The sequence below is a fragment of the Strigops habroptila genome, chromosome 9, assembly GCF_004027225.2.
Source record: "Strigops habroptila isolate Jane chromosome 9, bStrHab1.2.pri, whole genome shotgun sequence".
In the NCBI taxonomy this organism is placed as follows: Eukaryota; Metazoa; Chordata; class Aves; order Psittaciformes; family Psittacidae; genus Strigops; species Strigops habroptila.
Window position 1 is genome coordinate 40,729,118 of NC_044285.2, and position 255,473 is coordinate 40,984,590.

A 255,473-nucleotide genomic window follows, 5' to 3' on the forward strand; every position below is an offset into this window, starting at 1 on the left:
TAAGATTACACTCAGGGAAACACTACAGTGAGTTTCAGTGTCGTCCTCTTCCACTGCAGTGCAAAGCACCTCTCCTGGCGTCCAGCACCCATGATGATGGTGCAAGAGGTGATGACGATGGAACTGCACCAAGTGACAGCTCCAAACACCCACAAACCAGCTGAGAACCAGCAGCCCCATTGTTATCTTCAACCACTTCGCCCAGATACTTGCCCTTACTATCCCAGGTACATACATGCCAGATGAGATTGTGCACAGTTCTGGTGTCCTCAACATAAAAAGGACACGGAGCTGTTGGAGCAAGTCCAGAGGAGACCACTAGGATGAGCAGGGGCTGGAGCACCTCTTGTATGAAGACAGGCTGAGAACATTGGGGCTGTTCAGCCTGGAGAAGAGAAGCTGCGTGGAGACCTCAGAGCAGCTTCCAGTGTCTGAAGGGGTCCTGTAAGGATGCTGGGGAGGGACGCTTTGTTAAGTGCTGTAGTGGTAGGACAAGGGGTAATGGGTTCAAACTGAAACAGGGGAAGTTTAGATTAGATATAAGGAAGAAGTTCTTCCCTGTGAGGGTGCTGAGGCACTGGAATGGGTTGCCCAAGGAAGTTGTGAATGCTCCACCCCTGGAAGTGTTCAAGGCCAGGCTGGATGGAGCCTTGGGCAACATGGTTTAGTGTGAGGTGTCCCTGTCCATGGCAGGGGGTTGGAACTGGATGACCTTAAGGTCCTTTCCAAACCAAATCATTCTATGATTCTATGAGATGGGTATCTGTTCAAGAACAGGATCCACGATGCATTAAAGTGCTGACAGAGAGAACGTAGCATTACTGTTTAAATCCCACTTTAAGAAAAAAATGTCTTTTTTAATAAAATTTCCTTAGAAGACTCTCTCCTGTGTACACAAAGCCGTGGGGAGATTTCCCAAAGGGTACAGCAGAGATTACAAGATACAGCTTAGGCTGGAGCATCAGGGGGTGGATGCTTTGAACTCAGGGGGGTTCTAAAAGCACAAGGGAAATTCTTCCAGAGTCAGAGAATTTCACAGTGTTTTAATAGGGGACAAATTACTCATTCTTGTTTTCTACTCTTTGCCCAAAGAATCACAAACATTTCTCCTCCCTCAAATCATTCCCTAGTGAGAGAGGCAACAATACATCCCTGATAGTCTTAACTCCACCTCTAGATCTCAGAGCACTCGATAAAGTTTCACAGGTTTCATGAGAGCGATTTGTCAGGGGCAGGGAGAGGTGAAGTGACTTCACTAAAGAGCTAACCTAAGTAGCTGAATCAAAAAAGACCTTATTATAGTAACACAAAATCTTCGTTTGAGATGCCGCGATTTGACATCATCCCAAAAAATATAATGCTTCGGGGCATGACTCCTCAGCCATTAACGTTTGTATAAAGCTTTCCATTGACATCGGTGGAAGCTGGGTCTGCCTTTTAAAAGCTATCCCTTCATCCACTCAGACAAGCCTGTTTTTTTCATCCTCCCCATTTGCAGCTGATGTTCTCCAGCCTGTTTGCTGGAAAGCGACAACTTTTCCATTTTCACATAGAACAACTTTCTTTCCGCGGTACGCCAGTCTGCTTGGGATGTCATGGCATGGCTCACAGCAAACATTAACGTGACATGACAGGCAGATGCAACTCGCTGAGCTCTGCCTCAGCAGGACAAGCCAGGGAAGAAGTTTAAAGCAGCTTTTTTTCCAAGGAAACATGATGGAGATGGAGGAAAAGAGGACGGATGAATCCCCCATTTCTGCCTCCAGTCAGAGACACCCAAAGTCTTACAACCAGGTTTCTCTGTGGGCATGTCCCTACATCCCCAGAGCCAGCGGGGATGGTGAGGGCACCATCAGCCGAGCCGGAGACCACCACAGCATCCCGAGCCAGTGTGACATGTCTCTCTGCATGACTTACCAGCTCGCAGGCACACAGCCAAGTTGTGTGCAAGCTCGGGATTGCCTCTCCAAACACCCAGGAGACATCCTTTAACAGAGGGACGAAAAGCATAAATCATGTTGTCTACCCAGGCTGTAACACCGTGGAGTGATACCAAGACACTAAAGCAGGCGAGGGACAGAAAGAAGGAAACAGCCACGTCTGTGATGGCTCCAGGATGTCTGAGAGAGACAACTCAGCACCCATCTGGGCTAAATGGGGAAGAGCACTGGCACCGGGTCCCCAGGGACCCCCTGGAGGGTGGATCAAGCAGGAGCTAGGTGTCCCCTCGCATCCCTAAGCCACCCTCAGTGTGCACTCACTGCTGTGCTCTATGGAGGGGAGCTGGCTCAGCAAAGCACCCTGGCTTTGGTCTCATGGCATCTAAACAGACTTCTCCAGTAATATTCCTTCTCAGCTCCATTGTCTTCCTGAGTGTGCTCCTCTGCTTTCCTGAGTCTGGGCTGAAAACCTCCCGAGAAGCATTGCGTCAGGGAAGGAACAGCTCAGCACAGCTTTGGACTAAAGCCTGTCTTCACAAGGTGTAGTATTCCAGCCACACACCAGACAACATCACTCCTTGGACGGGATGAGTATTTATGATGACCCCAGAGCCTGCATTAATTCATTTCCTGTAATCCAGAGGCTGGAAGACAACCCTCAGCTTCAATAGGACATTGGCTCAAGCCCACATACATCAAACTGTATGTGCAACATCCAAGCTGTCCCCATCTGTTACCCTGACTGTGAAGTTTACAGATGAGAAGCAGGAAAAGTTATAAAATACAGTGTTCAAGCCCTGCTCTTGTGCACACGGATGAGGCACGTTTGACTTCTCCCACAGAGCATCACCTCAGCTGTCCCCATGGACAACCAATAGTGCAGAGACATCAGCACACGTGGGAGGCTGCCAGCACACCCTGCTCAGTGCAAGCAGAATTAAGGTCAGCTCACATCCTGCAGAGCTCCATACATGTTCTTTGCAGGAGCTTCAAGCAGGCTGAGGTAATTAACATAAATTTTTATCCATATTCGTTAATATCCATTCTATACGGCATAGAATGACGTCTCAGGAACCTGAGGAGCGCTCTCAGCTCTCTTTCAGAAGGCAGGATTGTTTCTTCCAGCATGTGTTGCAGGGTTATTTCTCTCCATCCCTGTTTCATCAGGAGAGCCACAGCCTGGGCTGTGCGATCTGCTCACCCTCCCACCTTCACCTGAAGCAAATCCATCTCCAAATCCCCCTGGGCAGGGACCATCTCTATAAGGTTTATGTCTCCCTTGTGCTGCATAAAGCCTCTGAGGAGCCTGTGGGTGCTCACTCCAGCGGTGCAGGAGCCTTTCTGTCATCCCCCTACACCAGCACTCGAGCTGCTGCTGCCACTTCCCTGGCGCAGGCACTTGGCAGAGGGAGAAGCTTCCTGGGAAGGGTCGGTGTCAGGATGAACAACGGCTGCACGGCAGCGCCGGGAAGCGGCACAACAGACTCTCAACACAGAAATTACTCCAGGCACAAAGAAAACACCAACAAAGATCGTGCTCAACAAAGGGAGGCAGGAATTTCACAGCACAAGAGGAGAGCAGAGACTTTAAAAGCTGCTTTCATTTCGCTTCTGCAGCTCTGTACACAGGCAGTCAAGCTCCAGAAACGTCAGGGCTCGGGACACGCTGTGGGTCACCAGGATTTCCTCATTTATTGCTTATTTCTTATATAAGCTCACTGCAAACACAGGAGTCCTCGTCCTCTTTGTATTGTTTGGAAACAGTGAGAATGAATAGGATCCTTTCTTATTCTCTCCTCTTCCTCTGAAGGGCTTCAGTAATGAGCGGAGGATATAGTTCACTTCTCTGAGAGAGGAGGCTATTAGAGCTGGTGCTAAACACCCACATCAGAGCCCTGCAAAGCAGTGGCTCCCTCCTCTCCTCCTCTGGGAAGTCACAATCCAGCAGCTCCACTCAAGGGAACACAAAGATGAAGGTACTACTAAAGCACACTGCCGAAAGGATTGGCTCTTCCTGGTCCCATGCATGAGCAGATCCCCTTCACACCAAGGTTTCACTGCAGGCAGCAGGGCTGAGGATGGGGGTCAGCCCCAGGAGCCAGGGTGGGGAGCTGCAGGGTGCAGGGCTGACAGGAAGAGGATGCTGTGGTTGGTATCCGGCCGGATGCTTCCTTATGCTGAGAAATTTAGGTTCCCTGCAAGCCCCTGTCACGAGGCCAGGTTGAGATGTGCTGTGACCCTGAAGTGATTATCGCCTTAAAGTAGGTTAGTGTGTTAATAAATTCATTACGCGCTGAGGTAGCCAGTTGTCTGAGGAGAGAAGGATTAAAATTACCTCCTAGATAAATTAGGAGCAGGACGCCCTGTGGGGAAGGCAAAGAAGAGCTGAACCCAAAGGAGTCCTGCAGGAAGCCCAAAGAAGAGACTGGAGATGAAACCTGCCCTGCGTGCCTCAGTGATGGAGAGCCTGCCTGGGGTCAGTATCCCCCGTATTCACTAACTGCCAGTACCACCATCACCCAGCAAAGAAACAGCATGCAAAGGCACCAAGGGGAATGCCAACCTGCAGCTAAAGCTGCCAAAAACCTAAGGCCTGTCACCAGCCTACCATCGGGATGAGATAAACGCTCCAGGAGTGCCTCTGCCCTCCTCCCTGGAGCAGGCAGTGATTCCTAAGGACATTTCCATGAGCGGTGTATGATCTTTATTTTTTCCATGCACAATGACCTTTAAAAGTACTGGCTAAGCTATTTGCATTGCCTAGCCCAGAGTTTCAAAAGACAGTGGGAAGACGAGCATTAACCTTAATGGCTAAATCACTTCATGCCACTCTGAAGATGAAACACTCCCATGAGCCGGCAAAAGACCATTTTCATTTGGGTATGATATGTTTAAACAGCAACAAGCGTCCTTCAAGCTCAAAGTTACATGCCTGCCAATGCTCCCCTGTTTTTTTGGAGCCTGGGAAGCAGCCTGCTTGGGGCTTCAGCAGCACTTTGGGATGCTTTGCAGAGGAAGCAGGACACCTTTGAAGGCACCTTGCTGCGATGAGGTGGGGTGGGACAGGCCATGCCCCGGCACAGCCATGCTGCCTGCAATAGCCCCTCTTCTCCCATCACGCAGGAGCAGAGAGCCACAAACCCCAGGTCTGACCCCAAAACCACCCTCTGGCACGTTCTGAAGGTTTGTGACTCCTCTGAGCTGGATCTCACACGTTTTCTCAGAGAAAAACAGTTTGTAATGTGCAAGTTATATTTATATCCATAGTAAAGAAGCAGCACAAAGAGCACCTACATCAAATCACAGCCCCCTCAGCACACTGCTTAGGTGGAAATACCTGCTTTGGAGGGGGTTTGTTTGTGTGTTCATAAACACAGAGCCCAACAGGAGTAAGTAACGCTGAAATAAATTCCTAGAAATTGCAACACTCATGGCAAAATGTTGTGTGTTATTCAGCCAGCTCTGATAATTAAAACCTCACATCCAGCCAAGGTCAAATATGGCCCTTATCCAGTGCGTATTTACTTGCATGGAAAGGTTTGCAGTGACCCTAAGAGATTCCCTGAAAAGATCAGTTCTCTATCCCTCCCACAGGCACACAGTCACCTCTGGTAATACAGCTGTTTCCTAGCAGCTCCCAGCATTGCTCTGCAGTGATTTGGGAAGGAAGATGAGAGCGAGCACTACAGTAACCACAGTGCAAGGTGTATGTATGTGTGCTCCGACACAACCAGGGTACCCACTCAGGCCTCCTCCCCATTATGACATTAACTTTAATCACTGCTTAAATCCAGACCTGGCAAAGAGCACAGCACCCGTTAAGCCACAGCCAGGGCTTTAGTTCTGATCCGGAGTGCTGTTATTAAGCCACTACTGACACCTCTCACAGCGGGTGGCTTGCAGCCCACCCAAGCACTGAGCGTGTTCCCGACCGAGCAGCACCTATATCTCCATATATCTACATGTGCAAAGACATGCTGCCTACCCATGTGCAGAGCAGCATTTCCCACCCAGCTCTGCCTGCTGCTTGCTTACTTCCGCTTGCCTTCCTAAACCTGGGCTATCCCTGACAAAGTCATCCCAAAGAGCTCCAGGCTACGGAAACATCCCGATCCACACACAGACAGCAGGGATGAGGTGGGGTGGTACCTGCCCCAGCCAAAATGCAAACACAGGATGAGTGTTGGTGATGAATCTGGACCTGAAGCACAGGCACGGAGAGGGGAACATGCCCAGGGGACAAGCAGGCGCCTGCAGAAGCCAGCTCCCTGCCCCAGGGGTCGGTGGCTGCTGGCAGAGGGCACAGGAGACACCGGTAACATCTCCAACGACCAGGGGATGATTTGACACAGGACATCTGTCAAAGCCCTCGTACTACAAACTACTCGAGAGGGAGCATGTGATCATATTATTGGAGCTTGTATTGTGCTGCTGAGCAGCGCTATTCTTCATGTCCTTTTGTCATTTAAGAGAGACTTCTGTGACAGCATTTACCTATCACTTGTAATTCCATGCAGGCTTGTGAAGTGCCCTACTTTAAAAAAAAACCACACCATACATTAGATTTTCCCATTCTCATTTTTCTTGATGTACAATACTGTCTAAATCAGTTTCAGATCAGGCCTGTACATCATCTCTGGAAATGAATACAAATACCTCTTATTCCAAGTCAAATTAAATAATCAAGAGATACCATGGCCACTTGCATATTTAACACAAAGAAATGCAAAGCCCTCAATTTGCTGCTGCTGTGAAAGCACCAACACCGCAGCCTCTCTGTCCCCATTGCAGCCACACCAGGGAGAGCTGATACCAGCACTATCCAGCCAGGAGAAGCACCATGAGGATGAAACCAGCCCTGTGCCAACGGACACATCCAGCAAACCCCGCAGAGTCCAAGCAGGTCTGTGAGAGGTCACCAGGAAGCCCCTCACCATGTTTCTTCTCCTCTCCAAAAGGATGCAGACGCTGCGGGATGTGGTGCAAAAGGGATGCAGACATCACGGGATGCGGTGCCAGAGGGGTGCAGACACTAAGCACTGCATTATCAGGACTGCCCCCAGTCACACGTAAGTTGTCCTGCACATTTAATCCAAGCATTCCTTGGACCTCAGCATTCATTGTCGGTGTCCCTGCCTGGCCCAGCACGGGCTGCGCAGGCTCCCCAGGAGCAACCTCGAGCACTTGGGCTTGCAGAAGGTGCTAATGAAAAGCAACGGCCTCACAGCAGCTCCAGGAGCCTTGGTGGAAAGACAGCTGGGGACAGCGCGCAGTGCCCCTCTAGAAACCCATTACCTCCTTTTAATTAGCTGCAATTACTCTAATTGGGAGCAAAGAGGAGGCTGGCAGCAGGAGGCTGGGGAGCTTCCGGGGCTGCAGGTACTGACCTCCCCTATCCCTGCCTAGGACCACGTTTTGGCTGCTGAGTGGTGTGAGACACGGTGCCAGAGCCATTCCAGGGGCAGGGAGCAAGCAGGGAGCCCCTCACCCTTCCCCGGCCACCACATCTGTCCCCATGGGCAGGGAGCAGCACAGACAGAACAAACCCCATCACTGCCTGCACCCTGTGTCCCTCCGTGGCTTTTACCCATCTCCTGCAGCCAGATCAGCCCCCCAGCTACCCTTTGTGTGCCCGGCCATGCCTCCAGCCATTGGTGTCAGCCTCCCCTCGAGTGCTACAGTGTGGTTTTGTTTGGGTGATGGAAGCTGAATGCAGCAGTCAGGGCTGACACGTAACGCTGATGGATATATTGGCGCAGAAGAGTTTCTCTGTTGCTGGCAACTGACTATCAGGCGGTGCGAGTGGCTGCGTGCCCCCCTTCAGCTCACCAGCACAAAGCAGAAGAGAATGAAGCAGGGAATGCAGTAGGAATGCTAAAGGAGAATCTGCCTTGATGGCAGGCTGCGGAGAGCAGTGCCTACCCCAGCCCGCATGCTGCCTGTGCAGCACAAGGGATGGAAACTATCTGCCTGAGACAGCACCAAGGTTGCAAAGGGAAAGCAGGACCCATGTAAAGGAGGTGCTTAAACTTGCGCTTGGGATGAACAGGGGCTCAGGGCCACCAGCATCCTGCCTTCTCCCTGCCTGAAGCTGTGCCTGGAGATGACCAAGCATATCCATGTCCCCTTGTCCTCCTTGCAAAGGACCTGGGACATCCCCATCAGAAGTGTGCTTGATCTAACTCCATGTTGGCATCACCACAGAGCCCTGGGCTCAGCAGGGAAGCAGCAGTTGCTCTCTCCTGCGCTGCCCAGCATCCCAATAGCACCAGCCAGGATCACTGCTGCCCGAGTCAGAGTCCCAGGCAGCGAGTGAGGGAAGTGGACTCGAGCATGGGACTTGAGTAGCAGCTTTTATGAGCTTTACACGAAAAAATTATGCCTTTATAAAAGCTTAACAGCAGGTAGGCAGAAGGCCATGAGAAACAGGGAGGTGGTAATGGTCTTTTGAAAGTAATTCCTTTCAACCATAAAACCAAGACTTGATGAAAATGATAAGCCATGGGATGTGGCTGCCTGACAGTGTATTAACATAAACGCTTCAAGTGGCAGCCGCGGCGGCCTCGGAGCCAGCAGGAAAGGGGGAATTAGCAGCTTCATCAGCTGACGTGGGAGCTGCTGCACAAAGAGCCCCGCCAGGGAACCGGCAGTGCTAATTAATTGTTGGGCTGGAAATAGGCCCAACAGGGAGCTGCATCGCTGCCCCACGGCCTGCGGTAGGGCAGGATGGGAGTGGGGAGTGAGAACAAGGCGTCATCACACCCCATCCCGCTTCATCCCATCCCTCTTCACCCCATCTCATCCCACCCCATCTCATCCTACCTCACCCCATCTCATCCCTCCTCACCCCATCTTGTCCCTTTGCACCCCATCTCATCCCACCCCACCCCATCTCATCCTTCCTCACCCCATCTCACCCCACCTCACCCTCTCTTATCTCATGTCATCCCACCCCAGTCCATCCATTCCAAGCAAAATACTCCATCACTCCCAGCACTTGCTGCAGAGAGCAGGAGATGCTGTTTCTACCTCATTTACCTCTTTGTGTTTCCTCCCTCCTGCTCCCTGGGAGACAAGCAGACATTCCTGCAGAGATTCTCCTGCATCTCAGGTGATGACCTGCTCCCAAATTCAAGTCACTGTCCCCAGGGAGATGCTCACCTGCACCAGGCCATGGTGTTGGTAGGTTGGGGGTCCCTGTGCTCCCCCTACCCCTATACTGGGCCCATGGTTCAAAACACAACTTCTGACAAAGGAACTACTAGAATTCAGATGTCCCCTCACGAAACTAATATTCCAGTTCACTGGTGTCCCTGCCAGGAGAGTGCGATTTGGTTGCACAGTCTATTATGTTCTAGAACGTGAAAGGTCAGGCTTAAATGGGATTTTTCATTGTAAAAGTCACCTACACGAATGACACACAGTACCACCACAAGGCATTTGTAAAGCACAAGCCAGGATTATGGATGCACCATTTACTCCTGTTTATCCCCCAAACAGAAAACTGGAAAATATTTGCCTCTCCTGAGCCTTCAGCTTAAGAAATTTCTTGGAGATCTGTCGGCTTTGGGGCAGGTTGTCAAACTGAAGAGGATCACTGGCTGGGGATTGAAATCCTGCCCTGAAGATTCACTCTGCCTTCGGACCCATCTCAGTGGGCATGAAGATGCCCCTTGGTTGGGTCCAGGCGCTGGCAAAGGGATGCTGGTTGCTGCAGCACAAAGGGATGCTGGTGGGTGCTGTCAGTGCTCGCTACAGCCAGGAGTCACACAATGCAGGCATATGGGGCTGGTGACAGGGGATGGACCAACAGGACACATTAAGTCTGACTACACAGCAGTTCATGAGCAGATGTAAGTGCCAAGGTCAGTGTGTACCCCAATGGGTTCCCCTCGCCACTCAGCAGCATCCCATCCCATCCATGCTCTCCCTGGGCATAAGCGTCATCTCTCTGCATCATCCTTCAGATTACTCTTCACGCTTCCAATTTTTACTAGTGGGATGAAAGGGTTTTGAAAGCAGCCTCCTCTGAGGACTGAGGAAAAAAGGATCAAGATGTGAGAGCCGGGCTGTGAGGGGAAAGGTTTTGGGGACAAAAGAACAAAGGAGCTTTGCCCTTTCGGGAGCACACATCCTGCTCTGGCTTGCCACGGAAGATGCAGAAGAAAGGGAGAGCCCTTTCAGAGAGGAAAAGCAGAGACAGGTTCAGCACAGAGCAGCAGGAGTGAGAGCAGCCCCATTATCTGACAGAAGTAGAAATAAGACTGGGGGAAAGAATGACTTAAAAATAAAAGGAACATTAAAACTGATGTTTCCCGGAGCATACATGTGTGTTTCTCTCCATGAGGAGGGCATTTAGAGGGATAAGCAGGGTTAAAGAGCCTCATTCATCTTCCCCTTACAACTGTGCTGACTCAGAACCTGGTCAAACAAGTTTAATCTTTTTAGCAACAACAAAGAGAAGTGGAAGGAGGGTGGAAAGGAGCCAGCCTGGATAGGCAAAGAGGGAGAAAAAAAAAGCAGAGAAAGAAAACTTCCCTTTTACAGCTTTCAGCTATTTGTTCCACCATGGAAATCTGGCCTGAGGGGCTCAGGGAATAACACTATGTCACTAGAGCTGTGGCTCTGCAAGTGTCCTCTCCTCTGGTCTTGCCCCAGCAGGATGGCAGGGACACATTGGGGACCCATTGGGTGTGGGATGTGCAACCAGGCAAGAAGAGGCAGGACCAGAAAGGGGTCTAAGAGGTCATGGTGGGAATGGAGCCAAAGCCTCCTTATTGCCAGGCTCACACGGTGCCAGCCCAGGTACCAGCATCCCAAGGCACTGGCATGCTGGCAGCCCTGGTACCCAGCTATCCCTTCAAACACAACCCTCAGCCTCCATCTCAGCTCTGAAAATCTTTGAGCTCCCTGGGCCAGAAGAATATCAGGATGGGAAAAAGAGAAGAGCATCATGAGGACACCACTTGAAATGGAGGAGTTCATCAGCAGCACTGCTCTGTAAAGAAAATGGCCATCATCTATGAGGGAGAGGAAAAATCAAACACACTGTGCAAAATAATCCTGCACTGGCTGGAAGATGAGGTCTTTTTCATCCTTAATTTCTGTAATTCCCAGTCATGCTGAGCCTGATGCATCCTCATTTATAATGTAAGAGTTAAGGCTGGGGCAACAATTATTTTCAGGATCCTATAATCTCAACTGTAAAATTTCACCCCAGGCTGGAAATGAAAGAGCAAATCCTTCACTTTGGCATGAGCTGCATAAGACACAAAGCAGCTCCACTGCTAGCGAGTTACGCAAATATAAATGCACATTAGATTCCCCACTTAACTTTGTTTTTCTGATCTTGAGCCAAAAATAAGATCTGAACCGAAATATGAATTTTTCATTGCGTGGTTCTGGTTCAAGATGTAAAACCAGACTTCCGAGGCTGCATCTACCTGTTCCCCCCACCTCCAGAGCCCTGGGGATGGGTTTGCTGAGCACACACCCTGCAGACAGCTACATCCTCTGCTGTGCTGCTGAAAGCCTCTCCGAAATGGCTCACTCTGGTCCTGCTCTACATCTATACCTGGCTGTATGCACTAAGGGAAAGAAATCCTGGCTCCACACAGCAATATTAGCAAATCATAGAATCACAGAATGGTTTGGGTTGGAAAGGACCTTAAGATCATCCAGTTCCAACCCCCTGCCATGGGCAAAAGAGCAACATTGGGAGGTCTGCACGGCAACACACATGGGTATGAACACAGGATCCCAGCCCTGTGTTCAGGGATCCCATATGCAGCCTGGTCCCAGTGTCTGCTCTGGTTCATGCAGCAGTGAGCTCTCCTGATGGAGCCACAGCACTTTGGGAATACCCAGCTTAGGGGAGGACATATCTTGATGGGAAAGTTCAAGCCTTCCCAGGTCTGCTTCCCTCCAGACCTCAACAGGGAGGTTTTGGTTGGAAAGGGGATGGTCTGCCATGAGCGTGTTTGGGAAATGAGGATGCATGAGCCCTGAAAAGCACAGAAAGCACTGAAACTGTGAGAGCTGTCAGGATGGGGCAAGCAGACACCTACATGGATTGATGGATGTGGGTTGGAACTGGATGATCTTAAGGTCCTTTCCAACCCAAACCACTCTGTGATTCTATGATGCCAACAGCACCCACTACCAGAAACACCCATGTGTGTGTGGAAGCCCAGCCATGGCACAGCATGGACTCCGCTCCTTTGGTTCAGCTTATTTTGCTCTTCTTTTTGCTCTGTAAGGAAAAGCAGCATTCCCTGCCACTGGCTCACAGCCCAGCAGGTTGGGCAGGGCAGGCAGTGGGCACAGAGCCACTGCCCTCCTGCCCAAGTGCAGGAACACAGGAGAGGAGCTGGGCAAGGCTAAAGGAATGCAGCACTTCTGGTCATAAAACCTGACGGTGCTATGACAGGCTGGGGAAACATTAATTACTGCTATTGTTACTCCAGCCATTAAAAGGAGGAATGGTCCCTGCTCTGGAGATGCGTGCCCTGGTCTGGTCTGGGAAAGCATCCCAGGACAGCCCTTATGTACCTGCTTAACATTCAGCTCATGTCACAGCGCTACCCTCATTGGGGCTGGAGTAAGCAAGTGCTTTCTCCAAGCTGAGCCAGACCAAGGCCACACAGATGCAGGGAAGGGAGGAAGAACAACAGGGGAGGCTTTTCGCTGTCAAAATGTCTGAAAGACATGGCAAGGCTGAGCCTGCAGGAGAGCCCACGCCATGGGGAGGAGATGACGGGTGGCAGATGAGTTTTGAGGCCACAAAGGAGAGGGAAGCAGTGAATCTGTGTGCAGCTGCAGAGCTTCAGCCCCCGTGTGTCTGCACCCACCAAACGTGCCCAAAACAAGCTTCAGGCAAAACCCTTCATCTTCAGCTTAAGAGTGTAAATGGCTGATCTAAACCTGATTTACCCGGAGCAGACAGTGGCAGGGGATGCTCTGTCTGCAGATGGTGAGCGGCAGCCCCAGACAACACCAGAGCAGGATGTGCCCCTGGTACCTGCCTGAAGAGTGGACACCCCATCACCGGGCAGCCTGCAGCAGCTCTGCAGGGACCTCCCTGGTGATGCTCGTGGTATGGGAGGAAGGTCAGAGCCCCAGTCTCAAACCCAGCTACAGTATTTACACACTCATGCACCAGGCTGAGAGATGACAGAATTATACAATTTGCTTGGTACAGATTTGCTGCTCAATTTTGCAAACTGCAGTGCGTGTGCTGCGGATTGCTGTGAGTGTTTGTTTTTAAATACCAGATTAAATGGGCACATAAAATTACCGTAGCCTTGAGCTGATCCATTGCCCTATGACATTTAACGTTGGGTTGCATCAGTCATGCCATGTTGCTCTGCATCAAGTAATGTAATGTGACATGACTGATGAATCCAGACCTCCTGCTCCATCACCAGGGAAGCCTCACCAGCCTGAGAGCCATTGCTCAGACCGATGGCGCAGCTGGTGCTGCCGTGCTGCTGCTCCTCCATGGGCTCTCCATCCAGGAACCCCCGGGATGCACAGGCATGAGGGAGGGACAAGCAGGGGCACTGGAGCCTAAACATGCTGCGATAGGCTATTTCTTTTTGTTAACTCCTTCTCTTGGCTCTGGAGCTGCTCCACAATGTGCTCGCCTGGTGCTCAGCACCCTCACTTGTGCCTCAGCCCCTCAGGGTTGAAATGCCTTCAGGCTGGCAGAGGGCTACACACCCTAAGTGGGCTGAGGAGATGGGGATGGAAATCCATGCTAAGCTGCAGGGAAGTAAAGTGGATTGGAGAGAGCATTAACTAAATCCCCCCATGAAAGGAGCAAGGGGGCTTGCTGTGCCGCTGATGCTGCCTTTGAAGCATGGGAGATAATGCTCCTCCTTGGGATGAGCGGGAGGAGGAAGCATAAAGACCTTGCGCTGGCTGACTGGAGGTGAAAAGGAGAGAGGACAAGCACTAAAGAGGCAGATAGAGCTGCCAAAGGGTGCCCTGCACCTCCTGTCTGTCCTAAACCTGCTCTGAGAGGGAGGGGAAGAAAATCACAGGGTTTTTGCCCAAATCCGTCAAAAGATGAGCGGCTGTGTCGTGGTTTAAGCTTTGCAAGCACCAAGTCCACCTCCGCAGGCACAGCTGTGCTGCAATGATGCAGCTCATCACTCTCAATGATGAGAGGATGCCTACACCCTGCGAGGTCCCTCCTTCACCCCCCAGCATGGGCTGCAGCCTCAGCCTGCGATGCTGAGCCCCACAGCTTCCCCCTGCAGCCCACCTCCCCTACAGCTCCTTCTGGGCACAGCACGTAAATCAGATCAAGGAAATGATCTGGGCTAAAAATAACACAGATATAATCCTTTAAACTGCTGGGGAGGCAATCAAAATTACGATATTTAGGGATTTGCATGCAGTAGCTAAATGAAGATTATGGTATTTAAATTAGCAAGGGGAAGGAGGTTCATGGGGCAGGACTGAGGCAGTGGTCCGCAGGTACCCCGCTCCTTGTCCCTTCATAGCAGAACCAGGATCCAGTCTGTGTCCACACTCACCACCCCAGTCACACCCAGCAGAGATACAGTTAATTGTAGGAAGATGGAAGGAACGAAGGGAGCCAAATTGGCATTTAGTACTTGGAACAAGTGTTATCCCCGGCAGAGTGTGCACAACTGCCTTCCAGCGAGCGGCACAGGGTGAATTCCCTCACACAGCACTAAATAAGCACGAGTTCTTCATCCACAGCCACTCACAGAAGTTTTTACCGATGATTATTCCCCATATGCGCCACTCTGCCTGGATGCTCAGCAGCAAAGGCATGGCCAGAGCAGGGTCAGCCTGCTTTCTGCCCAGCACACCCGCAGCAGAGTGCAGTGATATATCCAAACACATGCAGTGGGAAGGGAATGGGCATCTCACCGTATTCTCTGGGTGCTTGCTGGTGTATAAAGCCTGCTAGGATGCACAGGGTTTAGGGACCAAAATGCATGGGATTTAGGAGCCTCACCCCTGCTGAGCTCAGAGATGAGGGCTGGGACATAAAAGCATATATGAACACCCAAACCACTGTAGAAACAGTCCATGGAACCAGAACACTGAAGCACAAAACTTCCCTAAGCCCAATACGGGGTTAAGCTTTCAAACATCTTGCCACAGCATTTTGCAGATGATAAAACTCCACTTGAGTTCAAGAAAAGAAAGGAAATGAGTAGGAGAAAATTCCCTTGTGGGCTGATGCATCCCATCCCATCCCTTCCAGCCCTCCGCAGTGCGAGAGCCCTCGGGGAGGTGATGGGTTGGGTTTGCCTCTTCCTACGCTCTTCCCAGGGCTTTGGCCAAAGCCCTTCCAAGGACCTGCTCAGCTCAGGCGGGCAGGCCCCTTGCTATGACCTGCTGTGACTGCTCTTAAATCCTTAAACCAGCTTAGTTTAAATGTCAGTGAAAGATCACAGAGTAGGAGCGCATCCACGCTCGGCCATCACGGTTCAGCTGACAGGAGGCAATTTGTCATGTTGCTCTAACATCTGATCTGATCTCAGATGGTAACTTCGGTGTTGAACATGGGGTATGAGCAGTCCGGACACCAAAGGGGTTTGGAAAACTTTGCCCAGGATAGAGGCACCACCATCAAATCCCCATAGATATAAATCCCTCTTATCCCTTCATCCCACTCAAAGGTGTGGGCAAACATCCCTCCGTGATCCTATATCCTGGTGTGTTATTTAACGCCATTCCATGAAGACTCACAGTTGTAGGTGCTGCAGGGGGGCAGAAGCACAGCCCCAGCACAACTCACCTCTTCTCTATGATTCTCTGGACACTGTAAATAAAACCCCATTTCTAAGGTCTCAAACCAATGAATTTTCCCCATGGATCTTTACGGAGTTATTTAGTTCAAGCGCCTTTGTAATTGTGATGGATTGAGACAATCGGTCCCAGCCGTAGAGCGGGCAGCAGGAGGGAGCAGGCATGAACACGGACACTGGCTTGAGGCCCTGTAACAGATTCTATTTACACCGGGGACATTCATCAGGGCACGGCAGCCTGAGAGGCACATTCCATCTTCAGCTCAAGGGGGAATGGTGATGGGAAGCACAGCCCTAGGAATTGTGTCAAGGGCTGTACAGAGCCAGGCTAAGGATGGCAGCCTGCCCCTTCGGACAACCCATGGGGCTTATACAGCAAAGTCACCAGTCACCAGAGCTGACTGGTGAGATTTAAAATCCTCCCAAATCCAATCCTTTAAGGAACAAGATAGAAAACTATGGCACTACTGGGAAAAATAAGTCGCTAATATACCCCGGCTCCTGAGAGTCAGGCAGTGGAAGCTGCTACAGCACAATCAGCTGTAAGGTTTGATGCTAAAAGAGAAAGAATTAAATGTATAATTTTACACAGCACTTGAAAAAAAATAAAATCTATTTTCATTTTCAGAGATTGGATTTCCTCCTTGTCCTTCTCCCAGTTCATTTTCTCTCTACTCGGCCTTATCCTGGTGATTTCTCATCATGCTTCCAGCAAGTGTGAACGGTGAGTTGCTTTGCAAACTCTGCTCCCTCCAGATTTAGATTATTATTCGTTATTGATTCATTGCATCCATCCACAAAGATGTGTATTGCAAAATATCCAGGAGCAGTACAAGGAAAGCAATACAAAATACCATTAAAAATGTAAAGAACCAGTCATGCAGACAAAACACAAGATATGAGCAATGGCAGGTTCGTCAGGCTGTGGCATCAGCTCCCAGCTTCCCTTCAACATACCCTAAGGAATTCAGGCAGAAGCAGAGAAAGAAAAGGCTTGTGTCTAATCCTGGTTTTGCCACATAAGCACTTCCACAGAAGCAAAAGCAGCAGCCCTGGTAGAAAGCAGCAGCAGCAGGTCCAGCTCCTCCCGAGCCCGGCCAATACATGATGGTGTGCAACAGAGAGAGATCCCAAATCTCCTAAAGGCCAGCCTCAGGTATCCCACTCTGGTTTCTAGTGATCTAGAGCACCCTGTGTAACGTACCCTAAGAACATACCACTAAAAACATACCTTACAGCTGCCCAAAGCCATGGATAATGTTAAGCTCCTCATGGGCCAGGACATTGATGGACCTGGTTGTGAGAGAACCCTCAGCATCAGACTTGCTGAACATGCTGTCCAAGGCAGCTCCTCTGGGAAGAGCAGCAAAGGAGCTTCCCCACTGCCCTTGCTCTCCCTGTTGTGATCCAGATGTGCAGTTTAAAGCTCATCTTTGCAGACTCCTCTATGAGCAGCATCTCACGGTGATGCTCCAAGGGCACTTTGAATTTCCTCGTCTCCCTTCCTATGGCCATTCTCTCCAGAGCTCACATTGCTCCTCATCTTGTGCATATAGAAAATGAAAGAGAAAGGAAGGGGAAAAAAATATATGGTTCGCTGTATACTCCAAGCAGAAAAACCTATGAGCACAGAGCGCACAAATCATCTAATGCAGGGATTTGCTGGTGGGAGTTTAATATTCATAATGCACCTATTTTTATTTTAGTGCCGCCTATGAATATAACTGAACAATTGCAGTTGATTAAAGACAAAAAAGAAAGGAAATGCTAACACTGAGGCAAACAAACACTGACTGGGTGGTAAATAGAAACACTCAAGGATTTAATTCCCTCAATAAGAGAAGGGAGGGGGTAGTGAGAGCAGGGAGCTCCTGCCATTGAATTCCTCAGGACTGATTGTTCCTGGTTGTATTTTCCTACAAATAGTTTATAGTGCTAATGTAGTTTTTGCTTTACAAATGGTTGTAGCCCCAGTGTAACACTGGAAGTCTTCCTTCTCCTATCAAATACAAGGCTGAATTATGCTTTCCCTCCTGTGCAGGGCATCACTGCCTCTGCCGCAGCTTCCCCTTGTAGCTCATATCTCCAGCTACATACATATGTCCTGCTACTGGCATGCTGGGACCACTTCAGCAGTGCCCAGGGGATGGGAGAGTGGCACTGGGAATAAAATCCCTCTCCCTCCACTTCCCAATGCACTTAGCCCTGGTCCTTGCACCTCAGCACAGGGAGATGCCACCAGCATCAGGAGATGCGCTGCTCCCTGCTGCATCCCTGGCCTTTTGCTGGGAGCATCCTCAGGTCCTGCTTCTCTGTGGCACCAAACTAAAGGGCCCTGTGCCAGGCAACAACCTGGGAGAAAAAAACAATTGGTTTTCTGACTTCTGCTCAGATTTTCCACCAAATTTAACACCCTCCATGTCCTGCTCAAAACACAGGCTCTAAGAGCATAAGGCGCTTATTGTTAAGGTTTATTTTATTATACAATATTACAGCCATTTGAGATAGATTGTATCCCCTGGCAGTTTCCTGAAGGTTTTTTTTTCCTTGTATTCATTAGAAGGAAAATAAAGGGCTTGCAAAAAGTGGGAAATCCCCAATTTCACTTCAATTGAGAGCATTTCAGGGACTTCACCTTCAAGAAGGCAGCGAGATAATTTACATTCTGACCTAGATTTCTAACCCAAATGTATTTGCCTGAATGTGAAATGACATTTCATTTGCTCGAGGGTTCTCTTTATTTATTTAATTATCAAAGGAAAGGGCGGGGGGGTTGGAGAATCTCAGATCCTACCAGAAGAGTTGGGAAAAGACAAGACTAAATCTCTGGTCACACAGAAGTGAGGGAAGAGTGGTCCCTGGAGGTCATTGTGCCCACACGTTGCTCCATGTGCTATAGAAGCCCAAAATCTGTGCTGAAGATCAAGTCTAGCTTCAACAACTGCTTTTGCCCAGTGGGACCTCAGCCCCTGGTCACCCTGTGCTCTGGTCCATGTGGCACCGGGAGCTAAGATGACAATGAGAAAGCACAAAGATGTTTGGGATCAAGACATTTCCTAAATGTTTCCAGAAAGCTGGAGCCCCAAACAAAGCGAAATCAATGTTTTTGCACGTAGGAAAAATACTATCTCCATCTATGGGAGAGTCCATGAAATAGCTCTGAAAGACCTTCTTCAACCACTGAACATTTTACCTTCAGTTTTGGACTTTCCGGGTTTCTTCCCCAGCTAACTCAGTGCTGAGAATGGCCAACGCTTTCTGTTATGAAGGATGGAGGAGAGCAGCAGCCAGCAACAGAAAAGGCAGAGTGGGGAGTCCTGGTGACCCCATGCCTCCTATGGGCACTTCCACATCTCCTCCTGAACCCTTGCTTCCATGCTCCTCTAACTCACACCATTCCTGCTGCCCTTACAATGTGTGATCTCAGCAAGAACAGTCTGTGGCACCTAGTTTCATGTGATAATCATTTCCCTGTGCCTCTTCCCTCTCTGCACATCTCTAACAGAGTCACACTGAGTTAGATGGTTTCCTGCTCCAGAAGGAACAAGGGCAGCAGCAGATCTGAGCCAGACAGTGGCAGGACCCTCCAGTAGGCCCTTCGAAGGCCCCCACCTCACACACTCTGTAAAAGGTACGTAAGGAAGGAAGGAAGAGCCTTAATATTGCACCATGGAGCTAATCATCGAGAGAAGCCTTTGTGCATTGTGAAGAGCAGGTCGAAGCAGCTCAGCTCAAGTGCAGTCAACAACCCCTTGTTCTGACACAAACAGATGTTCAGAGAGACAGATGAATAGGAAAAACGGGAGAAAATGACATAATCACAAAGTAGCACCTTTGAATATGAGTGTGCTAAGATAAAACCTGCCCCTGACCTCCACCCGCTTACCAGCGAGTACCTGGAATAGTTATTCCTGGTACATGACGAGAATCAAGTCATTAGCTCTGTATTTTCTGGCAGCCAATGCCTGACCTGCTGAATTCATCTGGCTAAGAGGTTTATTTTCCTCTATTCCTGACAGAGTCATCCTTCAAAAGGCACATGTGTCTGTCCTAGAAGCAGCTTAGCATGGTCCCTCTGAGGACAGGAGATGCTCAGAGAGATTCCAAGTGAAATGCCTGAAATGCATTTGGATTCCTCTCACTGGGAACCTCTTCCTCAGGCTGCACACATCCACCAACACTGTTTAAAAGTCATCAGGAGCTGAAACTCCCTTATAGCAACCATGGGGTGTCCCTGAGGAGCTCCCTTTTGCTGCTGAGCTGCTGGCCATCAGAGACAGCCCCATCCTGCAGCTTTCTCCACCCTGTCCCTTGGCACCAGCCGATAACCACCCCGAGGTGCTGTGCTCTGCTCTTCACCTCCATCCATCCCTCCCCTGTTCTGACTCAGAGATGCAGAGTCCAGCCCCTGCATGAGACTCATCTGGGTGTTTAATGAGAGGGGCGAGTGTTTGCGCTCCACGGAGTTCCCATTGTTCCCGGCTCTTTGTCTTCCTGGCTGATGTTCACTGGCCACCTGCCTTCCTGCCCAGCCTTTGGAAAAGGGATTCTTTGTGTTCCTTTGTTGTTCTCCCTGCCCCAAGCTGCCCACGCCGCGGCGAGGCGCGCTCCAGCCTCTGACAGGAGCCAATAAAGAGGCAGGGATGCAGCTTGTCCAGACAGGGAGCACCGCGACACGGGGCCAGGGATGAGCAAGACTAAATAGTGGGCATAGACAGGATTTCCCATGATAAAAGCAAATAAAATTAAACACACACAGCAGAGGGAAAGTGTGAAAGTAAGCCTGATGCTCATTATGGGGAATATTCATGTGGAGGAGTCTCCTCTTGAATTATACAGGAGCTTCTTGATGAGACACCAGTAAGCCTGGCCCCACCAGCCCTGCACACCGTGCTCAATGCCCCTGCTCACTGCACACCATGCAGCACCAAAGGCTGCAGCATGTGCTGGTCAGGGGCATTTGGTTTCTACATGGCTCATGCATCATCCAGAGCCATAAGCATCTACAAAACTTCTTCTGCCATAACAGTGATCCACCAGGCTGGAGCACTCCAGCCCCACATCCAGCAGGGATAATCCTTTGGCTGTAAGAGAGTGGCTCGTGCCCAGCAGGACCCTGCCTGGCCATGGCCAGATGCCCATCATACACCCTGCTCCCTGCTGGAACTGGGTCTGCATCGCCTTCCCATGGCTCCCCTGCCAAAGCAGGGAGCAGGCACTCGGGCACCACTGAAGAGGGACTTGTCTGGCATCAGCCTCAAAGAGCAGAGCAACAGCAAGAAGAGGTTTTGCAGCGCAGGTCTGGTGCTCCGGAGCCACCTCCAGCCTGTCCTGGGAGATGGGGTGACTGTTCAGCACATACTCCTGCACTGATCTATGTTCAGGACAGAAGACAAGTCTCTCCAGGGGCATAAAACCAGCACACTAAAATAAACAACTACCTATTCAAGCCTGCAGACTGTGAATGTAGTTAAGATTGCACCCAGCTTCCCTGTACCCTCCTGGCCACAGCCGAGTTCATCCCGCCTCACCTGATGCATCCCCAAAACCCCCTCAGGTGAAAATCCCAGAGCTGAATTAACTATGGAAATCACCTCCATGCATTTATCCTACCAAACCCAGGCAGCACAGCCCCTGTCACCTGCAGAGCCAGCTCCATGCTGAGATTGCTGTGTCACAGCCTCCTCCTGCCCAGGCAGCATCTGCCTTTGGATCCATCCCCTTCCCACTCGGAAAGCCTGCGTAGATGCTATACTGCTGCAGGAGATAACTGCTGCTGGGAAGCTGCTTTACGCTACAAGAAGCACTTGCATACAAAAAGCTTACAAAAAGCTGGTATAAGGAAGCTACTTATTGCTGTAACTCCAACCTTGTGGAAGCAGAACGTGTGCCATAGCATACAGCTGGTAAGACCTAGCAGTCGTAAGGTTTATTTTTCACCTAGGTTATTTTTTACCTCCCTCTAGTCCCTGATTTACCCTGCATGGGAGGATTAGTACACTCCGAAGAGCCTGCAAAACGCTCTGCAGAAGAGTGCAAAAGAAGGGCAAGAACATTTAGCAGAGATGAAACACACGTGCGCTCACTGTGTCAGTGTTTGCTGCTCCCACAGGCTACAGAGAGGGCTGGAGGCAGCAGGGAAGGGCTGCAGGGAGCACCAGAGCAGGAAGGGGCTGCTGGGGTGGCCACACAAGCAGCTCCAAGCCCATTTGCCCCCCACACTCTCTTCGCAATGGGAAGAGCATCACCTTGGCTTGCTCATCCTGCAGCTGCGTCCTGAGCAGTGTGGGGACATCACTGTTTGCCCCCCGCAGCCCAGGGACCTGGCGGGGAGATGCAGCTCACCCCTTGGCCATGATGGGAACTAGTGTCCTTGGCCAGCGCAGAGGGATGGGAAGGACAGCAGGGCCAACCGCCCTCGAGGAGTTTGGCTTCCCACCATCACTAACAGGGACACAGCTGTGGTGGTGGGAATTTGACGGCAGAAATCCCCTGGTGTCAGCACACTGCATGAAGGAGAGGGTGGAGGAGCCTCCCGCCTGGTTCCCATTCCCACCCTGTTAGCACATCATCCCCTGCACCGCATCCCAGGGTGCACGAGCGCTCTCACCCTATTCAAACCAGGGAGCTGCAGCACAAAGAAAGAGGAGCAAAACCCAGACACCCTCCCACTGCTCAGCCCAGACGCTGGGTGATCAAAGCCTTGCTCTCCATGAGAGCTCATCCGGGAGGGTCCGGAGGGATGGAAAGCATGCATGGGGCAGCGGGGAGGCGTTTAGCCCAATTTCCTCAGGAAATGAGGCCGGTTGAGTCACAACTGTCAGTCACGGTGCCTAATGAACCCTGAGCCCTTTGGCCAGCTTACAGCTAACGACTGAATGGGGAATCCTCGAGGTATCACGTTGCTGGGAGCTTTGGGGGAGGCAGCAGAGCTGGCTCCAAAGGGGGATGCGGGAACCAACATCACCCATCCCACTGCCCACAAGCCTGATGCAATTGGGAACCCCAAAGGGGAGGCTCATCCAAGTGAAACCCCCACAGCCTAAATGTGGGGACCACAAACACCAGGATGGGCTGTATCTCACTGGAGGGGCTGCCAGCAGGAGCAGAGGAGTTTGCTCAGCTCTAGCCCCACTTGCTGATTTATGTTTAAAACACAGACAATTAAATTACATGGGAGCTGATGCTGCTTAATGCATAAAGGCACTGAAATGCCAGGCCTCATCGGGTTGCCGTGTAAATCACCATGGTTAAGCGGGTAACAGAGAGCACAGATAGCAGGGGCTGAGTGCACATCACCCAAAACTCCCTGCCAGCAGCAGAGCCCAGGGGCTTCCCATGAGGATGAGTTGGGATGAAGGGAAGCAGCCCCACTGGGGCACAGCCAGTGGTGGGTGGGCTGGCACGGGGGGCTGACACCCCAAGGGGGAATTAGTTGTGGGGATTACACCCAAATCAGAGCCATTCAGAAGGGAGGGCCAGGCTCCAGCGATTTACACACCAAACAGGTCAGGTTGCAGTGAAGTGAAACCAAGACTAATAAAGGAATAATCAGCAGAGACGCTGCAGGGATGGATGGGAAGGAAATAGCTAAGCATCCTGCTGGGAAACAGCACAAACCCTGCCGAGCACCAGGCGGGTCCCTGTGGGGCAGGTTTAGGGTGTTGTACTGGTCCCCCCACCCCAGCACATCACCCTGCCCTGGCCCAAAACCAGTGCTGAGGGATCCAGCACTGGGTTAAACCAGCGTTAAACTGAAGCCATAAGGTACAGCCCCATGTGGGTAATGGAGCACAAGAGGAGAGATCCCGTGCTCACACTGAGCACTGCCCCTGGGTCAGCCCAAGGTTGAGAGGTGATGGGGCAGAGCATTGCCCGGCTGCTAGCCACATCAGGAGCCTTTGCAAACCACAACTTGAGCCATGCCAGGGGTTTCCTCCTGCAGGGAAGAATTTGCTCCTCTCCAGGAAGCATCAGCAGACATGCCATTCCCCTGAATGCTGTCTCAGAAACAGGCCAGAAGCCACCAAAAGTGGTGATGCTTTGCTTTGCTTTGCTTGCCCTTTCGTAACGACTGAGCACCAGGCTTCTGCTGCTCAGTAACTCAGTCGCTGAGACAAAGCAGCTTTCCTGTCCTGTGTCGTTGAAGAGGAGCTGAGAGCAGGGACAGGGAAGGAATGGGAGACCAGGAGAGCAGCTCCTCTCCACAGGTTTTCCCAGCAGCAGCAAGGGAATGCATGGAGCTTTGGGGATTTCACGGGAAACATTAGCACTGCCAAAGGTCACCCATTTCTATGAGCGCTCCACAATTCAAACAAGCAGCCCTTGGCAAGCCAATTAGCAGCGAATGTGACAGATCTGGATGTTATTTAGGTAGCATCCAGCAAACAGCACCAGATTTCAGCCCAGTCTAACAGGGACACAGGGGCTGGCAGGGCCATGTGCCAGGTCACCTCAGCCCACTCGGTGCATTCAATGAGTCCCCGTGGGCATTGGGTCTTCTACAGCACCACAGGTTGTGGCAAAAAGAACACCCTGCAAATTACCGCTAGTGCCACAGTGTCATTCCCAACCCATCCTTGGGCAGCTGAAATTGTTAGGTAGCAAATTTAAGCTGGAAAAGAAGAAAAAGGGAAACCCTGTTCCGCACAGAACACAATTACATGGAGCAGTTTATTACCACCAGATGTTGCAGCAGCCAAGAGCACAAGCTGCTTCAAAAGAGACCAGACATATAAACAGGGGAGGACATCAGCTGGCTATGAAGCCCAGCAGCCTGGCTGCCATCCCTGGCTCTGGGCATCCCCTTGCTGCTGGAAGCTGCCATAGGGAAGCTCAGCCCTTGCTTCTGACACCTTCTCCCCAGTGCCTGCTGCTGGCCAGTGCTGGAGGATGAGGATGGAGACGAGCCCCAGGCTGGGCTGGCACAGCCACCCTTATGCTGTTCGCTGGTGGGAAAGAGCTAAAGAGCAAACCCTGAGACAACAGCACCCAGCAGGCGCCTGCAAGTGATCCCGCTGTGTGCCGTGAGGCAGGAACGTGAGGGATGGTTTAGATCCAGGCATCAGCTGAGCCCTCCTGGTTGGGGGTGGCTGCCTGCAGAGGATGTGGAGCAGGCTTGTGAAATCAGTAGAATGTGCAGCAGGTCAGACCATCCCCACAGGCTCGTATGGGGCTGTGGCAGACCATGGGGAGGAAGAATTCCACATGCTTGGCATGGACTGGGCACCGGGAGCTGCAACACCCAAGCAAAATAGAGCAGGAGCCCATCCTGACAGCCCAGGGGTTCACATCAGTGCCGCTCCCCCCAACTCCTCCACACCTGAGGACACGGAAATCTACTCCATCCCCTTTGTGACCGATTTAAATCCAATGTGCTGTTGCTTTGCCCACACTGTGAGGCGTTCAGCAGCAAAACCACATGGTGCTGTTGGATTAATCACTGCCACTCACTGGCACGGTTCACACACACATCAGCCCAGCAGGAGTAGTACTGAGCTTTGTCATCGCAGAAGTACTTTTCAGATATACATATAACAAACCTAACATCAAAGATCCTGAAAGAGAAACTTCTTTCAGATGATATCCGCGGCTCAGCCTCTACGGAGCACAAACAGAAGGGATGAATGATGCTGGAAACAACAAAGAGAAATAAATTGTCTCCTCTGGATGAACTCAAGCTTAAAATCTAAAAGAGGAACTTGTCTTGCTTTTGTCTCTGCTGAAAATCCACCTCCTGCTCGGACAATACACGGCTGTTCAGGAGGCAAGAGGCAGCCGGAAAGCCGGGCTGGAGCTGGTCAAGCTCTGTGTGCAGCTCACCAGGGAAACACTAGAACCTGAGCGTTTGCTTTCATCAGCCTATTCAGATCTCTATCACAGTAATGTAATATGTTAATTAATAGCAATAGGTCACACTCCTGAAGTGCCTTTTATTCAACGATCAAGACGACTCTACCAATGCACACCTGCACCTCCAGCTACGTGAGTGTCTCGTCTATCCCTCTGTTAGATCATTAAACAGAGGAAGAGGGAATCTGGGCTGCAAAAGTGCTCAGGATGCTGGGATGAAATGGGCTTTGCAGGGTGGCCCTCGGACATCTGTGAATGGTTCATACAGCATCCTGCTGGAGCCGGCCAGAATAGCTCAGGATTCAAACCCTCAATGCAAACCACTTGTGCACAGTCCCTAGGGTGGCAAATATGGCATGGCATCATCATATCCTTAAGGAAGCAGGAAAACAGGAACAGCCCTGTCCAAAACTCAGTGGTGAGCCAAGGCTGGGAAACACGGAGCAAGCCTGGACCATGGCGTGTCATGTAAGGAGACGCATCCCCAGCCATCCTATAAATTGCTGGTTCTCCATTTAACAAGTTAGCATTAATATTTATTGCAGCATGTTCACAATTGTAAAGATCTTCATTTAAAATGTTTTGTGCCTCACACCCTGTCAGCAGGGAAAGCACTATAAGGCAGAAAGCAGGCTTGCAGGCTCTAATGCAAAGTGATGGCTCCAGCTTCAGAAGAGAAGCCTATTTCCAGCAGGAACATCTGCTCTCGGTGTGGAAAGCGGGTACCTAGTCGAGAAGGCTGGGAGCAGATGGAATGGGAACGTTTCTCCTCCTCCTGTCTCAGAGCCACAGCGAGTGAGGTTCACCACCTTGCCAGCTTGCCTGCTGGGTGATCCCACCATCCCAACCTGCATCCCTATGCTTGCTTCTCTTCTCGATCCAAAGCAGGCAGGGAGCTGAGAGAAAAAGTGCTTTAATTGTTCAGTGCAACAGGAGCAAACCTGATTTAGATGTGATGCCAGAAGCCACGCTGCTCAAGGTGATGCAGTTCTCCACCTCTCGCATGTGGAGTCACGGTTGGCCTGGAGAGGAGAGGTCTGCATGGCTGCACGACCAGCATCAGGGAAGATGAGACCTGCCTGCGCATCAGGAGGAGAGGTTGAACCAGGCAAGGGGAAGCTGAGAGGAATGAGAAGCTACATAAAGATTAAGGTGGAAAAGTGAGAAGAACTTAATGCTAAGATCTGTTAAACCTCCCTCTTGCAAAGCCTTATGCAGGTGCTTAACTTTGCAGGCTGCGAGTAATCCAATCAAAGTTGTTAAATCCCACCGAGACTTACATTCAGGGGAATTAATGATGGCGCAAAGTTAAGCGCCCGCTTACCGGGTAAAAGAGTGTGAAAACGACCCCTGAGAAGAGAAAGCTTCATGACTTGGGGCTTTTAGAAGTGGAAAAAACCACCATCAAATAGATCAGGAAACAATCTTGCGCTGGGTTGGAGGAAGCATTTGATGTGACCTGAAAGTCTCTTCCATCTCCGACTTCTATTAGTCTGTGACAAGACTTAAAAGGTCACCTAGTCCACCCCTTTGCTAATGCAGGATTATTCCCCACTGCACACTGCCTGTTACTTTGTCCACTCCAGTTTCAAATGAAAAGCCTTGCAAAACTTCCTCTTCCCAAGGACCATTATCCTCATCCTCCCTATTCTAATGTGTTTCTTTTTGTCAATACTTCTGTCAGTATAATGAAATCCTCACTGTGCTAAATTGCTAAAAAAGATCTAAAAGTCGAATCTTCTTCTAATATGACATGAAAGCGCTAGTATAAAAATAGGATTGTATTAGCGATTCTCCACTGTATTGTATTAACATCCTATTTCAGTGGAGGGGCAGGACTGAATTATCTGCGGATTCTTCCAGCCACTACTCTTACAAAGCTGTGTATTTGGGGTTCAGAGCTGCATGACTTCCCATTACAGCAATACAATAAAAGTCCTATGCGGCATGCAAAGTGCTGAGGCAGGAGTTTAGGGCATGTGCCAAGCACAGACCCTGATCCTGTTCTTCCTTGCACCCAAGCAAAGCCCACAGGCTCTGTGAAGATGTGAAGGATGTGGAAAGAGGTGTAGGAAGGCAGGAGGACAAGGCTTGAGGCCTCAGTGGTAGGAAAAAGGACAAACAAGAGTCTAAGGCAATGCAGGAGTTAAAACTCCATCCATCATGGAACTGCAGTGTGCAGGTGGGATGGGGATGGGAGATCTGTGTCTCCTGTTCACAGTCAGCACTCTGGTCCAGCTCAGGTAAGAAGAGGAAGGACCTGGTGGCAGAGACTCAATACAATCAAAATGGGCACTTGTAGCAGTTTTGAGGGCATGCCAAGAAATTCAGCTGCCAGGAGGAGGAGGACTGATTCTCACTTGAAGGAACGAAGCTCCTGGCATCCTTCAGGAGGGATGAGGAGAAGCAGCGCAGGCGTTTGGGACCAGCATCCTTGGCTGGGAGTGGGGACAGGCATGGCACGGGCAGGCAGAAAGCAGAGGGGGTGCTCTGAGCTGTCTCCACCCCATCAGCACATCCCTGGCCCAACCTGTCCACACTTTGTGCAAGCCATTTGCCTGCTGCTCAGCAGCAGATACAGCGCTTTCCAACTGAACTTGCTTTTAAACTAGAAACTCTGCACATCTCATCCCTATACCAGGATTCAGCAGAGTTTAGTATATTGAACATATTATATTATATCCCCATTTTTTTCCTAAACCCCAAGTCTGGATGCTTTGGAGGCCCCTGAGCTTCAGCGATGCTTTTGGTAGCATCCTATTTACCAGAAATATAGGAAAAAGAGTTTCATCTTGGTTCAGCCCAGTTCTAGTTGCTATTCCTAGCAGTCATACCCTCCCCTGGGATTTACAGGGGCTTATTTTCCCAACACATACCCCCTTCCTTGCTATTCTTTTCCTTCCCTATTTTTCTCCCCCCTTTACTGCATAGCAGAAAGCTATTGAGTAGCAAGCCAGTGGGAAGCCACAGCTATTGTATATCTGGTTTAGTTCCTTATCTGCTGAGGGGTCCTTTTGTGCTTGTGTTGAGGAAGGACATGCAGACAGCGCCTTTTATCACCAGCACGGCATCACTGGAATGAAAGAGAGGCAGCGGGGATGCAGATGTGACGTTAAAGTCTAAAAACCCACCATATGGTAAAGATTGCTTCAGCTACAGGCTGGTCAAGATGTTGACACTTTGGTTATGAAAAGCAATATGTATCTCTCTCTTGGTGGTTTCTGTTCAAATTAAATGTTTTGTATCAGGCAGAGAACTAATAAAGAGCCAGGTTTTCCCTCGACAGAGGAGTAGTAACAAATACAGAGTAATGTGAAAGCTGACTTGAAAATTACTATTCCCAAAGATGCAATAAATGTAGAGATAAGATTTGCTTAGAGGACTCGAATGAGATAAATGCTAAAGGTGCTGCTGGTGGGTAGAGAATCCAAAGGGAACGGGCAAGAGTGAAAAAGTAGCATTTGAAAATCACAGTCTGACCTGTCAACATTTCTGTTAACACAAAATACCTCCCGGACACCAGGTACTGCAAACCCCCTCCTTCCTGCAGCGAGGCATAGGTACCGGGATAAAAAGGGGATCTGGGTGTGTTGAAGCCAAAACAATGAGGCACACCTTTGAGCTGCCCCAACACCTATGTGCAGGTATGTGTGGACACAGGGCGTGCTGCAGGCAGGGCCCCCACAGCCATGGATGTGCTGGGAACAACATGGAAATACAACTGAAGCAGCAGCACCAAGAGAAATGAGGGTGCAAACCCAACCCCAAACCAGCTGAGGTTGCTCCTCCTTTGGAAGTGCAGCAATTCCCGCCTGGCTCAGGCTAAAATAAACTCGGCACATCAAATATTTAACCCCCCGAAGCCTCTTTCCCGAGGCTGCTCCCTGTGGCTGCACATCCCGAGCTCAGGATCCCATCCTGTGTGCTGCGCACCCAAATCTTCCGCAGCTTAATGCGAGTTAACAGCAGCGGCAATAACTTATTTAAGAGCAGATCAAGAAATATCCCGGCTTTCTTTGGAGACTTCAAAAGCAGCTGAATGCTACCGGTATCTTCCGATAAAGACACAGCTTTGCTGTACCATCTGCCTCAGGGGATCCTCGTGGTGGTGGTGCCACCATAGGGATGTTTTCACACAGAGGGGACTGGCCACCCTCCAGCCCCAGCACGGTGGGTGCTGGACCTGCTGCAGGTAGTGGGGAGCCAGGTTAATGCTTGTCCTGTCAGGGGCTGCATCCTGCCCATGGTCCCGGTGGGTGCTCAGGCTGCCCAGGCAGTCCCCATCACCTGCAAGGAGGTGGGATGCAGTTGCTATGGCAACAGCAGCTGTGGGTGTCAGTGCTGGGCACCATCCCTGTGCCATGGGGATGCAGAGACACGGTGGGGTTTGAGGCTGGGATGAATGATGGAGGAGGAATGGAGCAGACAGCCAGAGCTCATTCCTGACTGAGCACATCTCCTGCCTCACCAGCCAGGCTGGCCATCACCATGGTACACCTTCACACCAGTGGGTGCCATCCCAAACAGGGGCAGGGAGTGAGGAAGAGGAAGGTTGAAGGATTCCCATTGACATTTAGAGCAGGAGACTTCAGCCCTTGTCTCGATCTGAAGCACAGGCAGGTGGGGCTGGAGCAGGAGGACATCAGAAGTGATGTGCTTTAACAGAGACCTTGGGAGCAGCTTGCTGGACAAGGACAAAACCATCCTCCATCAGCAAACGACATTTCCCCCCTGGGAACCAAAGCCCCATGGCCAAAAACTCCACCCCAGGCTGAGGCTGATAGGAGATTTGATATTGATTCACTGGGGCCAGGATTTCATCCTGTGATTTAAACCTAACTCCTCCAAAGAGAATAAGATCAATTTTACAGAGAATCAAATAAATAAAGAACAGCCTTTGAGCCGGTGTGCAGCAGAGGCAGGGAGGGGAGGGGAAAAAAGGCTCTTTCCTTATCAGGAAAGTTAAAAAAAGGAGAGAGAATAGAAAGGAACCTAGAGAATGCTGTTTGCTCATTTTTCCTTTCCCAGTCAAAACAACCCCGCCTCTGCCTGTTCTCTGCATGAGTACCAAGGGAGCAGCAGCAGGTTTCTCATAGCAGGGCTGGGCTGGAGCATCCCTATGGTTCCCAGCCCGGCCCTTCCCAGGCAGTCCCTGCACCATGAAGCTGCCTCAGCACTGCAGAACGGGTCCAAGGTGCTGGGGTCTCATGCCAGCACAGCCTGCCACAACTGATGGGAGATGCTTAAACACGCTGGTGATACAGCATCCGCCTGCACAGGCCCCCAAAAGGGGCTGGGGAATGAGGGTAAGATGGGGAAGCAGAGATTTGGGGCTGGAAAGGGGAAAGCAGCTCTGGCACAGCAGGGGAGCAGGGCCACAGTGCAGCGCCCCCAAGCAACCAGCACCCCTCTGGTCCAGGAAGCTGGAAAATGTTTCACTGAGCTTCTCTCTTAGAGGTTCTATTATCGTAATTCCTTTTTATTTCTGCCTTGGAACACCATCCATCACCCTCAGGCAGCACAGACTGGCCCTTGCCACGGCTGCTGCTCTCCTCTTGCACCCTCTTCCCCTAAAGCATGGGGACAATGTTGAGTTTCTTCCACCCTAAAGCTTTCTGAGGGATCAGGTTTGTCTTTGCCCCTCTGCTGCCATCCCAGCACCCACAGCAGAGGCTCCTGCAGGCAGCAATCCCCCTGCCCATTATTTAACTGCAATCCAGAGACAATTTTTCTTGGGAAAAGCTTTTAAGCTTGATCAGTGATGGGGTTAATATTGTTTGCCCTGTGTCTCAATTCTTTATCCATACTAATGGATAGTGCCACGGCAGGGTTTTCTACAGCAGGTTTTGCTTTGTCAGGGTTGCAATGACGGATCACGCCGCAGCCACCAACCACGTCCCCACAGAAGCTGCCCAGACACCCCCAACCACAGCATGATGCTGACCCTAAAGCTCAAGGTTTGTCCCCAAAGAGGCATCCATCCTGCCGCAGCCTGTTCTGTGCCCAAAGGAGCAGAGCACAGAGGCGGAGGTGAGCTCCATACACCTGCCTGTGTTTGTTCTCTGATGGCTCTTTGGGGACGCTCGGTTACATCACGCTCAGAAGAAAAGGACAACAACACAAAACAAAACCCAGATGCAAGTTAAACAAGTGGAAGCTCCGCTGGGGCTGCCGGTGCCATTGAGTTTCTGCCCAAGGCAGCAGAGTCACAGGCAGCCAGACCCACACCTTTCCCCATGGGAGCACAGCCTGGATCTGGGAGCAACAGAAAAGCAGGATGGGGACCTCCGCTCCCCCCTGCAATAATCTGTGTTTGCAGAGCCCTGCTTCAAACTGCAATACATATTTTTTTGCTTGGTGCTTTCAGGCCTTTGATCCTTCCAATTTATTTGTTCTTGTCTTTGTGGGCTTAACAGTCGAAGTGTATGATAATTCATTGCTGTTAATCCAATTTGGCTCCATTTCGATATCCCAGTTTAACATAAAATATAATATAAAGTAGTGTCCAGAAGAAACAGAAATGAGATGCATGTCTATGAACCAGCTGTGAACCTCTCTGACTCTATGAACCAGCGAGGGCTGGCTGCTTTCTTTGCTAATGTATTCTCTCTGGCTTCACTGATCTGCTGGTCTTGCCTGAGCCCCTCATCACAGCCATGGGCACAGCAGGGTGGTGGGGGTCTGCAATGGGGTGCAGCACAGCACCCTACAAGCTCTCTCTGCTATGGGTGAGCAGGGACAACAACCACCACCAGCACAGCGTCACCTGAGGATGCTTGGGGAGCTCAGGGGACCCCAGGCTGTAGTTGGGGAGCAGCAGCATCCAGCTCTCCTGTTTATCACCAAAGTGCCAGGGACCTCGCTGGGGTTTGCTGCTGTTCAGGAGCCCCGGGAGCAGGAGCCAGCAGCATTCCCAGACAGGCGCGCCGGGAAGCAGCATCCCTCTCCATCCGCAGCAGCCTCTCCATCACGCTCCTCCCGCCCCGGCCCTTCCTGGCGCTGTTATTGATGCAAACTTCAATGCTGCTGCTGCTGCCTCAGCAGAGGAGACGCTGCAGCTCTTTGGGGGGTGCCAGCGGGGACAGGGATGGCAGCGGTGGCACAGGAGCACAGCGGGGACATGTCACCAACCTGACATCGCTGAGCATCCAGTGGCTTTGGAGGGGGGTTATTAGAGCGAGAGCCAGCCCGGTGTCTGTGAGATGCCAGCAGGTTCTAGGGAGAGCTGCACTGGGATGCTCTGGGGCAAGTTTCAGCCCCATTCCAGGTCTCATGCTGCACCGTGCATCGCCCCAATGAGCCCCACTGCAGCCAGGCAGCCCCACAGCCACTGCCTACCATCCTTCACCTCCCACCTCACCAGGACCATTCCTCCCCAGACAGCATCAGTTCCTACCTGGGAGATGAGCTCACGGTGCTGGCACAGCTCTGGCCTTCGGTCCCCGGCTTGGGAATGCTGCAGCACAGCCCACCATCTCCTCAGGCATGGACATCCATCTGCAAACCAGCCCAGACAAGCAGCAGCCTCCCCGCACAGCCCGGCTTTATCTCCTCTGACCCACCTGCCAAATGATTCACTAACGAGGGTCAAACCGTTGCTGGGTGCTGTGCCAACACACACAGCTCCACCTGTGCTGCAGCTGAGCCAGGACACTGGCCAGACCCCCTTTACCATGGGGTTACAGTGGTGGGGGGCCCATCCAGGCGTGGTTAACCTGCTGCCCTCTGCTCCCCGTGTGCCCCAGCCATATGGGGTGATGCTCAGCATCAGCTCAAGCATCTTCCCACCGCAGGGAAGGGGCTTCCCATATCACTGCTCTTGTTCCAGTTCCACCTTGGTGCCACCCTGGCTGAGCCACTGAATGAGCAGAGGCCACTAGGGAGGACATTTATCCCTGATAGCTCGGGTGCTCCATGCATTAGAGTGGTCCATGGACAGACCATCAATCCAGAGGCAGTGGTTGCTCCATTTCCCCAAAGTGTCCTGAAACGCCAGGGAAGATAAGTCTTCTGTACCATGCTTCAAGTGTGTGTTGGAGATGGGGGGGACATGGTGATGGTGATGGCCCCTCCTTGGGGCCAGGAAAGCTCTGCCTGAGGTTTGCAGCCTCCTGGGTGCCAAACGGGAGAAGCGGATTGGGAAGAGGTTGGGGTGGCACCCAAGGGACCACGCAGGCATGAACCATATTCTGGCATCTGCAGGACCTGAAGCTCATCAAAGCAAACCCACTCAAGCGTGTTTAACCAAACACTTACTTTCCATTTTATTCAATAATTGCTTTAATACTAAAATGCATTAGATGCTCAAAGCAGAGAAAAGAAAATCACATTGAGGTGGAAAACAAACTTCTCAGATGGGAAAAAAAAAGACCAACCCAACCCAGTGTGGCAGGTACACCATTGAAACAGAATCGTAATAATTTAATAAAGCTGCTTTATCATCTTCATAAAACAGACAGAATGGTGATTCTTTTTTTTTTATCCTTTTTTCCATGTTGCTGTTTACAATGATTCAATCACTGTGAAAATGTACATAACATACAGATCAGCATATACAACAATTGATTCTTCATATACTCGGCAACGGAGACACCATGACGAGACGCGCCGCGCTCAGTCCCGCGGCAGCCCTGCCTGCTGGAATCCCGGCTCCCACCGGCCCTTCCCGGACCTGCTGCGGGAAACCAGTTTGCAATGGGTGTGTTTGAAGGTTCTACCCCAGCTTAGCTCAGCTGAACATCAGCTGATGCTCGTGAAGGATCCGTCTGGGCAGTGCTTGCAGCTGGGCTCACAGGTTGGGCCAGACATCACCCAGAGCTGGAGCAACCGGATCATCAGTTTTCCCCAACGACAGACAAATGTGTTTCCATTCATCATTAGGTATTATTTTCCCCCCCCGCCCCACCCCAAGAATAATTCCAACATATTCATCAGACAGTGTGTTCTTTACAAAAGCAACTTGTTCCCTATTTGAAAAAGGAGAAATAGAAATTAATAGAAAGGAATTCACTTCTGCACAACGTGTGATCATCCACAGGCCACCTCCAGCTTCACAACACACAGGCAACGGCAACAACCTCAGCAGGACAGCGCTCATCCTCCCCATCCCTCCATCATCCCACCCTTTAGGGAAAGGCTCCCCATGGAGCAGGGAAGTGTCCCTGAGCCTGCACAGGGAGGGGTTCACCCCCTGGTCCCCATCCCCAGGGATGCTCCAGATGGTCCTCGTCATGTTCGGGGGACAATCGTAGGTGGGTGCTGCTTTCCTGGGTAAAGGGGAGCACAGCGAGTTTGCCTGCAGGAAACCCAACAGATCCCAGCGATTCTTCCTAAACCAAATCTGAGGACAAGTTTAAGTTATTCAAAAGCACAGTAATTACACCTGGAAACCCCTTTCCCAAGCCCTCCCTGCCCACCCCACAGCTCGGAATGGTTTTGCATGGCCAGTTGCAATGCAACTAGGCAAATAACCCCAAGACAGATTTGCCCACGAGCCCTGAACTCATCTCCAGTGACGCAGAGGGACAGTGACAGGGGTAGCAAAAGAGCCAGGAGCGTCTCCCCTTGGCCCTGCACAGCGAGGATGTGCCAGGAAGGGCCTCTCGCTCAGCATCCCTGGCTGCAGCCTGGAAAACTGGTGTTTAAATGGTTTTCTTGGAGGCATAAGGGTTTAGTGACCTCTTTAATGCCCCCTTTTAGTGCAGAATTATTTCACATCCCTCCTCGGCTGCGCTTTTATTCAGAGTGGCAAGGAGCGTTTCCTCTGGGTAAATTAGAGACATGTTTCTGGTGGGTTTGTTCTTTCTTCCTTTTCAGTTAGCATCTATTTTTCATCCAAAGCATCAGGCTGGTGCTCCAGCAGGCAGAGGGCAACACGCAGCAGGAACCAACAGCCAGGGCTTCTGGGGCAGCTGGGGGTGATGATGGTGGTGATGGGGAACCAGGGATGGGGGGCAGCCGGGTCCCATCCTGCTGGAGGTGGGGATGGACAATGGGGTGATGTGGGGCTGTTGCCTTGCAAAGCCAAGAGCCCATCCCTGGCAGTGTTCAAGGCCGGGTTGGACACAGGGCCTTGGATCAACCTGCTCTAGTGGAAGGTGTCCCTGCCCGTGGCATCTGGATGAGCTTTAAGGTCCCTTCCAAACCAAACCAAACCAATCTGGGATTCTATGATCCGACATCACAGGCTCTGTTGCTCTGCAAACATACACAAGAAGCTTTCACCCCAATAAACTGCCCCCAGAGCTGACAAAACCAGGTAACATCAGCATAAACCCAGCCTCAGAGTTCCAGAGCAACCAGATACTCCAACAGCCCCGAGCCAGCCCCTTTCTTCTTTGCTTGTGTTAGAGTAATACAAACATTTGGGGAAAAAAACCACAGAACTAAATGACAGCAGTAACAGCACACAGGCAGGAACAGAAAGAACATATCCCTGAAAAATGGGCTCAAACTCCAGAAGAGAGGGGAAAATCCCCATTTCACTTTCCAGAGGGATGCAGGACAACACATTAGCGCATGGGATGGGAGCTGAATGAGGTAGTCATCAACACCAGCGAGGGAAGCATCACAAATCTCATCTTTTGTCGGTTCTTTCCCAATTCCTGGCCCTAGGAAGTGGCAAGGGGGACAGAGTGACTGCCTGGGACCAGCCATGCTTTCAGGCAGGATCCATTTGCCCTGAAGAACTAAAAGCTGGAGCTTAATTTTGTTTGGAGGATAGTAATGACTGGAGCTTGTTTTCTTGTTGATGTTTTTCGTTTAAAGAAATCAAAGTAACACGTTTCTTATCATGAGATGTAGACCTAGAAAGACTCTTCCTCTAGAAACCACTAATCTCAACTTGCTGGTACAGCAAACATTGGCAAGAGCTATGTATTTCCCCTTCCATAATCAATTTTCAATTCTAGGAAACATTATTTGGGGGAGGAAAATCTGTCCAGTGAAGGGTTAATCATAATAGTAATACACTAACTGAAATCCTCCTGCCTTACTCATACCTCACTGAGGAATCATCACTGCCAGAGAGCAGGGAGCTGTGAAGCCCCTTTCCCTCTCTCCCTTCTACAAAATGGCCATGAAAGTAGCTCAATTTTGGAATCATTTTTATATGAGTAAATTTGTACCCACACAAAAAAGAAAAAAGTCCTTAATTATGAGCAAAAATAATGAATTGCTTTAATTCTCTCTCCATTAAGAAGGCACATTAATTGAATTAGTAGTATTGTTACATATCACCTGTCTGCCCCTAAATTAACGCCGCTATTGCTCATTCCATACTTATTTATGATGCAGGGATGGAAAGAAATCAGAACAGCCTGAAATCCATGCCATGATGACACATACAGACACATACTTGGCATAATCACGCTTGGGAAATGCTGACTTGGAAGTGTGTGCCTAATTGAGAAGGTAATTGAGATCTCTTCAATAATTCCATCCCTTTGGCTTGGATACGATTGGAGACGGGGGATATCTAAACCTGGGAACTGGAAAAAAACCAAACCAACCAACTTCTGGGAAAAAAGCTTTCCATGCATTGCCTTGAAATGATGGAAAAGAAATGGGGAAGGGGGAAAAGTTCAGCACAGTGCATCCGACAATTGCGATCCAGGCAGAAATTCCCCCAAAACCTCTTCCCTTAATGCCCTGGCACTGCCCTGCAGGAGCTGGGGGAGGCTTCAGGTGATGGAGGGCTGGAAGAAGCGCTGGCTCCAGCGGGTCTGCAGGCTGCAAGGTCCCCAAAGTTTAGGTCAGATGATGGTGAATTATGATTTCTTCATTTTTTGTTAAGCTTGGAAGCCTTTTGCCATCACCAGACATACGGGAATTTGCAATATCAAATACAAGAATAGTACAGATAAGCATGTGACAGCAAAAGGATTCGTAAACGCAGGGGTGTCCATAGCAAAATAGCAACATCTTGAAATACAAACAGCCTCGTGTTGGGCGAATGAACACTCACCCAAGTGTCATATTGAGCAGTGGCACACAGGGAAGTGGCCGCTGCTTTGTCTGGACTACAAAACCACCAGGGTGATGACTAAAGAGGTCTGGATAAGGAATTTGCCATTCAATTCTTTCCAGGAATGGGAATTGATCTTCGTTTTGAGATACAAAAATATATAAACTCCGAGGAGGGGACACCGAGCGCTGCTGAGGACCAGGGAGGGGGATGTCTCACCTCTGCCCCCCACCACCCAAAAGCAAACCACCAGCTACTTTGCTCGGGCTGCACACCCCTGCTGCCTGTTGAGCCAAGTGGGATTGTCACATTAACGATAGCTTCATTTATAAACAATACATTTAGGGAAAGCTTTTAAATACAGCAATCTGTGAACCATTGGTAAGCGGTAAAAACAATCTGCGCTGGGAGTCGTGCGGTCCCTCCTCATCCTCCTCTTCCTCCTCCTCCTTTCACCGGGTGCTGCTCAGAGGACGATGTCTTTTAGTCTCCGGGCGCCGGGCGAGTCCTTATCCCGGCGTTCCTGCAGGAGCGGGTTGCCCTCCTGCCCACCGCTCTCGCTGTCCGCCCCGCGGGGCTCTGCCTCCGTCGGCCGGGAAGGACCACTGTTCCCAAAGGGCTCCCGTTCCCGGTTGCCGGCGCAGTGCCCGGCACCGTACGGAGCCGATGGCTTGCCGGCCAAAGGGCTCTTCAGGTGGAGGGGCGAGGTGACAGGGCTGACGGCCTCGCAGCCGTTGCCCGCCTCGCGGATGGCGCCGCTCACCTTGGGGCTGCAGGCGGCCGGGTCCACCGTTCTTTTGCCTTTGGGGTTGGCGAGGCGCTCCTCGGCGAGGGGCTCAGCGCCCTCCTTGCCGAAGGTGGCGAAGGTCCTTTTTGTGCTGCAGTCTGCGTAAGGCTCCGCGTCCACCGCCGTCGCCTCGATGGACAGGGCGATGACGTTCCTCCCGTGCTCGGGGGACTTGGCGCGGCTGGGGACGGCGCCGCGGGGCATCCAGCACCGGTCCGAGTGGCCCAGGATGCGGCACTCCTCCCTGCAATGGAATCCTTCGCTCTGCTCTGCGTGGAGAGAACACAAGGGGTGGTGAAGGGGGGAGCGCTGCTTGGACCCCAACCTGCCCCACCGAGCCAGGCGCTGCGCATCGCTCCCACCCAAGCAGCAGCTACCCTACCCCATGCAGTTCTTAAGGCAAGGCTTGGAAGAGGGATCTTTGCTGCTCTAAAGACCGGGGTTCCATTTCCAACAGGCTGAGTGTCATCCGCCACAGCCAGACCTGCAGCCTAGGGAATGGTGCTGGATGTGAATCCATCACCACGGGGCTGTCCTGCATGTTGAGCCGCTCTGAGTCAGCAGGTTCTGGGTTAGTAACCAGCACTAAAAGCAACCCTATTTTAAGCTTGGTTTGACGTGGCATTTAAGCTTGACTTTTTGCAGAGGGGAGAAGGAACAGAGGGAGGAGGGGGGGTTCTTTTCTTTCTGGTGTATATGTGTGTTTTAAGTTTTTGCTCAATCCCCGCTGACCTCCCACACAACAGAGGCTCCATAAATCTCCACGACTGCCCACTCCACTGAAGATTAAATGTGTCATTCCCAGCGCTTGGGTTTTATTCATACAAGAGCAATAAAGATCCAGTCCCTGGACTTGGGGCTGTCCCGACACCACTTCCCAGGGCTGAAATATGGAGCGGTGGTTTAACCCTTCCCAAGGACTTTCCATGCCCAGGTCTGAGGGTTCCCAACTGGGTGCAAATCCTCGTGCCTGGTGCTTATGTGCATCCCCATGCTGCCAGCTGATCCCAAGGGACTGCACGGCCTCACATCCCCATCATGGATGAACAAACTGGGACTCAGGGAAGCAGCCAGGCTCAGCCAAGTGCAAAGCTCTTGAGAGTTATAGAATCCCAGACTGATTTGGGTTGGAAAGGACCATCCAGTTCCAACCTCCTGCCACGGGCAGGGACACCTTCCACTAGAGCAGGTTGCTCCAAGCCCCTGTGTCCAACCTGGCCTTGAACACTGCCAGGGATGGGGCAGCCACAGCTTCTCTGGGAAAAGTCTGTGCCAGCGCCTCAGCACCCTCACAGGGAAGAGCTTCTGCCTTAGATCCAACCTGAACTTCCCCTGTTTCAGTTTGAACCCATCACCCCTTGTCCTATCGCTACAGTCCCTGCTGAAGAGTCCCTCTCCGGCATCCTTACAGGCCTCCTTCAGACACTGGAAGCTGCTCTTAGGTCTCCACGCAGCTTCTCTTCTCCAGGCTGAACAGCCCCAACTTTCTCACTGTCTTCATACAGGAGGTGCTGATCATCCCCTGATCATCCTCGTGGCCTCCTCTGGACTTGCTCCAACAGCTCCATGTCCTTATGCTGGGGACACCAGAACTGTACGCAATGGTCCAAGTGGGGTCTCGTGAGAGCAAACCCAGGAGGCTCAACATCCCCAGCCTTTGCTGAGCATCCGACCAGGCTCCCACCAAACACAACAGGCTGCATTTCAGTCTCAACTTACAACTTCTCCTTCATTTGATAAGAACTTGTAGTCCCAGCTCTCCCTCATAAAGCACAACCTTTCCCTTCACGAAGATGGAGCTGCTTCCCACCATAACCTATATATACGCAGAGCAGCATTAAGGTACTAATGCCATTACCCACACGAGACCGAGCTCGGCCAGTGCTGGTTTGATGGATGGAAGGCTGTGAAGGTGCAGACTCAGCCTGGGTTTCCTTCCTGTCTGCCTGCAAACGGCTCATTTTGATGCTTTGTACATCTGTGTGCATAACCTCCACTCCTCAGACACATTGGTATTTCCACCACATTCGAGCACTAGGGCGGCTGATAAAAATTCTCAGCACATAACACAATGCACCAAAATATGAGCAGCTTAACACTTCCCGAGAATAAACGAGTCAAAGGCAGACCTCAAAAAAACAGAAAGAAAGGAAGAAAAAGGATTTCTTTTTAAAGAAGCAGCCAATTAATTGAAAAATCTATGGGTAAAACATCAGCTTTTTCTCTGCATCAGAGCAGGCAGCCGGTGGTGCGGAGCGCCGCTGGGTTTTGGCAGCCACCTTTACAGCAGTTTGAGGGAAGGATGCTCTGAGCCTTCCATGCAGATCTGCACCGAGATCTGAAAGCCCACGCTCTCGTACTTTGATCCTCTTAATTTCAGGTGCTTGAGCAGAATGAAGAAGAAAAAACACCCAGGAAGTGTTGCTGTCTGCCTGTTTATCCACAGCGTAACTGCAAAAGGGGGCACAGGCACACAGAGGTGTGTAGTTCTGGCTGTGAGAGCACAGGACTTGGTGATGGCTGGAGGGGCGACAGAAACATCTTGGGTTCTCATCCCCGATGAGACACTGATTCACTGTGCTGTGTGACCTTGGGCATGTGGCTGGAGCACGCATCACTTCAGTCTCTCCACAAACAGGGAATGCTGGATCTGGGCACACACTGGGCTGGTTGGTCCAGTGTGCGAGGGCATGGGGGGACCTGCTGTTCCTCACCTTCCTCACCCAGCACCATGGCTCAGCCCCAAATCTATGGACTAATGCAGCTGAGGCAAACCCCACTCCAGACAAGGCACAGTTTTGACCCATTTATTCCAAGCTGGCTCATTTTGCAGTTAAAAACAATGATTACTGCACTGCAAGTAGATATCCCTCGAACCCTAGAAAGGGACCTGTGCTTTAAGAAAGGTTTTATTAAAGACCACTGGTGTGGTGCCTATCTGCTAAGGAGATGGTAAGCTTTGGACACCAAAATGCTTCTCTACAAGTCACTCCAGTGGCAGTTGGAATGCAGGCAGGAGAAGAGCTGAGAACCATCAAGTTATACTATTTCAATTGCTTATTTTACAAAGGGAATGTTACAAGCACAAAAGACACCGGGCTGACAGGCAGAGGGGCAGGAGTCATCATCCATCCACACTCCTGAAGACAACAGGTCGCTCCATGGCAAATTCTGCCTCCCTGCTCCTGTCCCCACCACACAGCTTTGGTCTGTAGGGACCACATCCCGCATCCTGCTGGACAACATGTGTCCAGGCTGCCCGGAGCAGCAGGGACCAGCAAAGAGCCCTGAGCAGCAGCTGTATCTCCATGTCAGAATGAGGATCTTCAGCTACCCACCTTAACCCTGTAGTTGACATCAAACACCATTTTTACACCACAAGCATGCCCCATTGATACGCAGGAACACCACAGCACTCCTCTGCTCTCCCAGGTCCAAAGAAGGGAAGCTCAGAGGGATTTGGGCTCCTCCAGCGGGCTGAACCCAGGGCTGTCACCTCGCGTCCTCCTCCTGTGCAAGAGGAGCTGCTGCCCCAAAGCATAGGCAGGCATGGAGCTGCTGCTGCCTTTGCAGTTAGGTCTGACTCACCCAGCCTCAATGGTACCCAGGACGGCCATTCACATTCACAGGCTCTTTATTGTACTGTTCTGCCTTGTTTTTTACCACTTTAACAATTGGAAATAGGACAACAGGAAATTCTTTTAGAGCCCTGGACCTGCCCTACTCAATACGACTGTTACTGTCGTACTGTCTGCACTAAAAAATGTTCTCAGTGAAAGGAGCAAAGCCCAGGTAATAACTACTGCAGGTTCCCACTGACAGCAGGGCTTGAGCGAGATGGAGTGAAACTACTGCCTGATGGGCCAGGCGAGAGGCAAAGGGAGGAGGAAACCACAGAGGGACAGCGCTGGGTGAGCATCACCGCAGCGTTGGTGCTGCTCTGCAGCCACCTTACCCTGGAAAGGGGTCCCCAAGGAGCCTGATGCACCAGGCTGGCAAGGACTCAAGGGGAATACCACGGCCCAGGGCTGTGCAAGCCACACTGAGCTGGGCTCAGCTTTCTAAGGAGCTGTGGTGAGAGTCCTATTGCAAACCTGGCTGTAGGGATACCCGTGTTGCACATAGGTGGTCCAGAGAGATGCCATACACAGGTGATGGCTGTGCCTGGGAGGTCGCGCAGCAGCAATGTCCATATTTCAGCCCGTCTGCCTTGTTTTAGAGCACCTTACGGCAGGGTCCTAAGGTACAAAGCATCCTGGCAGAAGCCTCACCATCGAGAAGTGAGCAGTTACCCTGGAGTCAGGCTTGGCAGACAAAAACATGTCATTGCTAAAGGTAAGCTCTCAGACAGCAAATGTGAAACGATCTAAACCCAACAGCCACCTCTGGAATAAATATGCTCCTCAGCAAGTACAGCAAAACCCATGCTGAGCTCCAGATCTCAAACCTGCTCTACTCGCACCTTAGGGGACCAGCACAAAGACAACTAATAACGAGCCCCAGCCAGCCCTTGCGCTGCCTGCAGGGTCTGAGTCAGGCTGAAGGCTGCCAAGAACTGCAGGAAGACCTGGTGGGAGATAAACCACCACGAGCAGACACACAGCCCATGTTACTGGTGGGGAATGGGAGCCGGGGACAACGGCACAGTGGCACAAGAGGCAGGGAGGTGACATGAAACACTGGGGCTGCCCCAATTCCTGGGGCTGAGCGCTCAGCCGAGACCCCCAGCACTTCCCAATCCCACCATGAAAGCTCTTGGGCAGAGGAGCAGGGAGATGGGATGGATGCTAAGACCTGGAAGGCTGCAGGAGGAGCATGGGGTGGGCACTGGAGCAGCAGAGCCTCCAGCACTCCCCTCGTTAAAAGGCAGGACTAATGAACATCCAGGGTGTACAAGTGCTTTCAGTCTCCTATTCAAAGCCTGAGTCCCTGCAGCACAGCAACACGAAGCCAGTGTGTAAGGCACCCATTCAGCTCTCAGAGCAATTGAATTATCTCCAGTGGAATCTCAGCGCTGGCCAAAGAGACAAAGTTAAATCGTAGCAAGGTGCAAGTGCCTGGGAATGTAATATTCCTGATAAATGGCCAGATGACATGTGCTGTTATACAATCTAAGGTGCAATTTGGGCGATGACAATAGTCCCTGGAGTTTCCATTTTCAAACAGCCGCTCGGTTCAATCCAATCCTTGTCAGAGCAGCTTTGCCGAGGTGAGTAAGTAGAACTCATTTGTGCTATTACATGGGAAGCAAGGAAAAGGAGCGGAGGAGTCACTTGGAAATGAAAAAGAAAGAAAAAAGAGAAATCACAGCCCTGCTGGGATGTGCTGGGGGTGCAATGGGTGAGCATCATACTGGAGCAGGGCATATCTGTCCATCCCTGGACCAGTACCACAGTAGCCACGTGCTGGAGCCTGGCTTTATCTCCACATTGAGGTGTTTCTTCAGCAACCCTGTGATTATCCTGTAATCAGGATGACACTGCTCCTGGGTACAGCAAACAGCACGATCATTAAAAAATTCATTTCAAAATCTCCCTGGAAGCTAATAAATTTTACAGCAGTTTCAATCCTTTCTCATTGCAACAAAGAAAAGCTTAGTTCCAGACAAATTAAAAGTAAATTGATTGCCTTAGGGGAATCTATTCAAATATCACTTTTCCATGTTTGAAATCTCTTCCTGAAACAAGAAGAGGAGAGCCAGGGAGAGCCAGCACGGGAACGGTGTGGAAAAGCACATCATTAAATCGCACTTCACGAAACTAAAGGGAGAGGGGGGGGAAATCAAACTTAAAATAAAATGCAAATGTCTCGCTGGGGTGTGGGACTAACGTTTGTGATGGAATTGATGAATAATAAATAGGAATAAATAGTAAACACGCAGGGATCAAACACCGCTGCTGATGTTTACTCATGGTTAGCCATCTTTCATGGACAATGCGCAACTGCATTATTTAACACGCCTCTTCCAGCTACTTTGGGAGTTCTTTTCAACTCCCAGCACCTTCGTTTGCTCAGGGATGGATGCCACAGAGCACAAGGCACGCCCCCATTGGAGCCCACCTCCCCTCCATCCCACCAGGAGCTCGGGAGCAGAGATCCACTGCATCACACTCCAGATAAAATAATCAGCTCGAGCAAAATACAGTCTCCAGCCATAGTTCATCATCTTGTAAATTAAGACTCTGCACCTCTCCCTTATCTCCTCTAATAGCATAACATCAGGAAACAAGAGGTGGGGAATAGTGTATTACATTTTTGACCTATGGGCTTTTACAGAGCCTTCTTTGCCTTTCCTAATAAGAAATCCCTAGTCAGTGTAGAAATGTAATCCTGGCGTGGCTTCCCTTGCACAATGCTCCAAGGATACTAATAACCAGGGACAGTGACAAATGCTCTTCACCGCAACGAGGAGCCTTTCTTTCCCTCTCTTTTGCTATTGTTTGGAATTTATGCAAGCTAAAAAATGCTGTCTTTTAAAGCCTGGATTGTCTGTCCCGACGCAGGGGGTCAGCAGTGCTTGGGCAAAGCAAATGCCTGCAAGGAATTCTTTTAACGGAACAAGGGATGCGAATTAGATTAGTTTATCAGGCAACTGCTGATAAGGACCCATGGCTGAATGCAGCTCATGGGCAGCCCTTCTGTAATGGTCAAGAGAGATGTGGCAGGGCTCGCTGTGAGCTGCTGCACCTCTTCCCCCTTCCCCTGCTCTACATGACCATTAATAACGCCCTTTCTTCTGCAGAACAGTCCCTGTATCACCAATGAAGACTGATACATCTGGGGTGCCTGATTACTGCACTTGAGAGGGCTAAGGATGGGTTTGATGCAGGTGGAAAACCGCCTTCCTGGGCACACCGAAGCCTCCGGGATGAGAAGGCAGCTCTGGGAAGGAGGGCAATCACCCAAGGCAAGAGGAGCTGGTGTCTGGGCACGCCGTGTGCTGCAGCAGAGTCAGACCCAGAGGGTGTTATGGGCTGAAATGCAATTTAATGCTGGCTGCCCCCCTTTATCCGGGACCATGGGCCAATCCCCACCTCATTCACAAGGCAAAATTAATTCCTTTTCAGAGGGCCAGTGGAACACACCATTTAAACTCCAATTAATCCTTCCCGTAAGTGGTCCATAGAGCTCGTGCTGGCCCCTGTGTGGTGGGGATTTCACCTCTGAAACTCCACTACTCCTGCCTCAGTACAGGGCTCATTAGCATCCTAACTGATAGGATGCAGGATCTGGTCCTCAGAGAGGAGAACACTCCCGGATCTGATAGACCTTTTCCATTTCAAACCATTACAGCTCCGTAATTCATCGGCACAGCTCCCATTAACGCTAATGGCAGTTACTGCACGAGTGCAGAATACAACCCTTTGACTTCATTACTGGAATTCAATTTCATTAACACTGGATACAGAGGGATTGTCCTAAATACACTCTTTCTTATATTTTTTTCATGTTAATGTAACCATTTGAGTATATTATACCCTGCAGAGATGGAAACATTTCTAGTCTGTTTAAACACATTTCCCACAATTGGGAGCAAAACTTTGTCTCCGTTTATGCCTTTGACACCAGCTGCCTTCCATTTAATGGGACTTTAGTCACTAAAGCAAATTAATCCAAAGGTTACTTTTCTCTGCTATTGTCAGGAAACAGACAAATGCACACATTCTGTCGGGGTAACGTGGGACCAGCCAGGCAGCCACGTTCCAACAGCAGCAATAAATTGAATTATTACCCTCTCCCATTCAAAATTAGGCATTGCTCAGAAAATAGCTACTTGATAAAAATCCAACAAACCAGGAATTACAGTCGGGGGAGATCAGCAATTCCCAACTGCTTGTACCAGGCCAGGTCCTGGCCCAGCGCCTGTCGGAGCAGCATCCCTGCCCTCGCTGCAGCCATCCCCATGTACACCATGGTGAATGCCTGACCGCAACCAGCACCTGAAGCACAACAACCAACCCATCCTCAATCTCTTCCCACAGGGATGCAGAGGATGCCAGCAGGAGCAAGGATGTTAATGAGACCCCTGCCTGCTCAGTGCCCAACACAGCTCTCCCTTCCCTGAGAGGTGGCTGGTGTTTCCACACAACAAGTAAGAAATAAAAGAGCTGAGGTTATAAAGGCTGATACATAATTTACTCCTATTATCAAGATTAAACACATCTTTGCATGCTTAGCATAAACCAGCTGCCTTTCGCCAGCTTTCTCAAGGACATGCATAAACTTCATTATTATCTAAATAATCAAAAGAGGATTTCAATAGAATATTTAACTGTCTGCCTACTGGAAACTCACAGCCTTAATCTAACACTGATCCTCTGTTGTCCTTCATGTAAATATTGTTGGGACGTCAGCCAAAGCCTAGGGAAGTGAGCTTCATCTCGGTGGATGGGAATCTCTCGTGTCAGATACAGTCAGCCTGAATAATGAGGCCTACAGCTTGCCAAAACCTACAGCCTCGCTGTCTGTTCCAGCCATTGAACACGCTCAGAAACCCAGTGGCACCAGCCCAGCAGTCTACAGATCCCAATCAACTATCAATAGCTTAAGTGTAAGTGATTGTGTATGAAGTACGAGCCAAATGTGTTTCCTTTTTCAGTTTCAGGACCTCCAGTATTGTTATTGCACCAGTGATGCTTGCACGGAATTAATCATAGACGCACCCACAAGGCAAAACATTCTGAGGAGCTCTTTGTACTTTGCAGAAGTGTGCAGCTCTGAAGAGCAGAGGGAGCTGGAAGGCTTCCCAGCGCGATGGGGCGTTCCCCACCGTTGGGAGATCACTGGGGAATTAGGGAATTTTCCCCTTTTTGTTTTTCTCTTAACCAAAAGCGTTGGTTGCTGGCCGCCTCCCATCATGACATTGACCTCTCGCTCCTCCGCCCGGCATTATCCCCTCCTCCTTGGTGCTCTACTTCAAGTCTTATTCAGATGAATACAGAGCTTTTCCACACTGGTGGATCCTCACCTCTGAAGCAGGGATGCCCTATGATGAGATGTCCTATGATGAGATGTCCTATGATGAGATGCTGGCCCAGCGTGGTAGGTGCATCAGAGAACTGGGACGGCCACAGAGCAGCAAAAGCTGCTCTACGTTGTCCAACACCCAACAGTGCCCATGGCCTGACCCTGCACCATCACTCACTGCGACACAAGGACACTCCAGATCTACACGGAGGGCTCAAATGAGGCTCCAGCTCCAACAAGGATACAGCGATGCCAGAGGAATGCCAGACCTGGGTTAGACTGGCCCCATGGCCACCAGGACAGATCATGCATTGCCAAAGCCTGGGCATCCAGTCCACTTAATTCAGCCAAAACTTTGTTCTGGCAATTAAGTTTACCTTCATTAATTAAGAGTGTGATCATAGGGTATAAATATGCATGTAAACTTATTATAAGGTCAAGACCCAAATCTAAAACCTCATTATCAGCTTTGGGAAACTACATTACCTGCAAGTCATGGACAAGCTCCATTTCCAGCAATGCAGGTGGGGTCCCACCTCATCCCATCCCATTCCCATCTGATCCCATCCCATTGGCCCTGCAGCTGGCAGGGCAAGATGGAGAACAAGCCCTCCAGTTTGCCTGGGGCTGTGAACTGAAGAGCTGCAGCTGAACATCAGGGATGGAAAATAACCGGATTTCCATGGCCTGTGTAAGTACTGCAGGGAACGCTGTTGGCTCCATAGCTCCAGCCCTCCTGGCCAAGCTGATGCCAACCCTTGGGCACTGATGCTGAGTCCAATGCATGCTGCACAGGGGTTCTGGCTGGACCTCCCTTGCTGTGGCTCCAATGCAGGGGGCAGAGGCTGCTGCTCCAGTACTTCTGGACCACGGTGGACATCTGCCCAAACCTCTGCCTGCACAGCCCTGGATGATTTCCGACTGCTCTGAGGCACATTCCTGCAGCAATGCCCCGAGGTCAGGCTGGATTGTGTTGGCTCCTGGCCCTGTTTCACAGGGCTGTCAGCTAAATTGCACCACGGCACCGTTACTCCCGGTGATGGTGTGACAGACAGACAGAGCCCAGCTGGATTTTCAAACCCTAAGCACTTTGCAACACTGACAGGAAAGAAAAAACCCAACCCACAACCCTCTTAGTCTGAGCAGGCTTTATGTGGAAATAGCCAAAGCTGGTAGGTGTAAAACCCCACAAAGTCATTCCTCCTGCACCACTTTTCTGACCAAACCTTTTAAATGTCACTGGGAAATAAAGAGCGATAGGTATCAGCCCCAGCCGGCGTTACCTGATGGGTCTAGTCCCCACCACATCCTTAACACAGCCTTGTTGCAAAGGGATAAAGCAAGGCCGGAATGACTGATGTGATTTGGAGCTTTCAGACAGAGTTAGTGCGAATAAAAGAGTCAAGTTCATTACACTGGAGTTCACCACAGGGCTGCGGCAGCCCAGAAGATGCTGAGCGACCTGCCAGGCGCCCGCTTTGCACCACTATATGCACCATAAACAGTTAGGTTTAACCCAAACGTGCCCGTCTGAGGTGGGAATCAGCCTGGTTCCCGTGTCCTGAGCACAAGAAGGGGATGCAATGAGAGGCAGGCAGCGTGGTCCTGCAGTAATTCTGCTGGAGCCTCTCTCAAGGCACCCACCCTCACTGTCTGCAGCACACAGATGTAATGCTGCCTTTGCCACTGCACGCTCGCCTCGCTTCTGAAACACTTACACATGCAGCATGCATTAGAATTAAAAAACCATTAAACCTCGGGAAGGAAAAACTTTGACAGGATGCGTAATATACTAACTATAATTAATTAAATTGGATGAGGCACTGGGGGACAAGAGAAGAGTGGATGGAGACTGTTCTTGGAAAAGGGATGGTAATGCACTACTGTTCAGCGTGTGCCATTAAGTAAGAAACAGCCTTGGAAGAAGTGAGGATGAGCGACGGGGTCTTCAAGAGATGGCACCAGCCAGGTGGGCACCTCGGATGCATAGCAAAGGAGGTGATAGCATGAATTGTGGTTCTAAAAAGGATATAATAAAGGTGGAAAAGGCACCCAAGAGATGGAAGAGCAAAAATGCCATGCAGGTTGCTACACAGCAATGCCCTACCAGGGACAACCTCCTCCAGAGAGCTCCTCTCACCCACCCCACCAGGGCTCGGGGTGATGGACCAGCTTCAGCACCCAGCACCAGGCTCCTCAGGGCCAGCACAGGCATCATGGCAGGCGAGAGGAGACTCATCCTGGAAAGCATCTGTCTCTCTGTGGGGTTATTCTTTAGTTATTTGTAGCCCTGGGCATGGTTCCACAGTGTGGGTAGCGCCCTGCAGCATCCATCGCCCTCAGCAGCAGCTGAGCTGGGGTGGGAAGCAGCAAGCAAAGCTGGGGCTGGGCACCAAAGGCATCCCCAGTTGACATAGCAAGCAGAACATGATGAGACAGCCACAGTCTGGCTGTTCAGCAGGACAAAGTTTTAACAGGCTTAACAACAGCATCAGCACTGATCATTAGGCAATTACAACTGCTGAAAGTTGACAAAGCACCAGGACCAAACGAATTATCTCCCCAAATCCTGCAGGCAGGAGCATGGAAAAGAGAAAAAGTCATCGTCAACAGCCTCTTGATAGCTCACTGGGTGCAAAAGCAGTAACTGAAAACTAAAGGGCTGCTTGTTCACTTGCTGTTTGGAGAGATAAAAGGGAAAGGCCAGGAAATGAGGTTTGCAAAAACACTCTCATCATTTAGGGAGCGGCGGGAGGGAAGGTCCTGGAAACACTAACACAGCCAGGATTGCTCAGGCCCTGGGGATGTCTGATTCAGCGAGGATGGGGCTGTGTGTGTGCAGAAAGAGAAGGCACATTTTGACTGGGGGAGTTCATTCCTGAATCATCCCTAGTGTGGTTACTTGCTCGATCCTCCACATCCCAGCACTGCCCAAGGGGATGGTTGTGAGTTCTTCTCCTTCATGGAGGATATGCCAAAACCCACTCCTCCAGGGACGTGCAGAGCTCAATCCATGTAGGACCACGGTGACTCCCTGCTGTGCCTCCTTGCAAACCAGGGGATGCTCAGCTTTGTCACGCTGTGCTTCTCAAGCACAGCCCTTCACTTTGAGTGACTAGGCACGCTTTTAGGAAACACATGCAAATGTGATTTAAAGACTCTAAAGCGATACAGAATATATCACATCCCTTGGGTACCTGTTCCAGGGGGTAATTATTCTAATTCCTAAAATCATGTGTCTCATTTGCAGCTAGAATTTTCCGAGGCAAACCTCCATTCTCCAGCATCTTCTGCCTGCTTTTGAATTAAAGAGATGCTCAGCAGCAGATATTGTCTCCTTAAGTTCAGTTCTGAACACAGGCTCAGATGACCGATGTCTCAAGCAAAGTTCAGAGCAGATCCCCTGAGGATGCCATCTCTCTTGGGTCCTATTACAAGCCCAATGATCCCAGCTGAAAGAGTCCTGCTGGATTCAAAAGGCTTTGACTCAGGTCTTAAATCTCCAGACATGTGTTTGGAGAGAGAAAGCCAATGCCTTCAGCTATACCCAGAAGCTCCTGACAGACAACAGCCTCCAGAAAGCAAAGGGACATTTGTGCACTGACAAAGCATCTCTTCTCTGCCTGCCTGCCCTAGCTCGGTGGTCCCTGCAGACACGTCTACCCAGTCTAGGGCTTGAGGGGCTTTATATATTGAATTAATGGGACATATCTACCCAGTAACAGTGGAGGAAGCCTGACAATGAGGAAATTGCAGGTGGAACTGTTCATTTTACTTACTTATCTTCATCAGTGTGAGGTTCCTGGATCCTAATGGGTCGAAATATTTGCATGAGTGAATATCTTTTCACAAAAGGACGTGCAGCTGAAGGGTGGAACAGATACAAGGATTTCTTTGGATTTTACAAGGGCCTTTCCATTGCAAAATGAAGCAACTTCCCAGAGCCCAGCAGCTTACCAGACAAGAGCAACCCTAGAGGCAAGATCAACATCTTTATGAGGCTCGGAAGTGCCCAGTCAAAGCAGAGCTGAAGGTGGAAGTAAGTGACAAACAAGGCAAAACATGGGTTATACTTGAGCTGTTTGTGTCTCCCTGGCGCTCAGATGAGTTGGATACAAGCATCCCAGCTACCTGTTCTCCTGACAGCACTGAAAGGAAACAGAAGTTTGGAACAAGCCAAACACATTCAATTTGCCTGAATAATTTAGGCTGCTGAGTTATCATGTGCCTCATGGACTGTCATCGAGAGAAGCTCTATTGCAGAGGAATGATCTGTAAATCAATGCATCCGAGGGACCAAAACTAATCAGAGAGCGGCTGCAAAAGCACCGCCTGTCACAACAGATGCAGGACATGGAAGTCAATGGGCAAGTGCTGAAAGGCAGACGCAGCCCCATGCTCCAGGGATGGCTTCTGGGAGCCTTGGGAAGACACGGCTCCTGTTGAACCGTGTTGGTGAGCAGCGATGGCAGCAGCACGAATAGCTCAGCTGGTAAACACAGACAGTGAAAACCAGAACAAAGACCTGTATGTATGTATGGTATATACACATAGTGCCCACCCAGGGACCCACCTGAGTGTGCCAGACTCTCCCAAAGGTATGTATGCCTATCACTAATGCACCTACCACTCCCAAACACACATCTGGCTCTCTAAGCTTTCCTGAATTACTACTATGCACAGATTTGACTTCAGGTTTCTAGCTCAATTCCTTTCCCCGAACAGAAGCTGCCCCTTTATACCTCCTCACTGAGCTGTATCAAATCCAGAAGCACAGTTAGCTGAGTTGAGAAAAGCCATTCCTCCTCGCCTGGCTGAGGAGCGGTTTGGCTGCTAAACCAGCTGGCTGAGAACGTGCCCGAGCAGATGAGGCAGCACCGTCTGCTCCCCTCGCACCAGCCACCCTCCTGCCTCGACTCCACAAGGAAACCGACACTTCCAAAGCAGAGGGAATCAAGCGCCCAACACCAACCTTCATAGAATGAATCAGAATAGTTTGAGAAGGGACCTTAAAGCTCATCCAGTCCCAACCCCCTGCCACGGGCAGGGACACCTTCCACTAGAGCAGGTTGCTCCAAGCCCCTGTGTCCAACCTGGCCTTGAACACTGCCAGGGATGGGGCAGCCACAGCTTCTCTGGGAAAAGTCTGTGCCAGCGCCTCAGCACCCTCACAGGGAAGAGCTTCTGCCTCAGAGCTCATCTCAGTCTCCCCTCTGGCAGGTTAAAGCCGTTCCCCTTGTCCTGTCCCTACAGGCCCTTGTCCAAAGCCCCTCTCCAGGTTTCCTGGAGCCCCTTTAGGCACTGGAGCTGCTCTAAGGTCTCCCCTTCAGGAGCCTTCTCTTCTCCAGGCTGCCCCAGCCCAGCTCTCTCAGCCTGGCTCCAGAGCAGAGCTGCTCCAGCCCTCGCAGCAGCTCCGGGGCCTCCTCTGGCCTCGCTCCAGCAGCTCCACGTCCCTCTTGTGCTGTTGCCCCAGAGCTGGATCAGGACTGTAGGGGGGGTCTCCAAAACCAACCATCAAACCTACTCTCTCCATCACACACAAGTCTTGCCCCTAGAAAGGGCCAGAAGCAGATGCTCAGCACCCCATGGAACCAAACACCCCTCACCTCGCAGCCAGCCCTGCCCCAGGGAACATCCTGTTCCTGTCCCCACACCTCCATCTACGTGTCAGGGTGGCTTTGCGGTGTGCAGCTCCCCAGTGCTTCCGCAAGGTAGCATCTGTGGTGACATCTCACCAAATGATCCAAGATAGTTTTCTCCAGCTGGGACTGATTGAATATAGCCTGGGCACCGGATGATGTGGGAAATCAGTCGTAGCCGAGCACAAATTGCATGCATAGAGGTAATTACTGCAGCACAAGGTTGGTAGCACCACTACCCACATGACAGTATATCTCAGCAATTTTCATTTCCTATTGCTTCAATTCAGAGAGGAGGTTTTTTCATCTTTTTTTTTTTTTTTTAATGGTTCAATTTTCTCCTTTTTCTACAGGGACTGACATTAACCCAGGAATTATCCAGGATAAAGCTCCGCTTTCACTACAACCAGTCATCCCACGTATGGGATATCCATATCCAGATGTCCTCCTATTTACTCCACCCAGACCTCGAGCCCAACCCATCTCACACTGACACCTCTTCCCTGCCCCAAGTGTGACTGTCACTGCCCAAAGGTGACGTGACACAGTGGGGACCACTGGTCACCCGCTGCCATGTGCTGTCACCCACAGCCAGCAGTGGGTATCAGTAATGGAACACAACATGCGAGTAGCTAATGAAGCTGGTCACAAAGCAAGTTGTTCTTCACACTTGAAAAAGGGTGAAAATAAGGAAAATGGAATAAAAAAGGGCTTCTGCTGAAAAATAGAAACACTAATGCTGAGAGGAGGGAAGCTGATCATTACTATTATAGATACTCAGCGAAAATAGGGCCATATTATATTTACTGTAATTACACACATTGTGGCTAGCATATATCTATAATATATTTCCCATAAATAACCTATTTTCCAAACAGACACAGGGGTTAAATGCAGGATGGAAAAGGAAATCACTGAGCAAGGGCAACACAAACCCAGGCGAGCCCTGGCACAGCTGCTGCTGCACAGCCCAGCCTGCTGCACCTCATACCTGCGTGTCTGTGCGAGGAAAAGCTGCCAAACTTCTTCCTAATTCCATGACCCATTTAAACCTACCTGTTCTCTAACATTCATATATGCTGTATGAGAAATAAAACATAGCGCTTCCCAGCTTTGAGTGGCAGCACTTCCCTTAAGACGGATAAAAGCTTCAAGTTCTCTTTGCTGTTTGGTGCCAATTATTACAGAGTTTTGACTTATATATTATTACATAGATCACTTAGTAAAACAACCTTCATACACACCCAGTGGTATGTCTCCCATTAGCAGTTCTCTGCTGGAACTGGAGCAGTTTAGACACTCACCCATAGGCACCGATGGGTGCAGACAGGGGAGATGCAGTTCCCTGCCCTATACAGCTGAGTGAAAGTGTAATGAAGCGAGGTCCAAATGAGTTATCGCTAATGCACTAAGTTAATTGAACCACTTTTGGGGGGGTGGAAAGCAAGAACCCAACTTGTACCACCCCTATGGAGATGCTGGTCCAGCACCGTACCCACTGTTTCAACACAGCGCAAGGGGATATAGGCTGGTGGCAACCACCCATGCCCAGAGGCTGCTCTGAAGCTCACCGTGCCTGGGCAGTGCACTGTTTGTGGTGATTATTCCTTCAATAAAGGACCCTGTATTTTCCAGCGGCTGCAAAATTGATGCGGGTTGCCATGGTAAGCACACACACTTTCCCATTTAGCAGAATAAGAGACAGCTTTGTCTAATTCACTGATTTCAGATGATTTCTCACCCCGAGAGCAAGTCGCTCGAGTTACAGAAGTCACCTGTTGTTTAGTCAATCTGGCAATTTTAATTAGAATAAATTCAGATGATTCCTCTTTGCAACACTTAGAGCTGCTCTGCCACCGGAATGCCAAGATGTCTGTAAATTATACGGGCTCCAATCACATCTCCTTTTTTTTGCTGTTTTAATTACAGTAGCATCGCGGCATTAATCATGTAAGCCTCTGTTAAACAAGTAACAGCCATCCTCCATCATAATTAAAAAGAAAGGCCAAGCAAACAGGAGCTCTGGAGTTTAGCACATTTCCTCTGAAAATTGTATTTTGACTTCCGAGTTTCACAAACACTACTTTTATTTGGCTCTAATTAGTGCTGTGAAGGAAACACCGAAAGGTTAATAAGAGATGGTTAGTTTGTAATGCAAGTTTCCTGGTGCCAGCCCCAGCAGTTCAGTCTGTTTTCAGAGTCATTAACGATGTAGATTGATTACAGGAGGAGATGGGGAAGTGCTGCCTTGCTGCGTTAGCAGAAGGTTTGGTTTTATTCCTATACCTTCCCTACTGCTAAATACGATGGCCATTACCTTGACCATTTTGCTAGTCTTAACTGCTGTGAGACACAAAGTGTTAATGGTTTCCTTAGAGGTTACTGGCAAAGGGACGGAAAAAATAGTCCACGTGAGCCTTTTTTTTGGCTTGTTTATAAGGGAAAAGGAAACTGCAAACTTGACTGAGCTGTTTATTTATCTTAGAAATACTTGAAACCCCAAGTACTGTGCAGCGGTTTTGGACAAGGATGCTCTGGGAGAGCCAGGGTTACTGAACACCACCCCGTCCTTCAGCTGAACCCTGACAAGGATCTTCTCTGCAAACCTTCTGCTCGGGCTGGAGTTTAGGAGCAGTGAACAAACCCAAGCACAAATAGAAGCTGAAAGTCTCTAATCACAAATACCACTTCTTCATATCTCCCATAAATTGTTCCCCATTCACTCAGCAAAAATCTGGGTAAGCAGTAACTAAATTTGACAAAATCTCATTAAAAAGCACAATAAACCGCAAGAAACTCTCCAACTTTCTGGGTGTATCATTCATCCATTATAAACCTACACAACGGGGCATGGATCCAAGTTTTAATTTTCCTCACAGAGTTGCCAAAATGTTCACATCTGGTGAATGTTTTCTGTGCTGGGATGGCAAGGACTTGAGGATCTAAAGGTTGTAACTCCTGCGACCCTGGACTGAGTAACTTCACTGATGGAGACATTGCAAGAATTAGCTTTGAAGGAAGGAACCTGAAAACTGAAGAAAGAGTGCCAGGAATGTGGGATATATGATAATGCTTCTTAAGCAAATAAAGGAGGTTACACATCTGTTTGCTATTTAGTTCTGCCATTACAGAAAGGGCCTGGTGTTCATTTACTGCTATGACTTCAGTGTCACCCCTGCCCCACCAACAGTTTGCAGCAAGGACTTTTCCAAGCTGAGCTCAATGTTACAGAGCTATGAACCTAAGGAAGAAGCAACAGGAGGGATCTGTCCGTGCATGGATTAAACCTCCTGAAGTGACTGCGGTCCCGCTCTGCTGCAATGCAATACAGTGGCAAAGGAAGCCTGGCCCACTGCCCAACTCTGCCTGCCCAGATCACCCACTGAAGATGAAGCTAAGCACCATGTACTGGGCGACAATAAGGGTCATCTTGAAGAGAGACCTGTTAGTCTGAGTGCTCAACAGCTGTTTTTCCAGCTACATTCACTGGTTTAACCAAAGATATTACATTGGGCAATGACAGCAGGCGCTGGGGAGGATGGAGAGAGCATGTACAAAAGCATCAGTAACCACCACGCAGCCATGCATGAGCCGACTGAGATGCTCAATACATCATCATTTAAAAGCATAGGAATCATAAGACAACCAACTCCTCTTCCCGAAGCCCAGCTTAGCCGCTTGTCATAAATAATCCTTCTCTGGGGTTTCAAAGCACTGTGAGAAGCTGCCTGCTCCCTCCAGGCTGGCCACTGCAGGAGCACCACTGAGCTCACCAAGGCTGTTGTGCTGAGCCATCCGCACAATAATACAGAAATCAGAAGAGCTGTAATAATTGACACTGCCCTGTAAAGAAAGCTTACAGCATTTATCCATCTTAAGGGATGTGCTGCCACTCACATACGGATGTTATACTTCGTCTTGTGCTGCATATATGAATATAAGAAAGTAGGTATTTTTATTAATTTGTAGAAACTTCCAGAGAAATGCAGCTGTATTTCCAAGCCTCCAAAGCCTTAGAATATGTCACTTAGGTCTTCATGTACATACAGCTCTACAGAAAGGCTTTTCTGTAGAGTAAAAGGGAGTTGCAGGTAGAACGACTGCTGGAAATCAGCTTTAAAAAATCAAGTTTCTAATACCTGTGTCTGCCTCCAGTTAATACCATTAGTCATGTTCTCAGTTCACGACTGAAATGCACCCAGATCCTGTGGAGATGAGCGTAAGAACAAATTGGAATACTCTAGATAAAGCCTCATCCCTGAAACGACGATGTATCTGAATAATTTGGGATGCAACCAGCAAGGAAAGTTTCAGTGAATATCCTGTGCCTGGCTCTCCTTCACATCCAAGCCTATTCCTACACCATGTGATAGCACAAAGGAGACTTAACGTAAGTATTTAAACACAACTCATTTCTATACAAAGAAGCCTTCCTCTTGCTGGAGTTTATGAGGCTCAGGCACAACTAAACCACCAATGTGAGCAAAGTTACTCAGATGTGGCAATGTATGCAGGGTCAGGTCTGACCAGATGACATGCCAACCTTTACTGCTGATCTGGCACCAGGGAGGTGGAAGTGATGCTTTTAGAAGCAATTGTCTGCAAAGACACATTACTGATGTTGCTTAAAAAACCCCACACTTTGATTTTTAAAGCTTTTTCACTCTTTTATGGCTGTGGTGACTATTTCTTTTTTGTGATTAGTGTGTGCTTATTATTTTTCTATTTTCTTTTGGATGTTATTTTTAGCGGTGAACCACTGCTTCTATGAGTCTATGATTCATTGAGCCGATGCTTTTCCTTCTACGACTGATGGCAAAAATACTCGCTAGCCCTGGGAATTAAGGTAAGTTTGAAATCTGTTGCTTCTAACATTAAAAACATGTATGTGCAATAGTAATATATGTAAAATAGTTCCTTTCTGATGTCTATGCTGGCATAGGGCTTCTATGACCTATAGAGTACAAGTATGTCTCTGGATCAAAGCAAGTGAAAAAGGTAATGGAAGACATTTAAGGAGATCTAGGTGCACGTATCCATCCACAAACAAGCCAAAGCTGCACAAACGCTATGTCTGGAAGTAGATAAAGGGATTTAAAGGAGAAAAAAAAGTCCCAGTATGAGCAAAACCAAGGGAGGAATAACTACCTGAATCACAAAACAGAGTATCTAGCCTCAAAGATGCTAATTCAGGTCCTGAGGGATCTAATCAACCTCTTTGTTGAAGTAAAGATAAAACTTTTTGACAGCAAATGCTTTCTGATAAAATGGAATTTTCAATTACCCTGCAGAACATCTGCTCGGCGCTGCCATTTCCCGGGAAAAGCACCGCCACCTTCTGCAGGGTTGGAAACATCTCACGCTGAGATTCCCCCATGATGCCGGGAGGAACCGATGTCAGGAGCTTCACTCCTGATGGCAAAGCTCCTGTGGCCACCAGATCACCCTCCACTGGCCATGGAGGTGGGTCTCCTGCCTGGCACCTCACCTCCTTATGGAAATCAGGGCTTGCTTTTGAGACAAGGTTACACCAGGACATGGAGAAAACCCACCCCATAATGCAGTTCAACAGGGCAAAGTGCCGGGTCCTGCACTTGGGTCACAACAACCCCATGGAACGCTCAGGCTCAGGGAAGAGTGGCTGGAATGCTGCTCATGGAAAAGGACCTGGAGGGTGCCGAGTGACGGAGCTGAACATGAGCAGCTTGTGCCCAGGCAGCCAAGAAGCCACCAGCATCCTGGCCTGGCTCAGCACCAGTGTGGCAGCAGGACCAGGGCAGTGACTGTCCCCCTGCGCTGGGCACTGGTGAGGCTGCACCTTGAATCCTGTGTCAGTTCTGGGCCCCTCACTGCAAGAGAGACATTGAGGTGCTGGAGCGGGGCCAGAGCAGGGCGATGGAGCTGGTGCAGGGCCTGGAGCACAAGTGTGATGAGGAACGGCTGAGGGACCTGGGGGGGTTTAGTCTGGAGAAGAGAAGGCTCAGGGGGGACCTTATCGCTCTCTCCAACTGCCTGACAGGAGGATGGGGCCAGGAGGGGGCTGGTCTCTGCTCCCAAGGAACAAGGGATGGGACAAGAGGAAACGGCCTCAAGCTGCACCAGGGCAGGTTTAGATGGAGATGCGGAACAATTCCTTCCCTAGAGGGTGCTCAGGCATTGGAACAGGCTGCCCAGGGCAGGGCTGGAGTCACCGTCCCTGCAAGTGTTCACACACCGTGTAGCCGAGGCCCTCAGTGCCATGGGTTAGTGGTGGCCTTGGCAGTGCTGGGAATGGTTGGACTTGATGATCTTAAAGATCTTTTCCAACCTGGTTTATTCTATGATTCTATGAAACAGGCCAAGATACAACGGGGGAACCCAAGGATTTACCCCCAACCTCCAACCGACTTCTCCATCCCATCCAAAACATCACTGAGATCTAAGAGCTCCTTGCAAACCTCCCTTTCTCCAACCAATCCTTATGGAAGTTTACCTGAGGACATCATTAGGGCAGGATGTACATAAACTTCTAGTAGTGCTTAACACCTCCCCAAACAAACAAACAGCACAACAGCAGCGAGGCAATGGCACAAGGTGGAGTGGCGCCATGCCCGCCTCCCTCAGCATCCCATTTGGTGCCAATTAGCAGGGGAAGGAAAACAATTCCAGGCCATAATGAACTCCAAATTGGGTACATATTAGAGCAATTAAAGGCATCTTTTCAACTGATGAATTTATAATCAATAATTAAGATCCTGAGGTAAAGAGGGACTGGGCAGAAGTCCTACTCCCAAAATTCGCGAGGTGGCTGAGCTCCAGGCAGTATTTCTGATGACCTGCTGCTATCCACTAAAGCTCAACACCCTCTATGCTGTGGTTTGCCATTTTTCTGGGAATCTAGGTCATTTCCAAAGGGAAAGAGAGGGCTCCTGCCAGCAGGACTGGCAGCTGGTGACATTCCCACCCAAGAGTGGCACCACGGCCGTGAAGGGTAGTGCTGATGCACTGGTTTAAGAACACTAAAGGAGCTTGGATCCATCCATGCCTACCTCTTTCTGCAGTAAATCCAGCTTCTCCGTAGGCAAAGTCCACACTAGGCCCACACTAAACCCCTCAGTGCCACCACAGAGGGGTTATCCTCTACACCTGATTTCTGCCAACCAGAATTTCCCTTGGGAGAGCCAGGACCATCCACAAGCAAAGGTTCCCAAATCATCAGGATGAGGACTGAGAATTGGCCGCTCACAAAGGACTCATGGTGTTACAAGCCAAGGTCCAAGCAGAGCAGAGCCAGACATGGGGGTACCTCACTGTGCTCCCAGGCAGGAGACCATTAACATCAATGAGCAAACTCTGACAACTCTCCCACCCCATTTCTATGGGATTACATGAGATGGGGTTCAGGCAGGGATGGTGAGTGAAGGCAAAGCATGGGGACAGGAGCTGCCAGGCTCAGTGAGGTGGTCAGCCCACTGGTCCTGCACATCCTTGGCACCGAACTTCTTGTGTTTCCTCCCCACCCTGCCACTCTGACCCGAAATGGGATATAAATTACCATGCCCAAACCATCATCGCTTTAATCACACGGGAGCCGCTGTTATCACCATCATCTCAGCATCTTGATTTTCCTGATTATATTCTGCAGTTCCTGCTTGACAAATCAGCTCAGAAAATATTCTCTTTAACCTTCCTTTTCAGCTTCTATGACAGTAAATGCTAACCTCCCTGCCTGCTGCTCCTCTCACTGCTCCACCAACACCCTGACAACCTCGCAGGCGAGTTCCTCCTGCTCCTCCACATGGGATGTACAGAACAGGACCCACACTGCCCACGGCAATGCAGGTTTCCTCCCCAAAATAAACCACAGCCAAGAGCACCAACCTCCAGCCATCACAGCCAGACACGTGGGTTGCCTTTAGAAATACTCCTGATTCTGGGAGGGTATTTTAGATGCAATGAGGAGTTCACATTCCAGTGGATTGGATTGTATATATTTCCATCTGACTCCTGCGACGAGCTCTGCCTCCAACTCATCCTCTTTAACTTATTTGCATTGTTATCTGGCGCACGACAGAGCCAGCACGCAGACTTATCACAAATGTAATCCCTGTAAAAGCCTATCTGCAGCCCGTTGAGATTGGGGGCTGCTTTTTATTTGCCCAAGAAATGTGACCAAAAGAAAAATTAACAGATGCTGCTCAGACCATTCAACGGGACGGGAATCAATTATGAACATTTCTGCTCTTACAGTCCTCCTTTTCTGCAAAAAGCATCTAAGGAAACCCTGTCCTGATCAGAACGAAAGAGCGTTCCTTTGTAGCAGAAGAATAATAAATGATAGCTATCAGCCTGCATTCTCTGACACGCAGGATTAAACTGCCACTGTACACTTATAGAAATGTTTAATTTTTTTCATCTCTGGCCACAGTAGGCTTGTCTGGAAATACATTATCGCTGCAGATGCCATCCCTCTCCAATTAGTGTGGCTGGCAGTGTGGAAGGGGTAGGTGACCTCCACATCCCCCTCCTCACAGAGTCCTACAGGGTTAACTACAGCCATTTAACAGACTCTATCAAGAATTAATACAGCGATCAGCTCCCCTCCAGAAGGAACAACCACATTCGGTGGCGCAGATGGCAAGAACTCTCTCTCCCCCATTTGACTCTCTTATGACAGCAAAACAAAGGCTTTTAATGATGTTTACCATGAATTGAATTAAACAGCTGAAGACCAGTACATAATCACAGCATTTTGTTTTCATATCCTTAAGTCTTTTAGCAGTGGGGCTTCCAGTTGAGCCTCAGCTACAGCTTATCTCAAGATATAGCCAAGCGCCCCGAGGCTCCCCAGCACCAAACCACATTCAGGCTCCTTAATTGAAAAAGACAGGATGTTTGCATAGGATGTTTGCATCCGTCAGGCATTAAAAGTGACAGTCATGCCCAAGTACAAATGATGGCTTGGGCTCAGCTCAACTCCTCTGACTTCTTTCCCCCAAGCTAATAGCAGTCTGGTTTTGGAGCAGGGCATCATTCCTACACATGGGGATGTGAAAGAGCTGAAACCCCGCTGCCTATTCATAGAAGAGAACATACAAACCCTCACCCACCGGCCTGAGCTAATCCCTCATGGGATGCCTAATTGCCTGCATGCTCTGATGACCTTTAGGAAATGCTGCCTGGACAGCATGTGGAGAGCATGGTGAAGGTGCACTGTGTGAGCTCCAGAGGGGAGCACCAGTCCCGGGCATGGCACCATCAATTCCAGCCCTAATTCAAACTCTGCCACTCACTGTCAGGTAGATGCTCAAGGCCTTGGGTTTTGTGCCTGTGAAACAGAGGATAATCCTAACTGCTTGCTTACCTGACAGGCGTGGTGTGAAGATTAATTTCTATCTACCCAGCACTCAGCATTATCCCCGGCAGCATTAAGCATCCCTAATGTGCACCCACTGAGGCAGCACCGGCGCCACCGACAGGGCACAGGGGAGTCGGGGTGGTGCTGGGCAGCCCCCCAGGACACAAGTCAGTGACTCACCTTGCTCGGGGCCCTGGGACCCCATGGAGGGGACGCTGGTGTTCAGCACGTCGTTGACGGCCGTGTCGCAGTAGAGGCCCCGCTGGACGTCATGCTCGCTGTCTGTCTGGTCGCTCTCCTCGTGGCCACTGTCCTTCAGGCTGTTCCCCTCCAAGTCCTTGAACGTGGAGCTGCTGGGGGAGACACGGTTGTGATTTACTGGGTGGGACGAGGCGGCCCCATCACACTGCAGTGCTGCAGTGAGACCTGCGGTGCTGGCACGGCTGCCACCTCATGCTCTGCAGGGACAGGGATGTCCCCAGCATGGGAGCAACCTGCTCTAGTGGAAGGTGTCCCTGTCTGTGGCAGGGGGTTGGAACTGGATGAGCTTTAAGGTCCCTTCCAACCGAGACCATTCTATGTTCTATGATTCTATGAGACCTGCACTCACGGTCCCAAACTTTCTCTCTGGCTGATGCGGAGCGAGAAGACGTGGCCCATGCTTCAAAGCCCCAGAGAGCTGGAGGTTTTCATTACTTTGAAAAGCCCTTTTGCGTCTCCACGGAAACCAAGCAGACCACCTACCATCTGATGCTTTGCAAAGCCATGGGAAGGGGGGCTCTGAAACCCATCTAAATTGGGAAACCCTCAAACATGACTTTTTAACTAAAAGATGACCCTGTTGAAGCCACTGACTTTGATTCCAGGCGACATCAGAGAGTTTTTAAGTTAAGAAAGCACTACAAATCTACAGTTCATTTGTGCGCGTGTGGATGAGCGAGAGAGGCAGGCAGACAACACAGCGAAAGTACAAATAGATTAATTAAAGTGCTTGGGTTTGAGGAGATTCACTCACCAGAGATAGGAGAGCTACAGCATCTTCAGAAAGGCAAAGGATGAAAATGATGCCACAGTGTGTTACAGACAGTATTTCTTGTTCTTAGATGCCTGCACAGCGTTCCCAACACCCCTTGTACTTAAGATACAAGACAAAAGTAGAAAGCGAGGGGGGAAACGCTGTCCTACACAGAGCTGCTGTTCAGCAGGAGCAGGCAACCCGTGTTACAACGCATTTATCTTCCCCGCAGTGAACCAGACCGGAATGCAGTAGCCACACGACATGTTTCCGTGGCTGACACTTCTCTAAAGGATGGGCAGGTCTCGGGGAATCATCATCAGCAGCATTTCCCAAACAATACAGCCTGGGAGCAAGCCCTGCTGCGGCAGGCGGGAGTGCTGCTTGCCTTTATCTTAGGTGTGAATGAGGGAAGATTAATAGATTTGGGTTTTTTTTCCCCTGTGCCTGGGGACTGTGGCGTGGTGCAGGAGAGCCATCTCTCTCACAGTCACATTAGCATCCTTAAACACCACGAGCCACGCAGGCAAATATACCTGCCTTTCGCTAGCCGAACCCCGGCTGCTTAAACAATGAGCTCGCAGCTCCTTGTATTTTTAAGATGTAAAGAAATGGGGTCTCAGCCAGGCAGATAATTGGATATTTTTACTGCTCGGATCACATCTCAACAGTTGAGGGATGGCTCCTGCTCTCTGTTGCACCCCTGCTACGCAGAGCCCCCGGGCACAGGCATGGCTACAGCTTGCTGGCTGCACACCTCGGTCATTCCCTGGGGAGAAGAGGGGATGGAGATGGGTAAAGAGCTGCCGGCCACGTCCTGCGCCACATCCTGCACAGGCAGACAGCCCCTCCAGCGCTGCACAGCCGCCTCCTGAGCACTATGGATCGTGCTGTGTCAGTGCCTTTCCTTGCCTCGGAAGAGGCGAGAGGCAGAGCCTGCCCCGCGGGGGGATGCTCACCTCTGGTTTAACGCAATACAGTGGGGTTCAGCCAGACCAGCCCGGTGTTAACGTCCCAGAGACATTCCTTTGCCACTCTGAGGATAACAGGATTTTATCCAAAGGGTTAAGTTCCCCGAAGGGCAACTGCCAGGTCGCAGCTGAACTGATGATTTCCTTTTTACCCCTGGAAGAAAACAGGCTAGCAAAGTGCTGCTTTGCCTCAGTGGTCAAACTAAACCAGCGAGCGCGTATCCAACCCAATTACCTGCCCCCAGGCGAGTTTTATTTCTGGGTTCTCTTTTCCCCCACCTCACATGGCAGGGAGATCACGATCCAGATCTATCATTTCATTCCTGTGCATTTAAATGGCATAAACTTTATGAATGTGAAAGTTGTCAGGGTAACAGCACTCCACCTCGCTCACTGCAACTTCCCAGCGCCAAAGAGATGGAAAAAAAAGACTTCCCTTCATTGCAAACCAAGAGCAATGGGACTTAATAGGAAGTAAATACTGTTTTGAAAATCAAATTATTACTCTGGAAACGTTTTGCATATTAGAAAAGGCAAGTGGTATATAACACAGTAAGGAAGAACACTGAATAATCAGGATTTGGCTGGGCAAAGCCTACGTACCTTTTTATTAAATGAGCTCTGCTGTTCACGTAGTTGGAATCAAAGGAGTAGTTTTCAGTCTGGAAAGGAGGAAAAGAAAAGGGAGATGGTTACAAGTCTGGTTTCCCCATGACTGGGAATAGCAGGGGCAGGACAAAGCCACGGGAGGGAAGGAGCATCCTGGCACAGGACAAGTCCAGTGAGTGGGAAGGAGCCAGGCACGGAATCCTCCCGTCCCTGTTGGGTCTATCCAACACAAAAAGTCTGGCTGGTGACCACAGACCAATTTGCACAGAAGAAACAACGTGACTACGCTGTGTTACAAAACTAATTGCTTTTAATTCCCTGATGGACTCCGTTCTGTGTGTGTCAATTTCACTGGAAGTTCAAAAGGTATTTTTCTTATTAGTGTATAATTAACGTGTTAAAATATTTATTGCATAGATATGTAAATGCCAGGAAGGTAATCCCCTGCCGGGGAATTTCATGCGGGCACTTTTCTTTGCTCTACATCATTTCATTTGCAGAGACAGTGGGCTCTGCTCGTAATAAAAGAGCAAACAATGGGTGACATGCTTAAAAGTTGGAGGGGAGTGAAAGCAGGGCAGAGCAGTCAATGGATCTGTCATTTGCAAGCAAACCCCACTAACGCGCTCTGCTCTTGAAGCATTGTCTTCTCACCTCGTGTTACACAGCCCTGGATTTCTGGTGCTCAGAGCAGGTAAGGAACCAAAAAAAGCAATGAGAAGGTAGGGAAGAGAGGAGGATGTTACCGCTCAGGAGGTCATGGTGGGAGCTGTGGGGTGGGACGTGGTGGGAGATGGACGGTGGGATATGGTGGGAGCTGTGCAGCGGGATGCAGTGGTAGGTGCATGGTAGGATGTGGTGGGAGAGGCATGGTAGGAGATGCATGGTAGGATGAGGTGGGAAACACATGGTAGGAGGTGGTAGAATATGCATGGTAAGATATGCATGGTAGGATGTGGTAGGAGATGCACGGTAGGAGGTGATGGGAGATGGATGGTCAGAAGTGATGGAAGATGCATGACAAGTCACACTGGAAGCCATCTGGTGGGATGTGGTGCAATCTGCATGTCCTGGCCAGGATCTTTCCTGGGTTTCAGGGCCCCACAAGGATGCAGGTCTCTTTCTGCAAGTCAGGCACCCCAGTCCATCCATCCATCCATCCATCCATCCATCCATCCATCCATCCATCCATCCATCCACCCACCCAAAGTGCCCCCAGATCTGCAGGGATCCCACTTGGGTTCCCACCAGCATCACCCCTGGACCAGAGGATGCTCCTTGTCCCCACCAGGCCCCCTGGGCAGCATAAGGGGCAAAGTCTCCTCTGCTCCCTTCCTCTGGGCTGACAGGACACAACTGGGGACAGGACCTTCCCCACAGCCCTGTTCTGCCTCTTCTGTGCTGCAGCTTCTCCTCATTCCAGCCCCACAACCACTCTCCTTCCCAAAGAGCCGCTCCGGGATACTATGGCCTGTTTTTATGGCAATTATGAACATGGTAAAAATAAATGCATGCATCTTTAATGTCTCAATAAATAAAAGCAAGCAGAGTCTGCTGCTAACGTAATCACAACGGCAGGATGCAGGGAGCGGGGCCGCCGCAGCCGAGCCCAATGTGAAATCCAATCGTACCCCAGCAGAGGTTACACTGCCCTGCCAAGGTAATAAAGCAAAGGCAGCGCTGGTTAAGTGTAACCTTTGCTGAATAGAGCACAATGTCTAATTTACCAAACAGGAACCTCCCAGAGAGAAACATGCGAGGAGCTGTGAGCCGGGGGAGCCGGCACAGCTCCGTTATTACTTTCACACTGTAATTACTGCTGGAGAGTCACGCAGGAGATTTACTGCACAGCCACCGGTCCCTGCAGCCGTGGTCCTGCAGGATGGCTTTGATGGGTAGAGCTCGGGAGCAGACACACACATGTGTTTTTAAAGACACCATGCCCGAGGCTTTGAATGCCACAGAAAACGCCTGATCTGGAGTTTATCCATCAGTCCTGGTGCTGCCATCCCAAGGGGAGGGATGCCAGCTCACAGCGTCCCCCCCCAGCAGCCCCATGGGAGATGCCAGCCCTGCAAATGGGCTTTGAGGGCAGCTGAGCGATGGAGCGATGGAGGGGCCGGAGCAATCCCTGCCTGGGGGGGAGCCCCCTCCATCACACTGTGCTGGTGGACATAGGAATGGCCCCAGCAAACCCAGAGCCTCAGTTGGCTCTGTCCCCCGTGTCCCCAGCCCCACTGCAGCCTGAGACCCCCTGCACCCACCACCACCTCCATCAGCTTCATCCCTATGTGTGTGAGCATCTCAGCCCTGGGAAAACCAGAAGGGAGGACCCAGAAAGCAATCCAAATATATACAGGTACATCACAGAGCTTTAAAGTGCTCAGAGCACTGATGCCACATGGACCAGGGTTGAGGGGTCAAGGGATACCCAGGGCCATCCACAGGGAATGCTTGACCAGCACCACTGAAACCCCACCAAAGGCTGAGGAAACACCCCACATGCTGCCATTACACATCCTGTGGCAGCCCAGATCCAGAGCTCATTCTAAATCCCCTCTGACCAACATCATTGTGAGCTTTGCTATTGATTTCTGACCAAAAAAAAGATGACCAAATCCTGGCTCAACTGAAATCATTCACCAACAGCAAATACAGTTGATTGGCTGGAGTAATGTCCTTCCCGTGCGGATTCCCTGCTCCATGTGTCCCCCTGCTCGGGATGCTCCACACCACATCACTAACGCAACCCACAGCTCCAAGTCCACACACGGGTTCCCGTGGGGTTGATCCCAGCATCCGTTCCCAGGCTCCAAATCCCCCCATACCACCAAGAGCAGGACAACTAATGCTAATTACTTCCAGATTTTGGACAAACCAAGGAATGAGCCAGCCACAGGGATGGGAAACGGGCTTCCATGGGCTGGGGGTTTGCACCCTGGGTGAGAGCTGCCTGCCCTGCCCGCACCAGCACGGTGCTCATGAGACCTCTCCTCAGCCATGGGATTACCTATCAAGGTTATCTCCACGCAGGCTAAAGGATCAAACCAGAAAAAGAATAAACAAGAAATGAGGTTTTTCATGGAAAAGGGCTGCTTTCTAGCTTGTATGATTCAGTTGAAGCTCACTTCATTTAATTCCAGTTCATCCCGCGCAGCGCAATCACTTTCAGAGGCAAAGCGACGGGAAGGAGATGTCAACACTTCTGACGTGTCAACATTTTAATTGGGAAAGGATCTGCTCCCACTCTTAATGAGGCCCAAAGAACAAAGTCGAAGCAGAGAAAAGAGGGAAAAGGTTAGGCTGAGGAATGCGTGCTCTTCAGAAAGCATCATCAAGAGGCCAGCCCTCATCTTCTCCATCATTTTGGCAAAAGCAAACAAACCATTACTTCCTCAGCATCGCTCCTGTAGGAATCAAAGTGGAGCCCAGCCTCCAGCCCGGCCTCTCCTTTCCATGTCCAGAGATGGGTATGGCAAGGACCTCCCAAACGGCGCTGCCAGTGCTCATAAAGGATGCTCACGCTTGTTCAGGATCAGCCCCTCAGCCCTGACACTCAATGCATCAGGAACAGCACCCAGCATCAAGTCTGTGCTCTCAGCCTGCACTTCTCTTAGAGGAGACAAGCCCTGCTGTCCTTTGGGCTCGGGATTTGCTTTCCAGACACAGGCACGATGGTGTCAATGCCATCAAAGCCAGAGCCCTGGCTCGGCACACAGCTTACCAGGGCCTAATTTGAAAAATGCTTTTAACTGCTGCCTTAGCAACACAAATACAAATATAACAACAGACACGCTCAGAATGGAGCAATCAGCAGGGAAATTTTAAACTTGCCTTTTTTTTTTCCCTCCCCCAGCTGTTGCTTTCAGTTGAGGATTGCCAATTCCATCAGATTAGGGGAAAAAAGGATGTACAAACCTCAGTACAACTCTTCCTGACCTGTATATCGGGAGGGGGATGACTTCTCCATTAGCAAAAGGTCTGTTAGCAACAGGCTGCTGCTCTAACGACTGCTCACTCTCTGCCTTAGAAGCAGAATGAAACCCCTGAAGATCCAAAGGAGGTTTAAAGGGAATTATTGCAGGTGCCAGCACAAAGGTCAGTGGGCTGTGTGGGACTCCGGGCATGGCCAGGGCTGTGGGATGATGGAGAATAGAGGATGCTGGCTGGGGTCGGTCCCCAGGGCAGAGTGAGATGTGTCCCTGTCAGGACATGCCCAGGAGCTGTCTCTTTCCCAGTCTTCCCTCTTTTTCAGCTATTCCAAATGTGGTTTCTTCCCAAACCAAACTCCGTGGAGATGAAAACCCAGCTTCCCTTGCTGTGTCCGGGTCCAGGCTCTTGATGGTCCACACATCAGCCCCTAGCAAAGTCCGTGGTTGTTGGAAGCTGGACCCATCTCTGCTGACCCGAAGTGACAGGTATCCATCCCTGCGCCAGCCTCCGCCTTGGTAGACGAGTCTAAAGCATCTCAATGCAGTGGGTTTTGTCCTTCTTCTCACTTCAGGGTGAAAACACTTCTATCTTCCTACAAATTATTGTAAACCTGCTGCAACCTCCTGCCAAAGCATGTAGGGACCCTTCACGCAATCAGCTTCATAAAAATGACACATTTAGCGCCACTTTTTCAGGGTTATCCCTTAAGCCCTTTTTTTCCCCCCTCTGTGCCTTGTTAATAAAGCTGGCATGTCACCCCTTATTATCAAAAACCAAAGCAGACCTTTCTCCAAGGCTGCAATGTGCATCTCTCCTTTTGGGTTTCAGAAAATCCTCCCGAAACATGCAACAACTCCTTATCTCTGCATCAAGCCGCACGTCTTCACCAGGAACACCAGGCTCCTGACCTTCCCTCCATGCTGCAGGCATCACAGGGGACCAGAGAAATGGCACATCCTTCCCCAAAATCCACTGGGCTTCCCCGGTGGGAAGAGCAGGGCTTGATAGACCTCTTCTCCTGTGTCCTCGGTCCTGTTCTCCATACGCCACTCAATCACAGCTCCAGCATCTGCAATAAAACTGTTGCTGCCTGTTAGGAGAACTCGCCAGCACTTCATTCTTATGGTTTGAACTATATTGCATGTGATAGAGAATTCATGCAAATGAAATAAAACCATTCCAGCTGCACTTGGGAAATGGGGGAAAATATCTAAATAGGGACCAGGTCAATTGAAGTACGCATCAGCAATGAGGGAAAGTCATTATCATTTAGCAAGCTGCTTATTTACCCCCTGGGAAATAACTAAGCAGCCTGAGACTCCTTCCCACTGGGAGCAGGCATGATATGAAACCCCATCAAACACCAAAATGCAGCCCGGCAGCCCTGGGAGGAACAACCAGGCTTGTCCTGATGCTCTCACACCCAGCAATACATCTGGGCTCTCTCCACACGCAGCAGGAGACTCATCACACCCAGCTCCGGGCTGGGAGCAGGTCATAGAGTCATAGAATGGTTTGGGTTGGAAAGGACCTTAAGATCATCCAGTTCCAACCCCCTGCCACGGGCAGGGACGTCTTCCACTAGAGCAGGTTGCTCCAAGCCCCTGTGTCCAACCTGGCCTTGAACACTGCCAGGGATGGGGCAGCCACAGCTTCTCTGGGCACCCTGTGCAAGTGCCTCAGCACCCTCACAGGGAAGAAGTTCTTCCTTATATCCAACCTGAGCTTCCCCTGTTTCAGTGTGAACCCATAAAGGACATTAGGAGAGATCTTCCCCCTTTGTGTGTGACACCATGTAATTAACCCCCTGTGCTACCGGCTGCGGAGGAGTATCAGTCAGAGCCAGGACCAGTGGCTAGAGACCAGCCTGGATGAGCCCCGCAGTGCTTGGCCCACTGAGGAGCTCTGCTCCTCCTTCCTGAGCTCAGCACCAGCTCTGCTCAGGCACTGCTGGCAACATCCGCAACCATGGGTGAGGGTCCTGAGCACCACGGCCACAGCCCGGGAACATGCAGCAGAAAACAGACCCGTATCTCCTGCTTCTTCATTCCCCAGCATTGTGGGTATTCTACTCCTTTCAACATGGGGTATCTGAGATGTAAGAGCAGCATCAGCCCAAGGCTTCGAGTTAAACACTACCCAAATAGCTCCTGGTGCTTCCACCACGGGGAAAACTCAGCACGTGCCAATGGACACAGTGGAGAGAGCAATACCTGCTGCACCCCAGGGAGCCCATCACCTCTCCTCCAACAGGCAAGCTGCACTCGGGGACCCCCAAGCCTTTGGAAAGGACCTGGCTGGCCGCTGATACCCATCAGCAGCACTAGAGCACAAGCAGAGGCAGAGGGATGCGCCTCTGCTGTGCCAAGAGCTCCAGGCTAGATGGAAGGAAAACATGAAGCAATTCAGCTCTTACTAAGGAGCATTTCAGAGGCAGCCACCTGGAGGGGTTCAATAAAGGTTAAAAGGATCTGACCTCTGGCATCTCCCTTTGCAGCCACCTCCCTCCATCCCAGCTCACTTCTAAAGCCTCTAATACAGGAGGTTGCAAACTGCAAACTAGCAGCAGAGTGTCTCTGAAAAAGTAAGTGCGTTCAGCATCTGATATTGATGGTTTATAATTAGATGTAACACAGCAGATCATTTCCCTGCCCTTGATCAATGAAACCAGGGTTGGGTTTGGGGTTGGGCTTTTTCACAGACACTCTGATTGCTGCCTAACCCAAATGGAGCTTTGCCTCGCTCGGTTCAGCAGGAACGAGCAGAGACGAGGATGTGCAAACACAGCATCCGTTTAGATTTACTATCCCCGGAATATAAACAGAATATTTATTTCTGGCCTTTTAAGCACTAATTCCAGATTTAATGAGGTACAATGAACATTCCTCAGAGCCAGACTCCAGGGCTTGCTTAACACCACCAACCCTCTCATTACAACTGCACCTTAAATAAAGGGCATTTGGTACTGATGGCCATTATTAAACACCGAAGGAACAGAGTCCAGCCTCCATTTTCTCTTGATGAAATAAAAAGCATTGCAGAGAAATCACTAAGAGAGTTCATCCTTTAGCATCACCCTGTTCATCACAATGAGCACAAGTATCAGACCACATTGTATTATGGCGCAGGCTGCCCACTAATCCACACTGAACTCCTGCCCCTCCCCAAATAAATATAGGGTTTGGCATATTTTGTCTGAAAATGGATCAGAGGCAGGAGGAAAGGAGCTGCTGTGATGTGATTTCAAAACAAGGGTATAGGATTAGAAACCCAGATTGAATCCCGAGAGCCGCAACACACAATGAAGCCATAATTACGCTCCTGAAAGCCACAAACAGCGTCACCCAATTGAATTTGTCAACACATCCGAAATCTACTGTATGGTTATGAGCAGCACAGATGCAATAATAAAGAACCTGCCTTACATTCAGATGGCACCTATAGCCCAAAAGCTCTTTGGTGGCCATAGCACAAGGGTCTCTCCAGCAGCACCACCAGGGCACTTGACACTACAAACCCCCCAAATCATCCAAAAAGCAAAATACTGACCCAAAAGGGAGACATGCTTTCCAAGGGAGATCATATCGTTGCCTTCCCTGGACCATGAGGGTGGTGATGCCCCGGCAGCTGCCCAAGAGGGCTGGGACAAGAGGGATGTTGAGGCAACAAAGGCAATGCCATCCTCCCATGTGCCCACCAACAGGCACAGCCCCTGAGCCTTCTGCATGGGGATGCAGCCTCAATATGCCAAGGAAAATCCCCTGCAGGGATAGAATAGCCAATAAACCTAATAAAGGTGTTTTCTCCCATCAGCTACGCCTGGGACTGTGTAAAGGATCTATGCATGCAGCTTCCAGTGTGGACTTACACCCCTGCCTAAGTAGTGTGAGAAACAATGTGGATCTAATCAGCAGCCCCGAGGTAATGGGGCATGACTTAGAGATTTGTTAAAACCCCTTTCCGAAGTGTCCTTTCCTGCCTCCTGCCATTAGGAATGAAAACAAATAGAACAGAGGGACCTTTTTTTAACCGTTCCCATCGCTAGGGCTAAATAAAACTCCTTGTCAGTCACCTTCTGGAGCAGCGGGTCAGGCCGATGCGCTTGGGAGGGAACAGGAGAAATCACACGTTTGTCACTGCAAAGCAAATAAATGGAAAAGAAAAGAAAAAGCAAAACCCAAAATCATTGCAGAGCAGTTAAAAATAGTGAAGGCGTGAGATGCTGCTGCCAGTGCAGCACATCGGGGTGACGGGTGCCGGGGCAGTCGCAATAGGGCAGGGTGCTGAAGCAGTGCCATGGGGGCACCTCGCTCTGCTTCTGCATCCCAGAGGAGACAGGGACACCCCGAGGCACCCCAGGGTGATGTGGCTGGTGGCAGCTGGAGGGTTTCCTGCTTTGTGGCTGAGCAGGGAGGAATTGGGATGGGGTAGCAAGATCCATGCAGTGGGAATGAGGGCAGGATGGGGACGTCAGCTCTGCAAGCCCCATTTCTCCTGGTGCTTTGGGCAAGCAGCAAGCACTTCCCATGTCACCTACACACCCCACACACATTTTCATCCTCATAAGAGGCCTGATCCAGCCCTGTGTGTGCACTCAGCATGTGGCTGTGCACATCCATACCCGGCTCTGGAGTGATCCCTCCACACCATGCAGCTAAAATTCCCTGGCAATGGTGGATAATAAAAGGGAGGTGAGCACAGCTCCACGTGCCCATCATGTTATCATGTTCATTGTTACCTACAACTGCACGGCAAGGCTCGCTATCAGGACAGCCTTGGTCAGCTCGAAGCCTCAAGGGGACTTCGCTCACAACAGATTTATTTAGCAAAACAAGTTTTCCCCTGTTTTATTTGTTTTCCCTGACTTGGGCTGGAAAAGGCAGGTCTGCAGCCCACAAAAATACCCTGCAACCATGAGATGGGCAGCAAACCTGAGCAGGACTGGCCTTCCTCCCTGCTGCCATTGCTGTCATAGAATCATAGAATGGTTTGGGTTGGAAAGGACCTGAAGATCATCCAGTTCCAACCCCCTGCCATGGGCAGGGACACCTCACACTAAACCATGTCACCCAAGGCTCTGTCCAACCTGGCCTTGAACACTGCCAGGGATGGAGGATTTACCACTTCTCTGGGCACCCTGTGCCAGCGCCTCAGCACCCTCACAGGGAACAACTTCTTCCTTATACTCAACCTGAACTTCCCCTGTTTCAGTTTGAACTCATCACCCCTTGTCCTATCGCTACAGTCCCTGATGAAGGTCCCTCTCCAGCATCCTTGCAGCCCCCTTCAGACACTGGAAGCTGCTCTGAGGTCTCCACACAGTTTCTCTTCTCCAGGCTGAACAGCCCCAACTTTCCTATTCCTCAGCACCATGCCCAGAGCCTGTGTGGGGATCAGGATGCAAAGCCTGGCTCAGCTCAGCTCCCCTCAAAACCTGCCACCCCCAAAGGTACCACACTGGCTCCAGCATCCTTGGGGACACACAGCACCCTCCGCAGAGCCCCTCATCCCCTCTGAGCCGTGCTGCCAGCTCAGGGGTGCTGGGGAATGAGGAATGTAGCCCAAGAGGAGCCTGTTTTCTCCCAGAATCAGCTGTAGGGAACTAAATGACACTAAAGATCTCACCTGGTGTAGGGATCTCTGCTCTGGATGCCCCTCTCCATCACCACACTGCCCTTTCTCCCTGCCCAACAGCCACCCCACATCATTAACAGCCTGGTAAACACAGCCCGTTGGTTATTACAAAGATGCCAAACCCTTCCTACTTCTTGTTCCTCCCAGTTAATGTACCATGGCCGAGGATAAATTGCTATTACAAGGAACTAAAAATAAAAATGTTTCAGAGGCCGTAATTGGCTTGTCTTGTTGGGCTTTTTAAGGAGCCAAAGTGCCAGTTCCAGGCTATTAGCCCTAAGGTTGTAAGAGAACGGTGTAAAATATTTCTTCATTAAAACTCTACCTTCTCCATAAAGGGGTTTCTCTTTAGGGGTTTTTTTCCCCTCTTTTCCTTCTTCATTTTGTTTTTCGTTCTTTTCTTGCTGAAAGACGTGTGTTATCGAATAGGCTTTAGTTAAAAGAGGTCTTCGAAAGCCCAGAGGTGATATAAATAGACAGGGCTCGGTGCAGCTGGAGAACCAGCCAGAGCCTTCGCTCCTCTATTCAGGTCATTTTTCCACACAACTTACAAAATATTCCTCAGTCTCCTCCGTAATCCTGGGTCATTTTTAATCATCAGCACCAAATACTGCAACCCCTGGGGAGAAGGTGCTCTGTGCAAGCACCCAGCGCACTGCATGGGATGAGGACCACAACCATCACGGGCTGCCAACCCCCTGCGAGGCACCATGGGGTGCACGGGGTGCTCCATGGGGTGGGGGCTGTGGGGGTTTTCACTTCTGAGGCTGCACCTCGAATCCTGTGTCAGTTCTGGGCCCCTCACTGCAAGAGAGACATTGAGGTGCTGGAGCGGGGCCAGAGAAGGGCAATGGAGCGGGTGCAGGGCCTGGAGCACAAGTGTGATGGGGAACGGCTGAGGGACCTGGGCGGGTTTAGTCTGGAGAAGAGAAGGCTCAGGGGGGACCTTATCGCTCTCTGCAACTGCCTGACAGGAGGATGGAGCCAGGAGGGGACTGGTCTCTGCTCCCAAGGAACAAGGGATGGGACAAGAGGAAATGGCCTCAAGCTGCACCAGGGCAGGTTTAGATGGAGCTGAGGAACAATTCCTTCCCCAGAGGGTGCTCAGGCATTGGAACAGGCTGCCCAGGGCAGTGCTGGAGTCACCGTCCCTGCAAGTGTTCACACAGCGTGTAGCCAAGGCCTCAGTGCCATGGGTTAGTGGTGGCCTTGGCAGTGCTGGGGGATGGTTGGACTTGATGATCTTAAAGATCTTTTCCAACCCACTTGATTCTACGATTCTAAGAGCTTTAGTTGCCACCATTACTCAATACCAGCAACCACCACAGCAAAACCAAAAGCATTTGCAATTCCCTTCAGCCAGACCCCTCTGCAACAACGGCCTGGAGCAGCATGGCATTAAAATAAATAATGATGATATCAATTATGATGATGACCAGTCTCAAGACAACACTGCACAGCAGGGCAAGCTCAGCAGAAAAATCACAACACAGCCTTTTACTCCCTGCTCTTGCACAAGGAAAGGGATGCCACGTTGAAACAACAACCCAACAGGTACTTACTACTTGGATTTTGCGACGGGAAGGCTGCTGCTAGAAGAAGAGTTATTTCTGTTAGGTACAATTGCTAATTTTTTATGGTGCCTAGGCAATACCTTGTTAAAAAGGGCAAAACAACAGTTATTAATTACCCTAATTAACCCAATTCATAAGACACATTTGTGTGGCTGTCATGACAACTGCTTTGACTAACTTGCCAAGAATAGCTTAGCTGTCCATTCAAATAAATCCCTGATAATTACTAGTCTGGTTTACTGGGCTTCCGTGATAATAATAATTAGTGCTACTGTACAGAAGGTCACACTAAACAGTTTATGAATGATGCATTTCGCATGGCGATTCCATGAGTCACGCCGCAGCCAGCGCATGGCGCAGCCATGCTTCCAACGCGGCCAGACGGGAGCCTCTGGCTGCCCGGCATGAGGACAGCACGGTGGGATGAGAGGAGAAGTCATTATGGTCAAAGGAGAAAGAACCAAGAGGTTTGGTGAAGCTGGGATGGCCACCAAAGTGCCTCCTCAACAGCCAGGCTGTCCCTCTATCCATCCACCGCAAGCCAGGAGGTGGTACTCTGCTTCTAATGGAGGCACTGGTAGACAACTTCCAAAAAGCTTCCAAGCCTGACCTGTCGCATCTTGGTATCTCACCACTCCATGTCCCTCCCTATCAATGACTCTGGTTTTGGCATACTTCCTCAGTATTAGAATCACAGAATCATAGAATCAACCACGTTGGAAAAGATCTTTAAGATCAACCGTTCCCCAGCACTGCCAAGGCCACCACTAACCCATGGCACTGAGGGCCTCGGCTACACGGTGTGTGAACACTTGCAGGGACGGTGACTCCAGCCCTGCCCTGGGCAGCCTGTTCCAATGCCTGAGCACCCTCTGGGGAAGGAGTTGTTCCTCATCTCCATCTAAACCTCCCCTGGGGCAGCTTGAGGCCGTTTCCTCTTGTCCCATCCCTTGTTCCTTGGGAGCAGAGGCCAGCCCCCTCCTGGCTCCATCCTCCTGTCAGGCAGTTGGAGAGAGCGATAAGGTCCCTCCTGAGCCTTCTCTTCTCCAGACTAATGAGGAACGGTCCCTCAGCCGTTCCTCATTAGGTTTCAGGATCAATGACAAAAGGGGGGTCAGGTCACAAAAGGCAATGTGAGCTGGGGATGGGCAGCTCCAGCCCTCTCTGTCTCCATCTCTGCAGGAAGAAACCTGTGGTCTGGGTCTCCCCATGAGCAGCTGCAGCTCATCCTTCCATCACTGCTCTGCACCCACCATCGCGGCTCCTGAGGCTGCTGCGGGCACCAGAAGGAAGGGCTACCTCCCTCAGCACCTTCCTGCGCTCCTGATGTGGCCATGCTTCCACACACCTTCATGCAGACCCAGCGAATGCCATTCTTCCTTTGCTGATGTTTGTAGGTGAAAACTGATCCATGGGATTCCCTCCGGCTGCACCTATACTGATCCATGGGACTCCCTCTGGCTGCACCTATACTGATCCATGGGACTCCCTCTGGCTGCACCTATACAGAATAGGGAACGGGAACAGGAAGAGGGAACAGGACTGCAATGCCCCACCACCAACACTGCAAAATCCTGCAAAACCCCAGGCAAAGAGGGCAGCAGGGCACGGATGCAGACTCACAATTAATACAGAGACAGCTGTCAGCTCCATGGAAATCTACGAAATCAGCCCATTTAGAATAAATTCTGATTAAATATCACATATGGTCCTTATTGTCTATCTCCTGTTACCTATCATAAGAGGCGTCTGCATGTAAACAGGGTCTTAATCTGCAAATATTTGCCTGCTACAGCACTCTCCTCCCTCTCCCCCCACCTCAACTTGCAATTATTCTTATTGATTGACTTTCAGAAAGCACCACGCACATGCTTCGAGCTGCCACGCGCCGAGGAAACAAGGGAACAACGCCGGGGTCTGCTGTAATCATTACCAGGGCAAGCAATTGCCCTGTCACACATGGCAGGTTATGGCTTCAGACTGGAGGCAGCAAGGCCAGATGAACGTTTAAAACGTCGTTACAGTGTGAAGAGTGAGGATGTAGAAATGACACCTCCTTTCTCAACAAATCTGTTCCCGGAGCATCGCCCGGCTCTGCAGAGATTTCATCTCATTAAGCCTGAAGAGCTATTGGAAGGGGGAATGCAGGTTTGCGTCCTCTTTGCGTGCCAAAATAAGCTCTGATAAGGACATCTTTGATGTGGGAGAAGATGGATTTGAGGTCCTGAGAAGGATTTGAGTGCTGGACCCCCAGCTCGGCCTCGCCTGCGCATCACCCACAGCCCTGGTTGGAAGTACATGCTAAAGGATGAGGTGCTTTCATCCAACCAATGAGGAGAAATGAGGGAAACCTGATGCTGAGCAGAACCTTCCCCAGTTTTCCCAAGCGAAGTTTGCAGCTCAGATCAATATGTTAGTGCCTAATGAAGGTTTCCCCCATACTCTACAGGGTATAATCATTCTCCTCCTAATGAGCATGTGTTAATGGCATATTAATGCTGACAACAACTAAGTGCGGAGAACAAGAGATGAACATATTCCAAAATTCATCCTTTTTTCCCCCTGAACAAAGGAATCCAAAGCAAGCCGCAGCCCAGTGGGATGCCTGTGGCTCCCACAGCGGTGCTGCCAGCTCCGGTCCACGGGCTCACTACAGGATGCAGAGCCCATATGGGACCGTGGCTTTGGTCTCTCACTAACCCAGCCCCTACAATTAACTGATGTACATGAAGGATCTCAGCCCAAGTGCGGTATTTCTCTCCACAAAGGGGACACAGCCACAGTGGGGGCTCCACAATGAAGAAGAGGAACCACTTGCAAACGTCTGGAGCAGCATTCCACCAGGCAGACAGGTTTGGATGCTGTTTCTAAGCCAACAGCCGCGTGGATTTGATTACTAAATGTCATTGAAGCTGGGTTCCTGCCAGAGCATCCAGATGTGAATCTGAATATGAAAAGTCTAGGACGGAGCAGGTGACAGGAGTCGCAGGCACCGAGCCCCCATCCCGGCGCCCATCTGGGTGTGCATGACCAAGTTTACATAAGACATGGAAAAGAACACTCATAAAATGGGTATTTTCCTGGTTTTTCACCTTTGCTTCTGAAGACAAACCCCTGAGAGCTCCCCAAAAGTAGCATCCCCCTGCCCATGGGTGTGCTGCCCACTGCCAGGTGCTGCAGGGAGGTGTGGAAGCCTAATTCCCTAATTGTCCGACTCCCATGTGCTCCCACCGGCACATGCATTTAGATGTCCAGATCGATAATCGATGCTCCAATCAATAACAGGGAATTTAGCTACATTATAAAACCAGTAAAATCAGCCAATACTGAGAAATGGCTATTGAGTCCTGTGTTTTCTGTACTCACTTAGTCTAATAATGGTGAATGATATTTTCCAAGTACATTATTCAGCAATAAAACCGCCGAATTATTTGATCTCTTTCTAACCTTTATGATTCTAAGCACTCTTTTTGACCCAGATTGAATGAGGCAACATCTGCAGAGCCTTTCACAAAATTGTACTCGGCGTGCACTATTGTAGGTCCGCTGCCAAAGATAAATGTTATTATTTTAAAGCCATCATCCTCCTAATAGATGAGCACACTGCATTAGCATAGCCTACAGAGCTCGAGCACGGGTGAGAAAATGCCAGAGGGTTTTTGCTTAATGGAATTTTACATACCTGACTTAGGATGGGTTAATGCAATCCACCAACACGGGAATTTTACAACCTGCCCTGTGGCATACACCTGCCATTACAAAAGATGCTTTAATCCGACAAGCTCCAGAGCCCTGTGAGAACCAGGAGGGATTCACGTCCAGATCTCCGGTGGCCAACAGGACGTCGAGACAAGGACCTCATCTACACGGCTCCAATGCACACTATGCTATCCATCCCAGAGCTGCATGAGGAGCTGGGTGTGAGCAGAAGGGGTGGCTGGGGTCATCTGCAGCGTGCTGAGGGCTTCCATCAAAGGCTGCATGAAGCGCAGTACCTGCGATGCACATCCCTCCGCTGCAGCATTAGCAGTCGCCGCACTCCAGCCTTCACCAGCCTAACGAGAGCTCAACGTGATTCCATGTTAAACAGGGTGTCACTCCAAGGCTAAGTACTAATCGCTTGTCCAGCTGACATAAGCCATTACTTCACTCCAAATTGAGACTAGAAACTAGAGGGAGACACTGAAGCAACAACACTGAGGTCTATTCTCCCTCAAACACTCCAATGGGTGCCATGGGCAAGCTCTGCCCCAACAGGAACAGCAAAATTGGGAGCCATCAACATCATCAGAATCCTTTTGCTGAGCTCGAGGGATGCCCTCCTGGGACAGTGGGGACCATGGGGACCCCAGGAGACCCCCATACTGCAGCCCTACAAGGGTAGCGCTGCCTGCAGAGCACCCCATCCATCACTGAGTCAGAGCACACTCTAATTTAAATCATAATTACACTTATAAGTACACAGATTACAACTATTTATGCTACAAATAAGACCATCCTGTACTTTAATTAACAGAAAATGATTGGAACTCAACTATAGCTCCTACTGGGAACAATATCTAATCATTTATTGAAGTGAGGCTGTGCCCAGCCCCATAGGCAGACTGGCAGGGAAGAGGGAGCAGACAGGGATGGAGTTGCCTCAATCCAAGCCCTCATATGGAAGTGGGAGTCACTGTCAGAGGGGCAAGAGGTCTCCCAGGGGAGATGGAGGGCTCATCGCTGGAGAGGCTGAGGACGGAGGCAGGCAGGAGCTCTGCCCTTGCCAGATGATGGGAATTTAGGGAAGATCCAAGCAGGTCACCCTCGGCAAGGGCAGGAGCCCACGGACCTGGGATAGCTGAGGAGCTTCTCTGTCTCAAAGCCCTCAGGAGGGACTGCAGGACTTGGCAGCTGGAAGATACAGCTCTATACGTGGAGATAAGTGAATGTGCATAAGGTTACTCAAAGGCTACGTGCGCTTGGCCTTACAAAGCCTTCAGATGCAGCATGAGCTTTATGCAAAGTAAACGACAGGGAGAAACCACAGCGCTCAAATTGCTCAATACAGCAGGAGTTCACTTGGAAACTACCATAAGAAAGGCCAGACGTAGCACACAAGACCATCCTCTTGATGTCATTTAAAAACCCTCAAAACTTACTATAAATCCTTCCTAATTTAAGGGAAAATTCTTCTCTGCCATGTAAATTTAGCTGCAGGAGGGTTTTTTATAGACTCGACAAGGAAGAGTTATGCATCAGAAATAGGCATCAGAAATTCAGATTTACTAAAAGGAGAACAAGATGAGCCTCTCTACTTTCAGTAAGTCAGCCATAAACCCCAACCCAGGAGCACAAAACCAAATGAGAGATATATATATGGTTATACAACATATTATATTCTTATTTATATAATTAGGTATAATATGGAATCATTCTAGACACACTTTACCTCTGCTTATAAATATATTACATATATCATATAGCATATTGTCTATAACAGATGATAGATATCATATAGTGCATGCAATATATAACAACAGAATCATATCCCTGTTGAGCACTCTAGGTCTTGCCATCAGAGGAGAAGGGTTTTACTATTAACTACAGCTTGGCTACTGCCACACGCCAAACACCAGCCCCAATTCCTCCATGGACCCTTGCAGCAAACCCCCTTGGTCCCATCAGGCTGGAAAACACTTGGAAAAGCCTAAGAGGTGCCAGGATGGGGTCACAGCCCTGTATCACCCATAGAAAACATACATCGTTTAGTGGTGGACTTGGCAGTGTAGGTTTGGATGATCTTAAAGGTCTTTTCCAACCTAAATGATTCTATGAAGAGCCAAAGCGTGTTGAACCAAAGGGTTGCCCAAGACACAAAGAGTGTGGCCATCAGTGAGAGATGTGGTTAAATGGGAATGGGAGCTGGCGTGTTTCTCTCTGCTGCAAGGTATTCAAATGAGGTTTTCCACACAGAGAGCTCGGAGCGATCACATTAGGAGATGTATAATTTGGTTAGGCTGACCTTGGCATGGAATAAAAAGCTGCTGATTTCCATAATGTCAGCATCCGATGCTCCGAGAGGTCAGGGAACATGCAGTGATACACAGAACTCTTTGGGAGTCGTAAAGCCGTGGGATTTGCTGGGAATTGCGATTTCAGGGCACATTGGGAGTGAGTATGGAGGGCATCCAGGGACGTTTGGGGTGGGTCTGCTCCCCAGCAGGGACTGCTGAGCATTCCCTAGGGAGAGGGCACCCAGTGGGTAGCTAAAGCCGAAAGTATCGCTCCTCTTGGGTGGGCTCCCGGAGGATGAAGGCTGCCATTAGCTCCCAGACAGGGATGCCCTGGCACGGGAATGCTGAGGCACTGATGGATCTGCGACCTGCGCTTACCCAGCACGGTGCGCATCGCAGGCACAAAAAGTGCTGAGTTACAGTGACCTCCCAAGGAGAAAGCAAGACTGGCAACGCCGGCTGCGAAGTCAGCCTTCTGCCTAGTGGAGCATCATCGCTGATCACGCTTTAATTATTATCGCTGCTGAAAATAAGCCTTATTGCAACAGCCTGGCACGCCTCAGCACTGCAAACTTTCTCCGGGTTGGAAAATACCTCCTTTCCTTTCCCCTCTTCCCCTGCTCTATACACAGTATTACTCAGAAGCAAGCCAAATCCCTTTCAATTATGTATCATGACGTCTCCCCAGTGTTGCACTAAAGCAAGGCCCTTCACTTCTAAACGGCATGGTTTATAACAAATTGTCTGTTACACCAGACAGAAACTGATTTCCTCAAAACCCAGCATATTAAAGTGAGTACATTCATTCTGGTTGTAACACACCAAATGTGATTACAACAGACACTTTGGGGGCTTTTTAAGGCTAGCGGAGAAGAGGAGGATAAGCTGGAGGGGAAGAAAGAATTGACAAGTAGAGAAATGACAGAGAAAGAGGAACAGCCACGCTGATTTCATCCCTCACAAAACAAAAATCTTTGTGTGCTGTAGAAATGTGCTTTAGTTAACACCACGAGATAGCCAGAGCAGAAACTGCCGCTGCTGCCTGCAATGAAAATTGCTCTATTGTGCTTCAAAAACCATTTCCTATAGTGAGGAGAATGCTTTCCAGGTAGTAAAAAGTATATCTGAAACTAACGGGGCCTTATCCTGCAACGGTTGCTCGCTCAAATAATCCCCACTGCCACGAGGAGCCCCAACGAAATCAGTGTGAGTGAGGATTACGCGGGAGTGTATCAAGGTTGGGGGATTAGAGCGGGATTATCACTAACACCAGTAATTCCCCATCTTACTGATGGTGGCCACCAGCTCAGGAGGCAGTGGCTATGATCGCTATGGGCCTGACCCCCATGGCCAGACCTGGGTCTAGGGGCTGTCAGCACGTGGGACCCAAAGGATTCCACCTTGATCCTCTCAAACCTACCAAAGCAGCACCAGAGCAAGGCCATGCCTGGTCCACACCCCACTTACAGTCTAAGGGCAGTGCTGTTGCTTCCCTCCCCTGCTGCTGCCAGAGCGGAGCCATCCGGACCCCCACAGAGCATCAATCCCACATCCCCATGCTAATTCCACCTCTGGAATTCCCCCACTCCTGTTTCATACCTCCTCACCTCTCCCTTCTCTCTTCTTCTGGGTACCAGCCACCATGGCCCTGGGTGAGAGCAAGGGACAGAGTGAGCTGCGGTGTCCCAAGGGATGCTCCCTGTTCCCGGGAATCACATGATGCCTCAGCACCGTTTCCCAAAGCAGCACAGATTTTGGATGTTAAACTGCCCCTGAAAGCCAGATGCAGCCGTTGCACATGCAGAGTTTTCTTTTAAAACCACCAAGTCAAAATCCAGGCATGGAAGTGTTACCCAAAGGTGGCTGCTCGACATGCGAGTCGTGTCCCGGGCATCCTAAAAGGCTCGGCATTCAGGCCGCTTTCCACAGCACCCCAATGCAACCTGCATTTTTATCGAGGAAGCTGCCTAATGGCTCCTGTTCCTTTTGATTTTTAATCTCCTGGTACAACTTCCAGTAATAAACATGCAAAACCTGACAACAAGCCCTTTTGGTTTCAAAGCTGACTTCTCCTCTGGCTCAGCAGGAAGACAAAGAAAAGCCCTCGGCAGCAGCAGAGCTCTGACTGGCAATGCCCTCACAGCTCCAACATGTCCCACTCTCCCTCCTGTTAAACAAGTCCAAACACTAACGGGGCCCAAGCCTCCCGCTGTCAGCCACGATCACCAGAGCTGCTTGCAAATACTTTCTGCCATCGCCGCCTGCAGCCACGAGGATGCTCAAAGGCCACAGGCAGGCGTCCCCGAGTGGTACCCAAGAGGACAGAACCCCCCTGGGATGTCCCCCACCGCCTCCCGATGCTCTCTTGGCAGCCAAGCCCCAATCCAAAGGGAAAAGCTTTACAAGGGTCGTCTCAAACTTCTTTTGCATCCTCAGATGCAGCCCCTGCATCAGCCACTGTTTAATCCTTTCTGGATGAGCATGGGGATGTGGGGAGCACTGAGGAACACAGTTACCATCAGCACAGCACTACCAGCCCCAGGACCTGCCACCACAGCAGGGAGAAAAGAGTTCCTGAAGCTCCACAAACAACCCAGCCTTGGGGACTTGTATTTCAAGGTTTAAAGCAAATAAGGCTCACATTAAAGACCAGCTACATTGCGAGCCCACTATTGCTGAGGACAGTGCGTGTCTGCAGATGCCTACTCCCAGCCACAACTATCATGTGCTACATGCCACCACCAGTGACACGTTTACCTCCCTATTTTATCTTTTATCAACCGATACTTTGCCTTCCCATCAGGAAAAGTCACTTCTCAGTGGAGCAGCAGCAATATCTCCATGATGCTGACACCTCATAAGGGCTCCCGGGGGAAACGCCGGCAGCATCATCACTGGAGGCGATTCAAACCAGCCCAGACAAGGTCCCTACATGTACTGCAGGAGAAGGTTTGGCTCTGGAAACTCTGGGAAGGAACTGTATTTATTAAATCATCACCACATGGAGGTGTTCCAATAGCACATCATCACACTGCAATGCCCGAATGAAGCTGTAATGCTCCTCTTGGTATGTAGAAGCATCTTTTATGGAGTTTCTGTGTCACCCTGCGCGCCAGGACATGGCTGTCACTCCAGTCACCACAAAACCTCCTGCCCCTTATGTAGAACCCACACCACCAGTGAGATAATATCCTTTGCAACAGCTGGGACTCTGCCAAAACACACAGACGTTCCCACCCTAAAGCAAACTTCCAAACAGCTTCCAGTTGGGATTTCTCCTCCCCATGCCCTGGCCCTGCCCTTTTGTCCAAAAGCATCCCCAGGGAGCAAGCAGATCCCTGCCAGGACGTGCTGCTCTCTCCGAGAGCACCCACCCCAGGGCTTTTGGTCCTTTAGCAGGACTGGGGAGCATCAGCTGCCCTCGTGGCATGTTCTAAGCTGACACTCCATGGTGCTCATTACAGGAGACAAATGCATTTCTCCAGGCGAGGCACCAGCTTTTCACAGTGCATCCCACCAGCACAAGAGATGGAGCCACAATGCAAACCAACAAGCATCCCGGCTCCCTCATGCAAGGATGGGATGGGGTCTTTAGCCTCCACACACTGCCAGACTCCAGCCTAACTGCTGTGTCAAGGAGGGACATGGGCAGCACTGCCTCCTGCCCTCCGCTGCCTGTTAACTTCATCAGCCGAGCTGTGATGTTCCCAATGGTCCTTCCCTCCTTCCCAGCACCACAGACCTCCCGCTGCCAGCATGAACTGCTGGCTAACACCAGCGTGGGATGGGGTTTATGACTGCATTTTGTCTGTAGCAATGAATCACAGGCTGACAGGGTGCTCCCCTACCAAGGCACCAGCCAGAGATGTGCTCGAGACAACTCTCCAAAGGACACCGCTCGAGGAAGGCAGGAATTCCCCAGCATCCCAACAGCGATGGTCACCCACAGCTTGGGATGTGCCCCCCAGGCAGCTGGGCACCCTGATTACATGATGGTACTCAGCAAAGAGCATAGGCAAGTCTGGAGATCCCCAAGTACATGAAGGGTGGTGTTTCCTATCCCCAGCCTGCCCCAAGCACAGCACAAGGAGCAGGCGGCTTCAGTGGCAGCTCTTCTGCCTTACTTGATCAGCGACAGGCTTATCCCAAAGTGCTCCCATCCAGACTTGGATGCAAAGTCCCTGCCTCTCACCATTGGTATATAGAATCAACTGGGTTGGAAAAGAGCTTTAAGCTCATCAAGTCCAACCGTTCCCCAGCACTGCCAAGGCCACCACTAACCCATGGCACTGAGGGCCTCGTCTACACGGTGTGTGAACACTTGCAGGGACGGTGACTCCAGCACTGCCCTGGGCAGCCTGTTCCAATGCCTGATTATCCTTTCCATTTGGGAGCAGAAGAGCCCACTCAGCTCTACAGCTGGATACATGCAAGTAGAATATACTAGTGCTTATATCCAGGTCATTCTCATTCAGTTATGGCTAAGCTTTTATACCAACACCACAAGCTAAATTGAGCTTTAATTCTCTGACCAGCACTGTGTCGCTCCCACTGCATGTGTGAGGGCAGGAGAGGCTCCAAACACAGGCTGGGCAGGAGAAGCAAAGAGCCCATGCCTGTCGTGGAGATCCCAACAACTCCTTCCCAATGTTTTGGTCATTAAAAGCTGCACCTCTGCTTTGAGCGACTGGCATTTGGGCTGGAGCATCCCAAAAGTAGTCCAACACCCGTATGTGACCTCTTGGGAGCTGGTTCTGCAGCCTCAGCAGAGGTTAAACACCAGGATTCAATGAGCATATCGCCAATACAAACAGAGCAGGATGAGGCCCGCCGGCACCAGCCCTCCCCAGCAGCCCTGCAGGCTCTCACAGAGGGCCACGCTCTGCTCTCCACTGCACAAGTATAAATGTGAAGCAGCTCCACTGTCTCCAGCAGCATCATTTTGCCTTTACACGAGCACACTGAACGCAAAACAGAGCGAGCCATAAATATTTCAGCTGCTTTTTCGGCTTTGTTATTCCGTTCAAAGCAGGAAACATGACAAACCTTTGATTGTTTTGCTTAATACCAAACAATAACTCAAAGAGAGACAAACAAGCAGCATTAAATGATGCCTGTGATGTACAGGAAAGCCGATGAATTAGAAGATGATGAGGATGGTGTGGATCCAAGCAGCCTCTTTCCCTGCCTTCAGCATCCCTCCCATGCCTGCATGGTGAGTGGACAGCAGGGCCAGGCAGTGACACCAGGGCATCACCGGCACAACCCGCTGCCTCCAGAGCAACAGCCACCAACACCGCTTACAACAACCTCTTGAAAAACCCCTGTGAAGGCAATGAGTGTGTCCTCCCTTGAGCATCTCCACACTCCAAACCCGCTTGCAAAGCATCCACCACAGCCTGGCTTGGCCTGCCCATGCCAGCATCCCTGCCTGCGCATCTCTGAGGCTCTCTGCAGCGCTTGGAGGTGAAACATCCACCACGACCACATGTCGGGGCTGCCCCAGAGCCCGCAGCTCCCCATTCTCCATCAGTCCCTTGCTCCGGAGCATCCAACACACAAACCCAGCACTGCCCATTCGCTCAACGCATCCTTTGGGCAGCGCTTACAGCAACAGCCTCGTGGTCCATGCTCAAACCTGCTCCCGATGCCCAGGGATACCCGCACTCACCTCTGGCAGCGGCATCCCGTTGATGATGAGGTCGGGCTGCTGGGGGCTCTGCCCCGTGAAGGTGTGATGGTAGATGTGGTTGGAGCCGGCGTTCCTGTTGTTCTGGCTCTCCACATTGAGGAAGGTGCTTTCGGAGCGGCGGCAGCCCAGCGGCAGGGTCTGCTGGTGGTAGTCGAAGTAGTTGAGGGATGAAGTGAGAGAGGAGCAGCTCACAACGTTCATTTTATCTGTCTCCTCCACGTCCCGCGGTACCAGGCGGATATCGTTCTTGCTGATCTTCTTCTTCTTGCTTGATTTCTTTTGATGCCCATAGGAGTACTCTGCGATTCTGGGGGACAGAACGGAAATGAATAGCTGAGAGCATCCTGAACCTGCCCCGCTAAATACACATCCAGAAACCCAGAGGGCTTGGCCCCCATCTCCATGTAGGCTTCTTAGTCATGCACATTACGTCATGTTTCGGGTCTGGTGGCACGACACCATCTTTAGCTTATTTTCATATGTATAATGCTTTCAGGTCAAATATGGAAAATAATGGGAAGGAAGAATATGCTTCTGGGGTTTTTTTTTCCTAGTGTTTGTAATTGCTGATATTTAGCTACTAGGAGTAAAGTCCAGCCTGCAGAGGAGAAAAATGGAGATGTTAAAATTACTTTCCATGAACTGAAAAGGGTACCTGCATTCATTTCCATGCAGAATAAGGATTCTAAACGGGATTTAATTTGGTCCCCATAATGCAAATTCCAAATGAAGAGGGGATTTTTTTTCCCCAGTTCATTTTCCACAGCAGTAAATAAAGCAGACCCAGAAGCAGCCCGAGCTGGCAAGCTCGAGTCTCTCACACTCCGAAGGCTGTTTGTTTATTAATGCCTTACCCAATTTGCTGCTGCTTTGACTATCTCCTGATAATACCTGATAACCTGAAAGCTCTTCCCCAACCGCATCCTCTTCATCCCTCACCCCCTGACACGCACACCCCCTTCTGCTGGGAGATGCTTTTGCCTTCTAGAAACCGGAGAGCAACAACTGTGTTCTGCAAAGAGAAATGATCCTTTCTGACCTTCTTTTTTCCCTCCTTACTGCAAGCTTGTTTTTCTCTGCCTTTCTTTCCTTCTTTTGCTTCCCACCTGCCAAAAGAACCGACTGATGAAGTGTCTTGTTTGCCTTCTGCAAACCACCGGAGGAAAAAAGTTACCCTTAAAACAGCAGCCGAGCAAATAACCATAAATATACAACTGCACCTCGCAGGAACTGGGTTTGCTCGGCTCAGAGTGGCTCCTCTTTCCAAATGCCAATGCCCCACAGATGGATTTGTACATGCACAGCACAGGGCAGCTCGGTATTTCCCAGGGAAGCACATCAAACGCTACCCACAGTCAGAAACACACATCTGAAAGTCAGGACTTTGCTCTTCTTCTGGTTATGATAACAGCATTTAAAAATAAAGGGGGAAAACATCCAAAAGCTGCAACAGAAATAATGGGATGAATAAATAACGCATTTTATCTAGAAAGGCAAACATTGGACAAATATTGTTGTTCCAAAAAGCTAATTGCCTGAGCATGAAAACGCCACCAAGTCGAACAGCTCTCATATAACCTTACGTGCCTCATAAATTTACCCATTTTACGAAGCCACTCCAGCAGCTCTGGTGGAGAACCTCTCAGATAAGGCTCTGCAAAGCCCAAAGGCATGCACCCAGCGTGGGGAGAGGGTGCCCATTGCCACCATGAGCCTACCTGGTGCTTCTCCACCTCTGCAGCCGACTCCTCCTGCTCAGATGTGCGCTGATCAGAGCCCGTGCATCCCCCGGAGCGTGCAGATAAATCAGGGGAAGGCAGGGATTCCTGTTGTGCCACCAATCTATACGTTGCTGCCTTGTCTAACAATGCTTGATGAAGCTTTAATTGTTCTGTTTGCCTCAACGTTTTAAGTTTGGCAACGCGAGAGCCCAATTATTTCCTGCAGGCATTCATTTTGCTGTCCTTTCTCTATTGACCAATTATTTAATTAAACTGCACTTCATTAATCCCGAAGCCATCACAGTAAACCCAGAGCTTATACCTATGTGTGAAGCTATCAGGGGCCACCGCCACAACGTGATTTTTATCCATTCAGCTCCTATTCTCACTGAATGGGCCGAGCTGGCACGAAATCTGGTGGATGAGCTTTCACTTGAAGCCTGACATCCCATAATCCAGCACAGACTGACCTTTATTTGCAGATGATTTTTTCCCCCATTGAGGAAAAAGGCTCTAAGCTGTGAAAACAGGGTATAAAACCCAAACTCTCCACTATTATTCCTGCCTAAATAAAAGTTTAAGGACTGCACATCTCCCCCCGCGCCGCAGAATTGCCGGGGGCCAGCGTTGCGTTTCCAAGGTAGAGCCAAATTAATTCCCATCCCTCCCCTCCAAAACGACTCGGAGCCCAAGGAATGGAGAAGTCATGGCTATTTCACTAGTAACAGGATTAAACCATTTATGAGGCATTGCAGCTGCTCTTTTATGGCATCTGATTGATATTCATGTGTGGTTAGCATTTGTCTCCTAACTTGTGTAACACAGAGAATAGTAAAAGAGAGACAATAATCGCCGGGCTGTTACATATTCAGGGGCATGGATTTCCCCTATCTCCCTTTCAGCAGCTCTGGGCACGGGGCTGACCTCCCCTCCGGCATTTCGGACCCGGGAGCACGCATCCAGCCAGGGCAAAATCCCTCCTTGGCCCCATTGCTCTCAGTCCAACCGGCCGTGCCGGGTGCCGGAGCAGCGGATCGGGGGGAAAAGGGGTGATTTGGGGCACTATTCTCCCCAGCTGGCCCCAGGAGGAGCCGCATCGGGTGCACAATGGCTCTTTTGAACAGCGAGCAAGGGCTCGGGGAAGGTCTGCAGCGGGGATGCTGCGGTGGTGGGGGGCTTCCCCCCATTGTGAGCCATGGGAGAGGCACTGGGAACGGGGGGCTGCCCGCGGGAACCAGCCGTGCCGCTGTCAAAGTGTTGTCCTCCCATTCCCTGCGACGGGGATGCTGCAACAGATTGTCAAGCCGCACGATTAAGTGGATCCGTTACTCGGCACGGATTTGTGCTCTCCTCCCAGGGAGCAATTTCTTAAAGCTTCGCAGGGAATTTTCTTAGAGGAAGCTCACTTTTATCCCTAAAGGAAATCTATCCCTCTCCAGGCCCCCCTAAGGATACAGCAGCGAAGGGAAAAGTAAGCGTGGTGGCAAAAATCAAAGCAGGTGCACAGAAACAAAGAGGTCTTTACCTGCAGTTGTAGGTCCTGATTTCCTTGTTATCCCTTTTGCACTTGACTGCCACGAAGATCATGGTGACAAAAAGAATGGCTGCGATAGACCCCAGGGCAATAATGAAAATCAGGGAGAGGTTAACAGATCCTATGGACTCCTGGGCATCCAGGGCTGGAGACAGGTAAATCAAAATCAAGGCGGAAGCCGACAGAGATGTTTTCCCATGGTCGTGAGCCACCACAATCAGCTCGTAGGCTGTCTTTGCATTCTCCCCAAAGGCTCTGGTGGTCCTTATCTCTCCATTGACCTGGTCTATCTCAAAAAACCCTCTGTCTCCTTCCACCATTTCGTAGGAGAGTCTGCCATTTTCACCCTCGTCGTAGTCATCTGCCTTGACCACGGTCACCAGGTAGCCGACCCCTGCGTTCCTGGGGATGTACACCTCCGCCGTCCCATTGACCAGCGGTGGGGCCGTGATCACCGGGGTGTTGTCATTGACATCCAGGACAATCACCCTGACGGTGGCATTGCTCTGCAGAGAGGGGTTACCCCCGTCTTTTGCCAAGACCTTGAACTCAAAGGCCTTCGTCTGTTCGTGATTGAAGGACCTCAAAGCATAGATATCTCCAGAGTTGGGGTTGATGGAGACATAGGTGAAGACAGGCATGTCCCTGACTTGGGAGGGCACGATCTGGTAGGAGACACTGCCATTGAGGCCCAGGTCAGGGTCCCTGGCCGAGACTGAGAGGAGGTAGGCCCCTGGGGTGTTGTTCTCCTGCACAATAACCTGGTAATAGGGCTTGGAGAAGTGAGGATGGTTATCATTCTCATCGGTGATCTTGACAGTGAAGGACTTGGTGGCCTGCAGGGAGGGAACACCGTTATCCCTGGCCTGGATGGTGAGGTTGTACTGGTCCCTCTGCTCCCGGTCCAGCCGCCCATCCACCAGGATGGTGGAGAAGCTCTCGTACTCCTGGAGCCGGAAAGGCACGTTGCCCAGGAGCTTGCACTGCACGCGCCCGTTGGCCCCGGAGTCGCGGTCCGAGACGCGCACCAGGGCGATGACGTACCCCGGCGGGGCGTTCTCGCTCACCTCCACCAGCTCGCTGTTCACAGAGAGCAGGTTGATGAGCGGAGGGTTATCGTTGGCATCCTGGACGCTGACGGTCACTTTGCAATGGGCAGGGATGGAGTTAGGCCCCATGTCCTTGGCCTGAACGTCCAGCTCGTAGACGTGACCCTCCTCATAGTCAATGGCACCACTCACCGTGATGAGGCCGCTCTGCGGGTCGATTTGGAAGAGCTCCCGCGCCCGCTCGGAGACATAGCTATGGAAAGAATAGAGGACCTGGCCGTTGGTGCCCTCGTCCGGGTCGGAGGCATTGAGGCGGATGACCGGTGTGCCCGGCGGGGCGTTCTCAGGCACGCTGACGGTGTAGGCCGGCTCCTCGAAGAGTGGGTTGTTGTCATTGGAGTCAATGACGCGGATGCTGAGCTCCACCGTGCCAAAGTTGGGCGGGTCACCCCCGTCTAGTGCCGTGATCACGTAGCTGTAGTGGGACTGGGTCTCGCGGTCCAGGCTCTTCTCCACCACCAGCTCAGCAAAGCGGGAGCCATCACCCCGCGTCTTGGTCTCCAGCCCAAAGAGGTCATTGGGGGTGATCTCATAGCTCTGCACACCAAAGCTGCCCGAGTCCGGGTCGTAGGCACTCTCCAGAGGCACCCGGGTGCCAGGGCTGGCCGTCTCTGAGATCTCCAGCTCGATCTGGTCGGTGGGGAAGCTGGGCGCATTGTCGTTGAGGTCCTTGATCTCCAGCTTGATCACACAGATCTCCATGGAGCTGGACATCACCTCCAGCGAGATGATGCACTTGGGGCTCTGCCGGCACAGCAGGTCCCGGTCGATCTTCTGCTTGGTCACCAGCAGCCCGGACCCGGGGCTGATGTCTACCAGATGGGGGGCCGAGTTGGAGACCACACGGAAGGCAGCGGGCTGCCGGGGGTCCAGCACGAAACCGGCGTCCCGGGCGTCCTTGGCGACGTTGGCGATCACCGTGCCGGCCCGCTGCTCCTCCTCCACCGAGTACTTAAGGTTGACGAGGGCCCCGGCGCCGGCCCACAGCAAGGCGGCCCCCAGCAGCGCCGGGAGAGCCCCCATCGCCGCCGCGCCGCGCCCCGACGGCCGCCGGCCGCCAGCCTCAGGGCCCCGCCGCCCTCATGCGGGCAGCGCCCGCCGGGCTGCCCCGGCGGCGGCGGGCGGGCGGGCGGGCGGGTGCGGGCACCGGAGCCGCGGTCCCCCGCGTCCACGCAACGCCGCCCGCTCAGGCGCTCCGAGCCGGCAGCGCCGCGGAGGGGCCGGGCATGGCGTGCGGGAGCGGGGCGGCGAGCGAAGCCGATCCGGGCGGTGCGGAACTGAACCGAGCGGAGCCGAGCCGTGCCGTGCCGAGCCGAGCGGTGCCGAGCCCGCTCCCGCCGGCGCTCGCTGCGGCGGCCGCTCGCCACTGCCCGCAGTCCGGAGCGCCGGCGGGCGGCGCGGAGGCGGGCAGCGGCGAGCCGTAGCCAATGAGCGCTCGGGGGCGGGGCCGGCGCGCCAAGCCGCGGCCAATAGGATGGCGCCGAGCCGCGCTGCCGGCCGGCGGGGCGGGACCCGCGGAGCGGAGCGCGACCCGCGGAGCGGAGCGCGGCGCGGTCGGGAGCGGGGCGCGGAGCGGTGCTGGGCGGCCCCGCGGGGCCCAGCACGCTGCGGAGCCACTGGGATGCGGCACCCGCCGTGTGCCCGCGGCCACCGACGGTTCCTCCTTCAACGCCCCGGGAGCTGCGGAGGCCGGGCAGGTGGATCAGCGGGTGGGCGCTGAGGCCCGTTCAGGGGGAGTGAGCCCCCTGCAAATGTGCTCCGGCTGCACCGCATCCCGGCCCGCCGGGTTGGGTCACCCGGGAACCGGCTCCAGCCTCGGCAGCGCTCGCTGCTCGCTCCCAGTTATTGGGAAAGCACCACGGTACCGTCTTCTGTTAGAGCCGAAATAAACCCTCCTGCCTTACCTCGGGTCTCCGCCGTGGCACGCAAGCCCCCGAGCCCTCACTAAGGGGCACCGGGAAGGTGTCCCCGGGCCCGGAGGCGGGGCTGCCCCGGCGCTGGCGGCGCCCAGCCTGGAGCCTCCCGGCTGCACACTCTCAGACACGCCATTCCCTGCCCCGAAGCTACAAGCGGTGGAGGGGGGGGGCCGGGTGCCGGCGCGCCCCTGCGGCACACCGCCCCGGGAGCCCGCCGGTCGATAGCGGCGAGCCGGCGCCGCGGCAGGGGAGGCAGCGGGACGGGGTGCCCGGGCAGAGCTGCTAAGGCGCAGGCCCCATCGGGGCGGTGGGCAGCGGGAGCCGGCACCTCGCCGGTGCAGCCCCCCCACCTCCCGGCGCTGTGTGTGTGTGTGTGTGTGTCCGTCCGTCCGTCCGTCTGTCCCCGCCCGGCCCCGGCCTGGCCGCGCCGTCGGGCCCCGCTGCGCCTTCCCAGGCACAACGGTGCCATCTAGCGGCCAACGCGGGGATGCGGAGCGGCGGGGACCGCACCGCGGAGCGGGGAACCCGTCCGGTCCCCACGGTGCATGGCGGGCTACGGGACACCTCCTTCCACGGACACCATCCCTCGGGACACCCCCATCCATGGACACCACCTCCAGGGACACCGTGCCCCGGGACACCCGGCGGGACCCCCTGTCTCCTACCCCGGGGGACACGGGGTCCCTCTGCTCCCGGAGGAGGGGAATGAGGCACAAGGAGGAAAGAAGAGCCTTTACCAGGTTTTCCTTCCCAGGAAGCAGCAGCGTGGATCACTGTGACCCGGGAATGGGACGTGGAGAGGTGGCTGGAGCCTTTGCTCCCGCATCCTTGAAGTCTTCTTCGGAAAAATTCTTTCTGATGACTCAAATCCATGTGGATTGAAAACCTAGCTGAAGGCTCATAAACAAAGGGTAATTAGAAACAGGGGGAGGTGTTTATGGGGTACTGCAGGGATCTAGGTTAGGCCTGCTCTCATTTAATACCCTCATTAATGACCTGGAAAGAGGGAGTAAACTACACATTAACGAATTTGGCAGATGATGCTATGCTGGGAGGTGCTGTGAACTCCAGCAAGCACAGAAAATTAACACCAAAAGGGCCTGGTGAGATCAGAAACGTGGGCAGGAAACAGCAGACGGAGCCGCGCCTCGGACAACTGCGTGCAAATGGGACACAACTGTGTGCAAATTGGAGTAGGGATGGGCAGCAGTGGCTGAGCCAAGCACCCAAGTGACACCCCACTGATGATCTGTGTGACAGCAACAGGGACCCCGGAGCCTGCAGGGCCAGGTCAGCCCCTGGTGTTGCTCCAAAGGCCCATGGAAGCACCGGGATGCTGGAGCATGGAGTCCCTCAGTACAGACACATTGGCCTCAGTTCAGAGGGAAGCCACACAAGTGATCAAAGGCACGGAGAGACTGATTTCTGAAGGCAGATTAAAAGGCTTAAACATATATATCACTTGGTTAAGAGCTGTCCATGGGGAGACAAACTAAGAGCCTTACAGATCTGGCTGGAGTAAATAGGGAAGGAAGGAATTATTGTCGAGAGTACAAGGGGCATCACCACAAGGGATGACAGGAAATGAAGAAATGGAGCGTTTAGGTGGAATGTCACAGGGGAAAAAATCCCCTCTGCTGACAGGGAAAATTATGAGGCTGCGACATGGTTCCCTGGAGCGAAAGAGTTCTGTGCCTGGAGATATTTTAAAACCAGACAGGATCAGGCTGAATATAAAGGGATCAGCCCCTGGCAGGGGATGAGCAGAGGAGCGAGAGCTGGGCAGGGGTGCACCTTCTTTTCCAGAGCTTTTTCCACTGAAATTTGTCTTTATACATCACATATATCAGGCCTGCGCTTTGTGCTCCTTTGCAAATATCTAGTTCTGCTGCTGTAAAGGAAATCACTGGCACAATGGATGCTGTGCCAGGCCCTGTGTAGCTTGAAAAGGCCCTGAAATCAGGAACACTTCACCTCCACAGAGGTGTGGAGGGGGATTAGAGGCAGGTTAAGTGACTAGTACAAGGTTGCTGCGTGGGTCCGTGGTGTGTAACTCCTGTGTCAGTGTCCCTGGAGCACGAGGTCTCCTGCAGGTTTGGCCTCTATAGTGCATCTCATAGAATGGTTTGGGTTGGAAGGGACCTTAAAGATCACCTAGTTTGAACTAGAACTCATATCTCTGTGGCCTTCTGCAGATGGTCTCCAGGTAACCAAGGAGAAACCAGGCTGCACAGCACCTATAACCTTGGCTAACGCTCCATCCTTTCACCCCCAGCTACCGCTCAGCTTGCCAGAGGCTGTGACAGGATCCCTTTGGAACAAACCACAGCCGTCGATTGCATGCCCACCCCTCCCCAGCTCCCACCTCACTGGAGGTCTGCGAGGGCTGTCAACAAAATGGATTAATAGTCCTATTATCAGTTCAGATGGATAGCCAGGGCGAGGAGAAAACATCGCGTCCCAGGGAACTCAAGTAGGCACATTAATAAAGATGCCACACGTTGGCTCTGAAACCTAAAAGCTTCGCTCCGCTCCTTGCAACACAATTAGTTTATCCAAAGCCTGACACTCCTGTCACGATGTGCCTGTCAGTGTCCCAGCACCAGGGCAGGGAGCTGGTGGCATGGTGGTCCCCATGTCCCCCTTTGGTCAAACCCCCTGCAAAAGCTCTTCATAGCCCATTCATGACCCTCCTCTGGTCACTGGGGAGCTGCAGCATCCCCCTTGGTACCAGTATGCCGCCCCTCAGCATGAGGATGTGGGTCTGGAGGGAGCAGCACTGTGGCCTGTCACTCACCTGGCTCACTGATGGGTACAGGAAGCATGTAATGAAGATACTGGCTCTGCCCACGCTGTAAAATAAGGAAAGCTTTTAATTAAAAGCAAGTGGTGCAACTTGCAGCCCTTTGTTTGAGTGCTAATGCGAATGACTTTCCAGCCCAGCACTTAGAGCTGTCTCCCTTGTACCTGTCAGTAAGTAAATCTCAGGATCTCGAACATGTATATTTAAAACTATGGTATCAGCAGGCTGTCAAGCCTGAGGTTTTTTATTAAACATCCCTTGTGCAGGGGGGGTGAGAGGGAGGGACAAGCACGGGATGACACTGCAGACAGGGCAGCGCGATGCTCTCATCTGTGTCATCTCCTGCCTGCCCCTTCCAGATGTGCTGCTGCAGAGGCTGGGGGGTGTCGGGCTCAACACCCACCCTGCCTCCCTCCACAGCAAAGGCTTCCTGGTGCCCTGCCCATCCTTATCACTGCTGCAGCAATGGGGAGCAAACCTACTTGGACCCATCTCCCCCAGCACCCCATTGCTCCAAAACACACGCACAAAATAGACCTAAATCTTGAGATTTGTTTTAAACATCAAAGACCAGCTTTATCTTTTTAATTTTTCAGAGCCCTTCTTTTAATTTCACATTTCTGAAGTGTTGTTTTTCCCCTTTACCGGCACCTTTCCCTTTCAGCTACTGGGTGAAGTCAAATAAATGATGTAGGTTTATTTTTTCCCTTCTTTCTTTGCTTATCCAGTTCTGCAAAACTTGAAAGCTTTTCAGAGCATCTGGGTGTCAGGAGTTACAGTTTAGCTTTGTGCTGCTTTTTTCTCCTCTCCCCTAACAATGTTTCTAATATCACAGCAAAGTAGAAAGAAGGAAAACCCCATAGCATAGAGAAAGAAAATGAAGCAATAGGAAAACTCACAGCAAAATCCCTCAGCCATCAGCCAGCTGCTGTGTGCGGAGAAGGCCTGAAAAGGAGGAAAAGACAATACTTTGCATAAAGAGGGTGTTTGGAAAATAAGACAAAATGCTCAGCTTAGAACTAAATACACTTTTCTTCCCCTCCTGATGTGGAAATTCAGTGCATGTCCACTCTCAAGAGGTTTGGGAATGAAGACAGCCCAGCCAGCTCTGCCCGTCAGCACTCAAAGAGCCAAACTTTATGAAGCATCCATGAGCCTCGCAGACATCTCTAACTCTGTTTGCACACGATGCAGATAAGGGACTGCTGCTGTAAAATATTGAGTCTTTAGACTACAAACCCCCCTGTCTTTCTGAGCTGAGATGTAACTTTATTTGTAGTGCCACAATTCCACCCCAGTCAGCAAGGTTCCCTGGCTGTTAGCAAGGGCAGCGCCACGGCAGAGGTTAAAGAGCCGAAGGGCGGACCAGCATCACTCCGAGCGATTCGATAAGCTCCTATCACTCAATAGTTTAATTCACTTTTACTGATGCAGCATCTTTTATCAGAGATTACATAATGCTGAATAATCATGGAGCACACAATGCAGAGCCAGACAGGCAGTTATAATCTGATTTACAGCCTGTATTAAAGCAGTGGCAGGTGCAGGGCTGGTTCTCTGCTCCCACACTGGTGCTGGTCCAGAGGAAACCTGCTGGAACCACTCCTGATGTGCACAGTCTGCCTGGAAGCAAAGAGCGGGGAGAGGCAGCAGTAATAGGATGGTGCTTTCTAGAGGTACCAATGGAGCCTGGCAGGCACATCCCATGGGAAGGAAGGCAGCGCAGGGGAGCTGATCTACAGCAGCCTGCACTGGGCAGTGTTAAGGGGAAGACAGCCAGAATAGATCACAGAATGCTTTTGGTTGGAAGGGATCTTAAAGCTGATCCAGTTCCAACCCCTGCCACGGGCAGGGACACCTTCCACTAGAGCAGGTTGCTCCAAGCCCCTGTGTCCAACCTGGCCTTGAACACTGCCAGGGATGGGGCAGCCACAGCTTCTCTGGGCACCCTGTGCCAGTGTATTAATATGGTCTATTAAGATACAAAGCAAAACATGCTGCATGATTCAGGGGGCTGTAATAGGTGATGCAGCCTTTCCCCCCACCTCGCCGGCCCATGTCCCACCACTACGCAGTGTCTACCTGATGGCTCTCAAGCCATTTCCCAGAGGGCACATTATGAGAAGTTACTGCCAGAATCAGCATCTCTGCTGCTGTGACAGCCGAGAGGCCAGGATGGAGCAGGGTGACGGGTGTCCCCACTGGGACAGGGGATAGGGTGAGCACCGGGCATGCTACAGAGCCCCCATCACCACCCAGGTCAGCACCCAGCACCAAACAGCACCCTCAGAGGTGACCAACAGCCAACCAGCTGCCTGCTGCAGGGTCATACCAAGAAGAGCTGTGTGGCTCGGTTGATTTAATCCCATCATTCACAAGAAAAGGTGACCTGAGGGTCTGAAAAGAGCTGCTGGTCCCCCTCCGGGATGCTCCCCCATTGCCACAGCACACCTGCACTAGCAGCCTGTGGGGAGACACACGTTCCAGCTGTGCTGGCTAAATATTTCCCTTGCAAGCAATTCCAGCGTATAAACCCATCAACCAGGATAACCTTGCGATCAAATGGCCAACAGAGAAAAGTGTTTAATATTATCCACTCCAGATAATGAGCCGTATTTCCAGCACAGGCCCCAAACACACATCACCACGCACTAAATGCCACGCAATTGCCTGCACAACAAGTTAAGCAAAGATTAAAAGCGAGGAGGAGAGAAGAGGGAGGGTAGACAAGGAAGCACAAGGCAATTGCAATCTGTGCCATCGGAGCGTGCCGGAGCCGGGGGAGCTGCAATGCAGCTCAGAGCACAGTTGTGTGGTAGATCTTCAGGATGCGGGCTTGGATGCCTGCCTGGCTTTACAAACCATGCGTGCTGGTACCCACACGGGTGAAGAACAGACGGCCGCGGGGTTTACAAGACAGCAATGCCACGGATGAGTTAAGAGGCAACCAAACTTCGCTCTGCAGGAGCCCCTTTCCCTGCTGGCAGAGGTTATCCTGGATGATGGGAGAATCTCTGCTCTTCCTGCGCTGCTTACAAATAGCACATCTTAATTCAGCCTCTTGGCCCTTGCATGGGCAAACAGATTGCAAAGGTCGGGGGAATAGAGACACCAGGGGAAGGACAGTGATTTAGAGAAACAGAGCAGTGTGTCTGCTCTGAATGGCTACACACAGAGCTCAGCCAACTGCTCAGCGCTCCAGCAACATCCATTCCACCCTCAAACCAGCCACCAACACAACTAAATCACTTGTTCTACATTTTCCTTTCTACTTTTCTCCCCCCTTTTTTCCCCACATGCTGACCCTACGGGATGGGAAAGAAACTGCCACGCTTCCCTATTCCAGCAGGGATCGGGTACCTGGCCCTGGCAGAGAGCTGACAGCTCCTAAACATTCACTCACTTTCCCAGCGGAGCCACAAACCTCCTGCCCAGCAGGCAGCAGACAGGAGAGAGCATTTCTGGGATATACAGCTCCTGCCACAGCGCCGAGCACCAGCTGGGAAATTCCACCAGCATTCCTCATCGGCTCCGGAGCAGACGATGCAGACGTGTAGCACCAGCTGAGGAGCAGCTGTGGGGCCAGGCTCCGGCTCCATCCGACATCCCACCAAGGTGCTTGCATCCAGGATCCTGGCTCTGGATCCTCACTGGTATTGGCTTAGCAGCATCCTTCAGTTTGGTGTTTCAGATGCTGCCTGTATCCTGTGCCTGCAGTCAGTGGTCCAGGCACCGGTCCCAGCATGCTCCCCTCCTTCCCTTCTGTGACTGCAGGCATAGGGAAGTCACAGAATACACCCACCAAAGCCTCATCTCCCCCGCAGCATCACCACATGGATCATTTTCACCCACCAAACCGAGATTCACACATTGGGGCACCTCACCTGCACCATAGCACAGCCAAGATAAGGGTGGTGTTTCAGCAGAGCACTCAGAGACATGAATATCATACATTGCCTATGAGAGAAGGGAGAAAAGGCTTGGAAAATGCCTAGCAATCCCTAGAATCACGGCCTCTTCAAATGGCTGCACGGTGTCAGACAAGGCCTGGCATAGTTTGCCATAACTAAACCCAGGGTGGATGCTGTTCCAAGCCGGTGATTAATACTCTGCTAGGATTTGTTCTGTCATGGTGATAACTAAACATGGTGTCTCATGAAGATTCCAGATGGACAGCATGGAGCAGAGTCCCCCTGCCAGCCATCGGCATGCCCAGAGCCAGTGCTGGCAACTCCAGCACTGATGGGTACCACGAGCTCCTAGTTTGTAGGATAACCACATCGTGGCAGGGAACGGCTCCTGCTGCTTCCCTGGTGCTCCTCAAGCTGCTCCCGGTGCCTTGCAGGGCAGGCGCAGTGCTGGATGCAGGGATAACATGCAGGCAGGATGGCTGGCTCCTGTCCTGAAGGGAGCCTTGTTGCCAGCCTTGCATCAGGTGCATCTCCACAGCAAATCCCTGGACTTCATTTCCAGCAGGATTGTCGGGACAAAGCCTTCTTCCTGCAGCCCAGGCTGGTCCTCGTCCCCATCCCCAGCCTGCAAACCTCATCTGCTGCAGGGCAATGAGACATCACCCTCCAGTCAGCCAAAACAGCAGCTACAGTGATGGAAAGCATGAAGGATGGTCCATCGAGAGGCCACCCTCCCGTCATGGAGCAAGTATGGGCGCCCGGACGGAGCTTCCTTCCACTGGGACCACAGCCAACATGGATCCTGTCCTTCGGAGAAGGACATGGCAAGGAGGAGGCAACTGCTTCCTATCCAACAGCTCACATCACTCATCCCCTTGGAAAGCAGCAGATCTTGGCTGTCCATGCGATCAGGTACCAACATCTCGGTGTCTGCTGATGCCAGCACATCCTCCAGTGAGAGGTAAGAATAAAAATGAGTCCAGCTGGGCCGCAAGATATATTGTTTGGATCGGGCTGAGAATCACTTATGTGGTGTTTTATTAACCGTCATGGATAGCTGTGCCTGGTAAAATGAGTAATAACCTTGTTTAAGGGATCTCTTCTGAATCACATCGTGTTGTTGTCAATGCTGCAAACTTCTTTTGCTGGTCTGCAGGCCAAATCCTGCCCTGAAGCAAATGATGCCCAGAACAGAAGACCACAAATCAGGTGGGACAAGCTTTCTGCCTTATTATTATTATGTTAAAGAATTGGAGATAACATGGCAAGTAGCATCCTCCATCTCACAGTCCTTCTGATTTTCCCACTTCATCTCACCTCAATCCAGCAGGAGAGCTGTCTCACTCAGCCTGCTGCTCCCCAGCCAGCTCCGGTGTTCTGTGGGGACAGAGCTCAGCCTGGGGTAAATGGTCAGTGCCTAATGGAAGAAAACAGAGCAAAAAGTAGTTTACATCAGCTAAACACTTATTCTGTACGGTGCTATTTTGTGATCATCTATAATTTTAATCTATTAACAGTAACAGATGCATCTGTTTGTGTTCTTCTTGTTTACAGGTGATGTAAACAGGACTGGTCAATTTGAGGGCATCCTTCAAAACTTCATGTTCCCACCATCATGGGTGACCCCTGAAAGTTAGGGGGGACACAGAGTCCTGCCTGGCACAGGAGCTGCCTGGGTAAGACCTGCTCCAACATGTGATGTGCTGAGGAGCAGCAAAGCCAGCTCTGCAGGGACAGACACCCCACTGCCATCTCCTGCAGCCAGGGAATAAGCCATCATTCCAGTTAACAATACCATGTTCAAAGGGGGAAGCAGCAGTTACAGCCTGGACCACGTGGCAAAGTTGCATGGTGCACTATGTGCAAACACACCCTCCCCGGCAGAGATTTAACATCTGTCATCATGATTCACTTTAATTAGCAAGTAATCAGCTGTGGAGCCAGGGTTGGCACTGGGTGACACCGAGGGTTCTGGTGGAAAAGCCACTGGTGTGAGACATCACCCATACAAGGCATCCCAAAACCTGCACTGAGCTGGGAGGATGCACCACAGAGCTAAATCAACTGTCCTTCTGTGTGTGTCTGTCCATCGAGGAAGGCCTGAGCAACCAGCCCATGGCCAAGATGAGGTTTCCAGCCCTGAAGAATGAAAACACAGCTCGTTGGAATCCTGCTTGCCTTCCCAAACAAAGCCTGTGGCTGCCTGCACAGCCGGGAATTGAGGCTCACCCCACATCGGGATGGCTACGTAGCCAGCAACGCCACTGCTCAGCCTCCTGTGAGCAACAAATAAAGGGAAATAAACACTAAATAGTCCTCTTGCAATGCACATAAATGCCACAGGGACTGCTTTCTTCAATGTGAGCCAGTTCCCCCCGGGAGCCTGCTTTGAACTGTGTTTCCCTCCAAGCCTGGAAGCATATCTTGCCTTTCCTCCCTGCTATCAAGGCCGGCAGCACAGGGGGCTGTCCCCTGCTGCGCTCCCCAAGGGGATGCTCCTGCCACGCATGGAAATGAAACACGCTCGGGTTCTAAGTCACCTATCTCCAGAAATCACAGCCACCACCATCTGCCCACCGGGTCTGGCTGTTGCCATCATGCAGGCACTGAGATTGTCACGGTTTTGGGCACCAGCACATCCTGAGCCAATACAGGCAAAGCAGGTTTAGGCATTGTGCAGATTTGCAGCGAACAGGTTATTGGAAGCATTTAGCCCTCTTTTTATTCATTAACAGAGTTCAAACATACTTTGATTTCCTTCGTATTTGCTCATTATGTGAAATTGCACAGAGATGCTCTAATGGGGATGTTGTGGAGCAGAGACTGCTGTTCAAAGGCGAGCAGCCACAGCACATCCCTGCTCCGGCCCCGGCACGCTCTGCAGGATGGAAACCTGGCAAGGATTCAGGCTCCTACCACCACCCCCCAGACCTCCTCTTCCTGCAGGCTTTGCTGCGAGCAGGCTTTGCTCCAGACACAAGCGCTTGCTGAGAGCAATTTAAAAGGGTTTGCAAACACCAGCGTGGTTCTTATTGAAACAAATACCCAGCAATCTGCGCCATGCCCCCGAGAGCACCGGCGCTGGGAAAGATCACAGCTCCCCAGCTGGGTCCGACACGGGGCCACAGCAGTAGACTCAGGGGCACTTGGACACAGGCAGCCTCCTGCCAGCCCTGCCTGTACCCACAGCAGTGATGGGACAGGCTGATGGCACTGGGGAAGTCTCCTTATCATGTAGTGGAGGGCATGAGAGGACACCCCATCACCACAACATGTGGTAGGAGCACCTAAACCAGGGTAGGCAATGGGGTGGGAGGTCATTGTGGGCACCAAGCACTGCTTCTCCGTCAATAGCTGCGTGGATAACAAAGCTCCATGTACACCAGGCCACCATGCAGAGCAAGGCCATGAGATGTCTCCTTGTCCTGCTTCTTCAGCCACATCCCTGACCTGTGCCAAGAAGTCTGAGTGCAATCAGAAGGGAGAACCAGAGGGTGAGACCAAACCCCTTGTTAATCCTGGTAACACCAAGAAGGAACATCATTGACACTGCCACATCTGCCAAACTGCAGAAGAAAGTCCCACCTGGAGCACAGTGAGATCCCTGGGATGAGCAGCCACTATGGTGGGATTCCAAACAAGGACCCAAGCAGGAAGCTGCTGTGTGGATGCTCCCAGCCGCTGTGTGTGGACTGAATATCCCACTGTAACATTTGGGTATTTCACATACGTCGCACAAACCCAGTTTATTTCAGGAATTACATGGCGATGGATAGCTAAATGCAACGGCAAGGAAAGGCCATTATACTCTATAAAAAGCTGTGCAGTTTTCCTGCCTGCTCCGTGCTCTGTGACAAACCATCTGCTTTGCCCACACCTCCCTTTGTTTATCCTGCTCAGCTCAGCTGAAATTAGACTCGACAAAAGCAATTTCTCCCGATCAAGTTGGAAAGAGGAGCAGCGAAGCTGTTGCACACACTGCCATAGAAACCTGGGCTGCTCCAGCCCCATCAGCCTCCCTGCGCACCAGCTAATGCCTGTGAAGTGCCCAGCTGCAGTGGGAAGATCCTCCTGCACACGCCAAAGGAGAAACACAGATGGATTCAGCCACGGGAGATGCATCTCGCAAGCACAGCACTCTGAAAGAGATTTGTTTTATTCCCATCCCCTCCCCTTGGATTCAGAAGCACAAAGTGGCCCCTTTGATGAGAAAAGCACATTGGGATGGATCTGGAATGATTTCCTGTTCGAGGGAAAGGAGGGGAAAAGCAGCTTATTTTCCCAGGGAGCTTTTCTGGAGTGTTTAAGAACCTTCTGGGTTATATTTACACTGCTAAAGCGCTTCCCGGCTCCAAGCAATGCAGAACACGGGGCTAGGCTGCAGGCACCGATGTAGCTGGCACCAAGCCTGCAGGATTCAGTCCCCCAGCACTTAAAGTCTGACAATACACCTGCATGGGGCTGTAAATGCTGCAGGATGGGTGAGAGCCCCTCACCTTGAGGTGCTGGAGCACAATCCCCCCTTTAAATTCAGCAACCTGTTTGCACCCCAACACAGAAGCCAGGAGCCCAAGGCATGGAGTGCAGCTCTTAAAAGGCAGGAGACCTTCATGTTTCTACATCTGATGTCTTTAGACATGTTAATAGCACAAGCCCTTTTCTCTCCGAGATGCAGGAGCAGCTGCTGAGTCTCCACTGAACCCAGCTAAAAGCAAGTTCTGCATCTCGACAAGAGATTTTGGGGTCTGGTATGTGTTTTCAAACGTGGGAGCAAAGAAAGACACCAGAAAAGCATTAAGCTGTGACACATGCCATTTTCCCTGCACTGGTATAACTCAGGAATAGCTGAATAAAACCACAGTCCATGTTCCTGACAAATCCCTCAATGGGCTGAGTAAAGGCTGGAGAAATTCCACCCCAGAAGGTGACTTCCTTTCTTCTTTCCCCTTCCTGAAGCTATTAGAGTTGAAGGAAGGTCTTGCAGAAGCCCCTTGACTTGCTGGAGCTCATTGACATGGGCTGCAAGGACCAGCTTCTGCAGAGCAATGCAGCAAAGTAAGGAGACCATGGGATGTCACAGCCCTTCTGCTCACTGCAATCACAGCTGGAGGGTCAGGAGACCTCCAGGGCCTGAGAGGAGACCAAGGAGCACTTGAGGCTGGAGCAGAGCCTCATCTAGACTGCACCTTCCATAGGGATGCATGGCTCCATGACCACTTCTGACAGCAAGGAAAAGCTCTCACTGCTCAGGTGAGGCTCAAACAGAGGATTCCTTGATTCCTAGCCAGCATTTAAGTGCCTCCCTCTTACGTAGGAAGCCCCATTGGAGCAGGGCACCACAGCCCTGCAGCCAAGGATGCCAAGCACTCACTGCCACCAATTCATCAGGATGGCTGCTTTGATTGCGTTACACATCAAGGGGCAGATAACACCGATAAACCCCTCCACAGCAAGCTGAAAGCAGGGTGACACCACCAGGAAATCAATAGGGTGATTCTGGATTTGCATAGGATGCATTACCTTAAGATCTGGATCTGCTCCCAGGTTTGGCCTGGATAAGCAAGATTAGATCTGGATCAATCCTGGGCTTACCGGGGCTAAGCAAGATTAGACCATGGATCAGTGTCCATATTGATTGTGTAATTTGTCACTACTATGCTTGGGAATAAAACCCCCTGTGCAGCGAATGGAGGCTGCACCAGCTCGAGGCAGGTGATAACGTACTTAACATTCAGCAGCACGCTCTTCTCCACATTTAAATAGAAACAGAGATTTACCCCTGGACATATATTATGCACTAAAACAGTATTTCAGGAATTGGAGTTGGAATTCACCTGACTCCTTGTTTAACCGTGGCTAATGAGGCTCTGCACAACAGAACCCTATGAACGCTCCAGCCAGGATGAGAGCCAAAGGGACCAGGGCACTGGGATGGCACAAACAGGGGGAGCAGCATGAGGTCTGAGTGGTGACTTGGGGGAGAAGCAAGCCAAGCATCCAAAGAAGCTGGGTACACAGAGAGAATGGGGAATGATCCACAATGACACTGGCCAATGTGACATTCTGGTGTCTGGGATGGGGACATGGCCTCATCTAGACCTTGCTGAGCAGCCCTGGGACTTTGAAGCGTTAGATGATGGTTGAAGGCTTTGCACGAGCTGCTTTTTGTGCATCCCTGATGCTAAGAGTTAGGAGGAATCAAAGGCTTCACAAACCTTCTGTCAGGCTTAGGGATCGCAGCCCACTGTGAGCAGGGAGGAGAGGGAAGGGCTCTCCTGGCCTCCCAGGTCTGCTCCTCCTTAGGGAGCAGAGGGAAGTTATTTCTGCAATATTGCAACTGGATCAGCCAGGAGGAGATGACAAGAGAGTAATGAAATAACAGTGTTCTGTGGGCTGAGCAGGGCAGGATATTGCCCTGGCAGCTTGCTGAGCATCAGGCAGGAGAGCCATGGACACCAGCCTTCTGCCTGCATCAATCCTGTGCCCTGGTCCCCTGCTGGGCAAGGAGGGGGTCATTTGCAGGTGCAGAGACAACCAAACCACAGGTCTCTGTTTGCAGTGTGATGAGTACAGTGCTTGGTCCTTTATCCAAACAGATACATCTCCCAAATTCCTCTGGAAATTTTCCTGAGGTATCCATGCCCTCCCCTTCTTGACTGCACTATTGAAAGCTTTATGTGTTGAAAATGAGCTTTCCCACATGCATGGCTGATAACACCAGTAAATCACTGTTCACACTGTCAGCAACAAGATCCTGCTGGGAAGAGCTGATGGCAATGGGTTTGTGGACCCCCAATACCCCTTTTCCACCCCATCCTCAGAGCAAGTCCAAGGTCTGAGCTTTTCCTGCCACAGGAACTCCTCAGGAGCTTGACCACCTTCCACAAGCACCGGTCCCTGCAAACAACCTTGCACAAGTTGGGTTTTTTCCCCCTGCTTATCCCAGTAAATATGTTTCAGTTAATCCAATTTGCTCCCACATTGAGCAGCATCAAACACAGCAGCTGCCAACCAAATATTTAAGGCACAAAACAAGCAGCTCCAGCCCCTTGCTGGTGATTGGGGAGAGAAGGCTCAGAACAAGCACCCGCACATTACAGAGGGCAAGCAATTCCCTGGGTCCCCCGAGACCCAGCTGGGGTATGCCAGCAACCGGCAGCAATAACAGAGGGGCAAAGGACTAAATCACATTTGTACATCTTCCTCCCCGTGTTTCTCTGCATTATTGAAGAGAAAATGTGCTCTGCTAGTCTTTATTCTCTCCTTTTCGCACTTGATTGCTGCTGCTGGTGAGGGAATTAAAGCAAACCTCCAAGCCCAGGTTTCAAAGTGATGTGAAGCCACACTCTGGGTCTGATCCTGCTCTATGATCACCCCAGCTCCTGCAGCAGGAGAGGGGTGGCTCCTGGATCAGAGGGACATGGAGAAGCACAGACCTAGGCTTAGCAAAGCCGATACCTGCCACACATCAACTGAAAGCCCATCGTGCCTTTGAACCGCCGATCAAGGGAAGAGCCATGCGCAAGGAGCAGACACATGGGCAATCCAACCAGGACCATCACAAGCATTGAGGAGGACCAAGACAGAGCAAGAGCTGGGAGCCACCATGGCCAGGCAGTGTTTGGAGCTGAGGGCAAGCACCACACACCAGCACGAGCCCAGGTTCTCCATCCTCACTTGAGCATCAGATGGGTCCACAGCATTCCCAATGCCATGTGGCCACAGCGTCACACTGGGCTGTCTCTGCACCCATAAACCCTCACACCAGCACCCTGCAGGAGCAGCATCACTTCCCACAGCACAGTCACTGCTGACCTGCTCCACCTCAGCGTGCCCCATGGGCAGGACTGACCCAGGGCAGCCCCATGCATGGTGGGATCCTGCTCCCTCCCAGGGCACACATAAGGGCACAAGGTGAGAGCAGGCACCAGCATCACTATTGCAAAGCCTTCCCCTGCAGAGCTCCATTGATTTTCTACATTAATCCATTTACAGCAGTGGAGCTGAGCTGCTTTAGGAGCTGTTTAAGCTGCTTTCCCTATGCCTTGCATTTGGCTTTTGCATGGTGGGATTCAGTTGGGAAGGGAGTGGGAGCAGAGGCATGAGCACCTCTGGGTGCTGCTGCCCGATGTCTGCACAGCACAGACAGGAGCTGAGCCTCCTCACAGCCCTCCATCCTCCAGAGCATCCCCCCATCAGAGCAAGGCAATGAAGGAGCCCCAAAAGCTTTGGGGTGTAGCATTGGACCAGCCTGAGGTGCTCCAGCATCCTCTATCAGAGACTCCTCATGCTTTGGAGAGGGGAAAAAAGCAGCTTAGTGGGGAGGTTTCTCCTCTCTGCCATTAACCTGACATAATGTCTTTCCTGCTGGCAGCTTTCAGGCTCAGCAGGTTTGTTATAAAATTCATTATCAGATATTGCAATCACAGTCACCTCTATTGGGCTCCGCATTTACAATAATTAGGCCAATAAACACTGATTTATAAAAATGACAAGCAGGAACTCCCAGTAAGCAAGAAAAATGTGCTTCCCTAAAGAGGCACTTTCTCACAGGACACAAAACCATGCGAGACAGGCAGAAACCAATCACTGCAGGTGACAGCAAAGTTAAGCGGGTTCTCCTGGGAATTTCCACTTGCCAGCCAATGCCTCACCAAGAACAGACCTGGAGTGCAGACCCCATAGACAGCAATGGGACAGGGGGGTCCATCTCTCTTCCCTGCACAGAGCAAAGGGGGAGCAGGGGAGATGCTGGGGCTGCAATGGGAGAAGATTGTGGCACAGAGAGGGAAAGAGCAGAGAGGAGGTGGGAGAATCCAGGAGGGAATGTAGGAACAAAGCAAAGGAGGAGAGAAAAAGCCAACAGAAGGGAAGCACCTTGGCAGGGAGGGAGGAAAAAGAGATCCCTGCAAGGTACAGCAAGGGGAGAGCAGAGTGATAGTAGGGAAAGAAGGAGAGATGGAGCTTCAAGCCTTAATGGTAGGAGAAAAATAAGAGCAGAAGGGAAGGAGAGAGGAGAAAGGAAGGTATCACCTGAGAGGAGGCGATGCAGATGCTGTCTGCATGCTGACTGCTCCAAAGGCTCAGCCCACTGCAGATGGGGTCTGTGGGGCACAATGGGCCTGTGACACCACAGCAGACCCCCATGGTACATCAGGTGGGATGGCAAGGGCAGACACACCACACACAGAGGTGTGCAATCACAACCGCAAGGCAGAGACTCACCGAGCCAAGGAAAGAACCGAGCTGATGGGGACAGACACAGCAAGCTTGTAGGGCACAGAATGGGACCATGCACAGCAGCAGTGGCCCAGCATCACATGGGGTGCAAGCCAGCCCTCCCACAAGCATGGGTGCTAGGAAAGCCCCATCCAGGTTCATGGGACTCTGGTACCTCCCATGAGGGCAATACCTGAGTCATTTGGTGTTCAGCAGGGTCCCGTCATGGTGGGACAACCCACAGCAGCTCCCAGTGCCACCAGACACTGCCCCAGGCCCCCCCCCATTAACCCCAGGGCAGGGCTGCACCCCAAAGCTGCCTGGCAGGAAGGGGTATGGTGGCAGGGCAGCAGCACAGTGCCATGGCCCCAGCAGCCAGCCCGCTCCCGCAGGCGGGTGCTCGCTGTGTGCCACGGTACATCAGCACCAATATGCTCGTCATCTCCCCTGCACACCCCCTTTGCAGCCCATCTGTGATCACACATGGCTGAGGAGGAGGAGGAGGAGGCGATCCCATAGCCCCATCGCAGTGCGGGCACACAGCCCAGCCTGGCACAAGTGCTGCTCCCTCCCCTGCAGGAGCAGGGCTGGTTGATGCACACAGCTCTGCCATGGCCCTACAGCTCACCTGCATGCACTGGAGCCTCCTCTGCTCTGCTGCCCACCTTCTGCATCTATGTCCCAGTTCCCTGGTGCTTCCTCAGTGATGTCTCCATGCTGCTTTACCTGCTTCCCCTACACCTTAAACTCCACCACTGCCTCTTTCCCAGCTCTCATATGTACAACCACAGCCCCATGATCCTTATCCCTATGCTCCTGGAGCCCAGCAACCCCCTCATTCCCACCAAAGGCCACAGCAGCACAGCCCAAGCCCCTCTGCACCCATCCCATCCCATCCCCTATATACCTGCCCAGGCAGGGGCAGCTGAGCTGCATTAGCTCCAGCTCCCTTTGCTCATGGGGAGCACCTGGAGCCTCAAATGGGATCAGAGCTGGTTGGGGTGTCCCTTAACTGGGTGCCCACGGGGTTCCTCACTGGTGAGCATTGGAGGGGAACCAGCACCAGTGATGAACCCCAACATGCATAGAGCCGCGGAGCCTTCCAGTGCTTCCTTCTATTAGGAACAGAGATGGGCAATCTGCTGACTTGGGTTCATTTTATTTATTTTATTGATTTTTAAAATAGCTGCTTTTTTCCCAAAAGGGCCCTGGGGCAGTGAACAGCTTTACTGTGTGTCTGAGAGCTGGGGAAAAGGCAGAAGCAGAGCTTGAAGCACAGGGAAAAGAGCATAGAGACATCACTGAGGAAGCACCAGGCAAACCCCCATCTCCTGAGCCTCAGGATCTCCCCCAGAACCTCAGCACGCCCAGGAGACCGTGGCATTCCTCCTGCCACCGCTGGGACACTGCAGCTGCAAGTGGTCTCAGAGGGAAAATGATGCTCACAACGTCACAGCACAATTAATCACGATCGCCGTCAACAGGAGAGTCAATGACAATCAAAGACAAATGAACTGTGTTCAAATTCCTCGCTTTAATGGATTCCTTCTTGATTGGAGTCATCTCAACTCTGCCTTTAGTAAATAAACAACATTAATAAGTGTATCAGCTGACAGTGAAATAACTGGAGCTTACGTGATCAGTTCAGCAGGAGCTTATGTGATACTGAACTGATTTGGTGGGAAACGCTCAGTGTGTTAATATTCAATGTTTTAGGGGTACTAAGCAGTGATAACACACTGGTTATGCTCCTCACACAATCCCAGCACCATGCAGCCAAAAATGTTCTTCTCCCTCTGGGTTTCCCACTGAGTTCATGGCAGAGGTGAGACTCATAGAATCACAGAATGGTTTGGTTTGGAAAGGACCTTGAGATCATTCAGTTCCAACCCCCTGCCATGGGCAGGGACACCTCACACTAGACCATGTCACTCAAGGCTCTGTCCAGCCTGGCCTTGAACGCTGCCAGGGATGGAGCATTCACAACCTTTTGGGGCAACCTGCTGACTTGTTCCAACACCTCACCACCCTCACAGTAAAGAACTTCTCCCTTTTATCTAATCTGAACTTCCCCTGTTTCAGTTTGAACCCATCACCCCTCGTCCTATCACTACAGTCCCTGATGAAAAGGCCCCCTCCAGCATCCTTGTATAGGTCCCTGCAATCCTTGGAAGGGGAACCTGGTCCCTCTCCCTACACCAATGGGCTTACTGCTGCTGCTGGAGAAACCCAGAGCATCCATCCATCCTGCAGTGGATCCACACACTGCAGCACATCTGCACTGCCTCGAGAAACCAGGCTGGCCTCATCCACAGACACAGGCATCACAAAATGACCTGCTTCTACCTGAGCAGGCTGGTGATAACTGCTGCCAATGGAGCACCCGCATCACCCCGAGCATCCATCTGCTGCTGTGAACATGGAACCCAACCACAGCCCCTGTCCTGCACTGCCTTGTGTTACTGCAGGGCAGAAGGAGACACCCCCTTACTTCCCAACTCATCCTCTCCTTGGTTTCTTCTCTCTGAGAGGAGCTGTGAGCTATTCCTTAACAACCCATAACCTATTCCTGAGGAAATGCTTTTTGGTGTAACACCAATACACATGTAGCTTTCCATTACATTTTAGCACTCCCAGTAGGAAAGAGCTCTTTATTGGGAGAAGTGACTTACGGTAGTGCAGGATTATGGGGTTTGGTCTTTGCATTAGAGATATTTGAAGCCTGGTGAAAATCAAGCACCATCTCAGTATCATCTACAGATAAGCTAAGCCTTGTGCATGGGGAAGCATTCCTGAGGAAGTGATGTGTCTGAAATAAACCTGTGCACTCAGCTGGTAGAACAGAGGCATGGAATTGTTATTCATCAAGATGAAACCAGCATTAGGATAAAACTCCCCGGCGCTGTTAATAACTTGTGTTGACGATGGAGTCACAACAGCAGCAATAAGGTAGACATCCCCCTAAGCTCAGAGGAGCAGGGTTTTCGTGGGCTGTGAGCAAGGAGAAGCGCGTGTCTCCGGTAATAACTTTCTGAGTGGCTCCATCGGAACAGCCACCACGAATTTATCTCTTTCTATTCTCTCCAAAAGCTTTGTCAGCTCGGAATGTGGCTACATGGCATCTCCATGGCCACGTACGTCTCCAGCCCAGCTCCCCGAGCAGTTCCATCATAATGATGAAGTTTCTTCACTTAAATCAGGGATGTCTCTGGAGTTCCCTATGACAACGTGAACTTAAGATAAACAATGAATGATGAATAGGCCAATTACTGCAGCCTCCCTTCAGCTGAGGCCGTATGTGGCTACTTGATAAGAGGAGGTACGTGTCCTCTCATCTGGCAAACATTACAGAAAGTGGGATGGTTTGAAGCAGAAATGGTTCTATCTAATCAGGCGCTGGCTAATGAGCAATTTCCTTTTAGATGTGATTTGTCCCTCTCTCTGTTTGCTGTCTGGGATGCTGGAAGCGAGGAGGGAGCCAGCAGCCCCGCTGACATGTGTGCAAATGCATCACCCTGGTGTAAATCACCTCCCTCTGTCCCCACAGTGGGTCCCAGTCTGAGACACAACAGCAGCAGGAGGTGGCCGAGGGCTGTGTGATGGTTCTGGACATCTCTCCTGAAGGCAAGGAAGCCTTTCCTGTGAGATCCACTCAAACCAGGGAACAGCCATTCCGTAAAGCTACCTCCAGCCTGCTCAAAGCTTCCTGTGTGCAACAGCAGAACAGGACATACACCTTGGACCAGGGCTGCAGGACCAGGGGATGGACACCTTGGACCACATCTGCAGGACCAGGGGACAGACAACATGGGCGGTGGCTGTAGGATTAAGGCACAGACACTTTGGACCACAACTGAGGACCAGGGTACAGGTACCTTGGACTGTGGCTGTAGGACCAGGCAATGGACGCTTCGGACCACATCTACAGGACCAAGGGACAGACACCTTGTCCTGGACGATGTATTTTGGGGCTGGAGCACCTAGCAGAGCAAAGCGAGAGGCATTTCCCATACTGATAGACACCCCCCAGCAGCACCCAAGGAGAAGAAGCAAAGGGATGGACCCCGTGTGGTCCCCCCAGGATGCTGAAGCTCTGTATCGCTTCCCTGGCTCCATTACTGCCACCACAGCACTCTGCAGCCAGAGTCCCACAGTAAACGAGATGATTTACTTACTACCTATGGAATTGCCCAATTAATTCACTATCCACATTAATATTATGGCTCATTTTTAACTTTACTGTCTCCATCATTCCAATTTAGTGCTGCTTGGAGATGCTGCTGCTGACCTTAATGGGTTTTTCATTATAACAAAGAGCACCATATTAATCACCAGAGGGTTTCAGCTGGAGGCTGCTGCTGGAGCCCCATTGCTTTGGGAACCTGTTTTTTAGTGGTTTGGGGACTTATTTTACCTCTGCCAGGCTTCTCACTCTTACTCACACCATGTACAAGCCCTTATGCTGTCCAGGGGGAATTAGTTGGTACCACATTTGCAGGCACAGAGATCTGATGCTGCAGTCAAGCTACGCTGAGGATACGTAGAAAACTGAAAGGATGCACCAGTCATCGCCAATGAGCCTCTTACTGCCCTGTATAGAAATCAAATGGCTTTTAATCATTTCAAATGTTCTTCTGGGTATCAATTAGTCACACATTAATATCAGTATTGCTTCTCTTCTGCAGCTCACATCAGACTAAATTCTCCCCCTGTCATATATGCTGGCGCTCATTAGCTTCAAGGAAAATTAGTGATTGTTCCCTCTTCATTGGCACTGATGGGAGATTTCCATCGGAACTGCTTTTTATGCAGAGAACCTCATTGTCATCTTAAAGAGGGTTTTTCCCTCCCAAAAAATGTTGTCTTTTCATGGAAAGTCCTTTATTTTTTTCTTTATCTGACACTCTGAATGTTGAGCCGGAGAACTGGGAAATGGAGGGAAAAAAGACATTCCTGAGTGGCATCATAGATTCATAGAACGGTTTGGGTTGGAAAGAACCTTAAAATCACCCAGTTCCAACCCCTGCCACGGGCAGGGACACCTTCCACTAGAGCAGGTTGCTCCAAGCCCCTGTGTCCAACCTGGCCTTGAACACTGCCAGCGATGGGGCATTTACCACTGCTCTGGGCAACCTCTTATTGTTTCTGTCCTTCTTCGCACCCCAAATATCCATGTCTCTGTCGGGATCCATCTGCTGAGGAGGCCAGTTTGGGTTGCCCAAGGACTTGCTGCCCTGGTTCAAGGCTGGATACTTATCATGCTCTCTATGGAAAGCAGCAGTGTGGAGGGGTCTCATCCTGCTCCCTGCATGGGGGCCAGGACACTCGGGGCTGGCTGCATGTGCATGTGTTGTGTGTGCATGTGTGTGCTCATTCCCATTGCTCCCCATCCCCTGGGCCAGCAGTGCCCAGCAGGCTGCAGCAAGATGAGATCTCCAGCCCAGAGATGGGACACCCAATGCTCCATCCCCACCACTCCATCCCCAGCACTCACCAAAGCTCTGGAATGGTATTTATGGAGATTTATGAACTCCCAGCCTGGCAGGTTCTCCCCTCTTCCAGCTGATTCCACCACCCAACTCCTGCTGGAGTTCCAGGGATTGCCATTAAAAACCTCGACATTCCCTTACAGCATAATAAACCAATAATGCTTAATTTGCTTTACGAGTGGTATGTGCAGTGTTTCCTGCACACTAAGTGGGGGCATTGTGAAGATGGGCTACTCTGCTCATCAATTAGGCCTGCTTAGCGGCACCGCGGTAATTCTCTCCTGTAATCACAACTGTCGTTCAGCTGAGCTGCTCCAAAGTTTTCCTTTGAAACTCAAATTTTGACAGGGAAAAGAAACGTTTCCCGATACTTCAGTTTCCAATGAATAACAAAGGCTTCGAGGGGGAACTTTCTGGTGAGAAGCGAAGACACAAAGCCCGTGCCTGCACAGGTTTGCTGCATTTAGATTCCCCAAACCTTTCGGGTACTTTCAAAGGCTCTGCTGTGACTGCTGCTCTCCATTAAAAAGGGATTTTTCTCCTCCAAATAACCTGCTGTCTTTCACTCCTCGATATGGTTCCCTTCTGTTATTGGCCTCTCAAATATTAAACTAAACCCCCCTTGGTGTGCTTTACATCCTGGAACGATCGGTACTGGATTAAGAGAAGGGGAGCTGGCAAAGCCAGCACTGGACCCACTTAAAGCAATTCCTTTCTTCATTTCCCACCCTGAGCCAAGCCCAATATGGGTTTTCTTTTTATACACTGCAGTTTTAATTAGTGCATGATGCACTCCGGGTTTTTATTAGATAAACAGCTTGGCAAAGCAGCCCGTGCCAGCTCCTCGACACCAGGGAGCCTCATCCTGTTCAGACTAGAAACTCCATGCTGGATTTCTGGAAGTCTTCCTTCAGATGGGTTCGTTTCCATGAAGGAATGGTGCGATTGCAACAAATGGAAATTCTGGAATGCAGAGAAAAATAGGAAAATTAGTCAGGAAATTCCTGGCTAAGCCAATGGTGTGGCAGAGCGTGCTCCATGGGGAGAGCTTGGGCTTCACACTGCATTGCTGCGGGCTGGCAGGGAGTGCATGCACACATATGTGTACATATGTGCATGTACACACACATACATATACATGTACACACCCATACATGTGCATGCACACCCATGCACACATATGCAGGTGCACACCCTTGTCCATGCATATGAACACATGCATACCCATGCATACCCATGGCCATGTACACATGTTCCCCTGCTAAGCCATGTCCCCACGCCACACAGGGGCCTCACTGGCATCCCTTGGCCTGCAGAAGTGCCCCTGGATCATATAGAACCATGGAATCATGGAATCACAGAATCGCAGACTAGTTTGGGTTGGAAGGGAGCACGGATGAGCAGCCTCAAAGAGCAGCAGTGCCCCCATCCCCAGAGCTCAGGGATGCCCAAGAGCCCTTGCCCAGCCTGGGCACCTCTATCCATCACCGCCCGGGCAGAAGTGTTGGGCAGAACCCCGTGCCCTGTCCATGGCCGATGGACACAGCGCCGCGCTGCTCCATGCAGGCTCCTCTCCAAAGCCTTGGGAATGGCGTGCGAGCAGGCAGCGCTGCGGGAGCTGCCGGGGGAAGCTGCTGCACCGTCAGGACCCGGCCCTCCCTGCTGCATGTGCAGCTCAGAGCCGCTGTGACTCCACCTCGGAGCAGGCTCGCACACGGAGCAGACCATGGGAGGCACGGCTCGGGACAGCCCGGAGGATTGCTGCTTTCTGGATGTGAGTTCACGGCTTGCTTTGTCACTTTTCCCCCTTGCAGCCTGTCAATGTCTGATACCCACGTGTACGTGTCCCTCCTTGGGTCACCAGCAGAGCTCTGGCCACTGCTGTTTGTCATTCCTCCTTAGGCAGAAGCATCCAAGAGGCGAAAGAGGACCTGCAGCAGGTACCAGGTCTGCGGGCTGCTCTTCAGCGTGCTGCTCATCTCTCTTATCCTGATATTCTTTGGTGTCAAATACCTCCGGAGCCCAGCGCCCAGAAAAGTAAGTAAAAACTCTTGGATCCAGCATTACAGAGTGCTGCTTCCCCAGACAGAGCCATCCCCCCTCTCCGACCCGCTGAAACTTAACTACACCCCAAAACCCAAGCGACTTCGCAAGATGCATTTCCTTAGACCACAAGTATTCATGAGCCTTTTAGAAATCTCTTTATTATTCATAACTAGCTTTTACTTTGCACAGGCTGGGGTTTTTTCTCTCTGTCGCCGCATTCTTTCCCTGACTGACAATTAGAGGGGATGGGAGCTACGCCACGAAGAGTTAAAGTTACTCTTCTTTCACCGGCAGCAAATTTCATGACAAGTAAGAAAATATTTTCCATTTCATTTCAATTATCTTGCCAGAAACTGGTGGAAAAGTCATTATGCCACCGCATAAAGAGGAGAGGAAGCCAGGACGCAGCGGTGATTGATTGTCATGGATTATATTTCTTACTTTAATGTGTCTGCAATGTGAGGGGACGGTGAGACGGATTAGCTTTTGGAGGAGCTCCTGCTAACTGGATTGGGCTCCTTTATTCCCAGCTCCCCAGACAGACGCTGCTCTAAGTGCTGAGCGTGTCGGGGGCAGCAGCAGGGCTGCACATCTCCCATACATCTCTGCCCAGCATCTTGGCAATGCTGCCTTTTATTGCCTCCCATACCCCAAGCAAATCACTTAACCTTGAATCACAGAATCCGCATTGAAGCCAACAGCCTGCTCGGTGCTCCTCATCCTCCTTCGAGTGTCCGTGCCCATTGAGGAGGCCCCGCTTTGCGCCCTGGCACCAGAGGGTTTTGCCAGCTCTCAAGAGCATCTCCAGCATTCCCATGCACAGACAAGGCGGCCCCTTTCCCACATGGCATCTCCTCTCTCCTCCCGTGCTGGAGCCACAGCATCCCGGCCAAGCTGCCCTCCCGCTGGGCAGAGGAAGCACCCCGCTCGCTGGAAACTTGGTCTTTTTATCAGCAAATAGAAATAAATACCTCCTAAAAGAAAAGCAGCAGCAATAAAAGCCATATGTGCCCCGGGGCTCCTGCCAAGACCATTATAAAGCCTCTACTGTTCCTCGAAAAGCAGGGGGTGTGCCAGCTCTTAACCCCTGGAGGGGAGGTTCTCTCCGAGCCATTGAGCCATTGCTGCAGCCTCATAGTTCCAGCCCTCGGCATCCCCAAGGGTGGGCACAGGGGGAGGATGGAGCCTGGTGCTGTTTCTGGAAGCCCTTCACAAAGCCTGAGGAAGCAAAGGTGTTCCTGCAGTGGAGCTGCATGGGATGCTCCTGCTGTCCGGCATCACCATGTCCTTGGTGTTCGTGGGCTTCTCCAGCTGGGCCAGGAATCCTCTGGGAAAAGCAGGATGCAGGAGACTGGAAGTTCCTAACACTCAGAAGTCTAATCCAAGGGGAATCAAACTCTTTAAAGAACAAAAACACCTTCAAGTTCCCTTCATGCAGCTGAGGAGTGGAAAAAAAAGGCTTTAAAGAAGACCTGTTCCTCTGAGGGGTGGCTTCTGCTCAGCAGCATCCAACACAGCAAGTGTCATCTTTAGTCCTGTAACATATCTCACAGCTCTCTGAGCAGCATGAGCCAGCAAAGCCCAAATGGGTTACCTGACCTCTGCAAGGGCAAAAGTCATTCTTCATAGATGGAGAGACACTCAAAGGTGAGGTGCCACCCAGGATCCTACCCCCTAGACGTGATTTATGGCACTGTGTGCATTTTGTCAGGCAGAACTAGCAGTCTTCCAGCCATTTTAGGCTGCAGGCTCTTTTTTGCTATGCCATAAAATCCATTGGTGGCTATATATCTTTAGAAAAGCCTCCTGCTGACTAGCGGGAGATGCTCATGGCTGCCCAGGCACACATCGCTCTTCTAGTTTTAAGCAGAGATAAAAGTATCCAGCAGTTACCTCCTGCATGGCCAGTTCTGCATCCAGGCTGCAAAACAGGGGATGCTGATGCTACAAACACTGCTGAAAGGCTCTGAACCCCCTCATGGGGAGGGATGTGCAAGGACCAGGGGACCCCAAAAGGGGGGTCGGGTTGGGGCTGCAGGGCCCTGCAGGGTGCTCCTTCCCCAGCTCCACAGCCGTGCCAGAGGATGAATAGAGCATCCCCATCCCTGTGCCTCCATCACCCCCCCTGAGCTGTGGATTGGAAGGGTTTTGCACAAGCCCTTTTCTTCCACATGACACCATTAGATTCGGGAAGCGAGACTCCCTGATGCTCGCCAGCTCTCGCTGTGACAGCGGGATCACTTTTGTGCTTCAAATAGCATCTGCCCCTGCTCATTCCTTAAGGGTCAGGCATCCGCAGAGACTGGAGCGCTGCGGGGCTGGCTGCGTGCGGTGAGCACCTGAGAGCAGCAGAGGGCTGCTCCCCCCGGCACGGCTCCCCCCGGCTCCCGCAGGGATGAGTGCCGACGGGAAGCCGGCTGCTACGCCCCAAAGCTCTTCACCAGCCCTGGAGGAGGTCTTAGATCCGCAGGCAATCCCTCATCTCCTCCAGGCAGAGAGAGGCTTTTACCTCGGCTTTTCCAGGACAAACAGAAGGTGCACTGATGGAGCAAGGGAGACAGGGATGCAGTGGTGGTGCAAGGGATGCAGTGGTGGAGCAAGCGAGCCAGGGATGCAGTGGTGGTGCAAGGGATGCAGTGATGCAGTGATGGAGAAAGGGAGCCAGGGACGCAGTGATGGAGCAAGCGAGCCAGGGATGCAGTGATGGAGCAAGGGAGCTGGGGATACAGTGATGGAACAAGAAAGTGGGGTCCCTTGGGCTCAGGACTTCATTTCAGCCTGGGATGTAAACAGGCTTGTGCCACAGAAAGCACCAGCAAAGGCTGAGCTGTGGCAAAGCTCCTGGTGCAAGTGTGAGATGAGCATCTCTCAGGCTTGACACACATGTCCCCTCTCATCCTGCCCTTCTTCCCAGCCCTGGTGCCCGGGAGCTGCCTCTCCTTGCGCTATCCAGGTGATCATCCCAGCTCGAGCGGCTCCAATGCAGGGTACCCAGCTCCAGTGGTCATGCCCCAGCACCATCCTGCTCACCCACTGGGCAGCAGGTGAATTCGGGTCAGGCTGTGCCAACCTCTGTGTGGTTTTGTCCCTCACAGGTTTATGACATGGAACACACATTCTTCAGCCACGGTGAGAAGAAGAAGATTGTGATGGAGATAGACCCGCTGGCCAGGACAGAGACCTTCAGCAGCGGGAATGGCAGTGAGGAAATCCTGGAGATCCATGACTTCAAAAACGTGAGTGCTGCAGGGTTTGTCCCTGGGACCCTGCTTGAATTCTTGCGGCAGGACCAACAGGATCCCTTAGGACACCACAGGTGGCTGGAGCAAGCCCTAGGATGGTTTGCTTCTGCATCAGGGAGACCAATGCCCACGTGCAGCATCCCTGGGGATGCTCTCAAAGGAAAGGAGATGTGTATCTACATAAGCTTCCACCGATATTTAATAGTGGAGTGGTTCAGTTCCAACGAGATGCATCTTTAAAAGCAAGACCCAGTTATTGGATTTACCCTTGCGAAGGAACACAATCACCATAAATCTATCCGAGCCCAGCGCATTTTTCTGTCTGCAGAGCATTAAACCCTCATGACAATGTTGTAGGCTCTCTCTGAAACCTAATTAAAATTTGTAGGGAAATATCCTGTGCAGTGACATATGGCAAAACTTTAAGCTAATAGCCTAGCAGGAACCGGGGGCTGGAAGTTCATTTACCCATAACGGTCAGATGCTCTTCTGCATGTTTTTATTGATAAGCACAGCTCCTGGTAGTTATAAGGAGAAAAGGAGCAAGGGAAAATTGTATTACTGCCTGCCTGAAAATATTTGTAAAAAGCCCAATTCTCCCAACCCATAAACTGCAAATCCCTCAGGAGAACCTGTTCGTACATCTCAGCACCGCTGCTGAGCGGGGTTTGCACTAAAAACAGCAACAGGAAAAGCACAACTAAACCCTCAACCTACTGCACCTACAAGGATGATGGAGAGGGACTCTTCATCAGGGATTGTAACAATAGGACAAGGGGTGATGGGTTCAAACTGAAACAGGGGAAGTTCAGTTGAGATATAAGGAAGAAGTTCTTTACAGTGAGGATGGTGAGGTGCTGGAATGGGTTGCCCAAGGAAGTTGTGAATTCTCCATCCCTGGCAGTGTTCAAGGCCAGTTTGGACAGAGCCTTGGGCGACATGATCTAGTGTGATGTGCCCCTGCCTATGGCAGGGAGTTGGAACTGGATGATCTTCAGGTCCTTTTCAACACAAACTATCCTGTGATTCTATGCACCCTCAATACGACAGGGTTATTCCTCCTCCTGCTTTGCCCTGACTGCTTGTTTGCTGTTTGTTCTGATGGTGTAGGGAATAACTGGCATCTTCTTTGTGGGACTTCAGAAATGCTTCATCAAAACTCAGACTAAAGTCCTACCTGAGACTACAGAGGCCAAGATCCCGGAGCTTGAGGTAGGTGCGTAGGGGAGCCCTGTGTCCCCGGTGAAACCCTCTCCTGTGCCCAGCATTGGGAGTGCAGCACCACCTCCATCAGCTTCTGCCTTCCCAGAGACGCTGCAAGAAAGGACTAATGAGTTGTGATCGCTTCATAAAATGATCTTATTTCGGAGGATTGCTTCTAAAAACAAGTGGAAAGAGGCAGGATTAGGCCGCCGGCAGACAGAAACCTCTTGGCACAATGCCGCAGATCAAGAACAATAATCCTGTTGTAGTCAAAAGGTCGCAAGGCAGCTCAGGATTAGCAGGCATCAAAAAGTCAATCAGATTGTTTCCTCCCAGAATTGAGCCTCCTGTTCTTAAGCAGAATGAGGCAGAAGTAATGAATTTAAAAGAGCAGCCACGTTTAAGGAATGGGATTTGAGAGAGCGCTTGGCGCGCAGCCCTGGAGGTGGGACGCGCCACGGCCGCCTCCCCATCCTTTGTGAGTCCATATGTTGCTCTAGTGGAAGGTGTCCCTGCCCGTGGCTGGGGCTTGGAACTGGATGAGCTTTAAGGTCCCTTCAGCCCAAACCAGGCTGGGATTCTATGGCTTTAACCCCTCTCTGACAGCATAACCTGCGGTGGTGGCTCAGTCCCTCGAAAGCATCCCTACTTGTCCCCATCCCCATGCTCCCTATGGTGGCACAGCCCTCCCGCCTCCCCCTTTGTGAGATGAAGGGTGTTCGCACACTGAACCCCCCAGCGAAGCCGTTGCAGATGAAGCACCAGCAGGACATGTGTTTGAATCGAAGCGTGGGCAGAAGCGTTTCCCTGAATCATGACCCAAATTCCCAGGCACTGATTCTTTGATTATGCCATAAGAAGCTAATAGATCTTTTCAGCTACCGCCGTAAAAGGGATACGGCTTCCCAGGCTTTAGCAGAACGTTGCCCCGGGTAGAGAGCTGCAGTGTAAAACCCAGGGAGATAAATGCAGATTTAAGCTCATCTCTTCCCAGAGCCTGTGTGCTGCCAGTGTCCTTCAGGCAGCGCCTCTCCAGCCCAGCTGCTTTCACCATAGGCTCCAAACCGACTCAGACTGGGTCAGGTTGTGTTGGCTCTTCCCTAAGAATTCCCAAAACCATAAGAAAAAGCTCTATAAAAGAGAAATCCAGCTCCAGATGCCTCCTGGAAAGAAAAGAGATGCCATTTGCCAGCTTGCTCTATGGGCTCCCACCACCACCACCACACACAAGTCGCCTCAGCAGATAGCTCAGCGCAGACCCGTTCAATAATCTTTATATATCTCCCTCCCTAAGTGCCTGCCAAAACACACCATGGACTAATGCAAGGGCAGAGACATGTGCTATAAATTACAGGATACGGCCGTGCAAAGGAATTCTGTGAGGAATAAATTAAAGCGTTCGATCACAAAATCGGCAGCAGAAGGAGAGAGAAATTAAATAGTAAGAGAAAAGCAGAGAGGGGATGGTTTAATCTCGAGTTTTAAATGAGCTGGGGCGCTCCAGAAGGCTCCTCCAGATGGTGGGGACCACGCAGGAGAAGGCTCTTGAAGCATGATGAACGGAGAGAGGAGAGCAGGGTGGTGTTGGCTGAAAGGAGGCGGGAGAGATGAGGCTCATGGTGGGACCAGCGGGGCGTTGCATCTGCATTGGGTGAGCACCACAAGGCAAATGAAGTCAAGCTGCTCCCTGGGAAGGGAAACATGCCTCTGGGTAAGCCAAGGGGAGCAAGAGGGTGTCTCACCATGCAGGGGTGCAATCTGGCTCTTCTTCCAGGGAGAAGAAATCACAACCACGTACTTCGAGCAGTCCGTGGTCTGGGTGCCCGGGGAAAAGCCCATCCAGAACAAGGAGTTCCTGAAGAGCTCCAAGATCTTTGACATCTGCAGAAACGTGACCATCTACTGGATCCACCCCACGCCCATAGCAGGTACAAGGAGCCATCTCCTATCCAGAGGCCCTGTCACCCACCATGTCCCCAACGTGGTAGGAACCCATTTCCATGGGCTTATTGTACAGCTCAGACATGAACATGATGACAGGAGAGCACAGCCAGTGCAATAGCAGGGGCTGAAGTTTCTCTGTGCAAAGCACTTGCCTGCTGGCTCCCCACTGACCTGCACTTTGCAGAGCAGCCACTTTCCTTCCTTGCAACAAAGCAAAACTAAACCCCAACCCCTTTGTACCTGTAAAGAAGCCAACACTGCTGGGAATGGGGATGCCTAAATCTTCATCACTGTGGGAACACCTGAGCACGAGCAGACATTGCATCTAAATCACACAACGGGGTTGCAGCTCTGGCTCTCACTGCACTGCCCTTGCAGAGGTTGTGGCCTCTGAGATGTGCCAGTGCAATTACCCACTGATCACTAACCCGCTTCTCTGAGCTAGTTTCAAACACCCTCCCTCTGCTCTGCAGCCACTGAGGAGCATCTCATCCCTCCTGGGTACCAGCCAGCCACTGATGCTCCTGGGAGCAAGTGGGTATCAGAGATCCCTGCTGCACAAGGAAGATGTTGGTCCCTTTCTCCTCGGTCCCCACTATTAGACCCCATTTGCAGTTGGGTTTCAGCAAAGGAAATCAATGTCGCTGCGGTGCTATGGGTGCTGGGCCTAATCATGTTGCTTTGCTGGTGCCCTACAAGTTCCCCCCCACAGAAGCACCATGAGGAGGTGCTTTCCCACTCCCCCATGAAGATAACACCGACAACCGCCCATGGGCACCCACCACCCATGAACATGGGGAGGGAACAGGACATGCTTTCTCTAACCCTTTCACCATATTATCTCCTACAGCCCCTCCAGGCTTGGTAAAAGCAGGAGACAATGGAGTACAGCTAGTTTGCTGGTGGGCTTTTCTTGTACCTTGGCACCAGATTTTGGTAGAGACATTAATACCTGCTGCTGCATTTGTCCCTCTGCTCCCTGCTTGTTGACAGCAACATTTGGGCTCTTCCTGCAGCTCCTGAGCTGGCCAACCTTGAAGGGGCAGAAGAAGAAGACCCTGAGCTGCTCATAGACAACCAGAGCTGGTTGGACGGGGGGAGCGAACACGAGGTGGAGAAGGATGCGCAGCCAGGGCCCAAGCGTCGCTCACGGCAGCTCACTGAGGAGGACCTGCCTGTCAACGACTACGTGAGTGCAGGGAATCACACCCTGGGGTGCCCTGGACATGGTCCCAGGGTGTCCTGGGCATGTTCCTGGGGTGTCCTGGCTGTGCTCCTTGGGATGTCATAGAATCATAGAATGGTTTGGGTTGGGAAGGACCTTAAGATCATCCAGTTCCAACCCCCTGCCACAGGCAGGGATGCCTCACATTAGCGCAGGTTGCTCCAAGGCCGTGTGTCCAACCTGGCCTTGAACACTGCCAGGGATGGAGCATTTACCACTTTACCACCCTGTGCCAGCGCCTCAGCACCCTCATAGGGAAGAGCTTCTTCCTTATATCCAACTTGAACTTCCCCTGTTTCAGTTCAAACCCATCACCCCTTGTCCTATCACCCATCCATGCCCCTGGGGATGTCCTGTCCATGCCCCTGGGGTGCTGTTCCTATACCCCGGTGCTGTCCTGTCCATGCTCCGGGATGCCTCGGCCACGCATCCCCCTCTCTGTGCTGACACTGTCTCTTCCCAGCAGTCGGAGAACGGGCTGGAATTCCACCCGCTGTGGGATGAGCGCGGCTACTGCTGCGCCCAGTGCCGCCGTGCCAACCGCTACTGCCGGCGGGTCTGCGAGCCCCTCCTCGGCTACTACCCCTACCCCTACTGCTACCAGGGCGGCAGGGTCATCTGCCGCATCATCATGCCCTGCAACTGGTGGATCGCTCGGATGCTGGGCAGGGTGTAGGTTCGGGTGCTGCCCATGCCCACATCACGCCTTGCCACCCATCCGGATGCATCCCGACGTACCCAAATTGCTGCTGACCGCAGCACCCTCACTGTGCACACACCGCCTGCCCCCGGCATCCTGCGCTGCGCCATGGGGCTGGGGGGGTCTGTGTGTTTCACGCACCCCTGGTGCAGGGATGTGTGGTCCCCCCACAAGTGCTGTGGGGTCTGTGTTTGCCACGCTGAGCGGCAAGAGGCAAACAATAAATGTCTCGTATGAGCGATTGCAAAGAAAATGGCAAGTCGTTTAGTCTCAGTCTGGGATGCTTAATGGGTCTGGGAGTGATCTAATTGCTCAGCTGCCTCGTCACGAGCATCCATAACTCAAGGAGCAGGACTGCCAGCACTCACCTCACTGGGAACATGCCGAGGTCCCTAATTTGCTCCCTGATGGCGCTGGTAGTTGTTCAGCACATCCCAACCCGCTGTTCCTGCGTGCTCTGATGTGCTCAGTAGTTATCAGTGACAGCTCCAGCCCCATTAGGAGCGATGTGGGCAAGGAGAAGGCAGGAGCCTCCCTGGGGATCTGGGTGGCCAAAGCCAGAGGGAGCAGAGGCCAGGTCCTGCTCGCTGCCCCTGTGCAGTGTCCCCGGGGCTGCCAGGCTCTCCCGGCATCCCTGTGGCTCCCATGGGGATGTAAGCACATTTTAAGGGCAGCTCCCTCCATCCCTGCTCACAGCTGTGCTGAGCGGAGCAGCAGAGCTCCACATACGGCATCCCAAGGGACACCAACAGCCCCGGGGACACCACATGTTTCTGATGCATCCCCCAAGACATTTATCCCCACGAGGGGAGGTCTGAATGCAGCAGGGAAAACCAGCCCGTGCTCGTGTCCTGGCTCAATGGGTCCAACCACATCACTAAGGCACATCAATGCCTTTGCCAGGACAGTGTGAGTCCGCCTGGCATCCCCCCAGCACATGCCTGTACCTCCAGGACATCACTGATGTCTCTGCAAATTAAAGCAAAGTGCCTACATAAGCTCTATTTAACTGGGTATGATCTGCACCCTCTGATGGGTGCCTGTCTCTGGCCATGGGGACCAGCAGGCTGGACAAGCCTCTGCGCTCCCCAGGTCAGCATGGACCATCAGTGCTGCTTTTCCTGCTGCAGCTTGGAAGCTCCGGGCTCCCCTCTAACAACATCACCCCATAAGTGTGCCCTGGGAAGGAAGCTGCCAGCAGCAGCAGGGACACTTCCCTCTGATGAGGGTGGGTTTATCCAAACCTGGCCCTGCTTCTCCCACGTTCCCGTCTCCATCCATCCATCAACCGCTGGGGGCCAGTCTCTCCGATCTGGTTTCCGTGCTCTGACGCACGCTGCCCGACCCGGGAGGCTTTCAGTGCTGTCAGCACTCTGATTTACTCACTGCAACACACCAGGATTCCGGGTGTTCCCTTCGGGTTGCTCCATCAGCAGCGAGGCTGCCCCGTGCTGGGTCATTGCCGTGCCGTGGGACAGCTCAGCCAGGCGTGCACTGACAGAGCCACCGCTCCTACAAGGGCTTAACTGCTCCTTTTCCACCCTCCTCCGTGCTCCAAGCCACAGCCCTTGGGAGTTCCATCCTCCAGACCCAAAAAGCCCCCAAGGAGGGGAGTTTCACTGCACCACATGGCCCCATCAAGGCAAAGCCTCCCGACAAACAGCCCGAAGATGAATGGTACCAAGCAAACACAGATGCTTAAATGCGTGTTTCTTACCCTGAGGAGAGGCTGGACCCACAGGCAGCTCCAGCACTGCTGCCCTACCCTTTGCTCTGAGTGACCCACACCTTTACATGGGGTTGGGATGCTCCATCCTCCTGCTCCAGCACACTTACACAAGCACTGCTATGAAGAAATTCAATTAGAGGAGTTATTGCTAAGCAGAAGTGCACCAGCGAGCATTGGAGATGCGAGTTGCAATGGTCCACAGCTTCTTGGCTAGCCTGGGGCAACTGGATCATCTCCCAGTGGGGTTTGCTGCTCTCTGCAGCGCCAGGAGATGAAAAGAAAAGCCAAGGTGGTTTCATAGAGTAAAATATCTTAATATTTATTGTGTCTCAGGACAAGAGAGTTCTACTCGATACACAAAACGAGTTAAAGCAGCATGTAATACTGACAATCAAGTCACAGCTGACTCGGTGCAAGGACACCTACCAAGGGAAAGGCACCAGGAGCTACATCACCAGACCTTGCTACAGCTTACAAAGAATCACTACAGCCTGGACTTCAGACAGTACAACTATAAAGAAGTATATAAACCCCAGGGCAGGGATGAGAGGGAAGAGCTTGGCAACAAGCTGAGGCCTTGCTGAGCCAAGGGCTTTGGGCAGGCAGCGTGGGTTTGAACAGGGCAACAGCCCCATCTCAAGAGCAACCACGTCCAGAGGGGCTGCTGGAGATGTGGGAAGTGTTGCTTTCCCCATGGAGGCACTGAGAGGAGCACCAGGAGGCCCCCAAGGCACAGCACTGAGCCGAGGGCTGCTCGCTTGCTGTAGCCACCGCAGCTACACCGATTATCCCACACGGTGGCACAGCAGAGTAGTGTCAGGACAAGTCCCCGAGCGCAGCAGGGCAGCTGATGCGCTCGTTCCTATGAGCTAGGTGAGAGGATCAGTCAGTTCAAAGCAAGATTTCCCGAAGCGGCATCCAGAGGAAAACTGGAGGTGGTGGAGAGCCATGGAGAGCACGTCCTGCAACACAGGGAACAGCGTTAGCAGAGCAGGCTGGGCTATACACAGCTTAAAATGAATCACAGAATGGATTGGACTGAAGGGAGCTTAAAGCTCATCCAGTTCCAACCCCCTGCCACGGGCAGGGACACCTTCCGCTAGAGCAGGTTGCTCCAAGCCCCTGTGTCCAACCTGGCCTTGAACACTGCCAGGGATGGGGCAGCCACAGCTTCTCTGTGCAACCTGTGCCAGCGCCTCAGCACCCTCACAGGGAAGAGCTTCTGCCTCAGAGCTCATCTCAGTCTCCCCTCTGGCAGGTTAAAGCCATTCCCATTGTCCTGTCCCTACAGGCCCTTGTCCAAAGCCCCTCTCCAGGTTTCCTGGAGCCCCTTTAGGCACTGGAGCTGCTCTAAGGTCTCCCCTTCAGGAGCCTTCTCTTCTCCAGGCTGCCCCAGCCCAGCTCTCTCAGCCTGGCTCCAGAGCAGAGCTGCTCCAGCCCTCGCAGCAACTCCGGGGCCTCCTCTGGCCTCGCTCCAGCAGCTCCACGTCCCTCTTGTGCTGTTGCCCCAGAGCTGGATCAGGGCTGCAGGGGGGGTCTCCCCAGAGCGCAGCAGAGGGGCAGGATCCCCTCCCTGACCTGCTGCTCACGCTCTGGGGGTGCAGCCCAGCACACACGACATCAGCAGACACCGTCTTGCAGGTGCCCTCCATCCCCACACGTGGTACCCAGCACCATGCTGAGGGTCCCCACGGGTGACCAGGCAGCAGCCAGGGATGCAGAGGCTGCCCACCGAGCGTACCTCACTGGACAGACCTACCTGGCCACAGCCACAGCGTGCTGGAGGCCACCTACACCATCTCGTACTGGTTGTTGGTGATGTACTGGGACAGGCAGCAGGCGAGAATGATGCCGACCAACTGAAAAAGAGAAAAGAAAACACACATTAGATGTAGCTGAAACCAGGATATGGTAGTTTTTAGGGGAAAAACCTGATAAATTGCTCCAGAGCCCCAGTATTATAAAATCCAAGCATGGACAGTGGCATTTACAAACCACAACACGGGCTGCTGGGCCCTGCTTCGGAATAACCGAGAGGCTGAAGCAGAGGATCCTGCAGGCAGCAGCCAAACAAGCTTCCCACAAGAGATGCTCCTCATCCCGTCCTGTTACATTTTGCTTCATGAAGCATCTCGTGTTTTACGGCAATTCTGGAGATTACACAGCTATCAGGAGCATCACAGCCAATTACACAGCCACGAGAGAACAGCAGCCACCTCTCCCTGTCGCAAGGACAACAAGGTTGGTGTTTTCCCACCAGCATCTGAAGGACACGCTCCTGTTATCACCACACATCCTCCCAGCCCCTGAGCAGACATTTGGGGCCAGATCCTGCTGGAGTTTGACCTACACAAGCAAAGTTAAAGGCACATTTGCATGGTGGGTCCCAGCCGGCCGCACAGCTCAGCAAGGCTTGCTGGAAGAGCGATAAAAGCCAGGAATAGGTTACAATTCCCAAGCCTGGCATCAGCTGGGATAATGTGGCAGATGGAAGCGTGCAGCTCACCCCTGCCTGTGTGTTGTCACGTCCTGGTGACCCCAAAGCTCACTGAGGAGGACAGTGGGGGTGGTGGTGCAGCACAGCGGCTCCAACTCGGGTTCTCTCATTTGAACCCGAAAGCACTTGGAAGCACAAGCTGCAGCCAGGAGCTGCTGGCTCCCATCTCTCTCCCAGTTCAGCCCATCTATTACTGGGAACACACAGCAACGTGCTTGTTATGGGAGGAATATCTCAGTGGGGTTCCTTCCCCTCTGTGCTGGCACAGGTCGACTTCCACCTGGAAGCTCACAGCACAGCCTGTATGTGCTGGGTCAAGAAGGTGAATTCCAGCCCCTCCGATGCCAAGGCCATCCCAGAGCCCAGGCTGAAGAGCATCAGAAAACCCTCGGCACTTTGGGAAACCCCTCCACAGGCAGCATACAGGAGCTGCGGCCAGGGGGCCCTCGTTTCCTGATGGGATAAAGCCTGCTGGAGCAGGGGCTGCTGCTGCAGCTCCTGCAGGAAGCATCCTGCGGGATAAAGGAGAGCTTGAGCAGCGGGACACAGAGGACAGGGTAAGCCACCAGCACAAGTGATGCCCCACAGGACCCAGCCACGCTGAAGTGATGCCAAAACACCTCCCTGATAAACAGGGAGCTGGGTGGGCAGGAAAAGGAAGGGCACATGTTTGATCCCAACAGCAAACGCAGGGGGTTTGCCCAGCACAGGCTCCATCTGTGTTTTCCTGAAGCCGGTTGTTTCAGGCAGGAGCTCTTCCCAAACAGCCTGGGCTCATGGAAACAGAGCTGGTGAAGATGCTGGGGACAGCACAACGGTGAGATTAAACCCAAGGGGCATCTGCAGAATAGCTGCTCCTCCCTGGCTGACACAGGCTGTGCCTTTTGGACACACACCAGCCTTTGTGCAGGAGCTAAATACCTCCAGGCACACACTAGTGCTAGTGTATGCACTCCTCCTGTGCCAGGCACAGCAGACTTACCTGGGAGCACGCAATGCCAAAGGAGATTCCAGCCACAACGCTCATCTTTGACTCCATCACTGACGTTACCAGGAAGAAACAGCCCTGCAGAGGAGGGAAAGCAGGCCCGTGGGTGCTGTGCTTATCACCAGAGCACCCAGCAGCAGCTCCAGGGGAAGATGCTCCCATTCTCCCGGCTGCCACCCTCCTGCGTGGCCTTGTCAAAGTCCTTCCTCTATCAGGGAGCAGCTCCCAGCCCGGCAGCATTATCAAGGCGAGGGCTGCCCGTGGGCTGCTCCCAAGGGAAGTGAGTTGAGCAAAGGTGCTCCTGAGCCTTGCCTTGAGCTGGTGATTCATCAGAGGCACATCCCTTGCATCACCCGCTGGGTGAGCTCACCCCTGCCTGCGCAGCACCGGCTCAGGGAGACGTCAGCAGCACCCACACTCCACTGGGAACTGACCTTCTTATTCCCCAGCTCTCCAGAACACACAAACACTTGGGTCTGGCTGGTCCCTGAGCCCCAAAGGAGGAGTGAAGGGGACCTCAGACACAAGGAAAGGCTCATTTCTCTGTACCCTTCCCCTATGTCCACCCTAGGGAACCCCTGGGCCGCAGGGAGCAGTTCTTTCCAGCCTCAGCAGGAAGGACAAGCTCTTCTGCACCCATCCAGCTCTGCCCTGCCCACCTCCAAGGACAGGCAGAGGGGTTTGCTGAGCTTCACTTACATCCACAAACACTTTCAGCTTGGCCTTGCTCAGGTCCTTCAGGTCCTCCTCCGAGCAGTCGTCCTGGCTCTTGCAGCAGCTCTGGGGGATGCCCCTTTGGGTGAAGTATTCAGTTCTCTCCCAGTCCGAGTAGTTCTGCACCCCACAGCAGTGCAGCTGGAGGAGGAAGCATGGTCACACCAGAGGGACTGACCCCCACGTCCTACCATTGCCACGAATTGCCCCCATCTCAGCCAGCATCTCCTCCCAAACTCAAACCCCCGTGGTGCAGAAGGGTCCCAGCACCCTGCCATCACCATCCTGGGGCACTCACAGTTCGCTGGATGGTATCAACAGCCTCGCTGTGCCGATCCGCAGTCACGTTATAGTCCTTTAAAGCCAGGTTGAGGTTACTCTCAAAGTTGGTCTTGATCTGTAAGAGACAGAGGTCTCTGCAGCGCTGCCGTCCCCTCCCGTGCTTGGGGACCCACAGCTCTGTGTTAGTCACCTCTTGGTGACGGCAGGAATGAGCCTGGCCCTGGCCAGCAGACGTTCCCTGGCCCCCAGGCAGGTAAAGACTGTGTTCAACCCTTTGGGATGCTGTGGCAGCAGGGATGAGTGTGGAATAACAAGGCCGTGCGTGGTGCCGGCTGCCCCGAGCAGGCTGCTCCGTGGTGCAGGAAGCCTCAGAGGCTTTAATTTCAGCCTTTAATTACAGAAATTACTGCGGAAGATAGACCAAAGCCAGGAATTCAAGTCCAGGCTACTTGGCCTGTTCTGGTGGAGGGGCAGCGTGCACCCAGCCGCGTCCTTATGGGCGACTTATGGGTCCTTCAGGCCATGTTGGACACAGGGGCTTGGAGCACCCTGCTCTAGTGGAAGGTGTCCCTGCCCGTGGCAGGGGATGGAACTGGATGAGCGTTAAGTCCCTTCCAACCCAAACCAGGCTGTGTTTTATGGTCTTACAAGGACCAAGCTGCTCTTTGGGCTGGTTTAAACCCAGTTTAGCTAAAGCAAGCACGCTCCCAGCAGCACCCCCAGTGCCATCTCCAGCCGTACCCGGGGTAAAACCAGCACCAGGCGGGTTCCATGCCAGCGGGAGGCAGCAGCAGCCGCCCTGACTCACCTCGTGCCTGAAGACGAACCCCACGACAGCGGCCACCAGGACAATGAGGAAAATGAGGGACAGGAGCATGGCGTACTGCGGGCAGAAAGGATGGCAGGATGGGAGGGAGAAGGGTGGGAGGAGATGGGGTAGGACGGGACGGGGTTGGGATGGGGTAGGATGGGATTGGGTTGGGATGGGGTAGGATGGGATGGGGTGGGGTAGGACAGGACAGGATTGGGATGGGGTAAGACGGGACAGGATTGGGATGGGGTAAGATGGGATGAGATGGGGTAGGACGGGACAGGGTTGGGATGGGGTAAGACAGGACGGGGTTGGGATGCAGTAGGGTGGGATGGGGTTGGGATGGGGTAAGACAGGACAGGGTTGGGATGGGGTAGAACAAGATGGGGTTGGGATGGGGTAGGACAGGATGGGGTTGGGATGGGGGAGGGTAGGATAGGATTGCGATGGGATAGGACAGGATGGGTTTGGGATGGGGTAGGGTGGGCTGGGCTTGGGATAGGGTAGGACAGGTCGGGGTAGGACGGAATGGGACAGGGTTGGGCTGGGATGTGGAAGGATGGGACAGGGTTGGGACAGGGAGGTCTGGGATGGGTCAGACATGCCGGGAGCAGCCGGGATCCATCCCACCCCTCCAACGCACCAGCTTGAGCATCCAGGTGCTGCCGCGGCAGGTGGCGAAGCAGCCGAAGGTGCCCAGGAGCACCACGACGGTGCCGGCGCCCGCCAGCACGAAGGGCACGTTGGTCGCTTTCTCATCCAACAGCGAGAAGTACACGGCGAGGCTCACGCTGCCCCACACGCCCACCGCCAGCAGCACGATGCCCGACACCTGCGGACACGGGGGAAAGCTCGCGACTGTCGCGACAGGGCGGCGCGGCCGCGATACGGGGGGCCCGGGGCCGGCTCTTACCCAGAAGACGAAGGTGTAGGTGAGCAGGACGCTCTTGAGGCAGGTGATCACCGGCTTCGTCTGCAGCCGCCGCGACGGGGACGCCATTGCCGACACGGGCCGTCTGCTGCCGCGCTGGACCCGCCCCGTCGCACGCCGGAGCCGCCCGAGAGCTGCCGGAGCCGCCCGAGCGCGAACGGAAACGGCCGAGAGAAGACCGAAGGCTGTGCCGCGCCTCCCCGGCGTGTCCCGCCTCCCGCCGCGTGTCGCCCCCTGCCGGCCGCATGGCACCCTGCGCCTGGTCTAGGTCACCTTCCGCCTGCCCCGTGTCACCCAGTCCCTGCCCCGTGTCACCCCCTGCATGTCCCATGTCACCCCCTGCCTGCCCCGTGTCACCCCCTCCTTGCCCATTGACACCCCGTCTGCCCCATGTCACCCTCCATCTGCCCCATGTCACCCCCTGCCTGCCCCGTGTCACCTTCCGTTTGCCCCATGTCACCCACTGCCTGCCCCGTGTCACCTTCCGTCTGTCCCATTTCACCCCCTGCTTGCCCCATGCCACCTCCCATCTTCTCCATGTCACCCCCTGCTTGCCCCATGTCACCCCCTGCCTGACCCACGTCACCCCCTGCTTGCCCCATGTCACCCTCCTTCTGCCCCATGTCACCCCCTGCTTGCCCCATGCCACCTCCCGTCTTCTCCATGTCACCCCCTGCCTACCCCATATCATCTCCTGCCTGGCCCATGCCCCCCAGTCCCTGCCCCATGCCACCCCCTGCTTGCCCCATAGCACCCAGACCTGTTCTCCTGCCCCAGTGCTGACCATACAGCCCCAGCCCCACCGTGGCCCCCACCTCCAGCCCATATGTCCCCCAGCAGAGCGGGGACCGGCAGGGACAGCCACCCCATGCCCCAGCACATGGGCCGAGCACCCCGTCCCCTCGCCGGGGGTGTCCCCTCACATGGCCTCCCAGCTGTGCTCTCCCGCCAGGCCAGCTGTGCTATTAATTACAGCGCTTGGCTGCCACATAATTAGTGCATTCAAGCAGCACCCCCCCACACCGCCCCACACCAGCTCTGCTACCTGTCCATGCCAGGCTCATCCCTCGCCTGCCCTCATCACCCCCAAAACCCCAGACCCCAAACCCCAGGCGGCTGCTGCCTCCTCCCATCCAGCCCCATGGACGTGGGGCTCGGGTCCTAAGGAACGTGTTTCATTACCTCTGCGTCGCGGGGCTGAACTTCAGCTGGAAAACAGCTCCCAGCTGGAAGCGTTTGCCTCAGGACCGCGCTCGGAGCCCGCGGCTGCAGAGGGGCTCTCCCTTCCTCCTGGCAAAAAGGGTCCTGGATCCCAGGGGTTCATCCTTAGCATCCCGGAACCCCACTCCCGGAGCTTGGCGCAGGCTTGGCCTCTCTCCTGTGTGCAAACAGGCTCCTGGCTCTTCTTGCAAAGGGAAAGAATCCCAGATCCTTTCAAAGCCCGGGAGAAGCAGGAGGTGTGTTGGAAACGGGAGATCCTGGGACTTCTTGTTTTTAACATCCCATCGTTTTGGGGCCTGACTCACGGCTTTTGAATGCTCGGGACGGGCAGCAGAGGGGAGAAGTAGGTTTGCTCAGCGCAGGCAGCAGGCTCAGGCACTGAGGAGGTGACAGAGGGGCCGTGGTCCTGCCCCCAGCCCCGCACGGCCCTCCGGCATGGCGCAGGATGCGGCCCCCGTCCTGCTGGTTGTCCTGGCCAGGCTGGTGGCATCCACGTGGCACGAAGGTGAGTGCTGGGTTCCATGGGGATGCAGCCCGCGGGGTCCTGCTCCCATCAGGGGGCTTGCGGTGGGGATGGAGGGAGGGGAGCGTGCTATGGGTGATGGGGAGAGCATTGGTGCCTGCGGGGTATGGGGTGCAGAGGGGGTGCTGGGAGGCATTGAGAGGAGCAAACCCAGCTCTCCATCACGCCCTGCCTGCGGGAGAGCAGCATTCCCGCTGAATCCCTGCTCCCACAGGGACATCGGCTGCAGATGTTTGCTTGGATCAAGCACTCAGTCCCATTGCCAGGCCAAGGATCAAATGCCTTTGCCCTGTTTGGGGGGGTTCCCCTTTCCCTGCTCCTATCCCCATCCCCATCCCCTTGCCCCACTGCCAGCATGGCTGGCTTGGGATGCTCCTGTGATCCCAGGTGGGAAGGAACAGAAAGGGAATGTCACAGTGCAATGGCACATCTGTGGGGACACAGCGTGATCCATCCTCAGCCCCCCGGGAATCATCCCTGCTCGGGGGGTCACTTCCATCCCCACCACCAGCCCCATGGATGCCACGGTCCCCTCCGCTCCCCAGGGTGGTGTGGGAAGCACATTGGGATGAAAGGCTTGTGGGAACGAGTGGGCGACTTCACGGAGCTTGTGGGAAGCGGGAGGGAATCGCTCCGTAATAAACTTCATGTCGGAAAGATTTGTAATGGAGTTTCCTCCCTGGGACTGCTGCTGGGAATGGGCTCTGCCAATATCCCATTCCTGAAGCCTGGAGCCAGGAGAAGGGGAATGCTGCTTCACCCGGCGTCCCTTCCTGCCCGTCGGGAGCGGTGGGGTGGGATGGATGGATGATGGCGAGGAGGGGGCCAGCGGAAACGCAGCGGAAACGTGAGCTCAGAGCTGGGGAATGCCGCGGCTACCGCGGCGCCGAGGGGCCGGACAACAGCCCTCTGCCCCTGCCCGCTGGTCCCTGCCCCACTGGGGGGCACAAGGCTGTCCTCTCCCCATCCATGGGGCCATGGGTGGCATGGGGCCAGCCCTTCCAGCAGCTTCATGTTCCCTGGTGGAAGCGGGGGGCTGCATCACCGCACCAGCCCCACGGCCAGGCAGCATGCCCTGCGTCCCTTGCCTTGGCCAGGGGCTCTGCTGGGATGAGAGGGCAGCTTTATTCCTCCCCTTGGGATGCTGGGTGGCAGGGATGGTGCCATGGAGCACTTCCCAGCAGCGTGAAGCCAGGGGTTGGTGCCAGCGCCTGTTTGCTGCCATAACCGCGGCTGCTCCTGTTTAGTCTGCAGCGGGTGCCAGCACACACAGTGCCACCGGGGACCGGGCTCACTGTCTGCCTGGATTAACCCTCGACAGCAGCCCCAAGGGCGGCAGGACAGGGCTGGAATCTCTTGTTGGGATGTTACAGGCACAGCCGCCCATGGAGACATCATCACCTGGGTGCTGCTTCAACCACAAACCAAAAGCAGCACCCTCATCTCTTCCCTCCTCCCCAGGGTCCGGCTACTACACCTCCGAGAGCCACACCAACGAGGTGTACACAGAAGAAGTCCCCCCGGAGCCCGCCCTGGATTACCGCCGAGGTACCATCACCCCGACCCATCCCTCGGGGTTCCCCATGGGGAAACTGAGTCACGGTGGGGCCGGGTGCCCCGCTCACCCCTCTCCTCTCTGCAGTGCCCCAGTGGTGCGCCACGCTCAGCATCCATCGCGGGGAGGCCACTTGCTACTCGCCCCGCGGCGGCTCCTACCACAGCAGCCTGGGCACACGCTGCGAGCTGAGCTGTGCCCGCGGGTACCGGCTGGTGGGGCCCAGCGCCGTGCAGTGCCTGCCCAGCCGCCACTGGTCCGGCATGGCGTATTGCCGACGTGAGTGTGCCACCGGCATCCCCTCTGCATGCCCTGCCATCACCTATGGCCGGGCAGCAGCTTCCCTCCCTTCTTGGCTCTCTCCACGGCAGAAATCCGGTGCCACGTGCTGCCGGCGGTGCTGCGCGGCTCCTACGTGTGCTCGGCCGGAGTGCAGATGGATTCCCGCTGTGATTACTCCTGCCTGCCCGGATACCAGCTGGAGGGCGACCGGAGCAGGGTCTGCATGGAGGACGGGCGCTGGAGCGGCAGCGAGCCAGTCTGTGTAGGTAAATCCTCACCCTCCATCCTCACAGCACCATGTACGCAAGGACAGGCCACCTCCATCCCTGGGGTGCCTGCAGGTATCACCCCTGCATCCCATCTGGGCATCACTAAGTGCCAGCTCCTGCACCTCGTGTCCTTGGGCATCCCTGATGCTGTTATCCCCGAAGCATGGGTAGTGCAGGGCACATTGGTCCAGGATTGAGGCATTCCACAGCAGGTTTTGCTGGCTCTGGGTGCCTGGGCTGTGCACAGCACCCTGCGGTGTCCAAGCACCGATGCCCAGCTCCCATAGCGCAGCCCCGGCACTCACAGGCTCCCCAACTGCCTCTCCTCCCTGTGGGCAGACTTGGAGCCTCCCAAAATCCGCTGCCCGGACTCCCGGGAGCGCATAGCCGAGCCTGGCAAGCTGACTGCCACCGTCTACTGGGACCCCCCCCGCGTGAAGGACTCTGCGGATGGCATCATCAAGAGGTGAGGGTGAAGGTGTTGTCAGGGCTGGGGATCACACTGGGTGCCCTTCAGGGGTCCTGATGGAGAAACCCATCTGCCGGGCACAGGGTGATGCTGCGGGGTCCAGAGCCCGGCTCGGAATTCCCTGAAGGAGAGCACATTATCCGCTACACCGCCCATGACCAGGCCTACAACCGAGCCAGCTGCAAGTTCAGCATCCGTGTCCAAGGTGAAGCCATCCCCAGGCTCCTCACCCTATGGCTGGGACCGTGCCCCATGGCCCCCAACCCTCACCAGCCTTCCTCTTCGCAGTGAGGCGCTGCCCCGTGCTGAAGCCCCCCCAGAACGGGCACCTCTCCTGCACCTCCGACGGCAACAACTATGGGGCAACCTGCGAGTACCTGTGCGAGGGGGGCTACGAGCGCGTGGGGGCCTCCCTGCGGGTCTGCCAGTCCACGCAGCAGTGGACGGGCTCCCAGCCCCTCTGTGCACGTAGGTGTGGGGCAGGGTGAAGGGATGGGGAAGGGGCGATGGGGGTAAAACCCTTCCCCACACGCTCGCCTCTCGCCCCAGCCATGCAGATCAACACGGATGTGAACTCGGCCGCCAGCCTGCTGGACCAGTTCTATGAGAAGCGCCGTCTCCTCATCATCTCAGCCCCCGACCCCTCCAGCCGCTACTACAAGATGCAGATGTCCATGCTGCAGGTGAGGAGAGCTTCCCGCTGCCCCCCCCTTCCCACCTCCAACCCCAGCACCCCATCACCATCCCCTCCCATCCACAGCAAGCCGCCTGCGGGCTGGACCTGCGTCACGTCACCACCGTGGAGCTGGTGGGGCAGCCGCCGCACGAGGTGGGACGCATCCGGGAGCACCGGCTCTCCCCCGGCATCATTGAGGAGCTCAGGTAAGGGGGGACCATCCCTTACCTTGTTCATGGACAAAACCAACCCAGCTCCAACCTGCTGCTGCGCTGGAGGGGCTTGTGCAGTGTGGGGATACCCCCACCAAGTGATGCAGCGCATCACCACGCCTGAGGAAGCGATGGGAGTCACCACACCAGGAGAACCCAAGCATTGTTGGATGGGGCGCTCAATATCCCCTCCCTCCAACCCTAACCCCAGCTCCATCCTGCACCCCAACAGGCAGTTCCTGCGCCTCACCCGCTCCCACTTCAACGCGGTGCTGCTGGACAAGGGGGGCATGGACCGGGAGCGCTACATCAACCCCGTCAACCCCGACGAGCTCTTTGTCTTCATCGACACGTACCTGCTGAGCGAGCAGGAGGCGGCGCGGCGGGCGCAGAGCGGGGACCCCTGCGAGTGAGGCAGCAAAGGGACCCCCCTCAGACACCTTCCTTCCTGCTTTCCTAGTCGCCCACTGTAGAGGAGAAGCAGGGTGCCGGGGAGATGCAGGAGAAGGGGAGCCCCGCGCCGGCTGCTGGGGCACAGAGAGGGGAGCAGGGATAGAGGCTGTGGGATGGCTCACCAGGACCATGGTGGGAGACACTGGAGGGCCTCTGCTCAACCCCAGGGCAGGGGGGACAGGGAGACAGATGCTGCCAGAGCAGAGGGGACAGAAAGGACAATAAATAGCCTCTAATAGAGCAGCTTCACCCTCCCCATCATCATCCTCACCCCGTGCACAAGCTGAGCCCGCTCCCTGCATCCCGGATCAGCCCTGCTGGGCAGGGTCCTGCCATAAAGTCTGTATTCAAAGCTACAGCCCCATGCTCAGCACAGCCAGCAGCAGCAGAGGGCTCACCATCCCACCCTGCTCCTCGCCTCCCCTTACCAGCCATGGGCACCCTTCCTGGGAGCAGTTCTGGCAATAGGATTAACTTGAAATAAACACATTTGTATTACAAGTCAGCACTGGCAGAAGGTGTGCTGAGGACAGGCTTGGAAATGAATTCTTCTTGGGGACCGCCAGCCCCCAAGTGACCCTGCATGGCTCCATCCTGGCCATGTCCTACACCATCACCATCTCCACCATCATCTCCAGCCAGGGCTGGGATGCACAGGGCTGCCCCAATCCTGGAACCAGCCAGTGTGAGCAGGGTGGAGAAGGCAAGGAGGGAGCAGACTATGAAACACAGCGGGTGGGAGGAAGCAGAATGGAAAGAACTAACAACCCGACCACATTTCAAAGCATTTTGCCTGGGGGGAAATAAGGGAGGGTCCACGAGGACTCCAGTTCAGCCTGAAAGTTGGTGCAAAGCTTAAGACTAAAGGAAAACCCTTTAAACGAAGCTGGGCCAAGAAGACTTTCTGCCCAAGCCTGTTTAGAAGAGATCATGTTTATTAAAGTGTAAGGATGAAACAGAACACCCCACGGTTGGCAACTCTGCCGCACCATACAATGGGTGTATGCCCGAGTCCTGATGCCTACAGCTTCAGCTTGGCCATGGTGGAGCGGAGCTGGAGGGTCCCCTCTGCCCACGAACCTGGGTACTGACACATCTTCTGCCACAGGTTCAGCTCCTCGCCTGTGGAGTCCATCCAGTCCACAGCCTGCCCATTGCTCATGCCTGGGGGAAAGGGTGGATGTGGGCAGGAATCACTGCTCCTGTCTGCAGCGAGCCAGCCCCAAGCAGGTTAGCCCCATGGTTAGATGGACCCCAGGGCTCCTCGTCCCCATGGTTAGATGGACCCCAGGGCTCCTCGTCCCCGTGGTTTGATGGACCCCAGGGCTCCTCATCCCCATGGCTTGATGGACCCCAGGGCTCCTCATCCCCATGGTTTGACGGACCCCAGGGCTCCTTATCCCCATGGCTTGATGGACCCCAGGGCTCCTCATCCCCATGGTTAGATGGACCTCAGGGCTCCTCCTCCCCATGGTTTGATGGACCACTGGACTCCTCGTCCCCATGGTTTGATGGACCACTGGACTCCTCGTCCCCATGGTTAGATGGACCCCTGGACTCCTCATCCCCATGGTTAGATGGACCCCTGGACTCCTCATCCCCATGGTTAGATGGACCCCTGGACTCCTTATCCCCGTGGTATGACAGACCCCAGGGCTCCTCACCATTGCCCACTCCAAGACGGACACCCCCAAGGAAGTCATTGCTGGACAGTGGCTCCCGGTCCCAGACCGTCAGCTCCAGGCAGATGTGCTGCAGGTCCTTGGGGTTGATGCCGTTGTAGACGAAGGTGTGATTGTAATGAGGGTTCAGGGTCTTCTTCACCACGGGCGTCTTCCTCTTGGAGGCTTTGGTCTTGTGAGGCAGGAGGTAGCTGGGGAAGCAGCGCCTTGGGTTAGCAACACATGTGCTTCTGCCCTCAGCACCCCAGGACATGGCCTGGAGCCCACCTTCCCTGATGTGGCTTAGGAGTAAGGACCACTGCAAGGGGCTGGGACTCTGCTTTGCCCCCTCTAAAGCTCCTCAGCAGACTGCAAGTGGTCTGAGGATGGGAGAGGGCAAGGAGCAGAGCCTGCTCCCCCCAGCCATGCTGCCTTGGGGACCTCTGGGATGATTTGATGGAGCCCTGCCCTGCACACAATATCCCACCATCACCTCTCAACCAGCAGAACCCAAGGGATTTGCTACCAGGAGCATCTTGCCTCCAGGCAGAAAGTGACTTTCAAGGCAGCCAGCAGGGACTCTTCCCTCCCCGTGTCCCCATGGCAGCTCCTGAAGTGCCCTGGGATGCAGGCAGAGAGCACAGCGCCCATCCAGGGCCCACACTCACCCCTTGACAAAGCTGTCCGAGGTCCCCCCGGATTTGGCAGCTGTGAGGTTCTTGGCTTCTTTGATCCAGACCTGGAGCTCACCACCTTCCCCTGTTTTGCCTATGAAAACCCAACACAGCGACAACTAACCAACCCTCATTTCCACCACCTTTCTGGCAAGGTCCTGCTGAACATCGCAGAGGCAGGAACAGATCCTCGGGGATGTCCTCTTGTCTCCTCCCTTACTGATGAGGTGAGGGCAGATAACTGGTCCAGCCCCAGGAAGGCACTGGGAGCACTCGGCCAGCCTGAGGACAACCAGGTCTGCCCCGACCCAGAGCAGAGGAGAAGGCTGCAGTGGCACCATGCAAGAAACCCACCCAGACCCAGCTCGTGTGGCCACCAGCAGGTCCCACACGCCACCCAATGATCCACAGCACTCACCCTTCCTGCTGTTCCCTGCCCCAGGGTGCTTGGGAGACGGGATGTACTTCATGGAGACGACCAGCTCCCCCTTGTACTGGTGGAGACCAGCAGCATCCGCCCCAATCTGCAAAGAGAAAGACTTAAACACTGCTGGAGGGTAAAGTGGACGTGATGGTGGTGTGGTCTGTCTGCAGCACCTCCTCATGCTGTGCCAAAGGGCTTGGACTCTCCTAGATGTGCTACAAATGCCTATGGACCCTCTGCAGCATCACTAGGTCAGACTCACGTCAGCTCCTTTGGGATCCTTCCTTGGCTCAATCACCTCCCTTAGGAATCCCTATTTAGGGGTTTCCATAACCTGCTTGAGCCCCAACACCACCAAAGGCTGAGCCCACAGGATGAGTTAGTTTAGAGAACCAGCCTCAGCATCTGCTGCCATGGGGCTGCACGAAGGCCGTCCCTGCCTTGCTCTGCAATCAGAGCAGGATGTCCAGGCCAATTTCCACCATTTGTTTCCCTACATTGGCCCCGACTCCTTCCGGCTGGAGCAGAGCCAGGAAGCAGGATGGAAATACCCGATGGAGCAGAGACAAGCTCCACAGCATCACACAGGGGACTTGCTGAGGAAGAGGAGGGGAGCTCTCTGCCCTTATTTACTACAGCAGCACCGCTGCTGGGGGCTTCACTTCTGCAAGGCTTTGACTTGGCACAAGCCTTTGGCCGCTCCTGGCCGAGGTCTCCGCATCCCGCCCGGGCAGAGGGATGCTGCGGGCACAGGGCAGGGATGGAGGGCAGCACCTTGCCGTGCAGGGGCAGGAACTCCTCCAGGTGCCTCTGGCAGTCCCAGGCGTGCAGCGGCACCTCCACCTCGCCCAGGAACGTGTTGCGGCCAAAGCGGTCGTGGTGCCAGACCGAGAACTGCAGCGTCCTCTCGGGCAGGAGGGACCTGTGGATCTCGTACTAGAGGAGAGACAGGACAAGCAACGTGAGCAGGCAAGGGCAGGGTGGGCGCACGCAACAGGAAACAGGTTTGAGGAGCAATGGGTGAACACAGGAGACTCTTTGTCTTCCTTTCCAAGCCTGCTGAAACCTCAAAGCGCTGGGGCAGCAGTGCAAGAGCCCATCTTCTACAGGCAAGGAGTCCTCAGAGCCCATGCAGAGCCAGGACCAGGGCTCATGGCATCCGGCCATCCCACCCCATCCCACCACAAGTGAAGCTCTGCCAGGCCGCTGAGCCTCGGGTGGTCAGACCTCAGCAAACACAGGGCTGTAGGAGCCTGGGAACTAAACTAATTCCCACTTTCCTGCTTTCTGGAGAGTGCCTAACCTCAGGGATACGCTGCCAGGCTCAGGGATGGAGCCAGCCTGCCCCACCACCCCATGGAGGCTGCAGTGGGGATGGTGAAGGGCAGCCTCTGGGCTCAGAACTGCCTTATCTCTGCCCCTGCAGCCGTGCTGCCTCCCTCCAACCACTGTAACCTGCCTGCAATGGCCCAGGAGCCTTCTCCATGGAAAGCAACACCCAGGGTAAGCAGAACCAAGCCCTGAGGGATGCCACAGGACCAGGAAGGCAGCTTGTGGCACACATCCACATGTGCAGATGCACCTACACCCCATCATGGCCCCATCAGAGCCTGGGTTTTCCCAGCTCTCAGGGTGTCTGGACATGGGTTCTCTGCAGAGCCCACACCCCATGGTTTGGAGCGCATCCCTCCCCTGCTTGGTCCAGCAGCATCCCCAGGGCTGAGAGCCTGCATCCCAGCCTATCCCCATCACCTTGAGCAGCTCGTTGTACAGGGGGTTGATGGTGTTGCGTTTGATGGTCGTCTTGCGCTTCCCTTGCCGGGATTTGTCGGGCAGGAGGTAGATCTTCACATACCTGAAGGGAGGAACCGCACCAAGGTCTCACTACAACCAACCCCCTGAGCCCCCCCCAGGGCAAGCCCAGGCCTCCTGCCTCACCAAGACAACCCATCACCCCCCAACCCAGCCTCACGGGTTGGAGCGCTTCTTGCCCTCGTCCCCATAGGCGAGCTGGCGACACTCCTTCACGTGGATGAACAAAGTCTGTGTCTTCTGCTCGTAGCTCAAGGAGAAGGAGATGCCCCCCGTGACCGTGACACTGCCGAAGTCCCCGGCCTCGCTGTAAATGCTGACCATGCTCCCCAGTGTGCTCTGCAAGACACGGCAGGGCTGAGCCAGCGCAGCATCGCTTATGGTCCCTCCTCATCCTCAAAGCCTCCTCTGCACAGCCCCTCTCATCCCCATGGATGGGAATGGCTGCTGTGTGCATCCCACCACATGCAGGCTCCATGGAAGAGAGCTGGGAATCCTTGTTTTGATTCCCTTCAAGCCCCCATACTCACATCTCTTGCCTATACACCCCAGAGGATGCCCACCCTGCCTCCTTCCACCCACTGCCCTTCTCCATCATCTCTTCCTGCAGCGGAGCAGAGCACGGCCCCATGCTATGGGGACTCCGGAACAGGCTTGCCAGGGAAATACTGGAATCACCATCCCTGGAAGTGTTCAAAACCCTCCGTGACATGGGTTAGTGGTGGCCTTGGGGTGATGGTTGGACCCGATGATCTTAAAGGTCTTTTCCAACCTGGTTGACTCTGTGATTCTACGACTCACCGAGGAGGTGCCGCTGCGCATGCTGCTCCGGGCCACCCTCTGGCGATGGATCTCCACCAGGTTATCGATGTCCTCCTCTTCCTCCTCCTGCAGGGAGATGGACAAGCCGCGCATGGGGAGCAGCACCAGCCAGGCAGCTGGCTCCACGGCACGCTGAGGGTCTCACCAGCTCCGTGTTGAGGCCAGGGACCGACTTGCTCCTGTCCCCCAAAGAGCCACCTTCCCCCACGAGGTCCTCGGGGCGCAGGTCGATCACTGACTTGGTGTAGTCTGCACAAGGGATGGTGAGGCAGGAAACAGTGGCGCGGTGCAGGGCAAGCACAGCCCTGCTGCTCCCCCCTCACCACGGGAGCTCCCACCAGCACCAAAAGCCCACCAAAGCACAAGGAGAAGCCATGCCAGCACCCAAACCCCCTGCACGGCACACAGCGCTCACCCGCCGGCCTCACCACCCGACGGGGGTTCTTCTTGAACATCATCTCATGCTCATCCACCAAGGCGCTGCTGCGGCTCTCCACGGCAGCATCCTGCGGAGGACAAGGTCCCGTCAGAGCAGGCAGGGATGGGCATCCCATAGGGATGGATCCCTGTCCTGCACCCAGCACAAGGCACGCACCCGTCCGGAGAACACATGCTTGGAGCGGAGAGGGAGGGTCAGGCTGGAGGCAGCAGGTCCTGCTGGTGCAGCAACCTGTTTTCCATCTCGGAATGGGGTGGCTCTCTCCAGGGAGTTGCTCCTGTGGAGGACACGGAAAGGTCTGTCCCAGGCCATGGGCAGAGCTGGGAGAACAAGTGCTGGCCAGGATGCACCATCTCCCCACAAGCTCCCTAGGAGCAGAGGACCTGCCTGTCCACAGGCAGGCTTCAGCCCATCTCCCTCCTACTAGGCTGAGAACACCACGCTTCACATGAAGGTCCTTATGGAACACACCCAGGGAGCCCCTCACCTGCCCCCCAGCCCACCAGGACTCGGTCTGTAGCCATCCAGGCTCATGTTTTCCATGGATTCTGTGTCGCTTTTGCCATCCCGAGGGTCTGAGGCATCTGGAAACAAGCTGCAAACAAACAAAACCACAGGTATGTCCTGTTTGGCAAGGAGGAGGGACCGAGAGGGAGCTGCTGCAAGCAGTGAGCCAAGCAGGGAAGCAGCATCGCTCCCATCCCTGCGGCGGATGCCTGGGGCTTGGAGCGGGGCAGACAGTGGGATCCTCACCTGGGCCCCTCGCGGGGTGCTGGGGGGCTCTGCTTCTGCACTGGGGAAGAGCTTTTGGGCTCGCCAAGCTGGGCTTTCTGGAGGAGGGTTTGTCCCACGGTCTCCCTTTTGCTGGCTGGAAGGAGAGAGGACTGCTCCAAGCCCATTGCCTGGAGCAGGAGCTGCTCCCAGCCAGCTCTGCACTGGGCTGAGGTGCACCAGGGAAAGCTGGAGCATCCAGAGGGCTGGGATGCAGGAGAAGGCACGGCTGTGGCACCCCTACCTGCCGCCTTGTGCCGCAGGGACAGCCGCACCATGTCACTGCCCAGCCGGTTGGCGAAGCGGTTGACCCTCTGGTCATAGAACCAGTCGCCTGTTGTCTTCTTCAGCTCGCTGCAGGGCAGGGAGGCAGTGAGGGGGGCAGTGAGGGGCACCCCAACACCACCCTCGGTGCTGCCACCAGACAAGGAGAGCACAGACACAGTGGGCAACATTCGGCAGGTGATAACGCACTGGGCAGATGATGGGCACAGCCACATCCCCAGCAAACACAGGAGCAAGATGGGGTTTGTAGGACAGGGGCAGCCCAGAGGGAGGAAACATGGGGGGCTTGAAGCACAGGCTGTGTAAGGAGCTCAGGGGGATGCTGGAGTAAAGTAAGGGGGGAAAAGGAATAGGGTGGGCATGAAGGAGACCCAAGAGTGGGTCGCACTCAGTTCTTCACCACCCAACCATGGATGCCCACCCCGGGAAGTGCCAGCAGAGACATCTGCCCTGTGCTGCAGAGGACCAGTGAGGGTAGGCAAGGTCCATGGGGCATCACTGGGGTGAGTGGGAAGAGGAATAGACCAGGAGGGGCGTGCAGAAGGTCCCAGCCCGGGTACTCACGCCTCTTTGGAGCAGACTTTGCAGCGCCAGGAGCTGTTGGGGCCGTAGGAGCGGCAGTCCCGACACACCAAGTGGTTGCAGCCCCGGCAAGTGTTGGCCTTGGGGCTGACCCGACCCAGGCTCTGCTGGCAGCGGGCGCACGTCCGCTCGCTGTAGCGCTGGCTGCCGCGCTTGGCCCCCTTCCGACGGATCTCCAGCAGCTCGTTCTTGAGGCGCCTGCTCGGACCCCCCCACCGGGACGTGTCAGAGCCGCGACGGCACCCATCGCCCCTCCAGCCGCTTGGGAGCAAGGCAACCAGCGCCCTGCCCGGCCCCAGCCTCACCTGATCCTCCTCTCCTCTGCTTTGCGGAGCTCCTCATCGCGCTGCAGGACCTGCAGGATCAAATCCTTCTCCCCATCCGACAGGAAGGACAGATCCACCGCCTCCGACATCGCTCCGCCCGCGATCGCTCGCCCTCACCAGCAGTATCCGGACGCGTCCGTGCTGGGAGCAATCCCTGCGCTCAGCACAGCCGCATCCCGGCTCCCCGGTGCCCGCACCCCGGGCAGGGCTGGCTGCCTCCTCCTCCCAGCCCGGATCGCTGCTCCCAAGCCTCGAGCGCCCGCACCCAGCCGCCTCCCGGCCCTGCCCAGGGCACGGCGCTGCTGCGGGCCGCCCGCCAGCCCCGCTGACCTCAGCCGGCTCTGCGGGACCCAGCACGGCCGGGGGGGAAGAGCTGCCCCGGGCTGCTGCACACACACACATACACACACCCGCACCCAGGGCAGGATCCGGACGGGCCCCGCACCGCTGCGGCAGCGCCCGCCCCGACGGAGCCGACAGAGCCGGTTCCGGAGCGTCCGCACGGGGGTCTCTGCACACCCGACGGCACCGGCGAGCCGGGCACGGACGGCGGCTGGGAGCGGCTGCTACCGAGCCCGGCGGGCGGGACCTTCCTGCCGAGCCCGGGAGCGAGAGGAGCGGAGAGGCGGGACGGGAAAACAACGACGACGACGACGACGACGACGACCCCGAGCAGGGCCGCCGGGGCGGGCACAGGCGGCAGCCCCGCTGCTGGCCGGGACGGGACGGAAGGGGACACCCGCACCCCCCCGCGTTCCCCCGGTACCTGCTTTGGCTCCGGCCGGCGCCTCCCGGCAGCAGCGGGGAGGGAACGGGCAGGGCGGTGCCGCCTCCTTAAAGGCACCGCATCTCCGGCACCGACGGCGCGTCCCGGGCGGGAGGCGGCGCTCGGCGCGTCCGACCCCGCGTTTGGGGCACAGCCGCGCTGCGGGCCCCCGGGGACGGCTCCCCCCGGCACGGCTGGGCACAGCCCGCTCGGTGCCTGGAGCGGGGCGCGCTGCCCCGGCTGCCTCCCCGCACGCAGCCCTATGGGAAGGCAGCTCCTCCCAGAGAGCACACACAGGCCGGTACGAAGTCTACAGCCACCCGAACTGCCGGGGTGCCCCCCTCGGGGTCCCTGGGGTGCCCAGCACGGCGGCAGGCTGTGGATTGAGACCCGAACAGCACGGCCATGGTGTCCCCCAGCTCTACCTGCAGCAGGGGATGGCCTCGGTGCAAGGCTCCAGCCTGTCCTTGTCCTTCGTGGGCAGAGATACAGCTCCTACCGGGCTCCTTGTGCCCACAGCAGCACAGGCAATAGGGGAGCAGGACGAGGCGTGGGGCTCACAGCGTGGGGAGGTGGCTTCTTGGCATCCAGGATGTGGGAGTCAGCTGGGAGCAGCCCCAAAGCAGATGTGAGGGCTCTGCCCACACTTGGCTGCATCCCAGGGATCCCTGCCCTGGGACAGAAGGTGCCAGCCCTGTGGGAGGAGATGGGACACCCGCACAGGGGAAAATGCACCGAGACACCCAAGGGCCTGGGGGAGATCCCTCAGGGATGGAGGTTTCTCTGCAATGCAGGTACACACACAGCGCTCATGCAAGAGGGCTTTGGGCTCACAGGTAGAGACTTTGCTCCCCGAGCCCTGACACAAACCATCCTAGGACCCAGACTCCCACACTGGCACCAGTGTTCACGTTTTAACTGGACACAACACAAAAGGTGAGAGACATCCTTATTTCTGCCAAAAGGTGAGAAGGAACCGAGATGAACAGACCTGGTTCCAGTACAGTGAAAAAGCACGCTGGTAAATGGAGACACAACGCCTGTCCCTGGCTCACTGAAAAGCAAAGCAGCAGGAATCCAGGGTTTATTCAGCCCTCGTGGCTCTCTCCTGCTTGAAAACGGAGCTGAAAGTGCCACCATGTGTCCAAGGCAGTGACAGGCAGGACTGAGGCACTCTCAGCCCCGGCTTACTCCATCCTCAGCCTGGATACGGCTCCTGGAGGGATCTCCCATGGAAGCACATCCCTCGGTGCCACCGGGAGGCACTGCCACTGGGAGCAAGGGGATGCAATGCACATCCAGGCTGGCAGCAGGCAGTGGTGGCATCTCCCACCCCCGGTGCTCCAGCATCACCGTCCTGTGGGATCTGGAGGGATGCTGGAGCTGGCAGTGGGCTCTGTGGGCAGTGTGGGCCGGCACTCGAGGTCCAGGACGAGGTGATGCACGTGGGGCGCGTAGGACTTCACCACCTCGATGTGCAGGATGCTGGTGCTCCACGGCTGCCCATGCAGCTCTGCCAGCAGGCCCCGGATCCGCGCCGCTGTGGCTTCAGCCCACCTCTGCCACTCAGGTCTGATCCTGGCCCTCCGCGTCTCCTTCCCACCACCCTCCATTGGGTGCTGCGCCTCTCCATCAGGGCTGGATCCCTCTGGAGAGCCGCGTTCAGCCGGGAGAGCCTCCACGTTGTGATGGATGTGGAGAACACCACCCGTGCCCTTCTTGAGGACGCGGCATGCCACCGGCCAGCCCTCCTCCGAGCTGGGGATGAGCCCCAGGTTCACCCTGTCCGCCACGTCCCGCAGCTCCAGCTGGAAGCAGAGACAAGGGAGCTGAGGGGATGCCCTGCAGGGATGGGGTGCGTGGCCGGCGGCAGCGCTCACCTCCCGGCTGTCGCCGTGGTGCACACGGCAGCGGTCCTGCACGCCGTTCAGCACCAGGTTCCTGCGCAGGGCCTCCACGGCGTGGCTGTTCCACTCGCAGGCGTGGGCAAAGGCGGCTGCTGCGTGAACCAGGTAGGGCAGCGTGAAATAGCCGATGCCTGCGGGGGGGGCAGGAGGTGGCAGTGGTTGAGGGCAGGGTACAGGCACCTCCTCAGGGGCAGGGTGGGATGTGACTGACACCCTGGGTCTCTGAACACGCTCTGCTGTGGGGTGGAACAAGCCCAGACACTGGGGAATGGAAGTTCATCCCTCCCTCCTCCTCAAAAGCAAAATCTGTCCTGAAATACGTTTGCAGAGGAGCTTATTTTACTTAAAACAGTGGAAGTTCACGTCAGATATAAGGAAGAAGTTCTTTACAGTGAGGGTGGTGAAGCACTGGAATGGGTTGCCCAAAGAGGTTGTGGATGCTCCATCCCTGGCAGTGTTCAAGGCCAGGTTGGACAGAGCCTTGGGTGACATGGTTTAGTGTGAGGTGTCCCTGCCCATGGCAGGGGGTTGGAACTGGATGATCCTAAGGTCCTTTCCAACCCAACCCATTCTGTGATTCTACGATTCCAGTCTTTGGCCCCTAGCTGCAGACCAGCCCTGCCCTGCTTCCACTCTGTGCAGAAGTGCCCAGACTAGCATTCACTTTAATTCATTCAGAGCAGTTTTGTGAGTGCCACATCCTTTCTGTGCATTGGAAGCATTACCTTCCCAAAGCACAAAACAGCAGCTCTCTTGCCATGTAAATGCCTGATGTGGTCTCCCCAGTCATCTCACAGCACAGGACACTCCAGTTAGTGCCAGCCTGTTGTGAAAGTGTTTCCATACAGGCTCAGGACATCTATAAGAGCCTTTCAGAAATGATATGAGGGCCAATCTTTCCCCTGGATGCAAATGATTCCCATGACCAGCACTAGGTACAGAGCAGTGCCCAAGTGCAAGGTCATCTGAACTGTTCAAAGGCACCGGGGACACAGGAGGGACAGCAATGCCAGGTTAGCTGAGGGCTCACAGACAGGGCAGGAGCTCTCAGGCTGGGTATTTTTCCAGTCCAGGCTGGAAATGATGTTCCACATCCACCCGGATGCCACCGGTACCTGCACCACTGCTCTCTGCCCTGCCAAACCCCTCCATTACCTGCATAGAGATCCACCAGCACCTCCCCGGAGCAGGGCAGCGATGCCACCCGCAGCTTCTCCGTGATGTTGCCGGGTGAGAACATGCACTTGGTCACATCAAACGTGTACCTGGCAGACACCACGGCCCCGGTGAGGGCAGCCCCTTCCCGGCACCGGCCGCATCCCGCACCGCAGCTCCTGCCCTACCTGATCCCATTGTCCACATGCTCCACCCAGGGGTCCTGGCCCAGCAGCAGGGTGACACTGGGGCACCGCATCCCGCCTGGCAATACCCGTCCTCGCCTGGCCAGCCGCCGGGCACCCAGCGCTGAGGCCACCGTCTCCCAGAGCGCCGGACCTGCAGCACATCCATGCCGGGAGCTTTGGGAAGTGCTCTGTGGGCAGGATGGGGCAGGCAGCCCCCTCCGACCCCCTTACCCAGCTTCTCCCAGGGTGCAGCCCTGAAGCTGTCCTCGCTCAGCAGCACCAGGTCCCCGTGCCGCTGCCAGGCGCGGGGCACATCTCGCTCCAGCTCCTCCGACCAGCTCTCACCCAGCAGCCGCCGCAGCTCATCCCGCAGCCTCCGGGCAGGCGCCCGCCGGCGGGATGCCCTGGAGGGGATGGGGTCCTGTGGGAGGGATGGGGCGCATGGGGATGGGCCCCTTCCGCCCCACGGCAGGGCTCAGGGGCTGTCCCAACCTGGATGCGGACCAGCCCACAGGGCATCTCCTGGGGCAGGCTCAGCAGGGAGAGCTTCTCCTCCAGTACAGGCAGGGCTACGCGGCCCCCTGGCATCTCCTGCAGCTGATAGCACTTGTCCAGGAGCTGTTCCGCTTCCAGATGCTCCCTGCAAGGCCAAGGCATGGTCAGGCATCCCCAGCCCCACAGCCCAGCCCATTGCAGGGAAGAGATCCCCTGGGTGTGGGGCTGGCCCCATGAGCTCTCCCCTTTGCCTGGGCAGCCGCAGGGCTCCCATTCCCCCTTCCCGGCTCACCTGAGGCGCTGGGCGAACCGCGGCTCTGTGGCCAGTGCAGGTACAGATATGGGGACATCCCTGGTCTCCATCCTGCCAAACCCCAGGATGGAAGGATGTCACCGGAGGGGAGGGATGTGGCTGCCTACCAGAAGGACACAGGATGCCAGGCTCGCAATGGAGAGCTGGGGCCAGGGTTCCTGTCACTGCCATGCTGGGGACATCAGAGCCCTGGCTGCCCTGGTACTGACCGGGGGTGACCAGGGAGGTGGGGTACCCACGGGATGGCATCCTCTGGGGCAGAGGCTAAGGATGGGGTGCTGCATGGAATGGGGTGCCCGGTGGTGGGGTCCATGTGGGGATGGGGTGCCCGGGGTGTGAAGGATGGGGTGCCCGAGTGGTGGGGTGCACTGGGGTGGGATGTCCCAGGGGATGGGGTGCCCTGGGAGGGGGATTCCCGGGGGATAAGGGTTGATGTACCAAGGGATGGGGTGCCTCGGAGGATGGGATACCTGGGGTGGGATACCTGGGGGTGGGATACCCAGGGATGGGATACCCGGGGGTGGGATACCCGGGGATGGGATACCCGGGGTGGAATACCGGGGGGATGGGATACCCGGGGGGTGGGATACCCGGGGTGGGATACCCGGGGGGTGGGATACCCGGAGGATGGGATACCCGGTGGATGGGATACCCGGGGTGGGATACCCGGGGGGTGGGATACCTGGGGTGGGATACCGGAGGGATGGAATGCCCGGGGGGTGGGATACCCGGGGGGTGGGATACCCGGGGGTGGGATACCCGGGGATGGGATACCCGGGGGGTGGGATACCCGGGGGGTGGGATACCCGGGGGTGGGATACCCGGGGATGGGATACCCGGGGGGTGGGATACCCGGGGGGTGGGATACCCGGCGTGCTCTGCCTTAGGGCCGGTGCCGGGACCGCACCGCTGGGGCTGCCCCGGGAGCAGGCACCTCGTGTCCGGGTGTCCCGGGAAGGGCTCCGCAAGGACCCAGCATCCCTCGGCTGGGTATCCCGGTACCCGGGTGTCCCCGTATCCCTGTATCCCGGTACCCGGGTGCCCCCGTATCCCCGTATCCCGGCCTCTCCTCTCCCCACTCCTACCGTGTTTCCTGCCGGAGCGCTTTCCCCGCCTCACCCGCCTCCTCCGTGTGTGGAAGCGGAAGCGGGGGGACGGTTGCGGGGCCGGACCGGAGGCGGTGCGGGGCCCGGCGGCGCCATGGCGGGGCTGTCGGTGCGGGACCCGGCCGTGGACCGCTCCCTGCGCTCCGTGTTCGGTCAGCGCCGCGGGGACGGGGATGGGGATGGGGACGGGGACGGGGATGGGGTTGGAATTGGGGCGAGCCGGGCCCTCCCCGCCGCTCGGGTCGGTGTGCAGTGGCCGCGCTGACCGGGGGCCGCCGTCTCTGTCTCCCGCAGTGGGGAACATCCCGTACGAGGCCACCGAGGAGCAGCTTAAGGACATTTTCTCGGAGGTCGGGCCCGTGGTCAGCTTTAGGTGAGGATGGCGGCCCCCCCCTCGGCCCCTTTAGGTCCCTTTAGGTGAGGATGGCAGCTCCCCCCTCGGTCCATTTAGGTTCCTTTAGGTGAGGATGGCAGCTCCCCCCTCGGTCCCTTTAGGTGAGGATGGCAGCTCCCTCCTCGCTCCCTTTAGGTTCCTTTAGGTGAGAATGGCTGCTCCCCCTTCGGTCCCTTTAGGTTCCTTTAGGTGAGGGTGGCAGCTCCCTTTTCGGTCCCTTTAGGTGAGGATGGTTGCCCCCACCTCGGTCCCTTTAGGTCCCTTTAGGTGAGGATGGTTGCTCCCTGCTCAGTCCCTTTAGGTCCCTTTAGGTGAGGATGGCAGCTCCCTCCTCAGTCCCTTTAGGTCCCTTTAGGTGAGGATGGCAGCCAGCCTCCCCGCCATGGGGCTGCGTAGAGCAGGGCGGCCTTGGGGCTGTGGTAGCTGTGCTGAGCACTGAGGTCCTGCACTGGGGTCCCCTGGAGATGTAGAGCATGATGGCCCCAGCACAACAGCCCATGGTTGTGGGGTGGAACTGGGAGGCTTTAAGGTCTTTTCCAACCTATTCTGTGAGTCTATGGAATCTCCAGGCTGGAGGCTCTGGTGGCGTGGAGCTGGGGCTGATCAAGCTCTGTGCAAAGAGATGGGATTGCTCCGCACTCCCATCCCAGTGGCTCTGCAGGGATGTTTTCCTGGCCTGGCTCTAGGCTTCAGAGATCTCTCAGTTAAGGGTTTGGGAGCTGCAGGAGCAGCCAGTCCAGTCCTGTGCCCCTAGAGGTTGCCTTTATGGGGTTATGAGAAGCACAGGGCTTGTGCTGGTGGCCTTCCTGGCACTGGGCCTTTGGGAACAGCCATCAGGATCCAGGAGCCTTTTGGCTCTCACTTAGGGCTTCACTCTGCTCCGCAGTGCTCCTGCGTGTTGTCCCCCTCAGCCCCATCCTAAACGGGGCAGAGCTGTGGGCGCTGCGCACACCTCAGCGGTGTCCTTCCCTCCTCCTCGCTGTGCAGGCTGGTGTACGACAGGGAGACGGGCAAACCGAAGGGCTATGGCTTCTGCGAATACCAGGACCAGGAGACGGCGCTCAGCGCCATGCGGAACCTCAACGGGCGCGAGTTCAGCGGCAGGGCCCTGCGCGTCGACAACGCGGCCAGCGAGAAGAACAAGGAGGAGCTGAAGAGTGAGTCTTGAGCTCTGTGCTGCAGGGAGCACCAGCGTGGTGCTGGGCTTGGCCTTTTCAGTGCTACAAAGCGTGTCTCTTCGATGAGGGTGGCGGAGAAACTGACTCATGGAGGCAGAGGCTGCTTCCATGGCAGGGCTGGCCTGCTCCAAGTGATGCAGCAAGTAGTTCTGCAGAGGGATGCATGGGCTCAGCTCTGTGCTTTGTCTCCCAAATGATCCTGTTTTCATTGCTTTCCTTTATAACGGTGTGGTGCTTCCCTTCTGATGAGCCCATTACCAACAACCAGTTCACGTTGCCATAGGAGGTCACAAATTCTCTTGCAGGCTTGGGCACAGGCGCACCCATCATAGAGTCACCCTACGGGGACCCTGTCAATCCTGAAGATGCCCCCGAGTCCATCAGCCGGGCAGTAGCCAGCCTGCCACCCGAGCAGATGTTCGAGCTCATGAAGCAGATGAAGGTGAGTGGAAGCACAGCTTCTAGCACCGCTGCCTGTGCCCTCACAGCCCCTGCGGTGCCTTGCTGGAGCTCTCATCTCGTGTGTCTCCTCAGCTGTGTGTCCAGAACAGCCCCCAGGAAGCCAGGAACATGCTGCTGCAGAACCCCCAGCTGGCTTATGCCCTGCTGCAAGCACAAGTGGTCATGAGGATTGTGGACCCGGAGATCGCACTGGTTTGTGCCTTGCTGCCCTCTCCAGGGTTGGTTGGATGTTGGTGGCAGCCCGTTGTGGAGGGGAGGGTGGAAGAAAACTCCTTTCTCCCTCTTCTCCCCCTAGAAAATCCTGCATCGCCAGACCAGCGTTCCTCCTCTGATCCCAGGCAACCAGCAGGCAGTGCCAGGGCCAGGACCTGGGCCAGGACCAGGGCCTGGGCCGGGGCCAAACGCGCAGCTGAACCCGCAGAATACCCCCTCGTCCCAGCCACAGCCCATAGTAAGAGCTTACAGGATGCACGAGCTGTGCAGGGCAGAGATGGGCATCGCCAGCTCCGGCTCTCCCTGTGCGTGGGTGCTGGGGCTTCCCTCAGCGCTGGTTTCTCTCTGGGCAGGGTGGGATGCACGTGAACGGCGCTCCCCCTCTGATGCAGCCACCCATGCAGGGAGGAGTGCCAGCCCCAGGACAGATGGCAGCCCCTGTGCAGGGCCCCGGGCCCATGGCTCCAGGAGGTGAGTCCTAAATGGGTCCTGAAGACAGACCCCCCCTAACCAGAAGCTTGGCTCCATGAGACCCCACATGGTCCCATGCCATGTGTTGTGGCTGCTGCCAGCAGCGGTCCAGAGGGTTGGCTTATCCCTGTGGTCAAGAAAACAAACCTCCAGATCCTCCCCCGGGAGTGGGGAGGTATTTGGGGGCGAAGGAGTCTGTTGGTAGCACAAGGATGGCTGAGGAGGGATCTGATCTCTGCCTGTTCCCCCTCTCAGGCGGGATGCAGCCGCAGGTTGGGATGCCGGGCGCAGGACCTGTCCCCTTGGAGCGTGGACAAGGTAAAACACACGTGGCTCAGTGCTGTGTGAGCCTCCAGCGGGGCCCAGGCCATGGGTGCTGAGCAAGAGCTGCACCAAGAGCCCTGCCAGCTCCCTGCAGCCTTCCCTGTCCCTGGCTCTGTTCGCTGGGGCGCAAGGCAGCAGCTTTCCTGCTCCCGCACACGCATACACCAGTTTGCTCCCAGTTTGTTCTGTGCCCCGTTGTGCTCTGGAAGCCGGGAATGCTGCCAGTCCCCGCAGAGCCCTCCGAGCGGGACATGCCTGTGTTTTCCATCTCCGTGTCTGTCCCTGTGCTTGTGCGGGCAAGGCAGAGCTTGCCTTTCTCTGGTCCCTGTCCTGCTCCTCCAGTGCTTGGGTGCTGGGAAGCAGCCTGTGCTGCCGCTGTGCCCTGCAGAGGGAGCTGGGCCCTCGCTTTTGCATGCCCGGTGCCACCCCATGGCAGGGAGCTTCCCAGGGGATGATGCTCGCCTTTCCCTCCGCAGGCACGGTCTGTACGGCCCAGCCCCGCAGCCGGATTCCTTACGGTGCACCCGCCGGCTCCCCGTTCTCCCAGTAACGAGGCACTTGGCACCCCTGTTGCCTCCACTTGTGTCATAGGCCTTGCTTCAGGCAAACCCGTTCTGAGCCCCTCTGCTCTTAGGGGCAGCGGACTCTTGTTTTCTTTGGGGTGGGCACCATCTTCCTGAGAGCAACCAGGTAGTTCTTGGCAGCGGGAAGGTTTGGAGCAGGCGGAAAGCTGGCACTGGGGAGTGCTGTGGGGAGCTGTGAGCAGGGGCAGGAGCTGGCTGTGCATCGTGGGGCACAGCCCATTGTCTCAGCAGGATGTCTTCTTGCCTTGCATGTCACAGAGAGAGGAAAGGGTCGTGCTTTTAGTGACAGTTAGTGGAAGAGATGGATCAAGCCAGACGTGCAGCATCCCCATAGGTGTTCCTAGGGGACGTGAGGGAGCGGAGGTGACCCTGCAGGCAGCGCTGTCCCCAGAGCTGGGTGCATGTGTGCATACACTATTCACGTGTCTGCTCTTCTCCCTCTTTTCCTGCTGCTTGCCCAGGGAACCTGCAGCTCTCGCCCGTGGGACCTGCCAGGCCTGCGTCTATCGAACGCGTTCAAGGTATCCCGGCACCCGCCTGCTCCCTCCTGCCACCGAGCTCGTGTGGAGGGGGCAGAGAGCAGCGCTCCCCCCGCTGTGCTGCCAGGACGCTCTGTGTGCCCTGGCTGAGAGGAGGAGGCAGGATTGGCCTCGGGGGCTGGAGGAGAGAACAGGCTAGAGCCAAGCACCAGTGGAAACGGAGAGCCGGCTTGAGAGGGACTTTGCTTAGGATCCTTTGACACCTCGCTACCACGTCTTTGCTCCTGGCCCCACATCAGCACGGTGTTGATGCCCGTGCTTGTAGGGCTGACCATGGGGGGCACCCACACTTGGTTTGGCCACCTGATGCTATAAGGACCCTGAGGTAGAGCCAGAGAGGGATGAAATCGGCAGCTAGACAAAGGGTTTAGGTGCGCTGTGGCCATGCACGAGGGGCTGGCAGTCAGCACGGCTCACCCACCCGCACCAGGGGAGCAGTGTGGGGCTGCCCCACACCCCGAGAGCGCTGGGGGACAGTGTCAGCACAGCACTGGTGGTGCACATCCTCACGAGCTCTTGTGTGTCTCCCTGGCAGTGCCCATGCCAGACCCGAGGGCCCCTATGCAGCGTGGACCTCTACCTGCTAGTGGCCCGCCGCCCCGAGGCCTTTTGGGAGATGCCCCGAATGACCCTCGCGGAGGGACCCTGCTCTCAGTCACTGGAGAAGTGGAGCCCAGGTGAGGGGAGAGGGAAGGAGAGGAGCTCTTGGCACTGTCCCCTGCGCAAAGGGGGACCTTGTGTGTGGTGCTGACCATAGGGGCTGGCCCGGTTCCCCCGGGGACGGGGCATCCCCGGGGTGGTGGCAGCACCCATCCCTGTGCCAACCTCACCCTCCTCCCCTGTGCCCGGCTTTGGGGGCACCATCCCAGCGCTCTGCCCAGACCGTGCCAAGCCAGCGTCTGATTCACCCTCTCTCGCTTTTTCTCCTCCTCCTGCTTTGCTCTCCTCGTCTCTCTGCGTCAGAGGTTACCTTGGGCCGCCCCACCAGGGAGCCCCTATGCACCATATGCCTGGGCATGACAGCCGTGGCCCCCCCCCATGAGATGAGAGGGGGACCCATGGGAGAACCCCGACCACTGATGGGAGAGCCGCGGGGGCCCTTGATGGATGCTCGAGGTGAGAGAGGGGGCATGGCATAACGGGTGGCTTAAAGAGCGCACGCAAGGAGTCAGGATGGAGCCCACTGCCCCAGCGAGGGACACAAGGAAGGGGGTTTGGGCAGTGAAACAACTGTCCCCAGGGCAAGGAGGGACAGTCCCATGGGGCAAAGGTCTTCTTCCAGGCATGTCCCCTCTGCCCCAAGGCCTGAACCTTCTGGCCCCCAGACACGGGAGGTGGGGGGCACGCTCCCCACAGCACCGCTCTCTCCAACAGCTCGCCTTGTCTTTCCTCTGCAGTCGGGAGAGATCCCCGAGGGCTGGAGCCACGAGGATTGGAGCCCCGAGGGCTGGAGCCCCGGGTGATGGAGGCGCGAGCCCTGGAAGCGCGAGCCCTGGAAGCGCGAGGGCTGGAGCCAAGAGTGCTGGAAGCCAGGGCTATGGAAGCCAGGGTCATGGAACAACGGGGCTTGGAGCCCCGAGGGCCCGGTCCCAACCCGCGTGGCCCCATGCCTGGTGGGATACAGGGTCCTGGGCCGCTTAGCATGGGAGCCAGTGGCCCGCAGGGGCCCCGCCAGGTACGCACAGCACCTCTGCTCAGCTGGTTGGGCGCTGGTGGTGTCTCATAGATGGGTGCCAAGTGGGGGTGTGATCGCATCCTGCGGCAGCAGCACCTCTGGGAAGGACAAGGCTTGGGTTAGTGGCTCTGTGGGGGGGGTCAGGGCATCCATCCATCTCCCCCGGCACTGCCCGTATGCTGGGGACAGGATGAGGCTTGGGCCTCTCCACCTCTTCCTGATGTGCAGGAGTTGGAGGGACAGGAGAGCTCGTGAAACACGTCTCTTCATGCTCAGGTGCCTTCAGGCTGGCTGTGAGGGCATCCATCTGATCACCTGTATGTTCCTGTGTTCGCATGGCTGAGTCCAGAGACCCCTTGGTCCTTACCCCATCTCTTGTGCCCACAGGTTCCTAACATGGCAGGGGCAGGCATGCAGGGAGGAGGCATTCCCGGAGCAGGGGTCCAAGGAGCTGGTCAGCCCGGAGGCTTTAGCCCTGGTCAGAGCCAGGTCACCCCCCAGGATCACGAGAAGGTGAGAGGACAAAAGGGGAGACATTGGGAGCAGCACTTCTTATGTGCCTTATGGTGATGGGAGCAGCCGTTCCTGGCTCTGATGCCCTTGTCTTTGACTCTCCCCTGTCCCCACAGGCAGCTCTGATCATGCAGGTTCTGCAGCTGACAGCAGACCAGATCGCCATGCTGCCCCCGGAGCAGCGCCAGAGCATCCTCATTCTGAAGGAGCAAATCCAGAAGTCCACAGGAGCACCATGATGAGGTGATGTCCTTAACCCTTCAGTGAATGGGAGCTGCTCAGCACGGGGCTCCTGCTGTTCCTTTCCATGCTGGGCTCACTCTTCCCCTTCCTTCTTGCAGCCCTGGCTGGTGTGTGGTGAAGGTGATGCTCTGTGGCAGCTGCTTTGCATTGCTGTCCGAGCTGATGGTGCGTTTTGGGAGAGGTTTCTCCTCCCCCCATCACGTTTTCTTCTCCCATTCATCCTTTTTTTTGTCCTCTGTGTGTATATTTTATGATGTTTGAAATAAAGTGGGAGAAGGGTTTGAGTAAAGTCATGTCTCCGGCTGACTTCTTTTGGTCTCTCATAAAGGCCGAGTGGGACTGTTGGGTTCTGGGAGCATCCAGCCTGGCTCCAGGCTAATGCAAACCACTCACCTTCCTCCCTTCTCCCCAGCACCAGGGCGAGAATGGATTTCTGATGTGCTGTGCTGTTGTTCACAGCTCTCCATGGGGTGTAAGCAAAGGGCAGGATGGGGAGCTCGGCTTTCCATCCCGTAAGCGATACAGCAATCGGATACTACTCAGTCTGCTCGGGGAGGGTGGTTTTCCCCCTTCCCTGCATAGACTTGAGCAGGATTTGTTGCCTTTGCATGAGCTGCATTTGGATCATAGAATGGTTTGAGAAGGGAGCTTAAAGCTCATCCAGCTCCACCCCCTGCCACAGGCAGGGACACCTTCCACTAGAGCAGGTTGCTCCAAGCCCCTGTGTCCAACCTGGCCTTGAACACTGCCAGGGATGGGGCAGCCACAGCTTCTCTGGGAAAAGTCTGTGCCAGCGCCTCAGCACCCTCACAGGGAAGAGCTTCTGCCTCAGAGCTCATCTCAATCTCCCCTCTGGCAGGTTAAAGCCATTCCCCTTGGCCTGTCCCTACATTCCTTGTCCAAAGCCCCTCTCCAGGTTTCCTGGAGCCCCTTTAGGCACTGGAGCTGCTCTAAGGTGTCCCCTTCAGGAGCCTTCTCTTCTCCAGGCTGCCCCAGCCCAGCTCTCTCAGCCTGGCTCCAGAGCAGAGCTGCTCCAGCCCTCGCAGCAGCTCCGGGGCCTCCTCTGGCCTCGCTCCAGCAGCTCCACGTCCCTCTTGTGCTGTTGCCCCAGAGCTGGATCAGGGCTGCAGGGGGGTCTCCCAAGAGCGCAGCAGAGGGGCAGGATCCCCTCCCTCGACCCTTGGCTTCAGCCCCTGCGCTGGTGTGCCCCTGGCAGGCAGCACAGGCTGGCTCAGGTGGTGGCAGCGAGCCCCTGCGGAGCGGGGTGTCTTACCCTGCACCCCAAGGGTTTTGCTATGGACCAGCTTTCTATTGCAGCCCTACAAGGGGGCAGAGAGTGGGGCTCCCTTTGTACCTGCACGGAGGCTTTTAGTGCAAAAGGAAATCAAGTTTAATGTACCCTTTCATGCAGAAGGACTGCTTAAACCCCAAAGGACACGCTTATCCCCAACGCCTGCACAGCATGGCCGTGTCCCATCCCTGTCCCACTGTTGTGCCCAGCCCGCTGGGTGCTCCCGCTGCTTCCCTCTGCTCCAGCAGCATCATCGCAGCACGTGCCTCTGGTTTATCAATGCAGAGCACGCTTTGAACCTGGAGTTTCTCATGGAGAAGGAGTCTTCCCTTGTCTCGCCTGGCTTCAGTGCATGTATCCTTCAGGAGATGCTTACCCCTGGCCATGCTCTGGCACGGGGGATGAGGTGAGATGCATGGTCCCCTGCCCGCGGGGGTCCCATTCTGGCTGCCACTTAGAAGTTCTCCTTGTTGAAGTAGAATTTGACCTTCCTGGGGTCCAGGCTGGAATGCTGGTGGCAAGACTTCTGCAGGCTCTTCGCCAAGGCCCCCGGCCCACAGAGGAACACGCCAACCACCGACCTGCACACAGCATGGGGACATCAGCACCAGTGATTCAAGAGCCTTTTGGGGTCCCTGCAACCCTTACCAAAGCAGGCAGAGCCCCCCCAGCACTGGGTACCAGAGAGGATGGGTGCCCCCAGCACCCTGAGCCCCCTGCCCGGCTCTCACCTGGGGTGTGCTGCAGCCACGGCCGTGAACTCACTGTTCCACATGGGCCGCCCGAAGATGGTTTTGTGCCTGAGCCCCGTCACCGTGTCCACAGCAGTGTCGAAGCGGAGCGCCACGTTGTTGGCCTGGGCAGAGCAGGGGCAGTGAGGACCCTGCCACCACCCCTGAGCCCATCTCCAGTCCCTCGCCATGGAGGAGCATCCAATGCCTACCAAACACCACTCCCGGACCTCCTGATTTCAAGCTGTTGATGCGCTTGGCCTCATTCTCCTGCCTGACTTGGTCACCCCATGTCCCCCCTTAATCACAGGCAGGCATGACCGCAACTCACGATGCTGGTGTTCCAGCCGGTGAGGAAGAGGCGGTAGGTGAGGAAGTCAGCCTTGCCCGACTCAGCCATCTTCTGCTCCAGCGAGGCAAGCAGGTCATTGAACCAGGCGAAGGCTCCCGTGTCCCGGCAGAGCCAGTAGAAGTAGATCTGGGATGCAGAGAGGGATTGCTCGAGGTAGAGCAGAGCAGGAGGGATGGATGGTTGACGTGTCAAACCCACGCTGCTCCCATGGGACAATCCATACCTTCTTGGTCTTCAGGGTCTGGTCACCCTGCTGGAACTTGTACCAGAGGGACTTCAGGATGGAGGCGAAGGGGGTGACACCGATGCCTGCTCCCACCAGCATGGCCACCTCGTACTGGAACACATCTTCACTGGCTGTGCCGAAGGGACCATCCACCTCGATCCTGGCCAGGGAATGGTGTGGATAAGAGGCACGGCCTCCCCAAATCCCTGGGATGGCCCGTTTAGGTGGTCCCAGCCTACTTGGGCATCTCCAGCGTCTGCTTCTGGAAGGTGTCGATGAGGCGCTCGGTCCAATCTCCGGCCGCTCGGATGTGGATGGAGAAGAAGTCCTCCTCGGGCGCGGAGGTGAGGGTGAAGGGGTGCCACTCCAGCAGGGAGATGGCGGGGCAGTTGACGAAGATGTACTGCCCCACTTCCATGCGGAACCCCTTCTTCTGCATCTGCAGCTCCAGCACGCGGGCAGGGTGCATCACCACCTGCGGGGAGGGATGGGGATCAGCACCCAGCCCGGCTCCTGTCCATCTCCCCATGGCCACCACGGCAAGGAGCTCCAACACGTGCTCCTGCACCACGCACCTTGGTGACAACCACCTTCTGCCGCGCACGCCAGACCCGCAGGATGCGCTCGAAGATGTAGAGGAGGACAGGGGCCAGAACCCACTTCCAGGACTGTGGGATGGAGGAGAGCAAAGGGCTGGAGCATCCCAAGGGCAAGGGAAGGGTTTCTCCCCCTGCATCCATCCCACCGCTGCCCTACCTCGGCAGGGATGCTCCCGAACTCGGGGTCCTTGCAGCAGCTGTGGCTGCAGTGCCTGTCCTTGTCTTTCTGTGTGAGGTACTGGGCGCACTGGTGTGGATGCACCTCCTTGAGGCTCTCCTCTGTCTGGCCACGCACCAGCCCGCTGTGGGGAGATGAGGGCTGAGCCCAGGGACCGGTTCATGTCCCCTTCTCCAAGGCTGAGCCACACTGTGTGAGGCTGGCTGGGAATGGGGAGCCCTGGCAATGGGGACCCCACTGCCCGGGGTCTGCAGCCACTGCCTTTGTGGAGCCTTACGCGATGCCATGGATGACGAGGCCAGCAAAGTAGATGAGGAAGAGGTGATGCGTGTACCAGAAGACCTCAAAGTAGTTCCTGCGGATGAACTCGGTGGAGGACGTGACCATGAGGATGAGCGCCAGCGTGATGATAACCCCCGTCAGCCCCGGGATGGTGGTGAAGGCCACGTACTCGACTGTCTGTGGGAGCAGCGGGGTGGGTTAGGGGTGCAGGGGCTGGCGGTGGTGGTGGGGAGCTGGGTGCCAGGGCCACGCTCACCGTCTGGTTGGAGTGGATGGGGTTCAGCCACTTGTTGCTGCCCTGCAGATGCAGCTTGGAGAGGACGGCGGGCAGGCTGCCGTCCGTGGCCTGCTGGCTGCGGTTGTAGCGCTCCAGGTTGAAGAGGTGGGCGATGGTGTGCACGGCTGGGGGGGGACAGGCAGTCACCGCATGGTCACCTCCTGGTCCCCACCGTGCCGCGGCCCGCGCGGGGCGGTACCTGTGAGCAGGGCCAGTGCGTACGCCACCAGCTTGTGGAAGGTGAGGTTGTGGTCCAGCTGCTTCCGCAGCGTCCGCCGGCAGCACTGTGGGACAGGCACGGTGTTGGGATGGGGATGGGGACAGGGATGGGGACAGGGATGGGGATGGGTACGGGGATGGGGACAGGGATGGGGACAGGGATGGGGATGGGGATGGGTACGGGGATGGGGACAGGGATGGGGATGGGTAGGGGGATGGGGTTGGGGACAGGGGTGGGGATGAGGATGGGGATGGGGATGAGGATGGGTGCAGGGATGGGGACAGGAATGGGGACAGGGAAGTGTACAGGGATGGGTACAGGGGTAGGGATGGGGATGAGGATAGGTTCGGGGATGGGGACAGGGATGAGTACAGGGGTACGGGGGTGGGTACAGGGATGGGGATGAGGACGGGGATGGGGATGAGGATGGGTGCAGGGATGGGGACAGGAATGGGGGCAGGGAAGGGTATGGGGATGGGTACCGGGGTGGGGATGAGGATGGGGATGGGGAGGGGATGAGGATGGGTTTGAGGATGGGTGCAGTGATGGGGACAGGAATGGGGGCAGGGAAGGGTATGGGGATGGGTACCGGGGTGGGGATGAGGATGGGGATGGGGAGGGGATGAGGATGGGTTTGCGGATGGGTACAGCGATGGGGACAGGGATGGGTACAGGAGTGGGGATGGGGATGAGGATAGGTTCGGGAATGGGTACAGGGATGGGGATGGGGATGAGGATGGGTGCCAGGAATGGGGACAGGGATGGGGATGAGGATGGGTGCCAGGGATGGGGACAGGGATGGGGATGAGGATGGGTGCCAGGGATGGGGACAGGGATGGGGATGAGGATGGGTGCCAGGGATGGGGACAGGGATGGGGATGAGGATGGGTGCCAGGGATGGGGACAGGGATGGGGATGTCCACGCTGGCCCTACCACCACGGAGCACTCACCGAGCAGGTCCCGCGGAGGAAGGAGAGGAGGTTGCGGCACACGGGCAGCAGGATCAGCATGCTGTTGAAGTTGAGGCACTTGGCTGATGCTCGTGCCCATGCCAAGGCAGACTGGGGAGAGGAGGAGGAGCAGAGATGAGCGCTGCTGTCTCATGCCACAGGTTGGGTATGTCTTCTGCAGCCATACTGCTCAGCATGGGGCTGGGACAGGATGGGGCTGAGTGATGCTGAGATGGGGAAGGGGAGGGAGTGATGCTGAGGTGGGGACTGGGAAGAAGGGTGATGCTGAGCCAGGAAAAGGGTAGTTTTGTTCCCAAAGGGTGCTCAGGCATTGGAACAGGCTTCCCAAGGGAAGTGGGTGGAATCACCATCCCTGGAAGTGTTCACACACCGTGTAGGCGAGGCCCTCAGTGCCATGGGTTAGTGGTGGCCTTGGAAGTGCTGGGGAACGGTTGGACTTGATGAGCTTAAAGCTCTTTTCCGACCTGATTGATTCTATGAGAGGAGGAGGACTGGGAGGGCGTGATGCTGGGCTGAGACACGACAGAGACCAGCACGGGCTGTGGACTGGGATGGAGCAGGCTGGGAGAGGACAGGACAAGGAAGGGGCACGGGCAGTGCAGGGGAGAACCTTACCCCGAGGATAGCCCTGGTGTAGAAATACCTCTCGTCCCGGTCGAAGAACAGAAAGTAGTAGGTGAAGAGGAAGATGTTGATGCCCAGCCAGGCTGCCTGCGGGGACAAGCCGCAGCCTCATGAGGGACCCCGGGACCCCCTTGCCCTGCAGCACTGGGGTGCATGAGGACAGCGCAGCCCCTCCTGCTCGCATGTGAGCTGCGGCAGCACGTGGGGCTGGGATGTGGGGACAAAGGTGGGGAGTGTGAGTCTAGCAAAATGACTGTTGGATCACAACAGCCCTGTGCACCACCCAGACAAGGAAGGAGGAAAAGCAGGTGCAGATCCCAAAGGTGGTTGGGGCCACATGGGGAAGACGCTGAGAGGAGGAAGTTTCATCCCTATGGCACTGCCATCCCCTGCCCAGCCCTGCTGCGCCCCACACGAGCCCCTCTCAGCCACACAGTTCTTGCACAGCGCCCAAAACTGCTCTATCCTGCCCTGAATGTGGCAGGCTGAGAGAGCTGGGCTGGGGCAGCCTGGAGAAGAGAAGGCTCCTGAAGGGGAGACCTTAGAGCAGCTCCAGTGCCTAAAGGGGCTACAGGAAACATGGAGAGGGGCTTTGGACAAGGGCCTGTAGGGACAGGACAAGGGGAATGGCTTTAACCTGCCAGAGGGGAGATTGAGATGAGCTCTGAGGCAGAAGTTCTTCCCCGTGAGGGTGCTGAGGTGCTGGTACAGACTTTTCCCAGAGAAGCTGTGGCTGCCCCATCCCTGGCAGTGTTCAAGGCCAGGTTGGACACAGGGGCTTGGAGCAACCTGCTCTAGTGGAAGGTGTCCCTGCCCGTGGCAGGGGTTGGAACTGGATGAGCTTTAAGGTCCCTTCCAACACAAACCAGGCTGGGATTTTAAACTGCACATCCCCGTTTCCCATGTGATTGCAGCTCCTCACAAGCGGTGCTGCCCAGACAAGCCCCGTTACACCAGTGATGCCACAGCATAGCAACAGCATCTCATCCCTAGGGTGCACCCTCACCCCGGCAGGGGGGTCATGGGAGCCTCCTGCTCTCACACGGAGAGAAGAGATTCCCATCCAAAGCAGCCAGGAAAATTGGTGGCATTTTTAAGCTTTACATCCGGATCCCCCTTTCCTTTAAGTCATATTTTCCTCAAGTTTTAGGAAGCCCATCCCTCCCCTGGCCACCGGGGCTTTGCGGGTTGGCTGAGCAGAGGGGATGCTTGTCTCTCCCTGCCCATCAGCCCCCATTTCCCGCTGTGATCCCCCCAGCCCATGCTCCCCATAGCCCCCCGCATCACCCCCAGCCCCACACACTCACGACGACCGCAGCAGAGAACCAGTGGTTGACCAGCCAGTTGCCCATGGTGCACTGTCGGTGCCCGTGCTGCCTGCTCGAGGCTTTATGGAGGCAGCGGCAGCCCCGGCCATGGGAACAGCTCCTCAGGGACTTTCCCCTGAGGATCCTTTGAGGAAATGCTGGCGGGTTTCAAAGGCTGCCTTCCAGGAAGGGAGCACTGACCCTTGTCAGACAGCCCTGGCATCAGCCCCCTGCGCTGGATGGGTATGGTCACCACGGAGAGGGACCCCCGTGGCACCATGGTTGGGTGCTGCAGGGCATCAGGGTGTTCCTCCTGTGTGTTTGAAGAGTTTTGGGGACAAAATGGCCTTTTTTTAAGGTAGGAGTTTCCTGGTGGGAGGAAGGTGCAGAGGGTGCATCCGGCTCTGTTGTGCTGCTCCTGGCCTTCCTCACCAGCCCTCGCTGCCCCTGCTCTATAAGAAACCATTGGAGGAGGAGGAGAAGCATCCCATGGGTAGAGCACTGCGCCAATGCCAGGATCCAACCCAGGGATCCACTCAAAGGCGGGTGAATTAAGACTGAGCACCAGCAATGCTGCACCTCTGTGAGCACCCAGGGGTGCTGAGCACCCTCAGCCTGGCACCAGCATCCTCCCAACTGAGCTGACCCCACAAAGGGTGCTGGGAATGGGGGAGTCACACTCCTGGTTTGGTGCCAGGATGCCTGGATCACATCAGCATCCCTGCTGCTGTGCCCGCCACCCTTCCTCTCCTGCCTGCCCTCTGCAGCAGCGTCCTGAGCCCCAAGGTGCTGGGTGCTCCCCCTGGGAACAGCAGCCTGGAGGAACAGGTTGGGCAGGATTGCTCCTCGCTGGCACGCCGCTTTGCTCCTGGCCGGCGGCCATGGCCGCGCTGACAGAGGAGCAGGATAAGGCAGGCCCCTGTCCTGCCATGCTCCTGCCTCTTCCCAGCTCCATTGCGGGGCTCCCCCTTCACCCCTAGTACCCACCGGCACAGCCCCGGCTTGGTGCCCATGAGCACAAGGGCAGCACAAGCCGTGGGTGCGCACCCACGCCAGCCCTGACGTGATGGTGACAGTCCCACCCTCACATGAGTCAGCGCCGGCACCCAGACACGCAGCCACAGCAGAGGTTCTTTACTGCTTAAAACAGTCCCGCTGGCCCCCATGTCCCCAGCGTCACTGTATGTACCGTAGCAGGCAGGTTGGGGTGTCAGGGCACCCCCGGGGTGCTTGTAGCAACAGTTTGGGCCCCCCAAAGTCCTTTGTGTCCGTGTGTGTGGTGCCAGGCAAGCGGGCACACTCCTGTCCCCATGCCACTGTGGGATGCACTGGCACCGAGGGCCAGCAGTGCTTGGCTTGTGCCACGAGGTCTGTGGCTGCCAGCACATCCCTGTGTCCATAGCGGGGTGCTGGCTGTCCCTCAGACGATGCTGTGCCTCACACCAGGCTCATACGGCGCCTGGAGGTGCAGAGGGGTGCCCGGCGGGCGCCGACGGCAGCAGACACAGTGCAAGAAGTCAGCAACGTTGTACTGGAAGAGCTGTCGGCAGGGATGCAGGTACTGGAAGAAGAGGAGCATGAAGTAGATGCCCATGCAGTAGCCGAGGAGCAGCTGCACCACCAGTAGCGGGGTGCAGATGTTCTCATAGACATCCGTCTTGAAGAAGTACCAGAGGATGACGAGGGCCGTGTTCTCCGCCAGCCGTGCCACGTAGTACACAGCCAAGCGGCCCCAGTCCTGCGACTTGTCAATGAGGTCCCTATCGGCCAGCTTGAGCTGCACGGCCGACCAGCAGAACATGTTGATGCTGGCGTAGAGAAGGGTGAAGGCACAAAGCACCACCACCGTGCCCACGCGGCTGAAGTTCTTCTCGATGTTGTCGGGCAGGCGGGTGCCGCTGCGCCAGAACTGCACCCAGGGCATGAAGAAGACCACCAATAGGTTGGCCAAGGCGATGGGGATGATCCAGTGCTTGAAGACGGTGCTGAAGAGCACGAGGACGGCCACGCGCGTGGAGATCTCCAGGCTGCGCCACAGCACGATGCAGAGGAAGGCCAGTGGCCGCAGCTGGACCTTGTAGTCGTCGTATTTGACCTGGATGGACAGGACGTTACAGACGAGGGCTCCGTAGGTGACCGACACGAGGCAGATGCCCATGAGGACCGCTGCAAAGGGAGAGGACAGAGGAGTCAGGCAGCGTTGGGGACTGTAGCCCACCATTCACCCCGGGAGCATCTCAACCAGGCGCTGCAAAGCCAAGCTCATCCATAGGGAATGCTGGCAGCTTCTCCCGTTTACTGCAGCCAGGAAAACTGCAACGGAGCACATGGGAAGTATCTGGTCCCAGTCGTGCCATGTCAGTGGTGATGGCTGTGAGCTGCGGGGCTGAGCTGAGGCACCCGACTGTGAGGGAATGACCTGGAATGTGTCAGCTGGGATTCACCTCCTGCATCTGCAGCTGGAGGAGCTCATCCTCCCTCTGCTCCCTCCACTTCCTAAAACCCCCTTTAAGGGGGATGCGGCCAAGGAAGGGGTTTCTATGGGGCATTCCCTGTGTTCCCTTTCCCATGGACACAGCTCTGGGCTCCCAGCATGGCCAGAGAGCAGGTCGGTGAGGGCAGCTCCTTCCCCAGGCGCTGCACTGGAGTGGTGCAAGAGCTCCTGCGCGGCCGGCTCGGCAGCATGCCGAAGTGGGAGTTAAGAGCTTGCTCTGGCACATCCAGCCCCGAGCACATAAACATCCTGGGAGCAAGCAAAGGAGCCTGGGAGTGGAAGCACAGGGCTGGGAGCTGCGGCTGTTGGGAGAGGCGCAGAAATAGATGCAATGGAGGGGCTGCGAGGAAACCAGCTGGCTGGAAAACAACAGCAACTAAGGCAGATTGGAGCACCCTGGGGCAGGGACATGGCATTTTTATGGGACAGGGCGCTGGGTGCATGGATGGCTCTGTACAACATCCATCTGCGAGCAGTGGGGCTGGAAGCAGAGCTGAGAGCCGTGTCCAGCTCTTCCCACTCTCCCAGCATCACAGCAAGCTGGAGAGCAGCGAGTGGGAAAAGCAAACCAGGGATGGACAAGCGCAGGTTGTGCTCCACGTTACCCAGTGGCCACCGTTTCCCTAGAGCTTTGTGGGATGCCAACCAGCACCCATGGCTACAGAGCCTGTCCCTGGGGTTCCCTGCATGCCGGGCACCCTTACCTCGGGCAGCAGGGACGTACTTCTCCAGGATGCTGATGTAGAGCTGGACGGTGAGCTGCGGCGTGGAGCCCAGGAAGGCCTGGATGACCGCCATGCGCTTGAAGGCGTTGCGGTGCATGGCCAGCCGCCGCTCCGAGTGGCCCATCTCCTGCTCCATCTCCACCTCGTAGCCCTTCCGCAGCCGCCGCTTGCGGGTGATGGTGACGTAGGGCTCCTCCTGCCTCCCCGACCAGCAGTACACCACCAGCGCCTCCATGCACCTGCGGGGACGTGGCAGCGTCACCCCCAGCCTCACTGTGCCCCCCCGTGCATCCAGACCCCCTTCACCCAATGCTGGATGGACCCTGCTCCTGCTGAGTGCAGCCCAAGTGATGTGAGTGAGTGCTCAGCAGTGCTGCGGGCACCCACTGGCCCTGGGATGTCAGGATGAGGGCAGGATATTAGCAGCCTTCCAGTATCTGAAGGGGGCTACAAGGATGCTGGGGAAGGACTCTTCATCAGGGACTGTAGTGATAGGACAAGCAGTGATGGGTTCAAACTGAAACAGGGGAAGTTTAGGTTAGATGTAAGGAAGCTCTTTACTGTGAGGGTGGTGAAGCACTGGAATGGGTTGCCCAAGGAAGTTGTGAATGCTCCATCCCTGGCAGTGTTCAAGGCCAGGTTGGACAGAGCCTTGGGTGACATGGTTTAGTGCGAGGGGTCCCTGCCCATGGCAGGGGGTTGGAACTAGATGATCTTAAGGTCCTTTCCAACCCAAACCATTCCATGATTCTATGTCAGGATGAGGGCAGGATATCAGGATGAGGGCACATCAGGACCATGGGGATGCCCGGTGGTCACTCCTCTGCTCCAGCACGCAGGGCGAAGCACATGGGGCAGGGGGACAACAACTGATGCAAGAGGTGCAGCATCCGGGCTACAAAACTGTATCTCTGCTGGGAATTAGAGCTACAGGAAGGGGTTAATCACCCTCAGGCTCTGTTTTCCCCACTGGCACAAAAAGCCTCTCTTCCTCTAAGCGGAGGCAAGAGAAACCCTCTGATAATGCCTTTGATCTCCTCTTGATCAGGCGGCTTCTACACTTCCTTCTTGGTGGGGATGGCAGGAAGGGGAGCGCAGGGTGAAGCCGTGTGTGCCAGGGGGAGATAAGAGAGTGCTTCTGCAGCCCCTTCCCTGCAGGACACCCTCACGTGCAGGCAGGGGAAGTGGGTTTCTCATTCCCACTGCAAGTGGGGACCCCCATCCCCTCCACACACAGCCATGCAGTGGGGTGCATGGGCTGGAGGCAATCAGCAGAGCAGGACCCATCCAAGAGGCTTGGCTCCTACCCAGGGATGAGCTGGCTCTGGGACCGATGGGATGTCATTATTTGTGAGCGCTCATTAGGGCAGCAGAAGTTGCTCTGTTTCAGACCCAAATGGAATGAGGTTTCTGGATAAATTCTCTTGCCAGATGAGGCCAGTTCTCATGGCTCATTGCAACCTCTAACGGGAAAACGGCTCCATCCAAAAGGCCCGGCTCCATGGGCAGTCCCAGCAGGCTCCCAGTGCCCTGCCAGACCTTCTCAGCTCCATCTCCAGCCCAATGAGCAGCCTGCCCTGAGCAGCCCTGGCTGGCTCTTGCAAGCGGCCAAGCACCATCATCATCATCATCTGATGCACCACCATGAGCCAGCACAGGCTGATGTGGCCCCACAGCCCATCCGGTGGCTGGTGGCTCCCCAGCCCCCTCTGAAGATGAAACATCATGACAAGGGTATCTCTGGCATCCTCCTTGTTCCTGGTGTCAGAGCAAGCGCGGTGTGGGCCATGGTGTGCCCCAAAGCTTGCCCCTATGGGAAGGAGCTCTTGGAGATGGTGGCTCTGCCACGCTGCCCGCAGCACCCCCTGTGTGTTCTCAGTGAGCAGGGTGCCCGGGGTGGCACAGCCCAGGGAGGCTCCACAGCATTCCCAAGCAGTGAGAGATCAGCAGCTCTCTGGCTTGTGCAACACTCACCCCTTGTCCTCCTCTCCCAGCATGGGGCAGTGGACCCCAGCTTCCACACCAGCTCCTCTCCTCCACTGCCCACAACTGGCCCCAGGCCTGGGGATCCTTTCTGGGGGGCAGGACCCCTGTTTCTATCCACCCTCAAGCACCCTGCCAGGATTTGCATCAGCGCTCCCAGCCTAAGCAAGAAGAGGACAAAACCCAGAGGCAGAGGGAACGGTTGGCTGCAGGAAGCAACGGTGGGAAGAACCTTTCCAGCAGCTGAAATGCAACAGGGTGGCAGAGAAGAGTCCTGCCCGGAGGAGAGCAGGCAGCAACCCCTGCGGAGGACAGTGGCACCACTGGATGCTGGTGGCTGAGCACAAGATCCCCATGGGACAGGAGCAGCAGAGCCCCCAGGGAGGAACAGGATGGGGCCATGTCAGGAGCAGCTCTGGGCATGCCGGGAGAGCCCCTGCTCTCATCCGGTGCCGGCAGGACCTGCTGGGGGTCCCTGCATAGCTGCCGAGGGTCCCTGCATCCCTGTGGGGTATCCCTGCATCCCTGCCGGGGGTCCCCGCATCCCTGCCGGGGGTCCCCTCATCCCTGTAGGGTATCCCCGCATCCCTGTAGGGTATCCCCGCATCCCTGCCGGGGTCCCTGCATCCCTGCCGGGGGTCCCCGCATCCCTGTAGGGTATCCCCGCATCCCTGTCGGGGGTCCCTGCATCCCTGCCGGCGGTCCCCTCATCCCTGTAGGGTATCCCCGCGTCCCTGCTGGGGGTCCCTGCATCCCTGCCGGGGGTCCCCACATCCCTGCGGCGCTCACCTGATGATGGGCCCGAGTTGGAGCAGATGCATGAGGCCGATGAGGGGCCGGTCGCGGCTGATGTCGCGGTGCACGAAGATGAGCGTGAGCTGCACCAGCACGGACGGGCAGAGCATGAAGAAGATGGTGAGCGCCAGCCAGAACCGGTCGTCGGAGTGGCTGTAGGAGAAGCAGAGGACGGCGGCCGCCGCGCTCTCCCCGCAGAACAGCGCCGTCGAGAACACGATGCCGAGCGGCATCTTCGGCCGCAACGGGGCGGCGGCGGGCGGGCAGCCCCCGCTCGGGCCGTCCATCGCGGCCCCGGCCCGGCCGCTCAGCCCCGCCGCGGCCACATCCCGGGCTGCAGCGGGGAGAGGAGCCGCGCTCAGGGCGGAGCGGGGCGGAGCGGGGCGGAGCGGGGCTCCCCAGCCGCTCCGTGCCGCCGGCTGCCCTGCCTCGGCCCCGGCCCCGCCGAGCCGAGCCCAGCCAAGCACGGCGGGGCGGGGACGGGACTCGCCGGCAGCGCTCCGGGCCCGCCCCGACGGGAGCGGGGGGCGGGACACCCGTGGGGGCCCGGCCCCGCTGCCCCGGGACCCCCCCGGTGCGGTGCCCTGGTCCCCACTAGCGTGGAGCCCCCTGCCCGAGGAGCCCCAGCACCCCTATCCCAGGATCTCCAACCCAGGACTCCCTCCCTGCCTCTGCAAGAACCCTCACCCCAGGACACCCCCATCATGGCCAGGACCCCCACCCCAGGACCTCAATGCAGCACCCACTCCCCCTCAGCCATAGCCCTACCAGCTCCTACGCAACACCCTGTGTGCCCCAAGCATCCTCCCTGGGACCCCCCTGCCAAGTCCTGGCTCACACTTAGGTCCTGGCACCTACCAGCACCCCAAGGTGCAGCAACATGGGAGGGCCCCCCAGAGGAGGGTTGTCATCGCTAGGGACAGCGGGGTCCCACCGTGGGGCAGGAAGGGATGGCAGTGTGGGTGCAGCCCTGCCTGCAGTGGCTCTGTATGTGCCTGCACCCCCTGTGCCCCAGCTCTGTGGGGTGACCCCCGGGGAAGGGTGCATGGGGTAGGGCCAGGGCACCCACCAGCCCGTGGGCCTGCGCTCTGAGGGGCTGCCTGTGGGACGAAGGGTGCTGCCAAGGGAGGGAGTGTTCTGGTGTCTCGCAAGCTGAGCTGCAGCAGGGGCACCCATTCAGGTCCACAGGCAGCTGGGGTGGGTGTGCAGGGCTGCTTCAAGGTTTGGGGAGGATATTACAAGGGAGATGTGGCTCCTGCCTCCTGGATGCTCCCAACTCCAGGTAGGAATGAGTGAAGACCACCTTGTCCCGCAGCTGAGCAACAGGGTGCTTTTCCCATTGCCTTGAAGCACCCACCTTCAAGGTGATGGGCTATATGGCCTCACTGATGGAGCCAAACCTCCCACCGCTGAGCCCACCACTCAGCCCCACATCTGCTGTGCCTGTGGTCCAGCCCGGGGCAGCCAGCTGAGCCCCACACCTCCGTCACCACACAGCCATGGGGCTCCTGCTCTGCCCATCATGCACTGAGACCCCCAGCCCTGCCTTTCCCCCACAAGCAGTGGTGTGAGGCTGCTCCCAGCACCATGATGCTCGTGTGTGCGCTGCCTGCCAGGTTGCTGAGTCCAGCCTGGGCACACACTGGCTCTCTGGGAGAGATGGGACAAGGCAAGAAGTGTTTGAGGTCAGCCAATTTTCCCTGGTTTAGGCAGACTTCCAGGCTTAGGTAGCTTGTAAATGGCTCTCTTTGTTCCCCCCTCAGCAGCCAGACCTTCTCACGGGGAGGTGCCCACGCTGTGTCCATCCCTCACCCAGCCCCACACAAGCCACAAGCATGAAACCCCCCAAGTTCCCCCTATTTTACCAGGCTGGAAGCGTTACCAGGCTTATCAGAGGCAAAGCTGGGAATAAAACCACCTGAGACCTTGGAGGCTGCGTCTCCCCAGTGGCAGCTCCCACACAGAAGCAATCCCAGTCTCAGCACTTTTCTTTCCAAGCAGCTGAGGAGCTGCTTTGGGAAACCACAAACACCATGAGCTCATAGGGACTGGCCTGACCGGCGCAGACAGGAGACCTACATGTGACTGCTCAGCTCTGGTATGAGAGTCACATATTTTCAAGCTGTTTTTGGAAACAGCCTCTCCAAAAAGAACTCCAGTGAGACAGAGGGTGAAGGGAACAGCATCCAAGCCAAGGAGCCGGCTGCTGCGGACACCCAGGATGGGAGCTGTGCATGGGCCTGGATGGGCACTCAGGCAGTGACAGGGCACTGCCAACTGTGCCCACACCTCTGTAGTAGCAGCAGAGCAACGTGCAACTCACGTCATTTATGCAACTTCCATTTATCCAAATTAAAAGCATCCCCCGGGAGCCTGGCAGGGCACCAAGCCCTCGGCTGAGCAATGCCTGGGCTCCGACTCATCACATTTAGAATCTCATCTTCCCCTGTTTCGTGATGAAATACTCATGAGCAATTGTTTAAGCACTCAAGAATTCCAGCCCTGAGTCCGGGTGCGCCAGCAGCCGTGAGGGGAATGGAGGGATGAAGCCTCACCGTGCTTCCCACCCCAGCTATTATCCCATTTTCCAACCCAAGCGTGGAGAAGCAGCGGGTTGTGTTCTGGTGCACGCTGTAAGTCACGCCTCCAGCCTAACCCTACCTGGCCACAGTGTAAACAGCGCACCATAAACACTCCCTGTGTCACAGATAGCACCAGCATCCGGTCCCCACTGCCACCGCTGCTCCCTGGACCTGCCAGCTCAGCGCCAGCGCCTCTGCCTGCAATCCCAGCACGGCTTTAGCGCTCATCCCCTGCGACACCAGAGGACATCCCACCCTCGTGTCCCCATCTGCAGTGCCTGGATGCTCGGCCAGAACCTTGGAGCAGAACAGCGCCGGGGCTGGATGGGGTAAAGTGGCCTCCAATGTGATGTGGAACGACCATGGAAGTACTCATCAGGATATAACCCGAGGTGCCAGACAGACAGGGGCTGTGCTGGCACCTCTAGGACCACTTAGGAAAGTGAAGGGGTTGCAGCTCACTTCTATTAGAGAATCCCAGGCTGGTTTGAGTTGGCAGGGACCTTAAAGCTCTTCCATTTCCAACCCCCTGCCATGGGATTCCCAAAGTCCTGCCACCGCTAGTGGATGTCAGTGCTGGAGAACATCCCAGCTCCATTATTTTCTTAATCCCAGCCTCCATTATTTTATCAATCCCGGTGTTCACATACATTAACCATGGGGCTGTGGCAGCGGTGTCTGCCTGCCGGGATTTGATGTGTATGAGAGCCCGGGCTCAGCGTGGGGTGGGAGCAGGCTCCAGCTCTGAAAATAGCCGTGTCTGCTTTACACATGCCTGGCGGCTCAGCTCCTGTAAATGGAGAAGAGATGGGAATGGGAGGCAGCTCCTTGCCAGAGCCCTTAAAGAGCCCAGGTAGGATGGCAGCCGGTGGGCTCTGCTCTCCTCGCCCCGCTGCACCGCACTAGGACCCGGCGCGGCTCTCGGAGCTGGGACATGCCAATCGCACACTGCCCGCTTCCCAAATATAGCCCTGCACATAGAGATGGAGCAGGGGGTGCGGGGACCACTCTGCCCTTTCGGCCCGAAACCTCCCCAGTAACATGCTCCAAGGAGGATTAAACACTCGGCATGGAGCAATGATGGGGACGTGCTGGGTGAGGTGGAAATCACAGTGTTCCCTGGCTCCGCACGCACTGAGCAGGGACCTCACCGGGTTCCCAGGAATCTGTGAGCCGGGAACGCTTTACTTAGTTTGGAAATCGCTTTGCAAACGGCTGGTTTTGACAGCCTAAGCTGTTTGGATTCTGCATTGCTGCCTCAGTAACTCAGCTGCGTTTTTTCCTGCCCCAGCTGCCTGTGGAATAGTTTCTGGTTGGGGAAATATTTCTTTCCATTTACTTCATCATGAGACTGCTTTTACTGCCCTAGTTCCTCATCCAGCTTCTCTCCCTTATCCTGCTGGGATACAAACTCATGTCTGTGCTGAGGACCTCATCCCTCTGTATCTCACTGGAGTGCTGAGCCCAGCACCGGGCCTGGTGCTGCCCGTAGAGCAGGCACCCTGTGCTCCTTTGGCATGGGCCAAGCCACTCCTGCCTCACGGCTTCAGTTCTTTAACACAAGTACCTTCTTCAAGGTAACTTCAACATATTTATAGGTGTTTGCCATAGTTACACATTTGGAAGTGGTGCCTCTTCGGGTACAGCCCCAGCTCAGGCAGAGGGTGATGCTGTAACATTAACCCAGGGCAGGAAGGGTTAAAATGACTTTTAATTAACTGATTCCTCTGGTCCCGCCTCCTGTAAGAGTATACAGCTAACCCCGGCAGCCTGCTAACCCAGCCAGGAGGGCACTGCACATGCCCAGGCGGCCTGGCAGGCAGGAGGGATGGGTTACACTCTCCTTTGCTATGGGAAAGCAGCAGGAACACTGTAATGCTCTCAGCAAAACCACTGTAGGAGCCTGGGGAGAGCTTGTAGCCACCAAAGCGGCACCACAGAGCTTCACAGCGCTGGCAGCTTCCCCATGCACCAGGGAATGGCACAAACCTCAGCTTGTGCTCAAATCCCAGCCTCTCCTGGGAATGTGTGTGCTCTATCTGGGAAGCACCCGGCTAGAAATGGGGTGAGAAGCGCACTTCTCCCTGCACACTCTGCCTGGTGCGGGCTGGTGGTGCTGATGGAGGGGGAGTAAAGAGAGCTCTATAAAAACAACTTTCTGTGCCTGAAATAGCCTGGGGAATGGTTGCTGGGCTGGTGGTGGGGAGCACAGCAGGATGCCACTGCGCTTGGTGCCGGTGTGGAGGCCACGGTGCCAGCAAACAGCCCTGGTGCCCCATCACCACCAGGTCTGCGTGGCACAGGCTGTAATTATCTTGCATTTCTAGCCTGACCACGGGGCCTTCGCCTGTAATTAGCTCTTGGGATTTAGGAGCTCGTATGATCCGGGTTATCGGTAACCACCAGAGCTGTGCTGGGATTTAAAGGGACGATGCAGCTATTTGCATATCCGCTGCCTCCGTGTGCTGCTGCTGGTGTTGGATGCATTCAATAGAAGGATGAGTCCCTCCCCAAAGCCTGGGCATGCCCTCACCCTGCCACAGAGGCCTTTTTGGGCTGAGTTGGTGCGATCTCAAGCAAAGCAGAGCAGCTTGGAAATACTCCTGCCAGACTTTTTGGTCCTTGCCATCACCTCAGTTTTCATCACCCCTAAATGCTATAGGCAGCCCCTATAGCTCTGCACCGGCCACTGCTTTCCCTTGCAAGCCGTCATTCCCCATGTGCAAGCTCCCCATCCCTGCCACTGCCGTCCCCCTCACTCAGCCCCTCACCCGGGGGTCTCATTGGGGTTCCTGGTGCCAGCACGGGTGCATACTCACGGGGTCTAGTGAAGCCAAGGCAGGGCAGCCCGCCAGCCCGTGTCCATCTGCGCTTCTCTTCCGTCCTACGGTTTCTCCTCCTTCCCTCGCCTGCGGCACTCCAGCGAGGCAGAAATAGCCCCAAAACACGTGCTGCCTTCCGGGAAGCGATGCCAAGGGCTGAGCAGCCCCAATGCCTGGGGCACAACCCTCTCTTGGGGGCTCCCGGTGACAGCTCCGGCGAGGAATACCTCCAGTTATCCGCCAAGAGGATAAATTCTGCCTCGGAGTTTCTCACCTGGCAACAGTCACCAAGGAAACCCAGGCGGCGGGTACCCACTGGCACTGCCCGGGGGGTCCCTGCTGTGCTGGATGAGGGGCTCCCGCTGCGCTCTGTGTGCGCGGGCTAAGGGCCAGCCTCTGCTCTGCAACCTGAGCCCGTGCCCACGGTGCTGGGCATGGCCCTCGTGCTGCCATTTGGGATTAAAGGAAGGGTTCTGCCAGGTTTGGGGTGAGTTTGGAGGGTTTCCCAGCCTCTGTGCCCGGTGTGGTACATGGGGAGGGTGACTTGGAGCTGCCTCAGGCTCCCGGGGGGTTCCCAGTCCCTGGCACCAGGGATGTGGGACACTTGTGTTAACAGCAGCAGAGCACCAGTCACTCTGGAAAGCCATTGGTGCTGGAGGAGACCAGCTCTTGCTGCCTCTCGGGAGGCTGTGAGTGCCTCCGGGGCTGCCTGCCACATGGCAATCCCTATGGATAGCACCTCTGGTCGTGCCTCTTCCCATCCCCTGCCTGGCTTTTCCCGGCAGTGCCACCCCTGGGAACAAAGGCAGGCGTTAATGCGTCCAGCAAGTCATTTTGGCTCTGGTACAGCTCATTCTGGTACAGCAAAAGGCTTCCCAGCCCCATGCTGCCTGCAAACCTGGCGCTGCTGCTGGTCCCACAATGGGAACAACTGTTCCCAACATAATAGGAACTGGCTGGGCACAGGGCTGTGTCCCACTGTTCCACCCGCAGCAGCATGGGGTGAAAAACAGCCCCAAATATTGTTGTGTGTGGCTGTGATATGGTGCTGGAACTTCATCAATCATTAATCACACGTGGCTCCCTGCCCATGGCTTGGCTCCGGGCAGCTCCTCGCCCAGGAGCAGGCACTGCAGTGCGTGAGGCTGCGGTGAGGGGCTGTGCCCAGCCTGGGCTTGCACCCTGGGGTCATCCCGGAGCTGTGGAATGTGTGGCAGCATCTCAGCATCCTTGGCTCATGGCTGGGGCTCTGCTAGTCAAGGTAGCGCTGCTGGCACTGGGTGGTTTAGCATGGACCCACGTGAGCTGGTGGGATCCTTGTTTGCTCCCCAGGGTGGCTTTGGAAGGCCTCATGTCATAGAATCATAGAACCATGGAATGGTTTGGGTTGGAAGGGACCTTAAAGCTCATCCGGTTCCAACCCTTTGCCATGGCCACAGGCGCCTTCTACTAGAGCAGGTTGCTCCAAGCCCCATCCAACTTGGATTTGAACACTGCCGGGTCATGTTGAGCTTTTGTCAACCACCGCTCCCAAGTCCTTCTCCTCAGGGCTGCTCTCAATCCATTCTCTGCCCAGCCTGCCCCTCTGGACCCCATTCCCCCAACCCAAAGCTCAGATATCCCTTTGCAGCCTCTTCTTTCCCACACACAACAGCAACAGCATGACAGCATCCCTGGCTGGGGAAAGCAGCAGCAAACCCAAGGAGCTTCAGAGCTGCAGATCAAGGAGTTGGGGCTATTTCGGCTCTGGTGCCTGCCTCCCTGTCTGAGGGTCCCTATTGCCTCCCTGCTCCCAGCCGGGTGCCCGCTTGGGCTGGTTGGTGTTTCTCTTGCAGGCAGCACAGGAACTATTGATGCTCAGGATGTGCTTCATTAGGGCATGAAGCACCAGCAGGGAGCAGTGATGTCCCCCAGCCTGGCACAGAGGGGACCCTGGGTGGGCAGCAGAGCCATGCACACCATGGGGGTGCAGAGAAGCATCCACACAGGGATTAGGCAGCAAGGAGCCAGGGACAGCATTGGTTAGAGGAGACACTAACTCAGCTGGCAATCCCACATGGGCTGTCAGGCCATGTCCCCACCACTTAAGCCATCGATGGAGGCACAAGGCAGCCGGGTGGGTAATGCAGTGCCATGCCATGCCATGCTGTGCCACCCGACGTGGTGTGCAGCCCCATGGCACTCCATGTCCCAGCGGCCACCGGCCTGGGACGACCCACTGGGATTAGGGAGGCTGCGAAGAGTAAGTCATTTAAATCCAGATTAGGTTTAAGCAGCTGCTGAGCAAAGGGGATGTGAGCAGGGGCAGCGCGGTGGGGACGAGCAGGTAAGAGGCTGCTTGGTGCTCCTGCCATGCAAGAAGGGGCTGATGGGGGTCTGTGCCCATGGGGCAGCACCTGTGGGGCTGGGATTTGTCCCCAGGCTGGGCTTGTGCGCACCAGGCTGGAGGCAGCAGTGCTGGGCCATGGGATGGGGTGAGCTGCTCCCTGCTATGGGGAGAGCAGAGCAGGATGCAGCACGGGGACGCAGCGGGCTCCTCGCTTCGTAGGTGCTGAAGAGAAGCCATCCCTCCCCACGGAGCATGTTCCACCTCTTCTCCCACTGCTGGTCGTGGCTGCAGGCCATACAGGAGCCCATCAGGTAGGTCCCTGTGTCTGCTTCTTGGGGATTCCTGGGGGGCACAGCATTTATCCGTGAGTTTATCAGTGAGGACATCAGTGCAGTGACACCGTGAGAGCTGTGCTTATTGCAGGGACTGTTGTCAATTGCAGAGCAAGGCACATGCGTGTCCTCACGGGCAGGAGCTGGGCAGGCAGGGATGGGAACACTGCCAGTGGGATTCCCCCTGTGCAGCGCCAGCAGAAAGCTGGGGAGGATGTGAATATCTTAAGGGGGGCAACAGAAACCTGGAGAGGGGCTTTGGACAAGGGCCTGTGGGGACAGGACAAGGGGAATGGCTTTAACCTGCCAGAGGGGAGATTGAGATGAGCTCTGAGGCAGAAGCTCTTCCCTGTGAGGGTGCTGAGGCGCTGGCACAGGGTGCCCAGAGAAGCTATGGCTGCCCCATCCCTGGCAATGTTCAAGGCCAGGTTGGACACAGGGGCTTGGGGCAACCTGCTCTAGTGGAAGGTGTCCCTGCCTGTGGCAGGGGGTGGAACTAGATGAGCTTTAAAGTCCCTTCAACCCAAACCATTCTATGATTCTATGATTTGCGTGTGTTGGGAGATCTAGTTTAATTCCCTGGGGATGGCGCTGCACCAGCCCTGCAGCAAGGAGAGGGTTTATGGTCCTCTCTCGTCAGCCAGTACACGTTGCCGTAATGCCAGAGGTGGGGCAACAGCACCCGCAGTGTGTTTAAGGCAGAAAACGGCACTGGCAATGACTGTTGAGCCTTGTCAACCACAGGGAAAACGTTGTGTGCGTGGCTTTGGTGGAGCACATCACCGCAGACCAAACAGGGCGGTTTAGCAACGGGAAAAACCTCCTGAGTCTAGACAGAAGCTCATAAAATGTCCTTGCGACCTCTCCCTAGCTGTGTAAACCCACAACCTTCTGACAAGGAAGGACACAAAGAGCAATCATTAACTGTTTGCGTGTAAGGAGCAATCGTTTTGGCCTGTGCATGTCGTTGTTTAATCCTCTATGACAGGAAAAGGAAGCCTTGCTGTAGGTAGCACGTTGGAGGCTCCGCATTGTGGATGTCCCATGGTGCTGTCCCTGCCCTCATCCCCAGCTCATCCAGAGCCTGTCACCATCCTGCCCGTCTCCTGGCTGGAGTGAAGCCATGGGCAGGGTTCATTGCTTGGGAGCCCCAGGGCCAGCAGTGGTCACTGGTCCCCAGCGGAGCATAGCCTTTCCTTGGGATGCTCACATCCCATTGTCCCTCCCCAGGAAGGTGACACTCCTCGTCCTGGGGCTGGACAACGCTGGGAAAACCTCCATCATCATGGACCTAGACAGAGGTGAGGAGCTGCACTGCTCCGGCCCCAGCCCTGGCTGGAGGCAGCAGCTTTCTGGTCCTTTGCAACCAAGTGCTTGAGCCTTGAAGGACCAAGACCCATCTGCTGCTGGCAGCGGGAGCGGGAGCAGGAGGCTCACACCACGGGGATGCTGCGGGCTCACTGCACCAGCTCTCTGCCCTCTCCTGCACACAGTGCTGCCCAGCGAGGTGCTGCCCGTGGCACAGCCCGGCCAGACCCACCTGCGGGTGGACCGGTTTGAGGTGACCCTGCTGGACCTGCCCGGGGGCCCGCGCTCCCGCAGCGCCTGGCGCAGCCACTACAGCGCGGCCCATGGGCTCCTCTTCGTGCTGGACTCCAGCGACCTGGCACGGATGGAGGAGGCCCGCAAGGTCCTGAGCCGCGTCCTGAGCCACCCCGATGTCTCCGGGAAGCCCCTCTTATTGTAAGGCTGGGCCACAGGGATGTGATTTGTAGGGTTTGGGGTGAAGGGGGGAGCGGGGACCTGTTGCTGGGGTTGTGGGGTGTGCGACTTGGCTGCTGAAGGGATGTGGTACCCAAGGGATGGGGGGATGCTGGGACATGGGGACCTCAGTGATGCTCTAGGAGTATCCCTGGGGATTGAGCACTAGTGCCGGATAAAGGCTGGGACAACGCTAATCATAGCCAAACTGGGAGAAAGCTTCCAGCCTTCCCTGCATCCAGGCGCGCAGAGGCCGGGGTGACGGCCGCGTTCTGCTCTCCCCGTGCCCCAGGCTGGCCAATAAGCAAGACACAGCGTCTGCCCTGCTGCCCTGCGAGCTGATCGAGCGCCTGTCCCTGGAGCGGCTGGTCAACGAGAACCGCTCGCCCTGCCGCATCGTGAGTGCGGGGCTGCCCCGCTCCCGGTTGCCCGCGCCGCGGTGCCCGTCGGGGCTGACCGTGCCCCATCTCCGCAGGAGCCTTGTGCCGCCAAGCGGGGCCCCGCCGCCGGCCCGCCCCGCAATACGCTGCAGGGGCTGCGCTGGCTCCTCCGCACCATCCCCGCCACCCCGGCACCGCCGCCCGCCGCCGCTTCGCCGCCCGGCCCCGGCCCGAGGGCAGCCCGCGGCCGCCCGCCCGCCCGCAGGTGGGTGCGGGGGTCCCGGGGTGCCCGTCCCCGTGTCCCGGCCGCATCCCTCGTCGTGCTCTTGCTCCAGCAGGGACCCGCCGCTCCAAGCGGAGGATGCCCCAGACGGGGCCGGGACCACGGGAGAGTACCGGCCACTGCGGCCCGTGCCTCGCCTCCTGCCCGTGGTGAGCGCCCCTCCTGGATGGGATGGGATGAGATGGGATGGGATGGGATGGGACGAGATGGGATGGGGTGGGGTGGGGTGAAAAGGGGGTTCTGAGACCTTCCTTCATCCCCCTTACCGTGCCCAGGAGGAGAGCACTAAGGGTGCCGGGAGGAAGAAGAGGAAGTTGAAAGTGAAGAAGAAGGGCTTGGGGCAGCCAAGCCCAGCCAAGGAGCCGGAAGCATCAGGAGGAGGGGGTGACAGCCGAGCTGGGGCTGCTGGGGGGCTGCTGCCCCCCAACAGGGTTGGGCAGGAGGAACCGGTGCCCACCGGGATGGCAACCCCACACCCAGGTGAGAAGGGCTGCGGTGCTGCACTGCACATGGGGACCCCAGAGCCACCCCACGGGGTGTTCTGGGGACAACAAGGCAGTGTGCTGCACCAGTGGTCCCTGCCGCCTCCATTAGCTTTGCTTGCAGATCAGCTGAGCACAGAGCGGGGTCACAGGGATCCAGCTGGGAAGAGGAGGGACATCCCTGAGCATCTTCTCAGGGCTGATGCATGGAGGCGATGGAGGACTGCGGATCCACCAGCAGCAGTCCTCTCGGCTGGTTTGATGCCAAGCGCATCCCTGCTCGGAGGTAGTTCCTGACATTGTGCATTTCTCCATCCAGCGCAGGCCACGAAAAAGAAAAAGAAGAAGAAAATCAAGAATAAAATCAAGTCGCAGGATCCTGCTGTGGAGCAGCAGCATGAGGAGGTCTCAAGCACCTTTGGTTGGTATTTCCCAGGAGAGATGTTGCTGAAAAGCATCAGGGGAGCTGGCCTGGAGGCAATGGGGCATAAAGTGTACAGGAGCACTTGGCTGTGGGGTGGTTGGTGTGGGGACCACAAGCAAGTGCTGCTGCAGGGCAGGATGGGGGCTGTTGAGGAGCTGCCTTGGGGATGTGGGGAGGCCACACGAGCGCACTGTGCTGGAGCCTGGCCCTGGAGCTGCCCCTGTGCTCACCCTGACCACCTTCCTCCTTCAGACTTGTACCGCCGGGCGATGCTGGCTCTGAAGATGAGGCAGGAGCAGAGGAAGCAGCCATCTGCCATCGCCCCCTGAGCAGGGCAGCACATCTCAGGGGATGTGTGGCTCCAGGGAACCCCAGACTGCAGCGACAGCGGGACCCATGCTCAGGCAGGGTTTCTGGGGGGCTTCTCCAGGGCTGGCAGTCCTGGGGCATGAAGAGTGTCATTGTCCTCTGCATGGCTTGAAAACCAGGGAATCGCAGGAGCGAGCCAGAAGTCCCTTTGTAAGACGCCTTTCTGGCAGCCGGGCTGCAAACCCGAATGAAAGGGGAACAGCGGCCACTTCCCAACCCTGTGTTAGTATTCTGCGGAAGGCTCAGTCTGAACCCCGCTCAGTCTGTGGAAGAGAGGAAGATCAGAGCAGGCATCCCAGGGGAAAAGCCTATCTTGAACTGACCTGTGCCCAGGCAAAGCTGTCTGTGCAGGGCACGGGCTCACTCAGCCCCCCATTCAGTCCCTGGTTGTTGCCTGGACAAGTCTCCTTTCCCACTGGTGAAGGTGGGAAGGTGGTCATGGAGAATCTGCAGAAGAGCCAGGACCCTCCTTGCAGGGTGAAGGAGGATGATGCCTGTGTTGTCTATGCATCCTTGCAGCGCATCATCAAAGGCTCAGTTCAATGGCAGCTGGTGCTGGAGGCGCCTTCCCCAGAATCATTCCTTCTGATCCTGCCATCCTGCCAGGAGGGACAGTGGTGACTGAGACAAAACCCTCCTGTGACAGGCACCCTGCAGCTCCGGATGGTCCCTGATCTGTGCTCATCTCAGCTCTGAGACAGGACCACGAGCAGCATCTGCATCCCAACACGTCCATGTCCAGCAGAGTGATGCTGTCACAGGAACTGGGCTGTGTCCTGAGGGCTCCGGGTTGGTCCATGTGCAGGGAAACCATCCGTCAGCACTGGAAACACTGAATATGAAGGCAGTAGTGCAGCAGTTTTCCCTTCACGGCTGCAGCAGCGTTAGGGCTCGACCTGTGCTCAGCAGCAGAGCCTGAGTCAGCTCTGCTCCTGTGGTTACTGATTAACAGGCACTGCCTCTGTGGTCCAGGGGAAAAACAATCACTGAAGCCCTTCCCTGAGCAGTGCTGAGAAGGAAGAGAGCTGTGGCTGCTCCACCTTGCCAGCCTGCTGCAAAGTCTGCCTAGCTCAGATTGAACTGCTGGTGACAGAACTGCCAGTGACTACATGGTCTTGAAGGTCTCTTCCAACCCTAATCGTTCTATGATTCTATGATTTGGGGATTAGTTGTAAATAAATAGGAATAGCACAGATTAATACTGGTCTGTAAATACAGCACTTTTAGTAACCCCTTGTCTCTGTGTGGTGGAGATCCCTGTGGTGCTGGTGCTGTGGGCGATGCGGGATGGGAAAAGCAGGGACCTGTGCCTGCGGTGGAGCCCCTTCTGCTGCGGTTGGGGCTGTGTGTGCCCCATGGGGACCCATTGGGGCTGCCAACCAGGCTCCTTCCAATGGGGCCACTGATGGCCATGGAGCTCCCTGCAGCTCCTGGTGGTTTGGGTCCTTGGGATGGGCACCGAAGCTGGAGAAGGCACCAGTGAGACCAGTCCAAAGGCAGAACTGGCCTGGCTGGTGCTGCGGGGCAGCTGAGCGAAACTTGCCCTGGGAGTGAGCTGTGAGAAACCGGTTAGGTTCATCTCACACACTTTCCCCTGATCCCCAGTGAGTGATGCAGACGGGCAGTTCTAATGTATTTCAAAATCAACCTCCCTTATCCCGGTGTTTCCATGGCTGTAGAGCCACTAATCCCTTCACCAGCCAGGAGACAATCCTGGCCTGCACCAACCAGGAATTCTTATCTTCTATAGAAGGCGAGCAGCAATCACTCTGTGTTAAAAATGTCCTATCTCAAAACCAGAAGCATCTCAGAAATGAGATCTTGGGATCTATGTGATCAAAGATAAACTGAAAGATATCAATTAATGGCCACAGGGCAATGGGCTGGCCTGCTCCTGCCATGTGTGAAGAGCAGTGATTGGAGCAAGGGGTGCACACGGGGATGGGCAGGGCTCCTTTTGCCATTGTTCTCCTCCTGACATTCATCTTCCAGCCCTACAGCTCAATAACCAGCCAGGGAAGGAGGGGTGCATGGTGCTGGTGGCCCTGCCTGCTGCCAGCGGGGTGAGGTGCAGCTCTGCCCAGGCAGATCCCAGCACGTCCCATCTGGGGTGCACCCAGCAGCAGTGCTTGCCTTGGGGACACGTCCCATGGGGGACTGGCACCCTCCCATGGGTCCTGGGTTTGTTGGGAAGCGCTGGAGCTCCAAATATGTTGAGAAGCACGAAGAGATGCAGCAGCAACCACCCCAAGGAGACCCATCCTCTGTCTATCGATGCAGAAAGTCAGTGGTACCCATAGTATTTTATGCAGGGAGCAGCTGGGTGATACATCGTGCTTTGCATTTAAGCACACATCCTTCTGTGCAGGTTTCCAGAGGGGCTGGCTCAGATGGGTCGGGTCAGGCAAAAGCTGGCTCCTGCTTCCATGAGTGTTTATCATGGGCTGTGGATGTGTTTATAGCAACCTGGTGGCACAGGAATGTGTGTGAGGTTTGCATGTTTGCAGCCCATTTCCCTTTGACGGTGCTCATTCAGGGTACCATTCGGCATGGCCGTCAGCAGCTCTCTCCATGGCATGTGTCCTTCTAAGCCTGAAGGAGGGAGGGAAAGAGGGAGGAACAGAGGGAGGCTGCGCTGGTCTGAGCTTTGCAAGAGCTGCTGATGGAGTTGTATGGTGATGGGAGGAGATGAGGAGCTGTTTTAGGGAGCGCCTGTGGGCATACACCTACACTGGGGCACGGCTGGTCCCACCTCCTCACACCAACACTGCTTTGCACAACCGGGTTTTTGCCTGGTGCCTGTTATCGCTGTCAAAGTTGAACTGTGTGGGATGAAGTTTGGAGAGTAGAAGGCAGGCTGCTGCTCAGTCGAGAAGAGGAGTGGGGAGAACATGGCTTGGGCAGTGATAAACACACTGCCCAGCCCTCCCGGGTACAAGGCATCAGGAAGAGCTGGAGGAGATGGGACCATGTGGCCCTGGCCCTGTTGTGCTTTCTCCCACTTCTTTATGCTGACTGTGCTTAGCCAGCACTTACACTTCATTTTAATCCCTCTTTGCTCCTCTCTACCCCTAGGAGAGGATGGGGAAGGTGATGTTCACTCTGAAATCTCCGCTGAGAGCCATCAACTTGTCCCACAGATGTGGACAGGGCTGGAGATCCCCCCATGGCAAGCTGGTGTGAGGATGAACAGCTATGTCTGCTATACAGCCACTGTTGTGTTTTATTAATAAAAACTCGATTTTTTTATGTGTACTTTCTCCCTCCTTATATGAGCCTCTCTGGGGCAGTGTGAACCACTGTGGGTCTCATCATCATCTCCAGCTTCCAGATGCAGAGATCCTTTGGGAGTCAGGCTTTCCAGCACCTGCAGCCAGGATGCCAAGGGGCAGGACAGGGAAGGTGAGCCCAGGCTTGGGATGCTCCATGTATCAGGGAGCACAACCCATCCGTGTGGGGTGGCACAACCCAGCAGCAGACAGGTCTGAGGAGGGAAAACAACAGAATGATTTGTGATTGAGTGAAAAACATCAGGGCTTTTTGTCCACTCCTTCATTAAGTGCAGGAGAAGCAGTGTTCAACTCCAGGTTGGACACAGGAGCTTGGAGCATCCTGCTCCAGTGGAAGGTGTCCCTGCCCGTGGCAGGGGGTTGGAACTGGATGAGCTTTAAGGTCCCTTCCAACACAAACCAGTCTGGGATTTAGTGCTGTAAAGGCAATTACGTGCAAATGATACTTGCTAACGGGTGTGTTGTGAGGCAAATGCAATGGGTCACATCCTGTGGGGTGCCTGCAGGTGCTCCTCATTCCATCTCTATAATTGCCATCATGTGTTGTAGGGTATATATACAGCCAGGGCAAGCCTGGGGCTCTCTCATTGTGGTGAAGGTCTTTTCCATGTGGCTTTTTCCTCTCCTGCTCCAAAGGTAAAATGTTAATGAAATAGCTCTTGCCCTACAGCAGTAGCTGGTGGGAGCGAGCAGGCTCTGTTCCCTGGCTTTGCCATCCCTTGGGATAGGGTTGGAGGTATCACAAATGTGCTGATCAGGTAGCGCTGAGATGTGGGGCTCTTTCTCAGGCTGCACTGCTGCTGAAAGCTGGTTGTGGTATGTATATACTTAAATATATACATGAGCAAGGTTAGTGGGTTTTAAACCTCAGAATGGGTGTTTGGGTTGGTGAAAGCCAGGGGTGGATGGATTTTGGAGCTTGAAGTTGGCTGTTATGTAAACAGGGAAGTTCAGGTTGGATAGAAGGCAGAAGCTCTTCCCTGTGAGGGTGCTGAGGCGCTGGCACAGGGTGCCCAGAGAAGCTGTGGCTGCCCCATCCCTGGCAGTGTTCAAGGCCAGGTTGGACACAGGGGCTTGGAGCAACCTGCTCTAGTGGAAGGTGTCCCTGCCCGTGGCAGGGGTTGGAGCTGGATGAGCTTTAACGTCCTTTCATCCCAAACCAGTCTGGGGTTCCACGATTCTACGTACACTCTCTCATGCTTGCAGCTCCTACCCTTTGTCTCTGGTGGCTGGGTACCAGCATGTTCTTGTGGCAGTTTCCCAGCTGAGTCAGAAAGAGGAAGCATTGGGAAATACTTGTATTTCTTCTGGGTAAGCACACCAGGGCAGAGCTGATTTCCATGGGAGTATTCAAAGCATGGGCTGACAGATGCTGGTATGTGATATCGGGGCAGCTTTCCCCCTTCCAGCTCTCATTGAATAATGAATAACCACGCACAGGGGTTCTTATGGGCTTTATCAGTTGTAGATTCTCTGTTGTATCCCATTAAAGATGAGAGCTGGAGTGTTTGCTGTTGTGTCCTGCAGAGTTGATAGGGAAAACCAGGGTTTAATCAGGTGAGAGTAACTCCGTAAGCTGCTCTTGATTCTTATGAAAGAAGCTATGAGGACTTTGCAGGGAAAAAGAAGGTAACAAGGACTGGAAATGAAGAAAACATGAAAACTCTCCCTTTCTAGGTTAAATGAGCCTTGTTGGAGATATTCTTGCCTGCAGGAGGAGGAAGGATGGAATCAAATCTATTTAATGGATGCATTTGTTTTGGGGCACAAGGGAATGTGCTGGAGTCTGAAGTATATGGGTTTGTCACATCATGAACCAAATATATTTGCTGTTTCCCCTGCTTATAAGCAGCTTGTTTTTAAAAGGGGATGTTTTTAACTAAAACTGGTGGTGTCTCATAAATTATCACTCCAAGTCACTGCATATTTGAATAGGCTATAAGGGGAAAGTGCCTCTTGAGAAAGACTCTCAGTGTATTAATTAAAGGGCTTTTGCTCCAGAACATCACCGGATACGGGATCAAGAGCCAATTCGTTAACCACAAGTTTTCATTTTAAAGTCTTCTGCAGTGATCAGAGCTCAGGCCTTGTCTGTGAGAGAACTTTCACCTTATTAAACTGCATTTATGTTTCAGTGCAGCTGGGTTTAGCAAGACTCTAGCCCAAATCCCTGACCTGGTGGTGTAAATCTGTTTCTTGCTACCCAAACTGGACTCTGCATTAGACTTTAACTCTACCTTCCCTGTGTAGCACAGCTGTAGGAGGAGTTTTGGGGTGATTTTGTAGGCCTTGGGCTTGTGCTCATGGGTTGTGAGGTACAATTGCTGCACAGGCTTGCAGAGACCAACACCTGAGCTCTGTGCCCTATTCCAGCAAACCAGCTGCTGATGGGCTCATAAACTGATTTTAAGTGGACTTGAGGGTGGAGAAAAGCCTGTGCAAATCCCCTTGTTCCATGGGTGTTGCAGCAAGGATGCTGCTGCTGAGTCCGGAACACAGTGCTCAGTGCAGGCTCTAAACTTGCCTTTTCCTTCCTGTTTCCAGGAAGGCTGAGGAAAGCCTGGAAGGATTCCCAGGGAGGTTCCTGCTGCAGGTTGTGACTTCCCAGAGGAAGCCATAAGTCCAAAGCACATAGTTTTGGCACAGGCTGCCCAGTAGTACTTTGTAAACTGGCACTGTGTGATGCTCCCCACTGGTGAGAGCATTAAACTGGCCCTGCTGATCCAGTGGAATGGGATGCATGGGATCCAAGGGAAGCACTGACACATGCCTCCACATGAGCCCCTCTGCCGACAGAGTTACAGGCTTCCTTCCCTAGTGTGTGTGTTGCAAGTATGGTGCAATTCCTCCTTGTAACACCCTCAATGGCATGCTGAACACTCATTTGCCCTTCCTGATCCTGGCTGAGACCTGCTTTACCAGGCAGAGGGGCACAAGGGGAGGATGAAGCCTGCACCCTGCCCTGGTGAGGGGCAGAGAGAAATACCTGGGGATGTTGGCAGCTAAAGGCTGTATGTAGAACCCCAGAAGATGCAGTGTTTGGGTCACTTTGGCCTCTTTCAGAAAGTGAGCTCCTGGTTCTGCGCCCATCGATCAGCCCTGTGTGGACAGGGAAAGCAAAGACCACACTAGGGTAGATTTGAAGGTCTCTGTGTGAACAGACCAGGATCCGGCCTTGGCATCTGCTGGCAAAAATGCTCTCCTTTATGTGAAACAACAGTTGTCACCAAATCAGTGAAGGATCTGCTCCATTCAGAAAGAGGGGAGGGATAATGGTGTTGTCAGCTCCTCCTTGGCATCTTCCCCAAGGAAGGCAGGGAAAGGCTCCCATGGACAAGAACAGAGCCCTGCCAGTCTCTGCACAGTGCAGTGACTATAGCAGCCCTGAGCATGAACTTTCCCAGACGGAGATGGCCTTGGGATGGTTCTCAGAGGGACAAAAATAGCTTCCAAAGTGGATAGCTGTGATGGTGGTCAAAGAGTGCCTTTGCTTATTCCTCAACTTGAGCATAAGCTCCACAAGCAGCAAGCCAACAAGGACATGCCCTTACAACACATTAGCTGCCAACATAAACAATAGGATTAACGAGGTGTACTCCAAGCCATCACAACATTAAACGTAAACTTGCAGTAGTCATCAGGAGGTGGGATGGACTTTGAAGTAATACATCTCCATTGACTGCAGATGCCTCTGGATGTCATAAAAATCCATAAACCAGCTGCAAGCCATGGCCGAGCTGATGGCATGTTCTACAGACAGCTCTCATCCTCCAACTGGCCACACGATGGCAGAAGAAGCAAAGAGCATCACAAAAAGAAGTGTTTTAAATAAAACAAAGCAGTCAGGGTGTATCTGTGTGAGCCCCAAGGTTAGTGGGGAGCCTGGCTCTGGCCTCCTGTTAATCTACCTGCCAAGCACTGAGGTTCAAAAGCTTCCAGTGCTGTTATTAAAACATTAAAAACAAAGGTTTCAGGACTTAAACTATCCAGTAAAAGGGTCTAATGGACTCTCCCAAGTTGTGAGTAGCTCACAGAATCCCCTGGGTCACTATGAATTCGTGCCGTGGTAGGCAGACTATTGAGGAAAGCTTGGCTGATGGACCAGATAACTAGTTTCTGATGCTGGTTGAAGTGGTGATGTGTCCCAAGTGAGCTGTATTGTGCAGAATTCCCCTTGGGATCTGCCCCTTGTGGTTCCCTTGCCACGGGCAGGACATGTCTGGATGGAGGAGGCCCCTTTGGTACCCCTGTGTGTTATGTGCATGGAGACCAGTTGCCTGTCGCATTAAAAGGTGCATTAGAAGCAGATTCCTGTGTAAAAGACCTGTGAGCTGACGCAGTTGATACCGAATCAGCAGCTGAATCACCCAGGCTGTTTGAGGGTGTGAAAAGCCCAGTCAGGGTTGTTCTTGTTCCTCAATGTGAGGATGGTTTCTGCTGAGATAGGGGTTTTGCTGCCCCGAGGCCACTGTGTCAGCAGCTAAAGGGGAGGTGACAGTGGCCTTGATTTCTCCAGTGAAATCCTGCCTTTGCTGTGCAGGGTAAGTGGAGAGATGGATGGATTTAAGCAGTCTGGTCTATGTAAGGAGCCCGGTTCTTGCTCTGGATGAGCATGGGAGACCTTCTTCATCTGGGAGCTCCCTGGAAGAGGGTCTCTCTCCAATACCTTGGTCGCAGCTACTGCTGGCAGTACATTAAAGATAATGAATTACCTGTTTAATGCATAATTCCGTGTTGGTGTTGCATTTTAGTTCTAATTACAGCAAACCTTTATGAAAATAAGGACATTAGCATTCCAAACTAAACTGGATAGGGGCTGCAGCTTGTAAGGGTGAGAGATGAGGAGTAACTGCACCTTTAGGAACATCCTGAAGGGCAAAATACAGCTGTGTTTTGTCTATAGGCCAGGTAAACTGGGTTACCTTGGCAATAATGGGTGCCTGGTCCAAAGGCTGGTGGTTCACCAGACGTCGCTGCTCTGTTCAACACCCAAGCAGGAAAAATGTCAGAGAACAATAGCTCCCTCTTCTAGCCAACACAAACAGGCTTGATATGCATCAGAAAAGTAACAAAAGAGCAGTGCAAAAGGGCTAAGTTTAGTTCTCTGCTGCTGTTCTGTGGGGGAGGGAAGTCCCGAGCTGAACTGGTTGGGCATTATGTTTAAGGTGTTTAACAATCCCCATTCATTATTCAGAATGTGTTTAAAAGTGCCGAGCATTGTTTCCTGGTTTCCTCTGTTGTGGTTAGGCTTTTGTGTGGAAAGGTAAGGAGCAGGGCAGCGGCACAGGGAGTAGCGGAAGGGCTGCACTGACACCCAGTTGGTGCTTCAGTAGAGCAAATATGGTTGGTTTTAGCTTTGGTCATGGAATCAGGGAATGGTTTGTGTTGGGAGGGACCTTAAAGCTCATCCAGTTCCAACTCCTGCCACGGGCAGGGACACCTTCCACTAGAGCAGGTTGCTCCAAGCCCCTGTGTCCAACCTGGCCTTGAACACTGCCAGGGATGGGGCAGCCACAGCTTCTCTGGGCACCCTGTGCCAGTGCCTCAGCACCCTCATAGCAAACCACTATGGTACTATTCCTGCTTTTAAAATGCCAAGTGGAAATCTCTGTGTGTTTTCCAGGTCTCTGGAAGCTCATAGCTGTCCTCTGGGCCCGGTCGTGGTGCAATGAGGTGAGTTCTGCTCAGCCTCCAGAGAGAAGCCTGCTTTAAAACAGGAGTGATGCTGGCTGATGAAATGAAGGTGGCTCCTGGGTGTTGGGGCTGAGCAGCCCTCTGGTTTCCGCAGGTCCTCAGGGCTGTTGGTGAGGGGCAGCACCAGGAAAACTCCCTGCCCTGTGCTGTTATGGAGGATATTGCTCCAGAAAAGGCTGGTTTTCTACCAGGCAATAGCAATGTCAAAAATATAATAGGAAAAAAAAAAAAAAGTAGATTTTTGTTAGGTTACATCTTGTCTGTCTTAATTCTGGTGGTTTATGTGGAAACATATTTTCATGCTCTGTACCCTCTGGATGGGGGAGATGCTCCCTTGAGGAGGCATTTCAGATGAGTGCTGTTCCTATTCATGTTATCCCAGCCTGGAGAGACCAAGGGATGTGGGTTTGGCCTGTGTGCAGCCAAAAGGCTGGGGATGCTGGGGAAAACTGGTCAGTTCTATGCCCAGGCGTTGCAAAGCTGCCCCAGGACCGAGGCTGGACTTGCTGGTTGGCAGCTTTAGCCACTTAATGCTGTGCTCCTGGGGATGTGCATGGAGCCTCCTGGGAAGAGTTTGCCGGGGGTGGGAAAAACACCTTCCCTGGTCAGTCACGACTCGGGGGAAGAGCTCCAAGGTGCTTGTGATGCTCGAGCATCACGGCAGCGGCTGCGCTTTTGTGCCAGAGCGTTATTCGGAGGCCCGTGACACAGCGTTAAGGACCAAACCGTGCCCAGCCGTGGCTCGGGGGGGCGGGCAGCGCGGTCTGACACGGCGCTGCCGCCGGGCTGCCGCTGCCTCCATCCGCAGGACGAGCCCCGGGGGGCTGTGCGGGCTCCCCCCGCCGGCCCCGTCCCGCACTACAGCTCCCAGCCTGCTCCGGGGCGGGCGGCGGCGGGACAAAAGCGGGGCGCGGGGGAAGTGCCGCCAGCGGGGCCGGGCCGAGCCGAGCGGAGCCGTTCCGTTCCGTGCCGGGCTTTGCCGTGCGGCGCGGTGCGGTGCAGCGCGGTGCAGCGCGGCGGGGCCCCGCCGACATGGACCGAGCGGGGCCGCGCAGGGCGATGCGGCGGTGAGGGCGGCGGGGCCGGGCGCTGCCGCGATGCTCCGCCGCAGCCTCAGCCGCCTGGTGAGTGCGGGGCCGGGGCGGCGGGGCCGGGCGGGAGGAGTTCGCTGTTACTGCTGTTATTTCCCGGTGTTATTTCCCGTTTAGAGGAGGTTTTCCCGGCGTGCGGGGGGGGTCGGGGCGCAGCGCTGCCGGTGGGGAGCCGCAGGGGAACCCCCGGGTAGGGCCCCGCCGCGCTGCGGCTCCAACCGGGAACTTGCTGTTGCTGTCAGTGTTCAAGCCGTGTTCGTTAATTTCCCACCCCAAAACCGACAGGAGGGCACGTCCCGGTCCCTGGAAACACGAACCCAACCCGCGGGTTTATCCTAGTGGGATGCAGGGCACCGAGAAGGGTGCTTCCCGCTGCTTTCCCACCCGCTTCGTGTCCCCAGATACCTTAAAACCCTTCCCGGTGCCACATAAGCGACTCGGAGATTTCACCGTGACCTCATTGCTTGGCCTGAACTCTGTAATTACTCATTTTTTCCCTTTCCACAGCAAGTGCGGTAAAACCAGTGTTTTAACATCTCTTTCAGGAGCTCCTGTTTATTTAGTGGTGTCATTTATTGTGCAGCGCGTGGTTCGCAAAGTTCCTGGAGTTTATGCACCAGGCGTGTGGTGTTAGAGCAGCGAATGCACCCATGGAGGTTCAGGAGCTGTTCCCTGAGGCACATTGCACCTCTTGGCACCCCGTTACCTGCCAGAATAATGGGCTCTGCCTGCAAGGCCAGAACCCCTGGGAGATGGAGTCCCATATCCGTGTTTGGTTTGGAGTGAGCTATTTGGGCTGGATTTCCAGGCTTTCTGCACAAGGGGCTCTAATCTCTTCCTTAAGTTTGCAGCGGTTTAGGGGGAAGAACTGGTTAGTTTTCCCATTTGTAGGTTGTGTTTCTGTTGCAGGCTTTGGGTTAGCCCTGTGGAGAATGCACCTACTGTAGATACTGTTTTGCAGCCCTGGGGACAAAGGGGTATGATCTCAGCGCCCTGCGTTTCTGACTTCGATGGCTTTGAGTTTAGCTCTGCCTTGTGTTCTGTGCTTCCTACCCTAGGAGGTGTTTGGGCTATGGAGCATCTCCACTGAGTTCAGCTAAATGTGGTGTTGTGAGGTTTTGGACATTGTTTTCCACATACTGGCTTTGAGAGCAGTGTTTGAGCAGCGTTGAGCTGTGTTTGTTATCAAGCTGGTGCAGGTGGCACGGGTCCCCCAGCATATAGCAGCTCCCACCATGCTACAGTGGCTCTGCCCTGTCCCCAGCCCTGCAGGGTCTGCCAGGAGGTTTGGATCCCTCCTCCTGCTCCGTGGAGGAGAGGAGAACCCATGGTGTTGATCCAGATGGGTAGCACAGGGCTTCAAGTGATGCTCATCTTTTGGCAATGGCATTGCCACTGCAGTTGCGGCTGCCCCATCCCTGGCAGTGTTCAAGGCCAGCTTGGACACAGGGGCTTGGAGCAACCTGGTCCAGTGGAAGGTGTCCCTGCCCATGGCAGGGGGTTGGAACTGGATGAGCTTTGAGGTCCCTTCAACCCAAACCAGCCTGTGATTCTATGATTCTCTGTTACTAAAGGCTGCAGTTTATCTGACACTTAAGATCCCATAGGGCTACTCAGACTAACATTGTCACCTCCTCGCTATGTGGTCTCTGTCAGAGGCTCAAATACCAATGGATATTAAACCCTGTTTTCAGATGTATTTCACAGCTTAGGCATGATGAATATGCTTTACCCTATCAACATGACTGTTATGTGGCTCCATTTCTCCCTCCCGTAAACTTCTTATCCTGGATAGAGTATGAAAGGGGGTGGTAAAACAAGCAAGAAGGGCAGAGTGGTGTATAAGGGGCTGCTTTGCTACTCAGGGATACAGCCTGGTGCTCTCTGCAGAAACAAATTGGATTCTGAACTTCAATTTACACCACTGAAATCATCCCTGCTGAAAGAAGAGCGGGGCTGGGATCGCTGCGGGGAGGCGGGATTGAATTGCCACAGATAATCCACTTTCAGGACACACTGTCAACTTGGAAATACAACTTTAATTCTTTATTGGGAATGGATTCTCCTACCGGAGTCTTATTTTTAGTCTCATGCTCCTTGTACGGCTGTTTGTGGGCAGTAGAGTAGCAAAGTGTGTTGGCGACCAGGAGTTTGGGTCCGTCTCCTTGTGTAGGACTTGGGGCCAGCGCTACCCACTTCCAGCCTCGCTTGGCAGGCACCTGGGAACTGCTGGTCCCTGAGTCATGCCTCAAAGACAATGTGCTTGTTTTCCCTTAATGGCTTCTCCTGGGTTTTTCCAGAGGTAGGGCTGTCTGCATCCATGGGACCGCAGCTCTGCTGGTGCCGATCCAGCTGCTGGGAGAACTAAGTGAGAAACACAGGAAGAAAAGTTGCTGATGTCCCTGTTGTTTTCAGTTCTTTCCCCTCTTTTAGCTTGTGTTTAAGCTGTCGCCCTGCTCACAGTGCAGGAAGGCTGGGGAGCACGCATGGGTGCTGCCCCTCCTCTTGGGGTACCCGGTGCTTGCTGAGCATCCCACCCGGGTCTCTTTGCGTCTGTGATCCTTGCTCTGGTATTTTCCTCCTCTTGTTTAAAACCCAGGGTAAGTAAGAAAGCAACAAGCAGTCCATAATTGGGAGCAAAAATTGTTCTGTGTGTTTGTGCAGTGAATAACAGGCCTGTTGTTGTGTTATTCCCTTTTAATTAAATACCCTGGGGCCTGATCCTCTTTGCAGCCTGTGCCCTGGTAAATCCCTGGTGTTTAGCAAGTGCTGGGCTGGTTGTGAGCTGCTTACTCTCAAGAACATTGCTTGATGTTGAAGGAAAGAAGATGCCTCTTAGATGGGCACACAGTGCTTGTCCCTGAGCTGGACCTGCGTTGTGACTTGGTGCCTTTACCTTGTTGTAATGATGTTCCCTTTGCTGGTCTCCTGGGGTCTTCAGCAATGGGGGTACCCCTGAGTTGGTTATGGGGCTATGTGGGGTCCTTTGCTGGGGCTTGGCAGCTTCTCTGGGTCAGGACCTGTCCCTTGATGTCCCCACTGGAACACACTGGCAGAGGGACAGTAAGGAAAGCACAGGGGGTTTGCTTTGTGCAGCCCTAAAACCTTTGTAACCGTTACTCCTAATTTGCATGCTCGGTGCTGCTTTCACTTGGAGCTTTTCCATCTGGGGCTTGTTTTATCTAATGTAAAAACCAGTGTGTGAACCACCCCGGGGCAGGGTTGCAGGGACGGGCACTCAAGGCTGGCTATAATATCACTCATGGGGGGGTCCCAGCCAGGCTCCCCTTGCTCTGCATCCCCCGGCTGTGCCCGCTGTGCCGCTGGTGTTCTGCCAACAGCAGGGAAGGGTTTCTCTCATTGAAGTCCTTCCGAGTGTCACAAATCTCCTTTCCAAATCCTTTCCCTTCCCAAAGCTGTGGGAGACTGATCCTGTCCCCACGGATGAGGGCTTATGTGTGCATAAGTGGTGCCTGGTGCAGGGATTTAGGGCTCTGTTTAGGTTTTGCTGTGGTTCTGCAAACCCTGCCTGTAGTTCCCCCATCCTTACATATCGGGGGAGAAAGGCTGGTGCTGCTGAGGAGTGGGATTTAGGTGAGGATGTCTCACCACAGGCAGAGCCAATGGCAGGACCAGCACATGGTGGTTTGTCCCCTTGTGTCATAGGATGGTTTGTGTTGGAAGGGACCTTAAAGCTCATCCAGTTCCAACCCCCTGCCACAGGCAGGGACACCTTCCACTAGAGCAGGTTGCTCCAAGCCCCTGTGTCCAACCTGGCCTTGAACACTGCCAGGGATGGGGCAGCACAACCTGCTGGCCCCAAAGCCTTGGGGAGGAACAGAGGCAGGAAGAAGGTCTCTGAGAAGGCGTGCGTTGACTCAGGAGGTGTGTACCGGAGGTTGGGGAGGTGATTCAAGCCTGGGAAGGAGTGGAGCCCTGTGGGGCATGTCCTACTAGTGCTCTGCAGGAAAATACCCCCGTTGTGACCCATTCAGATGGCCCAAAGTCCCTTTTTAGAAGGGAAATAAACTCCCCACTGGCTTTGGGGAGTGGGTGAGGAGGGGCAGGGGCAGTGGGAGAGCCCCAGGGGCTGCCTGCCAGGAGCGATGTGGGAGATGTCTGAGCGTGGGGTGGAGGATGCTGGTTTACACTCCCGTCTCTGGTTTTTGCAGCAAATGTGTAATAAAGTCTATTTTAGGACCCGGAGCACATCTGTGATTTTCTTTCACGCTCGCCTTTTTTAGAGAGTGTGAACCAAACATACCAGTGTGTGACTGCAGTTCCCATTCTAATAAGAAAGAAGAGCATAGGTAGGAGTTGGAACCATGAAAATTGCCTTTTCCCCCCCCACTCTAGCTATATTAACACCTTGAGAGCGAGTCTCCATGTCAAATACCTTGTACCTGGCTCCAACTTCCACCAGAAGCATTTTGCTTCCATTAATGTGACCAAAACCTGCAGCAGCAGCAAAGTTTGGGGTTGGGGGGTCTCCGTTCTGCTTCCAAACTGTGTGGATTTTAATGGGGTGACTTTGTTTCATGGCTGTTGCTGGAATTTATAATGTGTATTTAACCTGATAAGGGCCAATTCCCCTTTAGCAGCTCATGCTTGACCACAGAGACAATGGAGGCTCAAATGGGGAATCTGGAGCTGCAAAAGGCCCTTTCCCACTGCTGCAATCTCTTATGGATGCCCCTACCCTGGAAAATAGGGACATGGGGGTTGGAACCGGGTGATCTTAAGGTCCTTTCCAACCCTAACCGTTCTATGGGAGTTTCTCAGATCCCTGTACCCATTTCTCTTTAACCTTTCACAGCAGTGCCCTAACCGTAGCCTTATTCCCAGAAATAGCTCAACCATTTGGCTATAAATACATAAAAATCAAACAAAAAAACCCCTCCCAGCTTTGGACAAGCAGCTGCATGAAAAATTCATGTGTGTAGTTAAAGTTTGGAGAGGTTGTGAATCACTAAGGGGAGACTGGAGAGCGCTGGTCAAACATTAATGGGGAATGGGGCTGCCAGTTAAACCTGTGGTGTGCAGAAACTTCTCAGTGGGGAGAAACACTTGTCTCGAGGCTGTATTTTATCCTTCACTCAGCATCATGTGTGTCTCCAGTTGAATATAACAGTAATAATGATAGTCTGGGCTGTGTGGGGAAGGTCTGGAGTGGATCTGACTGGAGCTGCAGCTGGAGGCATGGCAATCTGCTTTTAACAATCAAAACTGTAAAAGCAAACAGGCTGGCTATTAATAGCAAGCTTTTCAGCTTTGCCTCTAATTTCATCCTGTTGCCTTTGGTTTATGCACTTCCTTTCTGAGTAAAACTGCCGCTTTCTGGCTGCGACCGTTGATGTCCTCTGGAGGGGAGAGGTTTCTGTGTTAATACTAGTTAGCAGCAAAGCTGCAGGAGAGTGTTAATAGAATCTGTAAGCCAGGAGGAACCTTCACACCAAAGTTAGTTGTTGTTCTGCCAGTGACCAAGTTTGCAGTGATGCAGGTTGGGTCCATGTGAGCATCCTCCTCCTCTGGTACCTACACTTCTTGCATCTATTCAGGAGAGATGTGGAACAGAAAAGCATCATTTGGCTGCTAATTCCTCATGGTGTGGGACTTTGTGTCTCCTTGAGGGATGTTAACCCACTGTCCTTGTGGGGTGGACAAGGAACGTGGGCACGGGGTGGCTGAGTGCACTGTTAACCCGTTTGCCCTGCCCTGACAGCATTTGCTTGGGGTTTTCCAAGGGAGTTTCCTCTATGTATTTAGCTGTGTGTAGGAGGTGGGTGCTGGGGCTGGAGGGCAGAGAGGAGGTTTTCTTGGGTGAGTTTCCCAGCTTGGATGGTGGCTTTGGTGCCTTCTGCCCCTACCGAGCCCTGCCTGGGGAGTAGGTTAGGCTGTGGTAGGAGCAGGCGGCTGCTCTTGCCGTGTGCTGGGACAGGCTATCCCATGGTGAGCTTAGAAAACACCTATGGGTTTAGACTGAAATCTTCTTATCGCCCATCCCATCATCATCTGTTCAGCCTGGAGAAGAGAAGGCCCCTTAAGGGGAGACCTTAGAGCAGCTCCAGTGCCTAAAGGGGCTCCAGGAAACCTGGAGAGGGGCTTTGGACAAGGGCCTATAGGGGCAGGCCAAGGGGAATGGCTTTAACCTGCCAGAGGGGAGACTGAGATGAGCTCTGAGGCAGAAGCTCTTCCCTGTGAGGGTGCTGAGGCACTGGCACAGGGTGCCCAGAGAAGCTGTGGCTGCCCCATCCCTGGCAGTGTTCAAGGCCAGGTTGGACACAGGGGCTTGGAGCAACCTGCTCTAGTGGAAGGTGTCCCTGCCCATGGCAGGGGTTGGAACTGGGTGAGCTTTGAGGTCCCTTCCAACACAAACCATTCTGCTGTTCATCTCCCGCAGCCTCCCCAGCTCCTTCATCTCTTGCAAGTAAACAAGAGTATTTTTTCCTACTTTAACACCAAGTGATACTGAAGTTCAGTGGGTTTTAGTGTTTCCCCTCATTCACTTGGAGCTTTGCGGTTTTCTCTGGCTGGTGGGACCATGCAGAGGCTGATCCCAGCAGCTTGGGGTGCTGGGATCTTTGCTGCCTGTTGGTGATGAACCACTGCGTTCAGGAGCCTCACACTGCTGGGTGGTTGTTAGCAGTGATGCTGTGTGAAGGACACGTTGGTGGAAGTGCTGTGCTCAGACTGTGTCTTCCCCTTTAGGGACACTGTGCTGGTCAGAAAGCGTGTTCTATTCGTTGGATATAGGTGACAGGGACACTGCTGCTCATGTTGCTGATGACTATAAGCCATTTCTATTCTTTTTTCATTATTATAATCATCTCTCTCCCGTAATTTTGTTCTCCTGTGTCTCCTGCGCCCTTTCTACAGGCTGGCTCTGCAACCACAAGGCAGCCCTGGCTGCTTTCACTGTAACCATCACACTGCAGCTTGCTGAATTACTTTGAATTATCCAACATCCCACCAGTGACTTGTTCACTACTTGGTTACCATTTGATTTGGGCACTTAGGAGTTGGCTTTTTGCAATAAGCTTCTCTCCAAGACTCGTGCATGGGGCTGTTGCGTGGATTGCCATCATCCTGACATGGTAGAAGTGATGCTGGTACTGCAGGGGATGGGCAGTAAGTGGCAAGCTGTTTTAAGCTTGGTTTACTAACTCTTAGCCTGGGGAAACAGTGAAACTTCCCCGCTTTAAAAGGTCTCCTGCCCTTTCCCAGCGCCTGCCTGGCTGCTGGGTCAGGAAAAGCCTGTTCTGCCCGGAGGCTGCAGTGACTTCAATATATATATGCATTAAATATACATGTATACAATATGTAGGCATTAAATATGTATATATGCAGTATATATAGGTGCATTAAATATATATTTTTGTATGTGGGCTCTTAAGCGTAGCCAAAATCCGGGACTATTTGTAGATTCCCAGAACTTTAGTCATTCAGTTTGAGGTGGAATTCTAACTGAAGCCAGTTTAATCTAAAGGCATGCCTGCTCTAGACATCCAGCTCTAATGGATAGGGGTTGTTGTTCAGAGACATTTGTCCTGCTCTCCTTAATGAAAGCCTAATGCACTTAGTTTTGGTCCGGCTGTTTGTAAAGGGCTTTTTCCTCTCCTCCTGCAGCAGAAAGGAGGGATGAGCACCCGCCAGGCTCTCATAGCCAGGTATTTTGAGAGCAGATCGGGCTCCTTGGTGTTTTTCACAACTCAAACAAGTTTCCTGTCAACCTCCTTTGTGGCCTTGGATGAGTAATGCTTTGCTGTGTGCTTTTCCATTGTGATTTCAATTGAATTTTGCAGCATCTATAGGTGAAAGGGCCCTTGGGCTTTGTAATTTCTAGCTGTGTATTTTCAAAGGGTCAGCAAGCAGTTTTTATGTCTGGCCTATCTTAAAGTGTGCTGTACACCTTCATAAGATGATATAAAGCTATTAAAGCAGGAAGCAGAGGTAACACTCGCTTGGTAGATGTAATTTGTTTGCGGTATTGTGGCAGAGGCACTGATTTGCAAACCAGAGGGATGCTATTTGTCTTGTAAAGGCTCTAAAAGAGCGGAGTAAGATGTGCAACAGGCCAGACTAGACAACTTGAAGCTTTTTTTCCCCTTTCTTTGGTATTGCAATCCAAGATCTTTTCTGCAGTAATAAAAATCAAGCACCACCAGGCTGCAGTGATGCTGGGCTTCATCGCCTGAGTCTCAATTGGCTTAACGGGGGAAAAATCATTATAAAATCTCACTGCTGGGCAATTAAATGTAGGGAAAACATAAAATCCACTTTGAGCAGCCCTGCCACCTTTTAGGGTGATTTCTGTGGAATTGCTTCCTAGTGTTCACACAAAGCCAAGCTGTCTGTAGAGACCGGGGTGCTGTAATGCCCTGAGTGCTGCATTGGGGCTGCACAGGGGGCATCTGCTCAGAGCAGCTCTGCTTTTACATGGGCTGCAAAGCCAAGCTTAAAATGCAATATTGGTGGATTTATTATTTTTGGTAGTGTTTTGCATGCCAGTTTTGTTCACTCTATGTTGTGGATGGGTTTTATTCTTATTTGTTTAATTCTTATTCTTTTTCCCTTTCCTTCCAGCTCACCTTTTCTCATACATGTTTGCTGAGGGAGTGCAGTAGAATTAGCTGTGATACCCAGAGGGTTGTCATCCTTTTATCAGCCACATCAATACTGTGGAGCACATAGAAACAACCACGTTGTAAAAGACCTTTAAGATCATCAAGCCCAACCTTTACCCCAGCACTGCCAAGTCTACCACTAAACCATATCATGAAGACATTTTTTTCTGCAGGGTGGTTTACTCCAGGGCAGTTGAATGGATGGAAGTGGGACTTTCCTCTTGACAAGTACCATTCCAGTAAGTGCAGGGTGGGAAGATCAGATGTGCAGAGAGAGGAAATGTTGGATGAAGGAGCTTGTTTTGGTAGCTGTGAGAGTAGGAATGCCCTCATCCCAGTGTCTGTCTAAGGAAAGCAGTGGATGGGATGGGAATGGCTGTGAGTCATCTCCTGGGATGTTGCCCTGTTCTGCAGCTGATGGACCACACCAAAACCCCTCCAGCACCAAGCCCAGCATCCCAGGGCTGTCTCAGACCTTGTCTCCATGTCCCTGTGGATAAGTGGATTTCCTTCCCACTGCAAAACGCAGTGCTGGTGTTGCTCAGTGCGGATGCTCAGGCAGGCTGTGCTTCACTGGGATCTTCTGCAGCCACTTCACCCAGCCTGGCAGGAACATGAGCCAAAAGGATTTCCTGAAGATAAACAGTTCTAGGCCACATGTTGAGGATTTCTGTCCTGACTGGGTGGGTTCCACTGATTCAGTATCCTTGTGTAACTGTGCTTGCAGCCCCATGGGTAAAACTGCTGGTTACTACAGTATCCGGAGATGAAAATGCTCCCAGTGAGGTCTGAGGCTGAGTTTTGGCTGTGGAGCAAGGGGTGAAGTGGGTGATTTCTCCTTCTCTTCCCCCTTTTATCTCTTGCTACTTCTGTAAAGACATTTCTCTGCAGTAGAGCAAGGGGAGGGTTAGAAAACCACAGCTTTTGGGGTTTTTTAGAGTTGAGAAACTTCATCTGAACATGGGGGCTGGGACCTTGGGTACCCATTGAAGTACTGGTGATGATCACCCCGTGATGCCTGGACCTGCCCTCCCATCCCTCTGGGTGGCTGGTGTGTAGGAAATAGGACATCCTCCCTGGGGAAAGCTTGACCTGGCGGGATGCAGGCTGGGCAGCCCTGGGTACCACCCCTTGCTTCCGGGCTGCTGCAGTGATGGACACCCTGGCAGGGGGTCTGCAGCCTCTGCCCCATAGGTGGGCATCCTTGCTTCCCTAGGGAAAGGGAGGAAACTGCTCTGGGAAATGGGCTCCTTCCTGGTCAGTCAGCAGGCTGGCTCTGAAATGATGGGAAAACTTAAAAAGGGGCAAAATGCTTGTAGGTGGCAGAGGTCAGAGTAAAGCCTGGCTGGGCTGGGATGTAGAACGTGGTATTTAGGGTAGGTTTTTGTTTCCATAACTGAAGAGCTCAGGCTTTGGAGGACCAGAAGGCAATGGGAAAACCATCAAATTACAGCTCTGCTGGCTGGTGCAAGCTGGACGATTACAAACTTGGAGGGTTTTTTTCCATTTTGCTCTTATTTTGGCTTTTGCCAGGGCAAATCAGTGCTCTGCAGAGCTTGTGCCCTGCTAAAGTAGCTGCCGATGAGCAGACATATGCGCACAGCTTGAGCTGGGGAAAGGAGGGAGCAAAAGGTTTGAAGATGGGAAGACCTTGTTGTATTTGCTTTGTGACCTCTGCAAAACATTTGGCTCTTGTTCAATGTCCTTTTTCAGTTCTCGAGTCTGAAGTGTTCCTATGAGCCTGAATTCTAAATGCTGGCAGCGTGCTGGTCAGACTTTTCCTTTGGACTGCCAAGAATAAAAATACTCTGCCTGTATTCCAAGATGAGCAAAGGGGGGAAAAAAAGAGTTGAGGTCCTGAAAACTTCCAGAGGTTGGATGGTTTGAAGCAGGAGCAAGAGATTTCCCATAAACCAGCAGCACTGAGGTGATGCTATCCCAGCGGATGGCTGCTGGCTTTGGTCTGGGGTTGGCTGTCTGCATCATATGTGAACCTGACTTTCTGCAAACGGAAGCTGTGATCCGTAAGGAGAGGGCTGGACCCTGCTGTAAATGTTTTATCTGGGGAAAAAAAACTTGTATTTCCTCTCTCCACCCTTCTTAAATCTTTTAAGTAGCCCTTTCCCCTGTTCCCCTGCCCTGCCCTGTCTGTCTCTGCTTTTATCAGTGCCTTTATTTGTCCAACTCAGCTTTTCCAGGAAACTCAGGCTGATTGGGCTCTGCTGTTCTCCAGCCCATCATCCTTGGTGAAGGTGACTTTCCTGCAAGCCATGTGGTGGGGCAGCACGTCCTTGGGACAGAGGGGACATAGGGACAGGCTCTGGCCAGGGCCACTTAGGTTGCTGGACACACTTTGGCTTGGATTAAGGATGGTGCAGTCTGGGTCGATGATGCTCTGCTAGAGCACGTCGTTGGTGCATCATGTTGTTATCTCCAGTGGGGACCAGGGATGAGGTCTGGGTGTTGAACCGTGTCATGTATTGACCATGGTTTAAAAAACAAAGCATTGGTCCTTGATCCTTTCTTTTATTGATCCTAGAAAAGCTGTGGCTGCCCCATCCCTGGCAGTGTTCAAGGCCAGGGTGGACACAGGGGCTTGGAGCAACCTGCTCTAGTGGAAGGTGTCCCTGCCCATGGCAGGGGGTTGGAACTGGGTGAGCTTTAAGGTCTCTTCCATCCTAAACTGTGCTATGGTTTTCCCATGGCTCCTCTTTGCTCTTGCTTGTTGTTCTGTTTCTTCTGGGGCTCACATGGGTTTCTTCTGCTTAGAGACGAGCAGCAAAAGTCCCCTCCAGTGGGAAATGAGCTTGGAGCTGTGCTCACGTTCAGCCCTTTCTCTTGGACCTATGGGCTCTTTGTATTTTAAGTGCAATGTTGGTTTTTCCCAGAGGACTGTGCGTGTTATCGACCCTTTCCCGCAGGGGAGGGCAGTGGGGTTGATCCCAATCAATGGAATTCTCTTTCTACATCAGGACATCTGCCTAAAAATGTGGTCGCTGTGGGTAAGCATAGTCCGAGCTGCTAAATCATTAAGCCTTTACTCAAAGCATCACTTGTACTTGCATAGAAATGACTAAGGACAAAGAGTAATAGAAACATTGGCAAGAATATAATTCAATTAAATAGATACTGGTTGGGCAATGAGGTCACTGTGCTGGGAGAGACTTTTCCGGGACAGTTTGGGGATGTTATGGTAAATTTATGGAGGTTTTTTAGCATCGTGGATGTGTTTTTAGTGGTGGTTCTGTACTAAATGAACCGGGAGCTGGAACAGGCTGTTTTTGGAGGTGGTGTTATTTTTGCAGGCTTTTTTTGTAAACCAGGTCGTCTTCTCGACTACTTCTGTCATAAATGGAACAATACAGGAGTGATTTGGCTTTAAACTATTCCCGAGTTCTAAGCTGAGTAATGTGATTTAATCTTTCCCCTGCATCTATTTAATATAAGCTGTGATTTCATTGAAACGCTTGAGCTTTGCACTTGTACTGTATAATTATCTCTGGTTTTAGCAGATGACTTCTTTAAAATGCCTGTGGTTTGTATTAGGTCTTATTTTCCCTCTGGGTTATTTAGTGTTTACTTTGTGGCTTGAAGATATCTCCAGCAAACATGAAAAGAGTTTCTTTTGCTTAGTTAGCTCTGGTTTTGGTGCTTTCTGAAACTGTAGTAAGTGAAATGATGGGGATATGTCTTTTTCTGCCACTGTTTTCCTGGAAACGGGGCCAGCAGGTAGCACTGGCATTTGTTTTCCATATGGAGGATATAATTAAACCCTGTGTTTTGTAGCTGCCCTAGAAATAGCCCACTTCAAGAGGCTTCTTGTCAGCAGCAGCTGCAGAGCACAGGTTCACCTCTCCTGGTGAACTCAGTCTAACTCCATTAATTTTTACCCAGGCTTGCTAATTTTTACTCAGTTTCGCAGCTTCTATCGAATGTCAGGTCCTGCACATGCTTCTGTGATGGATTCCCAGAAATTTGGGAGGGTGGGAGAAGAGGAGCCTTTCCAGGCGGGAGCTGCTGTGCTGGTACAGGACATCCATGTGGGAGAAGGGCACAGATGGAGAGAGGAAAGAGGCACGAAGGGAGGTTTGCTAAGCTCAAGCAAAGAATCTGGGGAGTGCTGTGGGCTGTGAATGTAATTCTGCCATCTCTATGCTCCAACAACTTCAAGTCATAAATGATGCTGGGTCATTAGTTGCATCCATGGGCTTTTATAGCCCTGGTCTGGTGCCCTTCAAATCATAACTGTTCCTAACTCCTCAAGGAAAAGCTTGTTCCAGAATGCCAAGCCTCAGTTGGCCTATTGATGTGCGTAATGGGCTTTTTAAATGTGGACAACGTAGGAGAACAGCCATTATCCCATATGCCCTCTTTTCAGAACTGCTGCTTCAGGCAATAAGTGAGCTTTAGACCAAGTTGAAAGCACAGGAAGGTTAGGTTATATGGAGATATTGAGCAGGAATATGTTCTGTATCTGAGTTTCTCCATGGCATGAGGAGGGCTGTAGCACAGCAGCACTCTGCCCTGCTGTGTGCTCCTGCATCAGTGGTGATGCTGCTGTTATTGATCACTGCAGACTGGGTAGTTGGTCCTACGTGAGGTGGGCAGTGAGGATAGATGGTGAGCTGCCAACATGGCAAGATGTTCCTGTGTTGGATCTTTACCTCCTGTCATTTGTGTTTCACTCTCTGGCTGTTACCTTCCAGCTGAGCTCCTTCAGGGGGAACCTGGTTTGGATGCCCTGCTGAGGGCTGACTCGCTGATGGGCTTGGTTAGATGCTGGGGAAGTGGAGCAGGAGCCCTGAAGTGGACCTTGAAATGCTGCACCCATGTCTTTGGGGCTGTTCTTCAAGTGATGCAGACAGGAGAGTGGCTGTTCTCAAGAACAACCTCCTTATCTCCCTTCTCTTGATTCCTGGGGTGTGTAGTGTCCCCTAGGGTGCTGTTAGGGGTTCATCTGGGTTACTGGGGCACCCAGCAGCACCCCAAATCCTCATGGCTTGGTGGGAGGATGCTGTCCCAGCGCTGTGGCCAGTCTGACACCGCTCATCCCTATGGATCACTCTGATCTCCCAGCGCTCCTGTGAACACTGTGGCTCAGGCAGAAGGAGGTGATGCTGTGTCTATGGAGGGAACACAGTCCTTTTTCCTCCAGTAATCCTTTTGGCAGGCTTGGCTCTAAACAGCAGAAGAAACTGGCTTTTGCTTGCACGAGCTGACCCTCGCTCTGTGGACCGTGGGCTTTATAAAACCCCACAGGCAACGAGGCTGCTGTTTGAATTATATCCAAGAAATATTTTCTTCCTTTTTTATTTCCATCGGAATTAATTTTTTTGATGAAAGGCAGTTGGGAAAAGTCATCTAAATCCTCTCCCTGCTAATCTGCATGGTTTATAATTTTCCCCAAAGCCTGGCAGTTACTCCCTAAATCTCGTCTTAGGTCTCTGCTGAGAGCTGTTATTAAGACTTAGCAATCTATTAGCAGCCCGGCGAGCTGTTGGAGATGGGCTTGTCAAAGTAAGAGCTTTTAATTGCTGAGCTGAGCCAGCACCTTGTGCGTGGCTGTGTGATGGTGGAGGGAATGGGAAATGAAATGCCAGGAGAGGTGGTGGGAGTCTGGTTAGACCAGAGAGTGAGGACTGCTGCTACCGCAGAGGGCCCCGGTGCATCTTTGTGGGATGTGCTTCATAGAATCCCAGACTGGTTTGGGATGAAGGGTCCTTAAAGCTCATCCAGTCCCAACCCCCTGCCACGGGCAGGGACACCTTCCACTAGAGCAGGTTGCTCCAAGCCCCTGTGTCCCACCTGGCCTTGAACACTGCCAGGGATGGGGCAGCCACAGCTTCTCTGGGAAAAGTCTGTGCCAGCGCCTCAGCACCCTCACAGGGAAGAGCTTCTGCCTAATGTCTCATTTCAGTCTCCCCTCTGGCAGGTTAAAGCCATTCCCCTTGGCCTGTCCCTACAGGCCCTTGTCCAAAGCCCCTCTCCAGGTTTCCTGGAGCCCCTTTAGGCACTGGAGCTGCTCTAAGGTCTCCCCTTCAGGAGCCTTCTCTTCTCCAGGCTGCCCCAGCCCAGCTCTCTCAGCCTGGCTCCAGAGCAGAGCTGCTCCAGCCCTCGCAGCAGCTCCGGGGCCTCCTCTGGCCTCGCTCCAACAACTCCACATCCATAACTGAAGGAGAGCTGGGGGGTGAAAGCCCACTTAGGAGCTGGTGGTGATAACTCAGTGGGGCTCACTCTGTGAACACACCACCTGGGATTTGAGTTCTCTTCTGCTCTGTGTATCACACTCTCCAGGTTTTCCATGGCTAACTACAGATAGTCTTGCAGAGTAAATCCCTGGGTATGTTTTCCCAGGAGCACTTTAACCAGAGCTCTGCTGCTCCCATGTTAGTGACTGCGTTTGGCAAACCCTCACCCTTCCCACCGCCCTGCCGGCAGCGTGGCAGGGGAAGCTCTCATTTCCTCCCATGCTGGAGGGATGCTCGCCAGGCATGCCTGTCTCCAGCTCCTGCCCAGGGATGTGACAGGGACTTCATGCTTGGGGACAGTCTGTCTCTGCTTCCTGGCGCTGCTGTGGCATGGATGAATCGCTCTGCCTTTCACTCCTGGGGTGCATGTTGGCAAGACCCATAGCTGCCACCTCCATCGTGCAGCAGATACATCAGGGAACCTTTTTTGGGTCTAGTTTCTAGTTCAGATGTGCTGTTTGCTGTTGCGGGTGGTAGTGATGAGGCTGCGAGATCTGTTCCAGGCTGGTGGCATTCCCTAGCTGGGAGCCAGATGTGCTTCATCTGTGTTTGGGGAGCCAGATGTGCCCAGTGGGGTTGGGAGCAGCCTGGCTGCTGCAGGCTCTGCATCCAGGAGGTGCAGGGACACAGTACAGGGGTGCCAGAAGCTTTGTTCTGCTCTAAGCATCATCCCCTGGAGGTTTGAGGATGGCTGTAGCCAGCACACCATGGTGTAAAAACACTGCTTTAATTAAAGGTGCCGCAGACATGGGTGGGGAGCTGGGGGAAGGAAGAGGTTCTGCTTCCTTTGGGCAGATCCTGCTCCTGGAGCAACTGGATCCGTTCAATTGCTGCTGCTCCAGGTACAATATATAGGGCTGGCTTAGATTTTTACCTTTTAATTTGTTTAGGCTTTTCCTTTTTGTGTTTTACCCTTTCCCAAGCAGCATCACTCCCAGGCCTTGGTGCTCAGCATGGCTCTTTTCAGAGCACCTTTTCTCTAGCTGGGTTTCACTTGACAAGCTCCCTGCAACGGGCCCTTGGACAACCAGGATGCTGAGCCAGAGCCAGGGCACACCAGGGCTTGAGCCCATGATGGGCAGCTGACATGGAGTAGGGATTTGGCACTTTTGGCACCTGCCCTGGTGGGGTTTCAAAGCAAACAAGCTCTAGGGTTGAAGATTAATTATTAAGTTGGAGTATGACCGGTGTTGCTGGTGCTTTAGCAGCCGTGTTGTCTGCTAATGCCCTTGAACCATGAGCGGTGACAAAGGTCTTCCCTGCTTGTGTTCTAAAATCCACAACTCTAAGAAGACTTTAGTTTGGCCTCAGACCGTGATTTATAAGTGTTTTAAGACCACACTTTGTAACTTTAAGTTTGACCTTGCAAAAGGCTTCCTGGTGCCAGCTCTCCTCCCTTGGCTGTGAGCATCTGCAGCAGGGACATTTGTTATATGCGAGGTGGAACCTGGACAGAATGAAAAGCTGATTTTTAACTTATTGCACAGTTTTGTTGCTTTTCGAAATAGACTTTTCCAATCCACCGAGAGCCTTGAGTGTGCTGGAAGCTGATGGAAACTGAGCCCATGGTGATGGGCTCCTGTAAAGCCACTTTGCTACCCCTCTGAGGTTATTCTGCTGCAATTCCCCTCATCCTTCCCCTGGTGCTGCAGAGCAGCAAGCCCAGGCTATCATTCACTGGTGACATCTCCTTCTGCTTTAAAACAAAACCCCAGCATGGCAAGCAGGCGCTGCTGACACCCCACATGTGAAACTGCTTTGTTAGTTCTGGTTTTATCTGAGATCTTAAAATAGCAGAAGTATCTCTGTTTTAAAGTTAAGACTCTACTGTGTGTGCACCACTGTGGTAGTGAGACATATAGGGTGGACCTGAGGGTTTGATGGGAGAGTAAGCATAAAGGAGGGTGCAGTTTCCATTGTACCCCATGAAGTCCAGGTTTAAAGCCTGTATAGAGACCCAAGGCTGAAGGACTCTGCAGGTTGGATCTAGGAAGAGATGTGAAGAAGATAAATTGTGTTCCTAATGACTTAAAGTGTTTGGTAAAGCTATATTCTCCTTCAAGAAGGAAAACTTGCCTGGCAGATGGGCACAGCCTGCAAGTACAGGCATCATGGAAGGTGTCCCTGCCCATCACAGGGGGTTGGAACTAGATGATCTTTAAGGTCCTTTCCAACTGAAACCATTCCATGATCAGTTGCCCTACATAGGGCAGGAGCACAGTGAACGTGAGCAGTGACCTGTCCTGGTGGGGTGTAGCATGGACTGTGGTCCTGGGGGTGTCAGTGGCTGAGCAGAGGTGGGGACCCTGGATTGCAGGCTCAGAGTTGCGTTGGTTTTGCTCAATGGCCTTACGTGCGCCTCTGTTCTCCGTCCTTCTGCTGGGGCGGTGAAGTGAACTTTTGAGGTGCTTTATTTCCAATGAACAACACGGTGCATTCACCTAGAAGCCATTAATACAAATATGACTAATTTTTTTTGAGCTAAAAGCTGATTTTTCCCTTTCCTGTTGCCCCACAGTGTGCTGGGGAAGAGAAGCGGGTCGGTACACGCACCGTGGTGGTCGGGCACCGGCCGGTTTCGGAAACAGATGCATATGTGGCACAGAAGTTCTGCGACAACAGGATCGTCTCCTCCAAGGTGAGCTTGATCCCCTTGTCCAGAGCAATTTAGGAACTCTGAATTCCTCAAGGATGGATGTAAGGGTCCCTTTGCAAGTGGAGCAGCCTGGTACATACCTAACACCACAGCTCCAGCCTCTCTATTAGACTTTCTTCTTTCCTATCAATCCCAGTGGGGGGGTGTATGAGTTCCTTTCTTTTAGGCTGAATGGGAGCAAAGCACATGGACACATTGGGTTTGGGGGGTTGGTTTTGTTTGGTTTGGGTTTTCCTTTTAAATGTCTTCTGGCATTCTCTTTGGGAAGAGAGGAAAGGTTAAGTGTAACACAGCATGAGACGACAGCAACTCAGATTTGCAGAAGGCAGTGGGGATGATATTTTATAAATGGATAGAAAAATACGATGGCCTTCTTTCTTATTTTTTTGTTCCGTGGGTTTTTTTCCCTCTTGAGATAGGACAGAAATAACCATGCTCTGTTTATCCCATTGGATGAAAGGGGAAACATTCATACAGTATTAATGCAGCTTTTGTTTATGGTGGAGAGCTGCGATGACACCCATCTGCCTTCTGCTTAGCTTTTTTTCTCCCCCTGACATTCATGAAGCTGTTTCAAAAGATTTGAAGCCAATTTGAGTAAAATATCAAACAAGTGGCATCCCATATTGTCAACACAGCTGGATACAGATTATGTTGCTTAGGATTCAGGATGCTCAGCATACAGTGAGGCTTCGGTTTCACTGTCCTTGAGCTGTAAGGGGGTTTTTCCTTTTCCTTTCTTTTTTTATGCAGCTTGAATCTTATTTGTGTTTACGTCTGTGCTGTCTCAGCTTATACTGGGGAAAGGTTTTAAGTCTAACTATGTTTTACTTGTGTAGCATTCCCATTGATGCTTCCCTCACACATAAGAGGGTCCTTCAGAGGACACCTTCCCGTTTCAGTTCCCTCTCTGACAATGCTTTGCTTTAACACTAATTTTACTACTACCCTGATTTATTTTTGAATGTTGTGTCCTTGCTCTTTTTTTCCATTTATATTTGCTGGGCATGGACTCTTCTTACCTGACCAGTCTCTTTTTGTCATTAAGTGGACTCTGGTCTTGAGGCTTGGCTGCTTATTATTGCTTGAGGCATACTGAAAGATCAGATATTTGACCCATTATTTTCCACCTTGTTCTTTAATTCCACATGTTCTCCAAAGCAAATGATTCAGCAGCCTTCTTAAAATGATAATGAAGCACTATCTAATAACACATTTACGTGGGCAACATGGCTTTTTTTAATGAAGAGCAACTCTAAGATGGCTTTTGGAATCTCTGCACTGTGCTTTGCCTCTTCATGAAATCAGATCTACCTAGAAGTTGTCTGCTGAAACAGATGCTGTTGGTTTTATCTTCTTCTACTCTTCACCAGCTCCAACCATGTGCTTTGAGTTATTTTGACAAAAGGGAAATAGTTGCCTGCTTTAAAGCAAAGAAAGAAAACTGTGAGACGCTTCCAACTGTTTGAGGATCCAACAGAGAGGGCTGGAGCTGGAAGCTGAAGCAGGATCTCGGTGGTATCCATCATGCTGCTGATTTTGAAGCAGGGACCTGGACCTTTGCCTGGAGCACACTGGTGCTGCTCAGCTCGCTGTGGTGCTCCTCGCCGGGTTAAAGGACAAACTCCTTTCCTATTCTGTGCAGATACCTCTCATTTTGTAGCTCTAGTGTGTTGGTCTGTTGGTGAGCCCCCTCTCTCCCCACAGTACACCCTCTGGAACTTCCTCCCGAAGAACCTTTTCGAGCAGTTTAGAAGAATTGCCAACTTCTACTTCCTCATCATCTTCCTCGTGCAGGTAAGAGCTTTGGCAGGGGTGGGTTTCCTTCACGTACTGATGGTAAGCACAGCTCGAACAAGAGCTGAGGTTCAAAACCGACTCTGGTGCTTACAAGAGGTGTTTTGGGGTTTTTTAGTTGGAAGCTGTGTTATAATTGTGGCACACCAACCAAGTCATAATAACCATTGAAGTATTGGGGCCTGTCTGAGATGATTTTGACTGCTACAACAATTAAAAAAACATAATAACTCTTTAACTGTTGAGATCAGGCAACCGGTGACAATACATTTGATGCTACAGAACTAAGATCTAGTTTTTTGGTCACCTTTATTACTTCTGCTGTGTTTTCCCAAGTTATGTGATATTTGGATATCTCAGTTACGATGAGTTTCCAGGCAAGCAGGAGAGATAGGCTATACTCAGAAAATGCGTAGCTTGAGCTTTGGGAAGGTGAAGCTTGAGGAAGCTGCTCTGCACAGGCCAAATAGCAAGCTTTATACATGGACAAACTTTTTCTGCTCTGCTTTGTGGCCTTTGGTTTGTGGCAAATCCTGAGCAAACCTGAATACTGTCAAAATGCATTGGGGTGAAGGGAGTTTGGGAGAAGCACTGCAGTGCCTTTACTCACCTTTTAAATCCTGGAGCTCAGCAGATAACATGCTCTAAGGCTGAAAATAGGCATTAGAACACTACCCCAGCAAATCAAATGTCACTGTGTGGCTACTGCAAGCAGCCTGCTGTTAGATGACTTCTCTGGGGTTTTGGTGGTTCATGTCTGGGGTATCACTCTCTTCTAGGCTGCGTGTTTAAGAGATGAGTGCCTACAATGTTCTACCCTTACAGTAAAGAGCTATGATTTGTAGTCGTTTCAGTGGCTGCTGCAGAGAAGGGGGATCCCAGGATAACGGCCGTGGATGGCTCCTCCTGGCAGTGTCACACGAAAGGCCAATCTACTCGGCATCATCTGGCTCGCCTCCATCTCCTGATTCCACTGGCATTGCTCCATTTTGTCAGGCTGAATTTGTAATCTGCCTTGAACCATAGCAGTGCCCTGGAGTCGGGATGTCCTTTTTGTGTAGCTGGCCGTTTAGTGATGTGGTATTACATTTTATCTGTCGGCCCTCTGGCCATGAAGAACATGGGATATTCTTGTTTTATACTCACAAAACTGGTTGCAGTTTAGCTTCTTGCCCATTTTAGGCACAGGTTTATTGTGGGTGAGAAGATCCTGGCTTTTCCTCCTTGGTTTTATTCTGTGGGCACCTTTAAAATAAGGAAACAACCCTCATGCTCTATTAGAGAAACAACAAACCCAACTGAACAAACTCAACCTGACAGCACTAATACACTTGCTGCCGTATAGAGTAACCGACTGCCCCCGGGTGCTCATTGTGCTGGCATGCCACTTGCCTTAAAAAAAGCACTCAAGGCCACTCCATTCACTTGAAATAGCAAGGGTTGTACTTCGATAAATGGCATCTATAGCTTAAATGTTGGTGCTTATCTTTAAATTGATGGAATTGCTCTATGTGCTGCATGAGAAGTATCACAGCGCTTAGGGGTTGCCTGGTGCATCTGTTCTGCCTGCTGCTGAAACCCTTTATCAAAATGGCTATTACTCCTTGATTCCAAATGGAGCTCTTGTTTGAGAGGGAGGAAGTACATGCATTAAACATAAGACACCTATAGTGCACTAACAAAGACAAAGCACTAACCATAGTGCTTTGGATCATCTACTGCAACACTCCAAGGAAATTGAGGGTAAGCTCCTGATGGAAAAGGTTGGTCTGGAGTAAGTGTAGTCCAAGTGTGTTTGTAGACAGACCAAGCTGACAGCAGTAAGCTAATTTAGGAGGTGCCAGGAATGAAAAATGTCCCTTTTGACTGATGATTTCTGGACTCTGTTTTTCAGTCTCCTAAACAATGAGTTAGGAAGAAACTATTAAATAACAAGAAGATTTTGTCACTTTTAAGTGGATCCAAACGGAGCTGTTGAAGTCCTGAAACAGCTCAAAAATAGCTTCAAAGGAGTCTGCCTTTGATGTTCTGGCTTGTTGCTTGTGTGTCCCTCAGCTTTCCACCAGCCATGAGGGGGAAGAGCAGTATTCAGCCATGGGGTGTGCTGGGAATGCAGTGTCCAAACACATAAATGAGTTATTCCAGTGACTTCATCTAATGTTTGTGCTCGTATGTCTCTAAAACAATGTTTGTGTGCATACAAATCATATTGTTTAAACAAATACATACAACTGCATCTTCTGCAGTGCAGAAGCAGGAGGTCCTCTTCCTTGCCCTTCTCAGCTAAAAGCTAAAGTTCCTTTTGTATTCCCAAGATCTGTCCAGTTTTTGCACGATAACTTTTGGCTGGCTGGCCTAAACTTCAGTGATGCCACACTTGTGAGTGGCCATTACGTGTGCTGTGTTCACTGTGTCCATGGCACTATCCTCACTTGAGGTTGTTCTTCCAAAGTCTGGTTTCTGCCAGACTTTGTGTTTGTAGATGTTTTACACCAACTTGAGTGAGCCAGGGCTTTGTGTTCCTGGAAGTATTTGTTGTGCTTATCTTGGTTTATACTTATACACCACTTAAGAGTTAAGTTAACCACTTACCTGGCTGCTTCTTGGGGTGTATTCCTTCCACTTCAGTATCTTCTAGCTCTTCTTGCTTTGGATTCAGTAACACAGGGTAATATTGCAGGGTACAGCATTTCATAGGGTTAAAATCCACGTAGTTCCTCCCAGCTGATAAGAGCAGCCCTGTCCTTAGCACAGCTTTTTACGGGCAGCCTGAAACAGGACACATACAGATGCTGCTGTTTGTGAGCGTGCCAGGGAAGCGCAAACAAGTGGAGGGAGACAAAGCCCCTTTGTGGGCACACAAAGCCTTTCTGCTGAGGTTCCCTTTCGTCACAGCCCTCACCATCTGCCTCTCGTGCTCCCGTCCTCTCCAGAGATAGCAGGAAAATGGCCAACTTCATGTGCCCTGGTGTGGAAGGGGGAGCAGGAGGGCAGCTTGTGCTCCTCTTACGTTATTCTCTCCTAGTTATGAACCTGTTCTGCTGTTCTTACCCTTCAGGCCAACTCATGATAGAATCAGAACCTGCAGCCTGAAGGTTTAATTAATGATGAAGGAGCTTGGGTTTGCTGCTTGGGTGCCGCGCTGAGCTCAGGAAGGATCCAACTATCTACCCCAAGGCCCTTGTGCAGTCGCTGTGCTTAAATCATGCTCTGAACTCCAAATTGGAGAGCTTAAAGACAAAGTGTGGATTTCTATTTTACTTGAGTATTCAGGTTCCATTCTGCAGTGTATTTCATAGGTCATTTGGGCTGATGCATGTTGTTTTTACCCTCTGAGTGTTGATGGTTCAAGACAAAGGGTACTGTCCCCCCTGTCGTAGCCAGCTGTGTTTTAGGGTTCAGATACTCCCTGTTTTCACTGGAAGAGGAGAAACAGCCCTTTTGTGGCCCCAAAAGAGTGAGGCTGTTTCTCACCTCATTCATTGCTGCTGCGTCTGCCCCATCCTCCTTCCCTGCCCCAGTTGTCTCCAGAACACCCCGTGGTGGGAGCAGGCTTGTTGCCATCCACACTTTGATTACTTGTGTTTATGGTGCCTTTATGGTGCCCATGGTCATTAGTCCATTCGTCCAGGCTTTTGTTTCCCACTAGAGAAAGGTCAAATTTAGGTTTTAAGCTACTTCTGACAGGGTTTTTCCCACCCAAGGATATCGCATGGTCTGCAGGAGGAGGTGATGAAGGTGGAGGAGAGCGCTCCTGGGGATGCCTGCATGGTCCTCACGTGCCCCTTTCTCCTCTGCTGGGCTGTGACATACCCCCAGTGGGATGAACACCATTTTCCCCAGTTACCAGAGTTTTTGCTGCTTCTGCTTCCTGAAACCCAGTTGTCAGCAGTACATTTCTTCTCTCTGCAGGTGATAGTGGACACCCCGACCAGCCCGGTGACAAGCGGCCTCCCTCTCTTCTTTGTCATCACTGTCACAGCTATCAAACAGGTACCAGTGTCAGTGTGGGGAGAGGAAGATGCTCTTTGGGACTTGTGGTAGAGGAAGACCATGAGTGTGTGTTTGAATATACTCTGAAGTCACCAAAATGGGCTGGTAGGTTTGGTGAACCCTTCTCAGTGGGTGAGACATGTATACTGGTGCTGTTCAAGAGAAGCTTGAGAGCACCAGTTGAGTGTGGTTATTGGTCTCTCTTGTTTTGGCAACATGAAACATCTCTGTATGTACTGTTGTAAGCAAACTGTGAGGGTCAGTAAAGGTTATTGCTGAATTTTTCCTCTCTGTTTAGAAATACTCTCTGAGTCTTTGCAGAGCCATGCTCTAAACGTAGCCCACGCTCTGCTCCCATGTTGGTAAATGGCAAGGACAGTTTCTGTTCAACCACTCAGCTGCTGAAAATATGTGTCCTCATCTTGTGGTGTTAAAAGCCCTTTTTCCTCCCATCATATGGACGCGGGCCATTAAAAATATCCTCTGCAGGAGGATTGAATGATAAAAGAAGTTTCTTCTGCAGGGGTCAGAAAGGGAGAGCAAGAGTAAAACCCATCTGCTTCCAATCTGAATGTTTCATTCTTTCACTAAAGACTGAAGAGGAAGAGTCTCATCCTGCGTTACCATAGGGAAGAGTTGCAGGGTGCTAAGTGTATTATTCGTATTATCAGCCTGTTCTTGCCAACACTGAGAATAATAGCAACATGTTACAGTGGTTGAGCTGCTCATTGCATGCACTGCATATAGATTGTGTGTGTTATTTTTAATCTGTTCTGAATCTGTCAAATATCCATATGAAGTTATTAAAATAAATCAATTCAGTCTTAGCCACTTCGGTTGATGCTTTGTCACGCACGAAGGAGGTCTGAGGGCTGCTTGGTGTATTCATTGTTTTAATCTCTCCCTCTCTCTCCATCCCTACTCATCCTCTTGTGTTGGTTTACTTGCTTCCTTACGAGTTTGTGTCGCCTGTGTTTGTGTGCCTAGGGATACGAGGACTGGCTGAGGCACAGAGCTGACAACGAAGTGAACAAAAGCAATGTCTTCATTGTGGAAAATGCAAAGCAAGTGCAGAAGGAGAGTGAAAAAATCAAGGTAACTGTTCACAGAGAACTCGTGTGTGGGTATCGCTGAAGCCGATGGGAACGCGAGGGTGCGTGGTGAGGAGACAAGAGCAGGGAGGAGGGATGTGCCGAGGGTAGAGCTGCCCCAGTGAGCTCACTGTCAGATGAGGTGCTCCAAGAGCTGTTCCTGGTTAAAGAGAGAAGCCGCCTTTTGTTTGATTGCTTTTGAAAAGCTGTCTCACAAAAGCTGTACTGGGGCTGACAAGTGACAGATCTGTCAGCGCTCTGCACTTCTCCGGGACAGGCAGTCCTCTTCCATCTCCAACTCGCCCAAGGACACCAGGAAAGTACACTTAGCTTTGACATTAATTTATCACACCACACTTCAGACAAGTACAGTCTCTTGCTTTATAAAGATTTAGCAGAGGAATAAACACTGTGCCACGCGGGCACTGGGAGCTCATGCTGGGCTGGATGGACTTGTTGGGCTGTGAAGTGATGCTCGGGGACCCACGTGCCTTTTGAACCCTGATTTCCCTTTTAGCCATCATCATTTCTTCTAGGTTTTGAGAGAAGCTAAATCTGTAACCATCTAATAACAACCAGGAGGGTTTTTCATCTAAAAAGCTTCCTTTTCTCCAGGTTGGAGACATCGTAGAAGTGAAAGCGGATGAGACCTTCCCCTGTGACTTAATATTCCTGGCCTCGAGCAGCCCTGACGGGACGTGTTATGTCACTACAGCCAGTCTTGATGGCGAGTCCAATTTCAAGGTGATGGGGATGGATGGGGCAGTGTTTGGGAGCTGGTGCTTGGGGGTACTTGGGTGGCTGGAGCTACCACTGAAGCTGTGCTTGCATGGAGGGGGTGTGTATGTGTGTAAGTGGTGGGTGCTCCCGTTGAGCCCATCCCTGTGGCTGTATTTAACAGCTCTTCCCTCAGTCTGCTCCAACGCGTCAGCACCGAGGGCCCCTGGGGATTGTTTTCTGCTTTATCTCCAACAGCCGTTTCTGCTGGTGCTGCCCCAATTTGTATTGATATTTATTGAGGCAGCTTCACTGCCTTCCTGCCCATCACAGGAAGCACGTTAGTGCTTCCCTGCTCCAGCCCCATGTCAGTAAAGCAGTGCCTGCAGCTGCTTCAGCTCCCTTTCCAGGATCCAGCAATGCGTTTGGTACTTTACCAAGCTTTCCCAGTGCGGTCAGGGGCTTTTTGAGGCGGTATTTCCAGATCCGTTTGGGGAATTCTGCACCAGTGTGAGGGAAACATCGCTTCTGGGGTTTTTTGTTCTCCCTTTCCCTGAATCAGGCACTGAAATTCAATACCAGTCTTGCACAGGATGGATCACCTCCTCAGTTTTAATTCCTTTATTCATGCCGCCTTCTCTAACCTGGGGAAAGAAGCAGTAACAGCAAAAAAACACCTTATATACATCAGAAGACACGAACATTTGGTTGCACTTGTGTGTCAGAAATGCTTACTACTGCAGTTGCTACTATCTGTATAAGACTGGAAGGTACTTTAAAATGACCCAGTTCATTCCAGCACACCCTGAAGTCAGCGTTATCAGTCTGATAGGTATGGTATGGGCTCTGTGGCTTGTCTCTTTATGGGTGGCTGTTAATCAGTGCTGGAAACCTTACGTAGGAGCTGATGCACCACACTGGTTCCACTAGTGGAGTGGAGCTTTGAAGTGGCTTGAGGCTGGGAATAGATAACCATGTTAAACAGGCAGTTGCTTACTTGTGTCAAGTGTATTGTATGCATGAGCTTACCCAACCTCAAAGTCTTGGCTGTTACTGACTTTTGAGTCCAAGTGCAATGCTGAATTGCTGTATCAAGCACTGCAGTGGGGTTTTTTCTTGCTTTGTGGATTCTTGTAGGTGACTGGGAGCTGCCTCCTGTTTCTTGACGAGATGAAGATGAGTTTGAAGGGGAAGAACATAGAAAAGGCAGTGCTGTTTGGGGAAATAGGTCTAACACGAGGAACCAGGGTTTGCTGCAAAAGGAGGGTCAGGGAAGCACACTCAAAACCTCATCTGCACTGGTATCTGCTGCCCACCTGGTGGGGATTTTTCTGGTGTTTGGGGCATGTCAGGTCAAAGATGTGGGAAAGGTGGCTGGTTAGGTGAAACTGGAGCAGAACTATGGAAGGGATTTTGTCAGGGCTCTGTCTTTGAGGCACAAATCTTTAGTCATACCTAAATTATCTAAAAGATAACGTTTTGCTAAAAGAACATGTGTTTTCTAGATACATTAAGGGACCCAGGATGTAAAGATCGTGGAGTTGATCAGGAGGCAGCTTTGAAGTACCACTCAGTAACCGCACAGCATCCATAGTGACAGCAGCAGCAAAACCCCCCACACGGTACCGGGCACTGCAGGAACAGCTTCGAGTCGTGTTTCACAAACCCCATGATTTATACCAGAGATGTTTGTGTGTTTGAGCCTCTGCTTCCCATACAAAAAGCCAGGCAGGTTCCCAAACCAGCACAAAGGTGGGCATTGCTAATGCCACGTCTACAGCGCGTGTAGTGTAACGGTTCCCCCGGGATGCGCAAGAGGGGGATGCAGACGTAAGGAGCGGAGGAGCTTTGTGATGGATTTGTTGCTGGAGATGGATGGAGGCAGCCTGCCGTGCAGCCACCGTGACTTGGAGCTCTGAGTAGCTCCTATAAATAGAGCCCGGGAGGCAGCGAGCGGATCCTTTGTGGGCTTTCCAGTTAATTGTGAGAGATGAACCTTCGCAGCAGCGGCTGCTAAAAATAGGTTGGAGTCTGACAGCGCTCTGCCTGGTCCCTGCGCGCCCGAGCTGCTGGCTGGTTACCCTCAGGAGCATCGGATGGGTGGTCCCTGGGAGCCCCTGTGCCCTGGGGGCACCTGCAGCCTCACCCCAGGGACAAGCCGAAGATGCTCTGCTTGTGGTGCACACCTTCCTCCAGCAGCTCCTTCGTGCTGCGGTTTCTCTTAACCTTATAGACTTCAGTCTTTCACTGAGAGATGCTCTGTGGGAGCAGGGTGAGGGCTTGGGTGAGCTGCTGGTGCTGACAAGCCTTTGCTGGTGGTGTTTTAAAGAATGGGGTATAAAAGCTGGGGATTGGGGCCTCGCGGTGACGCTGCCTGTGCTTCTCTGCCCAGACTCACTATGCAGTGCGGGATACCACTGTGCTCTGCACGGATGAAGCCATCGACACCCTCACCGCTACAATTGAGTGTGAACAGCCACAGCCTGACCTCTACAAGTGAGTCTGTCCCTCCTTGTGCCCGTCCTACTCCTCCTGCCCCCCCGTTACCTGGTGTCATCTCCACACAGACACCTGAGCACCACTGGTTAGGGGATCTAATAATAGGGTGATGGCTTCAAGCTGCCAGAGGGGAGATTGAGATGAGCTCTTGGGTAGAAGTTCATCCCTGTGAGGGTGCTGAGGCGCTGGCACAGGGTGCCCAGAGAAGCTGTGGCTGCCCCATCCCTGGCAGTGTTCAAGGCCAGGTTGGACACAGGGGCTTGGAGCAACCTGCTCTAGTGGAGGGTGTCCCTGCCCGTGGCAGGGGTTGGAACTGGATGAGCTTTAAGGTTCCTTCTAACCCAAACCTGTCTGGGATTCTATGAAGTTACAGTTCAGCAAAGCAAAGGGTGTTTTCATCAGAGACCAGGTTTCTCGAGGCAGTGATTAGCTGCCAGGCTTCTTCCATGTGAGGATGGCAAAGTGGACACTGCACTTCTTCAGGGCTTGGTTCCTTCACAGCAAAACCTCCCCCGTGCAACACTTGTCACTGTGAAATGAGCTGGTTTTTGTCAGCTCAGCTGTGGTCATGGTCCACGTGCCCGTCCTCAGGCCAATTCACCTCCCAAGTAAAATGCACTGGGCTGAATGGCTTCTGGGAGTAAGCAGTCTTCGTGGTTAAATCCCTCAAAGGAGGGTTGCTGGGTGCTGTGCCCTGTAAAGGGGATGTGCTGGGGTGCAAAGGCATGGTCAGGTACTGCTGCTGCTGGTGGGTGCCCCTGACCATGAGGATTATGTGGCTTCTCCCTGTCCTGAGCACCACCACCCCTCTGAAGCTGTGAACTCTCAAAGGCACATGTTTGTGTCTGCTTCCATCTCATGACTTTTGTTTCGCATGTTTCTAGTAGCTCTTTATAAAGTGTTTGTAGCACAAGTTTCTCGTATTTTTATTGCAGATTCGTTGGAAGAATTATCATCTACAGAAGTAACCAGGAGCCTGTAGCCAGGTTGGTCTTGCAGCCCTCTCGCTGGCTCTCTCAAAGAGGTTGGGCCTCTACATTGAATTTCAATTTCAATGCTGCCATCATTAGGGTTTTTCTTTAACCCTAAATGGTGGGTTTTACTTTAATCACTCCACGTATTTCATTACTAAGGGAGGCCTGTAGTCAACCTTTCCACTTGCTGCCTTCTGCCCTCCTGTGATTTGTTTGAGCCCCTCTTGAGGAAGCAGTGCAGGACCACGGGTAATGTCCTTCCCTGCTGATGGGGAACAAATTTACCAGGCAATTGCCAAATACTGTTATTCAATGGCTTTAACCTGCCAGAGGGGAGACTGAGATGAGCTCTGAGGCAGAAGCTCTTCCCTGTGAGGGTGCTGAGGCGCTGGCACAGGGTGCCCAGAGAAGCTGTGGCTGCCCCATCCCTGGCAGTGTTCAAGGCTAGGTTGGACACATGGGCTTGGAGCAACCTGCTCTAGTGGAAGGTGTCCCTGCCCGTGGCAGGGGTTGGAACTGGGTGAGCTTTAAGGTCCCTTCCAACCCAAACCAGTCTGGGCTTCTGTGAAAGCAGAAACTTAAACATCCATCAGAGTGCTTCAGGGAGATACAAGCAAATAATGTTTGTAAGTCATGAAAAGCCAGAATGATGCTGGCTGTGTTTTGTGGGTCTGTCCGGACCCTAGAAGCAACAGAGGGTCATGAGTGGGGGTTTCAAAGAGAAATTAAAACATGAATGGGAGCAAAATAATCCATTAGCTTTGGTGCTATTGATCGATTGTGTTAGAATGGACAGGTTTTTGATGCCTTTCAAATCAGGTTTTTGTGTAAGTACTGAACATATTAGATCTGAACATTTTGCAGATGTTCCTCAAAAGCCTTATTGGTAATCCGCCATGAAATCTGGAACTTTGAGCACCAAGTATAGTCTGTGTAAGATGAAATGGAAATATAAGTATATAAAAAGAGAAAGAAACTCAGGCAATGCCCAATTTAACACACAAATCCAGTGATCAGATCTAAAGAACATCTGTTTAGCTTTAAGATCTATCTCGGGGTCTAAATTCTAAAGCAGTTTGAATGTCCTTTGAGTGATGTAACATTATAACTTCTTTTACATTTAGGTCTTTGGGTCCTGAAAACCTGTTGCTGAAAGGTGCTACCCTCAAAAATACCCAGAAGATTTATGGTGAACAGTTATTATTGTATTTATTGAAATATTTCGGATAAATAATGGCAAATGTAGATGTTCATCACTAAATCTGGAGAGGGAAATACAGTTATATTTGGTATGCAAGCTGATTGCAAAGGTGGCGGGGGGAAATCAGGAGGTGCTGGTTGTATCTGCAGTGCTGCCACACTGTGCAGGTTGTGCTCATACACCTGAACAAGCTTTTCTTGTTACCTGAGATGGGAAGAGCAGGGAGTTGATCCCATATCCTTTGCTGAGAACATGCTAGGATCACAGTCCTGCGCACTTGTGATTGAGGGTGATGCTTCTAGGGAAGACTGATGGGTTTTGTGACTGTATGTGATCCATAGGCTCCTGCTCAGTGCTCTGGGATATAGGCAGTTACATTACTTAGCAGCCTGGGAGGTTTCTGTAGCTGAACAGTCCTTGGGTAATGCCTCTTTCTTCAACTAAGATTTGAGCTTCATGTAAATGCTGATGCCCCGCGTGGCTCAGTGCAAGCTGGGTCCATCTGGGACTGCAAGTCCCTTATGAGCCCTGCTTTAACACCCTGTAGGAGTTGCAGTCTATACTGGAATGGAAACGAAAATGGCTTTGAACTACCAAGGGAAGTCTCAGAAACGATCTGCTGTAGAAAAGTGAGTATTTTTCATCTGCAAAACATGGGTAAAGCTTCTGGGTTTGGTTTGGTTTTAATGGATGACTTGTAGAGGAATAATCCCCCAATCTGCTGCCTTTTGTTTCAGGTGCATGGAAAATCTGTGTATTCGATTAAGTTATCTTTCAAGAAGCTGCATCACCTAATAGCTTTTTATTTTAAAACTCCAAATTAAGAAATGTTAAAATACATGAACTGACCCTGAATAAAAAGCACTTGTTCTGTAATTCCCTTCTTAAAAGGAAGTCTTGTTCCCACTTCTTTGCATGATTTTCTGTATAAAAATAGCTGCAAGAATTTAAGGAAGAAACCTGTTTTTCAGATCTATCAACGGTTTCTTGATAGTGTATTTGTGCATCCTATTGAGCAAGGCCACTGTGTGCACCACCCTGAAGTATGTCTGGCAGAGTAATCCGTTTAATGATGAGCCTTGGTACAATGAAAAGACTAAAAAAGAGAAGGAGACCTTCAAGGTAAGGGGATTTGTGTTTTCAGCACTTCCGATGGGTTTGTTTAATGTGATAGTGTCTGTTGCCAGCCCAGTGAGTCCTGTGGCTGTTGTTTCCTTCTGTCTCTCCTGCTCTTTGTGTTTCTTTCCTGCCTCTCTCGTGCTTGTGCACAGCAGTGCTTGCACGGAGCAGGGCAAAGCATAAATACTGTATATCATAGAAACACAGCAGCCAATTTAACCTGGATCCTTATCTGAACTCGAGCTATCTTGCAGCTTTGAATAGGCAAGCTTGAATTGAGGTCACATCAACCAGCTGCCTCAACTTGCTGAGACGCAGGCAGTCAAGCCTGAAAGAGTGAGTGGAGCTGTGTGGAGTTTGGATATTTGATGGATTATTGAGTAGGATTTACAAGGATGTCACTGCATCTTGTATCCTCACCATAGCTTGGCAGGTCTCAAGCCACTTACACCTTGTTTCTATTACTTGAGATCAGAAAGAACCTGCACTAGTGTATTTTGCAGGGGAATATGCTTGAACGAAACATTGTTTGGCCGCTGTGAAGCAGGGAGATGTACTCTTGTATTCTACCCTTGTAGATCTGCAGAAGACAGTGAGATTTCTGCATCAGAGGAAATTGGGATTTGACTTTGTATGTTAGCTGTATTTTCAGGTTGTTTTTTCCCATTTAACATTAGAAGAAAAGCTGTTTAGCCCTCCAGAGGTGTTGCTGTAAATTACCCCTGAATTGTGCCTGATGGGCACCAACTGCATCATCTTCTCCCCTTTCCATTGCAGGTCTTGCGGATGTTCACAGACTTCTTGTCATTCATGGTCCTCTTCAATTTTATTATCCCAGTCTCCATGTACGTTACGGTAGAGATGCAGAAGTTCTTGGGCTCCTTCTTCATCTCTTGGGACAAGGAGATGTATGATGAAGAAATAAAAGAGGGGGCCTTGGTGAACACCTCGGACCTGAACGAAGAGCTCGGGCAGGTCAGAACATGCTCTGTTTGCATCTGCTTGGATGAAAACATCCTCCCTGATAGGAACCGTTGTTGTAGCAGCCCTTTGTGGTCCCCTCAGGGCAAAGCTTCAGCCGGTTTGGTGGCACTTTCCATTTAACGTGATTCCACTCGCTCTGCGAAACGGATAAGGTTATTAATAGTGCATGAAAGAGCAGGAATTGGGTCATGCCAATTGTTTCCATATTGGGGAATATCAGGCACAGGGCTCTGCCTGTCGGGGTGGTTTTGCTTTCACCGCCTCAATTTGAAGATGAAAAACCTGATGTCTCTTCAAGGATTAATGAAAATTGCATGCCCAGAGAGATGTGCATGTGCAGCCACAACGAGACAGCTCAGGCTTCCCTTTCCTTATGTGCGTCAGGAGAGGCTGAGCGGAGGGTATGCGTAGTGCCTCCAGCTTCTTGTTTTGCTTTGAAACCCATGAATATATATTTGGAGTAGCAATTACCTGATTTAAATACAGCATCAAGATGAAAAGCCCCCAAAGGAGGCAGCAGACCTGCAGCAGCAGCTATAGAAGCACTAGGAGCTGTAGCAAAGGACCCAATAAAGAGGATGAGGAGAAAGCAATGAGCCTGGAAATGGATTTCAGTCTTCAGGAGCTTCAGGCACCCGTGCAATGGGCTGAAAAAGAGCTGCTCTTAGGAGCAAAGTAGTAGAATACACAGTGGTGTAGCTCCTATGGGGCATCTTCTAGAGGGGACCAGGTTAGGATGGCAGCAAAGTGCTCCCCAGCATCATCAGAGGAGCAGTAAAATGCCCCATGCTTGTTGTTTTGGGGGGCTCCTTCCCTGGTGCATGGGTCTGGGGTGCAGTGGGGCAGCCTGCCTGCCTGCTTGCTTCTAGGTGGAGTATGTCTTCACGGACAAAACCGGGACCCTGACGGAGAACAGCATGGAGTTCATTGAGTGCTGCATCGATGGGCACAAGTACAAGGACTGCATTTCGGAGGTGGATGGCTTCTCTCAGACTGATGGACCCCTAAAATACTATGGCAAAGCAGAAAAGGTAGGGAATCTGCGTGTTGATGGCTGTTAGGGGTTTGTGGTCACCTCCTGGCTGGGTAAATCCAGCCAAAACTGGGAGCGGGTGTTGGGGATGTGGTTTTAAAGTGTGCACACACCAAGAGCACCACCAAGGGCTGCGAGATGGGGTCGGTGCATGGTGTTAGGCTGGTAACAAACCCTCCTTTCCTCCTACCTAGAGCCGTGAGGAGCTGTTCCTGCGGGCCCTCTGCCTGTGCCACACTGTCCAGATCAAGGAAGCAGACCAAGTGGATGGGCTGATGGGGCATCCAGAACGCAAATACACCTACATCTCCTCTTCCCCGGACGAGATTGCTTTGGTGAAAGGCGCAGAAAAGTAAGGATATGAAGATCTTGGGGTTTTAATTCCCTCTCTGTGGTGGGAGGGAGGTGAGGGTTATCTGAAGGCAATAGACCTCTTTACCTGGTCAAGATCACAACACTCTCTGGGAGGCGCACATTGTGATACCAACGCTGGGCTTGACCTTCAACGTGAGCCTGTGGGTTTAAATGAGTTCCCTGTAACAGGGATGCTCTGCAAAGAGTCTTCCCTGAGCAGCTTCTTGGTGCTGCAGAGCCTGGCTGGGGCAGAGGCTCCTTTGCTGGAGTCCCCATGGCCATGTGTTTTAATCCACAAGAAACAGAGAACAGTTACTGTGTGCATATTCCAGCCAACTTGCTTCCTTGGCATGCAGTGGCAAAATAATGGGCTGGGTTGTTGTTATCAAACCCACATTTGAATCCTGCCGAAGATGCTCAAGGCCAGGTTGGAGCTTTGAGCAACCTGCTCTAGTGGAAGGTGTCCCTGCCCATGGCAGGGGCTTGGAACTGGATGAGCCTTAAGGTTCTTTCAACCCAAACCATTCTATGATACTATACTATTAGCAGTGCCTAGGTTTTAGGCAGACTGTTGCAGCCATATATACTTGCTTATGGCTTGTAAATCTGGTGGAGACCCAGGGGACTGTGTCCAGAGGCTCTCCCCAGGTGATGGGAGCGGTGCCAGCACATCATAGCAGGCTCTGCATGGAGCAAGCAAACATCCAGCCAAGCTTTTTAGCTCGGGCTCCCTAACTTCTTTGTTCTCCTCTGCAGTGCAGCAGGTGAAAGGAGAACGTTGTGAATGTCTGCTCTGTGCCAATGGGTGTTTTCAATGTTGTTCTGTCCTTTTGTTTATTGACAGGTATGGTTTCACTTTTCTAGGACTCGAAAACGATTTCATGAAAATCCGAAACCAAAAGAATGAAACCGAAATGTAAGTGCTGGGAGTGGGGGTGCTGCTGAGGAGCAGGGCTGGCTCCCACCCAGCCTAAATCCAGTGTGGTCAACGTGGCCAACCTGGCAAGGGCAAAGCTGTTCCTTTGTGAGGGCTGTCAGACTGTGCCAGCCTGCCCCAAAACTCGCATCTCTTTGATGCGAGTGCTCACTTCACAGAGTGCAGCACAGCAAGTGCAGGCTGAAAGGTTTTGCTTGCAAAAAGCTGCTGGTGGCTTTAGTGGTGTCTAAATTCAGGTCCCTTTAGCGCCTGTGGTCTTTTGCATGTGTCCTTCCTCTGTATCTGGCTGTGCAGGTAGCTCCTGGGGTTCATGGGGTGGTTGCTGACCTTATAGAGCCTCACGACAGGATGCTGTAATATACTTTGTGATATGGCTCCCATCCTTGTTGCTCTTTTACCTTTCTGAGCTGAAAATAATGAGATTTCCCCCTGTGCTCACAGCCTGGGGACATCTGAGAATCAATGACCTAATCCAGGCGCTTCCTGAGAACTTGCTTTCCCAAGCAAGTTTCACTTCTTGCTGCCCTTATGGTGAAACTCCTTATTTGAATGTTGGAGGTGATATGTCTGCCTGCAGTATGTGGTGCTGCTGAGCCTCTGCCCAGCCTGGGCTCAGCGCACTGCTATGCACCAGCACCCTCAGCCCCACACTCAGAGCAGCGCTGGAGGGGTTTTACTCTGTTTTCTTGTGAAGTAGCTGTAAAAAGCACATTGCCCAGTGTAGGGTGTATTGATTTCTGCAGCGAAACTTAGTGATTTTATGTCTTAAATTGCTATTTTTCTTCTAGTGAGTCTAAGCTGCTTTATTTTCTTCTCAAGGTACCAACTTCTGCATGTGTTGAACTTCGATCCTGTCCGTCGCCGTATGAGTGTCATTGTGAGAACCACCACAGGTACAGTTAAAATGCATTTCTGGACTCTCATACATGTGTGCACGTGTACAAATATAGAACATGTCCTTTATTACTCTAACCCAGAGGCAAAACTGTGAGGTTTTCTAAGCTGCTCTAACTAAGTTCTGTAGTGGGTCTGGTTGGGATAGAGTTGATTTTCTCCACAGCAGCCATTGGGCACCAGCAGCAGATGTGAGGGGAGGAGACAGGGATGGGGAGGATGACCTATGGAAAGCTGCTGCTGGACTAGTTCCAGCCTGACAGTACAAATACATGGGGGGAGAAGTGAGACCCACCCCCTGAGTAGGATGGGATTTCATGGGAATAAGAGACAGAAACTCAGAGGTCACCATCCATCTCAAATGTCAGGCCCAAAAGGTTATAGGATGCTGGTTTTACCCTCCATAGAGAGGTTGCCAAAGCTTCTGAATAGGAAAAACTAAACTGCTACGTGCAGCCTGTTGAAGAAAGCTTGCTCAGAGGCAGAAGGGACACCCCATGTCCAGCCTGAGGGCAAGAAGGCCTTGCACAGGTTAGTGTAAGGCCACTTTGGGAAGGCAGCTGGGCTTCCAGCAGTTCTGTCTTCAGTCCTGTCTGATTTCCTCCCTCTGCATCACTTGCTGGAGCTATTGAAGCTGTGAAGTCTTTCTACAGCTTGTGATCGCTATAAACTATTTATAATTTGCTTTTAGGGAAGTTGTTTCTCTTCTGTAAAGGAGCAGACTCCTCTATTTTTCCAAGGGTGCAGCAAGAAGAAATCCAACAAACAAAAGTCCACGTGGACCGCAATGCTATGGTGAGCACGTGGATGGAATTTGGCTGGCTCCTGGGGTCAGGAAAGCCTTATTCCAAAAATAGGGATGCGGCCTTGCTTTGGAGGGAAGTGTTGAAAATCCAAGTGTCACTTCACATTGTTTTGAAGCCAGGCTTCTCTCCTTTTCTGTTTCGTTGGCTTCCACCTTTATTTGAGCTTTGATATACTTATATGGTCTCTATCGCAGTCGTGTCCAAGCATCTCCCATGCCAGTTAAAAATAGGCATAACAAGAGCAGGCTGTTTACTCTGGGGAGAGAAGTGCCTGGTCCCAGTTGTGGTCCCTGCTCTCTCTGCTGGATGCATGCTCTCAGCACTGGTCCTTCTCTTAGTTTCTCTCTGCTGTATTAGACGCACATAATAATCATAACCAAGTTTACTCTGATGGGAAGAAGTTACTGTATAAACACAGAGAAATTGGTCTTTTGACTCAAGCCAACAAATAGTCATTGCTGTCAGGATCAGTACTGCAAGGAAGCACTGATGGTGGAGAAAAGCACTAATCCTCAGTTAGGGAAGCTGTAGAAACCCTGCTTTTAAGGCACTTGTCCACTTTATTTTCTCTCTTTCCCCTACCAGGATGGCTACAGAACGCTGTGCGTGGCCTTCAAAGAACTCACTCAAAAGGAGTATGACAAAATAGACAAACAACTGAATGAAGCCAAGATGGCTCTGCAGGACAGGGAGGAAAAGATGGCAAAGGTTTTTGAAGACACAGAAGCAGACATGCACTTGATTGGGGCTACAGCTGTAGAAGACAGGTAAAGAGGCAGCCATCACCACCAGCACTGTGGTACCTGTGGGCTCTCCCTGCCTCGTGGTGGAACTGAGCATCCAGGCAGATGCTGAAGTGTCCAGGACAATTAATTACTCCATGGCACAACCATTACACAGTGCCCTAGTTGCTAAAATTGGCTGGTGTAGTAGGAATTAGGATTTATTAATGAAACTACGGAAGTACTCGAGCTTCTAGAGGATGAATTAAGCACGCAGCGTTAATTTGCACATCAAAACAGATCCCGTTTCGCTTGCAGATGTAGTAACTGCATGTGTAAATTAAACTCTTACTCTTGACTCTGAGGTCTCGCAGCGTAAAGCAGTGATTGCTTTTTTTGGCTACAAATAACAGTTTGGGATCGCTGATTGGGATTGAATCCTTATTCCTGCAGCAGTGGTCTCTCCAGCACAGGGGAACATGAACCAGCTTGTCTTGAGTTGGTGTTTCCTACCTGCAGAATAAGGGTTACGTGGATTAGGCGAGGCGCAGCCTGCGAAGTGATGCTTTGCTGCTTCTTGCAGGCTGCAGGAGCAGTTGGCAGAGACGATCGAAGCTCTGCACGCGGCTGGCATGAAGGTTTGGGTGCTGACAGGAGACAAGATGGAAACTGCCAAGTCCACGTGCTACGCCTGCAGGCTCTTCCAGACCAGCACCGAGCTGCTGGAGCTGACGGCGAGGACGGTGGGCGAGAGCGAGAGGAAGGAGGATCGGCTCCATGAGCTGCTGATAGAGTACCATAAGAAGCTGATTCAGGATGTTCCCAAAAGCCGGGGGGGCCTGAAGAGGTAAGTGAGCCAAGAGGACCTGGCCCGTGTGTTTTTTTGGGTGCAGATGCAAAGCCTATAGAGAAATAGGACCGTGTTGTGGCCCTGGGGACTGGCTCCTTCACTCTGCTCAGCATCTCTAGTATTAGTTGGTTTTGAATTTAATTACACAGTTCCCTTAGTGAAGGGGGTGTGTTAAATCCAAGCTTCTTAAGATTTCTAAGCCCCCTAAAAGGGATGGGGAGAAGATTAATACAGAGGTGATTTCAGAGCAGCTCTGTTCTGGAGCCAGGCTGAGAGAGCTGGGCTGGGGCAGCCTGGAGAAGAGAAGGCTCCTGAAGGGGAGACCTTAGAGCAGCTCCAGTGCCTACAGGGGCTCCAGGAAACCTGGAGAGGGGCTTTGGACAAGGGCCTGTAGGGCCAGGCCAAGGGGAATGGCTGTAACCTGCCAGAGGGGAGACTGAGATGAGCTCTTAGGCAGAAGCTCTTCCCTGTGAGGGTGCTGAGGCGCTGGCACAGACTTTTCCCAGAGAAGCTGTGGCTGCCCCATCCCTGGCAGTGTTCAAGGCCAGGTTGGACACAGGGGCTTGGAGCAACCTGCTCTAGTGGAAGGTGTCCCTGCCCGTGGCAGGGGGTTGGGACTGGATGAGCTTTAAGGTCCCTTCAACCCAAACCAGGCTGGGATTCTATGGTACAAGGAGTTAACTTCTTGATGTCTGATTCCAAACATGTTCCTTGTGTTCCCAGAAGCTGGACGTTGACTCAAGAATATGGCCTGATTATAGATGGCGCGACACTGTCGCTGATACTGAACCCTTCTCAGGACTCTGGTTCTAGTAATTACAAGAACATCTTTCTACAGATCTGCTTGAAATGTGCTGCAGTCCTCTGCTGCCGGATGGCTCCCTTGCAGAAAGCACAGGTATTCACTCTGCTTTAGCGGGCTGAAGCACATCATTAGGTGATGTGATACACTTTTAATCCATCAGCTGAAGCTTGGCCTTATCATAATCATGTAGGACTTCTCCAGCCTATGTGTAAACCTCATCTGAACTTCAGAATGTGATGGGAACACATCAGCCTTTCAAATGTGAATATAAACCCTTTGTTTAATACGCTTGCAGGAAGCCACAAACCAAGTAGAATCAAACCAACCCCTCTGTTCTTTTTCCCTTTCCAAATTCCTCAAGTGGAGTCCGTGACATCCTCACACCAGTGGATGGTGTCCAAGCCTGATAAGTGGCGTGTTTCTGCCCTTCTTCCACACAGGAGGGTTTCCTGCCCTCCAAAACACATGAGAAGTCCCATCTTTGAGAGAGCAGGGTCTGGCAGCAGGGAAGGGCAGGATGCTACTGCCTGGCAGTTGTGTTTAAACACTGTCCTTCATCTCTGTGCAGCTGGATCCTGGCTTTTGCTCTGGTTGGTGACTGAGGAGGAAGGAACAAGGAGGTTTATTAATCTGAACTCTCTGGGTGTTACTTTGTCTGGTTGTTTGTCCTGGGGGGCCCTTGCAAGTGGGGCGGATGGGTGTTCCTGGAGGCTTTTTACCTGAATGTTTGGTTTCTGCTCTATCCTTTGTCGTTCTTATCTTTCAGATCGTGCGAATGGTGAAGAACACAAAAGGGAGCCCGATAACGCTCTCCGTAGGGGATGGTGCAAATGATGTCAGTATGATTCTGGAAGCGCATGTTGGAATAGGTAAGACCCCCTGATAACACCCATCTGATCCCTAAGACCTATCTGCTGTTGGCTGAGGCCCAGTCAGTGTTTCTGGTTGCACATGGCTAAACTGATCCCACTGGAAAATGCAGGAAGTCTGCTGTTGTTTTCTTTGGAGCCAGGGTTTGACTCCAGATAAATGCTGGATGTCATCATATACTGCTTGCCTTTGACAGCACTACTCTGTTCATCAGTGATAAACTGCAGATGGCCTTCAAAAACTCTGTGGCCACATTGAAGGTGGTACAGGTTGCTTGCTGGTCAGAGAAGAAAAGGCACAAGTAGCAAACTGATGGGTGATTCCTGCAAAGGCAGAGCAATGAAAATACCAGAGTGTATCAGGGCTAACCGGTCACAGCTGCCAGTAACTCCAGTGGGCACCCACATGTGTTTCCTGGGGGCTGATGCTCAGTTCTGTTGTATGCCCTGTGTGTATGACATTGAATTACTGGAGATTTTTGTAGTAAAGAAGAGTTGATAGAAGGGAAAGGGCAGCCTCTTTATTTGAGGCTGTCGGAAATGTCACAGTACCCTCTAATGAATGAGGTCCCAGGGCAGTTGGTTTGGATGTGGCTTTTGAGAGAACAAAACTGCTTCTCTTGAGCTCAGCTCTGCGGGGATGTCTGAAATAACCAGGCGTGTGCTGTGAAATCACCAGGCTGCGCGAGATGTGGGCAAGCCCTGGGGAAACCAATTCCTTATCTGTTATCAGGTTTGCTTAGATACTCCTCACCACACTCTTCTATAGGAGCTCAAACAGCTAAACCTAAATATAGCTTAAAAAACTCCAGAGGCAGGTCTGAGTGATGTGGAGCCAAAACCACGCTGAGGCTTGCAGCACGTCAGTGTGTTACTCTCCTGGGGCATGAAGAGGGAAGTGCTGCCTTATGTCATGCCTTGAGACAGTGATGTGAACGAACCTAATGGGTAGCATCTTCCCAGATGCCAGTACCTTAAGGATTAACCCTTTGCCATAGCATCAGTCCACATTCCAGTCTGTTAGGGATTAACCCTATACCATAGCATCAATCCAGATTCCAGTCCATTAGGGACTAACTGCTTGCCATAGCATCAGTCCAGATACCGGTCCCTTAGGGATTAACCCCTTGCCACGCTTCTGTCTCCAGGTATAAAAGGCAAAGAAGGACGTCAGGCTTCCAGAAACAGCGACTACGCTGTGCCAAAGTTTAAACATTTAAGAAAATTGCTACTAGCACATGGGCATTTATACTATGTGAGAATAGCACACCTTGTACAGTATTTCTTCTATAAGGTAAGGATGTGTGTGCAGCTTATTTCTTTGCATATACTTTGGATTACTTTGATAATAGAAGCAAATAATAAACCAGAAAAAAAAATAGGATATTCTATAGCTCTGTTTTCTTTCCCTGGAACAGGATGTGTCTCTGTCATGTGCCTGTCAATTGAAACTAATGCTTACAGGGGATTGTGAGCATGATTTTCTTCTGCAGATACTAACTGCTCCTTAGATTAGTTTTATACTTGGTAGAAAACAGTGTCTTGACTTGTCTGATAATGTAACGTCAGACACTAATGACTGATAATAGGAAAAGTTATTTGGATTTAGATAGAGAAGTCATCACTTCCCTGCTGACTGCTTTGTCTTCTGTTTCCCCAGAACCTTTGCTTCATTTTACCGCAGTTTTTATACCAGTTCTTCTGTGGATTCTCACAGCAGGTAACTTCCAGTGACGTGTCTATAAATCCAGGATAAAAAGCAAGGGGTACAATGAGGCGTCCTAGGTTGGACGACTTGGCTTTTGGCACCCTGTCCCTTCCTCACCTTGCTTTAGAGGACAGTAGGAACCAACCTTGTTCCTCAATGCCATACGTACAGCATAATATGTTTGAGACCATAGCTGAAAAGAATGAAATCTGCTTTCTTTCCTTTCCCATCCGCCACCCCTAAACACAGATAAGTAATGAGAGAGAGAGGGGTTTAGCTGGTTTATCACCACCTGATTTTGCTGCTTCTACTTCTCTTAAAAGAAGTTTCCCAAGAAACCCTGATTTATTCCCTTGTGCTGCATTTCCCTGCATTGAAAGTGTCTCTTAAAAGGGAAGAACAGCTCGTTCTTTTGTGGCAGCCTTGAAAAAAAGACATGACAAGTGTCATCACTTGCTTAGTCCAAGTGAGCATCAGAGGGACAGAGCAGTGCGGAGAGTGGGTTCACATGCTTGGAGACGAGGGCTTTGGCCTTTGTGTCAGCTTAATGGGCTTTTGTGTCTGTTTGGGCTCCGAAGTAATGGTGAGGAAGAGTAAATGATAGGAGATAATTCTCTGCTTCTCTTGGCAGAAGCACTTGCCTTTTTCTTCCCCTCTTTAAAAAAAGAAGCTGTAGTTCCTCTAAACCAGTCTAGTCTTTAGAGAGTCACAGGAGACACCAAGTGTATTAATAGAAACAGCAGCACAAGAGCAGCCACAGGAAAGCTGTGATAAGGGCTGTTGAATCATGTTTTTCTGGAGAATGAGCTGGAGATGAGACCAGCCAGTTATAAAACTTCCTGGCAGTGGGAGCAGGGTCCTGGCCATGCAGCCTGCATTGCACAGAGCATGACCCCTATCAAATGAAACCATCCCATGTGGCAGTGACAAAGGGATGAATCTGTAGGGTATATACAGAGGCAAGGGCTGGAAACTTTAAATCTCTTTGTAGGGAGACTTCTAAAGTGGAATTTCTGTCTCATTTTACCCTTTCTTCCTCTTTCAAGCCATTGTACGATGCTGCTTATCTTACCATGTACAACATCTGCTTCACATCACTACCCATCCTGGCTTACAGCCTCCTGGAGCAGCATATCAACATCGACACGCTGACCTCAGATCCTCAGCTCTATATGTAAGTAGCACTGGACAGGGTAAGGCTCTGCACAACTTGATTAACCATGGCTTAAGTTGTGTCGGTGCAGGAGTGTGAGGAAGTGTCACCACTTGTGTTGGTGATGGGGTCACCATGAACTGCAGAAAAGGCTGTTTCTGTCCCTCCTGGCTCCGTGTTAGAGCTATTTCTACTTACTTTGCTGTCTAGCAGTATCTGGTCTAGCCACTTGCACTGCTGTCTCTCTATAAGAAAAATAAACTGTAGTTGGAATTCTCCATCCATAAGAAAAATCAATCAGCGAGTGTGGCCAAGACCATTCATTCACCCTAGCTTTGGGCCAGGCAGCGTGAGCCAAGCCCATGATAAAGCATGTAATGGATGGAGGGAAGATTTAGCTTTAAGGGGGGAAAAAAGGTCCTTTCGTTTTGAGAAAGACAAATGTTTCTGAAGCCCAGCTCAGACAGGTAGTTTCTCAGCTTGTCTAAATGGACATCATCCTCCACAGGCCAAATCCCCAGATCAGAGCCTGTTACCAGGGAATTCTACTCTTTGATCCACACACTTGGAGTTTACTGCTGCATTGCCCAGGAAAAGGACAATTTAAGAGGAGACTGCCCCTCTCTGCTTTGCTGGTTGCTTTCTCCCCTTCCTTAGTTGCAGTAGTGAGAGGATCCAACCTCCTATGGAAAGAGATATGCTTCCTATCTTCCTCCCAGCCCTGCCCATGCTTGGATGCAGCCCTTCAGCAAGGACTAAGGAAGATGCCCCTGGTCATGCATCGCTGTTGCTAATTCCCTTGATGGGCAGTAAGCTCAGCACCGAGGTCACCCCTGTGGAGGCAGACCAGGTCAGGGCTGTTTTGGCCAGTGCCCTGTGCAAGCCCTGTCACCATCATACAATGCTCCTCAGCTCAAGCCAAGAGTGATGCCTTTGCAGGAACAGCACAGGGAATTAGACATCACACAACCTAAAGGTGTTGTGTGAAAATTGCTTTAGGTATAGAAAAATCAGAATGCAGCAAGAGCTGTGAGGCTAGGAAGGGGCTTGGTGCTTTTGAATCAGATCCATGATTGATTAGACCTCTGTGTTCCTCCACTTGTATGGCAAAATGCCACCACATGTATCTTTAAATAGGTAATTGAATATTGTGTGATATAGACCAATAACAGCAGCCCCGTGCATTGGGCTGGTGGCTGTGTGATCTCTGGGGTCTGTTCATTGAGGGAAGGCATGAATTGTGCAGGCAGGTAGCTGTAGTTTGAATAGTAATGCCTGTGTGTGTGTGCTGCTGAATGCAGGACTGCTGCTGTGCGCGGTGCTGAGCTGCTGCACTGCAGATCTCTAGTGTGAGGGGCTGTAAAAGCCTGTTTACGCTGAGCACCGCAGGACATCAGTGTGAATGCAAAACAGAGCTCGCAGAGAGAGGCTGTATTTTCTCTCCTTGCAATAAAAAACCCCGCTTACAGTCTGGTTTATCCGTGCTCCTTACTCATGCCCAGACTGTGGTATGTTAGAGCATTGTTACTGCATCATTGTGCATAGTGGGTTTGGTTTAGAAACTACAGTTCTAGGAGCCCAGCACCACACCGGTTTGCAAGGTGCGTGAGAATACGTGTATTGCTTTAACAGTGAGGAGTTAAAATGAGAGAAGAATGGGGATTTTTGGTGCTTTTATCCTCCATCAGTCTTTAGATTTTAAAGAAAGTAATCTGAAAAGATAATGATGCAGAAAACTTTGGCTCCCCCCTGCCCTGGTAGCTGCCCCCCACTCCTTGGGCTCTGCCTGTGGTCCATGCACAGCTCTGCCCATCGCGCATCCCTTTGCTGCTGCCTCTGTGCCAGATCTCATCCATCTGATATTCCAAGCCTCCTGCTACAACCCCCGTGTTAAAAACACCCTCTGAATGATTTGGGAGGTTATTTTCAGCTTGTGCAGAAAGACACCGCTTCCAGGAATGGGACTTGCAGAGCTTTTCTCAACCAGGGAGTTGGTGCGCTCGACAAAAAGAGGGAAGCACACGATGGATTCGCTGCATCCCGTATGGCTGCTCTAGTTTTGAAATTCAGCAGTTGATACCAGACACTGTGTATGCTGCAGGGGCTGTGGGAGAAGCTCAGGATGGTGTTAGAGCTGTTCACTTTGGGCTGGGTTTTGTTTTGATAATGAGAAAATATGCTGAACCTCGTATGGTTACTCATGACCAGCAGCTGCTTATGGCAAACATCTATGGCAGGTATTTGTGTTTCACCTCCTCATCCCCTACGGCAAGGGCTTGCTCCAAAGCTGATCTCCTGGCTGCAAAGGGCTTTGCAGCACACGCTAAACGTGACAGTGATGTTCTTGTTGCTCCCTCTTTTGGCAGGAAGGTTTCAGATAATGCCATGCTGCAGTGGAGGCCGTTCCTGTACTGGACCTTTCTGGGCGCCTTTGAAGGACTCGTGTTTTTCTTTGGGGTTTATTTTCTTTTTCAAAACTCGTCGTTGGAAGATAATGGAAAGGTAATTCCACCAAAAAACCCACCCAGAAGGGAGAACGATGAGTGCTTCTTTTGTGCCCTGCCTCTCTATATGCCTGGCGGGGAATATCTACACGCTTAATCTGTGTGGTGTGTCTCGAGTCTTGTCCGACGGCGTAGCCTTGCTTATGGTGTGATTCTGCAGCAAAAGCTTGAGATGAAACGTTTCCCAAATCGCCATGGAAACAGGGCAGAACTGGTTAGACTCACTAGGTAAAAGAACTAAGTCTCACACACAGCTTTATTCCAACCCAGCAAGCTTTGGACAGCCTCTTCCATGATCGTGTGGCCCCAGGCAGTGGCCCAGGGCAGGAGCAGGTTAAAAAAGAGATGGAATTTCTTTTCTTTTCCCTTTTTTCTTTCTTTCTTTTCATTTTGCTGGTTCACTGAGTACAGAGCATAGCCCTGGTGCAGATGTGGTGGCCTGAGCTGTCTCAGGACCCTTTTCCTAAGGGGTTAACACAATGTGTTACCAGATCTCCATCGATGGAAATCCTCTTTCCACCATCCCTTCCAACCCTGGAGAACACCTTAGACTTTTTTAGCAGCTAACACTTGGAGAAAAGCTGATGAAATTTATCTATGTGTTTGCATATGCTGCATCAATGCCAACATTTATGGCCCCAGCTACATGTAGTCAAGCCCCTGTATTGTAGATGCAGTGCTTTTCAGTATTTGTAGCCATTCTGGTTGTATTTGAATAGAACACGAAGCACTGATGTGTTCTGCAAACACCTTCAGAGGTCAAGTCTGTGGCACTAAAATAAGCTGTGTGGTTATGTCCTGTTCTGTAAACACTTCTGCCTGGGAGAACTGCTACCAGCAATTGTTCATGATATCCATGTCTGTTTGATTGACTCCTTTTTCGCTCCTATTGACTTTGATTTTCTTTTTGCATTTTTTGGAAACTTCTACATTTCACTCTCTGTTTTGCTGTATGCATTCAGATCTTGACAGCCTTTGGTAAGCATCCCTCCCATTCATTGCCATCGTTTGGATTTATAGGCAGTATCTGCTTTTCTTTGTTGCGCGTAGTCACTAGTTGCCTGCAAACCAAACCAGATGGAAAAATACCCACTGGTGCAAACTGAGACAATGAGCGGAGGTGTTGCAGGAAAGCAGAAACTGAGTAAATTACCAAGAAATCATGACATACAGGTGGTCCAATGACTTGTATTGCCATTGCTGTTAGTAGGAGGTTGTACCTGTCACCGTCCCAGCTCTGGGTCCCCCATCCGTGTGGCACTGCATGGCACAGGGTAGAGTAGCGAATGGCGATCGCCTCTCCGAGCATCAACACCTCGTAGTAGTTGCTCCATCCTGTCCTTCCCCTCCAGTCCCTGCTTGCACCCCTGTCCTCATCATTGTTGCTGTCTCTCTCCAAGGAGATGGACCCAGACGCCTGTGCCAATATAATGTGTTTTTCAGGTTTTTGGGAATTGGACCTTTGGGACGATTGTTTTCACCGTGCTGGTGTTCACCGTCACGCTGAAGGTGAGGATCTGCTTCCTTCTGCAGTCACTTGTAGTGATTTTCCAATGCCTCTGGATGTGCTGCCAAATCATGCAGTAAATGTGTTGGAGATGAAGTTTCTGGGGCTTCCCACCACACCTAAATCTTCTCTTCCATAAAGGCAGAACTTCCTTATTGACCATTTGTGTAGGCTGTGGTCTGTATTCCTGGGCTAAAGTGTTTTTGTCTTGGTCTTATTTTCCCATTTTTTGGCCTCTTTTGAGAGCTCCGGTTGGTTATGGTTGATTTCTCCCCACACTTTCACCCCTTGGCATTCAGTTCAAGCAAGAGAGGAGCAATAGAGAACTTGTGTTTGTCTGCCTTGTTTCAGTCATGGCTAAGCACCTGAGGGATCACAGAAGCACATCTGTCAAATAACAGCAGCAAATCTGCTTTGTTTCACAGAGCTTTCCACAAGGAACAGTTTGCATAAGACCTTACAAAAGGTCTTTTATGTTTGGTTCAGGACAGCAGGTGGTGGCAGGAGGCAATTACAGACCCTGTAACCTTTAGACATTTCTTCCCTGTCACATCGGAGGTTCCTTCAGATTTATTCTATTAAAAAGTGTCAGTTATAATTAGAAACTTGCTGTTTCCCTGTTGATTTTGTGCCAATCTGTATTGAAAATATCTGCACTAATGACAGAGGGGAGATTGCACTGAGCTCTGAGGCAGAAGCTCTTCCCTGTGAGGGTGCTGAGGCGCTGGCACAGACTTTTCCCAGAGAAGCTGTGGCTGCCCCATCCCTGGCAGTGTTCAAGGCCAGGTTGGACAGAGGGGCTTGGAGCAACCTGCTCTAGTGGAAGGTGTCCCTGCCCGTGGCAGGGGGTTGGAACTGGATGAGCTTTAAGGTCCCTTCCAACACAAACCACACTGTGGTGCTGTGATTCTGTGTTCGCTGGTGCACATATACAGAGGTAGCTGTTTGAAGAACCTCCAACCTTAATGCGAAACCAGTCTGAGATGTCATATAAATGCAATCAGATGTGCTCTGCATGTAATGCCTGTTTTGTCTCTCTTTTTGATACTCACACAGCTAGCACTCGATACCCGATTCTGGACGTGGATGAACCACTTTGTGATTTGGGGCTCCCTTGCCTTCTATGTGTTTTTCTCATTCTTCTGGGGAGGAGTCATTTGGTAAGTATCTTTTCTTCTTTCCATGGTGCTTTCTTAGGGGAATGCCCAGCACTGGCTTTGTGGGAGATGTGGCTGCAGCATCCCCTCATTTGGTTAGCCAGGGATTTATGGGTGCAGGGTGTGTGCAGCCATGCTCCTTCCTCTACCAAGAGGGAAGGGATGGTATCTCCTATCCAATGCCCACTAAAGGGCTGTTGCAAGATGAGATGTGCTTGAGGAGGTCTGTGATCCTACCAGAGGAATAGCCTGAAAGCAGATAATGCTCTGGTCGTCATCGAGGTGCTTGGCTTTGGCAAGAGGTGGTTTGCTTTTCTGCCCTCAGGGTCATTTCTGGTGCTGAGGCCCCTGTCCTTCATTGGGAGGTTCTGGGATAAATATTTTGGGATCTGTTTGTGCATGTGGATGGGAAGGAAAGGGCAAATTGATGGTGGATACAGAAGGGAAGGAACAGATGAGGAAGATGCAGAGTAAGAGGACCCAGCAGTCCGGGGCAGCTTAAGAGGGAGAAATAAGCAGGAGAAAGCGCAGATCCTGATGCCGAAATCCTGGATCTGATGAGGAGAAGAAACTCTCATTGATCTGAGTGCAACCAGGATTTTAGTCTTCATGTCTTGCAAAAGCAGGCAAGCAAATAGTACATTACAAACACTATCAATTTCCTGTTTCCCATGCTGGGGGTGGATGTTCATGTTAACATTCACAGTAGGGAGCATCTCCCATTTTACACCTTTGCTTTCCCATGGATTAGCCCATGGGTTATTGGCTAGATCCCTGACCCAGCAGCCTGTGAATAAAGATGTGCAACTGATTTAAATTGAGGGTCACGGGCTTTGTTTAACAAGTCAGCATTCCCAACCAACAGATTCAGATCTGAGATCTAGCCAGGTTTCTGTGCTGAAATGTGTGAGGCTTCCACTGGTGTGTTTAACTTGCATGGCTCAGTGTTTTGGAGTTAATGCAAAGCACTGGGGATCCTTATCAGTTATTTATGAGGCATTTTTCATAAGCATTTGTTGGTTCCCTTCCATCATCAAGGGAGGGAGGAAGAAGCAAAAAGGGGGCCAAGAGTCTCTGTGTTTCCATTATCCAAAGCAAACCAGAAGCAAAATTCAAAGTTGAAATAAAACGATCTGGTTTTTGATAAGGGGAATAATTTCTCTTTCAGTGGTAGCAGCAAAATTTAAACCCCTCCACACCCTGGAATGAAGCAGATGTGGAAGATGCAAAATGCATCATGTAAGGTGACAGGACCTCCAGCACTAGTGCAGCTGAAGGCAGGAGATGCACTGGTAGAGGATGGGCAGTGTGTGTCTGTGCAGGCTGTAGCCATCCCCATCTGAAAGGGAGGTGTTATTGCTAATGGCGTGATCTGAACCTGCCTTTGATTCTTACCTTCTTGGGAAGCTTGTGTTAACCACAGTGTATTCGTATTCTTTCTCTTTCAGGCCTTTCTTGAAGCAGCAAAGAATGTATTTTGTATTTACCCATATGCTGACTTCAGTTTCCACGTGGCTGGCAATAATTCTCCTGATCTTTATCAGCCTTTTCCCAGAGATTCTTCTAATAGTTTTAAAAAGTATAAAAGAGAAAAACCATCAGGTAAGGAACGAGGTGATGTATTGCACAGTATTTTTAGTCTTAAGCACCAGCTGAACCTGTAACAGTACCGTGCACCACTCGCACCTCGAGGAGGGCTTTCTAGAGTCTCATCTCACTCTTTCACATGCCAGAAATGTCAAGAAGCTTATCTAAAAATACTGCCTATATCTGTAGCGAGGAGAGACTCAACCCGTGCCTTTCCTTAGCTGCCTTCACTGGATGGAAACCTCCTGCCTCTTGTAAAATACAGTAACCCTTTGCAACCTGAACTGATCATCAAACCCCCCATATTGTGTCCTGCAGAAAAAGCTGTGTTTTTATGTCAGAGAGCACACCACGGTGTTCCCCTTGAGTCTGTGCTTGGGTGTTGGTGCAGGTGGATCAGGGTCAGGTCTTGTCGTGTTTGCCCACCCCTCCTTAATAACCAAGGGCTCGTACTGTGGTCTCAGCGTGCAGTGACAAGCTCTCCTTCAGTGGTCTGGTTCCTTAACAGCTCTCCCCTGCTGCTGAGGAGGAGGAGGACTCGTTTTAGCAGTGTAAGCCATCTCCTGAAAGGTTGTTTTGCCACTCCTGCCGATGGTGATTGCCAGCAGTGCCAGGCTCACCACTCGCACCCTGCTGAGTCCCTCCCTTGCTCTCTGCTTGCCCAGCGATGCTGGGCATCCCAGCAGCACTGCACTGTCACCCCAGCAGCACTGCACTGTCACCCCAGCCGTGTCCCTGCTGCTGCCTGTGCCTGCCCTCCCTCCTGCAGCCCCTCTTTCCCTGCAGCAGCAGCAGCAAGTCCTGCTTTGGGTCAGCACGTGGTGTGTTGCCAGCCAGCCCTGACCTCTTGTCATTGGGTTTCATGGCCTTAGGCAGTGCTAGGGTAAGGTGAAGGGACACGGGCCAACGCTGCTGGTGTGAGGTCACCCCTGTGCTGACACCCAGTAGATGCTTTGGTGGCTCATGGCAGATAACCCAGACCAGCAGCTTGGCCACTGTGCCCCAGACCAGCACCGTGGTGCCCAGCTGGGCTGGCCACGTCCCAGGAAACTATGGGGTGACCTTCCAAACACTGAGGTTTGAAATAGGCTTCTCCCGTTGAAGCTCTTGTATCCTGTGAGGTTTCAGGGCACTTTCCTCACCTGGGATAACTTGTTATCTTTGGTCCTTATTATAAATGATAATAGAATAAGAATGGTTTGGCTTGGAAGGGACCTTAAAGCTCATCCAGTTTCAACCCCTGCCACGGGCAGGGACACCTTTCACTAGAGCAGGTTGCTCCAAGCCACTGTGTCCAGCCTGGCCTTGAACACTGCCAGGGATGGGGCAGCCACAGCTTCTCTGGGCACCCTGTGCCAGCGCCTCAGCACCCTCACAGGGAAGAGCTTCTGCCTCAGAGCTCATCTCAATCTCCCCTCTGGCAGGTTAAAGCCATTCCCCTTGTCCTGTCCCTACAGGCCCTTGTCCAAAGCCCCTCTCCAGGTTTCCTGGAGCCCCTTTAGGCACTGGAGCTGCTCTAAGGTCTCCCTGGAGCCATCTCAGCCTGATGATAATCTCACTTAAAAAAGTCTCCAATGAAGTAGTAAAGGTTTTCCTCTCCCATAACATTTAAGTACAAGTTTGGCACAGTATCAGTGAATTAAAACATGTATCTGCAAGACAAAAACCCCCTCAAACCATTCAAGTCGAAAGCGATAGAGATGGTTGAAGAAGTGTGGTTGAATTCTTTGAGGCTCCATGTAATTTCCTCCCATTAAATATGATTTAGTAGTTTCGAGCTCGACACCCCCACTGAGTAGGCTGGGAGCGAGTTGAGGAGGGTGACCTGGAAGGGTGACCCGGGGGTTTCTGAGCTCAAGCTCAACTCCCCTGAGAGGAGGAGGAACAGCCTTCAGCCCTTGGCCAGAGGATCCATTCCCTTGTGCAATACTTGCTTTCAAGAGTCCTTTAGATGCGTTAAAAAAGGCTCTTGTGAAATGATTTAGCAAAGCAAAGTATGTGTCGACTAGAGAAGTCTCTTCATATGTGCATTCCAAACTAAACACAGGCTGAGCCAGATTTAAATGTACATGTTGAGGAAGAGCTTTAGCAGGCGCCTGCAGCAGAAGCCAGCTCTAGATGTCTGTGTCAGCAGTCAGACACCAGAGTCAGTCCCTTCACTTGTAAGGGCATCCAAGACCAGGTAGATGGTTTTAAATCAAAACCCTTTTGGAAAATCCTGACCTTAATATTGGGGATCAGTTTCCCAAGGGGAGCATTAAATGACAAACAAGATGAGGGATGTTATTTAGGTGCCTGAACCCCCAAGTTGACAGCTGAGGGTCCCTTTTGGAAGGGGAGGATGAACTGAAGCCAGATCGATGGGTGTTTGCTATTGACCTCAAGGGGACAGGGTTCCACCCCGTGTTCCCTATAACAGCGCATTGGCTCTGCTCAGTCTTTATTAAATTTTCTGTATGGAAATGTGTTTTCCTTTTGTTTCCCTTTCTTTATGCTGTTTTACTGCCAGGCGCATTTGTGTTTGCCTTGGTTTCTGCCTTTCTTGTACTGCAATTTTCTGTCTTTTGTGCTGTTGTGAACCAGGTAACGAAGCGCCTTCCTTCCTCAGGAACATCCACTATCTTCATGCTTTCTCAAACTTCCAGCAATCACAGCTTTTCTTGGAGTGAATAAGGTGATTTCCTTTCTGAGTCACTATGTGTTGCTTGCTCTACTGCTTTTTTCCCTAATGCCTAACTCCTGGAAACCTATGTTTAGATTTGCTCACCCAGCAAAACCTTGCTTTCCCCTCTCCTTTTGCTTTAATTTAGATCTTTTGCTTTAATACTTGGTCTGTCTCTTCCCCTTCAGTCTCCTGCTGCACCTCAGGTGGATGAGCTGGTCGTGCTCGGGATGGCCAAGTGAGGTGGATGCAGCCGATGCTGGTTCACTCTCCTTCCCTGATGTAGTTCTGTGTGTTAGTGGACTAGATACACAGTGCTCTAACATGTGGGACAACATGGACTTGACAGTGATGGTCCTCTGGATGACATGGCAAACAGCTCAGCATTGTTTGATGTAGGAGGAGGTCCCCAAGTGCCCATCTTGCTTCATCTCTCATAGAACAGTAGAATGGTTTGTGTTGGAAGGGACCTTAAAGCTCACCCAGCGCCAACCCCCTGCCAGGGGCAGGGACACCTTCCACTAGAGCAGGTTGCTCCAAGCCCCTGTAGCCAACCTGGCCTTGAACACTGACAGGGATGGGGCAGCCACAGCTTCTCTGGGAAAAGTCTGTGCCAGCGCCTCAGCACCCTCACAGGGAAGAGCTTCTGCCCAAGAGCTCATCTCAGTCTCCCCTCTGGCAGGTTAAAGCCATTCCCCTTGGCCTGTCCCTACAGGCCCTTGTCCAAAGCCCCTCTCCAGGTTTCCTGGAGCCCCTTTAGGCACTGGAGCTGCTCTAAGGTCTCCCCTTCAGGAGCCTTCTCTTCTCCAGGCTGCCCCAGCCCAGCTCTCTCAGTCTGGCTCCAGAGCAGAGGTACCACTTAGTGCTACCGTTGTTTGTCCAAGTGAACAAGCTGCTGTACTCAACCCTTATAGCAAGGGATGGTCTTGGACTTGCCAACCACGGGGATGGTGGTGCTACCCCACAGCACAGTGCCTTGAGTCCCTGTCCATGCATTTGGTTTCACTGCAGATCTCCAGTATTACTCACTGGTTTAAAACACAAGTTACGTGGAGATCACGGATGGTTTCCTCCTCCCTCAAAAGCACTTGTAGCACAAGCCTCCAACCCCAAAGGTGACCATTCCAGGAAGCAGGGCTACCTTCTGAACACCCCCTGTGCCTCTTGCACTGCAGAACCCAACCAGTATTCATCACTGTGGTACTTATGGAGTGTGTATTGTTACATCCCTTATGATATGACTTAGCTGTCAAATGGTGTGTGTCTTGTATTGTTTGACCATTAGGCAGGGGGAATGTGGTGTGTGCTATAAGTCTCTTTGCCTCGCTGTTGCAGAGCAGCAGGAAGGTACCTGATTCAATGTCGGCCAGACCTTCTGTCAGACCACTTCTTTTAAGAACATTCTCAGATGAGTCTAATGTGTTGTAACAGGTACCCTATCCGAAGGAGTTGGGATGGTTTTAAAAGGCATCAATTAACCAACTGTTACTTCCCCGAATCAATTAAACTGTGGTTCTTGTAATCCTCTTGACTGTCGGTGTGGGGCAGCTGTCCTTGTGGAACAGAGATGCAATGCTTGGGATGCATTTTAATGCGGGGATGTTGTACTATCCAAGCTCTTCAGAATCCTGGATGTGTACAGATCCTCTCAAATTGAAATGCTTTGCAGTATGTAAACATATCTCTCAATATAACTGATATTTTAGTCTAATATTAACAGATAATTTAATGTGAGAACGCAGCCAGGGAAATCCTGTTAACGGGTTATAAAAGCTAACACTGATGTATTTACAGTGAAGCATTCAAATGTCAGTTATTAAAATGATTCCAAAATTGCATCTGAATGGTACCAAAATCCCTTTTTCTAGGGTGCATGCTCTGTCAGATAGAAATAAGTACGTTTTAATTCATCTGCACAGATTGATACTAAACGTGTACTTGTCTATGTCAATGTGTGGGGGGCATGCCTCAGTGTCTGTATGTGCATACGCACACAGAGAGCATCCTGATACAAGTTGACTTGATTTGAAACGTCGTAGTAAGCTGATAGCAGGGTGGAATAGTAAAAGTGCCTAATTGAATTCACACTTTTTAGGTGAAATGTTATGTAGCTGCAAACCTAAACCTGTAGATTTGGTGCAAAGCTCTCCTGCAGCCGCTTCTGAAGCGATCGGCGTAATCGGGCTGGCACATAGAGCCAGGCTTGCCAGCCCTCCGGTGCATCTGGCATGGATCCTGAGCAGTGTTCCCTCCCCACAGACGTTAGGTGGTGCTCTCCACTACCATATACTGGTGCAGATTGGTGCGGGAGGCGGCTGGGCTGGGGCAGAATGGGAGGCAAATGCTACTTTTGGACTTTATGCAGCGTTTTGCAAACCGATTTGCTGTCCTATTATTTGTGAATGACATTTGGCACTTTTACCATGGGCTAATCTTTCTTCTTCTCCTATGAAATGTTAAGTATTTTCTTCTAAAAAATAACACAGGAAAAGGTTTAGGAGTTTGGGAACGTAACAATTGCAATACACGTGTGTTTTCCTTCTGATTTTTGCAGACTGACCCCTTTGATCTGCCTATGTTAGTCTCGTACAAACGTATAGAGAATGGTTACGTGAAGAACGAAGATGCTGTTACTAATTTGGCAGAAAGATATCCTCTCAGGATACTTTGAAGTGTTTCATGCAAACACTGCATCTTGTCACGCTGTAGGAAAAACCATGGTTTTAACCTAACAGTTCTCTTCAGTCTCACCAAGAACAAAATAAGCAGCCATGCTGATAAAGCAGTAGCCAGGGCACTGGCCCCACGGTACCCGTTTGGTCTTGTGGCATCCCCACACCCCCCAAAATTAAACCTGCCAGATTCTACATCATTGGAGGCTGAGAAAGCATCTTTAGGAATTCATCCAAAACAGCATGAATTGAAGTGCAAGAGAGCAACGCCAGCCCCATTTCATACAGGGGCTTCCTCTACCCGCTACAGATCTGAGAGCAGCAAAGAGCTGCTGAAGTCTCTTGCTCTGCCTGACCAAAGAAGTAGCACAGACTTAAACCCCATAACAGCCCCTTGGGCTCCCCAAAGGCACTGGGAAGAGCCTGCTCCTCTGGATGCAGCCCTGCGAGCATCCCGCCTGGTGCCGGGGCTGCCCCCTCCCAGCGGTGGGATGCCCAGATGCACGTGGCAGAAATACTTGAAAATCCAGGAGGAATCTTCACCGACAGTGCATAGCGTTCAGTCACATATATCCCTCCTTTGGGAATGGCTGGAAGCAGCCTGTGGTCTATCCATAGCCATGATGTCCGTGCGGAGACCCGCGGCGCTGAGAAGCGCCTGAGCATCCTCCCGCGGGCTGTTTGCTGGTGGGTTTATTCCTGATGGAGGGTGAAGAAAAGATCCTTTTCCCTCGTGTTGTGGCTGTTTGTGATGGAAGGAAGCTGTCGTGGATCTTGGAAGTTGGGCTGTGCTGAGCCGTTTTGCCTGGGTTCATGTGGTTGTGCTTGCATTACTGCACCGTGCAGTTGCTTCAACACTTTAAAGGCCTGAGTGACAGTGCAGCCCTTGGATGATCCCGGGGGCACGGGCTGTGCCTGTAAACCTGCAGGCTTATCAAACTGCATCTAGAGTTATTTGCACTAAGGAAAAAAGCCGGTTTGAAAATTAAAGGAATGCAGGAACTTCAGTTTCATTTTACACTTTATTTGGGTTTTAAATTGGCATGTTCTTTTTAATGCTACCTGTACCATGGTCGCAGGAACTTTCCTCTTTAGGCTGAGGTGAGATGCCTGACTTGATGTTTAGTTTCATTTTTTTTTCTCTGATACGTGGAAAAAGCAGCTTTTTTTTTTGTTGTGTGAAGTCATAAGCAGTGATGGAGCACCCTGTGTGCACCACTGTTCGGTGTGAAGGTCCCTCCTCATGCTGCTTTCCCCTGGCCCTGGTGCGCTGCAGAGGAACCGCTGTGGGAAGTGTTGGAGTCTCATTCCAGAGGGGCTGTGTTTGGCTCCTGCTCGCTCAGGCTTTGTGTCGCTTACATGCAGAGAAACAACCATTTGGGACTAGATGGAACATGCCATTCATCAGATTTCATTGGATCATGGACTAGTTTTGGGATAATCGAGTCTTGCTCTCCGGCTGCCATCCCTGAGCTCTGTCTCTGTCTCCAGTGGAAGCAGGATGTGGATCAGCTCAGGCAGGTTGTGGTGTGCATCATGAGGACTTTGCAATGGGCCTTACCTGAGTGGGAAAGGGATGTGCACAGCCCCTATGGCCAGTGGCTGCTCTTCTGTCACCCAGCATGGGAGGGGATGTACGGACAGGACCACTGTATTATACACACTGCACTGGCCTCGATGCAGGCGGTGTTCGTTAGCAACCGCGGCTCAACTCCTTGCTGCATGCAAGTAAGGAGCTGCACTTCCAGCATGTGTCCCACGGGCAAAGCTTTTATTTTTTCCTTCTTCTTTTTTCCTTTTCCTAGCTCATTTCATGGACCTAGACTTCAACTTGCAGACCTTGTCCCATTCTCGACTTTTCTTGCTAAAATGTGGTGCCTACAGATGAAGCATACGATGACTACAATGAAGATAAGCTCTATATGCCAAATCTAACCTTTCTCCTTAAATATACAGTTGCTGACTTGTGTTTACATAACCTTTAAAATGCGGGCGCTCAAATGCCTGATTCCTGTGATTCAAAACCATTCCAAGCCCGGATGGTCCCAAGCCTGCCACCTTGCTTCTCGGTTTGTTTTGTGTCGTGCTCTACTCCTAGAGTCAAAGTCTGTTCCTGTAGAGGTTTTGCTGGTTACGTTAGTGGGAACAGAGCAAAGCTTGCCATGTATGTGTGAACTGTCTGAATAAAGCCACTGAAACGGGCTCATTTCTGTAGCCTGTTTCGAAATGGAGCCTTCTGAGAACCAAATCTTTCTCTTCCTGTTTCCAAGTGTCCTGTCTCAGGATGGAACGAGCCATTGCAATAGCTGTATGTTTAAACCCAAGGGAGGTGTGCTGATAGGTGGGTTGGAATTAATGGGAGATGTCTTTCTAGGGGGAAAACGCTGGTTTTCTTGGGCTTGGATCTTCAGCTAGTGCACTTGTGTGGTGTCCGGCAGAAGCAGCTGATCCTCATCATTCAGCAACAGCAGAAGTGAAATTGCTGTTGCTGTGGATGACTTGTGAGATCAGGGCAAACAGGAGACCCCTTCTGGGGTTGGGAAGGGAGGAAAAAGTGGTGATAGGAACTGTAGGGTGTAAGCCAGCGGGATGCTGGCGTGGCAGTAACCCGACAGTGTGATGCTGTGATTGTTCATGTCCCGTACACACGCTGCACTGTTACAGTGCTCATTAGTGAGCTAAAAGGTCAGTACAGGCTTATCGGTGGGAAAACTTGAAGGAAAAAAGGCTGGGGTTTCTTCATCAGAACTTATTGAAGCTTAATCCCTGGCTAATGACACTGCAAGATAAGAAAAGTAATTAAGATTCCCTCTAAAAGTGTTCTGTGATAACGGGGGAACTTGGTGTAGTCATAGCTACTTCTCAAAAACTAACCCTGATCCTTCTGAGGGTGTTATGAAATGACTTGGAATTGCAGAAAAGCTTCAAATTGAATTTGCATACACACAGGTTGAAAACTTACCTAATACTGCACCATTTAGCCAATTGCCCAGCTCTGGGGTTTTTAAAAACCATGTAGTATATAGAAGGTGTAAATTCTATACAGGCAACAAGAAGATACATTTTCAGCTTCTTGCAAAAAAGGAATATATATATATATATAAAAGAGGACTGCAACCTTACATTTTTTCACTTAAATGCAATTTTATACATTTATGTTGCTTTATATGAAAAGGAAATTGAATGTGAATGTTACCTTTTATGAATGCAACTGCTCTTTTTTCATTACAGAGCCTTTTGTTTGAAGTAATCAATAAACTTTGGTATGTTGTTCTGATTAATATATCTATTTGTCTTGTCTCCTTGGGTGATGGTTTTAATGTGGGCCTTTTCCAAGGTACTACAAAGGGGACCATGGGCATTTTCAGTGGGGGGTGATGCCATCAGGGCCATACTTGGTTCTCTGATGGGAACTGCTGGTTGCTTCTCATTTTATATGTTTTCCAGCAGATTACTAACAATTCTACTGTTAGTAGCTGCTACATGCAGCTGCCCTATGTGGTCTGACCCCATTTCCCTCAAAACTAATGTCAAATTAAGAAAATGAGTGAATAAACTGATTTATCTTCATAGAAGAGTTAAACTCAAGAGCTTTAGCTGGCATTTAGGAACTGCCGAAAAAAATGCAGGTCCGTGTGCCTCACTTCCATAGGGCACAAAGTTACTTTTAGTGCTGTGCATTGGTTCTGTCGTGGCTACCTGTAATAAATGAGCTGCTTTTTTTAGTTCAAAGACTAGAAGCACTCAAATGAGGATTATTCTGTGGTTTGTCAAGTACCTGCTGAAGTTTAGGCCAGGTATTTGCATTGATGAACCCTCCAACAAGGCAATGAAACTTCAAGACTCACAGTGTTTGTATAATACACAAGGAAAATACATAGACTTCATATTATTTTTTTATAGGACGTGTCTGATTCAAACCAAAATGTTTGTAATGGCAAACTGACAGTTTGAAGAATTCTGTTTTGGCTGCTTGGATGTCTTCAGCTCCCATCAGCCACCGGAGGACAGATGGCTGTGCTATTTAAAACAAACTCTAACCTTTAAGAAGCAGCTTGTACTATTGGAAACCAGATACACGCATTGAGAATCTTAATAGCCCGAGTGAGTGATAGTGAGAATCATCTGAAGAGCTGGGGATGGTTTTACTCCGAGCTGGCTACCAAGGATGATGGGACAACCAGAGTAAATGTAATGATGGGTGACGGCTGCGGGTTGCTGGCTATTTCAGAAAGCACCAAATTAGCATTTAAATGCTCATGTAGCCCTTCATATTAGAAAGGAGAAGCAATGTCGTTTGGTGAGGTGGTTTTTAGCAAGGATGTTTTCAAAGGTCAGGCTGTTGGTGTATGATGAGGGCTTCTGGCATGTGGATGGGCTGTGGTGGCCCCATCCCTCCTTGTTCCCCTGCAGCCGTGGCACAAGGGGTTTGCTTCGTAGACCTTCACATGTCTGGGGATAACCTGCTAAGCTGGAAGCACACTGTGGCCTGGAGAAAGGGTGTGTGTGCTCCTGCCTGTGTGCTCCTTCTGAACCTGGGGTTGTAGCAATAAACAAGAAAGCTCTGACTGACACCAGGAACAAGTGAGAGTGGGAGAGCAAAGTGGAATCCTTTCTCTTTCTCACATTGATATAGTCCTGGCTGAGGGAGCTGGGCTGGTTCAGCCTGGAGAAGAGAAGGCTCCTGAAGGGGAGACCTTAGAGCAGCTCCAGTGCCTAAAGGGGCTCCAGGAAACCTGGAGAGGGACTTTGGACAAGGGCCTGTAGGGACAGGCCAAGGGGAATGGCTTTAACCTGCCAGAGGGGAGATTGAGATGAGCTCTGAGGCAGAAGCTCTTCCCTGTGAGGGTGCTGAGGCGCTGGCACAGACTTTTCCCAGAGAAGCTGTGGCTGCCCCATCCCTGTCAGTGTTCAAGGCCAGGTTGGACACAGGGGCTTGGAGCAACCTGCTCTAGTGGAAGGTGTCCCTGCCCGGGGCAGGGGGTTGAAGCTGGATGAGCTTTAAGGTCCCTTCAACACAAACCAGTCTGCGAAACCAGTGCAGGCTTAACTGGCCTCAGTGGGACTGGGAATTTGTGCCTGTCTGGAGGCTCTGCTCCTCCTGGACCAGCTTGGAAAGAGCCCACAGTGAATGGTACCCCTGGACTGGGGGTGATGCTGCCTTGTGCACATGAAACCCTCCTAAAATCCTCCTTTATGAAAACCAACCAGAGCTTAATTACATTCCTGCACAAGTCCTTTGATGTCGCTATGCTTATTCCAGAGGTAAGCAATTCCCTTCAACATCAGTTTGACTCCAAACTGCATTTAGCCAGCTCTGTTTTTCCAGTTCTCAGCACCACCCTCAAAACAAAATCAAAGCTCTTCTGTCCTGTTTTTGCCTATTGGAGTTGGGGCCGATGGGGCTATGTGATGGCATGGGGCAAAGGTGTTTGCAGCAGTGGTATAGCAGGAAAAATGGGATTTGGGCAAGCCAGGGAAAAACACTGCAACAATTGAGCCCTGGAGTGATGAGAGCACTTGGTGAAATTACCTGGCACCAGCAGGACTGTGTGTGGGAGCTGGGACAGAGGCTGAATTGAGGGTGACAAGTTAAATTACCCCTTTAGCCACAAAGTGTTTTCCCCAGCAACTGTCAGGAGAGAGATGTTTCTGAAGGAGAGGCTGGGAGACGGGATGGATTGAGCTGATGGTGACAGATGAGCATTTACCAACACACTTTCTAACCAAGCGATGCCTCCAGCGGTGCGTGGGGCTGGAGCAGCTGGACTCGCTGCTCAGCCCTTGCTCTCTGCACAGTCCCATGATGAAAGATGAAAGCAGCAGCTTTTGGAAGCTGCAGAAAGGAAACCTGTGTCTTCTCTAAATGATAATAAAAATATATACTGCAGAGAATTAGCTGATGGGATTATCCAGATCAGTCGCAAAAGGTGATCGCGTCACTGTGAGGTCTCAGTTGTCTGTGGTTGCCTAAAACGGACCATTCCTGGCTGAATAAATAGGTATTTTTGAAGGGTGACTTCTCGAATCCAAGTAATGGCACCAGTCCCAACAGAACCTTCTAGCCTCATTGGGGGGAAAAAAAGAAGGTTTTGAATTTTGAGGTTTGGGTTTTTTTCTAGCCTCTAATCTGGAATTAATGACATTAGTAGGAGTTCTCGCTACACCTTCTGCCTGAGATTTAAGGGTAAGGAATTGCACCCACTCTGCAAACAGAGGTGCTGCAGTCGCTGGCAAGGTTTTGCCTCTGAAAGGGCACTGAATGTTGTTATGGAGCCTGGGTGGAAAATCCCTGGAAAAGAAATATCTATGTTTCTGGCTGCCTTTGTTTGCTTTTTGTCTGTTTCCTTGTTCCTTCTACCTCAGCTTATCGTTCCTTGGGCAGGCAGAATGTAACGCTTGTCTCTGAAGGAGACAGACATGCCGAGTAGCTTCTGGCAGCGTAAAATATAAGTGGACATCGCCTGTTCTGAGTGTATTGCTGGAATAGCTGGGCATTCATCCTGACATGCACAAAAGGAGGGACTGTACGCAGCCAGGTTTCCAAAACAGGAATCTTTGTGGCCATACAGGCTTGTGAGGGACTGATGCTAAGGAAAAGCCATGACCAATTATCCCTCTGTTTGAGCCAATGCAGCTTTTCCGTGCTGAGCTGGCTGGTGTTGCCTTGTGCCAGCTGAATTGGCTGGAGGAGATGCTGCTTTGGGATGTGCGGGATTCCTGCTGGCATCCGCTGCTGCGGTCCAGGGGCTCGG

At 52.8% G+C, this 255,473-nt stretch overlaps 10 protein-coding genes across 34 annotated transcripts; 4 read left to right on the forward strand and 6 right to left on the reverse strand.

Annotated features, from left to right (window-relative positions):
* Positions 1–33,824: 33,824 nt before the first annotated feature.
* Positions 33,825–93,452, reverse strand: PCDH19 (protocadherin 19). 2 transcript variants are annotated; one of them, XM_030498208.1, is made up of 5 exons: positions 90,951–93,452; positions 87,684–88,011; positions 64,870–64,928; positions 62,461–62,630; positions 33,825–38,606 (listed from the first exon to the last, which is right to left on the reverse strand). In XM_030498208.1, the coding sequence occupies exons 1-5, from the start codon at positions 93,089–93,091 to the stop codon at positions 38,017–38,019; spliced, it is 3,288 nt and encodes a 1,095-aa protein (XP_030354068.1). In that variant the 5' UTR covers positions 93,092–93,452; the 3' UTR covers positions 33,825–38,016. The 2 variants fall into 2 exon arrangements, with proteins under 2 accessions (XP_030354068.1, XP_030354067.1); XM_030498207.1 differs by having other exon boundaries at positions 62,461–62,633; positions 90,951–93,437.
* Positions 93,453–116,154: 22,702 nt separating this feature from the next.
* TSPAN6 (tetraspanin 6) lies at positions 116,155–147,585 on the reverse strand. Of its 3 annotated transcripts, none has more exons than XM_030497906.1 (9): positions 147,579–147,585; positions 133,701–133,803; positions 133,431–133,619; positions 132,785–132,859; positions 131,993–132,091; positions 131,680–131,835; positions 130,975–131,058; positions 129,255–129,354; positions 116,155–116,369 (listed from the first exon to the last, which is right to left on the reverse strand). In XM_030497906.1, the coding sequence occupies exons 2-8, from the start codon at positions 133,785–133,787 to the stop codon at positions 129,286–129,288; spliced, it is 759 nt and encodes a 252-aa protein (XP_030353766.1). In that variant the 5' UTR covers positions 133,788–133,803; positions 147,579–147,585; the 3' UTR covers positions 116,155–116,369; positions 129,255–129,285. The 3 variants fall into 3 exon arrangements, with proteins under 3 accessions (XP_030353766.1, XP_030353765.1, XP_030353767.1); XM_030497905.1 differs by lacking the exon at positions 116,155–116,369 and adding an exon at positions 127,789–128,457; XM_030497907.1 differs by lacking the exons at positions 116,155–116,369; positions 132,785–132,859 and adding an exon at positions 127,789–128,457.
* On the forward strand, positions 117,056–126,132 carry TNMD (tenomodulin). Of its 5 annotated transcripts, none has more exons than XM_030497900.1 (7): positions 117,056–117,180; positions 117,309–117,443; positions 120,548–120,688; positions 121,805–121,906; positions 123,672–123,825; positions 124,858–125,030; positions 125,530–126,132. In XM_030497900.1, exons 1-7 carry the CDS (start codon positions 117,133–117,135, stop codon positions 125,740–125,742), a joined length of 966 nt encoding a protein of 321 aa, XP_030353760.1. In that variant the 5' UTR covers positions 117,056–117,132; the 3' UTR covers positions 125,743–126,132. The 5 variants fall into 5 exon arrangements, with proteins under 5 accessions (XP_030353760.1, XP_030353761.1, XP_030353762.1 ...); XM_030497901.1 differs by having other exon boundaries at positions 125,533–126,132; XM_030497902.1 differs by lacking the exon at positions 121,805–121,906.
* Positions 135,274–139,879, forward strand: SRPX2 (sushi repeat containing protein X-linked 2). Its single transcript, XM_030497908.1, has 10 exons — positions 135,274–135,444; positions 136,924–137,010; positions 137,105–137,296; positions 137,389–137,565; positions 137,908–138,034; positions 138,121–138,242; positions 138,326–138,505; positions 138,587–138,720; positions 138,798–138,919; positions 139,158–139,879. The coding sequence occupies exons 1-10, from the start codon at positions 135,375–135,377 to the stop codon at positions 139,336–139,338; spliced, it is 1,392 nt and encodes a 463-aa protein (XP_030353768.1). The 5' UTR covers positions 135,274–135,374; the 3' UTR covers positions 139,339–139,879.
* Positions 140,234–147,992, reverse strand: SYTL4 (synaptotagmin like 4). 2 transcript variants are annotated; one of them, XM_030497899.1, is made up of 17 exons: positions 147,941–147,992; positions 147,154–147,315; positions 146,831–147,046; positions 146,226–146,335; positions 145,964–146,078; positions 145,698–145,805; positions 145,367–145,487; positions 145,187–145,277; positions 144,917–145,020; positions 144,751–144,837; positions 144,110–144,288; positions 143,890–143,992; positions 142,912–143,073; positions 142,132–142,237; positions 141,708–141,807; positions 141,043–141,251; positions 140,234–140,542 (listed from the first exon to the last, which is right to left on the reverse strand). In XM_030497899.1, the coding sequence occupies exons 2-17, from the start codon at positions 147,261–147,263 to the stop codon at positions 140,400–140,402; spliced, it is 2,064 nt and encodes a 687-aa protein (XP_030353759.1). In that variant the 5' UTR covers positions 147,264–147,315; positions 147,941–147,992; the 3' UTR covers positions 140,234–140,399. The 2 variants fall into 2 exon arrangements, with proteins under 2 accessions (XP_030353759.1, XP_030353758.1); XM_030497898.1 differs by lacking the exon at positions 147,941–147,992 and having other exon boundaries at positions 147,154–147,907.
* Positions 147,993–148,875: 883 nt separating this feature from the next.
* On the reverse strand, positions 148,876–153,131 carry TRMT12 (tRNA methyltransferase 12 homolog). 6 transcript variants are annotated; one of them, XM_030497932.1, is made up of 7 exons: positions 153,084–153,131; positions 151,978–152,101; positions 151,683–151,830; positions 151,422–151,611; positions 151,191–151,341; positions 151,003–151,112; positions 148,876–149,978 (listed from the first exon to the last, which is right to left on the reverse strand). In XM_030497932.1, exons 2-7 carry the CDS (start codon positions 152,046–152,048, stop codon positions 149,290–149,292), a joined length of 1,359 nt encoding a protein of 452 aa, XP_030353792.1. In that variant the 5' UTR covers positions 152,049–152,101; positions 153,084–153,131; the 3' UTR covers positions 148,876–149,289. The 6 variants fall into 6 exon arrangements, with proteins under 6 accessions (XP_030353792.1, XP_030353795.1, XP_030353794.1 ...); XM_030497935.1 differs by having other exon boundaries at positions 151,978–152,049; positions 153,084–153,100; XM_030497934.1 differs by lacking the exon at positions 153,084–153,131 and adding an exon at positions 152,933–153,061 and having other exon boundaries at positions 151,978–152,049.
* Positions 153,132–153,147: 16 nt separating this feature from the next.
* CSTF2 (cleavage stimulation factor subunit 2) lies at positions 153,148–159,989 on the forward strand. The gene is given in 16 exon segments (XM_030497925.1): positions 153,148–153,256; positions 153,399–153,477; positions 154,486–154,655; positions 154,982–155,118; positions 155,211–155,330; positions 155,434–155,589; positions 155,705–155,822; positions 156,078–156,140; positions 157,192–157,251; positions 157,805–157,946; positions 158,233–158,298; positions 158,300–158,385; positions 158,667–158,944; positions 159,332–159,457; positions 159,574–159,700; positions 159,799–159,989. Coding segments are annotated over 15 exon segments (1,782 nt in total). The 5' UTR covers positions 153,148–153,198; the 3' UTR covers positions 159,697–159,700; positions 159,799–159,989.
* A 1,077-nt stretch (positions 159,990–161,066) lies between these two features.
* NOX1 (NADPH oxidase 1) lies at positions 161,067–166,804 on the reverse strand. 4 transcript variants are annotated; one of them, XM_030497926.2, is made up of 13 exons: positions 166,760–166,804; positions 165,444–165,539; positions 164,808–164,918; positions 163,836–163,920; positions 163,616–163,761; positions 163,355–163,536; positions 163,057–163,201; positions 162,876–162,968; positions 162,540–162,775; positions 162,298–162,460; positions 162,054–162,200; positions 161,723–161,847; positions 161,067–161,572 (listed from the first exon to the last, which is right to left on the reverse strand). In XM_030497926.2, exons 1-13 carry the CDS (start codon positions 166,802–166,804, stop codon positions 161,446–161,448), a joined length of 1,701 nt encoding a protein of 566 aa, XP_030353786.1. In that variant the 3' UTR covers positions 161,067–161,445. The 4 variants fall into 4 exon arrangements, with proteins under 4 accessions (XP_030353786.1, XP_030353787.1, XP_030353788.1 ...); XM_030497927.2 differs by having other exon boundaries at positions 165,444–165,535; positions 166,756–166,804; XM_030497928.2 differs by lacking the exon at positions 164,808–164,918 and having other exon boundaries at positions 165,444–165,535; positions 166,756–166,804.
* Positions 166,805–167,878: 1,074 nt separating this feature from the next.
* XKRX (XK related X-linked) lies at positions 167,879–178,635 on the reverse strand. 2 transcript variants are annotated; one of them, XM_030497937.1, is made up of 4 exons: positions 178,158–178,635; positions 172,751–173,090; positions 169,958–170,217; positions 167,879–168,925 (listed from the first exon to the last, which is right to left on the reverse strand). In XM_030497937.1, the coding sequence occupies exons 2-4, from the start codon at positions 173,041–173,043 to the stop codon at positions 168,180–168,182; spliced, it is 1,299 nt and encodes a 432-aa protein (XP_030353797.1). In that variant the 5' UTR covers positions 173,044–173,090; positions 178,158–178,635; the 3' UTR covers positions 167,879–168,179. The 2 variants fall into 2 exon arrangements, with proteins under 2 accessions (XP_030353797.1, XP_030353798.1); XM_030497938.1 differs by lacking the exon at positions 178,158–178,635 and having other exon boundaries at positions 172,751–173,109.
* Positions 178,636–194,377: 15,742 nt separating this feature from the next.
* ATP11C (ATPase phospholipid transporting 11C) lies at positions 194,378–251,999 on the forward strand. Of its 8 annotated transcripts, none has more exons than XM_030497468.1 (30): positions 194,378–194,628; positions 211,986–212,105; positions 213,831–213,920; positions 217,833–217,913; positions 218,901–219,008; positions 219,620–219,748; positions 222,114–222,217; positions 223,156–223,206; positions 224,319–224,383; positions 224,943–225,024; positions 225,367–225,517; positions 226,292–226,489; positions 227,368–227,529; positions 227,726–227,883; positions 228,730–228,801; positions 229,642–229,715; positions 230,408–230,511; positions 231,108–231,289; positions 231,828–232,091; positions 232,818–232,992; positions 233,666–233,768; positions 234,917–235,062; positions 235,429–235,488; positions 236,523–236,650; positions 238,996–239,131; positions 240,577–240,642; positions 241,697–241,800; positions 243,246–243,399; positions 245,968–246,058; positions 248,601–251,999. In XM_030497468.1, the coding sequence occupies exons 1-29, from the start codon at positions 194,602–194,604 to the stop codon at positions 246,055–246,057; spliced, it is 3,384 nt and encodes a 1,127-aa protein (XP_030353328.1). In that variant the 5' UTR covers positions 194,378–194,601; the 3' UTR covers position 246,058; positions 248,601–251,999. The 8 variants fall into 8 exon arrangements, with proteins under 8 accessions (XP_030353328.1, XP_030353329.1, XP_030353326.1 ...); XM_030497469.1 differs by having other exon boundaries at positions 250,524–251,999; XM_030497466.1 differs by lacking the exon at positions 245,968–246,058 and adding an exon at positions 247,382–247,477 and having other exon boundaries at positions 250,524–251,999.
* The last annotated feature ends 3,474 nt before the right edge of the window (positions 252,000–255,473 follow it).

Coding starts and splice junctions, on each gene's coding strand:
- PCDH19 (XM_030498207.1), bottom strand. CDS start 93,091: ATGGGGGCTCTCCCGGCGCTGCTGGGGGCCGCCTTGCTGTGGGCCGGC. Junction 88,012..90,950: donor ATCAGGACCTACAACTGCAG/GTAAAGACCTCT, acceptor TCTGTCCCCCAG/AATCGCAGAGTACTCCTATG. Junction 38,607..62,460: donor GTCCCAGGGCCCCGAGCAAG/GTGAGTCACTGA, acceptor CTCTCCACGCAG/AGCAGAGCGAAGGATTCCAT.
- TNMD (XM_030497900.1), top strand. CDS start 117,133: ATGGGAGGCACGGCTCGGGACAGCCCGGAGGATTGCTGCTTTCTGGAT. Junction 117,444..120,547: donor GGAGCCCAGCGCCCAGAAAA/GTAAGTAAAAAC, acceptor TGTCCCTCACAG/GTTTATGACATGGAACACAC. Junction 120,689..121,804: donor AGATCCATGACTTCAAAAAC/GTGAGTGCTGCA, acceptor CTGATGGTGTAG/GGAATAACTGGCATCTTCTT.
- TSPAN6 (XM_030497906.1), bottom strand. CDS start 133,787: ATGGCGTCCCCGTCGCGGCGGCTGCAGACGAAGCCGGTGATCACCTGC. Junction 132,860..133,430: donor GCACCTGGATGCTCAAGCTG/GTGCGTTGGAGG, acceptor TTCTGCCCGCAG/TACGCCATGCTCCTGTCCCT. Junction 131,836..131,992: donor TTGATACCATCCAGCGAACT/GTGAGTGCCCCA, acceptor TTCCTCCTCCAG/CTGCACTGCTGTGGGGTGCA.
- SRPX2 (XM_030497908.1), top strand. CDS start 135,375: ATGGCGCAGGATGCGGCCCCCGTCCTGCTGGTTGTCCTGGCCAGGCTG. Junction 137,011..137,104: donor CGCCCTGGATTACCGCCGAG/GTACCATCACCC, acceptor TCCTCTCTGCAG/TGCCCCAGTGGTGCGCCACG. Junction 138,721..138,797: donor TGCAGATGTCCATGCTGCAG/GTGAGGAGAGCT, acceptor TCCCATCCACAG/CAAGCCGCCTGCGGGCTGGA.
- SYTL4 (XM_030497899.1), bottom strand. CDS start 147,263: ATGTCGGAGGCGGTGGATCTGTCCTTCCTGTCGGATGGGGAGAAGGAT. Junction 147,047..147,153: donor GCAGAGGAGAGGAGGATCAG/GTGAGGCTGGGG, acceptor GGGTCCGAGCAG/GCGCCTCAAGAACGAGCTGC. Junction 145,488..145,697: donor CCTGGTGGGCTGGGGGGCAG/GTGAGGGGCTCC, acceptor TGTCCTCCACAG/GAGCAACTCCCTGGAGAGAG.
- TRMT12 (XM_030497932.1), bottom strand. CDS start 152,048: ATGGAGACCAGGGATGTCCCCATATCTGTACCTGCACTGGCCACAGAG. Junction 151,612..151,682: donor GTGGGCTGGTCCGCATCCAG/GTTGGGACAGCC, acceptor TCCCTCCCACAG/GACCCCATCCCCTCCAGGGC. Junction 151,342..151,421: donor TGCACCCTGGGAGAAGCTGG/GTAAGGGGGTCG, acceptor GATGTGCTGCAG/GTCCGGCGCTCTGGGAGACG.
- NOX1 (XM_030497926.2), bottom strand. CDS start 166,804: ATGGGCAACTGGCTGGTCAACCACTGGTTCTCTGCTGCGGTCGTC. Junction 165,540..166,759: donor GGTTCTCTGCTGCGGTCGTC/GTGAGTGTGTGG, acceptor TTGTCCCCGCAG/GCAGCCTGGCTGGGCATCAA. Junction 162,461..162,539: donor CAGACGCTGGAGATGCCCAA/GTAGGCTGGGAC, acceptor TTCCCTGGCCAG/GATCGAGGTGGATGGTCCCT.
- XKRX (XM_030497937.1), bottom strand. CDS start 173,043: ATGGACGGCCCGAGCGGGGGCTGCCCGCCCGCCGCCGCCCCGTTGCGG. Junction 170,218..172,750: donor CAACTCGGGCCCATCATCAG/GTGAGCGCCGCA, acceptor ACGTCCCCGCAG/GTGCATGGAGGCGCTGGTGG. Junction 168,926..169,957: donor GTACGTCCCTGCTGCCCGAG/GTAAGGGTGCCC, acceptor CTCCCTTTGCAG/CGGTCCTCATGGGCATCTGC.
- ATP11C (XM_030497464.1), top strand. CDS start 194,602: ATGCTCCGCCGCAGCCTCAGCCGCCTG. Junction 212,106..213,830: donor ACAGGATCGTCTCCTCCAAG/GTGAGCTTGATC, acceptor CTCTCCCCACAG/TACACCCTCTGGAACTTCCT. Junction 233,769..234,916: donor GGAAGCGCATGTTGGAATAG/GTAAGACCCCCT, acceptor TTCTGTCTCCAG/GTATAAAAGGCAAAGAAGGA.